The sequence below is a fragment of the Microtus oregoni genome, unplaced genomic scaffold (genome assembly GCF_018167655.1).
Source record: "Microtus oregoni isolate MIOR12 unplaced genomic scaffold, Mior012 000014F_ref0000157, whole genome shotgun sequence".
Lineage (NCBI taxonomy): Eukaryota > Metazoa > Chordata > Mammalia > Rodentia > Cricetidae > Microtus > Microtus oregoni.
Genome location: NW_024543073.1, coordinates 23,594,542 through 23,838,334, shown reverse-complemented (window position 1 = coordinate 23,838,334; position 243,793 = coordinate 23,594,542). Strand labels below are relative to the sequence as shown.

The following is a 243,793-nucleotide window of genomic DNA, read 5'->3' as shown; positions in this document are numbered from 1 at the left end:
ATTTTCTGTAGATTTTGCAGGGCACATGTTCACTACTTGACGTTTTGAAGCTGGCCTCCCAAGTGCTCTTAGAAATGCGTCTCATAAAGTCAGGTATTGGCACACACAGATGGGCGTGCCTTGTTGTACCCCACAAATACATACAGAGCTTCAAAAGACCGGGGCTTCAACAATCAAAGGAGGAACCACAGATTGCTCTGGTTAATTTTAAACATAATCAAGTTGAGGTGTTTTGTTTTTAAATGTGCGTCCCTCCCTTGACTGACCATGGTCTCTTTAGCTTTAGCAAGCCAGTGAGCAAAGAAACGGCAATGCCCACAAATGACCACTGGGGGCGCTTCTGACTGTCTCCTGGAAACAGGCACCAAAGCTCATCACTAGCTGTGGAAAAGCTGCTTTTCAACAGACGAGGAGCATTAGAAATTCCTTTTTTTCCCCCCAGTAAGAATGGCTGAAGTGGCCTCTGGAATATAACATTGGAGAAACGAGCCCAAACTCCCAAGGAAAATGCACGTAGCGCCCTCCACTGAAGGGCAGTGTGGTGTGGAGATGGGGCGGGGCTGAAGGTGGTGCAGGTACTCCTTCCCTAGTGGTGATTTGCATGAAACTAGTAGCTGTGATCCTCTCAGGATTGCTAGCCTTTACTTTTTCTCTGTAAGTTTGTGCGGTGCGTGGTGTTAAATGACAAATTATTTCAAAGGTTAGCTTCTGAACACCGAGAAATAAATCACAAGTTATGCACGATTAGGATCCAACAGCACATGCTCTCCTCATGCGTACTATTATTTGAACTGAAAAGAACAAACAAGCAACTCAGGAAATGATAAATAAAGAGGAGAAAGCATCCCTAAGCGGGCCGGGGGGGGGGGGGGGGGGCGGAGCTTGGCCCGGGTGGGGGGGGACTTAGTACTGCACTGTTGGCTAAAATGAACCAGGGAGATTTCTGGAGTGGGATTCATATAATATAAATTTTTAATTCAGCTTATATTTTTCCAGGCAGTTATGTACAGAGATGACCCTTACCAGAAAATGCACCTTCTCTAGTTCTACGGTACATTCCCAATGCTAGCTCTTCCGCTGGGCTTTCGGAAACAGAGAGGGAATGTATTAGCTAGCTGTCTGCTCTATCACGATGAAAATGCAAAGGAAGAGGGGAGGTTGCAGATCAGTCTTCATGGTCAGCATCAATAAGCATCCTGCCTCTAAGAGAAAATGCTAGGCAGGCTAGGCTAAGATCACAATAATCCTTCATTGTCACCTCTTCCACCTTGTAAAGCAGTGATCTCCCTGAGAACACCAGAGGGGGGTAATTAGGAGAGCCCTATTCCCTGAACAACTGACCCTTGTGCGGAGCATGAGGTGGCTTCCCCAGGCTGAGGGTGCAGGACAAACCCTTGCACTTGGCTTTCTACTCTAAGAGCCGTGGGGATAGTTAGTGCCCTTCCCTACGCACTTAGAATAGCCTTGGTCAGATGACCTTGTTTTAAACAAAGGCTTGGAGAAGACTGTTTACCAATAGCACACGGAAGCGGGGCTTCTCAAAAGAAGAAGCCCACAGACTATTTCACAGTCCAGCCAGTGCTCACAATGAACCCAACTAAGCATGTATACATCAGAAGAAGTTTCTAGAATATTTAGGGGAAAAGAAACCAAGTGAAATCAGGTGCAAAGATGACTTTTAGCCCTCCATTTTTGCTTCGTGAAAGTCATTCCTCTCCATAGCCCGTGGTGGCCTTCCCATGTCCCACAGTTTTGCCGGCTAACTGACAGGGGCATGTACCTTACTGCGGCCTCCACAGCTGTCTCTCCAAGAGGGCAGCTCCTTGGAACCACCAATCTCTCCATGAAGGCAACGCTCAAGCTGGTGGGACACTGCTTACTTGTAATTAAGGAAATGCTACCAACAAACCCACTTGTTTTTGAATCTTTTATTTCCTGTCCCATGGCCTAGAGGCTGCAAGGCTTTTTCAGAGCACGCCACTCCTCTCATGCATGTCGAATGCACCGAGAACCATGCACATGCTGCATACTGAAGCTGCTTATGTGTGGGGCCTGCAGAGGAAGCTTCGGCCTGGCTGTGACCCTTGGCATAAAGGAAGTGTAAGAGAAGCCGTCAAGTCGTAGAAGATTGGTTAGAGGTGTGCCCAGGCTAGCGGAATGTCAAGGAAACTTTACAGGCTTCCTCTGTGGGGCCTTGTCCGCAAGTTCTAACAGAACATGGGACATGGGACATCTACCTTCATGATATTTTGCTCTAATGGACCAGCATCTCCTACTTCACGGCCCTGACGCAAATTGTGTGGTCAGCATCACTCAACTCTGCACCGTCCCACCCAAGGCTGGAGCATCTGTCTTTAACCCATGCCTCTGGGCTTTACTCTGGCTGGAGACAGAATTGCAGTCTGGTTCCATCTTTAGTGGTGAACCAAGGCAGGCGCTGTCCCTCTGGGTCCCCGCCGTGCCATGTGTGACACACTCTTCACGAAATTCCCATGTTCTCAGGGACAAGGTAAGATCTTCAAGCAGGGAGTCGAGGTTCAATTTTGAGCGACAGCTCATAGAGTGTATCTTCATCTATGATGAGGGCTTTGTCAAGCAGGTACTGTATGACCTGGGGGGGGGGGAGTGGGAGAGGGAGAGAGAGAGAGAGAGAGAGAGAGAGAGAGAGAGAGAGACCAGCTGATCAATTCTCTCAGAAGATCAATTGTACATTTTCTGAATGAATCTGACACAACCCAACATTTTCCCTGAGACATCTGGAATTTTTCTAAAACAAAAACTACTGAATATATTGTAAATTGTAAAGTCCTCTCCCAACCTCTAAGCCTAGTTAGCACTCTTGAGGGCTGTTGTCATTTGGGATATGTGACCTCACTGTGCATTTAAGATGCATTACACATACTTACAGTATTAGGTTTAACCTTATAGTGATAAACAGAATCATAGCATCCATCAAAGTTTACTTTCCTCTTTGCAACACAGGCACATGAAGTTTCACTGTTTATAGTCTTCAGGCTGTAGCCTATGAGTGGCTTTAATGATTGTACACTGATTCGTATAGGGCTGCAGTAAGTGTTTTACAACCATGGTCAGGGTGCAGTCCTTGTCAGCTTGCTCCCTGGTGCTTTTGCGTACATGTTCTACTGGACAGATCCAAGGAAGAAGGAAAGGAAATGAAGGTGTAAGGGCATGAGGTATTTCCTGGAAAGTATTTCCCTCTTATTGAAGTAATGTTGATAACTCACACGAGAGTATTTCTCACCGTTCTAGGTTTATTTCTGTTGCTATCATAAACACCATGACCGGGAGCAGCTTTGGGAAGAGAGGGTTTATTTCATCTTCCTCTATATAGTCCATCATTTTATAGTTCATCATTGGAAGCAGCTAAGGTAGGAACTCGAGGAAGAAACTAAAGCAAGCTATTTTTTTAAAGCAAACTTTGTCTAGTTGTAGAATGGACCTGTAGTCTAGGGAAGTTGGAACTGAATGAAAGTACTGGGAACAGAAGGAAGAGGTCTGGATCCCAAGAAGCAGATGCTCAACAATGAATGAAACCAGACAAATCCATCTCCTCTGCATCCCTGTTCCCAGTTGGATTTGCTGACCACTTCTAAGTTAGGTCCTTATCCTAAGTCAGACTTTGATGTTCCTGTGGTGGTTTTATATATCCAGCCAACTTCTACATCCATCTGTGTGGCTCTCACTAGCCCACAGTGTTACCTTTGGCTGCTGGTCTATGCGGTAAGCAGTCTGCTGGAACTGGCGTATCTCTCGAATAATGTGTGATATCTAACAGGGAAAAAGAAAGCATTTCAGAAGCATCCCTCTGCATCACAGTGCATCCTCCCAGGGTGACATCCCTAAGTCCTTTCCTCCATGGGGTAGGAGGAGTCCTGTCTGATTGCTTTTTATACCTTCCAGAAGCCAAAGGTAAAGCCAACAAGAAGGTCCTGAACTCATAATCACTGGGTTATTGCTGATGCTGGGTGGCCTCAGGGTGTGGGCAGGGAGAAGTTCTGGGTGCTGCTCCTGTGGTTTCTATCCTCTAACTTGGTGTTCAGAATATGGCTGTCTAGCAAGGAGATTCATGCATCTACCTACCGGGCCGTCTTAGAAAACCATCTTTGGAGCTTTATTCCCACAGCCTGGACCCAGACTTCAAGGAGTTACTGCCAAAACTCTCTTCAGCTGGCCGACAACCTGAGTCTTCACCCTCTTTTTCCACCTCAAGATTTAGGGGCTAACACCACCCTCATTTTTTAGCCTCTTCTTACTAAGCCATGACGTCACTGACACAGGCCAATCACAAAAATGGCCACCTACCATTCGCATTTTGGAGAAATTGACAAGGCCTTCTTCCGTAAAGTTTGGTGTTCCTTCTTCAATGAAGGCCAGGTCTGTCAAGTACATCCCAAGGTAAGGGACAGCAGGGGGGTTACAGCTGCAAGGCCAGAAAGAGTGGTTCTTATTCCTGCACACACACAGTTAGAACTTGCACCACAGGAAACACAGTTTCTGTTGAGCTGATTTGGAAATGCTTTAGAAGACGTGCATTTACCAATCATCACAGCTACACACTGAAGCCACGAAAGGAGACTGCTGTAAGATATTCAGACACTGTGTGAAGACGCAGTAATTGAGTCATTGAGAGCTTAATGGCAGGAGAGGAATGGTGGGATTTCCAGGTGGAGAGTGGAAGAGGAGGAGTCGTATAAGTGTTTGGATTTTCACAGCAGACTCGGAGGAAGTGGGACGTGACACACTGAGGAGAGGTAACTGAACCACGTGGTGGGATGTAGGTTAAAATTATGGGTTAATTGAGTTATAAGAGCTAGCTGGGGATAAACCTAAACTAAACTCCAAGCTTTCATAATTCATATTAATTTTCCACGTCATCATTTGTAGGCTGGCGGTCCCAACAAGAAAGTACAACTACATGAGACACTTGCTCAGACAACCTGGTCTAATTGGTCTTCCTGGTGAGGCCTGAAGCTAAGGATGTGGCTTCTGGTGTAGAGGGAACAGAGTTTGAATCCCAGCTTGACCAGTCGCTCGGTGGTGCTGAGCAGGGTGCTCCCTGTCTACACTTCCCTCACCTGCAGTGGAGATAGAAACGCTAATCTCTGAAGCTTACGGCGTAAGGAAGACATGTAAAGCACCTAACACACGGTGTGTAAATAGTTAGCAAGCACTTGCTATGCTGTTATTGCTTTTACTGATGTAATAGCAAGGTGTAGACAACTATCACTCATCTTTTACCAGTGTGACACAAGACAGATGTTCTCTCAGATTAAGCCACGTTCATGTGTTAAACCACAAGAAAACCAGCTGCAAGCAAATAGAATTTTTATTCTTCCCCCTCACCATGTGTATGTTTGCAAGTGTGTGTGTGAGAGTGTGCATGTATAGAAGGAATGATATAGGTATAAAAGATCAAAAGCAAATGCAGTAATAACAGCAACCAACTGCTTCTGTAATATTGACATAAAAAGTCACAGTAGATTATTGTGTTTAGATTAAGAAGTACTAAATTAACAAGTTTATACTAAGAGAGAATTGACCTATGGCGATATTTTCCTATTTGGGATATACTTCATGTATCTCTAATATACTTACTATACGCACAGTATCCATAAGATGTTCACTATGCATACAGCATTCGTACACACCATGGCACTTCCATAAGATGCTCACTGTATGCACAGTATCCTTAGACACCATGGCACTTCCATAAGATGCTCACGGTATACACAGTATCTTTACACACCATGGCACTTCCATAAGATGCTCACGGTATACACAGTATCCTTACACACAATGGCACTTCTATAAGATGCTCACTATATACACAGAATCCTTACACACCATGGCACTTCTATAAGATGCTCACTGTATGCACAGTATCTTTACACACCATGGCACTTCCATGAGATGCTCATGGTATACACAGTATCTTTATACACCATGGCACTTCCATAAGATGCTCACGGTATACACAGTATCCTTACACACAATGGCACTTCTATAAGATGCTCACTATATACACAGAATCCTTACACACCATGGCACTTCTATAAGATGCTCACTGTATGCACAGTATCTTTACACACCATGGCACTTCCATGAGATGCTCATGGTATACACAGTATCTTTATACACCATGGCACTTCCATAAGATGCTCACGGTATACACAGAATCCTTACACACCATGGCACTTCTATAAGATGCTCACTATATACACAGAATCCTTACACACCATGGCACTTCTATAAGATGCTCACTATATACACAGAATCCTTACACACCATGGCACTTCCATAAGATGCTCACTATATACACAGAATCCTTACACACCATGGCACTTCTATAAGATGCTCACTGTATGCACAGTATCCTTACACACCATGGCACTTCCATAAGATGCTCACGGTATACACAGAATCCTTACACACCATGGCACTTCTATAAGATGCTCACTGTATGCACAGTATCTTTACACACCATTGGTACTTCCATAAGTACCAATTCTATATTCACAGAATTCCAAGTGAAAAGTAAAATCTCCAAACACTGCAACAATAGGAGCTCCTTCCTATTTCTTCTTCTCTAGCAATGAATGGGTAGATCACTATTTGCATGCCATGTAAATTATTTGAATATATTCTTGAACTGTGAATGATTTAATGATTAAGAAAGACATACTTTTTAAGAGTTTCTCTGAGGTTTTTAAATCTTCCTTCGGATGAAACAGTCTTCTGAAGTTTTTCCATCAGCGCTTTTGTCTAAAGAGGAAAGACAACGTAGTTTGTCAAGAAAACACTTTAATTTGATTAGAGAGAATATCATCAGGGCACTCGGGGTTTTCCTTCAGTGGCAGGTGCTGATGCCATTTTAATGTTTTAAAAGAAGAAGGGAAGGAACATGAAAAGCGAGAAGTGCCTATATCCAGGCTTTGGCCCTGGGGTGAGAAAAAGTGAAAAGAAAAGGAAAGAAAAGAAAAGAAAAGAAAAGTTAAAGTGTAATGCAGAGAAGTCTTAGGAACTTACAAGGTGCATAGCAAATTCAGCAAAAGGTTAGGCTAAGAGTGCACGGCACAGATCTCCTCCCAACAGGCACTAAAACTGTGCAGGAGCCGGGGAGATTCCGCCAAGACCCTTTGTGAGCACCAAGGTACTAATCCAAAATCCAAAGAAGTCCTCATTAACAGTTCAGGTGCCCTGCAGGGTCACCAAGGTCAGAACAGTCTGTGGTACAGGTGAGACACACCCTAGGCTCAGAACATTAGCAGAGCCAATGGCATGGACAAGACAAGGCTAGCCCAACTCCCAGTGAAGGTGCAGACAGCCTTCTAGGAGTCCAGAGAAAGTCTTCCAGACATCCTTTTAGAAAGCCTCTCCCAAACTCACCAACACCCAAGGAGAAAGCTAGAAGGACAGAGATTTAACTACTGAAACCTGAGTGGAAATAACAGAGGAGAGCTAAATCTAAAAGAAGAAAAGCAACAGTCACGTGTCCGCGGGTCTAAGTCACTAGGCAAAACCCCAAAAGCTGCTCCCAGAAGGACAGAGGAAACGTTGTATATCGAGATCTCTGGGGACAAAGGCTTTGGAGGAGGGGAGATGGGGAGAAATCCATTGGGCAGTTGTGGGCTTACCTCCCCTCCAGGAGGATTTCGGGAAACAGGTCATGACTGACAGCCACATTGTTTGAGGTTGTTCCTCCAGATGTTGTAATGAGTGTTTTGAAGACACACAGGAGGGGAATTAATTAGGTAGTCAGAGCAGGGCAATTATCCATTGGTGCCTTCCTTTGGCAACTATATTGCTCGTTTCAATTAATGACTTTCTCATTAGCAGGATTCATCTCGGCTCTCCACTCCCCTCAGTAGCAAGGTGTGCTGCACGCTGATGCTCACCTGCTTGGACACCTTGGCCCAGGTTTTCTTCAGCCTGTAGATGGCACTTCTGTTTAAGGCTGCAGTGATCTCCAGGACACCATTGTAGTTGTGTAGACACCGGCAAATGTCGGCCACAGCAACCCACTTCTCAATGGCGTTGGCGCGTGAGCTGATATCGGCGTAATTCATTATCTGGGAGGCTACCAGGTTACTCATCTAAGACAACCAAAGAGACCAGCAAGCTGTCGAAGACCCAAAACAATGCATCCAGGCAAAGAGCTGAGTGGCCCATGAGCACATAAGGAAAGTGGGTTACTAAGTAGCACAAAGCTCTCGGTCCATCTTTAGACACCACCTTTCAAAGAGACTGGAATCTGTAACGATAACAATAGCAACAAACCACCCACCCCTGTTCATCCTGAGAGCACAGGCAGAGACTCTTCAGAATCCGGCTTGTTGGGGGAAAATTGCATCTTTTTAAACCGGTAGTCTTGATGAAGGAATCCTTGCCAAGAAAGGGAATGAAATGGAATGACCTAACTACTCGGAAAGATCATATTGCAGACCTGGGTGTCACCCCTTGGGGACCTTGGGGACATATATTTCTGTACTTCCAACTGTGTGTAGATAGCATACTCTGGAAAACGTCAGTTTTCATAGAGAACGAAAGACTGTGGGTTACTATTTATCTGAATTCTAATACTTTTGGTTGTGAGCCTAGCCTTTAATGGCTGAGCCATCTCTCCAGCCAGTCATCAATCTAAATTAATTCTAAATTAGTCATCTCTCAAACCAGAAAATCACTTAGCATAGAAAAAGAAAGCATACCTTCTTTTTGGAAAATTTCTCTAGCAAAACAAACAAAATGAACAAATAAACTTTGAAGCTAAGGGCTGTAATTCTACTAACCAAATCCAACTGAATTCGCTCAGTTTTCAAAATATGGAAAAGAGTGGGATATGATCATCAGCAAAGGGGCACAGGGAGTGTGTGATCTTGCATTCACACAGTAAGTCTGATGGGTACCCCACTCTTTGAAGACACAGAAGCTCCTACAGTATCTTTGAGTGACACATAGAAAGTCATTAAAACATGTACGAGGGTCAATCACTTGCTCAACTTTGATGTGGAGAATGATACAGAATCCAGTTTGTGAGGAGCAGTTGATTTTGTTAATCAATAATTTTCATAAGGACGTCATCTCCAATAATTATTCAGGAAGTGGGCTAGGACACACTTGTCTTTGGTGCTAAGAACAGAAGAAGAATGAAATCCATGACTATCACTGGTACAGTTTGGGTGTTGAATATTTCCCATAGACTATGAGTCAATGGCCTGGTCCCTGGAGTGGCACTATTGGAAGGAGCTGTGTAAGTCTTTAGGCCAAAGAGGCGTGTCTTGAAGGGGATTATGGCCACTATGCCCCTTCCTCTTCCACTCTTGCTTCCTGTCTGTGACCAGAGCAGTTTTCTCTGTGAGTAAACCTTTTCCCTTTATAAGTTAATCATCTTACGCGTTTTGTTAGAGTAACGAAGAGCTGACTGGCCTTCGGGTATGCTGAACCTAGCTAGGAGGGATGATGGGCAGAAGGAAATATGTAAATAAGAAAACAGCATACATGAAATGCAAAACTATGTTTGCTCTGAGGCTTGGGATGCGGCCCAGTGGATAATGCACTGGCTGTGCAAGTAATGGGGTCCTGAATTTGCATCCTCAGCACTCAACAGGGCATGGAAGGATGCATCTGTAACTCCAGTGCTGAAGGAAGGGGCCAGGCAGACTCAGGAGCTCACTGGCCAGCCAGTCTAGTCATCTCACCGCTTTGACCCCATGCTGCATGAAGTGTCAATCTAATTACGGCACTCCCTGACAAAAATCATCTGGGGTTTCCCTTCATCTTTAGGATCCAGAACAGCTAGCTGTTCATCTGTTCAACTGAGCATGCGAGGACCCTGAAGACCTGTCATCTCTGGAATAATGCTCTTGTACCCTGTAAAGATTTGTCACTTGTATTGGTTTAATAAAATGCTGATTGACCAGTAACCAGGCAGGAAGTATAGGCAGGGCGACCAGACTAGGAGAATTCTGGGAAGAGGAGAAGCTCAGTCTGCAGTTGCAACCCAGATGCAGAGGGAGCAAGATGAAAATGTACTGAGAAAAGGTACCAAGGCAGGTGGGTAAACATAGAAAAGAATTATGAGTTAATTTAAGTTGTAAGAGCTAGTAAATAATAAGCCTGAGCTAATAGGCCACCAGTTTATAATTAATATAAGCCCCTGTGTGTTTCTTTGGGACTGAATGGCTGTGGGACCAGACAGATCAGAAACTTCCATTGACAGTCATCCTTGTCTCCTCATCAGGCCATCAGGTCCTCTGCTCTGCCATGAATTCAAATTTCATACCTGTGCTCGTTTGCTGAGACAGAAAATGCTGAGTAGGGGACAGGAAGGAAGCACGGGTGGCTTGTAGAGTCCTGTCTGGCCAAAGGCATGGTGATGCTACTACCCGCATTAGAAGCTCCCGAAGGAGGCTCAGCATTGCTGCGGGGTTGTTAGAGCACAAGGCTATCCTAGTGTGGGAGACGTGTGGAGCCTAGGGTGGAGTCTTCAGTTGGAGTGCCCATATGTAGGGCAGGTAATGGAGTATGTTCCTCACATTACCCCTTCACTTAGCATCCGTGTATTTTGAGTGGACCCTGTGCAGGGCTCTCTCTTGAGACTCTATACTACTGTTTTGGTACCTTGGATTCAGTTGACCTGCTAACTTGTCAGTGCAATTCCTTTGCTAATATGCACACCCTCACTATTCCTAGTATTAATCTGTACTGAAACTGGAAAAGAAGTTTCCCTTTGCCCAGACAGCCCTGAAGCCACCTCCACGGCTGTTAACTAATTCTCTCACAAGACTAAGTCTGTTCCAACAGAACCAACAAACAACTGGATATAAAATCAACTCCTCATCTTACTGCTGGAGCCTGGCAGTGGTTACCACTGCCTCAGTGAAGTAGTGTAAGAAGTCCCTCCCAAGGTCAGTCTGGAATTTAGGAAGTCACACTGATGCAATCTTATTGCCACCACCAGGGGTCAGTATACACACTACTCATTCAGTCTGTGACTAAGCTTATAGTGATTATAATAAAAATAATAACAACATTTTACACATGATTGAATACTCACAAGACCTGGGAACCACCAAAATGAGACCTCTTATGTCTGGAAATTATCACATCCTTTTGAGAATGTGAGATTTAAGCTTGCTATTCAATCAGCCCTGTATAAATAGTGATGACAGAGTGTATTTCTTTTCTGGGGATCAAACCCAGGGTTCCGTGCATGTGTAGACAAGTGCCCCTCCACTGATCTATATCCGCCGTCCACAGCTGCTTTGTTCTAGAGAAGCCTAATGCCCACAGGTGTATCCGTTACTCACTTCATTGAAGTGCTGGCTGGTTTTCATGATGTAAGGGGTCCTTTCATTTTTATCCAGTTTCATCCAGCCCTGCCCAAGAAACTCTCTGAAAGTTGAGAATAAAACACAAAATCAGTGCCGTTTGTAAGAGAAGGCGAATAGACCTTGCGTAGTTATGTGGATTAGACGGGTACATTTAACTTAATATTCAGGGGTCATTATTGACCCCTCCTTCCTCCTGTTTTCACAGGTCATCTCTACGGAATTGCAGCTCATTCCTGGGCTAGCATTCCATCACTTACTGCCAAAATGAAAATGATTTTTCAGTCTCTAGTGTTTGGATTGTTATCTCAATAAAAGGCTTCTCTGAAATTCAAAACGCTGCCAACATAAGAGAGATGAAGTAACCACCAACTCAGCATTCTTGTGGTGATTTCCTCTGCGTTACTCTCTAAATGTATCTTTCAAGATTCCAGAAGATCTATTTTGACCAAAAACTGCTCATTAGAATGGAATCCTTCTCTGCTCTTGTTTTCTCGGGAGAACGGAAGTTTTCAAGGTTGGGGAGCTGAGCCTGGTGGAAGGAGAGTCCTCTGATGTCTTCCCTGATCAATCATTTCATTCAGGAGCAGGTCACTAGATCTCAGTATGCATGTGGCAGTTGAGAGAGGGTGCGTGGGAATTATTGCGTGAGGGCATTTAGAAAACAGTGTGAAATGAAACCATTCCAATACATTTCTAGTGCGGAAGTGTTGGCTGGGTCCTCCTGCAAGATTTATTGTCCCTTGCTTGTCACTGTTGCTGTTGCTGCTCGTGGCTATTGTTCTGCAGGTAGACACAGAAGTGAGGACACAGCTCTGCTGCAGACCTGCAGCAGACATTAAAGCATTGACGATGGAAATGACTGACAGATGTTTTAAGCATGCAGGGTCCAGGGAGAAATGGGAGTCCCGGGAAGATTCCATCGCAAGAGCCACCCCACCATAGGATTCTTTCTGGCTCTTTCTTCTCTAGTAGAGAAGGCCAGGGTCCACCTTCAATGCTCTGGGTGGCAGTGAGAAGGTGACGGGGCGGTGGGGGAAGGAAAATTGTGTTTCCTATCCTAAGTGTTCAGGATGTCACTGGATTCATTTGAATAGCCAATGAGCCAGATTCCTATTTCAACAGCTCCATGTGCCTGGGCAGGTCTACAAATTCAGGGAGGCCAGGAAGAAGAGAAGATGGAATGCATAAAAGCACAGTCTGCGTGGGTGTTCTTGGGCTCTTCCCCTCCTGCTTCTCTGACAGCTCCACAGGTCTAACTGTCTCGCCCATCTGCTTCGACTCTCTCCTCCCTCACCAGGGATGCGCTATGTTTGACAAGGATCCCATTCCTGTGTCTTGCCCAATCCTTCCACACTTTCAGTGTGGTTACCAGTTCATGGATAATGTATTTCTCTAAACAAAGATCTGTTTAAGGATCTTTCAAGTGAGTGTGATTGCTGGAGGCTTAAAGGGCCCCCTCCTTTGTACACAGGGTTAAAACGAAGAGGCAGGACAGCAGGCAGGACAACTGTCACTGAGCTCAGTAGAATGCGCGAACTTGCGGAAGGGGCTGCAGACCTGCAGCAGACATTAAAGCATTGACGATGGGTCCCCGCTTCTCAGAGTGAAGCTTCGGGTCCCTCTGAACTACTTGGGATTCTCATGAAAAGACAATTTTCTGGACCTCAATCAAACCTACCAAAATCGGAATTTCACAAGCATGCTCTCTCTGAGAATACATTTTCTACAAGCTTCCCGTATGGCTTTAGATATTCTGTAATTTGAGGATAGGAAAATGCAGAGAAAACAGTCATGGTAACCTTATTACATATAGAAGAAACACAAACCGAGATCATCTCAAGGACCTCCAAGTCAATGCACTCAACATGAACTGGGCCCAAGAGACCTTCAAGCATGCTAAAGCACCTGGAGATGGAGACTCAACATCCCTGAGCCTGGGCAAGTACACGCACACACCTGTGTAACTTAGAGATAATGGCAGCTTCAAGACTAGGTACTTCTTGCTAGAGGACAAGGCACTCACTCGTAGGGGATGCTTCTAAAGACAACGTGGTCCAGGAGAGTGATCTGCTCGGCCAGCTCCATGGCTGACAACGTCTCAAAGCATTCGGCCTTTGGACAGTCTGTCTGCAAGAGATGGTGAAGGAGTGAAACACAGTGCATCTGCGGAGTGTGAAGGCCTCTACTAGAGTCTAGGTCTGAAAGAAAATCCAGCAGACTCAACTGTGAAAGCCAATATGTACGTCCCCAACCAGCTGCCGGATCCTGTGTTGAGCGAGGCCCTTCTCGTACAGCTTCCCAGACAGATACATGGCCAACCATGAAGCTGGTCGCATGAGTTTGCTCACCTCAAGGATTCTGTGGCTGAACTTACCATTTGAATTATATCCTCTAATTTTAGGTGGATGTCATCTTGATCATCTTGTGAAAGAGCTCTATGAGGGAATGAATAAAACAATCTCTATGAGTAAGAGAAGATGGACAAGCTCGGAAGTTGCAATGTGGGGGTCTTTTTTCTGTGGTTAGGAAGTGTGAGGGTTCAGGTGTGTGAGGCTGTGAGGTACAACAGACTCTGTGACACACACATGCCCCTCCCACTTGCTCCTTTAGCCCCTCCCACCCATGCTACTCTAGCCCTCTCCTACTCGTGCTCCTCTAGGCCCTCCTACCCACGATCCTCTAGTCCCTCCTGCCTGCTCCTTTAGCCCCTCCTACTTGCTCCTCTAGCCCCACCACTTGCTCCTCTAGCCCCTCCCACTTGCTCCTCTGGCTCCTCCCACCCCACCTGTGATCCTCTAGCCTCCCCCCACTCGTGTTGCTCTAGCCTCTCCACACTGTCCACTGAAGCAGAAGAGAGACAGTGCACTCTCTTCTCAGCTTGTGGGTACAACTTGGAAGAACATAGCACAGGAGTAGGCAGGTGATCATCGTGTTCTTTGAGTGTGCATTCCAAACTCAGTGTTACTCAGCTTTCAAAAGCCTGTCTTTCAGTGTTTAGATGAATAAATGATACAAGAGTTAATTAATACCCAAAACACCACTTTCAAAGTAGGAAGATGTTTTATATATCCTACAGAAATTCCAAATCAGGAGAATTATAGCAAGTGGGAATTCCATTTTATACCTTGCTATCTGGGCTAAGCATTCTAAGTTTTAGCACACACCCTGAGCATTAAACTACTTAAGCAGTTCCAAGTCAGAAAGCTTGTCCCAGGGGAGACTAAAGTTGGCTCTCTTTCTTTATTGCTGAGCAGGGCAATTAATGTCATAGAAATTGTTAAAGACTCTGGCTAGGGAAGCAGCTAGGCTAACTGCAGATCTTCACCTGTTGCCCCTCTCTTCCAAATCCAATCCTCAAGTCTTATTCCCAGCTCTGTAGCAGGCCACCTGATGCAGCCTCCCTCCCCCGCAGCCCCCATCCCCAGTGGGTCTCACAGATCTTCCATTATAACCCTCCCCTCAGGCATCCCCCGAAAACCCACCAGCCAAGCCTGGCAGAGAAGCAAAGAGCCTATCAGCAAAGCAGGCACGTGAGCTTTAGCTCTTCCCTCTCCCTCCTCTCTTCCACAACCAGTCCCACACCCCATCCCCAGCTCTGTAGCAGATGACCTTTTGTGATTGGTCCCCACTCTAAGGGACTAAGGAGATCCTGGAGGAAGACTTGCTTCTCTCCAGCCTGTGGACCACCTCAGGCCTCTCACTTAGCTCACCCTTATTCCTAAGTATCAGCCACCAACACCAAGAATCAAATCTTAAGTGGAAACTCCAGGGGTCACACCTTTCAGAATCCCAAAAGAATTTCCCATCAGGCAACACGCAGCCACCACACTCTCCTAAGAACCAGAGAGGAAACAGAAGACAAGGAACAAAATACTCACGAACAAAAACAAGACCAGATATCAGCATCAAGAATTTCAGTCTTCCCATACCCAGATGCCTAGATCCCAGCATAAAAACACAATCAACAACATCCAGGATAATATGTCTTTACTAGAGTCCAACAAACTTACCACAGTAAGCCGTGAGAACTGACGCTTAGCTGAAACACAAGACAAAGACTTTACAATAGCCTTTATGAATATGATAGAGGTCCTTTAAGAGGAAATGAATAAATCTCCTAGAAATAAAACTATGAAAATCAGTGCCTAGCTAGCCCAATTGTCACCAGAGGGGTGTCATCCAACAACCAATAGGAGCAGATGCAGAGATCCACAGCCAAACACTGAGCAGAGCCAGGGAACCCTGCAGAAGAGGGGGAGGAAGGATTACAGGAGCTGGGGGAGGGGTTGTCAAGGAACCATGAGAACAGAGACCATAGAATCAGCTTCACAGGGCCTATAAAGGCTCACAGAAACTGAAGCAACAAACAAATACGATTGTGTAGCTTGATGTTCTTGTGAGACTCCCAATGATGGGCACGAGAGATGTCTCTGACTCTTGCCTGTGCTTAAGACCCTTTGCCTCCCAATGGGTTGCCGTGTCGAGCTGTGATATGAGCGTTTGTGCCCAGCCTTTAATTGAATCCTGTTAGGCCAGGATCTTGGGGACAGGAGAGATAGGGGGAAGGGAGTAGGAGGAGTGGAGGGAAGGGAAACTGAGGTCAAGATGTCATAAAAGTTAAAAAAAAGAAAGAAATCTATGAAGGCACAAACAAACAGTGGAAGGAAATGAATAAAAGAGTCCAAGACCTGGAAGTAAAAAGGAATCAATAAAGAAAATCCAAACTGAGGGAAATTTGGAAGTGAAAAATATAGGAACTCAAACAGGAGTCTCAGAGGCAAGCCTCTCTAACTGAGTACAAAAGATGACAAAAGAATCTCAGCCATTGAGGACAGGATAGAAGGAATGAGTACTGCTGTCAAAGAAAATGGTAAATCCAAAAGTATTCTGGAACAAAATATTCAGAAAGTCTTGGACACTATGAAAAGATCAAATCTAAGAATAATAAAAATAGAGGAAGGAAAAGAAGCCCAGGTCAAATGCACAGAAAATATTTCCAACAAAATCATAGAAGAAAATTTCCTTTGCCTAAAGAAGGAGATGCCTATCAAGTTACGAGAAACACACGGAACACCTAACAGACTGGACCAGAAAAGAAAGTCCCCTCAGCACATAATAATCAAAACACCAAACATACAGAACAAAGGACTACTAGAAACTGAAAGGAAGAATAACCAAGTAAAAGATTAAGGAGACTTATTAGAATAACACCTGACTTCTCAATGGAGACTCTAAAAGTCATGTTCTGGACAGAGTTCTACAGACTGTAAGAGATCATAGATGCCAACCCAGACTGCTATACCCAGTCTTTCAATCACCACGGATGAAGAAAGGCATTCCACGAGAAAACCAAATTCAAGCAGTATCTATCCTCAGATCCAGAGCTACAGAAGGCACTAGAAAGAAAACTCCAACTTAAAGAGATTAACCACACCCAAGAAATCACAAGGAATAAATAATGCCAGACCAGAAAATCAGAAGAAGGGAAGCACACACACACACCACCACCACCACCCCCAAACAACAAAAATAACAGGAATCAAACAAACATTGCTTATTGGTATCTCTCAACATCAATAGTCTCAATTTCCCAATAAAAAATATAGACTAACAGAATGGATGTGAACAGGATCCATCCTTCTACTGTTTCCAAAAGGCATCAGGTTAGACATCAGCTCAGGATAAAGGGTGAAAAAAGATATTCCAAGCAAATGGAACCAAAAGCAAGTCCATGTAACCATTTTAATATCTGACAAAATAAACTTTAAATCAAAACTAATAAGAAGAAATAGGAAGGTACACACATCCTCATCAAAGGAAAAATCCACCAAGAGGAAACTGCAATTCTTAATATCTATGCACAAACACATGGGGGAACAAAATTTGTAAAATAAACACTGTCACAGCTTCAACAACACATTGGCCCTCACACAGTGATAGTGGTGGCTTCAGTACCCACCTCTTGCCAACAGACAGGCCATCCAGACAAGAACTGAACAGAGAAATGTTGGAGATAACTGACGTCATAAACAAAATGGACTCGGCAGATATTTACACAATATTTCACCCAAACAGAAACGAACATACCTTTTCAGCATGCCATGGGACTTTCTCCAAAACTGACCACATATGTGAACAGAAAGGAAGCATCAGCAGATATAAGGAAATTGAAATAACCCTGCATTCTATCTGACCTACACAGATTAAAATTGGGTGTCAACAACAGAAAAAACAGAAAGTTAACAAAATTGTGGAAACTGAACAACTCACTATTAAATATAAAATGGGTAGTAGACAAAATTGCCGGGGAGAAAATTGGGATCTTGGGGTGGGGTGGGTTGGGGGTAAGGGGAGATGGGGAGAGAAAAGTTAGAAGGGAAGGAGGTCGGGCCTTGGGAAAACAGGAGGATTGGGATAAAGGAAGGTTGGACAGGGGAGCACGGAACCACAATTCTTAGTTAAGGGAACCACTTTAGGGTTGGCAAGAGACCTGACCCTAGAGGGGCTCCCAGGTGCCCAAGCTGAGGTCCCCCGTTAGTTCCTTGGGCAGTTGAGGATAGGGAACCTGAAATGACCCTATCCTAGAGCAATACTGACGAATATCTTGCATATCATCATAGAACCTTCATCTGGTGATGGATGGAGATAGAGACAGAGACCCACACTGGAGCACTGGACTGAGCTCCCAAAGTCCCAATGAGGAGCAGAAGGAGGGAGAACATGAGCAAAGAAGTCGGGACCACGAGGGATGCACCCACCCACTGAGACAGTGGAGCTGATCTATTGAGAGCTCACCAAGACCAGCTGGACTGTGACTGAAAAAGCATGGGATAAAACTGGACTCTCTGAACATGGCGAACAATGAGGGCTGATGAGACGCAAAGGACAATGGCACGGGGGTTTGATCCTACGTAATGTGATGGCTTTTTGGGAGCCCAGTCAGTTTGGATGTTCACCTTCCTAGATATGGACGGAGGTGGGAGGTCCTAGGTCTTACCACAGGGCAGAAAACCCTGACTGCTCTTTGGACTGGAGAGGGAGGGGGAAAGGAGTGGGGGGAGGGGGAGAAGGGTGGGAGGAGGGGGCGTAGGGTGGAGGAGGGGGAGGGAAATGGGAGGCTGGGAGGAGGTGGAAACTTGTTTTTTTTTCTCCTTTTCTCAATAAAAAAAGAAAAAAAGAAATTAATAAAGAAATGAAAGACTTTGTAGAAATAAATGAAAATTAATGTACATCATACCCAAACCTATGGGACAAAGTAACGACAGTTCTAAGAGGCAAGTTCCTAGCACCAAAGGCCTACATTAAAAACAAAGTTTTTAATTAAATTTTTTTTTTGGATTTTTGTGACAGGGTTTCTCCGTAGCTTTTAGTTCCTGTCCTGGAACTAGCTCTTGTAGTCCAGGCTGGCCTCGAACTCACAGGGATCCGCCTGCCTCTGCCTCCCGAGTGCTGGGATTTAAAGACGTGCGCCACCACCGCCGGCTCTAATTAAAAAATTTTAAAAACGCTTTCATACTAGTAACTTAGCAGCACAGCTGAAAGCTCTAGAACAAAAAGAAATAATACCCAAAGGAATAAATGACAAGAAATAATCAAACTCAGAGCTGAAATCAATAAAACAGAAACAAACAAAAAGTGCACATAAAAAAGCTGGGTGGTGGGGGCGCACGCCTTTAATCCCAGCACTCGGGAGGCAGAGGCAGGCGGATCCCTGTGAGTTCGAGGCCAGCCTGGTCTACAAGAGCTAGTTCCAGGACAGGAACCAAAAGCTACGGAGAAACCCTGTCTCGAAAAATCAAAAAAAAAAAAGTGCACATAATCAATAAAACAAAGAGTTGGTTCTTTGAGAAAACTCAAGAAGATTGACAAATCCTTAGCCAAATTAGCTAAAAAGTGGAGAGAAAATAGAGCAGCAAAATTAGAAACAACAGACATCCAGGGAATCCAGAGTCATAAGGACATACCTTAAAAACCTGTGCTCCTCCAAACTGGAAAACCTAAATCTCTCTACACATGCTACTTAACAAAATTAAATCAATATCAGATAACCAATTTAAATAGACCTACAATACTTAATGAAATAGAAGTAGTCATTAAAGCCTCCCAACCAGAAAAAAACCCAGGTTTGATGGTTTTAGTAAAGAACTCTGCCAAACTTTCAAAGAAGAGTTAATGCCAATACTCCTCAAATTATTCAAAAATAGAAACAAAAGAGACATCGTCCAATTTATTTTATGTGGCTATTGTCACCCTGATATACCTTGATCTAATACTTCCAGAACTTTTATCATGAAGGGATGCAAGGGACGTATCTAAACATAATAAAAGCAGGTCCCAGCAAGTCCAAATCCAACATCAACTTAAATGGTGAGAAATTCAAAACATTTCCACTAAAGTCAGGAAGAAGAAAAGGTTGCCCACTCTCTCCATACCTATTCAATATAGTGCTTCATGTCTTAACTGGAGCATGAAGACAACTGAAGGAGATGAAGGGAATACAAACTGGAAGGGAAGAAGCCAACGGATTTTATCTGTAGAAGATATGACAGTATACATAAGTGACCCTCAAATTTCTGCTAGGAAACTCCTACAGCTGATAAACACTTAGCCTTCCTACACCCAAGTGGCAAATGGACTGAGGAAAAAAATCAGAAGAAAAACACCCTCAACAATAGCTTCAAATAATATAAAATATCTTGGGGTAACTCTAACCACAAAAGTGAAAGATTTGTATTATTAAAAACATCAAGTCTTTGTTTGAAGAAAGAAACTGAAAGAGATAGCAGAAGATGGAAAGATCACCCATACTCATTGATTGGCAGAATTAATATAGATGTTTTTATGAATAGGAAATATGGAATTTTCTAGGCTACCCTTGCAAAAAAAAAACACCAAGTAGGCAACCAAGAACAACAGAGTTATACATAATTCTGGAACAGAAGTCAATGGTCAAAACGTCAGCAGTGGTGTGTATCCCTGAGGTCTCCAAGGAAACATTTCCTTGCATTGTCTAGCTTTAGGTGCTCTGCCAGAAATCCCTGGTGTTTCTTGTCTTGTGGTTATTTAGTTGCAATTTCCATCCCCACCCACACATGATATTCTCCATATGTTTGTCTTCCATGGCCATCTTCTTAAAATGACACCTGTCACAGTCCCTAACTTAGCTGTCTGTATCTTCAGGGATGCTATTCACAAACAGGGTCATATTTTGGGATAGGAGATGTCAGGACTTGAACATGTCAGTTTTCTAATGGAGAACACAATTAGACTTCTAGCTGCTTCTAGATCACAATGGTCTGGCTTTGGGAACTTAATGGGGAATAAGAATGACTTGTGGTAAAATTGTTAAATTACCGCAGTCTCAAGTTTGGCATTGCTACATTTGGGAGGAACCGAGCTGAATGAATTCCTCTCCACACATGCTTTCTCTATAATTAATTACACCAAGACACAATACAAACATGTTTGGCTAAAACAAATATCACTTCCACGCTGTAAGTGAAGGAAGAATTGAAAACCAGAACGGTGAGACAGTAATGGGCCTTAGCAGATAGATGCCAGGCTTCCCACTCTCGAGTAGGGGCAGAAGTTGTGCCCATGGGTGAGCTGAGAAGCCATAACAGACACATGCACATGAAACCATTGATGGATGCACTCTTCATGTAGAGTGAACCAGAAAAAAACATTATCCCCCCATCAGCTAACGAAACCATAGGACACTGTGTTATTTGTGTGAATACTAGGCATCACAACTATGGACAAACACAATTTTCTAGGAGGGCCTGCCAAGTCCAAGCCTTCCTCGCACAGACACCTCAGGTTCATGTTTTACCCTACCCCATATGAGTATCTGACATGGAGACCATTAAGACAAGGAGTGAACGGAACAGTTGGCCAGGACCAACACAACAAGCTGAGGATCTTGTGTAATTACAGGCATGCCACCTCTCTCATAGAAACACTGCCCCAAGGTGAGCTGGCGATTCCTAATTAGTCCTCACAAGCAGAATGAAAAGCCTCTCCAGGATGCTGGCTGGACTCATGTCAGGACACCCCAAGGTCTCTCTCTTTCACCCTGTGATTCTACAGAAATTGTCCCCACACAATTTAAGCCTACAGTCCAAAGTCTCTCTTGTACAGCAGATCCCAAACTGTTCCCACAAAGCAGAAGATAGAACACGCCTCGCTGCCGAGCATACAACCTCTGGTACCCAGAAAGGTCTCAAATGTATCCTTCTGGCCCAACAGAACCCATTTTCCACGAGCAGAGCCCAGTGGATGCAACTCCATCAGCAGCTGCCCTGGCCTTTACCTCAGGATGTTTGCCGTGGCTTTCCTTTCTTGAGGAAGAAGGTCTGGGTCTCGTAAAACTTCTTCTAGTAAGTTTAGAACATTCATTTTAAGCTCATTGTTGAGTTCAAAATCCTATAAAATAAAAGGAATCTTTTAATATCATCATTTCCAGGGTTGGCTCTGTGTCCTGTGATGACTTTCTTCGTGATCGTTTCCCCAGAAGCCGGGTCTGAAACTGAAATATATGGCCCCATAGCTCCTCACTGTGTGCTCCTAATGGTCCTGAGGAGTAGTCTGGGCTGGGGCTGTGCTGCTATATTTCTGACAGCCCTCCCCCCCCAGGATATAAGAGCATGTAGCCAAGGTTGAATACTATTGCTTGTGGGACACTATTTGGACCTGATCTCTAGCAGCCATTAAAAAGCTCCAGCAACACCCCTCCCAGCCTCTTGTCTCTAACCCACCCTCCCCCATCACACCCTTCCTCCAACACATGCTTGGAAACACTGACTGGACTTAACACACTTAACCCTAGTGGGAACATGTATTTCCTTGGCCTGGAACATTACGCTACTTCCCCAGGTGGATTCTTATTTATCCCTCAGGCCTAGGAGTTGGTAACTCTGCTTGGAGTCCTTAAATGACACAGTGGGGTGGAAAGCTTTTCTCTTGTGCTCCGTGGAGCACATAACTCGCTATTATCATAATTTAGTGTGGCACATTTTGAAGATCAATGTAACCTGGTTTCTTACTGGACCATGAGTAATCAGAAACAGGAACAAAGCAGCAACTTAAAAAATATTTGTTGCAAGAATAAAATGAGTTATTTGGGTGTTAACTTGGATGAAGATAAGCTAGGGTATTAATATCAGTGTGGTCATGCTTGAATCTACATAGCCATGCTAAGGGATAAAGAATAAATGATACTCAGAAACAGATGTGGTCATCCAGAGACAGAGTGACACTGGTGGGACAGATTATGAGTAGACTGAGGAAGAATGGATCATAGAAACAAATAATGAGAGTGATGAATAAAAATCAACAGAAAGAACTTGTGAGCCATTATTGTTACAAAGAGGGAGGGATGACTGGATAGATAGGTGACTGCACGGTTGTGGCGGACAGATGGATGGGTAGATGGGTGGATGGATGGATGGATGGATGGGTAGGTGGGTGGATGGATGGATGGATGGATGGACGGACGGACGGGTAGGTGGGTGGATGGATGAATGGATGGATGGATGGACGGACGGATGGATGGGTGTATGGGTGGATAGATAGATGGGTAGGTGGATGGATGGATGGACGGACGGATGGACGGATGGATGGATAAATGGATGGGTAGATGGGTGGATGAATGGAAGGGTGGGTGAATAGATGTAGACAGATGGATGGGTAGGTGGATGGATAGGTGGGTGGGTGGGTGGGTGGATGGATGGATGGATTAGACCTGGGGACAAAGTGGATGTCCTCACTGTGACCACTGACTGGATGACTTATGGTCTGCAGGAATACACGCTAGTTGGAGCACTGCACCAAAATGAGCTGTCCTAGATGGATGGCAAAGCAGTTCACAGTAGAGATTACTGCTGCCAAGGCTAGTGATCTGAGTACAAAAGGCGAGACACAAGTTGTCCTCTGTCTTCCACACGTGTGCACACATGCACACGCACACACAATAAGGTTTCCCCTAGATTTGATCCTTCTGTCATTTTACTATTGAGTTTTCCTGGACTGTAAAGGGTGGGAGGAGTCAGGAGGAAACAAATGCAAACACACCAACAAACACGGCTCCAGATGCATACTATGCTGCTGTCTTTAAATCTAGTGACTTTCCACTGACTTGGAAATTTTTAAGGTAAAGCATCAGGAGACACACAGAATAAAGTTGTGAAGTTGTGGCTCCTGCACTCTTTTATTGAGTGTGTTTTGATGGACCATCTCCTAGCGGAGTGATGGGAATGTCGGTGTTCAAAGACAACCAAGGCTACCAGATCGACACAGGAGGGCTCACACTCATAAGCTACTAGTCTGTGTGTGTACAGGCAGGAGTGGTTGCTACCCACAGGAATCTGTTACGATTACTACAGCACGTTCTATTATAATACTTGTATCATTGTATTATTAGCTGTATTATCCATTCTTATAATTACAGTTTAACATTAAAGAAAATGACTATGAGGAATTAACCTTCTGAATCATCTTTAATGGTTAGAAACCAACAGCACTAATGGCAATTAGTTAAGTAAAAAGAAAACAGTACAATTTGACTATATATAGTAAATTAGGGCCAAAATGCCCTTAATTTTATGAATTGAAGACATTTTAAGACTCTAACCTAATTTGTATTGAGAGTTTGTACATCTTAGTTCCATGACTAAAGGAACAGTAAGCTATCCTCAGAACTTCACTTTGACTGTTTCCTGACAGTGTTATCTCTTGGCGAACACGAGCCAGTGGGGTCTGAGGGTTCATACAGATGTTCATATCTGTCCTGCCTCGTTTTTGCCAACCTGATATAAGTTAGAGTCATCTGAGCGGAACCTCAGTTGAGAAATTGCATCCATAAACTCAGGCTGTAGGCAAGTATGTAGGGCATTTTTTAAATTAGTGATTGATATGAAATCAATAAACTAATGGTGGTGCCATCCCTGGGCTGGTGGCCCTGAGTTATATAAGAAGACAGGCTGAGCAAGCCGTGAGGAGCAGGCCAGTAAGCAGCACCCCTCCATGGCCTCTGCGTTGGCTCCTGCCTCCGGGTTCCTGTCCTGTTTGAGCTCCTGTCCTGACCCCCCTGTGATAATGAACAGTGACGTAGAAGAGTTAAGTGAAATCAAACCTCTCCTTGCTTTTGGAATAAACCCCACTTGGTCATGGTGTTTCATCCCAGCAATGGTAACCCTAACTAAGACAGTCTCTCTTATTAATATTAAATGTTTCCATAAAATGTTACTTACTTATTGCCCAATGGCTTCTCATTGTGTGCTTTCCATTTAAACTGCGGCCAGGGATAAGCTAGTTATATCTTGCCGTTCTTTTTTTTTTCCTTCCTTCCACCTGACCCCCACCTCAAGGTAGAGGTATTTGTATTTTTAAACAGTTAAGCGTCCCTGTCTACTTCAGTCTCTCTGAACTACCAAAGGCGCTCACACCCACCAGGAGCCGACTTCCTTAATGAATATTTGATATATATTAGCGAGTCTTCACGTAGCTATGTTGAGATACTAATGATGCAAATAACCTGATTACCATAAACAGCATGATTAGTGTGAGGGACACCAGCCTTCTGTTCAGACCGTGCTGGGAGCTAATTAGTGATTAGCTAGCATCCTTGAACAGCAGCTGGGCTCCTTCCTGGGCGCAACAGGGGCTGCTCTGAGGCCCCAGCACAGCAAATGTGGACGGTCTCCTAGACTCGTGCTGAGTAAGATGCTGAGAAGAAGTGATGACGAGGGTGCAGTCCTACACAAGTCATTTATACAGCTCCTGGTACATTGCAGAAGAGGGGACGGGAGAATGTAGGAGCAGGGAGCTGGGAAACAGGGAGGAGGGCAGAGAAGTCCCATTCTCTACACACAACACAGCCAGTGTAAGCATGAACTTAGAGCAGCCGCAATTATTTGCACTGGTCCTGCGCAACAGTCATCCGTGGATGGGCAGGGACACGGATGCTCACGGGACCCCACACTTTACTGCTCACCTACAGGCTAAGTATGGGCTGGGGGATGGGAAGGGGGACTACTTTCTCCAGTTATGTACCCTCTGGAGAGCCCGCCAGACTCCAGAGGATAGTTCCAATACCAAGGCCACACAGAAGGCCCTAGTCAAGCCCGGAGGTACACAAACAAAACAAAAGAACATGAGCCTGGGAAAGAGATTGGTAGGGAATGGGACTTGGATAGGGAAGGGAGGAAGATGAGAGCATGGGATGGGAGTCAGAGCAGTCCAAATACATTGTATACATGCATGAAACTGTCAAAGAACAGACTGAAGTAACAAACAGGATCCTGACACATAACTTGTACAGGACAATTAATTTTAAAGTTTTAGTAATTAGCACAAAGGTCATCATATAAACAACCTTTTATTACTGAGCTACTGATAAGCAGTAAAATAAACCTAATATTCCTTTGTAAAAAAACATTTTTAAATGTAATTTTACTCTTTTAAACTTTAGGGAAACTACTGTCCTGATCAGCCCTTTAAAAGATGGGGGTAATGCAGGGCAGTGGTGGCACACATCTTTAATCCCAGCACTCAGGGGCAGAGACGGGGGGTCTCTGTGAGTTCGAGGCCAGCCTGGTCAACAAAGCCAGTTCCAGGACAGGCTTCAAAGCTACACAGAGAAACCCTGTCTTGAAACAACAACAACAACAACAACCAAAGATGAGGTGGACAATCAGCTGGTGCCTGTCTGCAGCATGACACATGGCTGCATTTGAATATTGGTTCTGATGCAACATGGTTAATACAAACAGATTCTCTGATACCTCATAAAACGGTGAGGTTTCCCTCCTGAGTTTGCTTACATTTGCACAGGGTTTCCACCACAAAGCACCCTATAAATCCAGTCCCTCCTCACCAGCTGGGCTGTGGAGGAGGCATGCGGAGGAGGCAGGAGACAGAGGCCAAGTTCTCAACATCCCTCATAATGCACGGAACACCAACGCTGAGGAAGGGTAACCACGGCAGCAGGGACACAGGGTGTCCATCCAGCTCCTGTCACCTGTGCCGCTCAGATTCAGGCACGTTGGAGTCACCAGGGCTGGGACTAACCCCGATGGTCTGGACCAGTCATCTGGAGAGGCAATGGGATCCTGGGAGTTGTTTAAGATTGTTTTGTGTGGATGAGTGTTTGGCCTGCATGTATGTGTGTGTGCCATGCATATGTCTAGCATCCATTGGAGCCCCTGGAGCTGGAGTCACAAATGTCTGTGAGTCACCAAGGTGGGTACTGGGACCCAAAACCCTGGTCCTCTGCAGGAGCAGTAGGTACTCTTAACCACTGGGCCACCTCTCCAAGATTCTGCCTGTAACAAACTCTACAGTGATCATGTTTTATCAGCAAGACTTTGCACTACTTTTGTCTTATTTTTAAAGCTGAAGCCTTTGAGGTACCCACAGGATGCCATGATATTCAGAGATGAACATAAAAACACACACTGGCCAACTGGATATTTTTGTTTTGAAGTGTAGAATATTATTTCCAATCAAAAATAAATGTAAATCAGGAAGGAAAGACATTTCCCCATATTTAAGTCCAGAGATGGGATATGTATGTCTGGCTAACTGCATTTTATTGTAGAATGTAATTTTGGCTGCTTTCCCCATGCCTTGGTCTCAGCTCAGGCTTAGTGGAGCTCATTGCCCACAAGATGGCGCTGCGGGGCCGCTGTGCTCTTGGGAGGTAGCGGCCTTGATTCTGTCAGCTGTCTGGAAGGGAGCCACAGGGCCTGAGACCCATGGAAGCCACCAACTGAAGCTATAGCGGCAGTAGCTGCTTCCATGTGATTCCCATGCCATTCTGCTCCAAATGAATGAATCAGAGGCGTGGAAAAAGAAAATCGGCAGGGGGCAAAAAGAAAAAAAATAGAGACCATTTCAATCTGCCTCTCATTCTTCTGATAACAACTGTTGAGCTAGTCAGTATTACAGGAAGGCAGAGCAAGTTTGGGAGAATGGGTGACCGGAGGCAACACTAACCAAGGATACCTGGAGCACAGGTTTGAGAAGATGGATGGGAGAGTCGAGGGGCTGTAGACACAGTCCAGGAACCAGCAGAGAGGGGCAGCTAGGGAACAGGTCAGACGGCTCTAGGAGGAACTGAGACACTTACAGAGATTATCAGCTGATGGTCTTGTGACCCTCAGAAGAGAGGAACCAGTCAGGTGAGGCTAACAATGACTGTGACTTGGACTTGAACAGCTTGCCCCATGCTAGTTCCTAGTTGCTATTCTTCCTTCAAAAGTGGTCTTGGGGCATAATTACATGGTTATCCCAATCCGAGTGAGGAAAGTCCAGATGCCAGAGTCTAAACCTCTGGTTTGAAGCATGCAGTCAACAAGAAGCAGATGCAGACCTGGACTTCTGTAATCCCGTCAACGTCTGAATTTCAGCTGCGGTACCCGCAGCTCTTCAGAACGAGTTGGCTATGTCCCCACGGCAGTGTGACTGGCCTAGGGGACAGCAAGTTAAGATGCAAGTGCTGGATGAATCTGGAACTGTTTGTCACTTGCACCAAAATCTTCAGACGTCATTCTAATCTAAACATGCTGGTTTGTGTTCATAAGATTTAACCACACAAAGCTGCAATCCTGGCTTCTCTGGAGCTGAGGCAGTTGGATTGCAGATTCAAGGTCAGACTCAGCTACCAAGTGAATTCAGGGCCAACCTGGGCAACTTAGACCCTACTTCAAAATAGAAAGGAACCATGGGGCTGGGGTGGAGCTCAGTGGAAGAGCGTTCACCTAGGATGTTGCAAGGCCCTTGTTTCAAGCCCCAGTGCTGGAGAAAGGAGAAGAAGTGAAATCCATTACTCAGTGGGTTCAAATACAAGCAAACAACAGTCACGTTCCCCACAATGAGAAGCACGGTTTACTTAAAGGTGTGTTACCTCTAGTTCCTCATCATGAGGACAGTAAGGGTGTCTCAAGCATCCTGAGCTGACCACACAGCATCTTTCCCTGCTTCCCTACTCACAAAATAGCCCGGATCTAACTCCTCTATAACACGATTTAAATCCTTCATCTTGTGTAAAACTAACCTGTGTCGACAGCTTGAGCATTTTGACAGTCACATTTGTTCCATCCAGAGAGCAGGGTAACAATTAAGTGTATGCTTCATGTGGCCAAGGGGACTCCAGAGCACCAGGGACTCAATCAGGGAACACAATTCAGAGAGAAGGAGGCTTGTGAGCAATCAGCACAGTGTATTCTAACAGTGGGCACCATGCAGAGTGGGGAGATCTGCACAAACAAGTCTAAAACCCGGTCAAAGGTTTGTATGGCAGATGCTTAGAATGTAGCAGGTCCTAAACTTGGAGACTGGGGCTCAGGTTGATGGTCAAGAAATTAAAAGTATTCTTCGGCTTTCTGTCTTCCTGAATTACACAAGATAGAGAATTTAAATTGTGCTATAGAGGACTTAGATCCCTATGTGAGTAGGGAAGCAGAGGAAGATGCTGTGTGGTCTGCTCAGGAGGCAGGCTTGGGATGCCCTTCTACGGCCTTCATCACATCACGATGGACTGAAGGTAGCACCGTGGAACTTGCCTGCTTTTCACTCTGTGTCTGCCTCTGGCCCGTGGGCTGCCTGCTGTGAATGTGACCCTCCCAGCATCACACACTCATTGAAATACTATGAGTAGCTGTTGTCCTTGCTGTTGCTTGAGACTTGACTATAGACCTGGAGCATGACTTTTGCAGGTGACAGCAATGTGTCACAGTGTCAAAAACGGAGGCATTCCTGGTAGAACTTTAAAATCGAAAGCCAATCTGCGGAGGGGTTATCCTGGCTAAGGATGGGAGCCTTGGAAGGGCACCGGCTCACCTTGTCCGACCCCTGTCACCCTCGGGCTTGCCTGCGTTCACAACTCTGGGCAGCGCTGAGTCTGTATCAATGTCTTCCTTTGGAAACCCTCACTGTAAAGAGGAGGGGAAGCCAGGGTTCCCCAATATCCAACTAGGGAGGTATGTAACCGCCTCTTCATTTGCATAATGGAGGGTGACAAGGGAAGACAGCAGTGTGAGCGTGGACAGCGCAATAGTGCCGCCCGTCTACACTTTCCCACACGCTCACAGTACTTACCAATCACTCCTTAACTGCCTTATCAAAACTACGAGGAGGAGCTGTGCACAGGGAACTGGTGCTTGATGATCCCCTTGGAGCCTGCAGCCCAGGTACTAGACTAGACAGTTAACCCCCAGACTTGCTAAGCACAGCCCCTTGTTCCTGGCTGACCCACACATATTTCTGGCTGAGCACAAGTCCACTGAGAGGACAGGTGCTGATGAACTAAGTCTTAAACTGATGATCTGGGAAACCAGTCTGGCAGCTATGAAGTAGGAAGTACTAGCAGCAGAATACAAAATACAGACATGTAGCAAAACAAAAATCGCGGGCTGGAGACCCGCCAATCCACCAAAAAGGAGGGCACCCCCAGAAAAGCATTATTTGGATATTTTCTGATGAATGGCTCTATGTCTTAAAGACTTACAAAAAGTTAGCCCCTGGTCCTCAACAGTGGAATGAAGAATTTGGAAATACTGCCCCATAACTCTGAAATTAGCTAGTTCTCAAGCTTTCCTCCTTAAGCCTAAAAATAAATTAGCCAGATAAAAACATGTATCGGGAAGAGAGGGCCAGAGAGGATTTTTCAGATGAGTGTTTTCTATTAGGGTTCTAGTTAAGTGATTGATGTAAATGGATCAGACCTTTCAAGACAATAACGAAGGGGGGGGGGAAGCCTGGAAGGGATTGTTCTTAATTTCAATATTTATAATTTTTTAGTTGAATAATACCAACTGTCATTGCAATGATATTTGAGCTTACTTGTAATGTAAGCTTTAGAAAAACACTAGGAGAGGATGTGGTCCAGCCGTGTAGAAAGGATGCTGGAAAGAGTTTCAAGTAAATGTGCATCTTTCCTTCCTCACAAAGGAGACACTTGGTTCATGAGATCAGAGGTGGGGCGGGCAGGACACAAAAAGAAGGAAAGCAGGCAGCTGATGAGCCAGGGGCTGAGCAAGCCAGGGGATGCATGGATGTGGGATTGGCTTCTGATGTCACTAGGATGTTCTGCAGAGGTTGAGAGCAGTGGTCCAGGCCTGGACCATGAAACAAGGACGCATGGCATCCCAGTGCAGGTCTGGCCATCAATCCCCTGCTGAGGATGTGGCTGTACCCCACAGTCTCCAGTCACCCTTCTAAGGTTCAGGAGCGATTCTGAAAGCAGCGAGCCACAGTGAGGAGCAATAATCTGGCTCCCATGACCCCTTATCAGGAAACAAGAATAAGAATCTATCAGAGCAGTCAGATTCAATGTGCTAATTCTTATTGATTTCTTAGTCAATAAAATCCATTGACAAAAGGTGAAGGGATCTTAGCAGTTCTGTGGGAAACTAACTTTTAGCAGTTTTAGTAGCAGATGTGGCCACTAAAGAGAAGAAAATGTCTTCCAAGGACACTGGCATTTTAACTGCTTGGTTTAGTTCATACCAGCAATAAATTCCGCTGTGAATGCCTCACCAATATTAAGAAAGCCCGGAGAGCATAAGGGGACTTCAAAAGACAGATGGAGAAATGGGTAAGAGACAAGGTGTAGGTAACTAGGATTTAAAAACCAAAAACAAGAACAGCAACAACAAGAACAAAAACCCCAAAACTAGATTACCTGTTTGTCTGGACCAGGGAAAGAAAGAGAGAGAGAGAGAGAGAGAGAGAGAGAGAGAGAGAGAGAGAGAACAAAAGCCAACTGCTAAAACCAAATCCAAACAAACAAAGCACACACCAACAAATCCCAGAGAATCCCCAAAATTCACACACCAAAAGTAAACACTAACTTCTCACCTAATAGTTTCCACTTAATATTTTGAGTCTGACAAGTAACTCAGTTGTGCACAAGAACCCCACCGGGCGGTGGTGGCACATGCCTTTAATCCAGTACTCAGAAGGCAGAGGCAGGCAGATCTCTGAGTTCGAGGCCAGCCTGGTCTATAGAGCCTAAGTGAGTTCAAGGACAGTCAGGGCTAAAAAGAAAAACCCTTTCTTGAAACAACAACAACAAAACCATGCAGACTGCCCGCCCACATCACAAGTGAGAAAGCAGGCACACTCACACTGGAACACACTCCTGCTCAGTGGCCAGACCTCTCCCTTCGGAATCCTTTTGACCCAGGATCTTTAAGATGCAAGAGGAAACGTGATGTCCCTGGTACCCACTCAAAGGGTCGGGAGAGGTCTAAAGAATGCCACGGTCAAATGCTGTAGGAATCAAGGTTTTCATCAGACTATGGGTCTAGAAACCTCAGTGACAAGAGAAGAGAAAAAACAAAGCTAGGGCTAGGGAGCCGAAGGTAAATCGAGCATGTTGACGGAAAAGTACCAGAAGCAAATGGATAGAAGCAGGAATAGGCATAGACAGGAGGGGCTGAGCCCTGGGATAGGACAGACTGGCAGTCAGCCAAGAACTGTCAGTAGAGGTGACAGCAGCTGCCTATTCAGTAGCAAGTTGTTTCTTACAAATTACATTCTCCCACCCACAACAAAAACTGTGCTGTGCTTGTCCTGGCTCAACCTCCACTCCAGATCTAGAACAAAAGGATGCCTCTGAACTCTCTAGCTCTGATGCGACACAGAGTTCTGTGTTTTGCAGAGTGAAGCCAAGAAGCAGAAATGAAAGAGAGGCTTCTACAACTGTCAAAATAACCCACCGTTGAGAGGAAGGCTTGCACCTTGGGTCTCTCTGATTCCAGACATCTGTGAGCAAGTTTCCTATTGGCTATCACAGCAGCGCCCACTTCTCCATCTCCAAGAGTCCCTGGGGCACACTCCAACTTCTGGCTGCAAGACACAGGAGTCACTCTGGCCCTTTCTCTCAGGAGCAAGGAGTTGCCATCTTCTCCTGTGACCCAGTACAACAGTGTAACTGTGTAAAGGTTTTATTTTTCCATTCACAGGGATGGGTCCTCCTCCTTAGCTTCCTACTAGGGCAGTGGTAGAGACCACATGTAGGGACTGCAAGAACCCGGGTCTCAGTGCTGGGTCCAGTTTCCTGCTGGATCTCTGGTTTATGTTAGTAGTGATTTCACTTCAGCATCAGTCACCTGATGCTGTCCTCCCATGACTCACAGGAAGAGGTGGCATTAGCCCAATGTTTCCAGAGGAAGAAATCCAGGGCCAGGGGCAAAGAGGTTCTCTGAGCCACATAGCCAGTAAATGCCAGAGTGGGGGTTTTACACTTTATTCCATACCCTATCCTGTCTCTGATGTACCACCTGTAGTGGCAAAAGTAAAATGGCACTGTTCCCCAAGTGATGGTTGTGGGCAGTAGGAACAAGACTATGGTGGGCCATGAAGGTAGCCAGTCCCAAGCAGGGAGCATCCCCAGTGACCCATGGGCCATGAGGGCCAGCAGGTCCTAGGCAGGGAACAACATGGCAGGTGAGAGACCAAGCTAGAGAAGCCAGCCCCACAAGGAGCTGCAGCTGTGGCAGGTGAGAGACAGTTGGATAGGAATACCATGCAGAGCGAGGTTGGATATTTATTTAGTGGGTTATGGAAAGGAAGGGAAAAGGGGAGATGAGAAGAAAGAGGCAGAGAGAGAAAGAGAAATGGGGGGTGAGAAGTGGGGGAGAAGTGCCTGCCTCAGCGGAGTGGGGGAGGGAATGGGTCGGGCTTGTCTCCTAAAGGGACAGGACAGACCATTACACCCCCCACACCCTCAATAAGATGATCCTTGTTAACATAGACTGGGCATGCCTCTCATGGAGTATTACCCCAGTGGTAACACTGGGCGCTCTCTCTCTCTCCTTCTTTCTCCCCTTCCCTCCCTCTGTCTCTATCACTGTCTCTGTCATTCCTTCTCTCTCTGTGCCTCTCCGTCTGTATGTCTCTTCCTTCCTTCTCCTCTTTCTGTCCCTTTGTCCATCCCCTCTCTTTCTAGGATAAAGTTATGCAGAGCTGAACCAATTACTTTTCTTATTGTACTCACAGAATACCTGGCAGAAACCACGTAGGGAGGGAGGGGTTGGCCCTTGCTCACGGTTCAGGGATGCCTGGCTCACAGACCAGTGGCGGGTGGCATTGTGGCAGGCAGGAGAGTGAGGCAATGCATTCCATCTGGCTGGCAGCCAGGAAGCAGGGAAAAGCAAAGTAAAAACCTTTCTCCTGCTCACTTTTCTCTTTTCATTCATGACAGGGCTGGAGTCCAGGGTACGGTGCTGCCCACAATCAGTGTGGCTCCTCCTTCTTAGTTAACCCTCCGGGGACATTCCCTCACAGTCACACCCAATGGTGTGCCTCAGTAACACCTTATGTGTCTATTAATCCAATTAAGTCAATCTGAATTAATTAGACTTAACCATTTAATCAAAATTAACTATCACAAAAGTTCCCTTACAATAGGAAGAGAGAATATGCTTGTGGGTACACACACACACACACACACACACACACACACACACACACATTGCACTAGAAACAGAATTCAAAGCAAGAACAAACCAGAGGAAACACAAGTAGACAGGTAAAGGTCTTATCCTGAATATATGAAAATGTACATTAGATTAATAAAGCTAACAGAAGCTGAGCAATGCTCCGGGAGACATAGTTGACAGGGAGGGGCCCCTATGTCTTGACCAGGGTGACATTTCAGGGAGTTGGTCACTATAGAGGTCACTGAGTTACACACTTCTGCTTGGTGCCACTTACATGAAGTCCATTACAGCGCAATAAAAAGAAAGAAACCATATAACTGCAATACAAATTCAAAAGTGTTTCATTTCCAGATAAAAAGGTCTTTTCGAGTTTGCCATTAAATTCACGTAAGCAGACCGAGTGGTTTGGAAAGGCAATGTCTAGATTATTTGAATACAGTCTGTGAAAGGGACTTTCAAGAGAAGCCATATCTTGGGTGGCTTTATTGAGCAGCATTGATGCCCTTGCCACCGTCTGCCATCCTGTATGAGGTCCGGGAAGGTGCCACTCTTCTCGGACCTTCAGTTCCAGCCACAATCTCATTGGAGCAGTCGGAATGTGCAGTCCACCTAGTGACATTTGTGACCCTGTCCACCCTGGTCTGCTCTAAGGCTGGAAGACGACACAGTACGCTCCCCTCACCTTTGCTGTGGCTGCAGGTGCTCAGGGGAATGAACAGAGTTGTGAGAAGCAAGTGGATCCTGGCGTTGGATCCCTCTGGGGGGAGCAGGACAGTGATTAACTTGCCTGGGGAATTTCGAAGGCTACTCTGCTGGGCACCTCAGGGCAGCTTACCTAACCCAGGTAATGCCTTGCCTCCCGTGCGTCATTTTTCAAGTCTCCTCGGTCCTGAGCTTCCAATATCCCACTTCATCCAGACTCTTTCAGTGGGATTATATAACCCCTCCAGACTCTCCCAGTGGAACCAAATAACTCCTGCTTGGACAGGGAGCAGAGCCAGACTGGATTCCCTGAAGGTCTGAAGGTCTACTTCCTCATCATGTAGAGAGGGCCCCCTGTGTGTGCATACACAGCTCCTCACGGGACCCCAGCAAACACCTTGTACCTCTCTCCATCCAGGACACGTGGCTGGTGACTTCCTTAAACTGTGTCTTCCATGGCTGCTGAGGAACAGTTCTGTTCCTTCCCCCATGGTAGGGAACTGATCCTGCCACTATATTGTCCTATCTTGACTTCCCACTGGTTATGAACACAACTGTGGCTGGATTGCTTTCAAGAGCTCTTTCTTATCCTCCTTAGATGGCCTGGTACCTCCCCTTAAGGTGTGCAGTCTTTGTTTCCTTTGTTCCACCTCCCGAGGCTTTGGCTGAGTGTCTAAGGCTATCAGAGGAATCAGAGGGGAGATCCTGTTGTACAGGAATGACACTATGCACAATGGCTGAGAGAGGCCACCTGTTCCTATGACTGGAAACGTCTTGAAGTCAGAGACCATGTGGATCTTAGTGGCCCTCACACCCAGCACAGCACACAGCCTTTGTTAGTAGATAAATAAGAAAGAAAACAGAAAAAAGTACTAATGCTGTTCAATGTATAAATTCTTTGGGAGAAGGAAGTGATTTTACATGACTAGGTCATTTGTCTGATCTCATGCTTTTAGAAGCTCTCCCTGAGCCCATGGAGAGGAATATCCGAATGGTTCCTCCACTGGCCATTCAGACATTCCCCTGATTGGAGGAAGAAAACTGTAACCAAATGTCACAGTCACACCTCCTTTTCAACATCATTTCATGTCTGTGGCATTTCTCAAGTAGACAGAGTCTCTTCAGAATAACCAATCAATAGACAACTCGGAAACAAACAAACACAGAATTGCCCTGAAAGGTGTCAAGTCTGTGACAGTCTCACGAGCGAGGCACAGATCTTGGTTGACTTGCCAGCCTCGAAGTTCCTCAGAAGATCACAGTGAAGTTATGCCAAAAACAGCATAACCCTGATACTTTCAGAAACCTGAGAATTGTGCAAATAATACACAAGGCTTTGCAGCAGGAGGTGTGTGTGTATGTGTGCGCACGTGTGTGTGCACGCCTGTGTGCATGCTTCATGAAAATACTTCCTCTCACAGCAATATCAACACACGCATTGTAGTGTTTACACTACAGCTTGTGGGCCTATTGGCAGACACAGCCCGTGTTTGGCTTCCTTTGGAAGCAAATGACAGAAAATGATTTTGTGGAGAAAGTGAACAGTGGCAGACGTCTGCCGTGTGCTCAGCACCACAGAACTAGTAGAATGAAGACAGAAGCCCAACGGCATGGGGCAAGTATGTCTGTAAAGTGTGCTTCATGGCTAGCTGCAGAGAGACAAAAAGAGCAAGCATCTCTCCCATCTTTACCAGGAGAAGCTGAATTACAAACATCCGTGTTGTACTTCATGCTAAATGCAGAATTGTGTCACATATGTGGTCAGAGCCACTCGGAGCCTGGTCTTTCTAGCCAACACTCATTATAGACTACTAGCAAGCTTGGAGTCCAGGAAAGCCTGACATGGAGCCCCTAAAAGACTGCGCATACTCAGAACCAACAAGGTAAAGAGGGGACTGGCTTTATTGTGCAAAGGGGAAATAAATTCTACAAACCTTTTGAATTGAAAACTGTGAGATTTCTTAAAACTTAAAAACAGAGTACTAGGCGAACAATGAGGGCTGATGAGACACCAAGGACAATGGCAGGGGGTTTTGATCCTACTTAATGTGCTGGCTTTGTGGGAGCCTAGCCAGTTTGGATGTTCACCTTCCTAGATATGGACGGAGAGGACCTAGGACTTAACACAGGGCAGGGAACCCGGACTGCTCTGGGGACTGGAGAGGGAGGGGGAAAGGAGTGGGGGGAGGGGAAGAAGGGTGGGAGGAGGGGGAGATGGGTGGGAGGAGGGGGAGAAGGGTGGGAGGAGGGGAAGGGAAATGGGAGGCTGGGAGGAGGTGGAAACTTGTTTTTTTGTTTATGTTTTTTTTTCTTCTTTTCGCAATAAAAAAAAAAAAAACAGAGTACTAGGAACCAAAACAATAAAAAGACACAAGTTAAGACTTTGTGAATTTTGCAAATTTTGTGAATTGGTCCAAGAAAGCCCTCCCTGACCAGATAAAAATTATGTTTGGCCTTTATGGGGAACTGTGGTGTTTGCCTCCAGGGGTTCTGGGTGCTACTGAAGATGGAGGCCTCTGAGGCACAGGTCCACTCTCAGAGGGGACCCTGGGAAATTTAACCCTGGGATTCTCTAGTGCAGTTGTGACCGTTGCTGTAGTGTGAAAGAGGGTGCTGCCTTGAAGATGGGGGAGCTCCTGCTTACCAATGTGCCTCGGATTATCCGTAGATGTGAAATAGCAATGTTGGAAATACATATGCCTTTTCTTTACATCTTCTCTTCTAACTCCCAGGGCTTCTAACCACAGTGTGTCAGGGGATAGTTTATGTGAGTAATGACTGAAAAAGTTCACTTAAACACAAAATCCTTGAAAGCAGTCGCTGGAACTTCTGGATTACCTGCGCGTGCTTGGAGACCCAGTGGCGGAGGACATTGAGGACTCGGTTGGTGGCCGTTCTCCGTATGATAAACTCCTTGTCACACGTTCTCTCCGTGTTGTTAAATCCTTTGGAGGAAAGGAAACAGGCACTGCAGTTAGGGCCAGTCCCCAGGGATTAGAAAGGTCACTTATTTTAGGACTCCTGTTAATGAAACTCACACAGGCTGCATCTTGGCAGAGAGGAACGCGGCTTATTATTATCCTCTCCCAGTCAGCCCAGGCAGGTACAGGTGCAATTACATGAACAATGCACACATATTTATTAAAGGCCACCGGGGAAAGCTAGGTCCACTGATGACACGGCTATTTAGGCCTCTCATGATCTACAGTCCAAAGCCAAGAGGGACTTGAACAAAAGGAGTGGAGCCAGGGTGGATTTATTTATACCTTTGCCACAAAGCGATTGTGTAACCAGTAGTATTTGAAGATGGATCTTGGCTTGTAAGTGAGACCCTCTATTGTCCACCTGCAGACAGTACAGCCAGTGTTTGAAAAGAAGTATTCCAAAGTTGCTAAAAGTATGGATTCCACATGTTTTCAGCTCAGAAGCCTTATAAGTACCGGAAAGATTTGTTGATAAGTTCTAATCACTACACGATATAAACATACCAACGTATTTATTTTAGACTCCGTAAGTAGATAATATTTATGTAATTGTTGCTGGCCAATTGAAAATAAAATAATTCAAAACAAAAAGTCTGCCTGGGTGGAAGCTTTTGCCCTTGAGTTCTGGTAAATTATATTAATCTCTGATATCCATTATGTGCCTGTCTTATAGAGCTGGTGTGGAATTACACTTGCTAACTCTGAAATGTTTGTAAAATACCACAGTAACCTTGGGGAAGGACTGGAGGGGAAATGGGAGGGTTTACTAGGGGGTTATGGGGAGGAATATGCTCAATATACTGTATTTACTTGTATGAAAAAGTCCTGTAATTCAGTACCATGAACAATACACAATAAAAATAAAAAGTAAGCACAATATGCTCTTTTCCCAACTCACTACTTTCCTGCATAAAAGTTATATACAGTGTTTTTTCTTTTATTTATTCATTTAATATTTTAAAGTGTCATATGACCTGCTAATGGGGACTGAAATCAGATTAATGCACTGTGACCAGCATTAAAGACATGAAGTAGATGAGGGCCATCTGCATATGTTACCCATAGGGATGGCGTGTATTCTTTAGAGAACTTATACATATGTATATGTGTGGTATGTGTATATGTATGTATGTGTGAGTATATATGTGTATGAGCATATGTGTGTCTATGTGCATAGTGTATGTGTGCATGTGTATGTTTTTATGTGTGCATATGTGTGCATGTGTATGGGTGTGTGAGTATATGTGTATGTATGTGTATGAGTGTATGGGTGCATATGTGTAAGTGTGGGTATGTAGATGTGTATAAGTGTGTATGTGTTTACATGTGGGTCTATTTGTGTATGTATGTCTGTGATCATGTGTGTTCACTTGTTTGTGTGTGTGTATGGTGTGTTTGTGTGTGTGTGCATGCATGTGTATGTATGATGAGTTATAACACATATCTCCTAGAGTGAATGAAATGAGATTTGAAAGCAGATTATAGGACTGACTGATCAGTAGGTCTATGCTTAAATAATCTACATTAAAGTTGAGAACCCCTGGGAGGAAGGGTCCATTTCACACCCAAGAGCATCTTCTCTTGCCACATCTGCTCCATCGCTGTCTTTCCATTCTCCACCTGATGCTCCACGCTGGCTTTACTGATCATTCATGGATCCCTCTGTTCTCAAGTGGGCTAGTCAGTTCTCATGCTATTGAGGTTATAATATCTCTATCTCTATCTATCTATCTATCTATCTATCTATCTATCTATCTATCTAACATAGCCATCCCTTGTGGGTTTCTATGAATGCCCACATCTTCAAAATCCCCCCAAAGTATTCTTTCAAGACAATGGGAAGTAATTCCATCTTATCTCAGTAACATATCTTTCTCTCCTGAGAAACATATCCAATGCTCAGGTTTATAGCTCTTTCTCCCTAACTGCCCTCGCTAACCCTCCTATTAGCTTACGGAGACAGCTATGGCCTGAGCCCTTCAGGAGAGAAACTTTACTATTCTCTGTCCTTGGTTTTTCTCTTTCAGTGATTATACCCTTAAAGACTTACTAGCAGTTGTTGGATTGTCCTCTTTCCCACAAGTCTCCTGTCACCATCCTAGGGCTGAGCACTGCACAAGTGTATTGTAGCTATAGTTCCTATGTTCTATAGCCATGGCTCCTACATGACATAATTATAGCCTCTGCACATGACAGCTGTAGTTCCTGTACCCCACTACCTTAGTTCCTGTACCCCATGGCTGCAGTTCCTGTATCCCACAGTTATAGTTCCTGTACTCCACAGCTGTAATTCCTGAACCCCACTGCCTTAGTTCCTGTACCCCATGGCTGCAGTTCCTGTACCCCATGGCTGCAGTTCCTATACTCCACGGCTCTAATTCCTGTACACCACGGCTGTAGTAGCTATATATAACCTCAGCTATAGTTCCTGTTATGCCCAGATCATGGAGTCCTGCAAAAACCAAATAGGAGACCGAGTCCTGTGTGTAAAAGCAAATATTCACGCTTACATGTGGACTCTCCTTCTGTCTGACACAGCAGTTGAAAGCAGAGAGTCTCAAGACCAGTCAGGGTAGTGTTTATATAATAGCAGAGGTTGGGGTGAGGGGATTTCCAGGTTTCAGGACCCTGATTGGCTGACATTTGTCTTGGCAAAAGGGGAACAGGTGAGTCCTACACTCAGGGACTTCTGGTGATCTTATCTAATCTTATCTAATGGTTGGACTTCCCGTCTAAGGTACCTCCCCTTAGATGCTGGCTGTCCCTGTGTGGTGCCAGCTTATGGCTTTTCCTGGAACCTAGTGTTGCCTGCTATGGCAGCAGTGTGGCCTGGGACCCATTATGTGTGGCCAGGCTGCCCTGGGCCCCACACAGCCTGGGTCCCATTATGTGTGGCCAGGCTGCCCTGGGCCCCACACGGCCTGGGTCCCATTATGTGTGGTCAGGCTGCCCTGGGCCCCACACGGCCTGGGACCCATTATGTGTGGCCAGGCTGCCCTGGGCCCCACAGCTCTTATATATAACCTCAGCTCCATCACTGTCCTCCCATTCTTCTTCCAGCCATAATTCCACGGTTCCATCATTATATTCTGGGAACCTGATGTTTTCCATGAACTGCACAGCACTAGGAGACAAATTCTTTGCTCTTGTGAGGTTTCTTTCTCTAGTGGGCATGGAGAGAACCCTCCAACCAATTAAACATGGAACAGATAAAATCCCCAACCATGGTGATGAGTTCTGAATATCTGAATATCTGGGCATCATCCTAAACACCCCTCCCTCACCACTCCTCCAATGCAAGACCTAATTAATATCCCTTTCTATGGAATACATATAGAATGTATCCCTAAGAGTGAAGAAGTGATGTATGCTACATCACAACCTAATAAACTGAAGAAAAGAGGTCAATGCAGACAGGCAGATGTGCACACTTGCCATGCTGAACATTAGGGTACCAGTGAGCCTATGAGTGATAGTCTTCAGAGACGTGATTGGGAGGATAGCCACTTGCTGTGGACATCACTGGTGCACACAGCTGTGTCCAGTTAATGCACTGTTAGCAGTCCTTTGTTGGCCAAGGACTGAAAACTCCACTCAAAGCAGGTAGCAGGAGAAAGGGAATTATTATTTTGTACACATGAAATAGTTCTCAGTTCTGGTCCCTTCTATCTTACTCAAGGCATATAATGACATTGCTGTCTGCTTCTTTTCAATTCTAAATATTCTCTCATTTTTAGGTAGCAAAATGAGGAAGGTTTTGCTAGCCTTGCAAGTCCAGTTCCCACCATGCAGAGGGTAAGTATGTGCTTTCCATAGCATCTGTTGAAGAGAGGTGATGCTTTTGTATTAGAAACCCTCCAACATATCTTATATTTTGCTAGGAAACCACATTGTCCATCTCTGATGAGCTCATAATTATAACACAGGCCTGGGGTAGGTAAGGTGGCAGAGCACAGGTTCAGAACATGAAGGGGCATGTTCTGAAGGTCTTTAAGATGACCTCAGCTTCTTCAGAACACGGAATCGCCCTTGGAATGTGCTTTTGTGCCCCTCCCCGGTGTAGCAGATAGGAGTGGGTTTACTTCAGACTATTCTTCACAGCTGCCTATTGTTGTTTGTGTGCCTCTACAGAAAAACATACTTTCGCCCCATGTGACTTGCCTGCCATGTGTGCTTGGCCTTGTGATTGGACACTTTCCTCAGGTGACTCCCCCTCGCCCTCAGAGTGTAAACTGTCTGATGCTCTGAAGAAAGCTGGTTTTGGCCTGAGACTGTAGACTGCCTCATTTGTGGGCTCTGCTACCCCAGGCCCCACTGCCTCTAGAGCGGTCGGCATAGCAAGGTAAGCACATCCTTACAAAGTGGGGCAGAGAATCTTAGTGGGTCTGGCATTATTTGAGATTAAAAACACACAGAGAATGTGGAAATCAATATATCATTGCTTTAATCTCTCAGGAAAATCAGTACCCAAAACTGTCAGCTGAATTGCTTTTATAGATTTTTTTTGAAAAATACATGCTTTAAGATTCCCAAAGGAGCGACTATACATTGAGTTTAAAATGGATTAAAAATCTTTTAGTATTACACCTTTTACTTCTCATGATTCCACATGTATTCCCCATTCTTTACAGATAAGGAAACTGGGGCTTACTGAAGTCCATGGCACCTATGGTGACAGACAGTAGAAGGATGACCAAGATTGACAGCCCATGTCACAGGGTGGGTAATCTGGCCATAAATATTAGTTCTTGTTCTTGAGAATACTAAGCTAGGCAGAATTAGTCAGACATGGACGGACAAATGTTGCCCAGTCCCACTTCTATGAAGCACTGAGAACAGGAAACTCTATGAGGCAGAGGTGAGAGCTAATCTAGGAGCTGAAGGGAAGGAGACAAGGGAAGCATTGCCTAACCCTAGCAGGAGCAGAACTTGCATAATGAGAAGCACTAAAAAATAAATGTAAAAATGATTGAACAAAAAGGGTACATAGAGTTGTGAATGAGCACGCCCTTGTGTACCCCAGGAACGGAAGGGCAGGGTTAGTCAAGATATTCTGAAGACACAAAAGGAAGGCATTTACAGATGTGGGGGAGGAGAGAGAAAATGGGCCTTTTTTTCTTTCTCAAAGGTTAACACATAAGAATTTAAACAAAAAGATGTTAATGTCCCAAAGCAGTGGGACTAACACTAGTAAATGAAACACTCCCTTGGAAGGGAAGGTGGAAGCCACAAACCACAAGGGTGGCAGACTGGTTAAGTCAGACACAAAGTATTGATTAAGCTTGCTTGTGCCAGTGACTCTTTTGGAGGCACGAGGGTACATCATTGAACAAGGAAAATTAGCAAGCTGTTCATAGGAACCTATTTTCTACCTCAGGGGGGTAGAAATAGCACATATTTCTCTGTGACAGTATTATTTATATAAAAACAAGTGTTGTGGAATATTATTTTAAGATGTGTTACATTTGTTTATGTTGTGGAACATTTGTTTAATGATACAAAGATGTGCTGCATTCTTTGATTTTGCGTTTGTTTAACTCTGTTAAGCTGTGTTATTTTGCCTGTCTAAAACACCTGACTGGTCTAATGAAAAGCTGAACGGCCAATAGCGTGTCAGGAAAGGATAGGTGGGGCTGGCAGGCAGAGAAAACAAATGGGAGGAGAAATCTTGGGGGAAAAAAGAGGATCACTAAGGGTCAGCCACCCAGCCACACAGCAAACCACAGAGTAAGAAGTAAAGAAAGGTACAGAGAACAGAGAAAGATAAAGGCCCTGAGGCAAAAGGTAGATGGGATAATCTAAGAAAAGTCAGCTAAAAATGAGCCAAGCTAAGGCCAGGCATTTATAAGAAAGAATAAGCTTCCACGTGATTTATTTGGGAGCTGGGTGGTGGGCCCCCAAAAGAGTAAAGAGCTGAAGAGTTAAAAAAAAAAACAACCAATTACAAATAAGGAAAGTAAGTTAAGATGCTAGGATGACCCATTGAAGGGAGCTCTTGAAACTCAGATAAATGACAAAAAGGATCACTAGGCTAACATGAGCAAGAGGGCAGTCAGTTAGATGGGGTGGGTGAAGGTCACCAGGCTAACATGAGCAAGAGGGCAGTCAGTTAGATGGGGTTGGTGACGGTCTTCCTAAGAGGGGCCATGAGTGGGGGGACATGTGGTATGGGAGGTTCTTCTGTTCGTGTGTTGCTTTCATTAGTTAATGAATAAAGAAACTGCCTTGGCTTAGTTGATAGGGCGGAACTTACATAGGCAGAGAAAACAGAACTGAATGCTGGGAGGAAGAAGGACAGAGTCAGAGAGAAGCCATGGATCCTCTGCCAGAGATGGACATCAGCTAGAATCTCCAGTAAGCCACTGCTATGTGGTTATACACAGATTAATGTAGACACTTTAAACTAATATGTAAGAGTTAGCCAATAAGAAGTTAGAGCTAATGGCCAAGCAGAGTTTTAATTAATATAGTTTCTGTGTGGTTATTTCAGGTGTAAGCTAAGCCTGGCAGCTGGGACAAACAAGTGGCTCTCATCCTTCAACAGACATGAGTGACAGAAAAGAGGTGGGCATGTGAAGGGCCATCAAAGTTCAAGTCCAGGGTGGTGGAAACTTGGTGGTACAGAGTAGGAAGAAGGGAGATGGAATCAGTAAGCCAGCAAACCTGAGGGTATCCCATCAGCTGAGTTAAAGAGTTGGGGTCTGTTCGCTGGCATTGAGAAGCCACCTGAAGCCTTGACTAGGAGGGTTACTTCTGATTTACACGTTGGAAATGTTATCCCGTCATAGGTAGTGTGGCTAGGAGAGGACAAAAGTGGAGTGAGGAGTGACCTGAGAGATGTACCAATTTTGAGGATCCAGTTGGTGGACTTGGAAGAGGTTCTAGCAGGACACGGAGTGAAATGCTGGGGTGGATAAGATTTGCTGAAGGATAGTACTAGGGCAAGTCTTGTGTGCTGACCCAAATGGCTGAACAATGAGAAAAGGGGATTGGAGAGAGAACATGGAGACTCCAGACCAATTCTTGAGGAGGCAGAGAGGGGTGAAATCAGAGTAAAATGTGGGAGATGACTCAGGAGTAGTATAGGGAAGACCCTTCCAGATTCCTTGAAGAAGTGGAGAGTGGATTGTATGCAGGACCTGATCACCTGAGTGAAAGACAGAGGACATTCTGGGCCACTGATTTCTGTTTTTACCGACAAATCAGCAGAGACTGGAGAGGGAGGTGGGGATCTGGGAAGAGAAGCCAATGGGAAGTGGTCATCCTGAAAAGAAGAGCCAATGGGAAGTTTTTGTCCTAGGTAGAGGAGCCAATGGGAAGCGATTGTTCTGGGAAGAGATGCCAATGGGAGGTGGGGAGAGGAACTAATAGGAAGTGGTTGTCCTAGGGAGAGGAGCCAATGAGAAGTGGTTGTCCTAGGGAGAGGAGCCAATGGGAAGTTGTTTTGATAAACGGAGCCAATGGGAAGTGGTTTTCCTGGGAAGAGGAGCCAATGAGAAGTGGTCATCCTGGAAAGAGGAGGCAATGGGAATTGATCACTCTGGAGCAGGGAAACTCTAGGGACTGCAGAAAGACATGACAGGAAGGACAACTTAGAAGGGGAGATTTTAATGCCTGTGTCTCACTGGGGAAAGTTTTTTTTTTCTACTACCTTATCAGTGTTCTCTTTGATTATAAGAAGAGTTATTCAGATGTCTCTGGGATCTTTTCCTTCATTTCTCAAATAGAGCCCAGCCTCCCACTATGAGCCTACTCCCCCCTTTCCTTGGCACCTAGTCAGGATCTTCTTGTGGCACCTTGTTCTCCACAGAGCCTTTGTATCTGCTTACAGAGGCCTCCACTTACTGTGACTCCCTCATGGGTGACAGTGGCACTTGTGCATTTCTTGCTTACACTTGTTCTTCCTGAGAAATTTGTAGGCAGACAGTGAGTTTGTACAGGAAAAGCAAACATCAATCCTGCATGTAGACAGTAGGTACGGGCTAGATAGCCAAGCAATACTAATGCAATACATTCAGCTGCATCCATGGAAGTAGGTTGCATCCCTGAGTGGAAATAGACCCTATACACTAGGGTGTGTGATGTACACACCACGTCTCTTGTGTGTACAGTTCAAAGACAATGAGGTTTCTAGTACAATATCAGGTCCTGTATAAGGCAAGATGGTGGGACTTCTGAGGGCCAAGACAAGACACAAAAAGAAATCTAAACTGCCTTTCTGGAGGAGACCCAGAGATGGGGAAGTGGCTTCTCATATGGCCCAATCAGGTTAACAAAGCCCCCTCTACCCGTGTGAAGAGGGACAACTTTACAGGTGTGAAGATGCTGACCTGCGACACTGGGTCACATTATGTCTCCTTTCATAAGATAGTCTTACACACGATACTCAGCCAATCTATTCACTAGCTTTTATTCTATTGAGCCTTAAGGTTTTTTTCTTTTTTATTCACTTGGCTCATTCTATTTATCAGAAGACCTTGCTATTTCCTGAGTCCAGAGGTCCCCGTACCTCCCTTCTTTGGAATGTACCACACTTCTCCTCCTATCCTCTCATCCCCAGGCTCTGTAACCACGAGATACTGTGAAGTGATTCAGGTTGGTTGCTGAGAACTCTGGAGAGATGCTTGTACATAGCTGAGAAGCCAACCACCCCAGGAAAACACCCTGAATGCTAGAGTAGTGTCACCCTGCCTCATCCTTGGGCTGCTCCCCAACCTGCTTAGCTGGGGATTGGCTGTGGCTATCTTCCCCATATCCACAGAATGCTACACACAGTTGACTTGTATCTTTTCAATGACAAATGGTTATTCAATGTTCAGTGTTGAAAAGGCTCAACATAGATTGCTAGAAATTCTTAAGTACAGTTAGTTGAGAATCTCACACTCTTCTTTTGGGCTTACCCGACACCTTTACCTCATTTCCAGAGAACCGTACCCCCTGTAAAGGGATCTCATCTTCTTTCCTCCCAGAATACATGCCCTGTGCATCAGCCCAACACTTAACTGTAGTGCACATACCAGGAGGCTCCAGAAGTGTCCCAAGGATTCTGCTTACTAAGTCCGTGTGGCTGTCACTGTTCATTAGACTAGAGAGCCTTTTCATAAACCACAAGTTCTGCAAGTATTTTCTATTTAACTTCCCAAGAAATGATTCAACCGTCTAAAAATGATTTGACAATCTACCAGATATTTTTACAATTTTTTCTACCAAATCAAAGAATATGACTTGTATAAATATAAATTAATGAGCTATATTCATTTAAAAACTTCATCAGTCTTAAAACGTGCTGATTCCTAAATTTAAATCAGTTTTAAGGGCAGAGACTTTAATAATTACAGTGAATCCGTGTCATTTGGTTAGAAAAATAACTTTCCAAGAACAAACTCATCTCCTGTACTGAAAAGTCTGTAAAATGCTACAGTGACCCTGGGAATGGACTGGGAGTCTGTAAAATGCTGAGTCACCAAATGACACTTATTTGGTGTAATTATTAAGGCCCTTCAGTTGTGCTGAATAGAAGGAAGCCTGCCTTCTAAAATAGCTGTAGAGTTTCCACTTAAATATTCAGACTTTTTATAATTTCCCATCATTGCCCATTTCTCTCTTAGTTAAGGTTACTATTGCTATGATGCAATACCATGACCAAAGTACGTTGGGGAAAAGAGGATTTATTTGACTTATGCTTCCACATTTTATTCCATTATTAAAGGAAGGCAGGACTGGAACTCAAACAGGGAAGGAACTGGAGGCAGGAGTTGATGCAGAGACCATGGAGGGGTGCTGCTTACTGGCTTGCTCCTCAAGATTGCTTACCTGCTTTCTTATAGAACTCAGGACCACATGCCCAGGGATGGCACCACCCACAATGGGCTGGGAACCACCCCCATCAATCACTAAGAAAAGGTCCTACAGGCTTGCCTACAGCCCAATATTATGGAAGCATCTTCTCAATTAAGTTCTCTCTTCTCAGATGACTACAACCTGTGTCAAGTTGACATAAAACTAGCCAACACAATTCCTAAGGGAAAAAAGGAAGCCCAATAGAGGTAAGGAGTTGTGTAAGCTTCTCTCTTGACCTGAGAATAGTCTTTGGTGAATTAGACATTCATGAGCCCATCTCTAGAGGAAGATGCTTAAGAACCTTAAAAAGCTTCTTGTATTTGCTTGTATCTGGCAGAATCTAACCTCCCATTTAAATGAGAAACAACCACTGCACAAATAATTCTATAGATTGATCTAAAAGGATTAGCTGGCCAATGAAAAGGATTTAAGTAGAAAGGGACAGTGAACTAAGAAACCAGCAGTAGGTTCATGGGTACTAGCACCGTTTATAGGAATATATTAATGTGACGATCTCAATAAACATTGAATCATCTGCATGCTAGCAGTCACGCTTGAGCATCCTGCTGCAGGGTGGAATGAGGCTGTGGTGGGGACAGAACAATTTGTGTAGTGTAGGTTGTCTAAGAGGTCCTCTCTGGCTATGAAGTGCTCAGGAAACTTAGCAAACAATTAAACTCTAAGATGGGTCACTAGCATGTCCTCCTGAGGGCTCCATCGATGCTTCCATGTGGAAATTACAAGAACTGGCTCTTGTCCTTAGATCTGAGGACATGGATTAACCATATTACACACTGAGGTCACTCACTAGAGCTTATTCTCCACCATCAGTCAAGGTGATGAAAGGGTTCTTCTCTGACCATGCCTCTAAAAGTCTCTCTGATAAAGAAATCAAATCAAATCTACAGATGTATGCACCACGCACCACCTATGGCAAGAGACCCATTTAATCAATGTGATCAATTTTGCCACCATCAAGATAATTATCCACTCTATGAGAGTTTCCCTTGGTATCAGAAATGACAATAGTTCTGTTTTCTTAACTGATTCCCTCAGTAAAATGCACTGGACAGTTATGAAATGATCCCGAGATGGAATTGGATTGAGTCTTTGACCCATCTAAGGCTCAGATCACTTGTATGAATATTGACAACTGGCATACATCAATGCCCCCTCAGCATAAAATGATTTTCCAAATGCATGGGCAGTTCCTTAGGCACTGCATAAATTAGCCTAGTCTAGGTTGTACAGAATAAGATCTTTAACAGACGCCAGGAAGAAAACGCACACAATTACAAGGTCCTTTCTTCTCCAGCTCCCCAAATGCAAGCCTTGCTACTGACTGGATGAAGCATAAAGCAGCTCTAAAGCTCCTTTCAGAGTTCCAGCCAAGGTTTTCCTTCTGGTGACATCCCTGAGAAGGAACTGGGAACTCATCTAACTTGTTTCAATATTTGCTCTGATTCGAAGATCAACATTCTAAATATTTACCATGCCCTAAAGAACACTCTCAACTCACACACAAAAGTCACCAAAAATAAACTTTTGGATGAAGGTAAAAGTGATGAGGGTAGTAATATTAGTGTTCTCTAAGCCTGTAAAACAACAGGAATAAGTACAAATGAAATACAGGTTTACTGAGTCATAATGGTATGTAAATCAATATGCAATTCTCCACGATGAGTAAATAAGCCAACCATAGACCATTTTTACCACCCCCAATGTATTCTTAGTGCCAACTCTTGGTCCACCTCTGCTCCTCACCCCCAATCTAGGCAACCAGGTATTGCTTTTGAGTCTTTAAGGAGTTATTCTTTCTGAACATTTCATATGGAGACATCTCATCATATTTACCTCTATTGTTCATTTCTAAAATAATACCATGGTGTTCTCAAAACATAACACTTGTCATTTTAGCCTTTCTTCACGTTTTACTTATTTATTTGGTGTGTATGTTGGTGATAAGCAATGAAAGTCTGAGGGCAGCTGGCAGGAGTCGGTTCTCTCTTTATGTGGGTCCTATGGGTTGTCAGGCTTGGTGGCAGGTGCCTTCACCCTCCGAGTAATCTCCCTGGCACTGCGAGTTCAGTGAAATCCATTAAAAAAAACTCTTCCTTAAAGGTATTCTTTCATTGGGTGGAGTACTACTAAATTCCTAGTAGGCTGTTAGTTGATAGAGATGTTCAAGACTTTCATATTCTGATTTTTTTTCTGTGTAGTTGAACACTTTTTTTTAATTTATTTATTTATTAAGGATTTCTGCCTCGTCCCCACAACCGCTTCCCATTTCCCTCCCCCTCCCCCGATCAAGTCCCCCCCCCCATCTGCTCGAAGAGCAATCAGGGTTCCCTGACCTGTGGGAAGCCCAAGGACTGCCCACCTCTATCCAGGTCTCGTAAGGTGAGCATTCAAACTGCCTAGGCTCCCACAAACCCAGTATGTGCAGTAGGATCAAAAACCCATTGCAATTGTTCTTGAATTCTCAGTATTCCTCATTGTCCGCTATGTTCAGCTAGTCCGGATTTATCCCATGCTTTTTCAGACCTAGGCCAGCTGGCCTTAGTGAGATCCCAATAGAATATCCCCATTGTCTTAGTGTGTGGGTGCACCCCTCGTGGTCCTGAGTTCCTTGCTCGTGCTCCGTCTCCTTCTGCTCCTGATTTGGACCTTGAGATTTCTGTCCGGTGCTCCCGTGTGGGTCTCTGTCTCTGTCTCCTTTCATCGCCTGATGAAGGTTAATATTCCTGAGGATGCCTATGTGTTTGTCTTTGGATTCACCTTATTTCGCTTCTCTAGGAACATGAATTATAGGCTCAATGTCCTTTATTTATGGCTAGAAACCAAATATGAGTGAGTACATCCCATGTTCCTCTTTTTGGGTCTGGCTTACCTCACTCAGGATAGTGTTTTCTATTTCCATCCATTTGTATGCAAAATTCAAGAAGTCCTTGTTTTTTACTGCTGAGTAATACTCTAATATGTATATATTCCATACTTTCTTCATCCATTCTTCCGTTGAAGGGCATCTAGGTTGTTTCCAGGTTCTGGCTATTACAAACAATGCTGCCATGAACATAGTTGAGCATATACTTTTGTTGTATGATAGGGTCTCTCTTGGGTATATTCCCAAGAGTGGTATTGCTGGATCCAGGGGTAGGTTGATCCCGAATTTCCTGAGAAACCGAAACACTGCTTTCCAGAGTGGTTGCACAAGTTTGCATTCCCACCAGCAATGGGTGAGTGTACCCCTTTCTCCACAACCTCTCCAGCAAAGGCTATCATTGGTGTTTTTTATTTTAGCCATTCTGACAGGTGTAAGGTGGTATCTTAAAGTTGTCTTGATTTGCATTTCCCTGATCGCTAAGGAAGTTGAGCATGACCTTAAGTGTCTTTTGGCCATTTGAAGTTCTTCTGTTGAGAATTCTCTGTTCAGATCAGTGCCCCATTTTATAATTGGGTTGATTAGCCTTTTACGGTCTAGTTTCTTGAGTTCTTTATATATTTTGGAGATCAAACCTTTGTCAGTTGCAGGGTTGGTGAAGATCTTCTCCCAGTCAGTGGGTTGTCTTTTTGTCTTAGTGACAGTGTCCTTTGCTTTACAGAAGCTTCTCAGCCTCAGGAAGTCCCATTTATTCAATGATGCCCTTAGTGTCTGTGCTGCTGGGGTTATACATAGGAAGTGGTCTCCTGTGCCCATGTGCTGTAGAGTACTTCCCACTTTCTCTTCTATCAGGTTCAGTGTGTTCGGACTGATATTGAGGTCTTTAATCCATTTGGATTTGAGTTTTGTGCATGGTGATAGATATGGATCTATTTTCATTCTTCTACAGGTTGACATCCAGTTTTGCCAGCACCATTTGTTGAAGATGCTCTCTTTTTTCCATTGTATACTTTTAGCTCCTTTATCGAAGATCAGGTGTTCATAGGTTTGTGGGTTAATGTCAGGGTCTTCTATTCGATTCCATTGGTCGACTTCTCTGTTTTTATGCCAATACCAAGCTGTTTTCAATACTGTAGCTCTGTAATAGAGTTTGAAGTCAGGGATGGTAATGCCTCCAGACAATCCTTTATTGTATAAGATTGTTTTGGCTATCCTGGGTTTTTTGTTTTTCCATATAAAGTTGATTATTGTCTTCTCCAGATCTGTGAAGAATTTTGATGGGATTTTGATGGGGATTGCATTGAATCTATAGATTGCTTTTGGTAGAATTGCCATTTTTACTATGTTGGTCCTCACAATCCAAGAGCAAGGGAGGTCTTTCCATTTTCTGGTGTCTTCTTCAATTTCTTTCTTCAAAGACTTATAGTTCTTGTCAAGTAGATCTTTCACTTCCTTGGTCAGGGTTACCCCAAGGTATTTTATGCTATTTGTGGCTATCGTGAAAGGTGATGCTTCTCTGATTTCCCTCTCTGCTTCCTTATCCTTGGTGTATAGGAAGGCAACTGATTTTTTGGAGTTGATCTTGTATCCTGCCACGTTACTAAAGCTGTTTATCAGCTGTAGGAGTTCTTTGGTAGAATTTTTGGGGTCGCTTATGTACACTATCATATCATCTGCAAATAACGAAAGCTTAACTTCTTCCTTTCCAATACGAATCCCCTTGATCTCCTTATGTTGTCTTATTGCTATTGCTAGAATTTCAAGCACTATATTGAAGAGGTATGGCGAGAGTGGACATCCTTGTCGTGTTCCTGATTTTAGTGGGATGGCTTTGAGTTTTTCTCCGTTTAATTTAATGTTAGCTGTTGGCTTCCTGTAAATAGCTTTTATTATATTTAGGTAGGACCCTTGTATCCCTATTCTCTCCAAGACCTTTATCATAAAGGGGTGTTGAATTTTGTCAAATGCTTTTTCCGCATCTAGTGAAATGATCATATGTTTTTTTTCTTTCAGTTTATTTATATGGTGGATTACATTGATAGATTTGCGTATGTTGAACCAGCCCTGCATCTCTGGGATGAAGCCTACTTGATCATAATGGATAATTTTTCTTATGTGTTCTTGGATTCGGTTTGCCAGTATTTTATTGAAGATTTTTGCGTCGATGTTCATGAGTGAGATCGGTCTGTAATTCTCTTTCTTGGTTGGGTCTTTTTGTGGTTTTGGTATCAGGGTAACTGTAGCTTCATAAAAGGAATTTGGCAATGACTCTTCTGATTCTATATTGTGAAATACCTTAAGGAGTATAGGTATTAATTCTTCTTGGAAGTTCTGGTAGAATTCTGCATTGAAACCATCTGGTCCTGGGCTTTTTTTCGAAGGGAGATTTTTGATAACCATTTCTAATTCTTCGCGAGAAACCGGTCTATTTAGATCATTCACCTGGTCTTGGTTTAGCTTTGGTATATGATACTTATTTAAAAAAATGTCCATTTCTTTTGTATTTTCCAGTTTTGTGGCATACAGGCTTTTGTAGTAAGATCTAATGATTCTCTGAATTTCCTCTGTGTCTGTGGTTATGTCCCCCTTTTCATTTCTGATCTTATTTATTTGCGTGTTCTCTCTCTGTCGTTTAATTAGTTTGGATAGGGGTTTGTCGATCTTGTTGATTTTCTCCAAGAACCAGCTTTTTGTTTCATTGATTCTTTGGACTGTTTTCTGTGTTTCTATTTTGTTGATTTCAGCCCTCAGTTTTATTATTTCCAGTCTTCTACTTCTCCTGGGCGCGTCTGCTTCTTTTTTTTCTAGAGCTTTCAGATGTGTTTTTAAGTCCCCAATGTATGCATTCTCCGTTTTCTTTAAGTGGGTACTTAGTGCTATGAACTTTCCTCTTAGCACTGCTTTCATTGTGTCCCATAGGTTTGAGTATGTTGTCCCTTTATTTTCATTAAATTCAAGGAAGACTTTAATTTCTTTCTTGATTTCTTCCTTGACCCAGGTGTGGTTCAGTAGTTGACTGTTCAGTTTCCATGAGTTTGTCGGTTTTTTGGGGGCAGCGTGGTTGTTGCCTTCTAACTTTAATCCGTGATGATCTGATAAGACACAGGTGGACACTGATATTTTTTTGTATCTGTGGAGGTTTCCTTTGTTTCCGAGTATGTGGTCAATTTTTGAGAAGGTTCCATGAGCTGCAGAGAAGAAGGTATATTCTTTCCTATTTGGGTGGAATGTTCTATAGATGTCTGTTAAGTCCATTTGCTTCATTACCTCCAATAGTTCTCTTAATTCTCTATTAGGTTTCTGTCTGATTGACCTGTCCCTTGGAGAGAGAGGTGTGTTGAAGTCTCCTACTACTAGTGTGTGTGGTTTGATGTCTGCCTTGAGTTCTAGTAATATTTCTTTTACATAAGTAGGTGCTTTTATATTGGGGGCGTATATATTCAGGATTGAGACGTCCTCCTGATGAATTGTTCCTGTTATGAGTATAAAGTGACCGTCTCGGTCTCTTCTGATTGATTTTAGTTTGAAGTCAGTTTTGTTAGAAATTAGTATGGCCACACCTGCTTTTTTCTTAGGACCATTTGCTTGAAACACCTTTTCCCAACCCTTTACTCTGAGTAGGTGCCTGTCTTTGTGGTTGAGATGTGTTTCTTGCAAACAGCAGAATGTTGGATCCTGTTTTCGTATCCAATCTTTTAGCCTGTGCCTTTTTATAGGTGAATTGAGCCCATTAATATTAAGTGATATTAATGACCAGTGGTTGTTTACTCCGGTTATTCTTATTGCTTTTGGTAGTAGAGATTGTGTGTCTCCTTTCTTTGAGATGTGCTCGTGAAGGGTCATTAGATGCCTGGGTTATTGTAGGCAGTGTTGGCAGTGTTGGATTCCTTGGGTTGCGATTTTCCTTCTATTACTTTCTGTAGGGCTGGATTTGTGGCTACGTATTGTTTAAATTTGTTCTTATCCTGGAATGTCTTGTTTTCTCCGTTGATAGTGAACGATAGCTTGGCTGGGTATAGTAGTTTGGGTTTGCATCCATGGTCTCTTAGCTTCTGCAGAACCTCTATCCAGGACCTTCTGGCTTTCATAGTTTCCATCGAGAAGTCAGGTGTAAGTCTGATCGGTTTACCTTTATAAGTTACTTGCCCTTTTTCTTTTGCAGCTCTTAATATTCTTTCTTTAACCTGTATATTTTGTGTTTTGATTATTATATGGCGAGGAGATGTTTTTCTTTGATCCAGTCTGTTTGGTGTTCTGTATGCTTCTTGAATATTTAAATGAATATCTTTCTTTAAGTTGGGAAAGTTTTCTTCCATAATTTTGTTGAAAATATTTTCTGAGCCTTTGAGCTGTGACTCTTCTCCTTCTTCTATTCCTATTATTCTTAGGTTTGGTTTTTTTATTGTGTCCCATAGTTCCTGAATGTTTTGTGTTGAGAATTTGTTGGCTTTGCTGTTTTCTTTGATCTGTTCGTTTATTTTCTCTATGGTGTCCTCAGCATCTGAGAGTCTTTCTTCTAGCTCTTGTATTCTATTGATTATGCTTGTTTCTGTAGACTCTGCTCGTTGGCCTAGATTTTCCATATCCAGCTGGTCCTCAGTTTGTATTTTCTTCTTTGCCTTCATTTCAGTTTTCAATTCTTGAACTGTTTCCATTACCTGTTTGATGGTTTTTTCTTGGTTTCCCAGGGTATCATGTACGTATTTACTCATTTCTTCAAACTTTTTGTTATACTTCTCATCCATTTGTATAAGGGCATTTTTTACATGTTGTTTAAGGGACTCTATTATCTTCATAAAGTCGATTTTTTTCCACTTCTTCTGTGTTAGGTTGTTCAAATACTTCTGTTGTAAGATCATTGGGTTCTGATGTTTTCATGTTGTTTTTCGGATTATTGGGTGAGTTCTTGCCTTGGCGCCTGCCCATCTCCTCCTATTGATCCTATCCAATGGATCCTTTAGAAACCGGATCAGGTTTCCCTGCTGGCCAAGGGCTCTGCTTACAAAATGCCCTCACTCTCTTTCGTGGTTCCTGCTGCAGGCCAAGAACCCTCTCACCCCTCCGAAGGATCTTCAGGACAGGACCAGGCTCCCCTTGTGCCAGTGACCTGGCCAACCAAAGGCCTACCTCTTTGATTCAATTGTAGTAGGGCGATCTGCTCTCCTTATTGCATGCCTGTCCCAGCCGCTTGGGTCTGGCCGCTGCTCAGCCGCGTCTGGCGCCGCCGCCGCTGCGCCTCTGTGCGTCTGGCGCCGCCGCCGCTGCGCCTCTCTTGAACACTTTTTTTTTAATTTATTTATTTATTAAGGATTTCTGCCTCCTCCTTGCCACCGCCTCCCATTTCCCTCTCCCTCCCCCGACCAAGTCCCTCTCCCTCATCAGCTCGAAGAACAATCAGGGTTCCCTGACCTGTGGGAAGTCCAAGGACCGCCCACCTCCATCCAGGTTTAGTAAGGTGAGCATCCAAACTGCCTAGGCTCCCCCAAAGCCAGTACGTGCAGTAGGATCAAAAACCCATTGCCATTGTTCTTGAGTTCTCAGTAGTCCTCATTGTCTGCTATGTTCTATGCAAATATCTCCAACTCTGAAATAGTGGCCCCAAAAATATCAGATAAGAGTCACTCAACTTATATTAAAATTAACAGTCAATATTGCCAAAAATATCCATTTGTCCTTTGAATGGTCAGTTTGGGGTTCCTTGTTGCTAGATGCAGTTATAACAAATGTTTCTTCCTGTGGATTTGCACATGTCTCATGAAAAGACACCCCTCTTTATCTTTAGTAACTTTGGGGAGGTTCTTAAATTCTGTCATATTAGAGCCATTTCAGTCTGTTGTAGTCTATCTTTGCATAAAATATCTTTCCCACTATTTTCCTTTCAGTGTATTTCTTTTGATTGAAACTGTTTCATTTATAGCAATGTAGTTAGCTTGAGTATTTTTTAATGCTTTAACAATTTCTACCTTTTTGTTTTCATGTTTCATCATTTAATAGTTAATGGAATTTTGTATGATTTGGTTTATATTTGAGCTCACTGTTTTCTCTGTTTTGTTACCATATTTTTTTGTTGCCACTGAAAAAGATAAGCAAATATTTCCCAATCTGAAAATCTGAACTATTTCTTGTCAAGATATGTTAAATAGGAGATGGGGGAGAAGAGTCGTCAATTTTTACGCAGCTAGGAACCTCATAAGTTACAATATTAACTAGTCCAGAAAGATATAATCACTGATACAATAGTGGCATAAAGGTCATAAGTATAACCAATATCTTTCTGATTAGACTTAAGGCTCTTTCTACAGGAAGGAACTCATGGCTGGTACAGTTAGTTAACTTGGACAAGAACCTTGTGGTTGGGGTGGCCACATTTTGGTAAATGGACATAATATCAAACTATCTTTTGAACACTCATTCTAATGCCCACAGGTTAGTACTGTAATTTCCCCTCACCAGAAAAGCTTTCTTGTGCAGTTGACAGGGTCAATATAGAGACCCACAACTGGTCACACTGCTGAGGATGAGTGTGTTCAGCTCTAAATGGACGTCTATCTTATTCTCTGTTCTGACCTTTCCCTAAGGCTCAGAGAGCATTGCAGTATAGGGGCAGGAGAGTCTCTGAGAGCCAGAGAGGGAGAGAACAGCTATAAGATAGTGTCTTCTGGACACGCTGGGGCCATTGCACCCCCGAACCTACATCAACTGTGTTTGTATGCACCAGACCTTCTTAAGATCAGGTCAGACGATATTCTATCATGATGGGGGAGGGGCCCATAAGGCCCCACTGAGCTGAGGAACCAGGTGACAGTTACTGCAGGACAGAGTCAGTTTTCTTCAGGGGTATGTTTCTTTGTAGGTTGCTCATGCTACATTCATGTTCATACATGAAGTACTAATTAAACTATTAAAAAGCAAAACCAAAGAAAAATAAGATAAATAGTTAGAAGGGGAGAGGAGAAGGAGTGGAAGACAGGAAGTGGGGAATGGATATGATTATACCATTATTATTGCTGTTGTTGTTATGCAACTTAACACAATCCAGAGTCACCTGGGAAGAGGGAACTTCAAATGAGAAATTTCCTCCATTAGCTTTGCCCATAGGAAAATCTGTGAGACATTTTATTAATGAATGACCGATGTAGGAGGGCCTGTCAACTATGGGTTGTGCCCCCTCTGGGCAGGTTGTTCTGGGTTGTATCATGAAGCAGACTGAGCAAACCATGAGAAACAAGCTAGTAACAAGTGTGCCTCTGTGGTCTCTGTTTTGGTTCCTGCCTCTCCAGGTTCCTGCCTTGAGTTCCTGCCTCGACTTCCCTGATGATGGGCAGTGACCTGTAAGCCAATTAAACTCTTTCCTCCCAAGCTGCTTTTGGTTATGGTGTTTATCACAGTGGTAGAAACTGAAAACAATAATGAAAATACATTTTATACATATATCAAATTTTCAAAAAAGTTAATAAGATTTTATTAATGAACAATCATTAATGAACAACAAAAATGTCTGTGCTTTCACCAAATTTTGAAGCTGAAAGGTATCCTGCAGTACTAGAGGACAGAAGTTTACTTCAGGCCTCACTGGGTTAAAAGCAAGAGGCTGGCAAGGTCACATCCCTTTTGGTAAACTAGAAGGGACAACCCACTATCTTGCCTTTCCTCGTTTCTGAGTGCTACTCTCATTTCGTGGCTCCCAGGCCCTTCAGAGCCATCTGTGGCTGGTTAGATCTTCTCTCATTAGGTGACCCTGATACTAACCCGTCTGTGGCTATGGTCCCTGTGAGCATATCAGGCTTACCTGATTTCGCAATGGTTCTACAGACTCTCCAGACTCCAAAAAACTAACATAAATGAATAAACACAACCATTGTGCATAAAAAGAAAAGAACTAAAAAAAATTACCTGCTGAAGAGAAGGTCATTGGAAACAATCCTGAAAGACATATATGACTAAGTCCAGCCCTGGAGACTCTCCAAAATGAGTTTTATAAAGATCAGTCCCAAGAACGTGAGTCCACACAGCTGGCCCCATGACACTCTGCCAAGCCTGGAACAATCTCCAAGGAAGTCTTAAGGCATCCCCAGGTAAGAAAGTGCCAGAAATGACCACAGTCGGTGACATTAAGATGCTGGGTGCTCCTGGGACAGCCTGGAGATGCTTGACTCAGGGTCCACACCTCCCAGCCTTTGAATTCCCAGAGCCCAACAGAAAAGGCTGGTACAAGCCAGCCAGGCTGTAAGACAGTGTTGGCGGTGTTAAGCTGATATGAATAAGTAAGTCCTAGCCACGAAGAAGCGATGCATAATCCGTTTACATGCTGAAATTCAGCCTAAAGCTTGCCCTTATCTGAGACCTACCTATCCTGATTGTCACTGTGCTGTGAAGGAGAATTCTTAACATCTATGACAATTTCTTTGTGTGTATGTGTGGGGGGGGCGATGTGTGGGAAAAATTGGTGTTCAAAAGACCTAACAACTATCTTAGCCTCAAATTCTCCTCTCAGAGACACCCAAACTGGTTCCTGAATCCACTGAAAACCTAAACTAGTGCTCTTAAGCTCAAACCTTTCCAGATTATCTTATCTTTGGCAATGACAATATACAAGATATATTCACCAAGATGTGTGACATGTTCAAGACAGAAGGTGGAAAACATTTTTTTTTTAATTTTTAAGATGTTGGTTCATGAACTGGCCTTCATAAACCAAGAATTCCATATTTTCCTTCGGTCTCTGTACAGAATAGAGTCCAGACAATGTCTTCTGAGTAACAATTCAGCCAGGGGAGCTACCCTAAGCCCTTTCCAAAATGATAGGAGGCAGAAACACACTTGATGATGCATTGCCAGAGGCGAGAGGACCACATCACTCATCTTCAAAGAACATGTAACACCCTGCTTCCCGCTTCCTGCTAACACTTAGCACCTAGCTCACTGTGAACTGAGGTCATGGGCATATTATTAACCGCCTCTTTCTTACTTTGGTCTCCACCACTCTTCTTGATGTTGTACTATTTATACAGTTCACCAAAAATGCCTACATCAACTCTTTCCAAACTCCCTTTTTTTCTCTGAACTGTTCTAGTATCTCCCACCATTATTACCACACACGCCTACTGACACGCCTCTTGGCTCATCTCTCTCTAGTTGTCTGTCATATTCACAGAATCAGTTGTGGTGAGTATCATTGTGTAACACAGGTTGATTCATCTAACCAAGTGATTTCTGGGTGTCTTGACTATGCCCAGAACAGACACTGCTTTCACTGGTTCACCACTGAAATAACAACTTAGATAATCATCCCTATTTTTTGAAATTAAATTACTAGTAGTAAGTTGCCCATGCAAAAGTCAGAGTGTAGTGTGTGCACGTGTGTGCTTATGCACTCATGCACACACGAAAGTCACAAGGACATACAAAGAGTAAATGAGTCATGGGGAAGCACATTGATTTTAACTCTGCACTTTGCGCTGCCAGGAAGATAGAGTCTAAAGCACCACAGACAGTACGGCAGTCTCCATTCTCAAGAGACTTATAAACTGAGAGGAGCAAAGAAACCAACAATAGTTGCAGGATCTATTTGGCCAACATCTATGGTAGCATACACTGAGCAAAGAATGATACCTAGCATCTCTCTTAACCCTTAGAAAACCACAAGTTAGGTGCAATCACCTTTGCCTTAAAGCTAGGAACAAGAGGCTTAACGAGGCTTTCAGGGGGTCATGTGACCAGCTAAGTGGCAGGACTTTTGACAACAAAATTCACTTGTATGACCTCTCTTTAATCCTGACCCCTTGATAAATACTCTCAACTCTGCTGGCAAATACCCCCCTCTCTCTAAAGATCTGCTGGTCCATATCCATAAGGGACCTTTGCCCTTCCCAGATCACAGGTCACTATGCACGACAGATGGGATAGTTAACAGTGATTATCAACTTGACAGGATCTAGAGTCACCTAGAGGATGAGTCAAGCTTGTGAGAATAATCTAGACCAGACTAACTGAGGAGAAGTCCCACGTTGTACGGCCCAACCATTCTGCAGACTGAATGGGCCTGTGACGTCTTGGACTGTATGGACCCATGGGGTCTTGGACTATATGGACCCATGGAGTCTTGGACTGAATGGGCCCATGGGGTCTTGGACCTTATGGACCCGGGGGGTCTCGGACTGAATGGACCCGGGGGGTCTCGGACTGAATGGACCCATGGGGTCTTGGAATGAATGTAAATGAGGGAGTGAGCCGAGCATCAGCCCTCCTAGCTTTCTGCTTTCTGACTCCAGATGCAGTGTGATCTGTCACCTCAGGTTTCTGGGAAGATGACTTCCTTGTCATCATACACTGTGCCCGTGACCTCAGTTGGTTGGTCAGGTATTTGTCACAGCAGCAAGACAAGTTACCAAACAGCAGCCACCCCAACAGAAGGCATTCCCAAGAAGAGGCACATGGCTTCTTTTCCAAATGCCACAAGAGCAGACAGACAAATCTTTAGGATGAGAGTGGACAGTCTTATCGGGAAGAGGAGTCCTAATCGTGTTTCTGCCTGCCCCACTGTGCTGAGAGTGAGCGCACAGGTATGGAGTGCATCACAGGGTGTGAATGCATTGCTTTACACAGTCGATTTTCAAGACTCTAGGTTGGAAGCTCAGTCAAATGGGGGGAGGGCATTAACAGCACACTTTCACCTGGGGAATCATGGGGTGTGTGAAATCTATCCTCATGAATCTGTTTGAAAACACAGCTTAAGATGTGGCTCAGTGGCTGAGTGTCTGCCAAGCAGGCACAAGGCCCTGGGTTCAACCTCCAATGGCAAAAACCTGTTTGAAAATGAAAATATGACAAGACCTTGAATGTTGAAAATGAGAAGCTTCTGTCTCCAGGGTCACTGGGCAAAGGATGTTGAGTGGGCAGGATATATTCCAAAGACTTGATGGTGGGTGCCTTTCACAATGACAAAGTCAGTGAATAAAACCGATTGGTTTGTTCTGCTTGCTGTGGTGATTCATCTGTTTATCTGAAGAGATGTTTATGACTGAACCCATCTCAAAAGACTTTGAAAGTAAGCAGTGGGGCTTGCTGGAAATTAAATCCAGATTACAGTGTACACACACACACACACACACACACACACACACACACACACAAAATAAGAAGTAAAAGCAAGTCTTTGAGACTTCCCATCAGGACGTAACTGAAACTGAGGAGGAAGGGAACTGATACTCACCTCTGAAACATCAGTCATGAACATCACTGTCTAGGAATTGCACACCCATTAAACACCAACTGTCTCTCCAACTGCCCCATGGACTATGATTTGAAACACACTTAACAATGTAAGTCTAGACTAGGATTCCATCTGCGACTTCTACGATCCACATGGTCAGGGACCTCACCTCACTAGCCTGTTGTTCCCAGAAGAGAAAGATGGCATCTACTTCCTACTTCCTGGTATTGTGACAATGGAATCCATGCCACCACTTACGAGTGACCTGTAATTGTGAGGTAGTTTTCAAATGTGAGGTACAGGATGAGATGTGGTCATCTCTACACCCACAATGCTGCAGAGGAAAGGGAAGGAGAACGACCCTGGCAAACCTTTACTGCTGTAGCTAGGAAGTCGTGACAGGAGCTTCTGCGGTGGCTGCTTGCTTTTGGTGCCTTCCCTAAAGGAGACTGACGTGTTTTGTACACCAGTTGCTGGAGTTGAGGCAACTGATTTTGGCAGTGTGACACTCTCTGCCAGATGAAGTTCGTCCTGACTCAGATGTTCTACTGTGTTTAATTAATTCTGAATTATGTACTGGATATTGAAAATTAGAGGCAAACACAAAGAAAACTGTAAAGAGTGGACAGGTCATAAGCAGGGGACATCCGTGCCAAGACACTTGATTGTTATATGTAATTACGCATCCAGTCTGTCCAGAGCATGATCTGACAGCATTTGAAAAACGGCCCTTTGCAGCACTTACTAAACACTCGTGATGCTATAATTTTACTCCGTTTCAACTGGTCTATTTTGGGTTTCTGTGGGTTCATAACTCCAGACTTTCTAAGCCAGTGAAACACAATCTGCTTCAATGTCTTTCATAACTTCTCCTTACGGCGCATGTGCCAAAGTCAGAGCAACACTGGATTAGTCCGGTGTGGCAGACAGCACCTCCCCTTAACCTAAACCTCATGCTGTTGCCTGCACGGGGATGTTTGCTTCTGCAAAGAACAGCAGAAAGCTGAAAGACCAGAGATGGAAGTATTTTAAAGTTTAGAACCTCTGCCGCCAGAGAAGGCTGACTAATTGGAAGCATGTCGAAGTGCTCTGAGTCCATATTAACCTTTTCCTTCAGGGTTACGCGCTGCCGCTTTATTAGTTTGCTAATATGACATTTTCTTTTGATTTTCTAGTCCAGAGTTTAACAACACAGTCAATAATGACACGGATTAGATCCAGCATGCTGGAGTTTATGTCGTAAACAGTGTTTACTTTCTGCCTGTCCGTCTAAGCTCAACTGCAATGTCTGATTTTCAAGAGTAGAAGCGACGCTCCTGGGGGTGAGGCGCGAGTGGTGAAACAGCCCTTGCATGCTAGGGAAGCAGTCTGCCTTAGAACTGCACCCCTAACTTACACTCCTCAGATTTCAGTCTTCTCTTCCCATAATCCCCAGAATGATGTTGGCAGCAGACAACAGATTGAGACAAGAGAGTGAAGGGGAAACAAAAACAAAAAAGTGTGTATGTCATTCAGTCCGTGTGGTAGGAAGGAATTTCATGCCGAAATTCGAATCTTCCTGACAGCCTGTGATGAAACTCTCTGCTTCAGACTGTGTGTCAAAAACTTCCCTGTAGCCTGGGCGTGCTGGTACACTGCCATGGGTGTAGAGCTCAGGAGGAGGAGGCAGAAGGACTCTGAGACTTGCCTGGGGTGCACAGCCACTTTAAGACCAGCCTGAGCTACATAGCGAGACCACATCTGAAAACCCCCACAGGCCAGGCAAGCGGTTCAGTAAACACTTGCTGGTGTGTGTGCCCCTGTGTTCAATTCCAGCAGTACAGGAAGGAAAGCAGGATTGCCAGCAGCTGTCGTCTCTGGAAGCTTTCCCAGCAAAGCAGAATGCAGAGGTCAGCAGTGCTCCGCTAGTCTGCCCTCTACCATCCCGCCTCTATTTTTTCCCTCTCTTGATCCCCTCTCTGGAGCTTCTCTAAAGTCATCCACTCCGTTTCCAGGTACTGGTATTACAGGAGCCAGGGTTTGAGGCTCAGGATCTCAAGTAATTATACCGTGAATACAAAACTCCCGTTTTCCTGGTAAGGACAAATCCACTAGTCTTTTCTCTTCCTCTTAGAAAAAGGTTTTTGTCTTAAGCATTGTCTTAAGGCTTCTAAATATCTTATAATTCTGACGGTCCAGCTTTTTCACAACGGGGTTTCACACTGGACCAACGCAAGCTCCTGGGAAGCCAAGATGCCAGGCCAAGTGTAACACAGAGGCCAACTTCAATTTTGTCTTAAAATGATAATTACAGCTTTAGACTCAGCATCCCAGCCAGACAATTGCTACACAGGGAGGGCCTCTCCAGTCTGCAGAGGAGCGTGGAGCCATAAGTGCCTCCCTATTGCTAAGCAACAGCGGAGCTAAGATCAAGCTGCTCTCGGCTCTCCAGCAGCACAGGTGATGGGAGAGGAGCAGGCCTGAGCAGGGACTTGGGATATGAGGTGTGAGCAGGATACGTGGTGACGTCACACACACCATTTCCATTTCGATGTAGCTGCTAGAACATAATCCCAGGCCCCCGTGTTCCACCGTGAAGAACCCTAACATGCTTCTCTTTCCAAAATGAAAATACAGTCATTAAATTGAATTTGATAAAGAATAATCTGAACTAAGTCTGTGGGAATCTCTGATTCCCAGCAGCGTATTAGAAATTACCCTAAAACGTAGACAGAGCAACAAGCAACTATCCTCTCACAGTTCCTTCAGGATACAACACTGGGGGCCTGACTCTGGCTTCAAATGAATTCTTAAGCCTAAGCTGTTTGGCTGTCCTGGGGTTGGAGAGTGTATCCCAAGCTCATCCACACGTGCAACTGGCAAGGCAGGTATGTTCACTCTCTTGCCTCACCCCTCTCTTTATGACAGGAGACTGGTTTCTTCCAGAGCAAGTGGGCCAAGAGAGCAATGGATCAAGAGAGAACACACTGTACCTTTGATGAAAGGGTTTGTCAGTTTCTGTCTCTGTTACAGCACATCTGAGAAAACAGTTTACAAGAGGAAGGATTTAGTTTGGGCTCATGACTTCAGAGGTTCCATTCTAGGGTCAGTTGAACTCACTGCCGTAGGCTTGCATTGAGATGGGCCATCAAAGCAGGCACCATGGAGACCAGCCAAGCAGCTCGCCCCACGGCAACCAGAAAGCAAATGGAGGCAGAGAAAACTCCCAGAGAAAGATACCCATCAAAGTTCCACCCTTGGTGACTATGCTGGTTGATGCTGTCAACTTGAGAAGACTTGGAGTCACTGAGGAGGTAGATTTCTGAGCTCACTGAGGGTGGCATCAAACCATGGGCTGGGGGCCTGGGTTGGATAAGGAGAAGACTGACTGACGATATCACCTTCGTGACTCTTGGCAGTAGATGCCGCTTGCAGCTCCTGCTGTTGTGACTTTCCTGTAACGAAGGGCTGTACCCTCAAAGCATGAGCCGAAGTCAACCTTTCCTCCCTTGAATTTGTTCTTTGCCAGATATTTTGTCATGACGAGACAAGTGTCTGATCCAGTGACCTACTTTCTTCAAACAGGTGTCACTACCAAGAGTGTATTCCTCTAGGAATTTGCCAGTTGATTGTCCCACATCATTAAAATAACAGGTTTTTATCTGTTCATATATTTTCACCACAGAACTGTTCTACAGAATGAAGATCGAATTTCAAAAAATCACCAAAGAGCACAACTAAGAGCAGCACCCTAGTGGATCCAGTGAGATGCCCTAGGGAACTAAAAGGTCCTAATCAATCCACAAGACGCAAGGCCAGCATTATTAGGTGCAACCTGTGCCATCAAGAATTCCATACCCAGAAGGACATAGGCTTGGTTTGAATAACAACTTTTTAAAAAGTGCCAGGAATGGGTCCCTTTTTATTTTTTGGGGTTTCTGGCCAGTGACGTCCTGTGGATCCTCAGATATCATAAATATTTCCCAAGCTCTTGCTTGCCTTCTAGAATATGACGGTAAGACCCTATTGCTAAAGATACTGCACACTTGAGTCATAGAACGTGGAGACATTAAACTGGTAACGACTTGGAGGCTTTATCACTCCTGAATAGCTTTATTGGTGTTGGAAGGTGCTCCACCTACTACCAGATGAAGAAAACTAATCATCCGTCTTCCCAGCTGGGAACCTGTGAGCCACAACGGTGACCTTTCTGGCAGTCTTGCCTGCTGGTGCAAAGTGGCACAGGTGTCATAGGAGTAACCAACTACTTTCTCATTGAATTTCAGGTCAGCTTCAAAAATTGAAGCCTATCCCTGGCACAATGATCAAGGCCAAGAACTTGGGGATAGACAGGTCATTTGACTTAAGGGAGAAACTGTTACTACTGCTCTGGCAAAAGGGCATAATCATTCAGCTCCTGGATGTGCCATAATGTCCACAGATTGGTGCATTTCTCAACCCTCATCAGAGAAGCTTCTTGTAGTGGACTTGATTTCACACAGAGACCCACAACAGCCATAGTGCGGAGGATAAGAGAGTGTGGCATGCTCGGTCCTAAACGGGACATCTGTATCATACCCCTCCTCCAGACTGAGAGATCATTGTGGCAAAGGAGAAACAGAAAGCTGAGAGTCAGAGGTGGTGCACAGCTACAAGGAAATCTTGTTTTAGATTCAGTGGACAGCTTACATATGAATTCATAGCAGTTGATACAGCATACACAAGAACTGATTGAGCTCAAGACAGATAAAATCCTAGACTGGAGATCCCACTCCTAGCTGAGGAGCTATTGGCAATTGACAGTTGCCGGAAGAGGGGGAATCAGTTTTGTTTAAAAGTGAAGTCCCCTGGTGGGTTGCCCATGCTCCAGTAGAAGGCTACACATCCCCAAGTGTATGGGCCACATCAACTGTACTCCATGGGTTCTTTAAAAAATAAAAGAGGATATGAAGTAGGTGGGTGAGGAGGGGCTGAATCAGGGAGAAGTAGGGTAAAAGGAAAGCCATGATCAAAATGCGTTCTACAGAATATTTTAAAAGCAAATAATAATGAGAAAAAAATCCTAATAGGTTTTATATAAGGGGAAACAGCCAGTTCTAATGAGAGGAAACAACACAGTATTTAGGTGCAGAATTCTACAGAGTTAGAATATACAGAGAAAAAAAGTGAAAGGAAAGCTGCACTTGAAATAGGACAAAGGTGTGTTTCTGCTAAAAAATGAACAGCTAGGGAGAGCCTCTACATATGAAGCTCTGTATTTAGCCAGCATCTGTCCGCATACCTCTTAACGGCACCAAGAAAACAGGTTAGATAGTCAGCTCATTTTCTGCTGTGCCCTAACCAGCCTGCAGAAGGAGAATTGGATGAAGAGAGCAAGACTAGTCTCTGCAAGTCTCTCTCTCTCTCTCTCTCTCTCTCTCTCTCTCTCTCTCTCTCTCTCTCTCTCCCTCTCCCCTCTCCCTCTAGCAGGTTTCTCAGAACCCCAGGGGGCAGGTGTATTTGGAAGTTTCCCAGTTGTTCCCCCACCCCATCCACCCGCCACTGGGATGTGCTACAGTGAGATATCTACATGGTGTTCAGCCTCTAGTTCTGAAACAGAACATCAACATTTGACTCTTGCCAGCAGTTTCAGTTTTAGCTTGTAATATAAACATGGGCAAAGGACCAGCTGCTTTGCCTCTCTTGTGGCTTTATAGGTGCAGACAAGCCACTTAAAAAAGGCTGAATGTTCTCACAGATCCTGAAAGCACATCAGCGTACGTGTGTGGCATTAACTTAATTGACAGAAATCAATATCTTACTGTAAATGTAATCCTATCCTCGATACAGACATAAAGGCTTCCTCTGACAAAATCCTACCATTGCAACGAGGCCCTGGTTTTCTGCCTGTAAAGAAAGTACTGCTCCTTCAAGGTCAACTCTCACCAACCAAAGACCAACCGCTTGGTTACCAATTTCTCCTGAGCCCATCTCTCCCTACCCCCCACATCGCTGTATCTGCCTCTTCAGGGATGCTGTAAGTACCTGCAGAGATGAGAAGATGAAAGAGGGGTATTTTGTGCACAGACACAGGTGTGAGAGAGGATACAAACTACATATTCCACCAATTAGTGGCAATATCAAAGCAGGGAGACAGTGACTAGGCCACATCACTGAGTCTCCATCTCAGCAGCTGAGAGCCTGGGCAAAGCCCTTTGCCACCTCTCTTCTCACACTTCAGCATCATCCGTAAGACAGGGAGATGGCACAGTGACAACGAGGTGGCTCCCGAGTCCTTGAGCGTGGGTTGTTGCCCTCCGAAAGCAAAAGTGGCCAAACCCAGTAGAGAAGAGGATGGAGATAACTCACTGGAAACAGGTCAGCAAAAAGGCAGTCAAAAGCTGGGGAAGGGATGCAATAAAGAGAGTCAAGAATCTCTTAATAACATCTGGGGGGTACTCAGCAAATCTAACCATCAATAACCCTCAATCCCAGCTGTTAGAGATTACTGTAAACTTAAGGTCAAACTATCAATGGCCTGCAGCCATTTCGACTGTGGCCCATAAAAGGGTTTTGTTTGGCTAGAACTGTGTTTATAAAGAATATGTATTCATTTTCAATGTCTAAAAAACAGAAGAGCTCTCAAAAATATCCATATTTCCGGCTTTTCAAAAGAAAAAGAGAAAGAACGTCTGGCACTTGTAATGCTTCATGCACAGCAGGCTGAACTGTGGCTGTCCCCGTAGATCTGTGCCTGCTTCCTGCCCCCGCTCAGGCTACGTTTCTGGCCCTGCACAGGTGGAACGGTGAGGAAATCAAACAGCGATTAAGCGTCATGAGGCACAATCAACTTGCTTTGTAGCTCTTTGGAGCAGCACCAGTGGGAGAATCGTCTATGCAGAGCCTGGGAAAGGTCTGCACACAGAAGGACTTGGCAGTGCAGCTGGGTCCGGGAAGAAGATGCCCAGGCTTCTGCAATAAGGATGTGGGTCTGCTTGGAAGGTGCAGAGAAGACATGTGATCAGCAACAGTGAGTCCCATGTATGGCCAAGCTTGGCCTGTGGCCCCTTTCCAAGAAGTGAATGTAAGGGCCATCTGCCATGAACATTCTTAAATGGTCTACTGGCCTAGGATGGCGATCATACCAGTGAAAGATGCAGCTTTTTAATTCCACAATTCTAATTCCAAGAGGGTGCGTGTGTGTGTACAGACTTATTTAAAAATAAGATTTGAGATCCTGATTAATTTAAGCGTGGTTTGCTAATGCTCTCTGTTTTCCATTAACAGAAATGTTAATATCTTTATTTAAAATTTTGCAACAAAGAATCTAAACTCCTGTCCCCTAAATTTTAACTCATTTGTTTTGGATAAAATGAAGAGTTTTAAAACATTTTAAAGGGAAAATAGAAAATATGTTCCAAAAAAGAACATTTTAGCAGAAAACAAAGAGACATTCTGAACCCATCATGAGTGCATGAAAGAGTAGAAATGAAAAAGAAAGCCATTCCAGATGCTTTCAGTTCCAACTTATGCATGAGTAGCAGACCTGTGCAGATGTGAGTGATCTAGTTCCACAGTCAGAATTATAGCGGGTTGTGTACATAGTTGGGCTATTACTCTGTTGGGTGGGTTACACGGGCCAGTCATATGTTTATACAATCACTGTAAAAACATAAGCAGCACCCATATCTTCACTATTGTCCAGCTCCCACATCCAACAAGGGCTTGAAGGAGCCTTTTCAGTTCACACAGAGGAGGAAAACAGGTGTGTTTGCTTGCATGTTAATCCCGGTTACTTGGACGGCTAAGGTAGGAAAATCAGTTGAGCCCAAGTGTTCAAGTAGAGACAATATAGGAAGCCCCATGTTCTGATTTCCTCCTTGCTCCTGTCATAGAAACACTCTGGCCTCAAAGCAGCTTAGGTGAGAGGTGGGATTATTATTTCAGAATCCAAGCTACAGTTCATCATTGAATGTGGTCAGAGCACGAATTCGAGATAGGAATCACAGAGGAACACTCCTTGTTGGCTTGCTCTCTGGTTCATTCATGCTTAGTCAGCTAGCTTTCCTTTATCGCCCAGGACTAGCTACTCAGGGAATGACACTGTTCACAATGACCTGGGTCCCCCAACATCGACAATCAAGACAACCCCTCATGGACATGCCTACAGACCAACCTGATAAAGACAATCACTCAACTGATAGTCTTTTTCCAGGTCCCTGAAAACACAGAATCAAACAAAAATAGTGAAAAAGTTAATGATTATTCCAGCAAATGCAATAAAGCAAGAAAATAAATAGAAGTCATGCATATTACACTAGAAGCAATAAAACTGTTTTTATTCATGGATGAACTGACACATGAAGAATCCTAGGAGAATATAAAAATACTAGTGTAACTTAGACCAATAAATGAAAGAAGATCTAAATAAAAAAGTAAAGAGTTATTCCAAATGTTTGGATTGAAAAACTGAATACCATTTCCTAAGACTGATGCATGGAATCAATCGCTATAAACATCTCACCACATAAAAACTTCAGTTCCAGCTCCAACATGTGACCAGCTTGGAATTTACCACATTTATGCTTACCACAAGCAAAAGCTGGGCAGACTAAAGCTAAGTAATGTTACTCAGACACACCAGAAAATCAAGTGTACTGCAAATGGCTGCCCCAAGTCTGGAGACAGGTGTACCCAGAGAGACGAGACAAGGCTGCCTGGCTGTAACATGTCACTGGAACCACTTAGCAGCAGCACTGATCATTTTGCTCACTGACTGAACTACGAAGAGTTGACTCAGGGATAAACTTGATGAGCTCTAAAGGTCTACACTCTTCGGGGGCTCCACCCTTTTGGGCATCTACTTCCACGAACCACTGTGTCCTCACAGTAGGGACCAGAGAGAGATCCACTCTCCATGGTTTTTGCAGGGAGAGGAGAGGAGGGACATGGATGTGCCCAACATCTTTGTTTACCCTTCTTTTAAAGGAAAAGACAGAACAAATGTTCACCAGCTTCGAGAAAGGCGCTCCTCCTTTGCAGGTGGTTTCCCAGCTCAGCTTTCTATTTTACACCTAACTCTAGAGATACTGAAATAGTCCAAAGGAATCAGAAATTCAAGGAAACAAAAGGCTGCAACCATGGAAGTCTGGGGCAGGCAGGAAAAGAAGCTGTCCCACCCCGAGAAACTTTTGTGAGGGCCACAGCTCTGAGACTGAGTCATTAGAACACCACCTTCTACTGGGAGACAGGCCCTCCTCTCCAGCCACCATACCACATGTGATCAGAGATCTAGTCAATGGCTGTGGATCATGGCAGGAAGGGCTGCAAGGAGCAGTTAAGGAAGACCAGGGCCAAGAGGGGAAACTGAGACCTCTTTTTCTTTTAAGTACAGTCCACCTCAAACACAATCTGAATTCCAACCACACTAACACACATCTTCACATTTAAAGGCCTAGCTAGATACCTTTATATCTGTTACCTCTGTCAACAAAATATCACAAGTTTTATCAAAAGACATTAACACAGTGTGAGGGGTCACATTAGTTTGCTCGGCTGCCCTAATGAAATGCCCAAAGATGCAGTGTAAACAAAAGGAAATTACTTTCTTACACTCCTGGAGAGTAGATGTCAAAGCAAACCTACTGCTAGGTCTGATTGCATCTGAGGCTCCTTCCCTTGGTTTTTAGGGGGTTATCATCTTGCTTTGGCATCATGTTGTTAACTTCCTGTGTGTGTCTAGGTCGTAAGCACCTGTCTTTTAAAGGGACCGGTCATACTAGATGAGATCCACAGTCTCATCTACTTAACCTTTATTAACTCATTGAAGATGCCACACCCAAATGCACTGATATTTGGGAGTAGTTGGGGCTAGGAATTACATTTAAGAGTTTGGAACACAACTTAGTACGTAACAGACACAGTAAACCTCAGACTCGGCTATGACAGTTCCTAGATGGAATTGAAAGTGTGAGTACTGCATTTGAAGCTGCTCTGGGAGAAGTAGGAACACGCACAATCAGTTAGGTACTGTGAGCAGAAAGGTCAAGCAAGGAATCAAGAAGAAACACAAGGCATCCAAAGCAGCCAGATGGAGGCCACTATTACTGAACCCACAATAGGCTCAGTACAGATGAAGGAGAAGTAGTGAGGCCAGTGATGGCCAACAGAAATCTCCAAACTGACATGCAGGAGGGAAAAGGGATGGAAATGAAGAGATAACTCTAAGCCAAACCATAAGCAAAGCACACAACATACATGAACCGTGGGACAGTTTCAAAGGGTACAACACACACATAATTAGAATATCAGAGAATGGACTAGAAGAAATACAGTAATAATGACAAGCCTTTTGTGAACTAAATGGCACTCATGAAACCCCAATCTAACAATTCAATCTTTGGACGTGTCCTCACAAGGGGGTGGAAACAAAACACAAAACTTGCAAGCAAATGTTGGTGGCCGTGTCATTCACAGCATCCAGAGTAGCAGTAATCCAAAAGCCAACGGATGAACAAATGGATATATTCACACAGCAGGGGGTTAGTCTGCAATAAAAGCATCAAGTCACTGGTACACACTACAAACCAATGGGAAAGCCTCCAAAACATTGTGCTAAGTAAAAGAAGCCACACGCAAGAAAACATAGTACAGGGTTTCATTCATATGAAATATCCAGAATGGATTCTTTTACAGAAACAGGAAAGATATCAGCCACAGAGAAATGAGATGAAGAGTCAGGTGGGGAGAAACTGGCAACTGCTACAGGGCTCGAGGTGGATCAGTGGAAAGTTTCTCATATCATTTGCGGTGATTTTTTATCTACTTCGAGAACATATGAAAACTAATAGAACGGTACATGTATTTTATTCCCTTTATTTGTGCATGTGTGTGCACAAATAGTAGTGCACACGAGTGTGTGAGTATGAAAGCGCCACAGCATGCTTGTGAAAGTCAGAGAACAACCCTCAGGAATCATTTCTCTCCTTCTACCACGCGGGTGCCAGGCTCGGTGGTGACAGCCTTTACTACTGAGCTTTCTTGACACCTGGAATTACATATTTTAAGTGAGTTGTACATTGATGAGTTACAACTCATAAATAAAAAAGTATACAACAGTTTCTATTACTTTCAGATAAGACTTGTTTCTTCTGGAGCTGGACTTTAGATAACCCACCACACGATTAAGAAACATTAAGAAATGTGAGCATCTAAATTTGAACTTGGACATCATTCTAATCAACTAAGTGCACTATGGAAAATAACAACCAGAAAAAGGCATCCAAGGCTTAGGAAGACATAAAGCTAGGTTTCTGTCTATACTCCACTACAGATAATACAGTCACAGAATTATTTTGAATGGGGAAGGGGCCCAGACATCACACTAGTTCAAGTGTCTCAAACTTTACTACATATAGAGAACCACGGATGAAGCTTTTAAGATGCGGGTGTGAAAAGGAACTCTCTGTGCCTCTGCACAGTAGGACTGATGAGTGGTCTAAGAACGTGCGTGGCTTTTTAAAAAAATGACACGTGTCTATGCATGCGTGTGTGCATGATATGGCACACATGGAACATTATGCTGTGTGGAGGGCAGAAAACGAATTCCTGGAGCTGGCTCTCTCCTTCTGCCATGTGGGTTTCACGGACAGAACTCAGTCTGTCAGCATTGGCACCCAGGGCCTTTACCCACTGAGCCATTGCTTTGGCCCAGAAACTTGCATTCCTAGCCAGTCCCCAGCTGATGCTGATGCTGCAATGCAGGGATCGCATCTCGAGAACCAGGGAATGCACTGGCGCTTCTCTCCAGCTTCAACCATGAGGAACTCTAGGCCCACAGCAATTAAGTCCATTGACTGCTGTGGCTCACGTAGGACGCAGCCTCCCTCTTGCCTCCTATCCAGTCCACCAGATGCCCCGTATAGCAAGACATCTGCAGAATGAAATCTGGGCATAGCTTCCAAACGACCTACAGAAGTGGGTTAGGATTTCCAACCATTTCAGATCTGTATTTCATATGCACTACTCAAACAATTACAAAATCTGTCTTCGCCAAAACCCATCATAGAATTTGCAAGCACTCATATTTCAATTTTAAGTGACTTTCTCAGTAAAATATTTACATATATGTCCACATATTCACACACATAAAAATGTAACTCACAAACACATTTGCTCAAGCTAGACCAATGCTTTTCCCACCAAGGATCCACAATATATAATTTGATAAAGTTCTAAACATTGTGATTCAGAACATTTCTCTGACTAAACAAGCCAGAATCTCTATAGGACTGGGTATTAGTATTTTTAAAAACTTCTCCAAACCCAGTTACATAAACTCAGCTCCCCTGCCTGACTGGTACAGCACAAACAGAATACGAACCATTTGCATTAGAAGTAGCAGGTAATCACCTGTAAAGGGTCCTCTTTTTCCGAAGCAATTGTGTGTGCCACTAATGTTCCTACAGACCCAGTCAACCATTCCTCCACGGTGCTGGTTTACATTGCCTGGCACAGAATTGTAAAACATAAAACCTGCCCACAGATAATCAGTAGCCCATTGTAGTAGCTCCAGGGCCATTATTGCCACACCCAGAAAATACTCCACCCCACACTCCTTTCCACGCTTCATTTAGGTTATTTGATGGCATGTGTTTAAGGCTCCAGGGTGAGGTTTCCAGTCAGCAACACAATGTGCCTTGCTGTGCTTTTTCACTGTGTTTGACTTCTATTCACGTCTAACTATATTCCAGCTGCACCTGCAGATTACCTGCATCAGCAGCCATTTGAACTGTACGCCTCTTAATTTCTGCTTCGTACGGAACACTGAAATTTGAGCATATGCCTTCAATGTCACTCTTGCCAATGTGACAGCACACGAGGGCCCCGTCAGTTGTTGCACGTCTCTAGGTTATGCAGAGTTGAAGCAGTACCACAGAGCCAAGCATGGTGGGAGCCAGACCAGGCATCTGCATGGCCTGACACTGCAGATAACATCAGAGCAACTGCACACACTGTTTTCTCTAGACGCCACGGCCAGCTAATTCAACTCATTTCCACAGGACTCTGAATAGCAATGCTGGGCCAACTGTTCTGAGTTTATAGCTGTCTTTCACACCTGACTTTTGATTAACTTAGAAGAAACATGGGTAATGACTGACTGCGGGTCATCAGTACGTCAGCCTTTAGCCCAAAGCACAGATTTGCTGTGACCCTTGGCATAGGTTTCTGCTGGAAGTTTTCCCCCTGCAGTCCTTATGGTAACTAAAACTTGCACCAGGAGCTTTGGTACAGGACCCTACTGACACATCTGAAGCCTTTTGATAGGACCATACTGTTTAATGCAAATTAGGTGATTCCCCAGATACCATCCCCAAACCTATATATTTTATAACTCTGGAATAAAATTGATTTTCTTTTCTGAAGTCATCTTCCAGAGGGCTATCTATCTTGTATCCACAGCCTACACAACCCTGTCCCTTACTTCCACTCCCTCCACCTTCATGGACCAGTAGCCAACGTTCCTGAGGAAGAAGGAGAACCACAGCACTGCACAAAGAGACTGCAGCCAAATGTTTCTGTCCTGCCCAGTAGTGCAGCCATTCAGTCCCAAAGAAACACACAGAGGCTTATATTAATTATAAACTGTTTGACCTATTAGCTCAGGCTTATTATTAACCTAGTTATTATGACTTAAAATTAACTCATAAGCCTTGTCTATGTTTAGCCACATAGCTTGGTACCCTTTATCAGTAAGGCATTCTCATCTTGCTTCCTCTGAATCTGACTGGTGACTGACTCTCTGCCTTTACTCTTCCCAGAATTCTCTTCATCTGATCACCTCACCTATACTTCATGCCTAGCTACTGGCCAATCAGTGTTTTATTAAACTAATACAAGTGACAAATCTTCAGAATGTACGAGAGCATTATCCCACAGCAAGAGACCCCCATTTCTAACCATGAGTGTTAAGAAAATGACCCAAGGGGAGCTCCTTATCCTTACTGCGGTGCTATCACACCATCAAATTCATCAAATTCTAGAACAATGGTTCTAGATCAAACTATGTGACTAGTCTGCAGGTAGCAACATATCAGTACCACAATGAGAGGATAGCCTCCTCATATAGGATCCAGGCTGCCCCACACCAGTTATGCCCACTGAAGTCACTTAGCAGGTTCAGGTGGCCTCCTCAGAGACCCAGGCAGTTCATAAAAGAGTACCCACCAGGGCTCTCCGGATGGAGAGAAGAAGGCTCTCAGGCAACAGAAGCATCAGCCTGTGAGGACAGCTGAGATCTTTGCTGACTTGGAGAAACACAGATGGGAAACTAAAGTCAGAAACCCCCTCTTTAGGACTCGTTGGAACAGTCCATCTTATCTGCCTTTTGGGAATGAAATAGGACCTTCCCAGCTGGTGTTCCAATAGTGGGAAAATGGGTTCACCTTGAACTAAAGCAAAGCCACTTCTCTTCATAGGCTCTGTTTGAATTAGGAAACCTATGCTGGCTAGCTCGTGAGAGTGGAAGGCTAAGGTTGTGTTTGCTTTTTGTTTAGTTTCAGCTTTGAAAACCTCAACTGACAACTAATTTTGTTGAAAAAAAATATTTCTTGTATTTTTGACCCAAAGAAGTTTAATGGTATAAAATGCAGTCAGTAATAAAAGCAGCTGGTGTGTTAAGTGATGTAAGTGGGTCTTCTTTCTGTGTGTTGTTTTCATTGGTTAATAAAGAAACTGCTTGGCCTGATAGGTCAGAACATAGGTGGGTGGAGTAGACAGAACAGAATGCTGGGAGAAAGATAGCAGAGTCAGGCAGATGCCATGATTCCCCTTCCTGAGACGGACACTGACTAGACTCATGCCAGTAAGCCACGACCTCATGGTGACATACAGATTATTAGAAATTGGTTAGTCAAGATGTGAGAGTTAGCCAATAAGAGGCTACAGATAATGGACCAGGCAGTGTTTAAATGAATACAATTTCCATGTAATTATTTCGGGTGTAAACTAGCTGGGTGGCCGGGTGCCAGAATGCAGCCCGCTGCCCCCTTTCACAACAGTTAAGATTTGATTTTATAGGCTGTTATGTGCTATGCTGGTAGAACCTTAAGAGAAAGTTGCAAGAATATCTGAGACAGAGAACACCCCTTGGCATACAAGTTCAGTGGCATGTACGATGAAACACTGAAGGCAGCGAGTCTGCAGGATTTCCATTTATATGAAATAGAGCATATAATAGCCTCCCACTCTCTACATATATTGTATAAGAACATATACCTTTGTTTATCAATTAAGAATGAATTCACACACATATTTTCTGCTAGCTACTATTGCAAAACTAGGTTCATAGTCTATGAGAAAGGGCCCCTTTGTGGCTGTTGACAGTGGTTAATAGAGCAGGCCTGTTCTCATGGTTCTCCAAATCATGATCAGAACAACAGGTTAAAATTACACCAAGACATGTTCCACTGCCCAGGCGCAGACTATACCAGTCAGAAGAACAGGTGAGTGACCTGTCTGTCAGCTGAACTTTCCAGCTCCCTAGACCTTGTTCCCAAAGATCCACTATACCACCCCCTCTTCCCACCTCATCCACCATCACCACCACAACCACCCCTACCTTCTGCCCCCAACTCCCGCAGAATTCCACTGCTCAGGTTCAAACCACACCAGTCAGAAGAACAGACATAGACACCTAACCCACATGCTACACCAAAAGCCAAACTAGCTCCAGGAGTCCAGCCCCCCAACTTGGACAGAGATTCCTTACTAGATCAGAGATAGAGATCAAGTCTGCCTCCAGAAATCCAGGCCACAAAGAATGGAACAGAAACCAAGAAACAAACATGCATCCAACAAAGACAAACTCAGAAATCACACCCAGAACTATAACCATCCTGAACTCAGATAATTAGAGGCCAGTGTAAGAAAAAAAAAATCAACAACAGCTATGACAACATGACACCACCAGAGCCCAGACAACAGCAAGACCCGAATATTCCAACGCAGCTGAAGCACAAGAAAACAACCTTAAAACCATTGTTATGAAGATGATAGAGGTCTTTAAAGAGGATATGAAAAATCCCTTAAAATAATTGAGAAAAAGACAAAAAATGGAGTAAATTAATAAATTACTTAAGGAATACCAAGAAAGTGAAGTGGGGGAAAACAGGTGAAGGAAATTGTTCAAGACTTAAAAATAGAAATAGACACAATAAAGAAAACACAAACTGAGGAAACTCTAGAAATGGAAAATATAGGCAATTGAACAGGAACTACAGATGTAAGCATCACCAACAGAATATGAGAGATGGAAGAGAGAATCTTAGAGATTGAAGATACAATATAAGAAATAGATTCATTAGTCAAAGAAAAAGTTAAATCTAAAATTCCTAACACAAAACATCCAGGAAATCTATGATACTAGGAAAAGACCAAACCTAAGAATAATAGGAATAGAAGAAGGAGAAGAATCTCAGCTCAAAAACCCTGAGAACATACTTAACAAAATCATAGAAGAAAATATTTGAAACTATGGAACACCAAATAGACTGAACCAGAAAAGCAAGTCCCTGTGCTGCATACTAATCAAAGCACCAAACACACAGAACAACAACAACAAAAAAGAATATTGAGAGTTGAAAGGGAAAAAGTCAAAGTAACACATAAAGGCAGACCTATAAGAATTACTCCTGACTTCTCAATGGAGACTCTAAAAACCAAAAGGGCCTGGGCAGATGTTTGGCAGAATCTAAGAGACCACATATGCCAGACCAGATTACCACATCTAGCAAAACTTTCAACCACCGTAGATGGAGAAAACAAGATATTATCATGGCAAAGTCAAATTTAAACAATATCTATCCACAAATCTAGCCCTACAGAAGGTACTAGAAAAAACTCTACCAAAAGAGGGTAACTATTCCCATGAAAACACAGGCAATAAAAAAAAGTCACACCAGCAAAACCCAAAGAAGGAAAATATACACATGAAACCACCACTATCATCAACAAAATAACAGGAATAAATAATTATTTGACATTAATATCTCTCAATATCAGTGGACTCAATTTCACAATTAAAAACAGAGACTAACAGGATAGATACAAAAAGAGGATCCAACAATGGCTTAAAACTAGAATTCAACAGCAATACTAATTCCAGAAAGCCCACAAACACATGGAAATTATACAATGCTTACCTGAAGCATCAACGGTTCAAGGAAGAAATAAAGAGAAAAATTAAAGACTTCCTAAAATTCAATGAAAATGACCACACAACACACCAAAATTTATGGGACACAATGAAAGCAGTGTTAGGAGGAAAGTTCATAGCACAAAATACCTACATAAAGAAGCTGGAAAAACACCACACTAGTAAATTAACAGAACATTTGAAAACTTTAAAACAAAAAGGAGCAAACTCTCCCAAGAAAACTAGATGGCAGGAAATTGAGAACTGAAATCAACAAAATAGAAACAAAGAAAACAATACAAAGAATCAATGAGACAAAGAGTTGGTTCTTCAAGAAAATCAACAAGATAGACAAACCTTTATCCAAACTAACCAAAAGACAGAGAGAATATGCAAATTTAACAAAATCAGAAATGAAAAGGGGGATATAACAACAGACATGGAGTTAATTCAGAGAATCATCAGGTCATATTTCGAAAACCTGTGCTTCACAAAATTGGAAAACTTAAAGGAAATGGACAACTTTCCAGATAAATATCACTTACCAAAATCAAGACCAGATAAACAAATTAAACAGACCTACAACTGCTAAAGATATAGAAACAGTCATCAAAAGTCTCTCAACGAAAAAAAGCCCAGGACTAGATGGTTTCAGCTCAGAATTCTACAAGACTTTCAAAGAAGAACTAATATCAATACTCCTCAAATTGTTCCACACAACAGAAATAGGAGAAACATTGCCAAACTCTTTTTATGAGATTACAATTGCCCTGATACCCAAACCATATAAAGACATTACTAAGAGAGAATTACAGACCAGTCTCAGATGCAAAGAAACTAAATAAAATACTGGCAAATTGATGGAGGAAGGTCATTGGTTAAAAAATAAAGAAACTGCTTGGCCCTCATAGGTTAGAACATAGGTGGGTAGAGTAAACAGGACAGAATGCTGGGAGGAAGAGGAAGTGAGCTCAGACTCGATAGCTCTGCTCTCTGGGGCAGACACGATGAAGCTCCGACCCAGGATGGACGTAGGCTAGAATCTTCCCTGTAAGTGCACCTTGGGGTGCTACACACATTATTAGAAATGGGCTAGTCCAGGTGAGAGAGTTAGCTGAGAAGAGGCTAGATATAATGGGCCCAGCAGTGTTTAAAAGAATATAATTTGTGTGTTTTTATTTTGGGTAAAGCTAGCAGGTGGCCAGGAGTCGGGGTGTGGGAAGAGGCCCGCAGTTCCCACAACAGCAAATTGAATCCAAGAACATATCAGAAACATCATCCACCATGATCAAGTCAGCTTCATTCCAGAGATGCAGGAATGGTTCAACATATGAATATCTGTCAACATAATCCACCATGTAAACACACTGAAAAGTAAAAACCACATGATCATCTCATTAGATGCTGAAAAAGCTTTTGACAAAATACAACATCCCTTCATGATAAAGGTCTTGGAGAGAGCAGGCATTCAAGGAACATACCTAAACATAATAAAGGCAATATACAACAAGCCAATAGCCCACACCAAACTAAATGAAGAGAAACTCACAGTGATCCCACTGAAATCAGGAACAAGACAAGGTTATCCACTATCTCCATATCTATTCAATATAGTTCTTGAGGTCCTAGCCAGAGCAATAAGACACCAACAGGAGATCAAGGGGATACAAATCAGAAAAGAAGAAGTCAAACTCACTATTTGCTGATGACATGATAGTCACATAAGTGACCCCAAAAATTCTACCAATGAACATCTACAACTCATAAACAGTTTCAGTAATGTAGCAGGATATAAAATTAACTCAAAAAAATTAGTAGCCCTCCTTTACACAAATGATAAATGGGGCTAAGAAATAAATCAGAGAAATATCACCCTTCACAACAGCCACAAATAGCATAAAATCTTGGAGTAACTCTAACCAAACAAGCAGAAAACTTGTATGACAAGAACTTTAAATCTTTGATGAAAGAAACTGAAGAAGACACCAGAAAATGGAAAGATCTCCCATGCTCTTGGGTAGGTAGAATTAACATAGTAAAAATGGCAATCTACAGGTTCAATGTAATGCCCAGCAAAATCCCAGCAAAATTCTTCACAGACCTTAAAAGAATGGTACTCAACTTCAAAACGAGTATAGCCAAAAAAACCCTGTACAATAAAAAAACTTTTGGGGGCATCACAATCCCTGATTTCAAACTCTTATACAGAGCTACAGTACTGAAAATAGTCTGGTATTGGCATAAAAACAGACAGGAGGACCAATGGAACCAAATCAAAGACCCAGATATTAATCTACACACCTTCAAACACCTGTGTTTTGACAAAGAAGCAAAAATATCAAATGGAAAAAAGAATGAATATTTAATAAATGGTAATAGCATAACTGGATATCAACATGTAGAAGAATGAAAATAGATCCATGCCTATCACATGATCAAAGACGTCAATATAAAGCCAGCCCCAATGAACCTCAGAGAAGAGAAAGTGGAAAGTACTCTTGAACACATCGGCACAGGAGGTGACTTTCTAAATATAACTCCAGTAGCACAGACTATGAGAGAAACCATTAATAAATGGGACCTCCTGAAACTATAAAGCTTTTGTAAAGCAAAGGACATGGTCAACAAGACAAAATGACAGTCTACAGAATGGGAAAAGATCTTTACCAACCACACATCAGACAGGCATCTGATCTCTAAAATACACAAAGAACTCAAGAAATTGGTCTTCAAAAGAACAAATAATTCAATAAAAAAGTGGAGTACAGACCTAAACAGAGAACTATCAACAGAGGAATCTAAAATGGCTGAAAGACACTTAAGGAAATGTTCAACATCCTTAGTCATCAGAGAAATGCAAATCAAAACAAGACTGAGATTCCATTTTATACCTGTAATAATGGCCAAGATCAAAAACACTAACGACAACTTATTTTGGAGAGGTTGTGGGGTAAATGGAACACTCCTACATTGCTCCTGGAGTGTAAGCTGGTACAACCCATTTGGATATCAGTATGGCGAGTTCTCAGAAAATCAGAAAACAACCTTACTTAAGACCCAGCAATACCACTTTTGGGTATATACCCAAAGGGTGCTCAACCGTGCCATGAAGACATGTGCTCAACTATGTTCATAGCAGCATAGCCTGTCATAGCCAGAACCTGGAAACAACCTAAGTGCCCCTCAACTTAAGAATGGATAAGGAAAATGTGGTAATATACACAATGGAGTACTGCACAGCAGAAAAAAATAATGACATTTGAAATTTGCAGGCAAATGGATGGATCTAGAAGACATCATATTGAATGAGGTAAAATATACCCAGAAAGACAAATATCATATGCACTCACTCATAAGTGGTTTTTAAACATAAATGGAAATAATGGAAACAAATAAATGGAATAAAAATAAAAATAACCCCTTGTATCCTATCAGACTACTACAAATTAAAGCTGGATATCAACAACAGAAATAACAGAAAACCTACAAAATCTTAGAAACTAAACACATCCCTATTGTGTCAAGGTAGAAATAAAGAAAGTAAAGCCTTTCTAGAACTTAATGAAAATGAATACACATCATATTCAACAGCATGGACACAATGAAAGAGGTGCTAAGAGGAAAGTTCATAGCACTAAGTGCCTTCATAAAAAAATTGGAGAGATCTCCTACTAGCAACTTAACAATACATGTGAACGTTCTAGAACAAAAAAAGCAAAACAGGATTCTGTTCTCAATTTGTCAAGGTCTTCATTTATTGAAGCAAGCTTTTTGTCTTATATACTCCTCAGTGAGGAACTCGGGCAGGGGGAATTGGGGAAGGGAGAAGGAAAAAGGGGGAAGGGGGAAGGGAAGGAGGGACTTGGCAGCTCGGCAGCTAAGCGAAGCAGTTGCAAGGTCAGTGGTGCTGTTCGCGATAAACAAGGAATAATGAGGGTACTCTGTGGTGCTTTTTGGACCTTGAGTCTCTAAGATTAGCACACACTATCAGTTAACTTTAAGTTTTTTGTCTCAAGGTTTTTAATTCAAGGCCCTGTGAGAAAGGAGAAGCCTGAAATGGCTCCTGACAAAGTTTAGTCAAGATCAGATAAACAATTTAAATAGACCTAGAACCCCTAAGGAAATAAAAACACTGTTTAAAATGTCTCAACTCCAAAAAGTTTAGGATCAGATAGTTTTAGCACAGAATTCTACCAGACTTCCAGAAAAGAGTTAATACCAAACCCCCTGAAATTACTCCACAAAATAGAAACAGAAGGACCACTGCCTTCTGTTGTGAATTCATTTTGTGAGGCCACAGCCACCCTGTTACCCAAAACACACAAAGATTCAACAAAGAAAGAGAATTACAGACCAATTTCTCTCATAAACATTGATGCAAAAAACTCAATAAAATACTCGCAAACTAAATCCAAGAGCACACCAAAAAGATCATCTACCATGATCAAGTGGGCTTCATACCAGAGTGCTGGTATGGTTCAACATATAAAAATCTGTTGCACAAACTGAAAGAAAAAACCCACTTCATCATCTCATGAGATGCTGAAAATCCTTTGACATCACCCACGACACTTCATGATAAAAAGTCTTGGAGAGATCAGAGATACAAGGGACATACCTAAACATATTAAAGGCAATATACTGCAAGCCTATAGCCAACATCAGATTAATTGGAAAGAAACTCATAGAAATTGCACTAAAACCAGTAATAAGACAAGGTTGTTCACTCTCTCCATACATATACAATATAATACTTGAAGTTAGCTAGAGCAGCAAGACAACTAAAAGAGATCAAAAGAATATAAATTGGAAAGGAAAAATTCAAAGTATCACTAGTCACAGATGATATATTATACATATGTGATTCCAAAAATTCTACTAGGCAACTCCTATAGTTGGTAAACACATTCAGCAAAGTGGCAAGATACAAGATTAACTCACAAAAATCAATAGCCCTCCTATATACAAATGACAAATAGAATGAGAAAGAAATCAGGGAAACAACACTTTTCACAATAGCCACAAATACAGATCTAAACAGAGAAATCTCCAATGGCCGAGAAACACTTAAAGAAATGTTCAACATCCTTAGCCATTAAGGTAATGCAAATCAAAATGACTCCTACACCTGTCGGAATGGCTATGAACAAAAACACTAATGGCAGCTAATGTTGGAGAGGATGTGGAGTAACAGGAACACTCCTCCCTTGCTGGTGGGAGTAAAAACTTGTATAGCTACTTTGGAAATCAATATGGTGATTTCTCAGAAATTGGGAATCCTCAAGACCCAGCTGTTCCACTCCTGGGTATATACCCAAAGGATGTGCCATCCTATCACAAGGATACTTGCTCAACTGTGTTCATAGCAGCTTTATTTATAACATCCAGAATCTGGAAACACCTAGATTGTCCGTCAACTCAAGAATAGATAAAGAAAATGTAATACATTTACACAATGGAGTACTAATCAGCTGTTAAAAATAAAGACATCATGAAATTTCCAGGCAAATGGATGGAGCTAGAAAAAAATCATCCTGAGTGAGGTAACCCAGGTTCAGAAAGACAAACATGATATGTATCCACTTATAGGTTAAATATTAGCTGTAAAGTAAAAGATAATCATGCTAAGACCCACAGATCCAGAGATGACAAGAAACAAGGAGGTCTTATGAAGGGTTTCAAGGATCTCCATGGGAAGGGGAAATAGAAAAGATTTCTCAGGTAGACTAGAAGAGGGTAGGGGTAGGAACAGGAAGGATCAGGGTGGGGATGGCGGGGGAAAATACTGGGAGAAATGACTGAAATCGGGGGACACTTGGGGGTGAGGTGGAAATCTAGTACAACAGAAAGTCCACAGAATCTATGAGAACAACCCTAGCAAAGACTCCTAGTAATGGGGGACTTGGAGCCTGATCTGTCCATCTTCTGTAACCATGTAAGGCCTCAAGTAGAGGGACTTGGATACTAATCCAGCCACAAAACCTTGACCTACAGTTCATCCTGCCCGCAGAGGGTTCTGAGGCCAGAGTCTAGCAGAATCCTCATCAAAGAGACCAGAAAGACTTCATCCAGCAACTAATGGAAGCAGATGAAAAGAGCCACAGGCAGAAACTGGGGAGTTCTGTGGAGGAGGGGAGGAAGGATCAGAGAAACTAGAAGGATGGGGACACCACAAGATCCACAGCAGCAACTGACCAGGACTCCAGGGACTTGCAGAAATCAGGGAGCCTGTAGGGCTCCGGACTAGGTCCAGCATATATTCTGTGCCTAAGTAGCTTGGTGTGTCTGTGATATTCTTAACGTTTGGAGTGGAAGCTGTCTCTAACTCTTTTGCCTGCTTGTAGGATCCTTCTTCTCCTACTGGGTCGCCTTGCCCAGCCTTGATGTGATGGTATGTGCTTAGACTTACTGTAGCTTGTTATGCCATGTCTGGTGGATGTCCCTGGGAGGCCTGCTCTTTTCTGAGGGGGAAAGGGGAGGGGATGGATCTGGGGGAGAGGGAAAATGGAGAAGAAGGGGGGAGAGACTGGGGAAAGGGAAGGGAATATCTGTTATTCACTTTTTGATATAACGATATTTAAGATATGCCCTCAAGATTTTCAAGTATTGATATGGTCTGGATGTAATATATGAGAGAAGAATAAAAATATTTTTAAAGTATGACAAAGAGATTACACAAAGACGCAACAATGGGTCTCCTGAAATCAATCACAGATTTATGTTAATATCATGCTCTCTGTCTGTGAGGGAAAGGCATCAATAATAAACGTAGTTTTCACCTACTAGGTCTTTATTTTGATTATATTTACTGTATTTTCTTTGCCCTGAGACCCTCCTGGCAGCCATTCAGAAGGAATCCTGGATCAGTCAGGTGACCTGAGGCTCCCACTCTACAAGCCTCCTAAATCTAGTTCATGCTTCATACCCTGCGGGAGGACGCATGTCTTAGCCATGCAGCACAGAGGCTGAAGAAGAGCATAAAATGACACTTCATACCCTGCAGGAGGATGCATGTCTTAGCCGTGCAGCACAGAGGCTGAAGAGAAGCATAAAACGACACTGGAATGGTGACACACCCTTCTCAGACACAGTTCTTCAGAAGCCTGACCAAAATACCTCCCATGTGAGGCTCACCCGATGGGACGCATTTTTATTGTACCGCATATTTTTATTTTTAGTTTATCATTTTTATTGATGTCTTTAGGCATGACATGATGCATATAAATGTGTGTATGTATATATGTACGTAATAGAGTGATTAAACCAAGTTATTTATTATTATCTGTTACTCACTTTTTGATATAACAACACTTAAGATATGCCCTCAAGATTTTCAAGTATTGATATGGCATTATTGTCATAACTACTGTCGCCAGTAGCTCACGGAACTTATCTTCCTATGTAGCTGAACCGTTGTAACTAGTGTCTCCCATTCTCCCCGTGCTTTACCCTGGTCCCTAGTGCATTCCACTCTGTTTTCTGACTCCAGGAGCTCAGTTGTTTTAGATCGTATTTGACATCATGCAGTGTTTATCTTCTTGTACCTGGCTTATTTTATTTAATATAACATCCTCGAGGTTCATTCCCCAGGATTGCAAAAGACAGGATTCCCTATTCTCAATCATCAAGTCCCTGGCATCAAATGCCCCTGGTTCAGTGGACTCTAGCACTTGCTTCAGTCAGTGGACTCACCTGGTGGACTCCCGTGTCCTGCTGCAGCCGTGGCAATTGCAAACGCAGAAGCAGGGGAAACAGAGCAGTGGGGGCTGTCGGCTGCCTGTCCTGGTTATTTAAAGAAAAAGGAAACAGATGGTGAAGCACACAGATAATATTCTGCAGTGAATATTCTCATTTTAATACTGGTCCTGGATGAAGGGCTGAGCAAAAGACCCCATGACATCCCTGCTAATAGGCAAATCATGAGATTACACACCAGCAATTCCATTCTAGGCACATAACAAAAAAAAAATCACATATCCATGCAAAAACATCATATTCACAGAAGCAGCCTCACACTGCCAAAACTAGAAACACCCAAATGTCCATCAGCTGAAAAAAAATAGATTTTTAAAAGATAATATGATTCCATCATAGAAAGGAATTAATTTTTGACACATACTATTTAATGGATGAGTCCAAAAAGCACTACGATAGATGAAAAGGCCAATTATAAAGGTCCCCCACTGAATGCTTCTCTTTTTGTAGAAGTCTATAATGAATCCACACCTAGAGATCATAGACAGCAGTTACCAGGGCAGATACAAGTGGGAGAGTTCGTTGATGACTACAGGATTTCTTCTAGAGTATTGAAAATGTTCTAAAATTGAACTGTGGTTATGGCTGCCTGGCCTTTTGAATATGTAAAATCCAATGAACTACATACTTTGAAAAGAAGGAGAAATTTTGTAGTATATGAATTATATTTCAAAATGAGACTATTTTAAGACTCTCCATCATGCTTTCAGGACAAGTTCTTCATCAGTTAATGGCGGGATGCTTGTTAAGCATGTGTGAGGCCTTTGGTTTGGTCCCATCCCACCGTAAGGATGAATTAAGTGTATCCCATCTAAAACTGAAAGGATGCAGGGCTGGCCTGTCTCAGTGGGTAAAGTGCTTACTACATTAGCATCATGAGTGGAGTTAAGATCTGCACCACTCACAGAAGCCAGCCTGGCAGCCACACCTGGAATCCCAGTGCTGAGAGATGGGGACCAGCAGAGCCCTAGAACTACGTGGTCATCCAGTCCAGTGAATTGTGAACTTTAGGTCAGCAAGAGGCCCTAACTCAAAGGAAAAGGTGGAGAGGGATAGAGAAAGATACCTGATATCCACCTTTAGCCTCCACGTATGCATGCACAGGCTGTATACATACACACACACACACACACACACACACACACACCACACACACACACATCACACACACAGACATGCACACCACAGCATATACACACCATACACATATACCACACTACACACACACCATACTACAACAAACACACACACATCCTTTCTCAAAGATGCTTGCTGCCAAGTCTGTTAATCTGAATCTGAGTTCAGTCCCCAAGGACCCACATGGCAGTGGCAAAGCCAGCTCCTGTGGGTTGTCCTCTGATGACCACATGCATGCCATGGCACATATATGTGTGCTACCCTGTAAATAAATAAGTGTAATTTCAACCATTTAATTTTTCGAACTGAAAGGCTGTAATAAGCAGCCCCTGCAGCATCTTTCACTTCTCAGCCTATAATAGTCACGTAGATTTCTAACGCTATTGCAGTTCCAACGCCACCGTTCCCTCTCAGGCTTTTAGTAAAAATGGTGTGATCTGCTTCTGAATTTTAATGTGCATAAATAAGTGACTAGATGGTTAGTAAATGAGGTGGACGGATAGATGATTGGTATATAGACAACAGACGACAGACAGACAGATTAGATGATATGTAGGATAGATGGATAGATCAATGTAGAAGCTATTAATGGATTGGATGAATGGGTAGATATGTAGCTGAAGCAAAAAGTTTCATAATATTCCCGAACATGAAGTCATAAATATCTTGGTGAACAAGCAGAATATTGGCTAGACACTAAGAAAATATGTGACATTCTACTATTTGTAGCCACTATTTTATCCCAAGTTTTAGGCTACTCCCTGTGTTCTCAAATCTTTATGATAGGTAAAAAACAATAAATCTTTACATACATTAAAATTTTAGTGTGAAGACACATATGAATGTAAAACTACAGAACAAAGCTCTCATAGTAACAGGGCTAGCAGTATTTAACTCTTGCCAGTCTCCCATGGGCCTTGATTACAGTTTCTTCCGGGAGGCAATGAACCTAAGGAAGCCCATGTGACACTTACCAAGGCCGGTGCCAGGTCCTGCACTGGCCAGGGCATTAGCAATAGTGAGAGACTGAACTGCTTCCACTGGAGTCATGTGACAAGATAGGAAAGCCTAGAAGGCTGCCTTCATTTGCCAGGACTACCCAAATGGCCACAAATCCCCCCAGGGACTAAGATGTGGCCAGAGCCTACCCCATCCTTTTCTTGTGGCTCTCAGAGACAAAGGCTGAAAATGACAGCCTCTGTAGAGTGGCTGGGGCCACAAGAGCAGTAGCCTCCTGGAGACATGCGCTTTCAGCTTTTCTGACTTGCCCTAGACGAAGCCCTGAGGGTAAGAGACAAAATAACGACCTGTGTTTTGCTTGGCTTATTTGGAGCGAATCTGGTTTCATAAATTTCTCTTCTGGCTTGATATAATCCGCTCTGGAAGGGGCCAGGAGAAGGAGACATTTCAAAGCAACCCTGATTTCGATATAATTATTTGAGCAGTAAGGACAGAAAATAGGGTGGTAAAATATTTCTGCTTTTTGAGTCGTTTCTCTTCTAATTCACAGATATTTGTTGTATTTCGAAACAAAATATGGAATCATTTGTCATAATTTTTATAACTGTATACTGAAAAAAATGATCAGGTTCTACCACTAATAATAATAATTGGATCCCATTCAACTTAACTTTATTTTATATGAAATAAGAATTTCAAATAAGGGTCCCTCAAGTCTGCTTATACAGCTTACACTGGGGCTCAGGGTAAAGAAGCTGCTCCCTCAACTAGCCATCCCTGAGGACACATATTTCATCGTGTTTTCTGCTCAGTTCACAGCACAACATAGGCTCAGCAATACTCGCCAGACGGAAGGTAGGCTCCCTAATCATCGTTACATCCACTCCTTGAACCCATGCAGCCTTACCTGCTTCTAGTTAGTCTTTATAACCAAGACTAAGCAATGCACTGATCTAAAGCCCAAGATGCCTTTCCTGTTTCTGAATCTGTGTTTGAGCCCTTACCTCCAGGCTGGCGATATCGGAGGTGCCGGGGAGTGGAGGGGGATCTGCAAGGTGACAGTTCTGTGGAGTCTCCTGCTCGGTCAGCTGGTGCAGAGTCCAGGACGGCTGCTGGAAAACACAACATTACCCAGGCTGTGAGTTCGAGAGTACATTGGCAATACTGTACCAATAATAAGCATTTCATGTTGGTTTACACATTAAAAGTGCTTGCTTGTGAAGGCAAGTCATTCATCTCAGCAGAACTTTAAGAACGTCATTGAAATCCAGATCTCCACAAGCTAGGCTTAAGATCTACTGTCTTGTTGAAACTGCGGGCTGACCTTGGCCAGCCTCTCAATCCAGTGCAACTGGATGTTAAAAAGAACAGGAACTATGAAATGGATCTCCTGCCTTTCATAATGACTGTTTCTTGGAACAGAGAAAAACGAACCTTTTCAGATTAGAAAATAAATTGGAATCAACAGTATGATTTCTTCTTTGTCTAGGTTGCACCTTAAGGAAGCTCTAGGCGGGAGGGGGTTCCTTTAGATCTAGAGATGCATCCCCCAGCGTGGTAGCAATAACCAAACATGGCTGAATGACAATTTATATGATCTAAAATTGAAGACCTATTTTAACTCCCCACTAGCACTAGTCATGGCAAGGCTCAGTAGCCACCAATGGCCGGTAACTATATCTGTGGCCAATACAGCTATACAGCAATCCTCTCCCTTCCTGGAAAGGTGTATTGACTAGCTCTGTGGAGAGCTACACACCACTAGGAAGGAAGCAAGTGAAATTTTTTTCTGACAGGTTTCGTGAAAACTTAGCCTCTAGACTACAACCCAGATAAAATTTCTTCAATGAACTGTGGAGAGTTTAAGATGATCTGAATCTCTGTATGACAGCTGATATCCCAAGAATGAGACTTGTCTTTCTGGACCATTAACAGGGCTATTGGGACGGTGACTCTAGATGCCACCCCTCAGCTTCTTATACAGGCAAAACAGTAACATTTACTATTCCAAAGGAAGAATAGTAGAAAAAATTAATTTATGTTTAACAGACCCTTCTTTGCTTTTAATCAGGTCCTCAATTGACTCCCATTGATTAAATTTCATCGCCATTTCCACTAACTGTGTGTTATCTTGGTCTGCTAGGCTGCTTCCCTTTGCCTTTCATTCAAGGTTTTACCCAACAAATATTCCAGAACTCATAATGATTTCATGTAAAGCTATTTTTAAACTTGCGTCTATCTTATTTGCTCCCTTAGAAATACTTCCATGATTTTGATCTCTTGAAACGCAATAGGGCTGCAGAAAGGAAGTGGTTAGAATCTTTTCTTGAATGACACAATGACAGTAAAGCTGGCAAGATGCATATAAAAAAAAAACAGCAGTGCTTAGCTGTTAGTTTTCTTATTTTCTAAATAGCGCCTTCACAGTTCAGTAATGGGAAGCATCTGTTGTGCAAGGCAGAGCAGAATATCAAATGCACAGCCTTGGTTCCGTTCAGACACACGTTCATTCATTGGAGGCGAGGAAGAAAACTTTAATCCGCAATACATCAAATTTTATTTTAAAAAATTTGACTGAGAGAACTTGATAGGACCACAGTGTCCTGAAAGAGCAGGAACAAGCTCACAGAACAAGCCAACACACACCGACAGAAGAAGCCACGCCATGGGGACGCGCTTTCTTTGGTGTGCTCACTTTCAACCGAGTGCTGTGCCCACAGGACAAGTGGGCAGATGTGGGCTCAAAACAAATGCTAAAATCGGGAGCACGTTCAGCCCACAGAGAGGCAATTTTCAAACGGAGAAGACAGAAACAGACACTGTGGCTGTGGGCTGAGCAAGCACACTTGGGTGACTAAATTGCATAATCGTGGTCGAAGAGATTTAGGTAAGGGACTACAGTTGCACTGGCGGCCACGGGGCTCTTCATTCCGGCCTTGCCTGCCATGGGCTTGGTTTTCATTGAGAAAGTTTCAGGTGTTGTTTAGAAACATCTGGGGATAGAACAAAGTAGGGGTGGCCTAGTAGAAGAACAGGAAGAACAGTGGCTATTGGATGAGCCTAGGATGATTTGGGGGCTAGGTTGTGGGATGATTAAATTATTTATCTCTAAAAATATACCACCCTGCTTATTTTGAAGGATATTTTCAATTTCTCTTCTTTATCTTCATGCCATTTGCCATTTTCTTGAGATATTACAAAGCTGGCATTATCATTGTGGTAACAATGAAGTTCAGCAATGGTTGTTGGCAGATTTCAATGAATTTCCCCTAAAACTGTGGATGGCAGTAAGAGAGGCCTACGTTGCCTATGGCCACCGTGAGCTGATGTTACACCGTGAGACTGTGGGACTGGGTTTTGAAGTGGAAAGTAAAATTGTAGCCACTCTTGGTACTGGAGTTTGCCAGCTGTTTTGACTCTTAATGCTATGCAAAGCACATGCAAACATCTGTCAAATTAAAGATAGATCCACATCTTCTATTTCCCTGCCATTTGGAATATTTAAGATGGGACAGCAAGAGGAACAGAGCCGCAGGCTGACTTACACAGATGTCACATGCGTCTATGCACACTCATGCACAAGCACGCATCTCCATATACACACGCGTCTATGCACACTCATGCACAAGCACGCATCTCCATATACACACGCGTCTATGCACACTCATGCACAAGCATGCATCTCCATATACACTCTGGATTGTCAGGCTGATGCCTTGGTGTTCAGTTACATCTTCTATAAAGCAACTCATGACCAATGTCGCCCATATACTAATGCAAAATTAAAAAAGTCTATAATTGATTAGTCTTATCTATTCAGGAAAATGTCACGGAACCACCATGACACCAGTTTTAATTCTAAGCCTTTTACTGTGAGGGTTCGTTCTTCAAGTCCCAGTGACCAGGAAAGAGGAACTTTTAGAGACAAGTTGTTCTCAGTTTTGAATGGGAATCACATAATTACTTCCATGTCTGCTTCCATTCTGTCAAACACGAAACTCTGAAGCAAATTCAGGGGACTCCAGGGCTCAGAGGACCACACTGTAGACCATATTACCTTTATCCTCAGGTAACTTTTCACCCTTCCCCCATCACCTGATATCTTTATCTATTTTATTTTTAATCTGGATGTGCCTGGCCATGTGTCTGTTTGACTACTATCTTAAATACTTTTAGGGATGAAGTAAGAAATATAAGTGTGAAAAGGAATTAGAAGCAGCAATAGAGAGGGGAAGGAACTTGAAACGTCAGAAATGCTTATTGGAAGGGTCAAGGTGATGGTTTCAGGGTGCTAAGAGCTAAAGGGGCTGTGTTAGCAGGCGCTCCCTCTGGGAAATGCCCGAGCAGAGGAACTGGCGTTTCTAGAGTAGAACCTTGCCTTGACAAACTCATCAACCACACATCTTGGGCTTTCTGCACCACTCGGAATGGGAGAGGAACAGCACACAAGAAGCTGAAACAGCAAAACGTTCTTCCAGACTCCTACCACCCAGAGAAACCAGCTCTTCGGATGCAGTCATTTGAGACAAACCCGGAAGGAAAGAGGCCTTCTGCCTTCACTTATGCTAATTCTGGACTGTGGGAATGAGCCCCTTTGTCCTCGCCACCTGCCAGCCTCAGGGTGTGAGCAGCCAAGGTTGCCACACGGGAAAGCTTTGAAGCAGTCAAAGAGCATCTCCTGGGAGCTTGATCTACGCTTCTCACTTATCAGAATCTCTGCACGCTATTTGAATCTTCCAGACCATGTTAGAAGATTAGTCCTTGGCCCAATCGGGCTGAGAAATGGGACCTCCAAGGATGATTAAGTAACAAAAGCTCTGCCCTCATAAAAACTTTATGCTATTTGGAAAGAGGATGTTCATTCTAGAAGAATGAATTCAGCTTCCATCCTCTGACCGTGTCTCTTGTCATGTGAGGTCTTCTACCCCTCTAGAGAGCAAGAAAGAGCTGCTCTCACACTCCTGCCTTCCCCTGGACTTCTTACCCTCCGGAATCTCTAAAAAATAAACTTCTGTTGATTATGAATTACACAGTTTCAGATGCTATAACAGCCCCAAACAGATTAGACCCTACATTGAACTGTCTTCTAACTTACTGCTCCAATTAAAAAAAGCTTTTTATCTCTACTCCATCCTAAATAGGGTCCCAAGCATCCTAGATCAATGATATGCACTCTGGGCTTGGGCTTAAAGATCATAACTAATGAATGCAGTAACCAAAGTGCTGTGTTCTCAGCACAACAAGCTATACAGATCATCTAAACACAGGAGGGTGGTGTGCAGTGTAATACAGATCATCCAATCACAGGGGTAATGTGCAGTGTAATATATAGATCATCCAATCACAGGGGTGCTGTACATTGTAATATATAAATCATCCAATCACAGGGGTGATGTGCAGTATAATATATAGATCACCTAATCATTGGGGTGGTGTGCAGTATAATATATAGATCATCTAATCACAGGGGTGGTGTGCAGTATAATATACAGATCATCCAATCACAGGGGTGCTGTACATTGTAATATATAAATCATCCAATCACAGGGGTGATGTGCAGTGTGATAGGGGTCATTCAAGCACAGGGGTGGTGTACATTGTAATATATAGATCATCCAATCACAGGGGTGGTGTGCAGTGTGATGGGAGCCACTGGGATGAAAGCATGCATTTAGACTATTATAAAGAAAAAAAGAGGTCTTGTTTTTCTGATAGTAAAGGAACATTCATATCCATAATGGTAGGCTTTAGTGACATTAAAATGTTTTTGAAATTTTTTTAAAAAATAATGTTTCTTACATCATAGCTATTAGAATGATATCTATTTCAAAATAAAATAAAAGCTAGCCAAGTGCTGGTGGAACGTTTTTGCACTCCTGGGAATTTGAATTCACCACGCATATTTCTCCAAAATTTAATAATAGAATTAACATGTGTCCCAACAAGCCCACTCGTGTTACGTGTGTGTGTTCATGTGTGTGTCTGTGTGTGTGTGGGGGGGTGTTTTCCAGGTCTGAGATTAGGATCTCGAAGAGATATCTGCACTCCTGTTCATTGCACTGTTCACAGTAGCCAAGATGTAGAAGATGTAGAACTCAGACATCAACTGAGGGGAAAATGGCAAAAAAAAAATGTTATATGCATACAGTGGAATATTATTTTCCTGAAAAATTAAGGAAATCCTATGACAGGTAACATGGGTAGAAGCTCAAGGCTGTTACGATAAATGAAGTAAGTCAGTCACAAAACAAGCAGTGTAATTCCACTTCCAAAGACTCACAAACAGAACCCAGAGCGGTGCTTGCCAGCAGCTGGTGGGGTGAGGTATTGTCCAACAGTTGGGGTTTCCTGACCAAGAGGAAAGGTTCTAGTGATCTGTTGCTCACTTTCCTTAACTTAAAAATCACTGTGATAGTAAAAGAACTGAAGGAGGAAGACAACATTAGGAGGACTTTTGTTTTAATTTGCCACAGTGTTTGGGTGTCCTAGGAAAACCAGGAAGCTCTGCTTATAGAACCCATGGCGTCTAGGCATGGAAAGCTGCTCGTGAGCAGCTGTGCCCCAGGAAGGACGATCATTCCAAGGTGTGCTCACCCACAGCTGTCTAAACTGTCTCATTACCCAGAATGTGGCCTGCCTCCTCCCTCAAGTCATGGGGCTCTCTTGGCTCCTATCAAAGACACCCCCTGATTATGCTCAGCAAGGCACAGTCTCCCCTACGTTTCAGCTTCATGCTCTTGTCTCCACCTTCATGCCACCTGCCCTTACAGTCGCAGGTCTTGCGCCCAAATAATCAGAGTGGGCGCCATCCTATTTTCCCCATGCAACTGTTTTAGCCACGGGAACTCACAGAGCATCTGCTCAGTCTCCAGACTAAGCCTGATCACACGTAGGGCAGAAGACCTCATGCCAGCCCTCAGATCAACCAAAGGATGCTCTGGGAGCCATGAAGAGCTGACGCCAAAATCCTTGCTCCTAAATTGCTCCTGATTCCAAAGAAGATGAGAGTAGAGTTTTCTATTTTTCTTCCCTGTGGTCCAGTAGCAGAGGGGAAAGAGCCCACCACACCCTGGGGTCTTCCTGGACTGCCCAGTCCACTTCAGCCCCGGGGAGGGTTGCGATAAGTTCAAGTCCCTCCCTCCAGGGAGGCGATCAGACACTGGTGCTGGGTAGAGCCCAGTTACATCTGCCAGCTAGTCCGGCCTCATTATTTCCAAGAATTCGCCATGATTTTGCCAAGCTTGTTGTTTTAATGACTTTTTAATTATCTTCCCCTTTCTTCCTTCTTAATTGCTCACTTGTCAATTTAAAGAATTTCTATTTTTTTTTTAAAGATGCCACTTTGGATGCTGACAAGCACTCCAGTTGAAATTCCATTAAGTGCTTCACCCAGCAAGCTTATTTAAATTGTCTGAGGGTGTCAGCACATAGACACTTCAAGCAAGCAGTCTACTAGGATACTTTGTATAAAAGATAAGCCTTGGACACCCCTTATCTAATCGATTGGGTTCCCAGTTTGCTCCTGCTTTGTTGTCTACATGAAGGACCTGTCCCTCCTAACCCTTTGCTCATGAGGATAGCCTAACCTGGAAGTATCCTAGTAGACTCTAGCTAATCCAGCTTTACCAACATCCAAGAACATTATGATCTTAATGTATCAGTCCTCTACTGATGGCTAGACACAACTAGCCTTTGAATGGGGACAACAAGCAGCTCACTGTGACTGCAGGGCAGGAATATGCAAGGATGCTCTTTATTCAACTGGCACTGCAGCCATTCTTTGTACGCAGAAATGAGAAAACTGCCCCCAGACAAACAAACAAGTAAGCTGCGCCTTCCAGAAGGAACGGCGGGAAACCAGGCAGTTGCAAGCGTGGGGTGTGATCATAGCAATGTGCTGGAGAAGACACTTTGCAGACTTCATCCGGGCCTGCTGCACAGATCCCCAAGGTGTCCCTCTGTGTTCCCTCCCATAGCCCCTGCACTTTGCTCAGGAGCAGAGGGCCCCTGCTAAGATCCAGTGGTCCTTACCGGTGTGAGGTGGCGGGGATGCAGTGGGACTGTGGGAGGTAGGACTGCTAGAAGATGAAGATGTGGTCAGGTCCAAGGCTCCGATCCTTGAGTTCAAGGAAGATGTCAAGGATAGCTTTCTGGCCCTCACTGGTGAGGATGTTCTAGACACAGCAAGGGGCGGTGGGGAGGAGAACTTGCGGCACAGACGTGGGGATTTTCCGTCTACCATATGTTCACCTCTGTTGTTTGGGCTCGCGGCAAAAAATAACTCTAATGATCTAAAATGAAGAGCGAAGGCTGTTAAAGGATTGTAGCCAAAGGAAGACCTGTCTCAGATATCACACAAGAACATACTCTCAGCTCATCTACATTTGAAGACCTTGACAGCATTGTATGTCCACTGGATTCTCCGTAATCTAAACGCTAAAGGTGCACTTGCCCTTGCTAGGGGAACACAGATACTGTCCAGGCTCTCCAAAGCCTTGCCACTGAGGCGCAGTAAAGCCTTAAAGTAGAGACTCCCATCTTTGGGAGTCTTGTTAAGCATGCCAAACTGAGGTCTGCTCCGCAGTTACTGGGTCAATGAAATATCCCTTTCTCAGATAACCCAGAGGTGCACTGATGCCTAAGAGCGTTTCCGCACCAAATGGTAGGTATTGGAGACCCGGTTAGTGGGTTCCTGCATTGAAGCAACAAGCCAAATCAAACCAAATTAATAATTCAAATTTAATAAGAGGAGCAGAGCGAAGCAGCTCCTGGGTGACTTTCAGGAAGGCAGGAGAGCGAGCACGAGAGTACCTGGCAGATCTATGGGCCTGGTCTAAAAGCCTGTAGGAGATCTTGAGCAGTTCCAGCGGAGGATCAACCTATGGCCAGCTTTCTCGGAATGGGAGGAGTGGGGCTGGGTGGAGCTTCCCAACAACAAGAACATAACACCAATCATAATAAATAATGATGATGTTAAAATAAATGTGTCAGCTTCCAAATCATCATAGAGTAATCAATGGAGTCACTTGGAGACTTCCGACTTCTCCATATCTTCCCTGGGGAACTCTAAGACCTTTTACTTAACTTCCTCTGACGCAATAAGGTCAAAGGTGAGCCAACAGCTTAGGGGCATCGGCAATGCTGCAGTACCTGACTGGGATGGAGGTGAAAGGCCTCTTGTAGATGTCGGAGAGCTTCGCCAGCACCACAGCGGCCGTGGTGAAAATGCGGTAGGTGTGTAGAAAGGTGTTGAGGAAGTCAATGCTCAGAAACCGCAAGTCCGTCAACCGCTCCAAGAGGCGCTCCACGCTCGCGTAGCGGATCTGCGGCACTTTGCAGGAATTGAGTGTTTTACTGAAACAGATGTCAGTGTCGTCTTTATGAAGACGGGCATCAGACCTACATGCAAACCAGGAACGTGTGAGCAAAGCTGCTGGACCTTCTGCCTCAGCCACTGAGTGCTGCAGCGCCTGCAAACGCACACTCGTGTGAGGCTTCCAGAGTTTTCCACGGACAACAGAGCGATGTGCAGGTGGTATGACATGCCACAGATGTGTCTGGGAACATTATGTGCTACCATGACATTCTACTTGAGAACGAATTATGGAGGTTGCAATGACATGTGATCTGACTGTGTTGGTATCCTTCTTGCTCTAATTCAACATGCTTTATTAGAAAGACGATGCTAAGTCTCTTTTAGTAGAAAACATTTCTCATGTCTTCAAGCAGGTCAGAAGTGTGCTTAAGACAGAGTGGTGACAAGCCCCAGTGCACGGCCCTGTGCTGTGTAAGATATCATGATACGTTGTATTATAAATATGTAGTACCAGCACACAAGATATAATTTACTATTATACCTTTTAGAACCAGGTAAAGAGCTATAATAATCAGTTATATTGCTTTCATATTCTCTTACGTCCTTCCGATGTTTTCCTACATTTAGTTTCTCATCCTTTTTCTTTAACATTTTCCTTCTGTTTTACTTTCTTTTTGTTTTTCCTTTTATTTATTAAATTTACCTGAGGAGATGCATGTGGAGGTCAGAGGATTGCTGTAGAAATGGGTTTTCTCCTTTCACCGTGTGGGTCCCAGGGGTCAAACTTGGGTCATCGGGCTGCAGATGCCCTTACCTGCTCTACCATCTTGCTTGGGCCTTCTCTTCCTTTTCCTAACTTCTCAAATTGAAAGTCTAATAGATTTATTTTATTCTTTCTGACTTATACATAGGCTTAAACTTTTAACACAATTTAACTCACAAATTGACATGCTTAATTATATTCTGTTTTCAATATTCTGCACTCTAGGAAATGGATTTTTTTTTTAAAAAGTAGTAATGGACAGTGTCTAGTACCGACTTCTGCTGCCCCTGACTCAGCAGGAGGCACTCACAGGCAGCCTCTCTAGGAGGCCACTGGAACCCTCTTTCTCTTCGCTTCCTTACCAGCTCTCTTGTTCCTCTTCAAAACAGCATCAGAATGGACAACTGAGTCTTGGCTTTCACTGTTCTGATAAAGGTCATGTGCGGGGCCAGTGAGTCTTTGAGAGCCAACTTTTTGCTAAGAATCATCTGGCTTTGTTAGGAGAGTTCCTATTTAGGCCTTTTAAAGCTTTGAAAAATTTTAAATTATCTATTTATTTTCTTTGGTATAAGCAAGAAGCAATAGCTGTCTTATAGCTTGCTCTAGCACACAGTCTGCATAGAGCAGGTGAAAGTCCTCTGTCTGCAGCGTTTTAAATGACTAGCCTGCCTCTGCAGAGGACCTGGCCAGCGGTAGCCTGTTGGAAATATCCTAGTGGGTCTTGGAAGGTTTACTTTTAAGAACCAGCCCTGCTCTTTCATTCATTTACTGAATGATCCTCGGGCAGAGTTTTCTGGCTCTTGAGTTCTCATTTGTCAAAAGACCTGGGTGACTTTTATGAATTAACTCAGTGGCTGAGGCAGAAGGTCCATTTTTTCTCTCATTTTTTCCCATCAAAATCTCCATCTTCAAAGAAAGTCAAATATTATTTAAAAAAAAAAACTAAGTCTCTGCACCATTTAGAGGAAAATTCCATGTACTAGCTGTCAGTGTTTTGCATTCTAACTAGTTCTGAGCTTCGCTTCTTTTTCACTATAATTAGTTTGTTCAAAACACTAGGAGGGGAAAATGTGTTGCAGCCAGCATGAGATTAAGTTAAACTAATTACACCACTGTCCTTCAAATTTGTGATTATATTTTCATTTTAAGAAAAGAAATTAAATATTATAAAATTACTTAATTTTATTTCATTACACTGACTAGGCTCTTCCATGATTTCCCGAGGGTCTCTCAAGAAAGCCAAGTGTGTTACTTAAGCCTCCAATGGCAAGAGCAGCTCCTTTTTGGTAAACACATGAAAAGCAATCTTGAGAGATCAAAGCCAAATCGCCCATTATAATCGATGAGTTTTAAAAGGAAGTGAGTGCTTATGAAATGACGTCATGCCAGTAACAAGATGTGGCTGTTAGGATGTTTTCCCTTTTAGCTCTGAAAAATGCTGATTTCCCCCTGCCTCTCCAGTGGCATGTAGCCATGGAGACAGATGCACAGGGAAGCAGAATACAGCCTGAGGGTATGTTTTCCTCTGGTTTAAGAGAACCAGTGAGACTGGGCAATAAGAGAAGGAATAAATAAAGGTGTGCCCCTTCTCTTTGCCTTAGGAATATAGCCAGTGTGGTGCGGAAGCCCTGGCAGGTCAAGTCCTTCTCCCTTCTCCTTCACTTCTGTGAAGTCAAAGTCAGAAAGTTTGGTCTGTATGAAAGCGGTTATGCTAATGAGAATGGACGGAACCATTGTCATGGTAGGGGACAGTAAATGCATGCATCACCAACCATGAGGGTCAGACACACAACTGAGGTTTCCATTAACTTTGGAAGTCAACACGATGTGTGCAGCGTAGATATGCAGTTGCCTTGGGTTCCATGGGCTTTGAACTTACCTACAGTGTCTGACTTACCATTATGACTCTAAAGCACCATGGACTTTCAAATATATATTATTTGTGAAATCAGAGTCCTATTATAAAAATTAATAAGAAATTCTATTCAAAAAAATAAAACATAGTTTAAACTTGGCTTAGTCTATACTTGTTCTGAATATTCAGATATTTTAATTAATTCAAAAAGAAATTTCTAAGTCAAAGACCTAAGAAATTCAATGCAGACAGAATCTATGCCATAGCATTTAAACACAGCCCTCCCCAAAACATTTTAAAATTGACTAAAATTCATGATAATATTTGCAAATTTTATTTTATTTAATGTTTTTTATAGTGTTGCATTCTCTGCCTTCATGTGATGTAATAATAAGTTCTACAACTGTCCTTACACACTGGGGCCATGCTATCACTTCTCTGCAGTGCAAGATCATCCTTCTATAGGAACACTGTCATTTGTCTCAGCATGACAGCTCGGACCTGAAAATATCCATATAGACAAGCAAGAAAGAATAATAAACAATGTTCTTATTTCCAATAACTTAAAAATATATAATCAAGTTGTTTTTAAAGAAAATATTCTACTCTTAAAATGTGGACTACAAGGGACTGTAGAGATGCTTCAGTGGTTAAGAGCACTGACCTGGGCTCAATTTCCAACATCCACATAGTGGCCCACAAGCATCTGTAACTCCAGTCCCAGGGGAGCTGACCCCCTCTTCTGGCCTCCAAGCGTACTACATGCACATGGTGCACAGACATACATGCAGAGAAACACCCATTCACATACAGTTAAAACACGAAAACAATATGGAACACAAATAACCAAAAATAAAATGAGAACAAAAGCAATTCCCTAATTTCTGAATTTCAAAATGTCATAGTACACAGACCATTGATATAGAAAGTTCTAGCATGCATAGCTGGGAGTCATTGATAGAGCTCCCCATTCTAAACTATGGCCTCCTAGTGGTCCACTTAATCTACAGTTGCTTTCTTGAAATATAGACAAGATAGCAGCCCAAGCCAATAACCGCTGAGCAAAGCCAGGCACATGCAGTGAGCAGATAGTGCCACATTCATGCCAGCTGATGCCCATTGGGTATGTTCAATGCCTAACCCTGGCTCTATAGCCAGATCTAAGGGAGAGGATTCATACTCACTGGTATGATGCCAAATTAGCCAGCCACACCTTCATCCACCCCCTGACCTTGAGCAGTTTTTAATATTGAACTTGAGCATCTTGACAGAATTTTTGTCCTGGGTAAGGGTATATGTTAATTGTATGAAAACAAATCTCAATGCTATCTGCCAGTAGACTGTGAATCTGAAAAAGCATTTTCATATCAGTTATTGTTAGTTATGATTTAACAGGAATTATTCCATGACTGACAAGGTGGACCCTCTCTGGAAGAGGCAGAATCCTACTGATGATACTCTATTAATGGTTTCTCCTTCTCTACCCATCTGATCCTGATTCAGACAGAAGGAAGAGGGCTGTTGCACTTACTTAATCATATGCGGCACAGTGACTTTGGAATTCTCTTCGAAGACTATAGTCATTAAACCATTACATCGTATGTTGTCCACACACTGTGAAAAGAAAAAGGCAATTAAAACCCACATGGAAACTCAAACAGGTCATAGATAATTACCCATCTGTTTATGCTTCTCTCTCTCTCTCTCTCTCTCTCTCTCTCTCTCTCTCTCTCACACACACACACACACACACACACACAAACACACACACATACATACACGCACACACACAGAGAGAAAGAGAGAGAGAGATGATGTGAGAGGTGATGTATGCTGTGAATATGTTTTATTACCATTGGTTAATAAGAAGCTGCTTTGGGCCTATAGCAGGGCATAATATAGCCATGTAGGAAATCTGATATATAGAGAGAGTAGGTGGAGTCAGGGAGATGCCATGTAGCCATGTGCTGGTATCAGTAAACCACGAGCATCGTGGTAAAATATAAAATAATAGAAATGGGTCAATTTAAGATGTAAGAGCTAGCTAGAAACACACTTAAGCTATTGGTGAAACAGTATTGCATTTAATATAATTTCTATGTGATTGTTTTAGGTCTGAGAGACCAGGAACGAACAAGCAGCCTCCAACTACAAATTGGCACCAACATGGGCAACTACATCCACATAAAAACTGAGAGAGTTTGGGAAGAAATTCTAGACATAGAAAAAACAGAGTTTAGTGCTGCTTCTTGGTAGCCACGTTTTTTCCCAGATGGGTTCTTTGCTGGCAGCAAGTAGGAGCACCATGGCTCCCTTGAGAGAGCTCTTCCTGATTCAGCTTTAGCAGCAAAAAACAAAGCCACATGGATTTTTAACGAAATGATGGCCTCCTGGTTCTGTAGTAGTTGCATGAACAGCTCTGGCTCTTTCAGGAGACTTCGCACTTCAATGGGGTTTGTGAACAGAGTGCTACAACTTGCTTAATGGCATCACAGACCTGCTGTGTGCCTGGAAATGGGGCTGTGAGCATGGCTCACAGAGCTGGCACTAAACAGACCTCTCCCATGTTGGACTGGGCAGAGCCGAAAGGAAAAACAGCCTGAGTCCTAGCCATGCCACTTAGCATTTTAAGAAGCACTCCTGGGCAGAAAAGGATTACAGATACACAAAGGACAGATTCAGAAATAAACGACCTCTAAATGAGACACAGTGTGTTTTTTAAAAATGTACATAGGCTTGGGAGAGAGAAGAAAAAGAGTATAGAGAGTTATAAAAAGAAGTAAAGTCTTTAAAGAGACAGTAAAATAATATAAAATAGTATAGTCATAGATTAAAAAAGTAAAGAAAAATAAGCCACGTAAAGATGGAAAATACACAGAGAATCTGGATTATGTGTATTATTGTGTTTTTCTTTGATTTTTTTTTTTTTTACTGTGAATGAGCTCAGTACAGAGAGACATTTCAATGTATGGGCTGCTAAGCTAAACCTCTTGACTTCAAAATTTGGGTCTAAGGATATGTTGCTTTGGAAAAGAGGTTCTGCTTTTGTTTCCACAGAGGATGAGAACCTGCAGATTCCTTCCACGCTAATGTGGTTTGATGGACCAAGATCCCCTGAAAAGTCTCCACGAACCACAAAATTACTTCACCTAACAAAAAGGAGGAAGCAGTTTAGAAAGAACTACACCCAAATTTACAAATATTGTTTATAAATGTTTGTTTACATTTAAAGGGCAATATGCAATAGAGATGAATACTTTGCTTTGGTACGGATCTTGGTGTATTGATACAAATTTAAGGTCAATTCTGTTATATGTATTTTTGCTCTTGTTTAAGGTATTGTGTTTGTGCAGCTCATTTAAAATGCAGTATAGCTAAGAAATACAGACCCATAGATGGTCATCTATAATAGTCACACTTGTAATCATGTTAGTTAGGTTTTCTAGATGTACAGAGATATATTTCAGATGGATAGTTATACTTCAAACCTTTAAAAACTAACAGAATATGGAATTTAAAATGTTTTAAGAACTTGACTTTTCAAGATAATGAGTCTCATCTGCTCCTTGCAGCACCAGTCTACTCCAAGAGGAAGATGGGCATTGAAGAGGCTCCTTATGCAGTTTGTTAGTCATCTGGGCAAGAAGCTGCTCTTGCCTGTACTGCTTGATGGTATGCTGTGTGAACTGGACATGCAGAACCCACAGAAAATGACTGCTGAACTTGCCTAAAGAAGGTGAGACAGTCCTTCAGGGTTCTGCTTCATGAGAGAACTGTCAGACATTTTCCAGGGCACAGAAGAAAGCAACTGATAAATTTTGCCAGTACAAGGCATAAGAGATCTTCAAATTTCCTGCTACATAGAAACGTCTGCCAGATACAATGGGCCTGTAGGCTGAAGACAGATACTGCAACAATACAGAACTTTGGGTAACTGTCCAGGCAGCGAGATGCCTCTGTCAAATCTAGAGTTTTCGAGGTTGCTTACAATGCATTTCCTGTTTATTTAGGAATTATATACTTCTGGGGTCTTTGATGGAGTTGAAGAATAGATAGTGATAATTATAGTTTTCCTTAGTTATGCTAAAAGATAAAGTATTATAAATACTATAACTGTAATTCTTGCTTGATACCTTTTTGATATATGTAATTTTACTATGTTAAAGTTAAAACCTTCTTTTTTATTTAGACAGAAAAGAAGAGGTGATGTATGCTGTGAATGTGTTTTATCACCATTGGTTAATAAAGAATTTGCTTTAGACCTATAGCAGGGCACAGTATAGCCAGGTGGGAAATCTGATATATAGAGAAAGTAGGCAGAGTCAGGGAGACACCATGTAACTGCCAAAGGAGACAGACACCTGCGCATTGGTGCCGGTAAACCACAAGTCTCATGGTAAAATAAAAACTAAGAGGAATTGGTTAATTTAAGATGTAAGAGCTAGCTAGAAATACACTTAAGCTATTGGCCAAACAATATTGTAATTAATATAGTTTCTGTATGATTATTTCAGGTCTGGGTGGTCAGGAAGGAATAAGCAGCCTCTGACTAGAGAGAGAGAGGAGAGAGAGAGAGAGAGAGAGAGAGAGAGAGAGAGAGAGAGAGGGACAGAAGAGATAGATGTTACACACTGATAAAATCAACTCATACTATGAATTGTTAATTCAGCTTAATTAGTTAATGAAATGGTTAATTCAATACTATGCTTATAATCAAATTGTATCAGCCAAATGCATGACAAAATGATATACTTTCCCAGAGTGCATTTCTTCTTATTATTTTTATAGAACTGGGGAATCGATCATGGGACCTTGCGCATACTAGGAAAGTAGTCCTCCCCCTGCTCCTCAGTACCCATTTCTTAGAATTCTTACCACAATGTCACTATGTCGCAATATGTGTCAATCAAACACTAATCAGGAGGTTGGTACCTTCGGCTCCAGCTATGTTCATGTTCTGCCACCAAGGGCAGTATGCAGCAGTCAGATTGTGGATGGCATTTGGATGGAAACCATGTCTCTCCGAGCAAGCTCTGTGCCCACATTTCAGGTGTCTTTCTGCCAATAAATCCCCACATTTACTAGTTTGTCTAGCAGTTTCTGTTGGCACCATGTGGGGTTGGTGAGGGGGCAGAGCATACTTTCTTGTGTTTCTGGCACACTTAACTCTCTGTAACAACTTCTTCCGTTTTTTTAAGAGAACTCAGATATTTTGGTTAATTCCCCCGTTGTATGCATGTGTATGCCTTATTGATTTAAAATCTTCTGAAATCACATTGGGTTAAAAAAGAATTCATCTGAATTATAAATATTCCTTTTGGATAAAATAAATAAAAATAAGTGCATAACTATTTAAATAAAAGCTTGCTTCTGGTCACAACGGTCCCACACAGATCTTGTGACTGTGATTAGCAACAGAGACTGTCACTACAACATGACCTCACACAGACCTTAATTTGAAGGCCTGACCTGATCCCCAGTGCCAAATGAAAGCAACACTGTGCATAAGAGATTAGATCATTGACGGTTGGGTCACCTTGGTCTATAAGCCATTTTCATATTTGTTTTTCTTTCAAAAGTTGTTTCCTTAAGTTTTATGCCATTATTTAAGCTACCAGGAAGAAAGGCTCAAACCCAGGAAAATGAAGTTTTCCTTTACACATTTCCTTAAACTATGGCACTGGGAAATAATTTTGAGTTATATTTCTTCACACAAATATTTCGTTTCTTAGCTATCAATTTACTTATATGCGCTTAAAGGTGAATTTAGGGTCCAACTAACTCCTCAAGATTGATGCCAAAAATTCAAGACACAAGTCAAGACAGGCCAGATCAGAGTAGATTTGGATAAAAGGCAGAAAACAGTGAGCTAAAGCCCAGAAAGACACACACACACACACACACACACACACACACACACACACTGCATGTCTATACATTTGCTGTAAGTAATCTTCAAAACAACTGGGTTATGGGGCACCAACTCAGAAATATATACAAAGGAAGATGCAGAAATCACAGTTTACCAGAATTCCAATGATTTCTAGCCCAAGATAAGAGGGGGAAATGTTCTGTAGGTTCTCATAAAAAAAAATACAAGACAATACATCATACAGTGCTCTCAACATCTTTAAAGTAACTACAAATAGAGCCAAACTGCTTTGAGAAACACTTTGAAGTGCTAGTGAGCACCCATGCTCTGGACTCCAGAGAAGGCAGCCCAGAGGTGGCTGCACTGCAAGCACAGGTCTCACACTCTCCAGAAAGCTGAAGGCTGTTCCTCTTCAGAGGCAGAATAAACGCTGCTACATGTACTGGTCCACATAAGTCTTAGGGCCCTGGGACATGAAATCACTCTCCCCCAGTCCTGAAACAGCAGCACTGAGCATGCCAGTTTTGGAGGGTGTCTACCAGTGAGCCAAGCTGCCATAGAATTGCTCTCCTCTTGGATCTAAAATATGATGGGATGGTCTTTACAAGAGGATTCTCAGGGACCGATGGCAATATATCCTGGTGACCCCTCTGCACAGTTTATAATGGAGACAAAGGAAAGAGTCAGCTGGACTCAGGCAATGGGGAAGAGAATCTTGGATATTTACTTTTATCCCGAAGGCATATGGGAAGCCACTGAGAACTTCTCAGCAGTTCCTTTATGTTGGGCCATCTGAACCAGACTCGTGGAGATACTCATTGTAAAGGGGAAGAAGAGACGGAGGCCCCTGGGGTCGTTAGAACAACATTCTGAGTTGATAAATGAAAAGATCCGTGTTTCCCAGGAGACAGATTGTGGAAATGAAAAGGAAAGTGGGGTACTCTGAAGAAAAATGTAAGAAGACATGATTAGTTAAAGCATAAAGCCAAGAAAATTCTATGGTAAAAACCAAAGATGACCTTACTATAAGATAATTTAAAATTTTTCTGGTGCCAATAGTGATGATGATGATGATGTCCTTTGGTTAAAACAGCGCTTAACCCAAACCAGTCTCTTTTTTGAATTGTCAAGAACACCAAGAAGTTACATCCAGTATAAATCCTGGGGTCTTCAAAAATGGGTGCTTCACAATTGCACATATCAAATATTCATTAGGAAACAGACACTGGGCTAAACGTTAAATACTCTGATGAGAGCAACTCTCTAGAGAAGCATGTACTCTGGCTCACAGTTCAGGGTACAGTCCGTGATAGGTGGGAAGTCAAGACTGCAAGAGCTTGCAGCAGTTGGTCCTGCTGCATCCGCAGTCAAGGGGCAGACAGAGGATGAAGTTGAGCCAGTGCCCAACTCACTTCCTTCCTCCTTTGCACACAGTCCAGGATCTCTGCCCAGGGAGCTGTACTGCTCGTAAGGAAGATGAGCCTTCCTTCATCACTTAATCAAGATGTTCCCCACAAGCATGAGCAGAGGCTCATTACCCAGGTGATTCCATCCTGGAATCAGCCACTGTTTCACATCCACGTTCTCAAGAGAAAAATGGGGGGGGGGGATTATCAAACTGTGGTTTGGGGCACAGGGTAATCACCAAAGGGTTTTACAGAAAGACACTGCAAATAGAGAGAGTAAGGAAGGACCATTCCTTCCAAAGACCTTCCCAGTTAATCTTACAATGTCCTTCCTCTCCCAGTGTCCTTGACGTACAATGAGAATGCAGCTTGAGTTGTCAACACAGGAAGTGGGAGAGTGGAGAGATGGGGTTGGTGATCTGTGTGACAATGAGCTATGTTCCTTTATTTTCTTTTTATTAAATGAATTCTAAGCAAATGGCATAATTGTGCAGGCAACAACCCTCATGGTGATTGCACAAGGCTGTACAAGCTAGCACAGAGCTGGGACCACAACCTATTGACATCACACACACCCAGCCCCACAGAGGCGAACAATCTGCTTATGTGAAACCCAGTCCAAAAGGAGCAGACAAAAGAGGTGGCTGAAGTCATACATGCGCGGGTTACAAAGAAACAATGACACCTCTTCCTAGATAGGAGTGACAAGCATATTTAACTGGTTTCTTAGGGATTGATAGGCTCATTCCCTACAGAACACGGGAACTAGGGAGTCCGCAGCCTGGACACCAATACACCCTTGGAGAAGAGCTCAGGGGGCATCTTGCATGTGGAGGACCAAGTTAGAGAATACGAGAGGGGCAGAGCATTTCTGCACCCCATGGAGACTATAAGAGAAGTTAGGGCATCTTAGGATCCTACAGGCTGACTGTGCTCCCTCTTTTCCTGGAGACCAGAAGTACTTTTCCTCTCTATTCTTGAAATAAGAGATCAATAGGAAAGGGGTCTTTAGACCTGTCCTCTCAACTCCCTTACCTAGGAAACACCTGTTTCTATAGAAACCAAAGCAGCTGTGATGTGTGGTCACCATGACAAAAGTGGAGGATGAGAGCACTTTTAGGAGCCAACATAGAGTTCTTTTCCATCCTCAGTATAAGGAACAGGCACTGCCCCCGCCCCACCTTCATCTACTGCATCACTGGTCCAGGAACAGGCAGCTACTTGAGACCTGGGAAGCTTTGCAGACTGAAGCAGAAGAGGCACAAGGAAAGACTCTTAACCAAACCCATCACCACCCAGAATGATATAAAAATCTGTGGAACTAGCTGGGCAGTGGTGGTGCACACCTTTAATCCCAGCACTTGGGAGGCAGAGGCAGGCAGATCTCTGTGAGTTCAATGCCAGCCTGGTCTATAAAGTGAGTTCCAGGACAGCCAGGACTGTTACACAGAGAAACCCTGTTCAGAAACACACACACATGAAACTGTGGTATAGGAAGCACTTCTTTCTTTTTCACCTCTGATAGATACACATTGGGATACTTTTGTGACTGAAATAAACTGAATTTCTAAAGAAACATGCAATTCTATAAAAGAGATTAAATGGAAACATAATGTCCAAAAACTACTACAAGAAGATGTAAGAGATTTTAACTATTTAGTTAAATTACTATTCATCCTAGAAATAGAATTCAAGACTCTTCCTTCTTTCGCAACTCTCTCTTCGCAAAAATAGGAATTCATACTTTTGAAATTGAGATGGAAGAAAAAAAGAGAATATAGATCTTTGCCATCTTAGTGTTTCTATCTTTATTTAATCTTTTGAAGATTGATTTATTTTTAATTTGTGCATGAGTGCTTTGTGTGCATGCTTCTAAGTGCCCCCAATGCCTGCCTGCTGTCTGTAGAGGCTGGAAGAGGGCACCAGATCCCCTAGAACTGGAGTTATCAAGTTATTAGCAACTCTGAGTGATGGGAATCAAATCCTGGTCCTCTGCAAGAACAACAGGTGCTCTTACCTTTTAAGCCATCTCTCCAGTCCTGTATTTTTTATTTTTATAATATATTTCAACTATCCAGAAAAGATCAAGACATTCATATGTCAGCCACCCAAACACAACTGCTACCAACACATTCATGCATTTGTATAGGTTATTCTTTTTCTCTTAAGGATATTAAACACCATTACTATAGAAAAATCCCCTTCTTCTTCAATTTTTTCCAGGCTCCTCCCACTCGGAAGGAAGCCCTGTGCTGAGCTAATGGTACCTTCCTTGCCTTAGTCGGGGCTTCCACCGCTGCGATCAAACAACATGAGCAAAAGGAACTTGGGGAGGAAAGGGTTTATTTTGATTCCACTTCTATGTCACATTCTGTCATCAAAGCAGGTCAGGACAGGAACTCAAGGCAGGAGCTGATGCAGAATCCATGGAAGAACACTACCTACCTGGCTTTCACCTCATGACTTGTTCAGCATTCTCGCCTACACAACTCAGAACCACCTGCCCAGGGGGTTCATCACCCTGCCCACGTCGGCCTTTAACCAATAAAATGCCATACAGACTTGCCTTCAGGCAATCTGCATGAAGACATTCTTCATTTGAGATTCCTCTAGCATATGCCAGTTGACCAAAAGAACCTAGCAGGACACTCACTTTTTATCTCCCTTTTTGTCATATTAGCTACACTGGATTGTATTTGTACACTGCAATACATATTATTTCTATTTTTAAAATTCACACAGATGTTTGCATTTTAATCCAACATTGCTTTCAGGTTTATTTCAGTTTATCTGTATTGTTCATTGGTTCATTTTAACAGCTATGTTTCCTATTGCCTAAACAGACATATTTATATATTTAAGAGGTTTTCATTTTCTGCTATAATAAAAATGCAATGACTAAACTTACATATTTCTCCTTGTGAAAATGATCCTATTCGTCTATCTTCTAGTTATCCAAAGTAATTTTAAGATTTTTCCTTTTGTGTTTCTTTTTCTTCAGTACTGCTCAATGTTAGATGGGATTCTGAGAATGAGAAACTTGAAATTCAGCTTATTTCTTTAATCTGATGACTCATATCTTTTATTTTTTTTATAATAATCCCTACTCGTGCTCACTTTGGTGATTGCATCTCCCCTGTTGTCTTTCTAAGCCTCTCCCAAACCTTCCAATGCTGTTCTCTTTTGCTGAGTCTCCTTCCCCTATCTTGGCTGTACTCAGACAGCTTTCTTATAAATGTGGTAATAGTGCTTATCTTCTCACTAGCTGTGATCAATCCACCGTCTTTAATTATTAAATTGTGATTTTGAAGTTCATAGTTTCCACTTAAGAGTATCACTTTGGTAGGGGGCAGGGAGGTAGAGACATAGCCCAATAGTTGTGAGTACTTCCATAGGACCCAGGTCCAAATCCAAGTACCCACATGGCAGCTTGCAACTGTCTGTAACTCCAGTTCCAGGGGCTCAAACACCCTCACACAGACACACATACAGGCAAATTACCAATGCACATAAAATCTAAATAAATAGATCATTGAAAAGATTGTCTATTGGGTTCCTTGGCAATTCAGTTGTCATTTTGACAATATAGAATTCCTTTCTCTTGTGTCCTTCCTTCCTGGTTCCTTTCTTTCATCATTTATTGTGTTTTAATCATTTTTAGTTTACAGTCCTGATGGTCACACTAGTATGTGAAGTCCATTAAAAGCATACCTTTGTCTGCGTCCCTTTGGTGTGTGTGTGTGTGTGTGTGTGTGTGTGTGTGTGTGTGTGTATATATATATATTTAACCCATGTCATAAACCAAGTGACGCTGAGAGGATAGATCTGGATTTGCTTCCAGAACCCTCTGGGGATTTCAGCAATCAATAATAGTAATAATTTCTCAGCTTGGGATGTTTTTGTCATTAAATTCTAATTCCATAAGCCAGAGATACCTCCATTGGTACCCTGTTAGAAGAACAAGTGCCTTCTATCTTTCTGTACCAATGAGTGAAATTTTTAAGTTCTTGTTCCACAGAAGGGATGGATGCCAATGTCCAGGCTTTGACTAAGGATCCTGATTATTTTCACAAGCCTCAGAGTTTGTCTCACAACCTAATAGTGTTAATTCTCCAGAGGACAGGGGCCGAGTTCCATCTACAGCCATTCCCCAGTCTCTTTGGATGACAAATTTTCAGATCTGTTGTTTCTTGTGATTAGAGATTTCTCTTCCTACCTGTACATGTCACCTATGTGTTACATTAGTTTATGTTACTGAATCCGGGTATCAAATGTTTCTGTCCCACAGCTAGTCCTAAATCGGTCTAGTTCTCCACATTCCCAGGGCTGTGTTGCAGAATATTTGTGTACACTGTAAATATATGTCTCTCCTAACGTGCCTTCTGATTGGTTTAATAAAGAGCTGAATGACCACTAGTAGTCAGGAGAGATAGGCAGGATTGCTGGGGAGAGAGAGGAAGAGGAGGAGGAATATAGGCATGCAGATGATGCCAACAAGACCCCAGGGGACAAGGAGAGGAAATAGGAGGTGCCAAGTTGGGAGAGAGGTAATGCCTTGTGATAGAACATAGATTAATATAAATGGGTTAATTTGTTATAAGAGCCAGTTGAGGCAAGCCTAAGCTAAAGCCAAGCTTTATTAATTAATAATAAGACTCTGTGTCATTATTTGTGGGCTGGCAGTCCTGATGAGAAACTCCTGATACAGGGCTGCAACTTGAGCTAAGAGCTTATATCCAAAGGAGACATTTGTTTCACAGTTTTTAGACATCTCATCCAAGGTCAGGTTTCACTTAGACGTCTTTCCAGTTCACCGTGTGGAGCCTTGAAGTTATTGCCAATGGGAATGAAAAGAAACTTACACTTACGTTCGAGTTTCAAAAAGATAAAAATATGCAGGTAGTCGGAACCATAGCTCAAAAGTGCATAGAACAAATAGGGACATTTCACTTACACAAAAGGTCTTTGCCAAACGCTATACGATATCCAACTATCTATGGGACAGACAAATGGAGGGACAAATAGAAGACAGATAGATGCTATGTAGACAAATGGTATGTAAATAGAAGACAGATGGACGGATGGTGTCATAACAGAGGAGTAGTTCTCACTAGAGCTACCTCAGCCAGCTTTCAACTTCTATCTCACTTTTATTCAGGGCTTTGAATAATGCAACACTGAAAAGAGGTACCATTTCAGACAAAAGCTAAGCTGTAGTAGACTATGCACATGTTATGTATACAAGTGGAAAGTGTGGTATAAACAACAGACCCTCTATATCTCTGGATTCAACAGACATGCTTCAATAAACTGCAGACGAGAAACACTGAAGGGACAACTCATCTCTGTTCACACCATTGTTTTCTTGCCATTATTCCCTAAACAGTACAGTGTAGCAAAGATGTAGCAGCTCACAATGTTGCTTTAAGTGTTGGTTCAGCTGTTGTCAGTGGTCTAGAGATGATTCAAAGGATGCAGGAGGCTGCTTGCAGATATTCCATTTTATACAAGGGGTTTGAGTATGCCAGATGTTGGTAACCCATAGGACCGAGAGTCAGTCAACCCCACAGATGCTGAGGGGAAAGAGAATTCATCACTATGAAGTATATATCTTAGGGGTTAGGGAGAAATAACTGTACCTGAGGAAAACGAGTACAATTTTATAGTTTAGAATAGATGCACAAAAAAATAAGCAAGGTGTCAGATGGCTTTAATTTCATACTGAATTTGTGTGAACTACAATAAACCTTGAAAATAACAGGATAATAAAAGTGGTCTCCTATAGTTTAACTTATTAAACATGTCTTACATTTACATGTGTGTGTGTGTGGGTGAGAGAGAGGAAGAGAGAGAGAGAATGTGCAGATGCCACGGCCACCCAAATGTGGAGGTCAAAGAACATTTTGTGGGAGTCAGTTCTCTCCTTCCACTGTGTGGGTCTCCTGTATCAAACTCACGCCATGAGGCTTAGCAGTAAGTGCCTTTACCCAGTAAGACATCAGCCCTTGACTAAGGTCTATGTGAGAATAGGCCCGTACACATACACGCAGACGCACGTGCACACACATACACACATGTGCACACACACAAACATACAAACTCACATGCACATGCACAGGCACACACATGCATGTGATACAGCTGGTTTGGAGAAGTGTTCCTTGTTTTTGCTTTGGGGTTTACAGCTTTTGTCCATGGGTCGTTGTCCTACCATGGTCTACTGTGTCATCGTATTATTTTAGATTCTCAATGTTTTCAATACTTCCATTCTACAGGTAGTAGAAAGAAATATTTGATTCCACTTTCTTTGAATTCACCGATGTTATGTTAAAGCACAAAATTGATCTAAGAGTAGCTATTTTAAGAAGTAAAGCATGACCAGTGGCTACAAATCCTCCACAGAGGTCTAAAATGTAGACTGTCTGCCCAAGCCAAGAAATATGAAGAATTTTAATTCTTTATTTTAGTTAATTTTTATAATAGCTTCAAAATCTGTTTAATGTACCATTGTGCATGTAAGAAAGACAAGCACCAATGAGTGCGCTTCACTGAAAGGAATGGTCAAATCTTTGCATCAAGTCCTCCCTATAAATAGATGGAAGGGGAAGAATTATTGGTTGAGACCATTAGCTATTTGCATGTTTTGTTGAAGGCGCCAACAGTTAATTATGGCCTACTGGTATAACTAAAGGTGTAATTAATCATTCAAGTAATTGTTCCTCCTTAAAATTACAGCTTAGGGGACAGAGACTGGCAAAGCTGAAAGTAGATCTTGTAGAGTTCCTTCTGTGAAAGTAGGACTGTCTTCCTTCTCAGGAACTGCAAGACTGTCTTGAGGAAGACCCATGTATGATTAGGGCCACACAAGAGCCTGGCACTGTGGCTTCCAATCAAGCCACAGGAAACTAAGATGCAAAAAATGTAAAAGACAAAGTAACAGCGACTGTATTCAAAATTTGAAAGCAAAGAAGTTGTCAGTTTCCCTGGTCTGTGAAGATAGTTTCAGTAAATTAGTGTTCAACTGGCATAACCAGAAAGGAAGTAGAAATAGCAGGGAATGCTAACCTCTTGAGTGATTACAAAGATGTAAATTAAAACCTCTAGAAGGCAAAACCCAATATTCCATTAAGCTGGAAGATGTGGCGATATGCCATGTTTTTGGCAGGATTTAGTGATTTAGATATTGCATTGATGGTATGAAGAATTATACCATGCTTTTTGGGTGGTGATAGCGATATTAGGGATTGAACCTAGGATACCACACGCAGGAGGAAAATACCCTGACCTTCATATTTCCTGAAGGTAATGTGGCCAAATATGAGTTACTAAATGAAATCATGAAAATGATCATGGCCTCTATGTCAATCTTACTTTGGGAGAATGTATCAGTGAGGACCTGGAAATGGGGAGCGATCTCTTACCAAGTTAGCACCACGTTACATATTAGTTCTAAGACTGGGAAACAGCACACATACTCATCGCCCAATTATTTGGAAAAAAAGCAATAAAAATTAAACGTGATAAAATATATGCCTTATGTATGTTCACAATACAATTATTAGAAGAATAGGTTGGAGAATTTCTGGGAATATAAAAAGCAAATGAGGCAAAAATGATAACAACAAATACCCTCTGAAGCCAAACTGTGAACTCATTTTTGAGTGGATGCTAAGGTCTTTAGAGATGGAAAGAGTTCGCTCTTTGGTGCAGAGGTCCTGTAATGTAATTGAACAGAAGTGGTCTACAGAGCTTGTTAAGGGTAGGGCATTTTGAATATCATCTGCAATTTAGATTCTCAATGATGCATTTGCACAGAACTCCTTCAGTAATGCTGACATAGGCTGTGTGTAGAAAACACTTCAGTAAAACATCTTGGTGTGCTGCATGTTGGGACTATTTCGAGTTCATCTTTGTGGCCAGGTTTTTCCACATGTGCAATGATATACTAAAGAGGCCTTCTTCAAACTCTCAGTGGGCTCTTCCAGCAAATAATAGATATGTTCGGCTATACTTATAATATTGACAAATTTCATGAATTTGTATGATTTCTCCCACAAAATGAATATGCTTTAGGCCCAGCACGAATCAAGTTGAGAAAAGGGCATGTAGACTGGAGGTTCAATCACAAGAATATTCAGTGCTTGCCATTCAGGCTCCGCTGCAAGATCAAAAGGTACCCCCTAAGCCCTACTGCCCTACCCCGCTCTGGCAGAACTCCACATAGGGCCCTCCATCCTCCTCACGTGCTTCCTTCAGTTGGCTTTCAAGATGCCATCCATAGCTTTGGCCATCCTATCTCTGTGGCCCCTTCTCGGTCCTTACTACTGTTCCTTCTGGTTTCTCTTTCATACATCAACATCCTCTCACAGTGATTTCAAAAGGCTCACGGCATAAATTCGCACCTGAATGACCCAGGGCCTCCTACTTGGGCATCTCTCCTACGGCTTCCAGGGCCATCTCAGTAGCTGACAACTGCATTCTTGCAGTGGCTTAGGCCATTTACCCTCACATCACCTGCCACAAAATGTTCTCTCTCCTCCATGATAAGGCCTCCCTGGCCCTTCCTTCAAAATGAACACAGAGCAGAACGCTATGCCCAGCTCCACTGCTCACAGACTGTGTGAATTTTCTTCGCCTCCTTCTGGTGACTACAGGAGCCTTTTTCCTTACCTCCTTGTATGCCAACTGGCTCTCCACCTCATTTGCTCCCTCCACAATACCCGAAGTGACCTTCCAAGGTCTAAATGAAATTATGGAGTCCATGTGCTCAAGTCCCTGAATAGCTACCACCTGACTTGAAGGACTAACTAAAGACCTGGCCCTGCCATGGACTGATTGCTTGATCTGGACCCATGACCTCTTACTAGTTCCATTTTCTCCAGCTCAGTCACGCTAGCTTTCATGGCATTCCTTACAACACAGAGTATTGTAAGATTTTAGAGTATTTGTGATCACAGTGTCCTCTCTGTGGAATGAATTCCACTTCATCACATGTCCACGTGGTATCCCTATTTACTGCACTTTTTGGGTGTGTGTGTGTTCTCACAAAAAAAAAAAAATGTAACCAAGCCGGGCGGTGGTGGCGCACGCCTGTAATCCCAGCACTCGGGAGGCAGAGGCAGGTGGATCTCTGGGAGTTGGAGGCCAGCCTGGGCTACAAGAGCTAGTTCCAGGACAGGCTCCAAAACCACAGAGAAACCCTGTCTCGAAAAACCAAAAAAAAAAAAATGTAATCAATACAAGGGAACTTCTCGTTGCTGGCTCCTCCTTTTCTTATTTTATGTCACAATGGCCTAGAAGAGTACTTGGCATAGTAGCACTGCATAAATGAACCTGTGAGGTCACATGATGAGAAGGTATTATTGAAGATAGTAATTTAATGTATTGATCTCACTACCACTCAAGGAGCTATAACTTTCTTTTTTCAGTAATAATTATTGCTTATCTTGATCATTTTTCTGATTAGCAGAAGAATACATTCTTGTAAGACACTCATGCTTGGTACATGAGTATTCTCTACATTCCCACTGCAAAGGAAAGCCACAGTCAAGACCCAGAACCGTGTCTGAGACTGTTAAGCAGGCTCATGTCATTGGATGCCTAGGTTGTTTCCAATTTTCCATTATATTTTTATTGATTTTATTGAGCTATACCTTTTTCTCTGCTTGACTCCGTTCCTTTCTCCTCCCCTTCAGCCCTCTCCCATGGGCCCCATGTTCCCAATTACTCAGGAGATCTTGTCTTTTTCTACTTCCCATGTAGATTAGATCTATGCATGTATCTCTTAGGGTCCTCATGTTGTCTAGGTTCTCTGGAATTGTGAATTGTAGGCTGGATTTCTTTGCTTTATGTCTAAGAACCATTTATGAGTGAATACATATGATATTTGTCTTTCTGGGTCTGAGTTACCTCACTCAATATGATGTTTTTTAGATTCATCCATTTGCCTACAAATGTCAAGATGTCATTATTTTTTCTGTTGTGTAGTACTCCATTGTGTATATGTACCACATTTTCCTTATCCATTCTTTGTTGAGGAGCATTTAGGTTGTTTCCAGGTTCTGGCTATGACAAACAATGCTGCTATGAACATAGTTGAGCACATGTCCTTGTGGTACGATTGAGCATCCTTTGGGTTTATACCCAAAAGTGGTTTTGTTGGGCCTTGAAGAAGGTTGTTTCCTAATTTTCTGAGAAATCGCCATACTGATATCCAAAGGGGCTGTCCCAATTTTCACTCCCAGCAGCAATGCAGGAATGTTGTTGCGTTTACTCCACATCCTCTCCATCATGTCATCAGTGTTTCTGATCTTGGCCATTCTTACAGGTGTAAGAGTTGTTTTGATTTGCATTTCTCTAATGGCTAAGGATGCTGAGCATTTCCTTAAGTGTCTTTCAGCCATTTTAGATTCCTCTGTTGAGAGTTCTCTGTTTAGGTCTGTGCTCCACTTTTTTATTGGATTATTTGTTCCTTTGTTTACCAATTCCTTGTATCCCTGCTCTCTCCAAGACCTTTATCATGAAGGGATGTTATATTGTGTTGAAGGCTTTTTTGGCATCTAATTAGATGATCATGTGGTTTTTATTTTTCAGTTTGTTTATATGGTAAATTGCATTGACAGATTTTCATATGTTGAACCATCCCTACATCTCTGGGATGAAGCCTACTTGATAATGGCGGATGATGGTTCTGATGTGTTCTTGGATTCAGATAGCCAGTTTTGCACTTAGTATTTTTGCATCAATGTTCATGAGTGAGATTGATCTATAATTCTCTTTTGTAGAAATGTCTTTGTGTGGTTTGGGTATCAGGGTAATTATAGCCTCATAAAAAAGTTTGGCAATGTTCCTTCTGTTTCTATAGTGTGGAACAATTTGAGGAGTATTGGTATTAGTTCTTCTTTGAAAATCTTGTAGAATTCTGGCAGTCGCAGTGGAGAGTCGCGGCGGAGAGGCACTGCAATCAGGAATAGGCTTTGGGGGACCTGCGCGGAGGCAGATGCAAGCGGCGGGGACGGGCACGCAATAATGAGAGCAGATCGCCCCACTACAATTAAATCAAAGAGGTAGGCCTTTTGTTGGCGAGGTCACTGGCAAACGGGGAGCCTGGCCCTGATCCTGAAGACCCTTTGGAGGGGTGAGAGGGTTCTTGGCCTGCGGCAGGAACCAGGAAACAGCGAGGGCAGTTGGTAAGCGGAACCCTTGGCCAGCAGGGAAACCTGATCCGGTTTTAAAAGACCCATTAGATAGGATCAATAGGAAGAGATGGGCAGGCGCCAAGGCAAGAATTCACCCAATAATCTGAAAAACAACATGAAAACACCAGAACCCAATGATCTTACAACAGAAGTATTTGAACACCTTAACACAGAAGAAGTGGAAAAAATTGACTTTATGAAAGCAATAGAGTCCCTTAAACAACATGAAAATCTTGTAGAATTCTAAGCTGAAACCACCTGGTCCTGGACTGTCTTGTTTTGTTTTTGTTTTTGGTTGAGAGACTTTTGATGACTTTTTCTATTTCTTTAGCAGTTATAAGTCTATTTAATTTGCTTCTCTGGTATTGATTTAATTTTGGTAAGTGATATTTATCTAGAAAGTTTTCCATTTCCTTTAAGTTTTTCAACTTTGTAGAGTACAAGTTTTGCTTTGTTGTTTTTTTTTTAAAGATTTACTTATTTATTAACTATACAGTGGTTTGCCTGCCTGTGGGCCAGAAGAGGGAACCAGATCTCATTACAGATGGTTGTGAGCCACCATGTGGTCACTGGTAATTGAACTCAGGACCTTTGGAAGAGCAAGCACCTCTGAGCCATCTCTCCAGCCCCGAAGTACAGGTTTTTGAAATATGACCTAATGTTTCTCTGAATTTCCTACATGTCTGCTTTTATTTTTCATTTTCTGATTTTGTTTTGTTTCTCATTTCTGATTTTGTTAATTTGGATATTCTCTCTGTGACTTTTGGTTAGTTTGGATAAAGGTTTGTCTATTTTGTTGATTTTCTCAAAGAACCAACTCTGTCTCATTGATTCTTTGTTTTGTTTTCTTTGTTTCTATTTTCTTGATTTCAGCTCTCAACTTGATTATTTTCTGCTGTCTAGTTCTCCTGGGCGAGTTTGCTTCCTTTTGTTCTAGAGTTTTCAAATGTTCTGTAACTCGCTAGTCTTGAATTTTTCCAGCTTCTTTATGTAGGCATTTGTGCTATGAACTTTCCCCTTAAAACTACTTTCACTTTATCCCATAAATTTGGGTATGCTGTGTGGTCATTTTCACTGAATTTTAGGAAGTCTTTAATTTCTCCCTTTATTTCTTCCTTGACCCGTTGATGATTCAGGGGAACATTGTTTAATTTCCATGTGTTTTGGGGCTTTGTAAAATTAGTGTTGCTGTTGAAGTCTAATTTTAAGCCATGGTGATATGAAATGATACATGGGGTTATTCTAATTTTTTTATCTGTTGAGGTTTGCTTTGTTACCTAGTATGTGGTCAATTTTTGAGATGGTTCCATGAGGTGCTGAGAAGAAGGTATATTTTCATATGTTTTGATGGTATTTTCTATAGATGTCTGTTAAGTCTATTTGAATCATAACATCTGTTGGCTCCCTTATTTCTCTGTTAATTTTCTGTCTGGCAGAACTGTCCAGGGGTGAAAATGGGGTGTTAAAGTCTCCCACTATTAGTGTGTGGGATTTAATGTGTGATTTAAGCTTTATAAGTGTTTCTTTTACATATGAGGGTATCCTTGTATTTGGGGCATATAGATGTTCAATACTGAAATTCCCTTTTGATGAATTTTTCCCGTGACTAATATGAAATGTCCTTTTTTGCCTCTTCTGATTGATTTTAGTTTGAAGTTTATTTTGTTAGATATTAGGATAGCTACACCAGCTTGTTTCTTAGACCCATTTGACTGGAAAAGTTTATCCCAACCCTTTCCTCAGAGGTGATAGCTGTCTTTGAGGTTGAGGTGTGTTTCTTGTATGCAGCAGGATGGATTTGTTTTTGTACCCAATCTGTTAGCCTGTGTTTTTTTTATAGGTGAGTTGAGTCCATTTATATTAAGGAAATCTAATGACCAGTGATGGCTATCTCCTGCTATTTTAGTTTTTGTTGTTGGGGATGCTATTTTGTGTGTTTTTCCATTCTTTGGGATTTGTTGCTGTGAGATAATTTATTGTCTGTGTTTTTGTTGATGTAGCCAATTTCCTTGGGTTGGAGTTTTCCTTCTAGTACTTTGTATAGGGCTGGGTTTGTGGATAGGTATTGGTTAAATCTGGTTTAGTCATAGAATATCTTATTTTGTCCTTCTATAGTAATTGAAAGTTTTGCTGGGTATAGTAGTTTTGGCTGGGATCCGTGGTGTCCTAATGTCTGCCTAACGCTTGACCACAACCTTCTGGCTTTCATTCTTTCCATTGAGAAGTCAGGTGTAGTGCTGATAGTTCTGTCTTTATATGCTACTTGGCCTTTTTCCTTTGGCGTTCTTAATATTCTTTCTTTATTCTGTATGTTTAGTGTTTTGATTATTATGTGGCAAGGGGACTTTTTTTTGATTCAGTCTATTTGGTATTTTGTGAGCTTCTTATAGCCTCATAGGCATATCTTTCTTTAAGTGGGCAAAGTTATCTTCTATGATTTTGTTAAATATATTTTCTGTGCTTTTGAGTTGGACTTCTTCTATCCTTATTATTCTTAGGTTTGATCTTTTCATGGTGTTTCCTATTTCCTGGATATTTTGTGTTAAGCTTTTGCTAGATTTAATGGTTTTTTTTTTTGACCAATAAGTCTATTTTCTCTATTGTATCTTCAGTGCTTGAGATTCTCTCTTCCATCTCTTGTGTTCATGATTGCATTTGTGGTTCCTGATCATTTTCTCATCATTTCTGTTTCTATGATTTCCTCGGCTTGCATTTTCTTTGTGTCTATTTCAGTTTTCAAGTCTTAAATAGTTTCTTTCATATGTTTGATTACTTTTTCTTGGGTTCCATTAAGGGATTTGTTAATTTCTTCCAATTTTTGGTTTGTCTTTTCCTCCATTTCTTTGAAGGAATTTTTCATTTCCTCTTTAAGGGCCTCAAACATTCTCCTAAAGTTATTTTTTAGATTACTTTCTTCTGCTTCATTTATATTTAGTTGTTCAAGTCTTGCTGGCATAAGACCACTAGTTTTTACTGGTGTCATGTTGTTGTTTGTGATGCTGTGTGTGTTCTTACCTTGTCTACCCATCTTTTCCTCTGATTGGTGTAGTTGGGCTGTCTGTGACTTTGGTGATCCATCTTCCAGGTGTCAGTGGATCCAAGGCTCAGATGGTTGCTTCCCATGGTGCAGTCAGGGCTATGGTTCCAGTCACCTCACTGGTCACTCCATGCTCCTGAAGGTCACTCAGCATGCCCAGAATTCACTCTGCAATACCATGGGTCATTTGGGCCTGCTCCCACAGAGATTGCTTGCTTGGGGCTGTTTTTGCTGAGGTTGCTCCCTTGGGCCTGCTCTGGCAGAGGTCCTGGCTCAGGCCTACTCCCTTGGTGGTTCTAGACTTGCTCCCAGACCCGCAGAGGTCTCGAGACGTAACTTTTATTAATGCTCTTCAGCTGCAGATAAAATCAGTATTATTTTGTAGCAAAGAATATCCCCACCATTGCATCTGGAGGAACTAAGAAGAAAGTTGAACACTTCTGCCTGGTGTTATGTTGCTGTTTGTGGCGCAGCTAACGTAAGTCTAAGTAGAAAGAAGGTATCACTTGAATACTTGTAGCAGGCAAAAGTTTGGGTCCCATCTTTTAAAAGACCAGACACAGAGTCAGTCATGAACTCTGGGGATCTTTCACATATGCACACTAGACACCATAGGGAAAGTCAGGGAACTATAGTCAACCACACCTAGCCACATCATAAAAAGACTGAAGCACTGGAAAACCATCTGTCTATTCTTCTTCTTCGCCGTCTTTATATACTTCTTGGCTTCATAACACTATTTACTCAGTGATTTACTTTCTTTTCTGCCTTAAGAATCAGTCTTTACCTATACTCCTCAAATTATTCCACACAATAGAAACAGAAGGAACACTGGCAAACTCTTTTTATGAGATTACAGTTACCCTAATACTGAAATCACACAAAGACTTGGCCCAGACAGAGAATTACAGACCAGTCTTCCTCATGAACATAGATGCAAAAGTACTCAATAAAATACTGACAAACCAAATCTAAGAACACATCAGAAAAATCATCCACCACGATCAAGTTAGCTTCATCCCACAGATGCAGGAATGGTTCAACATACAAAAATCTATCAATCTAATCCACCATACAAATAAACTGAAAGAAAGGGGTGAAGGAGAAAAGGGAGGAGAACTTGAAGGAACAGGATGGTCGAGATGGGGAAAGGACAGAGAGAGAGAGAGAGCAATGAAAGAGATATTTTGACTGAGGGAGCCACTATGGGGCTAGCAAGAAACTTGGCACTGGGGAGATTACCAGGATTCCACAAGTATGTACCTAGTAAGATCCTAAACAATTGTGGAGAGGGTACCTGAACTGGTCTTGCCTTTTAGTCAGATGGATGAATATCTAATTGTCATCATAGAACCTTCATCCAGCAACTGATGGAAACAGAGGCAGAACTCGACAGTGGAACACTGACCTGATTTCCCAAAGTTCAGTTGAAGAGAGGGAAGAGTGAGAACACAAGCAAAGGGGTTAAGACCATAATGGGGATACCCACTGATGCAGCTTACCTGAGCTAATAGGAACCCACTGATTTCAGCCTGACAGCAGGGGAACCAGCAAAGGACCAAACAAGGCCCTCTGAATGTGGGTGACATTTTTATGTCTGGGACAGACTATGGGACCATTGGCAGTGAGACTAGGATTTATCCCTACTGCTTGTACTGGCTTTTTGGAGCCATTCTCTTTGGAGAGATACTGTGCTCAGCCTAAATATAGTGAGGAGGGCCTTGGTTATGCCTCAAAGCAATTTGCTAGACTTTGGTGACTTCCCATGGGCAGCCTTACCCTCTCTGAAAAGTGGATGGAGGGTGTGGTGAGGGAAAGGAGAGGGAGCAGGAGGAGGGGAGAAGTGGGAACTGGGATTGGAATGTAAAATGAGAGTAAAGAAGATTGATTTAAAAAATCAGTCTTAATACCATATTCCCATATCTGAACCATACCTGGTTGCATATGGTGATTCCTCAGTAAGTCTTTGAAAAAAATCAATGAATGATCTAGAGTTTAATAAGCTTACTGATTCTTTACAAATAAGAGAGGCTCACTGAAGTATTAATGCAGCTTGGATATAAATAAAATAATATAATATATAATATAAATAAAAGAATTAATTAACCACCATAAGAATGCAATTTTGTTCAAAAAAACAGTAAGGAAGATCTCAAATTTTCATCCACTTGGAAGCCTGAAGAGATGCAGCTTCTCTTTTAACTATTTTCCCACCATGAAAACAGTCTGAGAGGTAGACAGGTAACCCCTGCAGTGTGTTTCGCCCCAACAAAAAGTCCTGGCTGATGTCTGAGCACCAACTCGATGCAGCTAAGTAACGTTGACAAAGGTAGACTTCCAAACCCCATTCTGACCTGCACAAGGAAGCCCGCAGTATTTCTTTCTGTTTTCTTTTAAAGATACTGTTGTGCGGGTAGAATGATGGTGGAACTAGGAAATGTATTAACCAATAAAAGCTATGGTCATGCATTGTCGACTGCTCTATCAGTATTTAGTCACTTGCAAAGTTTAGGGAGCCTAAGAACTGGGACCTTAGTACAGCTTCCATTAGCCTCTTAGGAGAAAATTACCACAAACTCCTCAGAAAAACAGAAGGCAACGAACCCGACGATGAACACCTTTGCCATTTGCCCTAATCTTCTTCAAATGACAAGTTTGGAAGTCAATGTGGAATGCTAATTAAAGATATAATCAATTAATTAACTAATTAGCTTAGAAATGAGTTCTTGCTTAATTGCCTAGGTTGGTCTGGGACTCTTAGATTCCAGCAATCCTCCTGCCTCCTGCTTCCTGTGGAGCTGAGATTACAGGTGCAAACCACTGTCCTTCACTCAATTCTACACAATTTTCCCCCCACCTTGGGACATGGAGCCAGAATTCCTGTGGAGCAGAACTCAAGCCCAGCTGTGAGCAGTCTGACATTTCCAGGTGATGTCATTGCCTGAAAAAAACTCATCGATCTCCTGCCTGAGCCTTGGAGCCACCCAGCTCTCTAATTTTTTTCTACACAAGATGCAGGAAGTTATCCCAGATTTCATCCTGTCGATGCTGCCTCCTGTCGTTCTTTGCAAATTTTCGCCACAGCCCTTGATACCTGTTCTCCTATCTCTCATCACTTTCCTGCTTCAGAAACAGAGAAGCAAAAGTCATTAGCATCTCTGGGAAGGAAATTGCTACCAGGACAGTTCCAGCACTGTTCAACACAGTTGCAGCTAGTGCAGAAATCCCGGGAATTACAATGCAATTGTGTTTTTAAATAATAAAATAAAATGCAATGCTACAGAACAAAAACTCACACTTCAGAATTAAACAGAAGAAATAAACATAAGGAAGAGAACAAGGGAAGGTCCAAGAAACAGAGATCCACACATTCACACGCTGAAGAATCCCACAAAAAAAAAAAAAAAAAACGCTAAACTGGGAGTCATAATACGTATGTAGTGGACCCGGTGCAGACCAGTACATCCTGTGCGTGCTGCAGTCTCTGTGAGTTCATACGAGCCTTGTTCATGCTGATTTAGAGGCCTTGTTTTCCTGGTATCTTCCATTCCCTGTCTCTGAGCCCCGAGGGAAGGGATTTGGTGGAGACATCCCATTTAGCAGAAAGCTTACCCTCTGAATAATGTCTGCCTGTGGATCTCTGTATTTGTTCCCATCTGCTTCAAGAGGAAGCTTTTCTGATGATGACTGAGCAAGGCCTTGATTATATTTACCGCACTTTAAATAAACATTAACAAAGAAAGAACAACCACAAAATGCTAACCACCTATCAAACTGGGTAGCAATGTAGCACTAAGCACAGCAACTTGGAGGCACATGGTTCCTCTAGAAATTTTCACTAAATGTTTACACTGAAAACTTTTGCAAACCAGGAAAGAAGCTATTCAGTTACCTGACTGATGTCGCTCATCCATGCAGCTTTCTCCTGGCGAGAAGGGGCCAACAGGACCACAGTGAAAGGGGCAGCATCAGGAGGCTCCACTACTATTTTAAAATCCAGATGTCCAAACATGTGGCCAGAACCTTTGGCTTCAATACACATAAACCATATGATTACATGTGAATGCAAGGAGATATGAATCATAGCTCCTCTCGTCCAGCCTCCTTCCTGGGACCCACGTGCATTCGAGCCCAGGCTCTCATTTCAACAATGTGCTTCCGGAGCACGCGGAAGGACTAGCGCATGCACTGCTGGAGAGCTGAGGGCAGAAGGCAACTCTAAGCAACTTGGCGGGTTTATGTTTCATTTCGATCATGTGTAGAAATCCTGGTTTAATTCAACCCTCCTTTCTTTTTTGCCTGCTCTTGAAAAGCCACCGTCATGAGGCAAGCTATGCAGAATATCAATTCTCAAAGGCAGTTCAACCAGGCTAGCGGGCTACACAGAGAAATGGCTCCAGAGAATCCGCCCTCAAATCGCTTCTGCCTCCATAGACAGCCCCCCTTAGCTCTGAAACACGAAGATCTACAGAATCTGGCTGTTCTAATCCTACCGCTGTCCCAAGAGATGTGCTGTCACTTACAGTCATCGTCACTTGCGTCGGGCTCCTCAATCAGCGTGCACTCTATGAGGGAGAGGACTCCACCTGTCTGGAAACAAACAGCGATGAAGGGGCAGGCAGCCTTGTGCAGACTGGGGAGTCCTGCTTTGTAAACTTAATATTCAGATTGCCGCGGATGGCAAATTCTACCTCATAAACAATTGTTCACAGAGTTCAAGACTAAGCAGAACAAATAAATTAAAACCATTCAACTTTAAATACTTCCCTCTCTCGCACTCTTGCCCCCACCACTTATAAAATTTGTTAAAGCCATCTGTGGGAGATTAGATGGCACCACAGTGACTTCAGAGAGCCACCGTGGCCCAGCAGTGCGAATTGGCCAGCCAGGAAGTATCTGAGGAACTAGAAGGCCATTGTCATGGTGTGAGTAATATTTTTAAAATTTGTTTTAGAATTTATTTACTGTGCATATGCATATGCGTGTATGAGGGGCAATGCTGTGGTACATGTGAGGAAGTCAGAAGGCAACTGGTGGGACTCTGTCCTCTTTCTACCACGTGAGTCCCGGGAACTGAACACCAATCATAGGCTTGGTGACAGGTGTTCTATCTGCTGAGCCATCTCGCTGGCCCAGGGAATAAAGGTTTACAGCAACAACAGAAGATAAATAAACAAGTTGGCAAAGTTCTCCTACGAAAGGTCAGAGAGGAAACATTTTGGGCTCTTTAGGTCACATCATTTCTATCCTGACTCCTCAGGTGTGCAACCTCAGCAGCCGTGGGCATGAGTGGTTATGTGCAAATAAAGTGTTATCACGATGAACGGGTAGTAAGCTTCAGGCCGTGGTTTGATGGCTCCGATACATAGTGAGATAAAACAGCAGTTGCCAAATATCTCACCAGCGAGTGTTCTATGGTGAACGGACAAGATATCTACAGCCCAGTGGTTGTCAAGTAATAATAATTTTGCTTAGATTTTGATTTTAATAATGCTTCTTTAGGATGATGCACACTTAAAATAAATCTCTGTTGCCTTGAATCCAGATAACAATGAAGTGAATACCAGAGCTGGTAGGCACACACTGCCCCTCCCTGCACAATTGCAATCTGCTTCATGACAAGAGCGGGCACTGGAAAGCCAGAATCAAATTAACCTCAACACCTCTTCAGCGCTGGGAAGACAAATGAAACTGCCACGGAAAACCCGTACCTTGAGCAGATGCAGCTTTCCTCCTGAACTTCTGGTGCAAATTAGAAAGTGTTTCGTAAACAAGAAGCACTGTCTCTCGCCTTCCTTTTTCAAAGATAGTGAGCCCAGACGAACTTTGCTAAGCTTCCCCCTCTCGACGGAAGGTACCTGAATAAGAGAACCTGGAGAAGGAAAGTGAAGAACAGACAGCAATTACAATCTGGCGAGGACCATGCCCTTGGCAATACACACAAGGATCTGTTCCCCCAAAATACCAAGGATGTATTTGGTGTGCCTTTGGAACAAATGGATCTCGTTCCTCTCGTCAACCGAGGAAACGTGTTGTATTTTAAGGGACAAGCTGTTCCTGGCATTGTTATGAAACAATTTCGACTCGTTTCTTCATCTATAAACTAGAACCTAAGTTTGAAAGAAGGCCAGCTTAAAATCAAAGCATTGAGAGGCTGATGCCATCTATGATCTGACTGAGTAAATTTATACATTGTATAAGTACAGATAATAATATGACAGTTTGATCAAATTAAGTCAAATTTATCCTTTCTGAAACAAATAAATAAAATAAAAAGCATATTAATATCTACTTTAAAATAGATGGTGTAATGCATGTATCCTGTAAAAATACGTCAATTTTATAATGCAGTTTAATTAAGGGCTATCTTAGAGGAAGCTATTTCACTGGATTTAAATTATGTCTATACAAAAAAACTCCATTCTGTACAATTAATATATGCTAATAAAAATAAATGCAAAGAAGTGTGATTAAAATGCATCTGTGGAACCTAAATGGAGCACAAGCCCCACCCAGAGCAAAGCTGTGCTCTGGTCAGTATGAGAAGTGAGGCATCTATGGCCATACCACCCTGACGCACCTGATCTCATCTGATCTTGGAAGCTAAGCAGGATCGGGCCTGGTTATTACTTGGATGGGAGAAGTTTTGCACAGACCTCCACAATATTTATAGACTATCTGGGAATGCCTCTAATCACCCGCAGACTGCACTCTAATAGAAATTTCCCCAGTCCTAAAAAGAAAGCTCCAATCTATTAAATATCAACCACAAAGCACCGAGATCTTTGCAAACACCTCGGTTCTAACTTCTGAAAATCACTGGAGCCAGTAATCACCGGTGTAATCCACTACACTGGTCAGCCCTATACGAACTCTCCTGAACCCACAAGAAGCACAAAGTACATAGTCAATCCTTAATGATTATCAGAGGCAGCTCTCAGAGAAACAACCTTATTGTTCTTCGTGTTTTCTGTCTTTTTAGTGGAGCCCAGATTAGCTCTATAATGAAAAGTGAGAAAAATCCTAAAGCTTTTTATATAAAGAAATATATAGCTAAGGCAATAAAACCACCAGATTAACATTAGCTAGTGAATGTTTCAAATTGCAGCTTCCCATTACCGGAGCTGGCGAGGCATCCAGGACCCAAGTTTCCATGCCCTGATCTCACATCATCTATTTGGGAGAGTGATTAGGTGGGATGCTTGACAGACAGAAAGTAGGCAGCTCATCTGGGCTTAAAGAATAGCAAGGAACCAGTCTTGGGGGAGGCTGTAGGAGTGGGGAACAAAGGGCCGAGAGGAGGCTTGACTCCAGGGAAGGGTTGGACAAGAGGGGAGTAACTGGAGGAGGTGAGGTGGGCGGGAGCAAACTGACAGACAGCTCCTGTAGCAAAGAATTAAACTTGAGAAGTCGAGGAGGTGTGGAGAAAGCAGAAGGCAGGAAGCTTAGCAAGCAACTGCAGCACAGGGTTGGAATTCATGAGACTGGGGTTTGGAATTAAACCCCCAGGCTGAGTAACTCTCCTAAGGGTGCACATAGGTGTGGATCATAGACAACTGGAACTTGAAGGCAAGGAGGGGACTAAGACACTGATGGCGCTAGCCACATCCCAGGTAGTCCTATGGAGTTCCCTTAGTCAGGGTGAGTGGAAGGGGGCCTCAGGTAAGTGTCTGTGTGGACAAATGGGTCACGGGGCCATTTCCAGAAAAGCTGAAACCAAGTCAGTGAAAACTCTGTAATGGTATGATCATTGGCAAATACTTCTAGCATTTTAAGCAATTTTCTAAGTCCAAAATTACAACATTTGTGGTTAGCATATCTATTAATGATCATTGTGAATTTCAGTTTTGTGGTTTAAAAAAGTTTCCTTGGCAACCATACACTAATAACTGTAACTACCACCAAATAGAAGCCTATCTACATTAGATGTAGACGGAAATCTACTCAACTGCAAGAGAAGCGAGAAATCTCATGACTACTTTAAAGCTAACTACTTTATAAAATAAAACGCTTCAAAACTGTGCTTTACGTTGTTTTCTCACATTCCATCTTGTGTTCGACGCATTTCAACCCGGCCGTGTGACTTTCAAAAAAGATTCCTCTCTAATCAATGCAAGTTAGACACATCTTAGGGAAATGATGGCCACAGCCTCCTTATCAGACCACTGCTGGGCTCTGTTCTTAGCATCCTGATCCCTGGGTAGCTAACAGCTGAGGTCAACCTGTGGAAGACGTCTGAGTCTTCCATCATTAATTCCCATGGGATGGCCCCCAAGATAGGCCAATGCCTCTATTCTGAACCTACTCTGCAGTGAAACTATGAACAGCAATATTCGGATGGGTGATCTTGGTGTCTGAGATGGTAGAGCCACTGTGCTTTGGGCTGTACTTTCTTACTCTGAGGAGACCTTACTGAGTAACAGGGTGATTCATTTTTTTTCCTGGAAATCATAAAGTTGAAAGTGCATGTGTACAGATGCGAGTATGTATAGATTGAAATGGAGCTTCTACTGCCCCTCAGAATGATTAACAAAAATACTAGCCCACCATTAAAAATCAATTGCAGTCAATTTAGTAGGAAATAAAAACCCTTGATAGTTTAATGAATAATACTCTTATAGTGTGTTTTATGGGTATTAAAGCCTGTTGAGACTAGTAAACGTGCTAATAGGAGAAACTGAAGAAAAAAATAAAAAATTTCCCATTATAATTGATAATTTTATAATTTTAGATTAAGTTCTGATATTTAGAAACAACCTTTATTAAATAATTCCTAAATAGACTAACCAGATCAAACACACAGCAAGAGCAGCAAGACACTGTGAAGTAACTTACCACATTGACATTGCTGTAACAGTAACATTTTGGGCAATCATGGCTGACCCTGCCTAAGATGTAACATATAGCAGAACGGATAATGTATGGATGTGGCTTCAAGCGTGAAGCAGTATATGACTTTTACTTCTTAAAATGTAACCAAAAAGGTGTGACTTGTTCAATGCATTTGACTCCCCAAACACATTTTATTATTCATGGGTTTTTTCAGATTCACAAGGACCTACTTTTATAAATGCATTGAGTGCATGTGGCTAATAACCCTGTTCAATCAAAAGTATATAGTTCAGAAATCGTATGTGAGTTACAGAAGGTCTCTTGTCCATGGTTAGTTAAAAAGTACAGGTCGATTAGGAGACATTTTCAGAGAACTCTAAGTACAAGAAAAATACAAAATAAATGTCTTACAACTTCAATCAAATAAATTTATTCAGTCTGCCTCAACGTATCCTTTCCCAGTAGCTTTAATAGACAAAGGGAGGCAAAGAGAATTCAGGGATGCTACCTCTCAGAGCTTGTGGTTACCAGGGCAGAGAGGCATGCAGATAGATATCTTCACACAGGACAAAACCCATGCTTCATGAGGAAAATGCCTTGACAATGAAGAAGATAGATAGACAATTCATTAGTTAATTCGTTGTAACTTGAGGCAAAGTGGATGGGAAGAAGAGAAAACTTCAGAAGACTTCTTATCTGTCCTGGAGTTGTTAGGTCAAGTAGACCTTTCATAGGCACAAAAGAGGCAGAGTAGGTCTTTCCCACTCCCCAGTAGGGGAGACACAGGTAAAGGCCCAGGAAGGCAATGTACCTTGAGGCAGAGAGTCAGCCACCATGGGGACCCAGTCCACACAGAGGAACAGGACAGGAACTGGAAAGGTCTGGCGTTGTTGGCATTGTATTCTACTGTCACCTTAAGGAAAGTTGGTGTGTAGTGTCAAGAATGGGAAATGGAATAATCCCTGAAATATACTTCCCAAATTTAGTAGATGTGTAGTGTCTCTTCATGTAAATAAACAACAGAAGATAGAATGGCATGTTCCAATTTATGGAAGTATTCTAGGCAAAAAAAAAAATAATGTGGACTGCATAATGTCTTATTTGATGAGGCAACCATATTTTAAGGAGAATGTTATGGAAGGAAACAGTAATAGCTTCAAATGATATGGGCACACTATGACCAGAAGCAGCACTAAAGATGAATTCAAGTTCCAAGTTTATGTTTCAATCCGCGGCAATTCCCAAACTATAAAGATGTACAGCAGAGCATGCCGGTGACTCAGACCCAGCATGTGAAGCATGCTCTCCTTCCCCAGGCACCGGAGCATTTGAGAGCATTTGGGATGTGGCTAACTTCTTGTGCTTTGAAATAAGAGCTGAGGAGGAATGTGCGTCACCAGGCTGGTCCCTCTCCAACATCTGTGACACAACTTCATGTCTCCTGATGCTTAACTGATCAGGTATTGCCCCTCACAGAGCGCACACCACACACGGGATAGCTTCCCCAGCTCCAAAGCCGGTCAGGGACCTTTCCACCTGGTAACTGGAGTTACTGACTGAATTAAATCAGAAGTGCCAATGAGAAAAGGCAACTGGAGACAGCTGCATTCACTTCGGACATTGTCTCTACTCTTATGGGCTCGGGCTTTGAGGAACTCTGGTTTCTCCTGAGCCTTTGCCTGGACAGCATCACCATCTGGCATTGCCATTCTGACTGGCCAGACAGACCTGTCCTCCTTGGAGCTGTAGAGAACGTCCGGTTCGTTGAGGAGGGGCGTCCAGCCAGAGTGTGATTTACTGCCCCTCTCATGCTTAACTCTTATTGCGTTGCTGTTTTTCATGGCCCCTGAAAAGAAATAGCGCAGAGGTGGGCCTCAACCACAGCCCTGGTCAAGGCCCCAGGGATCTCCTGCACTGACGGCAAACACATAGGCCTGCTCCAGAGCACGCCCCCGGAATCTGCCAGCGATAACTATGACAGGAACCGATCACGTGAGTAGAGGGTCAGATCAACAGGTCTTACCTTGGCGGATGAAAGTCTGGCTGGTGTCCAGCAAAATGTCACAACCTTCCACTATCATCCTTTCAATGGCAAGGTTTTTCCTGATGTTCTCAGTGTCGCTGACTTCGTCATGCATGATTCTATGGGACACAATGCAGAGAACATCACAGTCAGAAACTTTAGCTCTGGCTCTAGCCGATAGGCAAAGATGGCGCCACCTCACATGCTTGAAATTTAACCAAGAGAGTGAGGGAAGACTGACCTCCAGCTTCAGCCAGCCACAGCCTAAAGCAAGGCCACAGTGTGTGAGCAGATTGCAAAAGGTAAGGGGACCAGCGATCAGGGAGTGGCAAGGCTTGCTTTGAGTGCGACAGGAAAGAGACCCAGCATTTTACAGATGACTCCCTTGGTTAATGCTGAAGTGTCACCTTCAACATTAGAGGCACTAAGATAGAGACTGTTACTCTACTTGTCACACTTAATCTCAATAGCATTGGGGGCAGCCTGGCCATTCACCCGCTTCTTGCAAAATCTGAATACAAAAATGCAACAGAAAGTCATTTTTTTTCTATTTTGATGGAAAAATAAAAGAAGTGAACATTTGCAAACTTAACCAAACTTTACCTGATCTCAGCTATACAAACTCACATACTATGAGAACTTTTCAAAGGTGTCTTGTCTTGACTAAAATGAACGTGAATAGTGATTCGGTGCCATCTCTTACACTCTAAGATGAATCTAAGAAGTTGGAGCTACCATTGGCATTTCCTCTCTTGAAAGCCACATGCCACCGGGTTTATCTGGGGGGCAACCATGCTGTTTCTTTCCAGTCTGACCCCTTCCCACAAGTTCCCTGCATACCTGGACAGTTCCTCCAGCTTTGACTTAGCAAACTCTAGGCTTTTCCTCTCCACGTGTTCATGGGGGGTGTGAGCCAGGAGTTCGTGCAGAGTGATGATATACCTGGGGATCTAAATACATACACAGGTGAGTGTGAAAAAGAGGTCCAGACAGATGGCATGGGGCACACTCTACTGGGACATCACCCTCAGAGAAGCTCACCCCTACTCTTATAATTCTAAAGGTTCTCAAGATTTTCTAGGGATACATATAGATTGAACTGAGCTTCAAACCTTACACACCAGAAAAGTCTATAACAAAAATGCAAGAAAAGTTTGTCATAAACGAATAAACTGAGTATAAAGGAGCCATTGTTTCCATTTGCAAGTAAGTGTGCATGTTTGAAGCAGAGCTTCTGCAGACTGGGTCATGGGGAAGCAGATATTGCTGTCATTAGTCACCTGAGTCTCTTGCTAAAGGTCTGCTGTCTGCTTACACGCTCGTTTAAAAACAGACAGACCTGACCACACTCTCTTTAACACCTAAATCCAGCAGGACATGTTCGCCTGTATTGACATTCTGATCCTATTTCTTCTCACTTCAAATGTCATTTAACTAGGTTATTTATTTAATTCTGCAAAAGGCAAAACTCCACCAGCCATATGAGACTTTTAGTAAACCAAAGAGACTTAACGCAAGTTATAGACTCAACATATTTTTCTCTCCTTTGTGCTCCTAAAACAGCCTCCTGGAAAGCAGGGAAGTAGACTTCAGAAAGACGTGTGTGGGCAACCAACTCCAACATTCCACTTTCTGTGGGCCCAGGAGAACTCTGAGCTCTGTGGACATGTCCACTCCTCCAGCAACATAAAAATTGGTTCTCCACTTGCCAAGAAAGGAAAGAAACTGCAGGGAGGTCCAGTAACTTATCTAGGGTAGACCTTAGGACAGAAAAGCGGCTTCCCAGAGCTCTGTGTGTAGCTCGTCCCTTCTGTCTTAGCACTGGTGACCCTATCTGTGGATGAGTCTTTGCTGTCCACTTGTGGGATCATCGTGGGGCTATTTTCTCTTCACTCACGGGTGCCTCCTTTATGCACTTAAACAGGCAACAGCCAATATTAGCACCGACATTAACTGTAGCTCAAAAGTGGAATCAAGGTCTCAGGAAACACAGGCAGATCCCATGGTGAGGGAACGGCAGGAAATAAGAGACCTTCTCACTGCAGGAGAGATGAAGGAAGATTTCTATGAACTTCTTACCAAAGCATCCTCTGATACCATATCACATGGAAAAGACTCCCAGGATACAGGTGCTTACACTCCCACAATCCCACGATGGCTAAAACTACACTAAAAGTTAGTACTTCCACAGAAAAATCAAGCCATCAACTGCTAATATTCTCATTTTTTCCTAACGAATCCGGAGTGGGTGGGCCTCACTACTTACTATGCACTGAAACCCCACAAAACTATGTTTAGTAGATGGCTTCATGCTCCTCCTCCATTAGCTAAATCTATTTTAAAGAGTCCTTTGGCTAAGGTTCAAGAGGATGGAGCTGAATTCGGTAACTGGCCCCTTCCACTTTCCGGTCCAGGAATGAATAAATGCTAGCTCCGGCTGAGAGCAGGCAAGGGAGGCTCGGCTAAGAAGTGAGCGACTGCAAAGAGCTTCTCGCTGGAGTCAAGAGCTTGCTGCAGAGAGTTCCAGAAAACATTAGCAGCCTCAGCAGCTATCGAAACGAATCAGATTTCTACTTTCAATAAAGGAACAAATACTCGTCCCTGCCCAGACTCTAATTAGCTTGTTCTCCTGTTTTGGTTAGTAGCTAGCTAGAGCAGTGAGCGCCTCCTCCCTAGAGCACATCCTCTAGAATCGTTCTTGGAAGGCGCAGACGTCATGACTGGTTCACCTGTGGACTCTCAACACACGCACATCCAGATAAGCAGACAAGCTCCTGGAGACCGCTCGAACAGCACCAAATGCTACCAACTGAGCCACTGTGTTTGCTAAATAAAATCTTAATGACTCTGTTATTTCTGTAACAAATTGCCTGGTAACAATAAGACTTACTAGTTCTAGCTGAATCATCCCAAGTCTACAATTCCCACTGTTTTCATAGTTCAAAGCAGCAACTGACTTAACAAAAGCCCCAAAAAAGCTGGGCATGGAGACCAGAAGCAGAGTAATTGTTTTGTATAGGGTCTTGGGTTAAAATTCTGTAACAAAAAGGGGGCATGACTCTGTCACCTTCTGTCTCCCATCATGCACAAGCTACAGGATAAAAGCTTCCGATTCTAATCTCTTCCTATCCCTCCTTCTGGCCAGGCGCCAGCTTCTGCCTGCATATTAAGCCCATGTAAATGTCTGGGCCAGAGATCCACTGGCAATGTAAAGGAGATTCACATCTTCCACAGTTGCAGGGATCATGGGTGGGAGGAGTATGTCCAGCACTACCAAGGAGCAAGGCCAAAGCTTGGAAGGACCTATGGCTTCTCAGTATTTGCAAGGGAAGAAGCTACATCCCAGATCCTCTGAGAGTGCAAACACCCTCATGTTGACTTCACCCATTAGTAAGGGACCATGAAGAGAAGAAAGACAAGGACTGGATGAGCCCAAGAAGAAAAACCTTCAAGTTTCTAGGAAGAGTACTTCCTTCTAGTTTTTCAGACGGTTTCTCCTCGGGGAGACCTGTCGTGGACCAGCCTTGACAAAAACCCCTCTTATCAGGGTAGGTGCGTGGGGAACTAGAAATATAAGTAAAGAATATGAAGATGCATGAATATAATAAAAACAGAAACCATAGAAAGTACCAGGAGGACATTCCAGTGAGGAAGCCAAAGGGCAGACCCCAAGAAAACCAAGGTCCATGGGCAGCAATCTCCAATAATTTCTCTTCTTGGATTATTCAAAATCATTTTCATTTGTTTATTCCTTGAAATTGGGATAATTCTGACTGAATTCTCTAAGTCTGAATATTCTTCTAGACAAATGGGCCTCAAAAGCTTTGAGTTAGCTCACCAGAGAAGAAGTCAAAGACCATCACTATCTGATCCTTCAACTCAGTTTTGGGACTTAGAGCTATCACAGTCTGGAGCTGAGGAGGAGGTTCTAGGTCACCCTAGACTCCTCACAATATGGCATGGTTTCCCAGCCTGAACGTCCACACACCCAGGATCACAGCCAGAGATCTGAAGATCAGCAGAGCTCAGCTGCCCCTATCAGAGCATAGTGACACTGTCACGGAGAGAGAAGGCCAAGTGAGACGTCAGGTCTCATCAAGACTCCAAGCTCTGTTGGCGGTGATGGTGCACACCTTTAATCCCAGCACTTGGGAGGCAGAAGCAGGCAGATCTCTGTGAGTTCGAGGCCAGCCTGGTCTACAAGAGCTAGTTCTTGGACAGTTAAGACTGTTACATAGAGAAACCTTGTCTTGAAAACCCTTCCAAAAAAAAAAGACTCCCAGCTCCATGCTCTTCTCTGACATGATGGGATACCTCCAAGTGAGTCAAAATGTTTAGTCGTGGCTACTGCATTGACAGGCCTTGTCAATGATACAAATAAAGTTCCTCCAATTTAAAACCCTGAGGAGATCACAACTAAGTGGAATTAAAAAGCACATGGAAGAAACATTGAGCGGAGGGAGCTTCGTGTGCTTTAAACTATTATACCTTTGCCCCCACCTGACCTGTGACTGCTGGTGGATGTGGTTTGGGGTACTGAACCCTAGCCTAGAGGTCACTGCTGAAAACGCAAATAGCATCACAGAAGAGGAACATAGTTGTGAGGCACTTCACTGTCCCTAAAACCTGAAATTCCATCTCTGTGCATACAGTAAAATAAAAGCTTGTTGTTTTCTTGAGAAATATTTCCTCAGTGAGGCAAAGAGTTCAATCAAAATAGTTACATTATATATATATATGTGTGTGTATGCATGTATACATATGTATATATATACACACAATATATATGTGTGTGCGTATATACATATATATACAATATATATGTGTGTGTATACCTATGGATATATATACCTATATGTGTGTGTATGTTATAGTTATGAAGTTCCACTACTCTTAAGTGTTTTCAAAGGCAGCCTTTTGTTTTTTAAGATCTTACTGAACTACCATGGCCACTTCCAAGGTTCCGAGTAGCACCGACAAACTTTAAGACAAACAATTACGGACCACAGAAATGTTTCCCCCTGTGACTCCAGAATGGTTATCCAGGGTCACTGCTGCCTGCCCACAGGACCAAGTGCTCCCCAGTCGCTGCAACTCATGTGATCAGAAGGATCATTTTACCTCATGACAATTTGGAGGCCTCGTCAAAAGCCCCATAAATTCCACAACAGGAACACTCAATGCTTCTTCAAAAGAACAGAGCCCACAGCTTCCAAAAGAACAGGAGACTCTGTGCCCATTCTGTGCTCTGTGGGGCTCCCTCAAGACTGGGTACTTCATGGGAAAGTCCCAAAGGCATGAAAGAACACACATGCATTTCATCTTGTGGGGCTCCCTTGTCCCCAAGAACAAACATCAGTGTATAGCCTTTCCTGAGAAGAGCCACATGACCAGGTCCCCACAACACCCAGGTCTAGCCAGCGCCTTCTAGCTCTGAGGTCTCCAGAGCCTGTGGGATTAAGAAGGCCTTGTTTTGTTCTCCAAAGTTCCAGCCAAGAGAAACTCAACAGTAACCCTGCTGCAGCAGGAGAGGGGTTGAAAACGGATACGTCCCAGCAGCCACCCCAGTCCCGGAGAACCTTTTATGCAACCAGCACAAACTGGTGCATCTGCACAGAATCCTATTTCTGTGCGCCTAATAATATTTTTAAACATGCTGGAGGTGGAGACTCCATGAAAGAGATTTGTGTGGAATCATTCTATAAAAGAAATTACTGCTCCCAAAAAGTCATCCCTCAATTATTTGCCTCAAAAAATGTTTTCCAGGCTGGAGATGTAGCTCATTGGTAGAGTTCTTGCATAGAATGCTCAAAGCCCTGGGTTCAATCCCCAGCACTAGAAAAATGCCAAAATTCCATTTTGTTCTATACACTAATTGGTGGCATATAGTTGGTAGCACTGAGCTAGAACCAAAGCCTTAGAAGTCTCATCCCAAGTGGCTTACCTGAAACATTGGGTAGGTCAAGAATGTCTCCAGCATCCTCCCCTCACAGGCAGGATTGGCTTCATACTGTTTTAAGAGCTTGTCAAAATCTCTGTTTTGTTTACAGTTGGCAAGTACTTGGAGGCTGTACTGATGATTACGCACAAATTCTTGATAAATGTTCAGCATGGGCAGCAAAATATCAAACAGATCAGCTGCAAAAGAGAAGGCAGCATGGCTATTTGGTGCCTGGAGTGTCACCACGAAAAGTACCGCCTAGTACCATAGGACTCAGGCCCTAGTTACCTGCCTGGAGGACAAATTGGGTAGAATCTGCCCTGCATGATAATGTGACTCCAGTTCCACATGAATTATGATAGACCAAGGGAAAACATCAACAGATACCTACTGAGACATGGCCCAGGACAGCAAGACGAGTCCCAGTGTCAGAGGGAACCCATAGGATAACAGCGAAGTTTAGACATCCAAGGCTGATTAACACATACTATACCCTAACACTAGCCAATCAACAGGGATTTATATCCTTAAAGAGCGGCTTACCTAAAACCAAAGTAGGCCAATTTGCCAGCCTTGCCTTTAGTCCTTGATGGAATATTTCATGAAGGAACATGATTGTTTCACTATAAAAAAGGAAAAACAATACCATTCAGTAACTATAATGTATCGTTTCTGTGAGAAGCCCAACAAATGCTTAAAGTCTTATAATCTATATACATGATACACCAGTCTCATAAGGACTCCATAACATCATGGACTATGTACCTGCCTCCATATGATATCTCTTTTAGCCTCAGAAACCCAAAGGAAATCAAGATGAACCCCAAAGTCAGGAGGACAGGATGCTCCCAATCTGCTTCCGTTTCACCTGTATGGTCCTATGCTCCTAAATTCAACATTCCAAGGAGATCTTTCCTCCTCCAGCTCTTCTGACGAATTCTAAGGAAAGGAATTTTCTAGTAAGAGGGCAGCTGCTCTTTCCTGCAATGAACCCTAGTCAACTGATGCATTCATTCCCCTCTGTATTTTGATACCCGAGTTAGAAAACAAGTGAAACAAATGCTGTACATAATTGGGAAAATTACATTTTCTTAAGTATGAGCTCTGCTGAAATTCAAGATAATTGGCCAGCCTAGGCTTCACTTCAGAGACAAGGGAACCCAGTTAAACAGCAGCCATGACAGCAAGCACCCTGTGTGGCTACCCATTTCAAACGTACCTCTTCAATTCTCCATCTAGAACTAGGGGGCGCTAACAAGCTGGGTTGTATGAAGAGTTCACAGTCTGAGCTTCCAATCAAGAGGCCTACCATTCACATTCTAAATGCCAGCAGTGTTTTGGCCATTCATGATCTAGATCAAGAAGTCTTATGGAAGCACATCATTAGGGCAGCCAAAAACCCAGGGCCACACGCTTGGATGGACACTACCAGAGAGAACAGCTCACAGTCTCCTCCACGGCCTTATCCACACATGCTTGAACAATTTCCAGAATGCTAACAGCCCTGCCTGAAGAAGGCAGTGTGAGACAGCAGCTTTAAAGAGGCCCTCCCGTTGTTTTGACTTTTGAATCATATCAATATATTATCTACTCAAAAACAAATACATAATTAGAATTTAAGCAAAACACACAAGCCTTTCTCCCTCCACGTCTTCCTCTGCTTCATTTTTCCACAGCACTGATCGCTGGATAATATGATACATATTTTCATTCATTTGCTGTCCACTTCTGTTCTCACATCAAAAAATATAAATGTCATGAAGGCAGGGAGTTTCTGCTCTGTCCACTAAATGATCTTCGCCACAAAGGGCACTACAAATACTCACTGCAGAAATAAATTCCACAAGGATTCTCGAGCCATCTTAGTTGGTATGTTTTCTAAAAGGCTTCTGTGTAAATTGCACACAAAGTCCCATCAATCACTCCATCTCCTGCAGCTTGGAAGAGAAAATATCTTCCACACATACATACCCCCACACAGTAACAAGAACACAAATGTCAAACGAAGATGCAAACCGAAAACGTGAGATGTCAAGACTCAAGAGAAATGCAAACGCAGACTAACAACACCATTCCAGGATCGCATCCTTCCTCTTAACCTGAGAACCACGCAGATGGATCTGCAAGACCTCATCTTCTCAGCCTGAAACAGGGACGTTTCAAGACACACCTGTTGAGAAAGATGCTGCTGACATCATCATGGCTAATGGGGGGCTTCTTGGAGCTGGCTGCCATCCGCAGGGGCCGGAGGAAACCATTGACCAGGATGTAGAGCTGGTGCACGTACTCCGTCTCGGCTTCCACCATGGTGAACACAATCTGGTTTCTCTTCCTCATGCTCTCAGCATGGGGAGAACAAATGTAATCCTGCACAATGGTCTTCCACTTCCTCCTACACAGCCATCCCCGCATGAAGCTCTGAACCTACAGAACGAGGAAGGGAAGGAGTCTGGGAGATGAGGCAGTACATGTATAAACACCATCCTTTGAACGGTCCGTTGACACTTTCTTCAGTACTATAAACAATGGAAATATTCACAAAATAGCGGGGGGGGATGATTTTAAAAAGTTTTCCTGAGGTTCACAAATTTCTACGATAGCTTAAATGCATTAGGCTTATTCATATAGACACTAGAATATACTACTACTTAGCTAGTAATACTTCAAGACTTGGGTAATGTATTTAAATAATATAGCTAAAGGTTTCTTTTTAATAATAAAGAATCCTATATATTTTTATTTATGGTAAAAAGTAACATAAAATTTGTCAACTTAATAATTTTTTAGGTGCAAAAGATTGAACCCAAGGTCTTATGCATACTAGACAGGTACCCACAATTGAGCTCCAGAACCACCTTTTAGAAAAATATTTCTTGTTTGTTTGTGTGTGTGTGTGTGTGTGTGTGTGTCTATGTACATTCATCATGTATGTGCAGGAGCCATGAAAACCAAGAGAGGGCATTGGATCCCCTGGAATTGGAGTTACAGATGGTTGTAATCCACCATATGGGTGTTAAGAACCAATCCTGGTCCTCTGCAGGAACTGACTAATGTCATTTACTAAAATGCCTTCAAGGTTCACCCATGTCGAAGTATGTCTCAGGATGGCTGTACTTTTTAAGGATAAGTGACATACCATCACACATTTATCCTCCTCATCTCTACTGGGGATAATGGCTGATTCCATCCTGTAGCTGTTATGAATAGTATGCTGTGAACATGGCTATGACAATATCTCCTCAAAATCCAGATCTTGTTGCTATTTCTTTAGAAATATACCCAGGAATGGAATTACTGGAAAATGAGGTATTGAATTTCATCAAAAACTATTTACCATATTACAATCCACATAGCACAATTGTACACAATTTCTCCATACCCTTGCCAAAATGTGTCATGGTCTTCCTGTTTTGGTTTGCAGTAGCTGTCCTAGTGGGTGTGAGGTTCGGTCTCATTGTGGCTTTGATTTTTCTCTTCTCCAGCGATTGGTGACCTTTTCATGTGCTTGTTGATTACTGGCAAAACATCTAAATAGTGGTCTATTCAAGTACTCTGCCCAATTTAAGCCAGCTGATTTGATTTTTTTATTGATGCTGAACTTTGTTTTGCTTTGCTTATTTAAGCCTAAAAAGTAAGTGTTGAAATTGGCTCATCTAATAACTCCTACAAATGAGCAATCTGAGGTTTCAGACTATCTACATAGCTGGAAAAGCTGCAAGCAGAGCCAACGTCCTTTTGTGAATCTTTCCTTAACCGCTTATCCATGACTGGGCAAGACATATATTAGTCTTTGCAATGATGAGTAACTTTTAAAGAATAAATTAATATAAAATGTTCATAGAAATATCATACAGTTTTTTAAAATGGATCTGAAATTCCTGGGCATGATAGGAAAAGGAGCAAATCTGGAAAAGTGCACTAGTTTGTATGGTTTGGCCGGTCAACAAACATGAGCAACTCCTAACTTCCCAGGTAACTGAAACCCTGGGGAAACAGCTGTATATCAGAATCCTTCACTCAAAGGCTATGCTGTTAACCCACAGGGCGGCCTTGAATTCCAATCCTGTTTTCTCAGAATGGACCTAAAACTAAGAAGTCCTTTTTAAATGTAAACATTACTGGATAAGTAACGCTATGGCCCTTTGGAGTTGGCAGACTCAGCAGGAGGCATATTTCAGGTTCAGACATTCACATAAGCTTCAATCCCTTACCTGATCCCCTTCATACAACCCTTATCTATTCATCATCCCTTTTCAATATTTCCTTCATCCGTGTGATATAAATTACCATGCATTTGATTTTAGGACACTTGAGATATTGCCGTGTGCTTTCTAATTTTGACACCGCTGCATCGGTTTCTGTACGGCTGTTAAGACTGATACACTCAAACAATGGAAACTAAGCAGATTTCAGTAGAATTATATAAAGAAGTTCTGTGCATACTATTTTGAGAATTCTAAAGAACATTTTTTTGTGAATTATAAGCAATTTGGGGTTGTGATCTCTTGAAGCTAAAAGGCTACATTTTGCCAAGATTAGAGAAGATAAGAGGTTTGTGTGTAAACAGCCTTTCCACAGACATTTATTTGATTTAGGACATAAAATTATTAAGTTAATTTTGAAATCTATTAGCACGTTGAAAACAGGTGGTTTAAAATTGCTTCTTTGGAGAATCACAAAGGTTCAAAACTGTACATTTTTCTCTTTATTATTCTCTTATTTAATAGAAATAGGTTTAGAAAACTCAACTCAATTAAAATTTGTGTTAAGTAAAATCTTTCTCCTCACTTTGGCAGATGTTCCCTGATGAACAATAGCTGCCCCACTTACTAACAGATCGGCCCCTCCTGTATGGATGACAATTGGATATTATTAATATCCTTGTTTACATGCAACTGCATGCTATTAAAAGAAAAGCTCCGCATTAGTCTTGAAATACATTTTCATAAACCAGGTTCAAATAAACAGTTATAATGCTAGGAAAACAATAGCTTTATTTTACTTTTTTATTTCCTGAAAATGTTCAACTCAACCCAGGGAGAATCTGTTCCAAATTCTGAGAAATATTTGGTTAAAGTTTTTTTATAGCTAGCAGGGAATAATTATTTAATATAGAATTATAATTTCTTCCCAACTATGAATGCGACAAAATCAGGAGTTTCAACAGCGCTGCATTAACCCAATAGAGGACATTGCTGTGTAAATGTGTGTTTGAGGCCTTCTTCCCAGCACTAGAAAGGGAAGTTTTAGGACTGGAAAGAAATTCCAGGCTGAATTTTTCCAGACCAGCATCAATTCTAATGAAGGGACAGTCTGGGAGGCATTAGCAGAAACACCTAGGCTGTCCCCAGCTCAGGGACACAATAACAAAGTCACCATCACAGAGTAGACAACTGGTCACTGTGCTTCCTGAAGCCCCCCCCCCCCCCACACACACACCTCTTACCTTTTTAATCTTCTTGATGTCAGGATCCTCATCCTCTTGATGGCTGTGGTAAGGGCGCATCCGCTCCTTGGTTTTATTAAGAGCAACAATCTGTAAGACAGAACAGGCGCAATTCAGGAACCGGGGAATAGAGGTATACAACCATGCTACAGAAGTGCTAGCCACAAAGACAGCAGGAACCATCACGGCGTATGCCATCTCCTTAGCTGGTGCTCTGATACAAAAAACATGAGTCTTACTCCAAGCCTGGGGTTTCAGGTGTTGACAGGAAGTGCACCACAGAGTGTGACCTGATGTCTGCCTTAAGAGAAATTTGAGTCCAGAGCTTATCCCTGATAGCCTCAGGACCCTGCCCAAAGGGTAGATGCCATGAAGTCCTATGGTCTCTAAAGACAGAAACGCTCAACTTAAAGCCCTTGTAAGCAGCCTCTGGCCTTTGAAGTGAGTGTCTCACTATCCTTGTGCATCTCCTAGGGAAAATGGTAGCTACCATGGCAACCTAAAAGTCTCGGGGTTGATTAAAGCCAGCTGCAAAGGACTATGTCAAAGAAGCAGAGACTGTAATAAGAGGGTCTTTCCATATACATCTAGTCCCTGTGAGCTGCAGGAGGATTTAAGAGTGGGTGGCCTCTGCTCACAGCACCACGGTTCACTAGTTCAGCCTCAGCTGTGCTTCACACAAGCCTAAGAGGTTAAACAGAATCTCTGAGAAGTCAAAACTTAAAAGGTCAGAAGATCACAATTGCCCCCCATCACCACTACTGGTGACCTGTCTTTGGATCTTGTCCCCCAAATTAAGTAAATGCACTCCACTTCCATTTCCTAGGAGAGAATGGGAAGATAATGAAAAAGGAAATAATTCCTGTCAAGCGACCACAAAAGACTACAAAAAACAAAAAAAACAAAAAAAAAAAAAAAACCTTGGCAACGTCTCACTGCAATTTATATTCCAACCAAAGCAGAGCATGACGAAGACAGATAAACACACACAAGTAAATCCTAGAGAGCCCTGCTTGGTGCTGAGCTACTCTCATGGTGCAAATACCAACCTGCTTCTCTCAGTAAACAGGCATCTGCTCTGCAGTACCGGGACAAAGGAAGAACACAATAATTTTGTTTTAAATTACAGTGCCTGATATAGCCTTTTCAAACGCAGGTTTGCTAAGTTTTCCACTGTACCGACTATCAGGGTTGCACAGAGGAGGCTGGTGAGTCTAATGATATGGTGAATATACTGGGCAATTCAGCTTTCACAGAAGAGTTCTCATCTCCATGCTTTGAGCCAGATACATTGAGTACCATACTCTCAGTGTAGCTGGGAGCAGGAGGTGGAACCTATACAGCCGTCCCAGTGAGCCTCGCGGAGGTGTAAGACAATGATAAGGAAATGTTTGCAAGGAAAAAATAGCAAGAGAGTTGTCAAAGCTAAGGAGCCTGCCAACAAGAGCTATGACTGCCACCTTTGGCATATACCACATACCACACCCATGTCCATTAGACCTAAGAGACACCAGTGCACCTCTGGTTAGAATAGAGAGGACAAGCTAGTCTCTACATTCCTCCTCCATTCTTCAGCTACTGCTTATTTTCTGTGAGCACCCACAAGACAGCCTAGAAGGTCTCTGCATAGACTGAGACCTAGGGTCAGAAGGAAAACCCAAGTACAACACCATAGCCAGCACCATATGGCTATGGACTCAAAGACCACCTCCTCCATCCCGTAACAGTAACACTATCCTGAGCATCACTACAAGTGCACATTTACAGAATAGGGGCCAAGGGAAACCCAGGAATGCCCCATAGTCAATCAGTGCCTTCTTGTTTATCCCAAGTGTGCTTTTCAGAATTCTGCACGGGGAAAGCTAGAAGAAAAGTATTTCAGAATTCCTATCTGGTCTTTCCTTAGTTATCATTATGAACTTTACGTTATCCCATGGCAGACTCACAGATGTTACTCCAAGAGTCTATCTGATGACTAGTGTGTGTGCGTGTGCGTGCATGTGTGTGTGCACGCGTGCATGTGTGTGCTTCTTAGCTAACTAAGGACATTAGGGGCACATATAACAGCAGAAGGTAGCATGTTTATCATGGTGGTAAAGTAGCAGCACATTTAGCTAACCCCGAAGCAGACAACAGATTCAGGTCTAGATCAGCAGCCCAGCCATATATCTGTTGATAGCAGAGGAACTCAGCATGGGATTACATTTTTCTCCTGAATATTAGACAGACAATCACGAGGAAGTGACAGAAGACAAGAAACAATGCGACAGAATCTTCAGCTGGGAAATACCTCTGATTTAAGCCTTTCAATTTCGGTGTCTTGATCTTCAAGCTGGTGTCGGAGTTGGTTAGCAGCAATTTTTTCTGTCTCCACAATCTGAACCAGATGAATGTACTTCTGCATTAACACTTCCCTTTCAATCAATATGTCCGCGTAACTTAAGAGAAAATTGCACAGTTAGTCACTGGAGTGTTGCTCTACCCCAGTTTCACACAGCACAGGGCTTACATGTTTGTAAAGGGACCCATGCACGTTGTTGGCTAGCTCTGCCTTACACATTAACCTACACCATACAGTTGGCATCTTGATAATATAGAATTTCAGTATTTATTATTTTACATATTCTCCAACTAAGAATCAATTTAATGTTGGCTGTCACCCACAGTTTTAATATGACTATGAGAAAAAAATGCAAAAAAAATTTTGAAAGATTTTAATATGAAAAGATATGCCTTCTTTAAGGAAGTCAATGAATTGTTTTTGAATTAATGCCATAGGTCTTCAAGGATAGTATTCAAAGTGTTGCACAGGGTAGAACATTCACCAGTAAAACTGACTTCTCCCAACAAGAGTAAGGCAACCCCGAAACACGGTCTGTTCAGGAAGAGACCGCCAGTTCTGTGGGGGTCTCTGTGGGGTCCAAACCACCCACTACTCTGCTCTGAAATTGACCAGAAGTTACACACGTGACAGAGAAAGTTAAACTCTTTGGGCAGTGTTACTTACATCCATTTCTTCAGCTAATCATAACAGAGAGAAAATCTGTTCTTAATTTTTACTAATAATACAATATAGAGGTGCCTGGACTATGATACAATGTCAAAGTACTTGGAATACGATGCAACATCAAGCTGCCTGGAAGTCTGCATCAGATCCCCCGCACTGTTTGCTTGGAGCGGTAAGGTGCGTGTTCCTCTCTCCATAAACCTTTTCTGAATGCCGTGTTAACAGTTGTAATTAATAGTGGACACCATTTGTTGGATGTATAGGATATAGCACACATTTTCTCATTGCAGCCTCCCTACAATACAAGAGGTGTGGCTTATGACTGCAATCAGTGCCGGGAGAATTGGTTCTCAGAATACATATTGACCCCAGGATTAGGATCAAAGCAAAGTCTGTCTGACCTAAGTCCGTGTTATTAACCACAAGCCAAACTTGTCTCTCAGGGGAGAAACAACCCTTGGAGACTTCTGGCAAGTCTCCAGGCTGCTTGCCTACTCTTTAGGACTTTGAGTCACTGAAGTCATGTTTGTACCACAGAACCTTCCTCAAGATCATGGTGAAGAACCAGAAGACAAGCTGCCTGATGCAAGCTATAACAAATACAAGCTTTCTCCATGGAGTCCTACTTTGTGTACTATAAGTGAGAGGATATGGGCCATTGTGTGGCAGCCTTTTTTAACCACCTCATCCCAGAACAGTCACAGAAAGTCTGCTGAGGAAAAGCATAGGCAAGTGTTCCAAAAAGCAAACACATAACAAGCAGAATGTCTGAGACAGGAAGGTGGTGGTACCGGGATCTGCAGACTTTTAGGACATTTGAGTAAAATTATACCATGAAGTTCAGAAATATATGTAGCTTCCTTCTAGTAAACTCTCTTTCTAACTACTTTGAAAAGGCATGTACTACTAAGAACTCAGAAGTCGTGGGGCCATGCTAAAGTCCCACTGTGGCTGAGTCACCGGTCACTCTTAGGGCTGAGGTCACACATGCTAGAGTTGCTGAGGATCTTGGAGTTACCAGCAGTCTCAAGTCACCTGCTCTAAGAAATGGCCCCTTGAGCTTAGAAAGAAGGACTAGGTAAGAGAAGAAAGAAGACAGAGGAGGGGAGAGTTTTATCAGTCTTCCTTCCTCTAAGGCACAGGTTCTCAACCTGTGGGCAGGGACCCTCTAGAGGGGGGTTTACATATCAGATATCCTCCATCTCAGCTATTCATCACAGCAGCAAGACAACAATTTTGAAGTAGCAATGAAGATAATTGTATGGTTGGGGCCACCACAACATGAGGAGGTGTATTAAAGGGTCACAGCTTTAGAAGGGTTGAGAACCCCTGTTCTAAAAGGAGGAAGCAGCAAAAGAACGTAAACAGAGCTATAAAAATTCTGTCCTTTCCTGTCAATTTTACCTGAAATATGTGTGTTTACAATCACATATTTATATTAATATGTGTGTTAATATTTGATCAACATTAGGTAGCAGAGTAGTATTTTATTTGATTTAAAAACAAAAAGGCCAAGCCAGCAATCTCTGCTGGAGCAGGCCAGAGGCAATGACTCCCACAAGAGCAGGTACAAGGGAGCCACTGCTGAGGGAGCAGGCCTGACCCAAAGACCTCTGCAAGACTTGGTGTAAATCAGTGACCTCTGAGATAGCAGGACTGAGCCAGTGACCTCTGCCAGTGATACCAGTCTTGGGCATAAACCAAAAGGATACTCAATCATATGTACGTAGTGTCATTATTTGTAATAGCCAGAACCTGGAACAACCTAGATGCCCCTCATTTGAAGAATGAATTTTTTTAAAAATGTGGTACATTTATATAATGGAATATTATTTAGCTGTGAAAAACAATGACATCATGAAATTTGCAGGCAAATGAATGGAACTAGAAAAAAAAATCATCCTGAGTGAGGTAACCCAGACTCAGAAAGACAAACATTGGTATCTACTCACTCATAAATGCATAGATACTAGACGTAAAGCAAAGGATAACCAGATTATAGCCCACAGTTCCAGAAGCTAGGTAACAAAGAGACCCCTAAAGAGGGACACATGGATCACCATGGGAAGGGAAAATAGATGGGATCCCCTGAGTAGACTGGCAGGGGGAGCAGAAAAGGGGAGGGAATGGGGAATGAGAACATGAGGGAACTGCACGGTCGGTCGAGTTGGGGAAGGGACAGTGTGGGAAACCAATGAAAGAGATATCTTGATAGAGGAAGCTATTATGGGATTAGGGAGAAACCTGGTTCTAGGGAAATTCCTAGGAATCCACAAGGATGACCTCAGCTAAGACCTTATCAATAGCAGAGGGGGTGCCTGGAATACCCTTCCCCTGTAATCAGGTTGTGACTACCCTGTCATCATAAAGCCTTCATCCAGTAACTGATGGAAGCAGATGCAGAGATGCATAGCCAAGCACCATACTGAGCTCCAGGAGTTCAGTCAAAGAAAGAGAAGAGGAGTTATATAAGCAAGGGGGTTCAAGATCATGACAGGAAAACCTACAGAGACAGCCAAACCAAATTCGTGGGAACTCATGAACTCTAGACCGACAGCTATGGAGCCTGCATGGGATGGAACTAGGAACTCTGCATGTGGGTGACAGTTGTGTAGCCTGGTCTGTTTGAAGATCCCCTGGCGGTGAATCCAGGATTTATCCCTGGTGCATAAACTGGCTTTTTTGGAAACCATTTGCTATGGTGGGATGCCTTGTTCAGCCTTGATGCTGGGGGGAGAGGAAGGGTGGCTTGGTCCTGCCTCAACTCAATATGCCAGGTTTTGTTGACTCCCCATGGGAGGCCTTACCCTTTGGAAGGAGTGAATAGGAGGTAGAGCAGAAGGAGGGGTAGGAGGGGGAACTGTGATTGGTATGAAAAATGGATTAAAAGAAATCCCAGGTGGCGGCGGCACATACCTTTAATCCCAGCACTCAGGAGGCAGAGGCAGGTGGATCTCTGTGAGTTCGAGGTCAGCCTGGTCTACAAGAGCTAGTCCCAGGACAGGCACCAAAGCTACACAGAGAAACCCTGTCTTAAAAAAAATCCAAAATAATAATAATAATAATAATAATAATAATAATAATAATAATAATGAGAAGGAGAGGTAAAGTCCAGGCCAAGCTGTGGGCTGAGCTCCTGTGAAGTCCTCAGCTGACACTGGCCAGCCTTGTTTTTCAAGGTTCCAACAGACCTTAGAAAAAAATAGAACTCTCTGTTCTTAGCAATCGAAACTATAACAATATTGAAAAATGTACTGTTAACAGACCAAGTATTTTGTGAACTTCAGTGGGGAAAAAAGGCTGAGCAGATTTCATTTTGTGGAGAAACGTGAGGAGACGAAATCAAAAGTGTAGAGCCCTCCACAAGAATATAAGATGGCTCTCACCAGGGTTGGCCCAGGAGTAACACCAAACACAGAACCAAGTGATGCAAAGAACAGACGCTAGTGTGGGATCGGGAAGAGAGCCTGTGGAATGCTGGAAAATCAGGCTCCTCATCCACATCCCCAGACCCCTCAGCCTGTGTTCTGCTCTCGGTAGAAAAGTTGGTTACCTCCCTCAAGAAGCCTGGACTGACATCTGCTGTAGACATGAGCAGAAGCCAAACAAGGAAAAGTATGAGTTCCTGGCAGGGAACTCTGTGGGACAACTTCCCTGTTGTGAGCAGCTTACTACAAACTTGGGGACTGGAACCAACACATTTATTATAAAGTATAGAAGAGGCTGATGATACTTCCGAGGTGACATCATGAAAGACTGGTTTCCATCTCACCTGCCTTCTCTTGCTACCTTGCTGGGCTTGCTGCTGTCTCTTGCTGGTTTGCTCAGAGGGAAGGTGGCTTGCCTGGCTGTGAACTGCTCTATCCAGAGGCTCATGTTGAATAGAAACCGAGGGAGGTCTCTCACCAACAGCTGTCTAGAGGCCCTCCTCAACAATGTATAAGGAAAGGGATTCAGTCAGCATTTATACTACTTAGCAGAAGACCCTCCCTAACCTGTGCATACAGAGGAGACGGCAGATTTTTTCAGCAGCTTGTGGGAAGCTGCTAAGCAGAGGCCACCAAGCTAACCCTTGGTAAGACACCTGGCCTGCAGGATCTGTGATGTATAATGAGTTCCTTATTGCAGCAATCACTGCGGAGGGAACTGTTAAACAGCAGCAGACAGCAAATACAGCCCCAAATGAACAAACAGAAGCTGCCGTGAGAAGCAAGGGTCATTCCGGCAGCTGAGACCCACGGTCTTCAGATTAAGAGCCACACAGCAAGCAGGCTGCCATGGCAATGAAGCAATTGGATAGAAAAAGAAGACTTGGAAGTCCAGCATAATTGCTAAATTCTACAAGTCAATGAATGTCAAAACCTGTAAGTCAGACCTAGCTGATAAATCTGAGCAGGCAGAGACCAAGAATAATACAACAGGCTATCTGCAGGAAATGAGACTCGAGGAACAAATATTCAGTTCTGTCTAATCATTCATGGGCTGTAGGACCAAATACCAACTTTACTATTTGGGTATATAATACGGCTGTGTCTACTGGGCAAATGCCCTGATCGCTTTTTCTTACAAATCAGTGAAGTGAGTGAGTGCCTCATCATACTGGGATACGGTTGCTGCTTAACACATGAAGCAGCATGGGTCAAGTCAGGGTCTTGCCTATTTTCTCCTCCTCACGTGCCTTCCAGACCTTCAGGAAATTCTGCAAGCATCACCCCACGGGGCTGCCCAAGGGCAGATCTTACCCTATCTGTACCATCACACCCTTCCCATTGGCTTTTGATGTTCAGATTCCACCCGGGGCAAAATTCAAAGGCCTAACTGAATTTAGAGAACAGAAAATAGATGTGTCAAACTTTATAAAGTGATAATAAATAATCATAGATGCAATAAAAGCTCAGCATCCAAAGAGAGATAACACAATGATAGCACATGAAATGTCCATGTCCAGAAAGCCTTCCTTGTAGAGATCAATACCAACCGTGCTGAGTTGATAAATCAACAGAGATTTAATTGTAGTATTTCAGAACAAAGTCAACTGGATTAAGAGCTACAAGATATAAAGCCTCAGATACAGGGGGAGCAAAAGACGAAACGTAAGTGGTAAATTGATTTAAATGTTTCATAGTTATAACAAGTGAACAATATTGGATAAAATTAGACAAAGGGGCTTCGTAGAATAGTATAAGCTAATAAGTGTATGAAACAGATAAACTACCTCATCGAAAACTGGTTAAGACCTTTAGAAAACATTAACATTAGCATGAACACAAGTAGAGTGGTTTGGGTAATGTCACATGGTGCTCCAGAGCAAGCCATTCCAGAAGACAATATCACAAACATACCAAAGCGGGTGTGAAAGACTATATCTTTTGTATTAGTGTTCTCATTTTTGTAATGCAAGTCAAAAATATAATTAAAATTTTGCCAAGATGTACAAAGAAACAAGATGCTCATTCATTAAAGCCAAAGATACTGAGACAACCTACTATACACATTTGTAAAATATAAGAGCTAAACAAGCACAGAATATCAGGAATTATTGCAAGGTATTTTAAAATCATGTTTTCAAAAGTTGCTATTAAAGAGGACCACAGCTACAACTCAGTTATAGAATACTTGTCTCACACACTTGATAGCCTGGGTTCTCCCCCAAGTACTGCCAAAAATAGGTATAAAATAATGAGTCTACCAAAGGCCTACTGATCCATGAAAAGGAAAAAAGAAATCAAGACGAATAGTATGTATGCAACATATATCTAATATGTATCATGCATTCATATGTAGAGAAAGCAAATGATTTGTAATGTATATAGTTAGGTAGATATAACTAACATAAAGGGGAGGGGAAGAAGAGAGAGAAATAAGCTGCCAAGTTAAGGACAAATCAAAGCATCTAGAGTTGCTGTTTCTGGATGGAGACATTATGAGTGGTGTTTACTCAGCTCCTGAATTACTATTGTAAACGTATCAACACCTCTACAACACTTAGTGAGGTGAGGAGTTCTAATGTTAGTCATATGCTCCGTGCATTAGGTACTAATAATATGAAAATAATATAAATAATAACACTAGTGTATGGAACAAATGTTCCTTTGCATGTTTCTGTGAGTCCAAGTTGATGATCTGACTAAAACATGTCATTGAGTGGTATGTGTTCTGAGACAGATGGAAGCCCCAGGCACAGGAATATACAAAGTCTGTGTCCTCATGGAACTTGAACAGAAATAAGAAGAAAAATATATAATTGAAAGAAAATCTACTGAAGAAGAGAACAGGAAGAAGGCAGATGAGAAACAGGAAGAGAGAGATTACAGTCCCAACCCAGGCATAGGGTGTTCTCACCAGGAGAGGGATTACAGTCCCAACCCAGGAATATGGTGTTCTCACCAGGAGAGGGATTACAGTCCCAACCCAGATATAGAGTGTTCTCACCAGGAGAGGAATTACAGTCCCAACCCAGATATAGAGTGTTCTCACCAGGAGAGGAATTACAGTCCCAACCCAGGCAATGGGTGTTCTCACCAGGAGAGGAATTGCAGTCCCAACCCAGGTAAATGGTGTTCTCACCAGGAGAAGGATTATAGTCCCAACCCAGGTATATGGTGTTCTCACCAGGAGAAGGATTATAGTCCCAACTCAGGCCTAGAACATTCTCAACAAAAAGCTGGTCCTAGCAGGATGGTCTGAAGGAGAGAGTCCTCACTGGTGGAAGATCACACCAGGCAAAGGGAAGCCCAAGCACAGAATCCTGGTGATGGCTGGTGTGGGCCTGGCCTGGCTGAGGATATGACAAAGTCACTGGTCTCCAGGAGGCAGGTGCAGGAGGGCTGGAAGAGGATGGCACAGTAAAATAAGCAAGCTAATGATCTGGACTTTCAGGTTTCCTCCTCGGGTGAGATCTGAGCTTGGCTTTTAAAATGTGTCGGTATTAGATCTTCTTAACAAGATCGTCTTGGCTGTTGTAATGGGGAGGATAGCAGTAGGGAGTGCTCATGCTGGCAGAGGTGAGGACAACTGGAGCTGCATCGCAATGATGCAGGGAAAATGTTCCCCACTAGCCAAGCTTCTCCTGTGAGCCTTCGCTCAGATTCAGAAGAGTCCCCATGATGTGAAAAGGTTGATCAATGTGGTGTATTTTACATACATACATCTGTTACAGTAATTCCTAATTCATGACACTTTTGCCACTGGGTCTCTGTGTTGGTCTTCTCTACTCTTACTGGGGGTAACCCCGCAACTGTATCTCACAAACCTTCTATGTGAATCCCACTAGAAAATTGGCATCATTCCCAGCCAGACCAACTTTCCAGGCCTGGCTTCTCCAAGATTTTGAGTGTTTCTTGGTGTTTCCCTCTTAAAGTATTTTCAACATATACTTTACTTGATTAAATTTCCCATTTCCAAGATACTGTCTACACTTTTAAAAAAAATGCCAGATGTGTTATTTCATTTTCTTCCCTTTTCAATTCAATCCCTACCTAAAGGAACAAGAAGTAAAGAGGAGGCTGGAAGGAGGAGAAGGTGATTTCACACTGCCCAGGGAAATAAGGCACAGTTGCATAAGCCAGCATAGTAAATGCAAAACCAGAAAGCCATCTGTGGAGTACCAACATATGTCATGCTTAGGACAAAGTACTGATGTGTTATATTTATAATCCAAACCAAACCACCACTACTCCATACAGGAGGAAAAGAACATTCAAAAGAAGTCTGGACGATCCAGAGAAGGGACGTGGCATGGAATTACAGTCTTCATTATTTTTATGAAGGGCAGACTGTTTGTTATCTTCGTTAGATGTCACCAGTGGGTGAGATGCTCATCCTACTCATTTTAATTCTAGGCGTATGTATGAAGTGAACTGTCACAAAACCTAAAATGAGAAGTTTTAGGCAAAGTCCCGGAAGAAAAGTTCCAACTCCAAACTCCAGGGGAATGGTCAGGTTTCTCGGGAAGGTTGTTCAGGGTCATCACTACTCATTGCTAACCCCCAGGGGTCTTGATATCTTCAGGAAAAGGAAGAATCCAGGCCCAGAAGCCGCAGGGCTACAACTCTTGATTCTGGGGGCACGGTCAGACCTCTGTTACAGAGTGGATCTTCACTGTCCCCTAAAGGCTCCTGTACAGAAGGCTGGTCCCCAGAGTGCTGTTACTGTGAGATGGTGGGAACCTTTAATACACCACTGGGAAAGGACTTTTAATGGGGACTGTGGGACTCTGGTCTTCTCCCCACTTGTTTTTACCTCGTGTCCGTGAGGTGAACCATTTTGTCCCATTACACACCCACCCTCAGTGGCTTTGCTGCCTCAACATGGACCCCAAGGGAGCAGGAGCAAGGGATCATCAGCTAAAACAGCTGAGACAGTGAGCCAAAATACACCTTCTTTCCTTGGAGCTTAACTGTCTGGGGATTTGTCTCACGGCTCCTCCCCTTTCCTCACGTCACTCACCATCACTAGCCTGATCTCTATACTCTCTGGCCTTCGGGGCTCTCACATCAGTATCTCCACCGGCATCAGGACTTCTCAGGTACCACCTTAGCTTGAGACCCTGGCACCATTATCCCACCAGTATCTCTCTGCCAGCATCCTTGCTCCTCAGTTATCCTCTTTCCAGTCAGTGGCTGCTCAGATGTTAAGAAGATAACAAGAGGAATAACTGTAAAGATGACCCCTCCTCTTCTAATCCAGGGCACAGTCCCAGTTCATTAGGTAAATATCTCATTTTGAGTTGAGTGAAGGTTTTATCAGTAAGCCTTTCTAAGGCACAATTCAACATAAAAACAGACAGAGCAGTGATCAAGGAAACATGGCAGAAAGACAATGGCGCTCACGTGAACTACCCTGAGATGAAAAAGTTTTAGGGGATACCTCTAAAGGAGAATGTAGAGCTAATGAAATATGTAGCTTAGCTTCTCCTAGATGCACTCATAGCACAAAATGACAGAAACGAGTATTTGGATTTGGAGAACTAAAAACCTTCATCTGCTTCTGGTGAGAAGTGGCACAGTCCCTATGGAGGATACTTTGGTACTTCCTCAAAATGCTGGTCACAGTTAACATATGGTGTATGCTTCTTGTAGGTATATGTCCAAGAGAACTGAAAATGTATCTTGGATACAGATATCCATAGCAACATTATTCACAATGGAAAAAAGCATAAACAACTCGCACATCCATCAACTGATAAATAAGCAAGGTGTATACAACAGCAGAATTGGACAATCCAGATATAAAAAACATAAAGTATCTGAAGTGCTGCTAGACTAGTACACCATGGGTGGGCTTGTGAAACTTCCTGCTGAGAAAGGAAGTCAGAAGCCAGGCTTGTATGGTTACTTCTTTATGAAATGTTCAGATGAAAAAAATCCGTTAATAAAGCCCATTACTAACGGTTGGCTAGGGGTAAGAGTAGAGGGTAAAAGACTAACTGTTTTTTATATGTTGGATCTGTAAAATCAATTAATAAAGCCCATTACTGGTTGGCTAGGGGAAAGGGTAGAGGGTAAACACAGTTTATTTTTATATGTTGAAAGTGTTCTGAATTAGTGTAAAGACTTGTGCAGCCTTATGACTATTCTTAATTGTGTAACTTCAGATAAAAGATTTTGTATTATATGAAATACAAGCCAATTAAATTAAAAATAATGTTCTGAATTCATTTCCCTCTGAGGTAATATATTTTTATTGGATTGTAATTCAAAAGCTTTGCAAAAAGATTTACAGATATAACTATAAGACAGAAAAATGGTGCAGCTGATTAACAATGAATATAACCAGCAGATAAGAAATTCATCATGCAAAGAACTCATAAAATCAGATAGAACATGGAGAGACATTAAGAGAAAAAAATGAGAAAAAGACATGAAATGACAATTTCTATAGAAAACACAGATAAAGATTAATGGTAGCAAAAAAATAGTCAATCTTACAAATGTTCGAGGAAATGCTCATTACACTAAGATACCATTTTTACACATCAATATAATAAAAAATAAAATAATTCCAGCGTTCTCCTTGGTGAGGGGGATTAAATTGGCACACATGTTTCTGAAAAGCAATTGGGCACAATGCCAGGAGCAGGGAACAAGAGAGGAACAGAGCATGGTTTGCTTTGAAGAAATTTAGACCAACAGAGAGAAATAGGCAAACAAGCAAGTCGAAACAATGATGTCTTCGTGGCTTTGAGAGAGACAGGAGGTCGCACCAGAGGCTCAGACAAGGGAAGTGTCAGTCAGTCCTCCCAGGAAGGACTAGGCAGAGGCCAGGGAAGATGGTGCAGGTCACTGAGATCTCCATTCTTAGAGACAAATTTCTATAGGCCAGACTGCAAGGGACCAGCCAGCACTTTAAAACTCCAGCCCTGCTTTACCCTGAAGGTAAGACAGAGGAAGTGTGGTCTACAAAGTTTCAAAGTTTCAGCTTGGACAGAGCATTGTGCTGACTGGCTGATTGCACTTCAGAGCTCAGAGCATTTGATCAAGAAGCAGTACATATCAGTTAAAATAGTGCACATTTTCTTTCTTTCAAGCAACACAGATAACTATGGTATGAACCCTTCCTTTCTTGCATATTAGAATTTTGATTCTTTTAAACTTTTGATAATAAGCTAATTGAATAAAATAACTTAAATCGGTAGAAAATATTGAGGCCCTTTCACCTGATCAGATGTTCTTAGAATGAACACTTTGGTAGCCAAGCAGAGGATAGAGATCAGGGAAAACTGGGAGGAAGGTGGGTGAGGGACTCGGCAATCAGCATTCATATCTCGACCTGAGAAAACTGCCCAGACATAAACAGCAGCAGAGATGTGTAACAATCCACCAGTCAAACTCATGGCAGCACTGAGCACCCGGGAGATGGTATAGAGAGAGTTCAACATAAAAAAAAGCACACTTGTGAATTTCTACATATTATTGAGACAATGTCTCCTGCTGGTTAAGTGTTGGAATTGCTCTGACCTGTTCTTAAATCTAGTCCTGCCATGAACCAGATTGGTGATCTTCACCAAGCCTTCCCATCTAAACCTGCTGCCATGGAGACAGCACCACACAGATCATGGTGGTTAAATCAAAAGAAGCACATGGTCCACCAGAGCAAGCAGAGAAAGGGTGGCTTTGGTCTCATGGGGTCAGTCTTGGGGTAGATGCCAAAGAGGAGCAAATATGAAGACACATGTCACCAAAAGGACACAAAGAACAAACTCAAGAGTGGATTAAAGCTCTCTTTCTCCTCTGAAAATAAGGTTAAGGTTTAATTGAAAGACTTTCTACTTATCACACTAGGAAAGACAAGGACAGAGAAAGGGTCAGATCAAGGCTCCATGCTCCCTCTGCTAACTTCCTGAACAGACGAGTCTGCCAATTCCTTCCCCCAAGTCAGTACTCTCTCCTCAAGGCAAACCTGACATCCTGGCATGAGACATGCACGGAAAGGAAGAAAGAGAACTGGAGTGTGGATTTGAGCTGAGCTGCATTTGAAGAAATTGAAAAACAAGCCAAAGGCAGTGGGATGGTCTCCAACACCAAACATCTAAGTCACAGATGGGTACAACAGCAAAACATGACAGTCCCAACATCTCCAAGTCTCACCAACTGTCTCCTGACCTCAACCTAAACCCAGATCTCTTCTCAAGCCTTACTCCTCTAGTTGTTCCTGCCTATTCATTCTCTCATTCTTACACGACACAGGGAAGAAGCTTACAGGAATGTTCTGTAACCTCCCGATTCACCTTCCTTGTGGTCTACCTCACTGTTTCGTTCCCCTTCCTGGCCACAAATGAACATCTGCTCCACAACGTGTACTAACACATCATTTCTTTTTCTAGTGGGTAATATCATCTAAGGGAAAGGGCAAAAGGTCTATTAGATGCCATCTCGGCCTAATATTGTCCACATTCAGATTGCCACAAAGCCCTCTGATAGATTCTCACACACCTCTGGACTACCTTATTCCACCTTATTCCTGATTGCTGTAGTCCAGAACTGGTGCGGGAGAATTGTCTATATTCTGTCAATCATGTTTTAAATAAACACTGATTGGCCAGGCAGGAAGTATAGACGGGAAAATCAGACAGGAAGTAGAAATGATGCAATGAGAACAGGAGAATTCTGGGAAGGAGGAAATTGATTCCTCTCACTCCTGCCTAGACCACCAAAGCAGCAGGATGTGATCTGCCCCACTGAAAAAGGTACTGAGCCACATGGCTAACATAGATCAGAATAATGAGTTAATATAAGCTACAAGAGCTAATAAGTAGCCTGACCTAATGGGCCAATCAGCTTTATAACTTATAGAGATCTCTGTGTGATTTTTTGGGGGGCTAAACAGCTGGGGGTTCCAGGCAGGACAGAAACCCCCAACAAGCAGGCCCCCTTCATGTTACACAGATCCTGTGGATCCTATGCTGAAGCCAGGACACAGTGAGCTCAGAAAGAGTGCATTGTGTCTTCTTCCAGACCAAAGACATCTTACTCCTCAGGTTCTGCAGGCTCAATATCCAAGCAGATAAAACACTGAATGGATGTCACATTAGCCAAGTAGTCTTTAGGATCCACAATTAACTAGATCAGTATTTCTAAATGTTTTTATTCAACTACTTCAATCAAGTCTGACATATATGGCTAAGAAAATGAAGAAACAATATCAGTTATTGGTCCTACTTAAGTTTCATGCTCAATTGGTAAATCAATTATAAAATAACCATAGACTTAATTGTTATTAAAATGCTCTGGCTTCAACTTACACAAACAATAAGATGGCTGAGTTTTGGTAGCATCTTCCCATATACCCATGCCATAACATGTGTGGAATGAAATTTTAAGTGCATCAATGTTCTAGAATTACCATATTGAGCAATTGTGTGCAAAACTCTAACACCAACATGCCTGGACTGAGTCAAAGTTCCAAGTTGAAAATGTTAATTCTGATGACATCGTTTTCTGGATCAGACATAGAGAGAGAAATATGCAATTGGACATCCCAGTAAACAACCCAAAGATCCTCTAAATCGTGGTAAGGAGCCTTCTCTGATACAAGAGCCAACAGAACAGTGTGCCTTCCATGGTGTGTAGAGACAGCACTTCTAGGCTTCATGGAAAAGCCATTCTAGAAAGCAGGAGATGGAGAAATAGTAGTCTTGTTTAGTGTCTCTTGGGGGATTCCTAACTTGGAAAAGAACAAGTCTGTGCTAACACACAGTTACTGGGAACCCAAAGCTCTGACTTTTGAAAAGAGGAATCAGTAAAGACTTGGCTACTGACTGCTTTAAAGTTTTTCATTGAAAGTTGTTAGCAATGCCAAATTAATGTCACCAGGTCGTGCCCTAAAAGTGAAGTGTTTAGCCAGCCAAGCCCAACTCATTAGTTGCGTTTCATGTATGCTGTCAATAAAAAGCAGCTAATGATCTTCGTCTGAAGCAGCTTCATGAACTTTCTGACATTGTTTATAGGCGAATAAAGTCAGTTGAGGCATATTTCAGAGAGTTCATGTTATTATTCCTTGTTTGAGAATAATGTTTATTCTATAGAATAAATATTTTAGAATTAATTCAGAAAGGCAAATAGAAGGACACAAGTATAAAGCAGTCCAATTCAAAGGAGTTATCAAAAAAACTTAGTCCCAGGCATTAAATCAAAGTAAATAAGTACAAGAGAAAAAACAAAATCAAAGCATCAAGGGAACAAAAGACCAACCACTAAGCAGATATTCAAATCTAAGAGGAGAAGAGGATATTTACCATTCTGTGTGGTAAACCATTAAGTGGTTTCTCAAGTCCGTCTCCTGATAGAATCACACACATCTTAGATTGCATCTTATGTCAAACACAGCCAATTACTGACTGCACCCACGTGTATGACAAAATCTTATCATGTCATAGTGAAACAAACAAAACATCTCTCCTCTGAAATCCATGCATCTTTAAAGTAATTCACACTGCACCCAATTCACCAAAATATTCTCTTGGCAACTGTAAAGCCATTCATGGTATTAATATTTCCTACTCTTCTGGGATATAAAGTATGGTCAAATACACATGTTTAAAATTACATACTTCTTTTTAATGCTCAGGTAGAAAAGAACAGACATAGCTACAAAGATTGTGACTGCAAATGGCCTTAAGGTTCTACCTTGCCAACTTGATGCATCTTTTGTCTTTGAAGACCTGACCTTCTTAAGTCATTCTGAATCAGCCCCAACTCAGGAACTCAGGCAGCAGGCACCAGAGCACTGAGCAGCGTGCCTGTCTCCCACTTCACAGAGCTTCCCCCTGGGAACTAGCATTTGTTGCCAACTGCTACTTAGAAAGGAAATAAAAAGAATTAAGATAGTCCGCAATTGATACCTTTTGCTTTCAACCCTGACCTCACATTATTCTGCTTCCATCTCTGAAGAGAAAAAGAAATAGAAAAAAAGCTGAGCCGAGAAAGAAGGGAAGGAAAAGGAGGACAATGCGGAGCCCTGGCTTAGCATTGAGAGGTCTGGCAGACCCGTGTGGTCCTGCAGATTAACAACCTGGTGTTGGATCTTGCCAAATCTGCACGAATTTCTGTTTTCTCCTTTATCAAATGGGGCTGGTGATACCTGACTGAGCTCCTGCAAATAACATAAAAGGTAGGTGTGCAAAGTGCTTAGCATCATAGAGTGATCCTTCCAAAGACAAGGAGGTTTTCAGAATGACTGTGTCAAGGATTCAAAGAGAAGAGAGAAATCACTGGGGACTGGTGCTTTCTTTTTTCGATTAACCAACCTGGAAGTCACTCCTGATCACTTGTTGCACAATTAGCAAATGCATTTCATTTACGAATGACTGTGCCCCGGTCCTTCTCTTGAGTCTTAAGGTACACACAGGAAGTAGAAACCACACAGAAGATTCCTTAAGTTGCTGAGTATGTGCATGCAGTACCATGCAGGTGCAGCAGCCGTTTGGAGTAGGGACTGATGAGGGATGAGCTGTCCCAGAGTCTCAGGGGAAGTGGCAGAGAGACGGACAACACACAGGAGAGGGGTACTGTCAGATGCACATAAAGAAAATGCTCCATGACCAGAAAGGTGAGAAAAGGAACTGAACATGCAGGCAAAATGATGGCACCTGTGCTGGCTAGTTTTATGTCAACTTGCCACAGGTAGGGTCATTGGAGAAGAGGAGAGCTCCGTTGAGAAAACGCCCCCATAGGCTTGACCTGTAAGCAAGTGTGCAGTGCAGTTTCTTGGTTGATGTATGATGTATGAGGGCCCAAGTCACTCTGGGCAGTGCTACGTCTGTGCTGGTCCTGGGCATGATAAGAAAGCAGGCCAGGCAAGCCATGGAGAGCAAGGCATTAAGCAACACTCCTCCATGGCCTCTGCCTCAGCTCCTGCCTCCACGTTCCTGCCTTAAGTTCCTGCCATGACTTCCCCAGATGATGGACTTGAGCTAGAAGATGAAATAAATAAACCCTTCCCTCCCCACGTTGTTTAAGTTATGATGGTTATCACATCAATAGAAACTGTGACAAGATAGCATCCCTACCTGAGGAAAAGATGGACAAGAAGTAGCAAGCACACACAAGAGCAAAGGAACTGGACTTGAAGGGAGAAAGCAAAAAGCCTGTCTGCCTCGCCCCTCCCTTCAGATTTCTCATTCCTGTCTAACAGACAAGGAGGAGAGTTTTACAGCCCTGGTAGTACTTAGTGAAAAATAAACCACATTTTTCTGATTGACCCAGGTTGAGTTTGTTACTACCATTCAATAATGGGACTGCATGGGGGCGGGGGTGGGGTATAGATGTTGCAAAGGTGGACTCCACTGCGTGGGTATCTAGCTCTGCCACGCCGAGTTGTACGAAGTTAAGCAAGTGCACTAATCTTCCAGGCCTCGATTTCCTTACATGCAGAAGAGGAAGTAAGTGTAAACCCCCTGTAGCAGACTGCTGGGAAGGGTAGTCATACATTTAATAAATTCCCTAATTGAGAAGCACTTAGTAAGTACATAGTGTGTAGGAAGAAATCCGTGTCCACTACCAGTAACTGTTAGTGTTCATGTCTGCTATGTTTATCTTTAACTGGCACACAGCCATGAAAAGGGCAGACAATCACCTCACACACAAACAGGAAGGGACCAAGGTGATACCATCTTACAATGACAAAATCTTCCAAAAGTATTGGCAGCCGTGATGAGCCCCACCCAAAACGAGCCATGCCCCCCACCTGGCTTGGTGAATGGCTTCCATCCACTCTTTCCCGGCCTGCTCCTCCTCACAGCGCAGCTCCAGTGGCTTCTGACCCTCATGCCCGAAAAGAACAGTGAAGTAATACTGAAAAGAAAAAGAAACAAAAAAGGTGTATGGTTTGATTTTTCAAGAGCAGAAATGTACTAGCACAGTGTTTGCCTACGAGAGGGATGAGCTTACAAAATCTACCAGCAGGATGTAAATCATATTTCAAAATGTAATATCATGCCTGGTCCAGCCAGAAACGTCTTTGCACCTTGGCAGTAATACGGAGAGCGTCTTAGCACCCCTGAGTAGCACTCAGCCCACAGCCCTACTGCACTGCATACATTTATATAAGAACAAAAAGAACATTGTACCAATTGGCCAATGAAAATAAAAAGTTAAAGCTAACACAAAAACAGATCCAGAAGTTTTCTTTATGCAGAGTGTGCTAAAGCAGCAGGGACTAGGAGTCTACACCACCCAACCAGCTGATTCTATTACCTGGCCTAGTCTCTCTCCAGGCTCCATTCTGGGACGTGCTATGTCTATAATTGCATCCAATTGCTGCTATTGCCTCTTCTGCAGCCTTAGCAAGCATCATCAGTGGCTTAAGCCCTTGTGCGACAGACAAATTCTATTTGCCAAGGGAAGGAAATATAATTGCTGTCCTGGAGGTAAGTCATAATCAGAATTTCTTTTTGATTGAGTGTAATCTAATTTCTTGTTGGGTAGAAGAAGAAAGAAATGAATGATTTATCAGGAGCAAAATTACTCATCCCATCTGAACTTTATCATCACCCCAGACTGGAAACAGTGCTAACCTCCTCTAGTAAGTGAGTAGTCAAAGTCAGTAAAAAAGAACAATTCTTAATGAAGCCAGCAACTTGAATGTCTCTCAAAAGTACCAAGCAATGTTAAAAAGTCAGCCCCAAAAGATGACAATCCAGAGGGCTAGAGAGCCAACACAGTGGTTAAGATTCCTTGCTGTTCCTGCAGGGGATCTGACTCTCTTCCCAGCACCCATGCCAAGCAGCTCTAAACGACCTGGAACTCACGTTCCAGTGAGAACGCTGCCCTCTTCTGGCCTCTGGGGCATCTGCACATGTGCACACATGTACACACGCTTAAAATAAAAAGAAATATTTTTTAAAGTTTCATACTCTATAATTTCCTTTAGGTGATACTATTGAAAAAGGAGCAGAAAACAAATCAGCTGTTTCCCAGGGCTAATGAAGAAGTGTGTCCCTATAAAAAAACAACACAAGGGTTTCTTCAGGGTTCTCCCCTTCATCCTTCATAACTTCTCAAAACCCCAGGTCATTGACCTTGGGGATAGATCAGTATGTCACTAGGAGTCATTTTATTGCTACGTTCCTTTATCAGAATAACAGCATAGATTTTCCCCTAGGCCTATAACCTATATAATCTCAGGTTATTGGCTACTTTAGCAGTATCAGGTATGGGTTTCATCTCATAGAGTTGTCCTTACATCCAATCAAAAAGTGGCTGGTCACTCTCATGACATTTGTGTCACTATTGCGCAAGTATATCTTGCAGAAAGGTCATTGTTGTATGACGCAGGATTAGTAGAAGCATGGTGTTATAGATGATTACCATTTTCCTCCAGCAGCAGGCATAGTACCTTCCAACGCCATGAATGCTGGTCAGTAGGGATGAAACCTCTAGCAGAACACAAGCTTGACTTCTTCATGCTCAACAACATAAACAAGTGTATGGTAATAGCCAATTCTATGCCAATTGGACAGTCTAGAGTAATCAGAGAGGAGGGAGACTCGATTGAGAAAATGCCTCTAGAAGATCCAGCTGTAGGCAAGCCTGTATGGCATTTTCTTAATCAGTGATTGATGTGGAAGAACCCAGCCCACCACGGGTGGTGCCACTTCGATGCTGGTAGTCCTGAGTTCTATAAGAAAGCAGACTGGGAAAGCCGTGAGGAATAAGCCAGCACCCCTCCATGGCCTCCACATCAGCTCCTGCCTCCAGGTTCCTGCCCTGTTTGAGTTCCTGTCCTGACTCCCTATGATGACTAATAGTGATATGGAAGTATCAGCCAAATAAACCCTTTCCTCCCCAACTTGATTTTTCTTCATGGTGTCTCATCGCAGCTATAAAAACACTAACAAGACATGATCAGCAAGGGGGCCTCACCATCAAGTTGTGGAGAAATACCAATAGCCTTCGCAATTGTGTCTTCCAGATACAACAGAATTGATGATGTAAGAATTTCAGAGACTGTGGGAGTTTGCATAGGCGCTGCACAGGTTAAAGGATCCAGGCACTGAGAAGGGAAAGTGAGCACTAAGTCTCACCCCTAGCCAAGCTGTCGTTTGCAACTGATACTCCTGGAAAAGGAAAAATCAATTTTCCCTAATAGAATGTCACTAGGTATGTCAACCACACTCCAGGGCAGGCCTAATGCTCAGAAGTAGTTGGCTAACACAAAAGGAACTCCACGGTTGTGTGTGTGTGTGTGCATTTGTGCGTGTGTGCATGTGTATGTGTGTGTGTGTGTGTGTGTGTGTGTGTGAGAGAGAGAGAGAGAGAGAGAGAGAGAAAGAGAGAGAGAGAGAGAGAGAGAGAGAGAGAGAGAGAGAGAGGAATGTTTTGTTTTGATTTAGTTTGGCTTATGTTTTCCTATTGGTTTTTTGTCTGTTTGATTTTCATTTTAAGGGTTTGTTTGTTTGTTTGTTTGTTTGAGACAGAGAACTTGAACTTGGATGGGTAGGGTGGTGGAGAGGATCTGGGAGGAGTTGGGAGATGGCAAGAACGCGATCAGTACCTATTGTATAAAAAGGTTTTGTTTTGCTTTTTTAATTAAAAAAATTAATAAATAAATCCCAGCCCAGAATTGGTGATTTAGTGAGCAGCTCAAGTTTCCCTTCTTGTGGTGATGTCACCAATGCTGCTGACAGGCCACTGGCCCCTCCCCCAGAGCTCTTCCCTGTAGCTTCCTCTGTCATCTCAGCTACTGCAGATTGGGAACCCTGTGTAAGGCTCCAGGGTATCTACTCACAGTCCCTGTCCCAGGCTCTAGCCTGAATCTTAGCTATTCTCCAAATGCAGTCCAGGGATCTGCCCTCCACCATTGTCCAAGTCCGGGCTCCTCTGCCTGTGGAGTGACAGGCTGTGCCTTGGCTTTGCACAGCAGAAAGTGGTTTTTATACCTGTACCATCTTCGTTTTTATGGTTCATAGATGTTTACAGAAGAGGCAGACAGGAAACACAGAGCTGTGATTTCTAGTGTATAAACTTTCTACACTCTCTGAAGAGTAACTACCAAAACTAACTACAACCATGCTCCTAAAACGGGCCATGTGAGAGAGGGGAAGTAGATAAGTGTTTGCAGGGGATGAGGGACAGGGTAGTGGAGGGGACTACCGGCCTGCTAAGAGAGTTTATCGTTTGTTTATTAACTAATGGGCTTCCTTGTCAGAGCAGCTAGGAGCTGACTGTAATCTTTAGCATCACAGCAGAGAAGGCTCCCGTCCTGTACCATGGGAATATTCACTGCGCGGTGTGTTAGTACTAGCCTAGTTCACCATGGGAATATTCACTGTGCGGTGTGTTAGTACTAGCCTAGTTCACGCTACAGTTTGCTCTTTGTGCTGAAAGACAGGGTTTTGACAAACACATTGTATTGCTATTCATAATTACTGCGTTTTCTTTTGGGCAATGAGACGATCTGGTATCAGATAGTGCTGGTGGTCTTACAGCCTTGAGAATAAATTCAAAACAACTGAGTTGTGTCCTATAAAATAGCCAATGCTGGGGAGGATGTCTATCTCGGTTTGGTTTGGTTTTGTTTAAGTGAGAGAAGTAACAGCAACAACAAAGGAGGCTCACACCCAGGTCTGGCTACTCTGCTTTACCAGTTTCTAGTTACTCCCATCCATTCGCATCTTTTCCCACAATTTTCCAGCTTCAATAAGCTGGTTTTCTTTTAGAACTGTTCTTTGCTGACAATTATTGATGGGAGTGTTGCTAGCACAAAAAAGTTAACCCCATCTGCCCTCTACAACTGGTCTTCAAACCCTTAAAGAAACCATCCTCTTAGCTGCAGCGTTAACTCCTGTCCTGGATTCCTGCTCCCTTTGGCCTTGCTGCCAGTGCTGCCTGTAGTGGCAGCTGCCTGGGTATTTGCCCACCACTCTCTTCAAGCCTTCTCTCCCCTTCAACTCTGTGCTTCCCACTACTTGATTCTCTTATATTTGCATGCACATTTGGTGTGTTGAGAGAGGAATGGACATACTTGGGGTCATCAGTTCCACGGTACACATCAAACACTCTAATATGGGTATATGGAGAACCCCAAGCTAGAACACAGAGCACCGCCTTTGCCAGGATTTGAGGGAGGAGACAAAAGACTACCATGAGTGAGGAAGCTGGATAAATGGCTCAGTGGTTAAGACTACGTACTCCTCTTGCAGAGGACCTGAGTTCGAATCCCAGAAAACATATTGGGTAGCTCAGAACTCCAGCTTCAGAGGATATGATGCTTCTCACCTCCATGAGTAACTGTACGCACATGTGTGTGTGCTCACACACACACAGACACACACATGCGCTCACATACACAGACACAGAAAAAGAGAGAGAAGAGAAGAGAGAGATAATTAAAATATGAAAGCAAATATTAAGAAAGAAAGTCTGAAAAAAAGAAAGTCTTCTGGGCAGGCACATTGGAGAGCAGTTAGAAGCCCTTGTAAGACCACCAGCAAAAGAAGAAACAGAAGGATGAAAGGAACAGGGTGTGCAGGAGGGGGAAAGCAGGGGGCAGCAAGGAAGGCTATTTAACAGAATAAGGAAACTTGCTCAGAGGGGCAGAGACCTCCAGTTCTAGCCAATGTGAGACACGAAATATTTCCAAAGCCCTTTCCACGGCACGGCTGCAGCCACGAGCAACAGTTCCCGTCCATATTTTGAACATGACAGTTATATAACAACGACTTCCCAATATTTCTGAATGCTGTGATGTGGTGTCTTTATTTTAGGTTCAGCTGCTGCCTCAAGACAACAGGCAGAAACCAAAGCCCACATGACCAAGTGAGGCTTGGAACTGTTTGTCCAGCTCAGAAAGGAGGTAGCCAGGAATCAGCTATGACCCTTGTTCACTTATGGTCATAGAGGGATTACACTGGAAGCTGCCAGATTCTGGACAATCTGGGATCCCCCCCGGGGACCTATGTGTGCTGAGGTTCCCCTTGTCATCTCTTTTGGGACTGAGAGTGGAACATTCTCCTGGCCTCGGGCTTGTGAGGTGGCTCCCAGCAACCTATTCACACAAGTTCCTGTGTTTTCTTTCCCAACTTGGTGTTTGGCCAGTTTAGGCTCTATTGTTGGGGAGCTGGAAGCCAGGAGGTTGAAAACAGAACACTCATTTGGGGAGTGCACTCCCAACCAAAGGCCAAGAAAAGAAGGGTGTCTACTTTAGCCAGGAACTGGCCACAGCTTAGTGTGCTGGACTGAGCTTGCCTAGGACCAGCAAGGTTAGCCCAGGCATACCAGCGGCTTGTAACACAAAGACGTCTGGTTCCTGTCTGGTGCCACAGGCCCAGAAAGGGGAATCACAGGATCCGGTTCCCCTGGAGGAATCTAGATGCATTCCCTGCTCTTGGATGGGTGTCCACTGCTATGGAACCCAGGTGTCACTCTCTAAGACTACGCTTTAACATCTAGCCAGACGCAGAGGAAGTCATGGTGTGCCCCACTTAGGAAAGCCACAGTGGGGGTGAGGGAGAGTAAGACAGGGTCACCAGGGACTGAGGCACAGCGGGTGCCTGCCTCCCTTCCCTAAGCTCCAGCCCAGTCTCGGGGCAGCTTTCCCGTCACACAGGGCCATCTAGGGCCACAGTACTAATTACCAGCAGAGACTGTCTGGGACGAAACTGTGACTGGAGGACTTTGTGTGATATTAGAATCGTCAGAAAATGTGCTGGGCATATGCAAGGCTTTATCATGGGACCCAGCAAAACTGCTCTGAAAGAGAGACCTAAAAATAAAACCGGCTCTCTGCTAGCCTGCCTCCCTTCGTGCCCGATCTGCTCATCCAATGTGATCGAAAGTCATTTTTTTTTTCCTTTTTCGAGCTGAAACCATTAGTTCAAAGATCTAATTAGCCTCCAGTCCTAGAGATGGACTTGTCTAATTTTACCTAAAAGGAAAAATTAAAAATTGACTACATCTCTGTGCCCACCACTGAAGGCTGAGGATTCTGGACCATGCCTGAGACAAAAATCCACTATGCTTCCCCAGGGACAGTCCCGCATCCTCCACAGGACAGCTGGGCCTTTTGGTAAACACTGGGGCAGGCAGAGAATGGCATGCCTTAGACTCGAGAGAGACAACCTGATAAACAGGCCTCTGAGCAGGGGCAACACTGGATTTAACATTAGATCTAATGAAACTCCATTTAAATTTAAGAGAAGAGGAGTGGAAACTCCGGGAAATAACAGGTTGGTGGTTCAAGGGGGTGACGATTATGCAAGGGTTGACTTCTGTCTGAACTCGATGCCCAAACCAGGAGAAGCACTCAATGACCTGGCCTGGTCTAGCTAGGAGTTGTATGGTGCCTCCAAAGCAGCTGCTGCTTGAGAGCCCAATTAAAAGGCACCTTTAAAGACAGCCAGGCAATCCCATTAGCACAGTACATGCAAAGGTTAAACCATCGTACGGGCAAGACGTGATGGGAGAAGCGGCGAAGAGCCGCTTCCACTTCCCAAAGTGGGGTTAGATCAAACACTGCCTGCAAATTACTTATTTCAGCAACTCATCCAAAGTCTCCTCTGTAGCCTTGCGGATGATGGCACAAATGTAGTCTACAGCTCTCAAAGGCTGATGGGAAGATCTCAAGTTTGAGGTTAATCTAGGCTGTGTAATGAGTTCAAGGACAGCCTGGGAGGTCTTGTTGAAAGAGGGGGGCAGGAGTGGGGAGAAAGAGGAAAAAAGAAAGAGAGAGAGAGAGAACTCCGTCTGGGGATCGGGTGCAGCTATAGAATGCTTGATTAGCATGTACAAGGCTCTAAATTCAATCCCCAGCACTGCTAGAAAAGAAGGAAGGAAGGGTCCTCTGGCCTCCCTGGGATACAAGCACTATAGATGTGGATCTCAGACCTCACACACCGTAAGTCCCTTGGGTGTCAAAACTATCAGCAGACTCCCTGGTGTTACTGTGACCTGACTGGTCCCTCTGCTGTAATTTAGAAAAGATGTTTCAAAGTCCTGAGTGATAAAAAGAGGAAGGACAGATGAAGACAGAGCGAAGGTCCTGAAACCCGATATCTACAATAATCATGACGTTTTCTTTCTTTGCAGTTTCTTTTTTTTTTTTTTTTATCCTGGAGATAATCCTGTGGTCTGACTCTCTAGATGGTAATCCACATTTCTCCTGCTAAACGGCACTACAGTCATGTTTAAACCTGAACTTGCCCCTTCTCCTAACTCCCTCTCTCTCAAAATCTCTCCTCTCCTCTCTCCCCTTTCAAGAACAGCTGTATCCAACAGCAAAAAACAGAGAAGACAAGAGCTAAGCCCCACCCTCATAATCAGCATCTGTCTGACATCACAGGACTGGCCACGGAGTCTGTTCCGTGGTGTATCACCTCTTCCTGGGGCTACTGTGACCTGTCCCAGATATGACACTCACGCCTGCTGGGCTGTGAAGCACTGTCCCCTATCAGCAGCTCTCTCTGTGTTTCTCACACTACTACAGCCCAAAGAGGGGCCTCTCATGACAGAAAGGCCAATGAAAGGCCTTGATGGCCCTGGATGACTAGAAGAAGAAGTCTCATGAGGTGGAAGCTGGGAGGTGTGGAGAAAAGAGATTGGAAGTGGGCAAAGAAGACAGGAAAAGAAGCAGGGATGTACTCAGTGAAGCTTCTTGTCCCACTCAAAGCTAAAACCCAAAGAAAGTTGAAGAGTTAAAATACTGATGTACTTGTTAATGTACACCAATGATCTAAGAACTCGGGAAACCGAGGCAGGAAGATGGCTAGCTTGCAGCCAGACTGAGCTACTGAGCAAGACACTGTCTCCAAAAGGTGTTCTATGTCAAAGTCAAGGGGTTCTCTCTGGGATTCTAGAACAGCAAAGTCTCTCACAGAAAGTTCTTTTTGCCCCAGTTCCACAACAACAAGGGCAATGACCCTCTAGAATGACAGCATCTGTAAAATAACAAGTCAGTAAGCATAGTGTCCATGCTTAGGACCCGAGCTTTGCTGTCCAGACCTCTAGTTTCTTTGAGCTACAGCTATAATCCAGACTGCTTCGAAGAACTGTAGCAAGAAGTGAAACCTACGAAGTCACAGGGCTGTGCAGCCTATTGCGAGCTGGGAGCGGAGAAGAAAAACAATGGACCATAAACTACAGTGGCTACATACTCCAAGACAGCCAGAACAGCACCAAACCCAATCTGCACCCATGAGACTCCTAACTTGTGGCAGGGTGTGTGTTGTGTATATACATTCGCCTTTGGGCATTGAAGCGGCCTCGTACTCAGACCGCATCTTAGTGAGACCAGCATTACAACTAAATATGGACAGGAAAAAGCACACTATTTGGAGTTCAGCACGGCCATGGTTTCAGACATCACAACTGGATGGAAATGCAGGCTTTTAGTGGCTACACATACTCTTTCCATTTCTGTGTTTTAGTAAGACCAAAGTGTAGACACATAATCCCAATCTTCTGTACAGCCATTGAGGCTCCTCCAGGGACCAGTGATCAGGTCTGAAAGGAGCATACGGCCTTGTGGTCCTCACTCATGTAGCTGAGCCTGTAGCTCAGAGGCTGGGGGATAAAACAATGGTTGCCTTCCAACTCCCCCTGGGTCTGACTTATCTAAACATGTGTGGGTCTGAGACCCATTGCAATATAACTGAAGTCTTAGGCAGAGGTGAAACCCAGGGAATCCAACTTATCAGGTCTGATCACTATCTTCAATGAAAGTAATGGTAAGAAGGCAGAAAAGGATTTCGAACAAAATGACCATGGCACTTAAGTATCTCTATTCATAACACATGAATTTGTGGTTTAAACAGAGGAAGAACTGGGTTAGGAGACAAGAGGCATAAATATTAAGCTGTCTTAGTCAAAGCATGATCTGGTTGATAGTTATCTCAGTTCCATCATGCAAGGTGGCCCTGGAAGTGTCCTGGCCACTGAGGACATAACCAGTTTCCCTAAAGTGATTGGTCCTACTTTGGAGTGATGTTATCAAGGGTGGTTGCAGTTGTTTGAGTAAGAATGGCTCATATATTTGAATGCTTAGTCACCAATGAGTGGAATTGCTTGAAATGATTAGAAGAATTAGGAGGTGTGGCCTTGTCAGAGTAGGTGTGGCCTTGTCAGAGTAGGTGTGGCCTGGTTGGAAGAAGTATGTTATTGGAAGTTGACTTTGAGGTTTCAAAAGCCCATGCCGAGCCCAGTCTCTTTTCCTAATGCCAGTGGATTAGAATACTCTTAGCTACCTCTCCAGTGCCATGTCTGCCTGCATGCCACCATGTCCCTCACCATGATGATAATGGACTGAGCTTCTGAAACCGTAAGTAAGCCCCAGTTAAATGACTTCCCTTATGAGTTGCCTTGATCATGCTGTCTCTCTGCATCAATAGAACAGTGACAAAGACAGTGGTCTTTCTACTAGGCTCTCTTGTTCCTGGAACCCATGGTGATTGCATGGTTGGGACAATGATGGGAGACATCATTGTGTACTTTCGAGGACTGAGAATAGAACATTGAAAGGCTGGCAGGAAGTTGCTCCCATTACGGTTACCTTTGTCTCTTTAGCTCTAGAAGGGGGTGAGATAGATTCGTTATCATCAAGTTTTAAAAGGTTCAACATTAGCATGCCTATGCAGAGAGCTGAGCAGGAAACTGACCCAAAGTGAACTAGCTAGGGTGTCAATGAAGTCAGAGAGGGTCGGAGGCATGTGTCACAATTTTAGCTACTTTGTGAACCCAAATGAGGAGTCAGTTCTGCAAAGGAGTCAGTTCCAAGTGTTTGTCATCACCTCACCAGCGGCATGCTCTGAAGTATGGCAGAGCCCTTGACCCTCTCAGGTGCTGGAGTCTGACCTTCCTGTTACTGCTTCAGGAATTTGACTTAACATGTTGTGAGATATTAAGTAGATAGGACCTTCAGAAGTGATTAGCCCTCAAAACTGAATAGATCCATTCACGAGGTAATGGATTGATAAGTTAATTAAGTTAGCTCAGTAGTAGGTCTGATATAAAAAATGGAACCTTGGATCTGCCTCTTAGCCTCGGTCCCCTTGTCATGTGATGGCCTAAGCCACAGTGGGACTCAGTCTAGCAAGATACTTACCAGATTCAATTCCTGTACTGTGCTCCCAACTTGGGAACTCCTGGTCTTCATATAATAAGCTGAATAAATCCTTATTCTTTGCAAGTTACCCAATCTATGGCACTCAATTACAGTAACAGAAAACACGCCTCATGGAACTCTTCTTAGAAATTATCTCTAAGATGTTGAAGGGTTCTCTCCATCCTGGTTGGTTCCCTCCTTTTGGTGCCTCATTTCATAAATAAAGTGAGCTCGGTTTATGAAAGTACCCATTTGGTGAAATGTGAATTTTTCTTATCAAAGCCATGGACACCATCGCTCAGTACAAGCCAACTCTATACATTCATCCTAATCTCTGAGAAAAGAGAGGTTCAGTTTAAGAGACCCCAGATTGGAATGTGGGACTATCAGAACTCTTCCTGACTGGAGAGCACAGTATGAACTTCAGCACACTTTTCGTTGTGCCAAATTTTCTCTTGGTCCAAATGGAGGCCACACCCCAGAGGTATGGAGGAAATATGGTAAGACACATTAAAAATGCCTTGAAAGCCAGGTGGGCCTCATAACCATGGAGGTGCAGCTGCTGGAACACACTCCACATACTCTCGCCCCTGATGCCCGGGACACTAGACTTCTTCTAGAGCTGCAAAAAAGAAACCACAGCATTCCTGCCTTCCTAAAATAAAATCACTAGAGCCTGATGGGGAGAGGGCAGGCATGCAGTTTAACCACAAATGGGCATACATGGTTCTTGGCGACAAGGGAGGAGTCATACTGCCTATATAGTGCTGAATATAGTTTATGAACTGTTTGGTAAACTTTTGGCAGATGTCCAATGTTTATGATGAAACTATTTCTAATTCTACCAAAGCCTTAGAGAACATTTGTATTCTGAAGCATCAGTGATGTACAAGAGTTTATAGAGTGGTTTATCTCAACAGAAAACAGCATAGAGAAAAGAAATTTGAAACTATAGTTAAAGCAAAGCATTATCATGCATAAACTCCACACCACGCAGCAGTGTCAGCTTTTACAATCTGCCTTAAATATGATTGTTTAGAAAACATATTTTAGTGGTTAGAATGTCAACTTAACACCCAATTTAAGAAAACATTTAATTGCCCCCTGTTGTGGTTTCTACTGCAAGTGGAAAAATCGATCCAGTCTAGCTGCTAAATCTCAGACAACTGAATCAAATTAAATTGTGTTCACTGGAGAGTGAACAGGATAATAAGAGGTCAGAAAACCTATCACTGTAAGAATGGCTAAAAGCTCTTGATGTATTCAGTTGTTCTTCCAAGCCTTGAAAGACTATTATGTAAATGTTAGAACAGAGAAACTTTCATTGATTGAGGATCTGAGCTTGCAGCCTACTGAAATGTATGGAAATAACAGCGCAATGTTCAGTAGCTTAGGTCATCATCTTGGCCTTCCATACCTTGTTAAATTCTCATACAAGCTCCTGTCTTTCTCCTCTATTACCACTTCAGACAGGGACAAGAAGATAGATAACAGCTGGCCCATGTGATAAGTTTCACTCATCCCCAGAACTTTCATTGATTTATTTAGAAAGAGACATCTGGTCAACCTCAAAGCTACTGATAGAACAGACTTGTGAATTCAGTCATCACTGTCAGTTTTCTCCTACACTGAAATAACTGAACTGTCATTAGTTCAAGGTCCATATAAGGCTGGATTATTCTTTGTTGGTCTGGAACTTCTAACATCACTGTCTAAAGGGGAAAATCATCAAATACTTTCACATATTTGTGGTCTTATTTCAACTTTTGGCTTCATTTTTCATTTGTCAAACCATATTCTCAGTTGCGGAGGATAAACCAAGTGCAATAAGAACATATGCTTTTAACACCTGTGGCAGTTAGTGCCACTTAGCAGAGGGACAACTTAGCAAATGTTGCTGAAAACAAATGCAAGGTGCTGTATCAAATAAGAACAAGGATGGTGCCAAAAAATGGGGAAGATAAATATGGACTGGAGGACAGACTCCAGCTTTATTCTCTAATTGTGTGACTTTAAGTTTGAGATTTCAAAGACCTTTCTGAAAACAGAATGTCTTGAGCCGTTGACTATTCTATTTATTTAGTTGGGGGGGCTACATGTGCTCCCATATGCATGTAGAAGTCAGAGAAGACAACTTTCAGGAGTTGGTTCTTTACTTCCATCATGTGAGCCTCAGGAATCAAACCTGGGTAATTGGGTTTGTACCATTTGGCAAGTACCCTTATCTCTACTGAGCTATTTAATGGAGCTAGCTACCCTCCATTTCTCAGGGATTCCCTGAGCTTAAAAAACAAAACCAGATGGCCTCTATGATCCCATATTACCAAAATCCTTCAGTGCCCCAAACATAATTTAGAATCATATCCTTATGGTATACAATAGTGGATACATTAAAATGCAAAAATATATATAAAATAATGGCTAGGCAATATTTCTGTCTTTGTTTTTTAATGCTCCAGTTTTTACTATATAATGCCTTCCCAGATGGGAAGAAAATGCAAGCCTAAATTAAGAAGTAGTGTCTCTGTTTTTTAAATGTATAGGTGTGTGTACCTGGGTGCCTATATACGTACCACGGGGGTGTAGGTGCATACAGAGCCCAGAAAGGCATCGGATGCCCTGGAAATTGAGTTAATGTGTGTGCTTGGAATAGAAGTGGGTCCTCTCCAAGACCAGCAAGTGCTCTTAAGCACCGAGCTACCATCTCTCAAACCCCATGGGTAGGTAGTGCCTTTTAAGAGGCAACATACTTTATAATTTGCCTGGTTTAAGTTGTAAATCATCGGGTAAAGTTACCAAATTAATTGGGAAACATTACTGAAGACTTTTAACCAGAATTTGAATTCATTAAATTATAAAAATGACAGAAAGACTCTTTTAAAACAAATAGATAATGAAAAAGGAATTAACTGAGTATGTGTAAGATGTGTAAGGCCTTATATATCCTTAAACTTTGATCCTTAGCCAAAAGGTGGGCATGAAGAGGAAGAAAAGTAGGAGGAGGAAGAGATGGAGGAAGAATGGGAGGGACAGAGGGAGAGAGGGAGGGAGAGAGGAAGGAAGAGAGGAAAACGGAAAGAAAAGAATGCATCAGTAAATTAAGACCATTTAATCAAATCGCAACTTTTAAAAACTAAAACCTATAGTTGAACAGTGTCATAATATGGTTGAAATAAAAGTGGTCTAATCTTTATGAAATTGAAGCAATTTTTAGCACAGACTGTAATATATTTTCATTTTATTCAGGGGTCAATACTGAAATAACTGGAAATTAATATTAAGACTTACCTACACAATCATGGCATTATTACTATAATAAAAATGTTCACTAATGGGGACAATTGAAAGAAACTGTGAGGCATTTAAACTACAATGCTTGAAGAAATTAAATTAGTAAACATACCAGGCGGTGGTGGCGTATGCCTTTAATTCCAGCACTCTGTGAATTCGAGACCAGCCTGGTCTACAAGAGCTAGTTCCAGGACAGGCTCCAAAGCTACAGAGAAACCCTGTCTTGAACCCCCCCCCCAAAAAAATAGTAAACATGCTCCTAGTTTTCTTTTATGGTGGGGCTTGATGTTACTTAGGCCATCCTTAAACACCTGGACTCAAGAGATCTTTCTGCCTCAGCCTCCCAAGCAGCCAGAACTAAAGCCACATACCATCATCTCACCCTCCCTAAAATCCTTGAGAATTATCCTAAGAATGTTACCCATTTTAAACACGCTTAAAACCCCATTTAAAAATGAGTGCATTGGCACACGTGAGCTCCTGCCCACCACAGGCAGATATATTTTACATACAGTTTAGGCATCTGAAAAATGAATGACTTCATAAGCAAGGGTAAAAACACAGTGAGAAGTCATGAGAGGCAAGAGGCTGACAACTAACCCCAGCCTACATCTGTCATATCCATGAGACAATGAAAGCAGACAGCACAAAGCCAAATGGCAAATTACAATGTAGAACACAGAACTTTCCATTGTTTGGTGTCAGTTTTTAATCTGCTTTTCTTATAACAGATGAGGTCATTGTCACCTCCAAACACAACAATGACACCCAACACATCTGGGAGTTAGATTCCAGTTAGTTCTCTGTCACTGCTGGTCCAAGAGGAAACACACAAAGACAGGGAACAACAATTGTTCTTGTCTCAAAAGAAGAAGCATCTGATTACCTTGAATTGGATAAAACTAAAAATCTCCAAATGTATTCTCAGTTCATCAACTTTCCCATGTACATGGTGGAATAGCATGACTGAGACCATCAATGAACCTAAGGCAGAAATTGAGACAGAACAAAGAATTGGATGTGGAAGCTACAGTAGAGGAGGAGGAAGGAAAGTGAAAACTTTCAGAAAGCTGAAAAACCTGTATAGGATGGGATTGGGAAATTATGAATGATACCAAGCCAACATGGCAGAGACCATCCAAATGGAAGATAAATGCAAATCTTTCTACAAATTGTTTTCAAAGGAAACTGATGACCCATAGTTTATATCCACTTTACCACAGAAGGGCAAATTGCCTTCAAATCAGTTTTATTTGTGCCCATGTCTGCTCCTCATGCTCTATTTGATGAATATGGATCCAGGAAGAGCAGTTACATCAAGCTGTGTATTGCTGAACATTCATCACAGATGACTTCTATGATGTGGTGCCCAGGTGCCTTAATTCTGCCAAAGGTGTGGATTCGGAGGATCTCCCCCTCAATGTTTCTCAAGAGAACTATGTAAACTGCTGTTCAGCAACATAAATTGCTCAAGGTGACAAAGAAGCTTGTCCATAAAACTCTGTACATGATCTAGAAGATGGGAAGTACAATGACACTTTCTGGAACAAGTTCAACACCAATATAAAGCTTGATAGGATTGAAGACAACTCAAATCGAATATGACTTACTAAACTTCTTAGGTCCCAGTCTTCTCACCATCCAATTGACATTAAGAGTTTAGACCAGTATGTGGAAATAACAAAGAAAAAAAAACGGACAGTATATGCTTCATGGCTGGGTCAAGAAGAAGAGACTGAATCTCCCCATTTTTTGAGAGACTTCTGAAAAAGGCTATGAAGTATTTACCTCACAGAGCCTGTGGATGAATTCTACATTCAGGCCCTTACTGAAGTTGATGGGAAGAGGCTCCAGAATGTTGTCAAGGAAAGAGTGGTTTGATGAGAGTGAGAGAACTAAGGAAAATTGGGACGCAACAGAGAAGGAATTTGAGCCTCTGCTCAACTGGGTGAAAAACAAGGCCCTTAAGGACAAGATGGAAAAGTCTGAGGTATCACAACATCTCAGACTCTCCCTACACTCTTGTGGCTAGCCAGTGTGGATGGTCTGGCAACATGGAGAGGATTATGAGGACACAAGCATATCAGATAGGCAAGGACATTTCTATAAATTACTATGCCAATCAAGAGAAAACATTTGACATTAATCCCAGGCATCCGCTGATCAGAGACATGCTTCAGCGGGTTAAGGAAGATGCAGATGATGAGACTGTCTTGGATACTGCTGTAGTTTTGTTTGAAACAGTAGCACTTTGGTTAGGGTATCTTCTACCAGATACCAAGGCATGTGGAGATAGAATAAATAGAATGTTTTGCCTCAGTTTAAACATTAATCCAGAAGAAGAAGGAGAAGAAGGAGAAGAAGGAGAAGAAGGAGAAGAAGGAGAAGAAGAAGAAGAAGAAGAAGAAGAAGAAGAAGAAGAAGAAGAAGAAGAAGACATGGAGCACAACAAAAAGGAAGAGGTGGATACGGGCACAGAAGAAGAATAGGAAACAGCAAAAGAATCTACAGCAGAAAAGGATGAATTAGAAATTATACTCTCACCACTGATCCTGTGTGAAGAGAGACTGTGAAATTTTAAAGTCATTTCTGGTGCGAGAGAATTGTCTATAATCTGTCAATCACATTTTAAATAAATGCTGATTGGCCAGGCAGGAAGTATAGGTGGGAAAACCAGACAGGAAGTAGAAATGATGCAATGAGAACAGGAGAATTCTGGGAAAAAGGAAGTTGATTCCTCCCAGTCCTGCACAGACCATCGAGGATGCAGGATGTGACCTGCCAGCTGAAAAAGGTACCAAGCCATATGGCAAAAATAGATCAGAATAATGGGTTAATATAAGCTACAAGAGCTAATAAGTAGCCTGACCTAATGGGCCAATCAGCTTATAACTCTGTGTGATTTTATTTGGGGCAAACAGCTGTGGGAACCAGGCAGGACAGAAAACCCCAACAAGCAGGCCCCATTCATGTTACATATTTCTCTTGAGAAAAATCTTGTTTTGGATGCTCCCCCAAGCTCCCTCCTTCCCTGCACTGTAACTGTTTGGATTATGGGTCACAGGAATAAGTGGAGTTTTTAACTGAGATTCTTTTTAACATTCTTCATTAATGTAAATTTACACTATTTAACTGACTATTGGTGTAAAATCTTGCCATGTGTATAAAAATAAAAATGATCCTAAATTAAAAAAAATACATGGGAAAGAATATTCCAAACATTTAACAGTAGTTACTTTGGGGAGTTTTTTCTCCTTATTTGTATCTTTTATGCAGTTTTCAAGGTAGTCATAACAGATATGCACACTTTAAAGACATAAATATAGAGAGATTTATGTTGTAGTAAAGTTGTTTAAAACACTCAGAGCCTTCTTGACATTTTTCTGTTCGGAACAAACAAATATGAGGTTGAGGCATAACAATTTGGAAAAGAGAGCTATTGTCATGCACTTATTCATAAGCAGAAAAATATGCAATATATTCACAGACACATCTATGTAAATAAAGCAGCATAGAGGGCATCTGGTGGGCAAGCCAGATACCTAGATATCATAGAAACAGGATTAGCAAGGGGGCTTCAGTGGCTCACGAACTACTAATGTGCTTGTGGGGCCCCTTTCTCTAAGATCTTCAGTATAAAAGCTATGCTTTCTCTCATTTGCTGGTAGCAAAAGCTTACGACTACCAGACATTGAAAAGAACGTGACAGTCTCAAATTCCAGCAATAAGAACAGCTAAGACCATAAAACATCAGGGATGGGGAAACAGTTGACACAAGCATATGCATATTGTCTTCTTTAAAAATCTTCATAACCAAACCTTTCTCAAGCTCTCCAGCTCAATGTGTGTTTCATTTTGCTTAACCCATGTTCTCAGTTATCTCCGGAGAATATACAACAAGCAAGTCAGCTCTGTGCCCTGCACTTGATTTTCTCCCATTGTAAAGTACAAGCCAGATACCATGACTCTTGAGTTCCATCTAATAAGAACTAAATTACTTCTTATGGAAAAGTGTGTTGCTGGTGGTTTTTCTGTCCATGGAAAAAAACAATGCATACATACACATGCATACCTATATGAATACAGAAAAAAAAATATATATATATATATGCACACACACACAATGACAGAAAGCAAAGGGGGAAATTCACTCATGGTCTCGCCACCATTCAAAGAACATGTTCTCTCTCTCTCTCTCTCTCTCTCTCTCTCTCTCTCTCTTTCTCTCTCTCTCCTTCCCTCTCTCCCTACCCTCTCTCCAATGTAATGCAGGCTGAGCCTCCTGCCTCTGCCTTACAAGCACTGAGGTTACAGATATGTGCTGTCACGAACAGCAGAAAACCACTATGAAATTTGAGATGTATCATTCCAGGAGATTTTCTAGAACCATCGTGCTCATATTACATAGGCATCATCATTCCAGCCTTTCTCAACTTGTGACTTATTTTAAAACATGTACTAAGGGCTAGCCCACATTCCTCAGGGGTGGACCCCTTGCCCGGCATGCGCAAGGCCCTAGGTTTGACCTCTAGCATAGACAGGAAGGGTCACTGTAATAATGTAAGAGATGGTGGCCATAAAGGGAATAGGAGGAGGAAGAGAAGCAGATAAGACGTGAAAGAAGCATCTACTACTAACTATCAATTTTTACAAGTGTCAGGTCATGTATGTGCTCCATGCACACAATTATTTCCTGTAACATCTGGCACACTAAACTTTTAATCTGGTTTTGGATACTCCACCGGTGAACACAACCATCTGTTACTTCTTAGATTGATTTTAGATTTTCTTTAGAGATTCATGCACCTTGTGTTTGTCACAAGTGACATGAGGTTTCATCTGATCATTGTGATAACTAACTGTTGAAAAATACACAGATCACAATGTTAACGCTATCTGGGACACCAGCACCAGCATTGCAGTCAACCCAGTGGTCTCTGACTTCTAAGCGTTCATCCTTCCATTGAAGCATTGTTCATCTGGGCAGCACCTGATGATGTACAAAATGACAAATCCAGGCATGCAGATACTACCACCTATGCAGTGTTTAGTGTGTGCCAAGCATTCTCCTGAGGTTCACCCTGCTCTGCTTCCTATAATTCCCATTATGATGAGGAAATCATGCTTCAGAAGTATGATAGTCCTCCCCACCAGTACATCAGATTTTGACTGAAAGGCCTGGGAATGATGGACACTCTTGGCACCCCACACCCTGATCCCTAGTCCCCACTGTGAAAGCTCTGTACAGTATGCAGCAATGCTATTAAGTGTTATGAGCCCAAAATTTAGAATTCTAAATGAAGATTCACTCTATGGAACCAGCTAGGATGGATCACAAGGAAGCAGTACTGAATGGCTCAGAATCAGACAGTAAGTATGTCCAGAAATAAACATCAAACTTATCAAGTCTAAATTTCTAAATTCTGTTCTGCCTGTGAGTGGTGTAACAGTCCCATTCATATTCTTGCTTTGGGAACCCACTAGTGGGAACCTTGTGTGAGATGTTCTTCCGTATATGCATTGCTTTTATTAGTTGATGAATATAGCTGTTTCAGCCAATGGCATAGCAGAATACAGCCAAGCAGAAAATCCAAACAGAGATATAGAGAGAGAGAATAGGTGGAGTCAGGCAGACACCATGTAGCTGCCGAAGGAGAAAAATACCAAAAACTTACCAGTAGGCCACAGCATCATGGTGATACACAGATGACTAGAAATGAACTAACTTAAGATGAAATAGTAGCTAGAAATACGCGTAAGCTATTGGCCAAACAGTGTTGTAACTAAAAGAGTTTCTGTATGATTATTTGGGCCTGGGCTGTCGGAAAACTAAAGTGCAGTCTCGGTTTAAAGGAACCCACTAGAATATGTTTTCTGTAGATGGAGGAAATGGTTCTATGTAAGGTCACTGCACAATCAGATCAATACACATTTAAACCATTTCCAAACAATGGGCCCCAGAGGACTGAAGCATCCTGGATAAGAAGAATGGCCCAGGTATGAAAATCCCAGCATCTGTGAGGCAGAGAGCTGATGTTCAAGGTGTGGGCTCTGGAAGTATCTGGAACTCTTACAATACTGCCAGGGCCAGTTTTCCCCACTCCAGTCCTTCTCCTTGACTCAATGGCCACCCCCAAATGAAAGCTATCTCTGAACTGCCTGCTCTACTTAGGTCTCCTGCTTTCACAGGGTCATCCCCACTATGTGTGGAACTATTGTCTTCCAGAAAACATGTGATCGATCTTGTCTTGGTTACACCCCAATGAGGTGAGCAAAGTAAGCTGTCATCATGAAGGGGCAGCTGGTCCTCATGGTTAACTCATGTGTTCCTAACACCAGTCACCCCAGGTTCAAGTTCCCCCATTAGTGCCCCATCTTAGTTTATACACCCTTGATGTTTAATCTCCCAGCGCTTCATTTTTCTCATCTGAAAATGCAACCACTGTCATGTCTGCCTGCTCCACAGAGCTGTTTGGATTCAATGATTCCCTACATGTAGCAGTTTATGTTCGTGGCGCCATTGTCACTAGCCTGCTACTTTATTTACAGGAACTAGTACAGGGGTTGAGACAGATAAACAGAAAGTTGGTGGTGGTTTGAATTAGAATGGCCTCCTTAGCTCACATATTAAAATGCTTGGTCCCCAGTTAGTGGAACTGTTTAGGAAGGATTGGGTGTGTGGCCTTGTTAGAGGAGGTGTGCTACTAGGAGCTGGGTTTGAGGTTTTGAAAGCTCACTCTATTTCCAATTAACTCTCTCTCCCTCCCATCCTCCTCCCTTCTCATGTGCATTCTCTCTCTCTCTCTCTCTCTCTCTCTCTCTCTCTCTCTCCCCACTTCACAGTATTGTCTCAGCACATACACTCTCCGCTCCCACTCCAGTGCCATGCCTACTGCATGATCTCCACCATGACGACCATGGACTCACCCTCTGAAACTGAAAGCAGCCATCAGTTAAATGCTTTCTTTTATGAGTTGCCTTGGTCAGAGGGTTTTGTCCCAGCAATTGAAAACCAACTAAGACAAAGTTTCCCTTTCAATGTCAAACTCAACCGAAGCAGTTCCACATAATTACAGGATCGGGTATTTAGGGTACAGAACTTGTGTGTTTAGCATTTGGCTGGGCCATCACCTAGAGTGCTGAAGGAAAGCAAGAAGTCCAACAGAGCCACCACTCCCAAAAGGAATATAATTTGCCTCAATTTACTTATCACAGAGTTGCAGGAATTACCAGAAAACAAAGTAAACTAGGGGCTGAAGGGATGGCTCCATCACATCTGGGTTCAGATTTCCAGCACCTGTAATCCCAGCCCTGCACAGAGAGACACTGGGGAATGTGGTGATATTTTGTTTGTGCTCTAACAAATAAAGCTTGCCTGAAGATCAGAGTGTAGATTTAGCCACACTAGCTAGCCACAGAGGCCAGGCAGTGGTGGCACCCACCTCTAACCCAAACACCTAGGAAACAAGGCAGAGAGAGATGTCTCTGTGAGCTCAAGGTCACCCTGGGCTACTTGAGATTGAATCAGTCTAAAAGAAAATCAGAGCCAGGTGGTGGTGGTGGCTCACACCCTTAATCCCAGCACTAGGGAGGTGGAGATGGGAAGTGATTGGCTGGGAGGGGAATATAAGGCAGGAGGAGACAGGAGCTCAGGATTCAGTCTGAGGTTTCATAGAGAAAGAATACACCATTCTGTCTGAGCATCTTGTAGAGGTAAGAACTAGCGATGGCTGCTCTGTTTCTCTGATCTTTAAGCAAGCTTTATTTGTTAAAGCACAAACAAAATATCACCACAGGGGATGGTGTGGCTCCCTTTGGGCTCCCTGAATAGTCCCTCTAGCCCAACAGCCTAGTGAGGACCCATGTCTCGAAAGATAAGGTAGAGAGTGCTTGAGAAAGACACTCAACTTTGACCTCTAGTTTCTACATGTACACTCATGAGCAGAGGCACCTGTACATGCAATTGCACCTGCCTACACATGTGCACACATGACACAAATATTTACATACGATAAAAGTTAAAGACAATGTAAAATAAATTTATTCTGTCGACAACATGGAACCATGAGCTAATAAAAGTTGCATTATATGAGGGTTAATCTGGTATGCTGTGGAATATTTGTTTACAGTGTGTGAAAAAGATGTGTCACTGTGATTGGTTTAATGAAGAGCTAAATGACCAATAGCCGAGCAGGAGAAGATAGGTGGGATTTCTGGGGGAGGTAAACAATTCTGGGAAAAATAAAGACAGGGAGACAGAAGGGAGACACTGAAGAGGTCAGACGTATGAAACAGAGTAGAGGTAACCAAGCCCCATGACAGAACATAGACTAATAAACACAGGTAAATTTAAATTGCAAGAGCTAGTAGGATGAGCTTAAGCTAATGGCCAAGCTTTCATATTTAATGCTAAGTCTCCATGTCATTATTTGGGGGTTGACGATCCAAAGATAGTCTGATGAGAAAGCTTGCTGTAGCATCAGAAGTTGGAGGCTCAAGGTTCCTTGGGGACCTGTCCCTTCAAGGAGCAGAGCATTTTGCTAGGGCTGAAGGATCACTTCATTGCACATGGAAGGTCTCTCAGAAAACCAAAAAGACTGATGTAAACTCCAGAACTTCTGAACTTGAAAGCCACCAAGTAGGAAAAAGGTACTCACAGTATCTTTCCTTCAGGCACAGGAAAAAATCCTGGGGGTGGGGGTGCAGGATGGAAAGGCATGGCCATTTTGAAATCATGCCAGAAACTTTTCAAGCAATGTGAAAGAAGTAGACGCTCTGGTGTTCGTTAAGTCAGCCGACTCCAAGGGAAAAGTGGATTCCTTGCTTTGGGGTTGGAAACCACTGGATTTAAACTCAGCTGCACCTTCATCTGTCTGTTGTGTACAAATCTCCCCACTGAGTGCTCTACACCACTACATCAAGAAACACCTTAAAAACTGCTGCGTCCTTCCCAACCGCCTTTAACCCCAAAGCCTTTCCACTCTTTTCACCAAAAGCAGCACATGTAAGCAATGCAAGCCCGAGGAGTGACCAGGACAGGACGCTGGGAGGAAGCTGAGTACGGGTGTGGCACAGCTCAGCCAGCTATGGAGCAGCCAAGAGCAGGACAATGGGGTAGGAGACATGCCAAATACCAGAGTAGCTCTTTACAAACAGCAGCACCAGTAGGGATTTGGGGGTTATTCGTTCAATTTATTATTGCTTAAAACCATACAAAATTTAACTAAAATAAGTGAACATTAAAATTCAACTTGTTTTCCAACTGGAAAACATCCCCAGAAGCAGGGACTTAGGTGGGGCGGGCTGTTATCAGGCCTTTCTGGAAATGTTTCCTTTCATATCTTTAAAGACTTTAGTTACCACTCAGGAAATTTTCAATTTGAAAAGAGATGGCCTGATAAAAGCTATTTCAGTCTACAGCTGAGAAAGCAGAGTGAATTTCCTCCTCCTTTAATCAAGCAGACCCAGCCCTCCAGCCATGATTCCTGCCTCCAGAAAGATTGCTCCCTCTGAAGAAAGACCATGTTCCCATAGGAAAATAAAAAACTGCAAAAGACAAAGACTCTACTGCTGGGAAGGTGCCCAAAGGGAACAAAACCCATGGCTGTGAAAAGACAGGTGCATAAGTGTTTGGGGAAGCATGATTAGTGGTGGCTAAAAAGAATGGAAACAACCCAAACGTCCTCAAGTAAGAAACGGATAAACAAAATTTGGTATATCTATACAGTGGACTATTATCTGGCCACGAAAAAGAACAAAGCAAAGGTTCATGTGATCCCATGAACGCATCATAAAAGCACTATGCAGAGCGAATGAAGTCACTCACGAAGAGCCATGCTCTTCACGGATACATTTGTATGAAACAGGACAACCTAAGGAGACAAAAGTAGCTTTGTGGTTGCTAGGGCTGGGGGAAGATCCAGGGGAAAGAGGGTGATGGGGAAGGATTTCTCCTTCAGGATAATGAAAACATTCTATTTATTGCAACGGTGGAAGCTGCTGGAAAGAAATCCATCCATGGGCAGTGCATCATCCACATGCAGTGCACTTCCATTCTGAGCAGAGCAACGCTGTGGTGACAAACATACTAGACAAAGACAAGCAGCTGTGTAGCTCCCAGCTCTGTGCAGGGCATCTGCTAGGTTGTGGCTCCTGTTGTGCTGTGTTCAATTATGGTACCCAGGCACACTGACTCCTGCCTCTCTCCCTCAAGATGGTAACTTCTCCAGAGCTATTCATACTGATGAAATCGCTTAAATGGTTGTGTATTCCATCTCATGAGGTGAGCCAGTCCTGTTTGGCTGAGATTGTCTCTAGTTTTAACCAACATATGTGTGGTCATGATGTAAGAAATGAATCTGTTTTGACAGGTTTGCGCAATTAATTAGGTGTCTGGTGATGGACGCTCACAGGCAAAGTTGCAGGGATGCCGCTATTGCGTGTATAGCCACTGACTTAATACCAGAACCTGCAAGAAGCCACAGAAGTTCACAGGTCAACACACAGCACTTTGTACGAGTTGGTTAGCCCCTGTCCAGAAACCAGAAGAGCAGCAGGTGATGAACCACACTGTCCTGTTTCAGTCTGGATGATACCTATTAACACCTACACCCAAATACCTCACTGGCCACCACCCCACCCCCACCCACTCCCACCTGCCTACCACTGAAAGACAGGAAGCAGCTCATTGTGTTTAAAGTTCAGCAGCAAATGAGAGTTTTACTCTGGAGATTGGCCTCAGATCATTTCACAAAACCTCGGGCTTTAGGCTGTTATCAGACAGTCCTGCCAACTCTTGCAAAGAACAGAAGTCAACTCCCAGCTCACCCTTGGCCAATAGCTCTGGCGGTTCCAGATCTCACACACCCTGCTTCCAGGCAGGGACTTTCAAACAGGAGACTGGAAGTGTGCACAATGCTGAGTGCCCCTGTTAGAAACACAGAAATAAATTAAATGATCATCTCCCTAGGCAAAGGCCAAAGGGTCATCCACAGGGTTCTTGTCAATAATGTACACAAGGTACATACTTTAGAAAGCTAAATCCACAAGTTTTGCAGGAGATAGCCAGACTTCTTAGCAGTATATTAATGCAGGAAAAGTGGGCATTCTGTTCTTTGGTGTACGTACTTCAGTCTCAGCCTAAGCCTGTATTATATATCCTAATTTATATGTATGTTTATTTATTAGACATTATGTTTATATTCATTTATTATATTTATTAATTTTGAAAACAGGTCTTCACTATAAAAACTAGGCAGCTGGTGTGGGAGAATTGTCTGTATTCTGTCAATCATATTTTAAATAAACACTGATTGGCCAGGCAGGAAATATAGGCGGGTCAACCAGACAGGAAGTAGAGGCGGGGTGTGGAGAACAGGAGTATTCTGGGAAGAAGAAACCCTATTCTTCCACACTCCTGCCCAGACAACTCAGAAGCAAGATGTAATCTACCTGGCTGTGAAAAGTACCAAGCCCTATGGTTAACATAGATAAGAATAATGGGTTAATATAAACTACAAGAGCTAATAAGTAGCCTGAGCTAATGGGCCAATCAGTTTTATAACTTATGGAAATCTCTGTGTAATTTTCTTTGGAGCTTGCTGGCTGTGGGGTACTGGGCGGGACAGAAACCCCAACAAGCAAGCCCCCTCATGCCTGAGAAAGCTTAGGAAAGAATAAAGCATTTTTCTTGGTAGCACAAATTCTTCGGGTCTGCTCTTCTTGCTAGAGGTGAGAAAGCACTCTCATCTAAGAGAGGCTTCCTGTCTTAGCTTTAGTTGCAAAACCTTGCAGCTATTTTAAGAGGTCCTGCCACCCAACACTTTAACGGTGTTGATGAAAAGTTGACAGCATGCTTTTCGGTTATCAATCATAGCAGGAAAAAAGCTGTGCTGTTTTAAAATGTCAGCTTTCTGGGCCATCCTGCCAGGGCAAACTCTGATTCTTTCAGGCAGGCAGTCTGACTGAGTGTGGTCTGTGAGCAGAATGCTGCACCTTGCTTGCTGGCAGGGACCTTAACATGCCATAGAGTTGTGGCAATAAAAATGGCTACAGCCAGTACCTCCGCCATGAGGCTGGAAAGCTAAGGAATGGGCTGGATCCAGCCATCAAAGCCATGGCTTTAATCCTCTCCATAAAGACTTATGTGGTCAGAAAAAGAGAGATATACAGTAAAGAGAGATCCAAAGATGAAGAAAACCTTAAATGATTTACAGTGTGTTAAACATATATGCAGGCTAAAGGTTAAAGTCCTTAAAAATAAAAAAAAAAAGAAAGAGAGTAGTAGGGTGTGGTGGTACACACCTTTAATCCCAATGCCTGAGAGGCAGAGGCAGACAGATCTCTATGAGTTCAAGGTGTGGTAGCACATGCCTTGAATCCCAAAGCTTGGGAGGCAGAGGCAGACAGACTTCTGTGAATTCAAGGTGTGGTGGCGGACACCTTTATTCTCAGCACTGGGGAAGCAGAGACAGGTAGATCTCTGTGAATTCAAGGACAGCCTGGTCTACAGAGTTATTCCAGGACAAAGATATACAGAGAACCTGTATCAAAAAGTAAAAGTAAAAATAAAAGAAATAGAGGTTAAAATAAAGCTGCACAAAGATGTAAAATACACAGAGAATCTTGATGCTGTATGCTATTATGCTTTCTTTGAATTGTTTGAATGCTGAGGAAGGAGCAACAGCTGCTAAAAGATATTTGCTTATAAATGTTGCTGAATTAATCCAAGATAGGTATTTTGAAAATACCTTGGCTTCAAAATTGAAGTCAAAAGGTATGTTATTTTGAAGAAGAGGATTTGCTTTTGTTTCCACAGGAAATGAGAGGTTGTGGATTTATTCTGAGCTAAGAAAAATCAGGTTTGATCAAGGAAGATCACCTGAAAAATCTCCAGTAGGAACAGATGGCCCAGATGTCTAAGTTCTATATACAGAACAGATTCAAGACTGCTGCCTGAGATGATCAAGACTCACAGGATACTCCAGTCAGGACTTGATGATAATTCTAAATTTTCTTTAGGTCCCCATAAGATTATCAGGGCCCCCAACCAGCCAGAAGTAGCCTGGAATACTGAACCCACATTCCAAAAAGAAAAAAAAATGGATTATGGATGTTTTCCTTTTTTAAAAGAAAAAAAAAGAGGGGTAAGTGGTGCAGGAGAATTGTCTGTATTCTGTCTGTCAATCATATTTTAAATAAATGCTGATTCTCCAGGCAGGAAATATAGGCAGGTCAACCACACAGGAAGCAGAGGTAGGGTGAGGAGAACAGGAGTATTCTGGGAAGAAGGAACCGTATATCTCCGCACTCCTGCCCAGACCACGGAGAAGCAAAATGTAATCTGCCCAGCTGTGAAAGGTACAGAGCCATGTGGTTAACATAGATAAGAATAATGGGTTAATATAAACTACAAGAGCTAATAAGTAACCTGAGCTAATGAGCCAATCAGTTTTATAACTTATGGAGATCTCTGTGTGATTTTCTTTGGGGCTTGCTGGCTGTGGGGTACAGGACAAAACAGAAAGCCCAACAAGTAAGCCCCCTCATGTTACAGGCAGCTGTTGAATTTGTATGGAGTCTGGGCTAGCCCGAGGTATATTAGGTAGTTCATGCTGGCCTTGAATTTATAATCCTCTTCTCTCAGGCTTAGAATTTTTTATTTTAATTCCTGAAACATTTTGTTTTATAAATAGACATTAAAATCCAAATCAACTTACTTTTTTTATTAAAAATGAGTTGTCATTGTGTTACTAAGATCTTGAGATGTCATAGTTGCTCTTGTACCACATAAAGGGACCTTGATTGACAGCTGCCATGTGGCCTGAAGACTGTTCCTAAGGCTTTTCTCCTGTAAGCAGCCTGTGACCAGCAGCTAGTTCTGTCCTTTTACTGGCCAAACCTGTCCTAAGAACTGCAATGTGATGCTGGCAACTTGTTGTCAGAGAAGACTAGTCTTATTACTAATGTTCTGTTTCGTTCTGGCCAGTGAGATAACATCCTGCAATACTCAGCCAAGCGACCGCTACTTACAAGATCTCCACAGCTGCGCAATGCACACTTTTACCTGCAGAGCATAGACGCCCAGCGATCACAGACACATTTTCATATCTAGATACAAAGAAGATTTTAAAACTTCTTCCAAAGAAAACAAGTTTATCCATTAGTAATCCAAAGCCCTTTTTTTCAGCATGTGTGGTCACTTGTTTACACCCACAAAAATCACACTTTGGCAGCCACAGGAAACACTAAGAGTGGATCAGCGCTGCTTAGCTACTGGACCAGATGTCCCACCTCTAGCTCTTGATTACGGCTCCCATCTCCCTCTCCTTCATCATGGGTCTTTAAAGCAAGCAGCCGATGAGTGGAGTCTTCGCCGGCATCCAGCTATTCTGATAAATACTCTGGTCAGAGCAGCACCAAGTCTAAAGCCTTGAATGCAAATGCAGAAGGGAAAAGTAAAATAACAGAGGATCAGAAGGAAGAAGAGTAGCCCTGGAAATCAATCCCTAGCTGTGGGGATGGATGCTAAATGCCAACAATGCCTCTGTTACTTCCTCTGGCAAAGTGAAGCTAATAGAAAAAGTTGGTCTCAATGTCAAAGAATGGATTTTCTGGGGGTGGGTGGTGAACCACAGTACTGCCTAGATAACTGCTAGGTAAGTCCTTAACTGCTAGTTAAGTTCTTAACTACCACTTAAGAACAAAAGATGTGCTACTATACTGGAGGACAACTGAGACAGCAATAACGCTGGATATTTGAAAAAACTAAGACAGATTTTGACTGGCTACAAAGAAATACATTGAGGACACAAGCATATGTAACCTGATTCAAACACAATATCACTCATACATGTATCAGAATGGCATATGATATCACACTAAGACATACAGTTTGGGGGTTTGACATCTGCTTAAAAATAAGTTTTAAAAATTAATTTTGGGTCAGGCAGTGGTGGCATGTGCCTTTAATTCCAGCACTCTGGAAGTTGGAGGCCAGCCTGGTCTACAGATTGAGTTCCAGGACAACCAGGGCACCAGGGCTGTTACACAGAGAAACCCTGTGCCAAAAAAAAAAAAATAGTAATAATAATTTTGAAAATAAGTACTCACTGTTGACTTTGCATGAAGTCTGGGCTAGCCTCACACATAATTTTGCACTGGATGTGTATAGCGTTTTACCAACTTGACTGCTAATACAAAGCCATTAGCTAAAGAAATCACTACAATGACAGGCAGAATGTGCCTGCCAATAGCTGCCTCTCTCTGAAGACAAACTAATTCTAAGACTACATTTACAATTGATATATATGAGGAGTTTCTTCCTATTACTCCCAAAGCCACCAATTCTGCCACCTTCAAGGCCTTTGTTTAAATCAGTGGATAAGGAGAAGTACTGAATCCCCTTGTACGCGATGGAGATTTCCAAGCGTCTGCCATATTGCTGGGTGCGTTCATCTATCCAGATGAGAAACACTCCCTCTCGTCCTTCAAGGGGTTTATAATCCTTCAGCAGCATGGGCAGGAAAAATACCCATGAACATAAGTCAAGGCAGGACTCAGCTTCCACGAGAAGTGGGCCCAAGTTTCCAGAAGTGGCAACTTCTGTGTGCATATGTCCAGGGAGTGAGAACTTTGGGCATCGAGTGTCCATGCCAAACCTTTCCAGCAGCCCAGTGGTGCTCAAGGGGACAGGGCACAACTGTTGAGTGTTGAAAACCTTTATGATGATCCTAAGGGGACCACAATGAGATCTAAGGGACGTAAAATGACAGTGAAAACCACAATGCTTGTGGGTAAAAATGTTAAACCACAAGGCTGCAAAGGTTTGATTTGCAGAGGCAGCAGTGGGCTATTCAAAGAGCGTGGTCCCTCAGGAACACAAGCCTGGTCAAGAACCCACACTGTGCTGTCTAGGAAATGAGCCTGGCCTAGGCAGGGAACTCACTGCTCCAATCCACCCTTACCTGGGTGATATGTTATCTGTGATCAAAAGCATCCTTGAGCACAGGCATGTAATTCAGACTGTAAATCTAATAAACCAAAGATTGCTCCAGAAGGTTATTGTCTGGGAAGTGGTTGCTTTTCCCGGGAGGAAACATATACTAACACCAGAGGAGGGAAAGCAAGCATGCAGGACACAAATTTCATCTTAATAGCTTTAGATCAGCACATCTTCGACACTCCTAACTGAGCCTCTGTTCACCCTGCACATGGAGATAGTCCCTGCCTAGTTACACAATAAATAGGAAACTATTTAGCGATGACTGCCATAGCATTCACAGGTATGGAATTTTGGCTGCACAAAATTCACTTTCATGACTCAAGGATTCTTTCTGCAGAGGGAGCTTCAGTTTCAGAGACCAGGTAGAGGAACAAGCAGGCACGTCCACTCACAAATTCCAAATGTAAAAGAGCTTTCTTTGCTAACGTCCCTGGCACTTTGAGGCGCCCAGTCTACAACCGAAGCAACCCCACACATCCTGCATTGTTCCCTGCATCTGAGCACTCTGTCAGAGCTGCCTGCATGCTGTGATGCACCGCGGTGTTGCCTGCTGTCAGAAATGCTCCTGATGCTTCAACCTTTAGGACCCAAATGAACAAACAAAAGACCCCAGACCATCATTCGAGCCGTGGGGTAAGCGCCTTGTTTGCTAACTTCATTTTGAAACAAGTTATTGGAAGCACTATGTAGAGTCTGCCTTACCCCAAAGGGAAGAGAGGGTGTAAACTGGCCATGGCTCAGCTGGGAACTCTAAACAAACTATAGCATGGCATCTTCACCATGGCATCTTCCGGACAGGTCCAGTTCTTACCCAGCAGCTCAGAGCTCCAAACACAGGTCATTCCTGCCACCACCCCGGCCCAGGTACTGGATCAGGAAGCCTGCTAGGACACAGTTCCTCCCGACCTAGCTGCTACCCTCCCACACACCACAGGACAGAGAAGAGCTGTCTTCATTCTGCCCCTTCTAAGATCCCCACCTCAGAGAATCTGTGAGCAGAATGAATAATCCATGCTTAGTGCTGAGACTTACTTGTGGGAAAGGCTTGGTCAGTTTGTATAAAACAGCCCCTTTCTGCTTCTCTAGCCAGATGAGGGAGCTTCAGCAGGTGACAAGAAGCTCAATAAAAACAAATCAAACTGCAGCAATAGCAGAGAAACTGGCTGAAAACTGCCACTGATGATGAGGATATGTGCGTACCTCAGAAGCAAGACTGGTGCCGTCCTGGCTTTGGGGAAAGGCTACGGAATTGAATGCAGACTTGCTGGAAAGCTCCTCAGGGGACTGCCCTGAAGTAAAAGTCTTCCTAACCAGTATATACATAGAATATTGCATATGACCCATGAGGGCCACCGTCAGATGAGAGAGGTAGGGACACAGGTGCGATGGCCATCCTTTCAGATGCACCGCTTATGAGGGCCACATGATCACAGTTTTCATCACCATTCCCTGAAGAGAAGTTTTTGTCTCACTTCAGAGTCTGTGCAGGTGGAACTGACACCTGTTCTAGCTAGCTGCGAACCCTGTACTGTGCCCCATTAGCCACCAAAGCCCCGGAGGTCTACACACACCAACTGTCATTTTCTCTTTTTTTTTTCATATGCCCCCGTGTCTGTAAGCGCACACGTATCAAGGACATGGAGGTCAAATACATTCCGTGATAGCTCTGCACCTTGGACACTGAGGCAGTGCTCGTGTGAACCCAGAGCTCAGCAGTTCAGCCATTCTAGCGAGTCAGCTTGCTTCCATTCACTCATGCAGGGGTTGCAGGCAGGCTGCCACACCCGCCCAACATGTATCTGGGTGCTAGAGACCCAAATTCCAGTCCGGCATCTGTATAAGCTCTGTACCCACGGAGCCATCACCCCACCCTTCCACCCTCACCTCTTAGGTCCTGACTGCTACAGAACATTTTAACAAGGAAGAGGACTCCAGGTTTGTATATTCAAACCCATCCTGATATAGGTTAGGAAACTGAGCAATGAGTCCTTGGGTTTAAACTCCATTGCATCGAACACTTTTTCTGAAATTAAGGTTGTTGACTGTTGGGTACAGAAAGCTTGAGTAGCACACTTTCCAATGAGCAATTGAAAATATTCCTTTGTCTGAGCAATTGAACTGAACATATTCCAAACCAAAGTAACACTCATGGGAGATCGGGAGACCAGTCTGCGGTTCATTCCCCAGACACGGCACCAGAAAGCAGTCTATTTTAACTTCATTGTTTGGGGTCCCTGGAGAAAGGTCTTCACTAAATCACATACAGACATTAAGTCGTTGGAAGCTGTCAAGGGCATTTGACAAATGGCTTCCCAGTCCCCTCTGCTAGAGCTGTCCCCCCAGACGTATTTCACACCCCCACGTTTCACCCCTTGCCATGCATTGCTTTCAGGCCTCGGCACAGGAAAAATGACTCCTCATTAATCTTTTGGGCATCATGGATCCTACCACTGGCTCAGAGACTGCAACCTCTTGGCTGAATCTGTCACTCGTCTCTAGCAAGGGAACAACATGTCCAGGAAATGTTGTCTAGTGTACGTCTACACCCCCGAACTGCTTTTCCTTGCCCCTAGTTCCTCTTCTACTTGGGGCTTTGTTTGCTTGTTTCTTTTGTTTCTAAGCCTGCATGGGCATATCAAATCTTTCAGATCTGAGGTACAGATAAAGATAACATAAACAGAACTTTTGAGAAAGGCTAAAAGTAATGATGGGTGTTGTTTCTCGTGAAGCCTAATCTGTATTTTAAACATCATTAAAACTAGAACAATTGCAGTGGGTTTTTGATCCTACTGCACGTACTGGCTTTGTGGGAGCCTAGGCAGTTTGAATGCTCACCTTACGAGACCTGGATAGAGGTGGGCAGTCCTTGGGCTTCCCACAGGTCAGGGAACCCTGATTGCTCTTGGAGCAGATGAGGGGGGGGGACTTGATCGGGGGAGGGGGAGGGAAATGGGAAGCGGTTGTGGGGACGAGGCAGAAATCCTTAATAAATAAATAAATTAAAAAAAAAAAACTAGAAGCAGGTCCAAACCAGGTAGTGCTTCCCCTGAAGCTCATCCTGGACCCTTTCCTGCCTGTTGGAGGCTCTCTCTCTTTCTTAATCCAAGTCTGGCTATATGCCACCTGCTACCCACCACCTGCCCCCTCCACCTGCCCCCCTCCAACCTGCCCCTACTACGTGACACCCACAACCTGCCCCCATCCATCTACCCCCACCACCTGCCCCCTCCACCTGCCCCCTCCACCTGTCCCCCTCTACCTGCCCCCACCACCTGCCCCCTCCACCTGCTCCCTCCACCTGCCCCCTCCACCTGTCCCCCTCCACCTGCCCCCACCACCTGCCCCCTCCACCTGCCCCCCTCCACCTGCCCCCACCACCTGCCCCCTCCACCTGCCCCCTCCACCTGTCCCCCTCCACCTGCTCCCACCACCTGTCACCCACCATCTGCCCCCTCCACCAGCCCTACTACATGACACCCACCACTTGCCCCTGCCCACGTGCCCCCCTCCATCTGCCCCCTCCACCTACCCCACTTCACTCACCACCCTTTTTCCTGCAAATTGGAATGTTGGGTTCTTTTTAATTTTTTAATTTTATTTATTTGTTTATTGCTTCACTAGCCAGGGGGAAGAATAGGAGCCAACCTACATCCCATTGCATTAGCCTTCAAAATCACTCTAAGAAGCAAATTTCCTTTGGGTGAGTGGATATGAATGCTGTTGCTGGGTGAATGGAGGAGACAGACAGTTCAATCTTTCATCCTCAGCCTGAACAGGGATGCTCAGAGCCTAAGGGGCAGCATCTCCCAAGGACAGATTGGCTTTATATTTGCATCTCTTGATGTCCTTCTCTCTTCTTGTTTCTTCTTCCCCCTAAACCTGCTCCCTGTCTCCTCCTTCTTCCTCCTTTCCCAAAGTGATGCATACTCTAGCAAAGGAGTTTCAGCTGCGGCTGGTGATTTCTCAGATCCTAGCTGGGCGTGGTGAGCGCAGGTGGATTAATGGTGGGCGTGGTGAGTGTAGGTGGATTAATGGTGGGCGTGGCGAGCATAGGTGGATTAATGGTGGGCATGGCGAACGTAGGTGGATTAATGGTGGGTAAGGACAGTGGGGAAGAGGGAAGGCGGGCACTGACTTGGGAAACCATGGGAAATTTTGCCCAGGAGATCTCACTGAAAACGCTATTTGTTGGTTTGCCTACCACAATTGCACAGATTTATCTACGAGCCACATGCCTCACACAATTGTGTTCATTGTTTTGTCTTCTTTAAAAGCCATTTTTTTTTCTGGCAAAAGATCTACACCCAACTGCAGGTACTCAAAATATTTCCATAGATTTTGAATGTGTTTATACAACTTAAAGAGGGAAAGCATTTTAGAAAGAAAAGGAACTGTTTGAGGGGTAAGTATCATCCTGTAAACATAGTCGGGAATTTATAGGTTTGAAAAAAGAAGATTGTTGTCACACCTTTCTGGCACCAATGAGCTACCGCATAAATAGCCTTATTGATAAACAGAATAAAATAAAACAAGATAAAGATGAACATGGGAGGAACACTAAAGTAAAATTGGATAAAGATATTTTTTAAATTAAAGCTCTTATTTAAGAATAAGAAGGCCAGCTAACAAAGAGCCTTGATAGGCTACAAGAAGCCCAGGTCCTAGCAAGTCTTCATTTCAAAGGACTCAGGTGACAGGAGAATAAAAGAAAGAAGGACCCTAAACAGCTACAGCAAGAATGGGGGGGGGGATTCCCCAGTTCCTTAAGATTAGTAACCACCCTGCTCTGATCTAAGTTACACACCCTTGTGCTTCACAGATCTACCAACTCCAATGGTCCGAAAAGCACAACCAGACACCTTAAACTCACAGCTTGTGAACCTTCATGGATTTAGTTTCCACGTCTAACACGTAGAAGTCCGGATTCAGTCTTCTTCCCTTTCTTCTTTCTCAGATTCACACAGTCCCACAGAAAGGACTCCTAAACCCCTAGAGCGAGGAAGCCAGCAGCCAGTCACAGATGCTAACCATGGGAAGTAGGGAGGAATGGTACCAAACAGGCACCGGAGCATCCAGTTCCCGGCTTGGACTGTGGGGCACTACAGGTGTGCATAGCAAAGGTGTGGCCTGAAACTCAATGAAAGAGGGCTGTTGCCCTCAGAGGTCCTAGTGCCACCCCGCTAAAGAAACGCAACTGTCACCTCAGACAAGCAGCAGCTCTCCAGAACTTCTTTGGACCAGCAACGGAAAAAGTGCCTTTGCCGGGAACTCCTTCTCGACTTTTTGCAAATGCAGTTAGAGGGTTCTCGGGGCTCTGAGAACTTGCTCTTGATTGGTGATGAAACTAGATTCATGAAGGAGCTCACCTACTGCTTGCAGTACCTGGAGACCCAGCTAGCAAGAGGCAATGTACTCTATTTCCTGGAGCTTTGGTGCAATTTAGAAAATAATACTAAATGTTTTGTTTGTTTAGGTTCAGATTTTTTTAGGAGCGTTGGGGAGAAGTTCTCTTTTCACAGAAAATAAAGAATCCAACGAGCAGTCAAATTGATAGCAAGCCTTTCTTTCAGGGTGACAGAAGTTGAGCTAAGCAATTAGAAGATTCCTGTGTGCTAGAGATCTTCCTACATCCTCCAGGGGACATGACTTCCACTGGCCACCTAGTGGAAACATGCATGCAGCCTTCACGCACAAAGCCAACACATCTCCCACCTGGACAGCCTCGGAGATAGGTGGGAGAGGAGGGGGAGGGGGACACAAAAGCATGGGAATCCCAGGTAGAACAGTATTCTAGACCGAGGAAATGGTTCCACAGGGCTCACCTGTCCTCTGCAGCTCATTATCATTCACTGTAACTGTATTTCACCATGACGTGATTATGTTACATCATACTTGACCAATGGCATGATTAACTACAGTCTGGCCACACGCTGCGTCACACTGGCCATGTCTCAGAAAGGGAACTGTTTACTTTAGCCTGTGAGAGCGAGGGGGAAAACCCTGCTTCAAGTCCATCTCCAGCATCCTGCTCGCACTCGCTAACAGGATGCGGTGCTTTATGAAAACATTTTTCCACCACCCTACAGCACCAGTGCCAGAGCCCGCGACACATTATTAGCTGTTCCGTGATAAAGGTTGCACTGATACAGAATTTCCCACAGAGGAGTCTTTAAGCAACTCCCATTATAGTGCCATGTCTACACTCAAAATGACTGTACAGACGCTGCCACGGTCATGAATAACATTTCCATAAGAATGTTTTGCACCCAGGATCTTTTCGGTAGCATTCATGCAGCAGACATAATATGATTTGAAATATCAATACACAGGAAAAGAGTTCTTTACTGAAAGAGAAGATAACACAGGAACTGGACACAGTGCACACCTGCAATCCCAGCCCTGGAGAAGCTTGGGCAGCGGCACCATGAGTTTGGAGCCAGCCTGGGCTAGATAGCAAGACTTGTTCTCATAAACACAAAAAGGCCTCCCCTCTGGGGAGGGGCTAGAGCCCAGATGGTGGTGGCATGCTTGCCTTGCGTGCGCAAGGCCCTGGTACCATCTCTGACACCGCACGAGTCAGACATGGGGACACATACATGCAGTCCCAGCAGTTGGAAGGTGGGAACAAGAGGGTCGTGGGTTCAAACTCATCCTTACATATGTGGTAAATTATAGGCTAATCTGGACCATATAAGAGCCTACCCCACAGCCAAAAGAAGACCATAAAACTAACAGTCACGCTGATGGTTGAGCTGGATCCAATTACCAGATTCTCTTCTCATAAAGTCATAACGCTCAATTTCCTCACTCACAATTACTGTCACCTTAATTTTTTTTCTGGCTTCAATTTAGTAAGTAAATTTTAAATTCATTAGAGTAAGTCATATACATATAAACTGTGCACATTTTGCTCTAGTTTCCTTTTCTATAGCTTTATGCACAGACCAGGTCTCTCTGCCAAGCATCTGTTAGCGTTAGACATTGCTCATTTACACGCACTTTCTCTTGATCACAGTGTGCTGGGCAGTTTCCGGCACCATTACACACATAGGGTCACCTGTAAAGAGCAGGGAAACCTCAGGTGTGGAGTTGCCTCCATCAGACTGACCAGGGGGCATTTTCTTAATTGCTCATTGGTGCAAGAGAGCCCAGCCCACTGTGGGCGGTGCCATCCTGGGTAGGTAGGCAGCAAGATGACGAGAGAAAGCCAGTTCCTCGGTGGTCTCTGCTTCAGTTCCTGCTTCTACATCCCTGCCTTTGTGCCCCTCGGTTAATGGCCTGAAATCTGTAAAACAAATAAACCCTTTCCTCCCTTAAGCTACTTTTGGCCATCCTTTTTTAAAACAGAGAAACAGGAAAGCAAACTAATACACATGTTATCTCTGCATCCACCCCATAAATCCACCCATAATAATGGTCACTAATTTGGAATACGAATATGTACCAAAGCCAGCCCGTGAAGCCTCACCGTGTTTTTCTTTCCATCGCTATTAAATAGTGCAACGAGCCATCGTAGCATGTACTATATATCTCATCCACTTAGCAATGGCTTAATTCACTGAGGTTCCAATATTTATATCAATCTGTACAGGCCACTGATGAGAACGCAATGTGACCTAGAAGAAAAGCTCAGACACAGTCGCTGGCTGCAGAGACTTCGGAGACTAATTGAATAAACAAATACATAAAATTCATAAATGAAACATATAGACAAAGAATTGGTTTTAAATATATGCATAACTAAAAAAATTCTAATGCCATGTAACTGAAACAAAGGAAGGATGACAGGAATCCAGGAAGTGTCGTGGAGGTGGTCCCTAAGGAAGCTTTTTAAGGAAACACTCCTCAGAGTGGCAGGATAATGGAAGGAAAGAATTTCACATTGTGACTTTCAAACAAAAAGAGAGGTGACAGCCTCAGAAGTGCTGGGAATTGGGAAATATAATGTCTCTCAAAATATTTCAGTTCCTGTGATGCTGTAATGGGCTGTTACATAGTGGTTTTTTTTTTAAACCAAGACTCTCTTTTATATTCTCCTATCTTCTTGGCTCCTGTCTTTGATCTTTTACAGCCTTCTTAGTGCTCGAGGAGAGATTCTTCTTCCTGCCTGCTCTGCCCTCCCCTGGTTTGCAATAACTAAAAGAGAAACAAAGCCAGAAGAGTAAATGTGTGACGTCATCACAAACCAACCAGCGCTTGCTACTGAAAGCTGCCTTTTCCTGATGAGAAAATGAGTCTATGCAGTTCAAACTCAAATGACTTAGTCTACTTCACTATTTTATATTGATAGTGGAGAGATCTAATCTCCACTCACACATTTCATTGAGACGCTTCACCACACCTGATGCTCAGCCCAGTGTGGTCCACGGCTCCTGCCCCCAAAGACTTCTTAACCCAAATCCACCACTAGGAACATGGCCAGCATGAGTCAATTGGGCACTTCTATTTCTTGAGTGCTAGAGCTGAGCAATGGGAACCGAACAATGTAAAAGTTTAAAGCAAAGAACAATCACAAAGGCCACCAAAAATCAAATAGCTGGGCCACTAGAAGGACGCAGCACACGCTGGAGACCAGAAGCTACTGTTACATAAAAAGGGAAACTCTTCCGACAGCTACAGGGAACGGAACAGCGTTTTGATTAGAGAAAACAGTGGAGCATTTTGTAGAAAATAATGACCAGTTCTGAGTGGTGTTACCGTGGCCCAGACAAGGCAACAGTAGTAAGTGGGCCTGGCCTCCTGCAAACAGGACAGAGGATGTGGCCGTTGCCAGGAGCCAACAGCAGACACCTAACAGGAAATTACTTTGCTAGAACTAACATGGGGGCAAGTGTGACGGCCATACAGAGAACGGGCAGGAAAGGAGGCACAGAAGTTCACGCAATAAGAAGAGTGTTAGGTCTAAAAGCCAGGAAAAATGGCCAGCTGAGGTGATCTATTTAATATATCAGAGCAGATCTGACCACCAGGTTCTCCCAGCATTCCCAGATCCCTACCTCTTACAGGGTCCTTAGGTCTAGCAAACCCGGCCCCGCTACCCTAAACTTCCACCCAGGGACTGGGCTGCCCTTCCCCCAGCTGCCCTTCAAGCCATTTTGTTTCCCTGTCCTTTTGTTTAGCTGTACTCTCCTGGCTCTCCCCCATCCGTCCCGCCTCTCCTCACACGGCCTGATTCAGGGTCACTCTGGACCCTTCCAGGTGCCTGTGGCCATTCTTTCCCTCATATCTACGGTGAAACTTCTCCTCCATCATCCTAGGAACCGAAGATTGCTTCCTTTTTTTCTTTCTTGTCATTCAAAGTGAATTTGCATCCAAGAGCGGAGAGTGAGAGACAAAGGCAGGCTTTATCAGGCTCCAAGACCAGCCAAGGGTCAAACCAGAAGGGCTCCAGATTTCAGAACTTTGGGGGTCTTGGAATATCAGCTCACTTGGAGCCCAAGTGCAAACCTGAGATTCACTGTGCACTCGGCCCGCAGAGATTTTCGGGTTTCATCTTGTGTTTTCACAAGTGAGGCTCACATTTCAGCTTTGGGTGTGAGGTCAGGATGCTCAGCCCCCAGCAGATTTCTCTTAGAAACCATGGTTTGGATTAAACCAGGATGAGAACTTAAAAAGAAAGCCACAGCCAAAGACCTGCTGGAGCCAGCCCAGGATTATGTCACCCTTCATGACAAGGACCTCCACTTTGAGCTGACCACACTTCACACTAGTTTCTTTCTGTGTCCTCAGGTCACTTTCAGTTTTCCCATTAACTGGCAAAAGTTCCCATAGTACTCCACCCTCCACGTCCTTCCTGTACTGGGCACTTAAAAATAGCTCAAACATTCAGGAAAGTATTTTAATGGGAGAATCTTGGCCTTCACAGTTGTAAGAAGATGGAGAACCCAGAGAACGGTTCACACGGCTTTTAAATTAAAGCTGTGTCCTTTAAATACAAACCCTTTACTTCCTAGCTGTGACTTCTTAGCCACCAACAGAGGTCTGTGCCGTATTTCGTAGAAGATACTCTTTACTTAATGGCCCCGAATTATGTCACAATAAAATGGTGAATGTTTTATGCAGCTGCTTCATTAGTAAGTTAGTACTGGGTCAAGTAATCATTTGATTGATTAGGTAAATATAGGCTGTTACAGAAACAGATATAAAAATAAGTATGCACAAATTAAAGTTGCAAAAACACTTCCCACTCAATAGAGATAGCCAATATGTCAATATGGACAGCCAGAAGCAGTTTCTGAGGGAATTTCTAAAATAAAAACGCATGTATATATATCCTTAAAATATAGATATACAAAACCCTTTGATGATCATTTGCTGCCATTAATATTTTCACCATAATTAGGCAAAGATCTCACGTCTGAAGTAGCCAACCTTTATCACTGGATATGTGCTAGTTTATTACTACAAACATCTGAGGAAACATCATGCATAAAGGTGAAAGTTTACAGTCTAAGCCTTCCAGCCCAGGACTGGATGGACATGATGCTGCTGAGGCCCCCGAGCTCCTGGTGGAGCACTGGGTAACGGGGATAGGGAATGTGTATGGAAGCCAAAGCTGTTCATGTCTCAAGCCAGAAGGATAAGAAGAACGAGATGAAGAGGAGGAGATGAGGAAGAAGAGGAAGCAGAAAAGTCCAGGATCCAATAATCGCTTCTTAAATACGCCACCACTTCCCAGTACCATCAGCCCGTGGCCAAGCCTATAAAATGTGGTTTGGGAGTAGACATCTACACTGCAGCAGGCATTGGTGTTGTATCCAGTGTTTGCTGCAAATGACTCTGGCCCAATACTGCATCCTCATAAGAACTGTGGTGTACGCTCATCTCACTGTTCCTCTAGGGCAAATGCTAGAATTAGACCTACTGGTTAAACACGGTGCATTGAAGTCATGACTTTTACATTACAGGAAATGTGCAGTCCATGAGTTCTTTCAAACATGCCTGTCAGGAGAGTAATAAAGGAACGGCTAGTTTGAGATAAACAGATAATAGTATGCACTCCGCGTCTCAGCACACGCGTACTGTGTAGCAGACACTGTGCAAGATCCTAGCACCACACACACAAGTAAAATAACACATAAGACAGATAACGAATATATTTATACTTTGAAACAAACACAAAGGAAAGCATTATCATTATTTAAAGAAAAAGTTTACATCTATTAAATTGTACTTTTGCCACCAACGAAACACCAACTCCCAACTAAAATATGCTTAAGACTGTGATGATTGCCAAGCTTATGCCTCCTCCTGAGAAGGACCCAGACTTATTCAGGATGCTCCCTTGGGGAAAAAAAACTCAATAGGCAATGGACTAAAATTCTCTCTTATAGTTCATCACTGGACAGGGGAAATAGAATATACAGCACAAAGGTAAGCTGTACATGTAATTTTAAATTTGCAAGTAATCAAGGGTAGAAAAAAGAAAACTTAGATAATGAATCTTATTTCTGCTAATGTGTCCAAATTCTCTTCCAACATGAATCAAACTTGAAAATTGCTAATGTCTTACGAGATCTTGTTCATTTACTTACTTATGTTCTTATTTACTTCTTGCACCAGCCTGCACTCCAGCATGCTGAAGTATATATAGACATATCTGATTTTGACCAATCATGTCTTCAGGGCACAAATCCATAGGTGACTAAAAGGTACTACAAAGAACAGGGCATTTAAAAGGCAGAGGTTGGCAATTTTTTTTATGTAAAAGGGGAAAATGGTAAATATTCTAGACTATAGCCCTTAACGAAGACTTGAGGATGTTATTAGGTAATTAAATGAACTGTTTTTATGGGGTGGGTGAGGTGGTGAGCAATTTTACACCAGGGACAGTTTGGACCCAGGTTCGCAGCTAGAGACATACCCAGGATGGAGAGCAATGGTGTCTGTCTCTAGAGCAAGCAGGGCTGCTGCTCTCAGATGTACCTGGATCCCAGTGCCCTTGTCTCTTCCCCTGGGACCCCAAGTCATCACAACTTAGCAAAGTGGCCAGAAACTAACTCTGCTGGAGACCCCACAGCCCAGCACCCTGAAGTTGCTGTAGCAAAACCCTCCACAGATCCACTGAGGACAGCAGCAAATGGAGACCACTGGATGAAGAGTCAGGTCCTAGGAGCATGGGAGACAAAAGCAACGTGTGTCTGTGCCTGCTTGTTGTTGGCAGTTCCTGGTGCCTGCTCATCAACTCCCACCAAAGGGCAGCTCAGCTCTGGGAGTGGGCCACCAAGAGCGGGGCAGTTTAAAAAGACACCTCAGCAGTCAAGCTTCTGATGAATACCACAGTAAAAAAATAAAAAAACCCAGTCACTTGTACATCCCAGCCCTCTTCCCTCCCCCATGTTTTGAGCAGTCACGTCTAACCAGGAGTACCTAAGTGGACATTCCTTTATATGTGACACACTTCCAGAGGCATAACTCTAAGATGCTGCAAATTTTGTAACATCTTGTTTTGGATTAACAGACGCTCCCAACAGTAATCCTCACTAAGGATGGAACTGAGCTCGATCCCACCGCTACCTCACCACTGGTCTTACCGAAACATTATTTCCCAAGTTGAAAATAATGGCCCCATGTAAGGCCAACTGAGCCTAGCCTTGTCTTCCTCCTGTGAGTCGACCTTGGTTCCTAAATCAAGGATTGTTGCAGGCACTCCTGGAGCCTTCACTGTGAAGTGAACTTGGTTCCTAAATCAAGGATTGTTGCAGGCACTCCTGGAGCCCTTGGTGAGCACAAAGCACAAAGTCTTTCCCTCCTAGAACACGGACAGTGCTTTCTAAGTCTCCTGGCCTTGGAGAATGCTTTCTACTACATCATCTCGTCTCCTCTGTCGTCAGGGGCAACCAGACATCAGGGATGAGACCTTGAAATTCTTGCACAAACCTCAGTATAGAACTTAATGCTCAGAAATGCTCAAAACCTGCTAAGAGAAAACAAAAGGGAATGACGGGTCCATGCTCCCATGAAGAGAGGCCCAGTCTGTGAGCACAGTAGACTTTCCTAAAAGGACCAGAGGTGAAATGACACTTTTAACTCTTCAGCGACAAACTTCATCAATGTTTGTCCCCCTTTATCATTTTAGGGCAAGAACCACACCGTTTTGCACTCCACTGCTAGCAGCGTGATTCACGGACAAAGTCTTCTTCCCTTGAAAATACACTTGACTCTTTACATGTTCACTAAATGAAAATGTGGTATCTTTTATTTTCCCAATGAAACTACATAGACTCTCTGCTTTAAAAAAAAATCACTTTTTATATGGAAAAGAAAATGTCTGGAATACTCCAGCTTTTGTTGCTAAAACACCGCTGTGTTTGGACCACATGCAAACGCAAGCACATGCCTAAACATGTACACACTTGTGCACACAGAAGCAACAACAATCCACAGCCACTTGTTCTCCTGAGAACACTCCTCGAGATTCTAAGGATAGATCCATGTGTGCTCCTAAAGCCACGAGGGACCATCAGCGCTGTAAATTCCACAGCACACCACAGCGCTGAGCTTAGGAATCCAAGCATTGTCACAGGACTGTCAAGATCCAGTGCTTTTGGGGTTACACATAGGAAGCGATCTCCTGTGCCCATCTCCTGTAGGGTACTTCCCACTTTCTCTTCTATCAGGTTCACTGTGTTCTGACTGATAGTGAGTTCTTTAATCCATTTGGACTTGAGTTTTGTGCATGGTGATAGATATGGGTCTATTTTCATTCTTCTACAGGTTGACATCCAGTTATGCCAGCACCATTTGTTAAAAATGCTTTCTTTCTTCCATTGTATACTTTAGGCTCCTTTATCAAAAATGAGGTGTTCATAGGTTTGTGGGTTAAAATTCGGGTCTTCTATACGATTCCATTGGTCAACTTCTCTGTTTTTATGCCAGTACCACACTGTTTTCATCACTGTAGCTCTGTAATAGAGTTTGAAGTCAGGGATGGTAATGCCTCCAGACAATCCTTTATTGTATAGGATTGTTTTGGCTATCCTGGGTTTTTTGTTTTTCCATATAAAATTGATTATTGTCCTCTCAAGATCTGTGAAGAATTTTGATGGGACCCTGATGGGGATTGCATTGAATCTATAAATTGCCTTTGGTAGAATTGCCATTTTTACTATGTTGATCCTCCCAATCCAAGAGCAAGGAAGGTCCTTCCATTTTCTGGTATACTCCTCAATTTCTTTCTTCAATGCCTTAAAGTTCTTGTCAAATAGATCTTTCACTTCCTTGGTTAGAGTTACCCCAAGATATTTTATGCTGTTTGTGGCTATTGTGAAAGGTGAAGCTTCTCTGATTTCCCTCTCTGCTTCCATATCCTTTGTGTATAAGAAGGCGACTGATTTTTTGGAGTTTATCTTGTATCCTGCCACATTACTAAAGGTGTTTATCAGCTGTAAAAGTTCTTTGGTGGAGTTTTTGGGGTCGCTTATGTACACTATCATATCATCTGCAAATAACGAAAGTTTAACTTCTTCCTTTCCAATTCGAATCCCTTTGATCCCCTTATGTTGTCTTATTGCTATTGCTAGAACTTCAAGTACTATATTGAAGAGGTATGGCGAGAGTGGACAGCCTTGTCGTGTTCCTGAGTTTAGTGGGATGGCTTTAAGTTTCTCTCCATTTAATTTAATGTTAGCTGTCGGCTTGCTGTATATAGCTTTTATTATATTTAGGTATGGCCCTTGTATCCCTAATCTCTCCAATACTTTTATCATAAAGGGGTGTTGAATTTTGTCAAATGCTTTTTCAGCATCTAATGAAATGATCATATGGTTTTTTTCTTTCAGTTTATTTATATGCTGCATTACATTGATAGATTTTCGTATGTTGAACCAGCCCTGCATCCCTGGGATGAAGCCTACTTGATCATAATGGATAATTTTCCTAATGTGTTCTTGGATTCGGTTTGCCAGTATTTTGTTGAGGATTTTTGCATCGATGTTCATGAGTGAGATTGGTCTATAATTTTCTTTCTTGGTTGAGTCTTTGTGCGGTTTTGGTATCAGAGTAACTGTAGCTTCATAAAAGGAATTTGGCAATGACTCTTCTGTTTCTATATTGTGAAATACATATGTGTAACCCCAACAGCACAGACTTTAAGGGCAACATTGAATAAATGGGACCTACTAAAACTGAGAAGCTTCTGTAAATCAAAGGACACTGTCACCAAGACAAATAGGCAACCTACTGACTGGGAGAAGATCTTCACCAACCCCGCAACAGACAAAGGTCTGATCTCCAAAATATATAGAGAACTCAGGAAACTAGACTTTAAAATGCTAATTAACCCAATTAAAAAATGGGGCACTGAACTGAACAGAGAATTCTCAGCAGAGGAAGTTCAAATGGCCAAAAGACACTTAAGGTCATGCTCAACCTCCTTAGCAATCAGGGAAATGCAAATCAAAACAACTTTGAGATATCATCTTACACCTGTCAGAATGGCTAAAATAAAAAACTCCAATGATAGCCTTTGCTGGAGAGGCTGTGGAGGAAGGGGAACACTCATCCATTGCTGGTGGGAATGCAATCTTGTGCAACCACTTTGGAAATCGGTGTTTCGGTTTCTCAGGAAATTCGGGATCAACTTACCCCTGGACCCAGCAATACCACTCCTGGGAATATACCCAAAAGATGCCCTATCACATGACAAGAGCATTTGTTCAACTATGTTCATAGCAGTATTATTTGTAATAGCCAGAACCTGGAAACAACCTAGATGCCCTTCAATGGAAGAATGGATGAAGAAAGTGTGGAATATCTACACATTAGAGTACTATGCTGCGTTAAAAAACAATGACTTCTCAAATTTTGCATGCAAATGGATGGAAATAGAAAACACTATCCTGAGTGAGGTATCCCAGACCCAAAAAGATGAACATGGGATGTACTCACTCATAATTGGTTTCTAGCCATAAACAAGGGTCACGGAGTCTACACTTGGTGATCCCAAAGAAGCTAAGTAAGAAGGTGAACCAAAGGAAAAGCATATAGTTGCCCTCTTGGCTATGGGAAGTAGACAAAATTGCCGGGGAGAAAATTGAGATCTTGGGGGTGGGGTGGGATGGGGGTAAGGGGAGATGGGGAGAGAGGGGGGAGAGGGGGAGAATGGGGGGAGCTTGGGGAAGGGGGAGGATTGGGATGAAGGAAGGTTGGATGGGGAGGCACGGAAGCACGGTTCTTAGTTAAGGGAGCCACCTTAGGGTTGGCAAGAGACTTGAACCTAGAGTGGCTCCCAGATACCCAAGCCGAGGTCCCCAGTTAGTTCCTTGGGCAGCTGAGGATGGGGAACCTGAAATGACCCTATCCTAGAGCAATACTGACGAATATCTTGCATATCATCATAGAACCTTCATCTGATGATGGATGGAGACAGAGACAGAGACCCACACTGGAGCACTGGACTGAGCTCCCAAGGTCCCGATGAGGAGCAGAAGGAGGGAGAACATGAGCAAAGAAGTCGGGACCATGAGGGGAGCACCCACCCACTGAGACAGTGGAACTGATCTATTGGGAGCTCACCAAGGCCAGCTGAACTGTGACTGAAAAAGCATGGGATAAAACTGGACTCTCTGAACATGGCGAACAATGAGGGCTGATGAGAACCCAAGGACAATGGCACGGGGTTTTGAACCTACGTAATGTGCTGGCTTTGTGGGAGCCTAGCCAGTTTGGATGTTCACCTTCCTAGAAATGCACGGAGGGGGGAGGACCTAGGACTTACCACAGGGCAGGGAAATCTGACTGCTCTTTGGGCTGGAGAGGGAGGGGGAGAGGAGTGGGGGGAGGGGGAGAAGGGTGGGAGGAGGGGGAGGGAAATGGGAGGCTGGGAGGAGGAGGAAATTTGTTTTTTTTTTTCTTTTCTCAATAAAAAAAAAGTTAAAAAAAAAAAAGATCCAGTGCTTTCCAGCAGCACTCTCCTACCTAGAAAGAGAATTCATGTTGTGCTATCAACTAAGCAATAAAACACTCAACACTAGTAACAGCAGCTGAAGGAGTCTAGCCTCTAAAATGGAAGGTTTTCACTTCCCTGCAGCAACTATGACAGTAACTCTGATTGGTTTATTTGGGCCACAATAACAGGATCCGCACATACATTGCTTCACAACTAAGTGACTGTTAGCTAAGTGTGGGGAGGAGATCACAAGGCGTCTAGAGGATACTTGCCTGAATTTACTGTGAAGCCACTTGCCTGGACCCTAGGAGCAGGGAGATGGGCTCCCAGGTAGAATGGTAAAAAGCTCTGGAAAACCCCTCTTCTCTGCCAGACAGGTTACTATGGAAATGGCAGGGGGCACTTCCACTCCACACAAGCCCCTGAATCATTTCCAGACAAACTAGTTTGTCTGAGCATCCACTTTAGGAAGCCCCCTTTATTCTAATGCACAGTGGTGTGTAAGTTCTAAAACAGAGGTGGGAAGGGGCAACACGGGAGATTTGGGGATAGTCCTTAGAGAGTCCTGCCTGGGACTAAGATTGCTGTCACCATCACAAGCCACGAGGAAAGCTGGGATGGGGACTGCAGGCAGGGCTGGGTTCCCAGACCTGGGAGGAAAGGATCACATACCTAAGTTCAAGGCAGCTGTTATCAGAGTCAGAAGTAGGAAAGTTTGAATCTCCTGACCCAGGCAACTTCCATTGTTCTGGGGTTTCGGAACCACAAAGGGACACAATCTAATTTAAGGATGGGCTAACTTAAATGCTTGGCCGTCAAGTTTATCTTTCTTACACCACAGTGGGAAAATCTGAGAAAAGGAAGACGCGCACCCAAATGAATAAACAATGTTGCTGTACAAAGAACCAGCCGTAGATCATGAGTTCCCCTGAGCAGCTCTCTGTGCCCAGAAGAGCTACAGAAAGGGGTAAAGGCAACCTTGGGTAAGGATGGTTGGTTGGAAAGTCTGCCGTCTTTCCATGTCAGCTTTTAGAGTGAGCACAGCAATGCCAAGCATGGACTTTTCATCTTTCTCACGTGGTCATGTTATTCCCTGCCTTTAGATTACTTGTGAAAAGGTCAACGTTTGTAGCCTACACCACAACATAGGCAAACTTCTGCTGTGTGTTCTGCCAAACACATAAGTAGAAAAGTTACTTGAAAACAAATAAATGCCAACTAACCCTTGTCTAGAGTTGTACATTCGTTTTTAAGATGGAATAAGGAAGTGCACCCTAAGTTAGTAGAAATGTTTAGGGTAAGAGTTACAAAAACATTCAAAGGTATGCAATGGTTAAATCAGAACTTGAAGTATTAAAATGCAGGTGTTATTAGCAGTATGGGAACTTTGGACATTTCTATCCAAGTGGAGCTCCATAGTAAGTGTAGGACACTTTAACTAATCCTAACAAACATCAACAAAAGGAATTAGATGATTACATTGGGTCACATCTATTCCTGTATACTAACTTTTAAAAGAAATGTGTTTTATGTAAGGTATTCAGCCAGTTGCCAAAACTACCTTTGCTAGCCCTGTGGGGATGCGGCTCTTGCTCAAGCAAAGCTGTGGGTTTGAACCACCAAACAAAACAGAAACTACCATGGAATTCAAGGGAAGTGAATGTTGAATAATGGTTCCTAAGCATCCTGAGGATGGTTAAAGAGGAGACTAGCTGGCACACGGCTCCCAGAAGGAGCGCATGCTCAGCAGAGACAGCCTTGGGTTTCACTCCTAGAACTACAAACAGGAGACTCTGACTTCTCAAGTTTTCCTTTGTTCATTTGTTTACATGGCTCTACCAACCCTGCCACTCACTCACAAACGTTCTCCAAATGCTCCTTGGAGTACTGTATACAGTAGGACAAAATGTCATAGTTTGAAAGCAAAGTAAACGTCCACCTACGGGTGAGTGCCTATTATATATCTGCATATAGAAATTGTGCTGTGACGTCATCACAAACTTGACTCAAGATAATTACTGTATGCTCACAATATTATGTTCAGGACAAAAATCGCTGTACAGTTTAAAAAGTATAGAATTTCTGTATAAAATACAATTCCAACTATGACTCCTTTTCAAATTTCTATGTATTTATACACACGCAGAGAAACACCTATTGGGAAACTCCTATAGTGAAACACATAGTTTTCTCCAAAGGATAGAGTTCCAGGGGAGTTAACTGTCTTCCCCCATAACTCTCTGTGATTTTCAAATTTTCCCAAAGGAACGCTGCTTGAAAAGTGAAAGAGAGATTTTTAAAACGTTCTGTTAAGGTGCTATTCCGCATCAGGAAGAAAAGTATAGAAGTCACAATGAGTGCAGTCCTGTTCCCCGTGCGCAGGGTCGACATTCCCAGCCAAAACAAGTTCTGCTTTAGAAGCACAAATACCAATTTAGCTACTTGTTTAAATAAAAGGTTCTCTTATGTTAATACATGTAATATGCGCATCACAGTCAGGAAGGTCTATCCACGAAAAGATTCATGCAACAATGATCATCTCCTCACTGGCCTGACCTTTAAGATAAATGATCCTGCTTTTCATAAAAGTATTCTTCCCTGTAATGTATGAGAGAAGAATAAAAAATAAGTATTCTTTCAACTTCTTATTGAGAAGCTCAATAGATAGATAGATAGATAGATAGATAGATAGATAGATAGATACAGACAGACAGACAGATGGCAGGCAGACAGACAGACAGACAGCAGAAAGATAGAGCCTTCTGAGATGACAGAGAGTGCTGATTTTTTAATCTTTATTACCAAGCACCAGGGTACAGGAAAAGCACCATGAAGGAAGCCTTAACTACAAATCCAGACAGTGGGGTTCCCCGGAGATTGGCATCCAGCCCTCATTCCCTCAGAACCGTGGCTCTCAGGGCCTTGGCCTGGCACAGAGACTGCAGATGTCTGTAAAGTAGCTTAAGGCTAAATAGAACACCAAAGACAGCTTTGCTTAACTGGTATGCTTTTAGGAATGTAGGACAGAAACAGCAGCCTGCACAATGGGCTTGATGAAAGGGGCCAGAACAGACTAAGCAGCATTCTATTCAAACTGGAAATATGCCCTGTCAGGCCAAGAAGAAGAAGACTGGAGGCAAAAACTTTTCCCTCCGCATCATAGATTTCGCAGGCTCAGCAAATACTGGCAGAAGCCTGGGTCCTAGACAGCAGGCTGGCTACTGAGTAAAAGTCTGTCCTGGGTGAATCACTAAACTCATCTCTAAGCTCAGCATCCTCATCCGCAAAGTGAACAGACAGTCATCTCAAGGCTGCGAAGACCCAGTAAAGTGCTTGAGTTGCTATTCACCCACATTAGCATGAAGTTGAGAGTAGTTGGACTTGGGGGGGACAGCCCAACAGGTAAAATATGTGCTGTACAAGCCTAAGGTCCTAAGTTTAGATGTCCAGCACCCAGATAAAAAGCTGGGCACACATCATCCCAGCAATAGAAGCCAGAGACTGGTGGATCACACTGGCCACCCAGCTAACCACACAGTCCAGCTCGAAAAAGAAGGTGGAGAGAAACTAAGGGAGACACCTGTGTTGACTGGTTTTATGTCAACTTGATACGAGCTAGGGTCATCATAGAGGAGGGAACCTCAACTAAGAAAATGCCTCCATAAGATTGAGCCATAGGCAAGCCTGTGAGACATTTTCTTAACTGGTGGTTGATAGAGGAGGGTCCAGCCCATTGTGGGTGGTGCCCTCCCTGGGCTGGTGGTCCTGGGTTCTCTATGACAGCGGACTGAGTAAGCCACAAGGAGCAAGCCAGTAAACAGTACCCCTCCGTGACCTCTGCACCTTCAAGTTTGAGTTCTGTCCTGACTTCCTTCAATAATGTACAGTGATGTGGAAATAGAAGACAAATAAACCCTTTCCTCCCCAAGTTGCTTTGGTTACAGTGTTTCATCACGGAAATGGAAATGCTGACTGAGACAATACCTGGCATCAATCTCTGGGGTTGGCATATATTCATGTACCTTGATATGCATGCACAGAACACATAATTAATTAACCAATTAACCTATTCTTAGAATATAGTTAATACAAAACAATGTTCATTTGAAAACAGAGAAGTTAGTATTCTAAATCAAACTATTATTTCATTTTACTTCCTCAGAAGAAAGAATTAGCTTAGACCTACAGAAAGATGTTTTAAATTAAATGTTTATTGATTAAAGTAGATGATAAAGAGAGATCTCTAGGTATCCAGATATAAGAAAACTTTTTAATAAAAAAAGTGTAAATTAATTGTGTGGGGAACAGATAAGGGTCATACCATGGACCTTCAAGACATATGCCTCATGGCCCATGAAAATTATAAAGGTGAATGCCTACAAAAGATAATATTATAACTGCAGAATGATCTTTCTGTTTCAGTTTGTGAAAATATATAATGCTCGAAGATAGTCACAGTTAGATTGACAAAGGTCAGTAATTTGGCTTTTACTTGTTTATAATTATTAAGCTATAGGTAATAAACAGGTGTGTTTTGAGAAGGGGAGAAGATAGGACAACTTCTCCACTCTTTTATAAGGAGTGTCACAAGTTTGGACCAACATAAACTGTTGACTTGTAAAAGTCAGAGGTGCTGGATGACCTCAAGGAAACAGTGTCTTCCAGACACACATACACACACAGAGAGACTATGACAGTATGCACAGGGCCTTCACAGGTTCAAACAGCACAAAGTCCCAGCACTGAGGAGAAGTGGACACAACGTCCCACCTCTGTTTGTAACTGACACCTGCTGAGAAAGGGGAAATGGAGTGCACTGGGCCTGACTATCAAATTCCAGGTCAAGGCTCGTGGACAGGAGGAACTGACCAACACAAAAACAGACGCTTGATTTTTGTGGGCTTTTTGATTTGGCTTGGTATTTTTGTTTTACTGGGGTTTTGCTTGTCTTGGTTGGGTTTTGTGGGGGTTGTGTTGAAAGAGAGAAAGAACATAAAATTAGGGGGGTAGAGAGGTGAGGGGACTCTAGGAGGAGTTGGGAGAGGGCAAATAAAATGATAAAAAATACAATACATAAAATATTTTTAGACAATGATTTAAAGAAAGACAAAAATGATGGCTAGGTGATAATATCCAAGTAGCTTATTGCAGACAGTCCTCTCCTCCTCACACACCAATAATAATTTCCAAACTGAAAACAATACAAATGAAGCATGTGTTTGAAAGCATCACTGAGCTAACAAGACAGCCTACACATAAAAAACAAATGCCCACAGTAGGGAAGTAGTGAGTCTGGGGTCTGGGAAGTTTCTTCCACCCTAGCATTTTCTAGTACACAAATACAAAAAACCAAGGAGTTGAGAAAACAAGTAGAAAACAGCAGCTATAACATAGACTGGGGAGCAATACTGTGGCCCTCGCTGGGAGCAGAGGAGACTAAGGAGGAAGAGTTACATAAATGTCCTTGAATCCTGGAGAGGACGATGAGCGTACTGTACTTCAGAAACTGGGGCAAACTGGCAGTAAAGCCTGAAACCTGGCTGACCAGCTCAATCCCAGAATGGATTAGTGCAATGCCCAGACACTAATGCCTGCAAGTAAGCAAAAGTAAATCCCCTCTGAAAGAAAATAGCATCTTTGGGGGCCCCAAATTGCTTCTATTTCTCATACATAATGTCCAGCAGTCAATCAAAATTATCAGGCATGCAGGCAACTTTGCCACCGAGTCTTGTTAAAACTGACCCACAGAGACCCCGTGCCTCTCTGAGCTGGGATTGCTATTTTAGGATGCCTACCTCGAGTAAGAATGTGTGTGGGTGGGAAGTGTATGTTCAGGGTTGTACCTGATCTGGGCCCAAGCTTTACAACTTAAAAGTAGTAAGTTGGGCATGGTAACAAGCATCTAGAATCCCAACAATTGGGAGCCTGAGACTGGGCATAGTAACAAGTGTTTATAAACCCAACTATTGGGAGGCTGAGGTGGGAGATCACAAGTTCAAAGCCAGCCTAAAATTATAGCAAGGCCCAGATGCAAAGGCAAAGGAAACAAAAGAGTAGCAAGTGTCCTATAGAGGCTTTAATCTCTCACTGTACTACTCAAAGCTCAGTAAGGTTCATGACACGAAGCGTGACTGCCCAAATGCCTGGTCCTAGTCCGGATAAGCTGAGACCTGCTAGGGTTCTGGATGTCAGCTGTTATCAGCCAACCTTGCTGTGGTTCCTCCAGGCTGGGGGTGGAAACCACTTTTCCAAACTACACCAGTAGCATCTTTTCTCAGTCTTCCATGTGCAAAATTACAGACCGCCAACACCACAGAGACCCCATTGTGGTGGTACAAACCTGAACAAAGCACGCTGCTAACTGAACCGCCAGGAGCATGGGCATGTATGCTTCCAATCAAGACCAGTTCTCCAGGGGGAAAAACTGGCCCCAAGCTGCAGGTCAAGTCTCACCATTTCTGAAGCCAAGGGTAACATTTGTGTACACTTGGGATTCCCAACAAACACTCACCCATCATAAGGAGAATTGCCCCTCCTGCCTGTGACAGGTAGGTGACGTTGAACCTTAGAACTCCTCTTGGGACTAATGGTGTTCTCATCACCGTCAATATTTCACTGGGTTACTGGCCAGTTGTTTCCAGCCGTATTGCTGTAGTCCATGAACTAAGCTGCATGCGCAGGGACATTTTTATCCCCATATCCTCATCCATTGGGAAAGTAACTTGAAGACCAGATTTTTTGCAGAAAGGAATTATCCTTCTTGGCCACTTTCTAGGCAACAATCAAAACAAGGGAGGTGGATGCTGCGGGGCATGGCATGGACCCAGGTTGAAAACGAAAGATCCTGCCTCCACATGGCCAAAGCCACACTTTGCCTTTCTCCAGGAGCACCAGTCTGACTGGAAGCATAGTGTAAGGGGGCCTCGGGGTGCAGAACTTAGTTCTGATTCCATTTCATAAAGAGCCTTGTACAGCCTGTTTTGGAGTTGAGCAGTAATACTGAAGCTAAATATTCATATGCTCTACAATCCAATACTTTTATTCCTGTGCGTGCCTACCCAACAGAAATGTACACATGCATGTATGTATTTCCAAAGCCTGCATTTGGATTTTCATAGCATTAGTTACAATAGCTCCAACCCAGGAGCATCCCCCGTGCTCATCGACAGTAGGATGGATAGAGAAGCTGTTGTACACACGCCCAGTGAAATGCAGAGCAGGGAAGAGAAGCGTTGCATCCAGAAACAGGTAGGAATCTCTCAGATAAGATGCTCTGGGAAAAAAGCCTGCCACGAAACACTGCAGTATGAGTATGTGAAACTCAAAAGCAAGCAACAGCAATCAATATTATGATGAGGAAGGACAGGGGCTTCCATGGTGGCTTCCACGGTGGACAATAAAGATGTTGGTTTCTGGAGGGCCGATCGTGTCAGTCACTTGGCCCAAATCTTAACCACAAAAATCCATCTGTTTTCTGAAAATTTGAAAAGTGGCTCACTTAAGGTTGTGCATTTTCTCTGTGTCAGTTATGTTTTGAAAACTGGCTTTGGCTTAAAATTATCATTTAAAGAGCATTTAAATAATTGTTAAAATATTAGAAAGTAATGAGTAATTATGGGCATGAAGCCAAGCAGTTCAGAAGGCAGAATAAGAGAAGAGAAAGCAAAACGTATTATTATAGAGGTCTTGGTGATAAAGTGAGTACGCAGAATTGCTACTGATGGGAGACCCTGTGGCTCTTCATGATGCAAAATGCTAGCATTTGGAGCATAGTATTAACTAGGCTGATGAATGCACCCTATATAGCAATAATGATGTCTGTCACACCCACTAAATTTTCTGTGATGCTCCCTGGGCCATCACCTGGCTGATTTACAATTAACTCACAGACTTGTGAGAAACCTGTGACTTTTGTTTAAAACCAAAATAGGAAGTAAGACAGACTCACTTGCAGCAGAATCAACGCCTGAATCCAGGAGTGAATGAGGGAAAAAGTCAAGCCTTGCAAAAGGACCACAAGCTGGGCATGGTCGTTCACACCTGTAATCCCAGTACTTGGGAGCCTAAGGCAGAGGAATTTCCTGGAGTCCAAGACTAGCCTGGGCTACTGAGTAAACTTCAGGCCAGCCAGAACTATGAGAGTTTATTTTAGAAAACCAAGATATTGAGTTGGTAATTACCAGCTATGGGTATAATAACTAGACGTTAGAGACTTTGGGCTATGGGGACACAGAAGTAGTTAATGGGAACGCACTGGAAAGTGGTCGGCTAAGAACGCAATTCATAGAATAGATAGATCCTAACACAGGCAGAGAGATTCTCCCTCTTGTATGGCCTTATAGCATTTGAGCAGTTTCCAGCACACATATGTGACCATTATTTAAGACAACTTGAGTTCACATTTCTTCCTTGCGATCAAAAAGGCGTGCAGCCATCAGCCATTGGACAGAACCTTTTAACCCTGGAAAAGCCCGGCAGGTCTCACACGTAATTAATGGGGTCTTCCCAACTGCCTTAAAATAGTTTTGACTCTTGGGTGAAGATTTTGAAGGCTAGAGGAAACACTGACTGGTGGTTGGTGCATGCGGAGTTGCAAAACTTCCAGGAACAGAGTGTGGGGATGCATTGGTGGCTTGATGCTATGTACGAAGTGTAAAGGCAGAGGAGCTTGGGAAACTCACCCCAGTGGAGGGAAGACCCTTCGATGGTAGAGCACTTGGCGACTTAAATGTTCCTTTGCATACGGTCCAGTCATGGTCACCCCATCCATCATCCCACGATCATGGGTAAACGACTGAGTGCAAACTTCCTATTTCCCCAGGTGTAATAGGTTCGAGTTCATCTAAAAGCTATTTCCATCACTTCGGTATCTTCATAATGACTGTCTTCAGTTTTCCTTTATTATAGCATCAAATAAAAAGATGGCTGCCAATTAAATTGATAGACATTATTACAGAATAAATCACAAGCTCTTTGCGAGACAGGTCTTTTCAGAACTACGTCTACTGCAGTCTCCAGTGCCAACCAAGAAATAAACCAAAGAGAAAACATTCTTCTATGTACAAGTGAAATTATACAGTGTCTGAGACTGGCTTTAAAATAAGCCCCCTTCCCCCCCCCCCCAACACACACACACAGAAGGAGAGAAACAACAAAATGTGTAATGAAAGTTGGAGATTGTTTACACTAAACGATAGTGGTCCATGAACTCTTGTATCCTATGTGTGTCCATTTCTTTTCTCAGGAAGGAAAACCTCTCCCAAATGATTCTAGCAATGAAACCTAAAAAGTCCGTGGGAAGGAATGAAACAGCCGCCGACAAATACGTTCTTTGCCTGTTTGGCTCTGTGTTAAGAACTTGGGAGGACCTAACTATCCATGAAGGCCATGATGGGATACTCAGAAACCTCTTCTTCTGGGCACTTTTTCAGAGCACCTTGACATTACCAAACTTAGAGAGATGGCTCAAGAGCATAGGTGTTTTAAGCAGCAACTATGACCTAAACCTACACGATTTACCCTAAAGTGAACCATGCCCGATTCTTCCACCTCACCTGGTGACCTTCTTACTGGCATTCCTACAAACCCATTTTCACCCATAAAAGTGCCTCTGACTCCTGGGCATCACTGAGGCAGTCTCATCTGACTTCTGTGCTGAGTTGTGACATCACAAAATGAGCCTCCGATCAAGCTATACCTTCCAGTTCCCACACTGCCGGACCAAAGAGGGCTTGTGGCTTTTAAATAGCTGCTTGCTCGGATAGGGGTGGGGAGGCTAATCCCATTGTTTACATAATCACAGGAATGGCATGGTTCAGGAAATGAATCAGGAGGTGTCTAAATTAATCACCCAAAACAAAATAACGCCTTGCAGGAACCCAGTAGCCATGCAAAGTACCAGTAGCCATAGTCCTTCCCTCTGTGCTGATCCTCAGTCTTGGCAATGCCTTTTTGTAAGCATGGCCCACATTCGTAAGTAAAAGGATGACTTGAGGCTCCACAGCTCATTTTTAGAGATAGCTTGTCTTGCATCTCCCAGAGTCATCAAGAAGTCTGTTTCTCGTTGCCTGCTCCAATGATGCAAACTGTTCTCATCTGCATCCCATCTTCCATCAGAGTTAAAAAAGAAACAAGTTGCATAGATACAGAGCTACTCAAATGTGATCAATTTTTTTCTGCCTTTTTCCCAAAAGTGTATTTGGGGCATTTTGTAGCCATTGTGAAGTTTAATGAAGATGGTTTGAGTCTTTTTCTTTTAAAAGATTTATTTATTATGTTTACAGTATTCTGTCTGCGTGTATGCCTGCATGCCAGAAGAGGGCACCAGATCTCATTAGAGATGATTATGAGCCACCATGTGGTTGCTGGGAATTGAAGTCAGGACCTTTGGGAGAGCTGAGCCATCTCTCCAGCCTGAGTCTTTATTTTTCACTGGTTCATGTATGTTCTAGTAAAAAGGAAAATCATATGGTCATGACCTTTCTGCATCTCTGATGCACCTGTGGTATCAATGTTCTCTGCTGGAACAGGGGAGAATACCCTGCCTTATTCCTAAATATTCATGCAATGGTATTTTAATTCCCGGGGAAAATGGCAAAACCAACTGATTTAACTCCTCAATCAGCTAAAATTTAGAAGTTACAACCAGTGCAAAATGTGACTACTGATCTGAAAGAATGCCGTGTTGGGTCCACAGCCAAGTGTTCTTTCTAACAGTGAGACATTTCACACAGTGCCACGTTCCTTCTTACACCATCTCGGCTTGACTGAAATACTGGCTGTGATTTTACTATATCATCCTACATCAAGACAGGGGAACATCCTGAGCAATGAATCATTAGGAGATTTCATCACTGTGTGAATGCCACCAAGCTTGCTCACTGGAACTGAGATGGTGTGACCCACCACACACCGAGGCTATGGACATAGATGCCACAGAGAAGCCCGTCCCCAACAGAAAGGTCATAGTGCACCCTGCGCATTGCCGTTCCCGTTTCAGAGAATTTTTCCCGTGGCTCCTGTTCACCATGCAGTTGCCGTCATGAAAATAGCGCTTCCCACACTTGGGCAGAGTGGGTCTGTAACTCACATATTTTTAACTTTTTGAGACAGAGGCTCACTCTGTAATCAAGACTGGCTTTGTGCTCACAGCAATCCTCCTGCCTCAGACTCCCAAGTGCTAGATTGTAGGTTAACTCACAGTTTTGAGTGTCACTGGTACAAAAGAGAATATGTGAACTCCCAACATATATAAATGTATAACAAACAGTTCATATTCAGGAGTCAGCAGAAACAAATAAAATATAGATGTCTACACCCTTTTCTTAAAGAAAAAATAAACAGGCATAAAAACACAAAGCTGCTTCAAAACTGTGAAAATTAGAATTTAAGACCTGAGTTCATACACTTTGGCATTTATTTCATCACAAAATGTCTTTTCAAAACTTTTTCTACTCTTTAGTACTTAAAATTATGTTTACTATAGTATGAATATTTAAGCAGTTTTGGTCGGGATAAACAAAAATCAAATGGAAAATACAGTCTGCATTAGACAGAAAATAACTTTTTTTTTTCCAAGACAGGATTTTTCTGTAGCTTTGGAGCCTGTCCTGGAACTAGCTCTTGTAGACCAGGCTGGCCTCGAACTCACAGAGATCCGCCTGCCTCTGCCTCCCAAGTGCTGAGATTAAAGGTGTGCGCCACCTCCACCTGACTAGTATCATTGTTTTAAACGCTATCTTTTGGAAGCAAATAGAAAGAGAAAACACTGTCATGCTGCAAATGCTTTCTGCCTTTCCATGGTGTGAATACTGTCACTGATTAAAACCCACAGCCCAGTGCACCTCACAGGACAAATGCATTTTACACACAGCTAACACCCAGTGGTGAGTTTTCCTGTGTTGTATCCTCAACACGAATTTCGGTGCTCTAAACACTAAACTCATCAGAATTCAACAACTAACTCTTGCTAATCTACAAGTTCTTTTTCTTTATTTAACTTCATTGGAAATGTATTTATAAATTTCAAGTAAGAAATCATCTCTGTCCCCTGGATTATAGTTTTGAACATCTTATAAGAGTTATCAAATGTCTTTATTGCATTTTCCCTTTGTGTTCAGTGGGCAAAAATGGAAAAGCACCCATGGCTATTATACCTCTGCTCAATCCCGAGAACTAGAGTGAAAATCCCTACAGTCTCTGCCCCTACAAACAGCTCTGAGTTTGTGTGCTCCTCTACCCAAGTCAATCAAATGCTGAAGAATCCCTGCCTTGTGGTCAAGTTCAGAAGGTTAAAATGTCTGTCTAGTAATGAGGTGACAGAGATATCACAGAACCTGCAATCCCTTTTGAATTAAATCAGCACAAATATGACAAGCATGTATAATTCTTTTTGCCCCTAGAGCCAAGAATACCCATCCCCCACCCCTCCTGCACCATGCAAGGGAAACTAGGCTGAACGCAACAGTAGATGAAGAAGAAAGACAGTCACGCTACTATACATCTTTTCTGCCTCGGGGGAGACGCACGTGGCTACTTAAGTAGACCAGAGTAACTGGGCTGTGTACTCTGACCCTAAGTGCAAACACTCAGGAGATCTCTCCACTGAAGTAAAGGAATGTCACACAACGGGTTGTTTGAAAATCAGCCCAACTCGTTTTTGAGCATGTGATGGTCTGTAGCTGCGTTTCACAAGGTTCAACAACAATCATGTGATTAGAGTTTAAATAACAAGGACCAAAACAGTGATTCGCACATTGTATCCCCAACTGCCATCTCATGCAGATTTTTGGTTTTGTTTATTTTTAATTTGAGCTCAGTGGATTTAAATAAGCCTCCCCAGCAAAGCCCTTTTCATACCTGGAGTTGGACTTTACCTATCTAGAAGCCCGAGTTAGCACAGGTTAAAAGGAAAGTAAGGAGACAGATAAAGAGAAAGCCGGCTGAGAGCCCAGGAGAGCGCAATTAGACCAGATGATAAACGGTCTCAAGTCAGAGCAGAGCGCACAGAACGTGCTTGCTACAGAGGGAAGTTTTTCACTTGCCCGAAATGGGGCTTAGAAAAAAATATAACCAGATACATATTTGAAAAAAAAAAAAAGAAACATTCTTTGGGAGGCAGTGAATCACTTTAAGCATTTTTAAACAAATTCATTTGGTTATATCATCATTGCTGTTCTAAAGAAACAGCCACTGTGGAAATGCTGATAAGACTGTCTAGCAATATCTCAAGAACTTGCCAGAGAAAACCCTAGAACACCGTGAACTCAATGGAGCAGCACAAATAGCCTTCAACATGGAAAATGAGCTTATTGACAGAAAGAAAAGAAAAAATCAGGGTTTATGTTTTGGTTCATTTTCTGACTTTTTCCTTTTTTCTTCTTTCAGTCAATAAACTTAATTTGAAATGTTATTTAGATAAAGAAAACCAATGGGTATTTCTTCTTATGGCTTAGCTATCAGTCTAGTTAAACTTAACTAGCAGGTTAAAGTGATTTGAAAAAGAAGCCATTAGAGGTGGTTTACAGCAAGAATTGGATTATTAATGTATTGACCAAAGATGCCAGATTCCCTCTCTGAGAATGACGAAACCTCTGGCTCAGTGGGTGTTCCTTACAGGTTTGTGTGACTGCCGCCCTGGTTCTCAGGATGCCCACTTCAATTATCTTTCTCCTTTAGCTTTAGTACAACGAGTATTGCTGTAGAGTTGCCATTCACATGCTCTGTATGGCAAAAAAATGTTGCACCGTTTTTTTCAGAGCCTTAGAGACAGATGGTCTGCAGCCCTGAAAAGCGGCACACAGTTAACTGAAAGAAGGCCATCTGCATCTGCTCACACTTAGACGGAATGTTTCTCCTTGTTTCTTATTCCCACAGTGTCTCTTCTAATTCTTCAATCACCTCTAGGTAGCAGTGTTCAAGAAAAACACTACTCGGTTAGGCTAACCCATGTCAAAACAGTGTTTCTAACACACAGCAAAATTTAAAAATTCTCCAAGCCCAGCTTCAAATCCCTTCTGGAATGCTTGCATCATTACATATCAGTTTTATCTACAAACCCCAAAGGTTCCCAATTTCCAAACTCCCAAATTTGCATAAGATGACAAGCACTCATGGCTCATGCGTGATATAGAGAAAAATCTTGCATATGATGACCTGTCTAGAACTCTAACTATTCAGGGATTTCAATCCTCTAGCAGAGTCCAACTTAGAGACAACGGTCCTGAAGATGAAGCTCAGACCTTTCCCAGACGATCAACAGTGCTTTACATATAATGTTAGCAGAGTTTGTGCCACAGAAGCCTTAAGCACCCTCTGAACTCCGTTCCAGAGTAACCAAGAAGCAGTGACTTGTGAACTTAAGAATAAAGACAAAGGAAGCAGTTTGGAGTCAAGTCAGTGATACATATTCCAACTATTTTAAAGGACCCTCTTTTATTTCAGACATAATAGCACTTAAAATTCTTGGGGGCAGAGAGGTTCTTGTGGGTGTTCTAATACTATTCAAAAAAGACACACACACACACACTTTTTAAAAAATCTTGTTCCTCAAAACTCTTCTTAGATTCGAGACTGCATGATTTGAATTTTCCCCATTTCTAATACATGTATCTGCCAGCTTAGAAACCAGTTTCTCAAATGACTGAAAGCTCCTTCGAAAGTCAAAGGGCGTCTTTTTCATTTCAAATTCCTAGCTCTTCTAATGTGTTTAATCCCTTATCATTTACCGAAGTTAATGTTTTACAGCGCAAACAAAAACCAGTCCTGTGCCCGGTGTGGTTTCAACTTCTCTGAGTTCTAAGTTTTAAGAGGGCAGCAACATTGGGTGGCCATCCGAGCGCCACTCCATCGTGTCTGCTGCAGCCTCTGTGGGTTGCTGTAGATGCAGCCTGGTCTAACTTGCGTGGAAAAATGCAGCCTAGGAAATTTTTCTGCAATAGCAAAAACAATCAGTTTCCCATCCCCCACCGCCCATCCAGCTTCTCCTTCCTCCATGGGCGGAGGTATAAAAGCAAAGCAAAAACATTTCGGTTGGATAAAATCATCCTTTACTAAATGAGTGGCATTAGGAACCGGTATGCTTCGTATTTGCAGAAATGGGCATTCAGAGGTTAACCTAGTGCCTCCCCAAAGCCTTAAATGTACAACAAAACTCACTAAAAGTACGACCTACTGCTAAAAGGTCTCATTTACTTTAAAGTACAGAGTGTTCTTTTTTTAAATGCCCACGTTTTTTAAACACAGCCAGAACTCAGGGACAATTACTAATCCTCGGGAAATAGGCACACATGTGTCTTCATGACTGACCTCAGTGGGCAAATGTTCGCAAGGGAAAGTCCTAAACTGCAAAGCATGATGGACCAGGAACGCCTTTCGTGGTAGCCTGATTGGTTCCCAACACCACCAGTGAGCCATCCCTTGCAGGTAAAGAACTCTGCCTGTCCCGAGCGAGCAAAAAAAGAAACCAAACTTTTCCAAATAAGCTAGTTCGGTCTCGCCAACCTAAATCCAACAGGTGTCAACACACATCGCCACAGATACACATCTTTCTGAATGTAATCTAGAGCATCATGGAGTGATTAGCGAAGAAACTGAAGGAAAAAAAAAAATCCGGTCTCTAAGAGGATTGTGGAAAAGCAAAAACAAAACCAGCTTGGTCCCTAGCCCAGCTGAACCCTAGGCAGTGGGGTCAGGGAGCGGAGATGGGAAATCTCTGCTCGCGCTCAGGGACGTGCGTTGCTCTGGGGTCTCGGAGCATTGCCCCTGCGCTGTCCACCCAGCACCACAGTGAAGCAGGGAATCGCCTGGGGCTGGAAGCCAGGGAAAGGAGAGTGCGTGGTACCTGCTTGTCCAGGGCGTCCCGGGCGCCTGCCGGTCCCGCGCCGGTCCTGGGTGGTGCGGGTGTCCGCTCGCAGCTGCAACCTTCCAGGAGGTACATGCCCGCCGGGCGGCCGCTCTGCTCGCCCTCGAAGTAAAAGAGCACATTCTGGTAGAGAGCGAACCACTTCTCGTGCCAGCGGCTCGCCTCGGCCGCCTTCTTGCTCAGGAAGCCCCGCTTGGTGCCCTCCTTGCGCGCCAGGAAGGCCAGGTACAGGGCGTGCCCCTCGTTGTAGCGCACGCTTTTCTGCATGGCGAGGGTGCGGGACGCGGTGAGGGTGGGGCGATGGGGTCGCAGTCTCAGCCCCGCGGCGGAGCCATCATCGAGTGCTTTCCGGAAAGACGCACCCCGGCCCGCCTGCCACAGGGCACCCCGCCCGCCGCCCAGACCAAGGGCGCCGAACCGGGCTGGGGCACCGTCTCCTCCCCGACCGCGCCCTCTCGAGTCCCCGACGCCTCCCGATCCCCCGAAGCCCAGTGCCAAGTAGCCCTCCGAGGGCGCCCGTACCCACGAAGTTACTGCGGGAGCCGAGCCCCCAGCGGCGGGTTGCGCAGTGTGGCGCGCGGCAGCCGGAGGACTGTCCTCGGGCTAGGCACTCCGGGAGACAGAAGGTAAAACGTCACGTGGGAGATCAGCTGTAATCGGCTTGGAGACCGATTTAAAGGGTAAAGTAGGCGCGGTGGCTGCTGCGAAGGCGCTGCCTACTCTCCCTAGCGTGCATCCTTCACTCGCCTGCCAGGACCATGGCCTCCGCCTCTGCCCAGGCCAACCCCTGATGGGGCAGATAGCCCTGGAGGGGCAGGAGCGTGGTGGCACCCAGCCGCTCACAGCAGAAACATGCACAAATAAGCCCTCACGTACACACAGGCAAACGCACACTGAACACACGCATAGAGACCAGTACCCGCACGCAAACAGCACACATGCACGCAAATACAATAGGCACACGTTGACAAGTGTGTGTGCACTCACAACATAAATTAGCAAACATCCTTTCACTCAATGTTCACTGTCATACACATAAGAGCACAAGCTACAATCACAAATAATACACTACTGTGCACACATACACATTCACAATTACAGAAACACACCCATTGTATGTACTTCTCAAAAGTGCACACCCTCGAATTTTCACTTACACAGGCCACTACATACATTTACAGACCTTGGTACTCAAACATGCTTATATTTACTGTACACAGTGTATATACATTTATAATCATATACACATCCACAGAAACATCAGACAAATGGATACCTATACATGGACAAATCCATCAGCCCTTCCAGTCATACACACATACAAATACGCACACATTAAGAATCATAAGCATATGTAAATAAATGCAAGTCCTCCTAAACACAGTCATCAGATACAAGCGCTTACAGACAGAAAACAACGGACAGTTACATAGGCACTTAGATCCACACATTTTTACAACCCTTGTGCATGCTCTCAGACTCACAGAAAGGTTCAGTAGCAGCAGGTGGAGTCACAAGGCAGCTTTGCATAAACCACAATGTTGGCTTTCCAGCTTGTTCCCGACCTGTAGAGTTTAAAACTAGCAGAGAACGTTCATAGAAGTCGAGTGTTCCCAGAAAGCCAGCAGATGCGTCAATTCCTTTTGAACACCTGCTATTTCATGGGATTAAGATAAAAGAAGCTAAATGTTAAGCATGGAGTTTTAAGTAGGGGGAGGGATAACACTATGAAGGAGATCTTGCTGGCAGGGGCAGAAACTGTCCCCGGGAGGTCACACTGTCACAGGCTGAGCAGAGTCCCTTCCTAAGACTAGAAATCATTTGATTAACAAACCTCACAGGTACCGCTGGAAAACCAAGATGTTCTGCTCAAACAAAATACAAGTGAAAGAGAAAGGATGTTCCAGAAGCTTCCAGAAGAACTGCTGAAGCCCCACAGTGCCCTCTTGGATTCTGTCTCGCAGTGGTTTTGTTTGTTTGTTTTTGTTTTTGTTTCATTCCCCGCAACCACATATTAAAATGAGCGAGCAAACCAGTACTGGAGAAAGCAACAGAATAGTAAGCTGTGCCTTTCAGGGCAGTGAATTGGTGAAACACCTGTCTGGTCCTGCAGTTGTGCACTCACAAATTGATCTCCGCAGGGTCCTCCCGCTCTGAAAGGGCTGTCTTTGCAGACTGTGTTAACTCTGCCTCCCCGAATGGCTGACGGTTTGCATTTTACCGTCAAGGAAAACTTTGCTATTGAAGTTCATGTAATAGGAAAATTGCCCTTTTGAGACGACTGTGAGAGAACAGAAGCCATCCTTTTACATGCCTTTATGTATCCGAAGGGCAGCGGCGCGTTGAGCTGGCTTAGCCCAGTGGAGAACTTGTGCTGTTATTTAGAGGGAAAATGTTAGGTTGCAGTCCACACCGTTCTAGAAGCAGGGCAGAGGGTGATAGCCTCTGAGGCCTCTCTGTTCCTTTGCCGTGATCCAGCTGTATCCAACTCTGAGAAAAGCAGTTGAAACACTCCGGCTTCAAGCTGAAGCCAGAATGGGTCTCACACCAGAACAAATATTCACGACAATTCTGTCATGAGCATTCGTACCTTCTAACGCCTTATTTCCTCATGAGCATTCTTCCTTCTAAGTCCTTATGTTCCCTCAGGGGTGAATGACTCCTGTCCTCTGTAAGTACTGTCTCTGACATCCAGGTATTATCAAATGTCCCCTCTACCTACAGAAATGTCCTTATTTGAGTCCCAGGAAAAATTTGTTTAGCCCTTGTCTGTTCTCACTTTCTGAGGACCTCATCTGCCCAGGGCAATGAAAGGGAAAAAGTTCTAGTATTGTTGTTGCTGCAGCTCTTATGCATCTTTTCTCTCTCTCTCTCTCTCTCTCTCTCTCTCTCCCTCCCTCTCTCTCTCTCTCTCTCTCTCTCTCTGTGTGTGTGTGTGTGTGTGTGTATGTGTATGTGTGCGTGTGTATATACAAATGAATGTGTGTGTGCATGCCTGTATATGAGTGTGGGTATAGTATATGTAGACAGTTGGTCCTCACCTTGTTTGAGACATGTTCTGGTTTTGCTCACCACCACATATGCTGAACTACCTGGCCCTCAAGTTTCCAAGGACTGTCCTGTTTATACCTCCCATTTCACCACAGGAGTGTGGAAATTACAGATGCGTGATACCTTGTCCGGCTTTTCTATGGGTTTTGGAGACCCTCATTCATGTCTTCATGCTTGCAAGATAATTGCTTTGCCCACAAGAGCCATCTCTCTAGTCCCTGTAGTGGATTTTAATTATGGAAATCCACTGCAACGGTTGTTGGCCATAAGCTGATGTCCTCAGTACTGTTCTGAAGTGGTGTGGAATGGTGTGGCTCGGGCTATCCGTGTGCTCAGTTCAGAGGAGGCGTTCCTGGTTGGGAACATCTCTCTTGATTCTTAGTAGCAAAACCAGCTCTTTAATGAATGCAGCACCCACAGAGAGGGTTTACATGCAGTAAGTGTGTAAGCGATGCACAAGTATTTCTACAAGGAGGGTTTACATGCAATAAATGTGTAAGTGATGCACAAGTATTTCTGCAGGGAGGGTTTACATGCAGTAAGTGTGTAAGTGATGCACAAGTATTTCTGCAGGGAGGGTTTACATGCAGTAAGTGTGTAAGTGATGCACAAGTATTTCTACAGGGAGGGTTTACATGCAGTAAGTGTGTAAGTGTTATACAAGCATTTCTGCAGGGAGGGTTTACATGCAGTAAATGTGTAAGTGTTATACAAGTATTTCTGCAGGGAGGGTTTACATGCAGTAAGTGTGTAAGTGTTATACAAGCATTTCTGCAGGAAGGGTTTACATGCAGTAAATGTGTAAGTGTTATACAAGTATTTCTGCAGGGAGGGTTTACATGCAGTAAGTGTGTAAGTGTTATACAAGTATTTCTGCAGCGAGGGTTTACATGCAGTAAGTGTGTAAGTGTTATACAAGTATTTCTGCAGGGAGGGTTTACATGCAGTAAGTGTGTAAGTGATGCACAAGTATTTCTGCAGGGAGGGTTTACATGCAGTAAGTGTGTAAGTGCTATACAAGCATTTCTGCAGGAAGGGTTTACATGCAGTAAATGTGTAAGTGTTATACAAGTATTTCTGCAGGAAGGATTTACATGCAGTAAGTGTGTAAGTGTTATACAAGTATTTCTGTGAAGGCGTAAGTCACAAACAATGCCACACCAATTCGGGGTTATGATTATTAGGGTGGTATTTATTTAAAGGGGAAAAAACTTACAGATCACTGTCCCAGGCAGCAGCCCTCTACGCAACCAGGAAAGGAGTCTAGTCGCAGGCAGAGCAGGAAGTGAAGAGAGAGAGGAGAGGGAAGTGGCCGCTTTTTTAAAGGGAGAGAAACCACGCCCCAATGGGCTGGTACCTCAGCGGTGATAGGCTGGAGGAGTGGGAGGACCTCCCGCAACACCTCCCCCTTTTGTTTAAATAAGAGAGTTCTAAACCTACTATGAAATTATATACAATAAGTACAAATATCCTATTCTAACTAGCTTAGGTCTTGTATAATAAATAACTTGGCCAAGTCATGAGAGAAAGTAACTACATTTATATAGTCTTCAACCCCATCAAAGATCTGAGAAGGGAAATAATGTTACCTGGGTAATTAGGAAGTTCAGTAAAACAAATTCCAAAACATGCAACAAATCACAGAGACAACTGGCTACCTGGGCAATCACCCAAAATCACGTTAGCAGCGTTGAAGCAACCAACTTTGGCTAAGGCCTAACATAACTGACATACCATTTTCAAAGGCAAGCAACTTTTCAAAACTATCTTACCCTGTCTTGGCAGGATATGACAGCCCTGTTTTATCCATTGATGCACGCTCTGTATCTTTGTCAGTCATTGAGGTATGGGCATTTCTTTGCCCCAAGGCCAGTTCTGCCAAAAAGAAGGCTCCAGGTGGAGTGTCTTTGGTGCTCAACATTCTCTCGGGAATAGAGTGGTGTTGCCAGGAGCAATTGTGTCTCACTACCACAAAACTCTGAGTTAGATTAAAGGCCATTTTCTACAGCTCTTTGAAGAAGTTGAAGATTATCTATCTATACTGAGTATAATCTCTATATATCTAAAGAACCTGATTAGTCTATTATAAATGACAAACTTAGATGACTATTAGTCTATATAATTCTCAATATCTATCTAACTTAAAGACTAAGACAATAAACGACTGTGAAACAAATGAGGACAATGACCTCCAAATATAAACAATGTACAAATATACATTGCAGTAGGTAAATATATATCAATACACAATCATTATATAAGTATCTTAATCAGAGGTAGAAATGTACACTGCAATATGGTAAATATATACTATATATATATATCAATACAATATATGTCAATACATAAAAAATGTTTTAAACAGAGGTAGAAACATGCATGCGTACAATAGTCAATATAATTTAACTTTGTATCAATATACAAGAATCTATACCAATGTATTTGTCTAAAAACAGTAACTCACAATTACAAATCTATTATCCCATCATCCCTCTTTTTTTTTTTCAAAATGATCCCTGAGCGTATAAAATTCCTCCCCCAACTCTCAATCGTATACTAATTATAATCAACCCCTAAATGATGTCCCTAAACCCAAGGGCAAACTTTACTGGGAGAGGGGACGTCGTCCTCTAGAATTACTTCCAGCTGTCATGGGGGCGACGTTCTTTCTGGGGGATCCTGTGAAAGTAAAATGATGGTTAAATTTCAAGATCAATGTCTTTTAAAATTGCCAATAGTCTCTGAGTATTTTGTGCAGGTCTGGCCAAAATGTTGTATAAGATGTGTACCATTTCAGCTAACCAAGTTGGAACTGTCTTGTGCAGCTGGTACCAAAAGTAGGTCTTGTAGTAGCGCTATCAGTATCATGACGTCATATCAACCAGGTGGAGTTGTTGTTATGGGGCCCCATCTTCTTCCTGGAAACTTCAAATGTCACTTCAGAAAAAACTCATTGTTCATTATGAAAAACGTAAACATTAATCATATAGACATATATAGACATATATATATATATTCAATGAAAGACATGATAGATATATTCAATGAAAAGTATGATAGATATGAAGAAAAGCAAAGATGTTTTCTAAACTCATATTTCTTTCTGTCCCACATCATGGCTCTTGACATGAGACAGAAACTCCAGAAACTCTGGGTTTTTCTCTTACTAACAGGCTTGGAATTGGAGAGGGACTGAGCCAGAGTCCAACTTCAAAACCAGCTTTATAAATTTAGAAATATGGTTTAATATTACTTATACAACCGATTCAGTTGTCTTGATATTTCCTATTGGGCAGGTATTTTTCCATCTGTCAGTATCCAAACATCCAGGGTCCCTTGAATTTCTCAAAGATGAGTGTTTTCCTGTGGAGATAAGAACAGAACCCTGCCCCCATTCTATATGTTTTTCTTACCACCTGTATGAATATCATCGTTGTGGATGAGTTGTCATTTCTCCTTTCCAAGAGGTTTCTCCTCTTCAAATCGAAACTTTATTAATTTTGATGGTATCCATAATTTTTCTTCTCCTGTGGAAACAAGAGCAAAACCCCTTCCCCAACGTAGCACATCTCCTGGCTTCCACTGAGAGGTCAGCACATCTTTGAAATAAATCGGTTGATTTAGTTCAGCAGACTTTTCCATTATCCAATGTCTTTCTGCTGCTGTCGTTCCTTTCTCGTTAGCGTTAAGAAAATTCAAGGTTAATAAAGCATTATGTAATCTATTTCTGGGGGTATTTTCAGTCCCTTTCTGTTTGTTCAGCATATCCTTTATAGTACGATTTGATCTTTCTATAACTGCCTGACCTGTAGGATTATTTGGTATACCTGTAATGTGTTTTATATTATAATAATCAAAAAAGCGTTTCATTTTCTTAGATACATATGCTGGACCATTATCTGTCTTTATTTGCGCAGGTATACCCATGATGGCCATAACTTCCAATAAATGTGTGATTACTGAATCAGCCTTTTCTGAGCTCAGGGCTGTAGCCCATTGAAAACCTGAATACGTGTCTATGGTGTGGTGTACATATTTTAATTTACCAAATTCCATAAAGTGGAACACATCCATCTGCCAGATTTCATTTCTCTTAGTACCCTTTGGGTTACTCCCTGCAGGCAACGGTGTTTGATTATAGAAAGAACAAGTAGGACATCTCTTTATAATGTCCTTAGCTTGTTGCCAAGTAATGGAAAATTCTTTCTTTAGGCCTTTACTATTGACATGATGCTTCTTATGAAATTCCAAGGCCTGCAACACACTTCCAATCAATAATTGATCAATCTCAGCATTGCCTTGGGCTAGAGGACAAGGCAGACCTGTATGGGACCGGATGTGTGTTATGTACATCGGACAAAGCCTGTTCCTGATTATGTCTTGTACCTGGATAAACAATGAAGTCAACTCTGTGTCATCTGGTATAAATTCAGCGGTTTCAATATGCAAGATAACTCTTTCTGCATATTGTGAATCTGTAACTATATTAAGAGGTTCTTTAAAATCCCTTAGCACCATAAGAATGGCATATAATTCTGCCTTCTGGAGAGAATTATAAGGGCTTTGTTCCACCTTACTCAATTCATCTGACTTGTAACCTGCTTTCCCTGATTTATTTGCATCAGTATAGAACGTACGGGCTCCAGTTATTGGAGCATCACGTACAATTCTAGGAAGAATCCAAGAAGTTCTTTTTATGAGATTAAGTCTATCACTTTTGGGATAGTTGCTATTAATTTCTCCCAAAAAGTTAGCATAAGCTCTTTGCCACGGTTCATTGTCTTCCCATAACTTTTTTATTTCTTCAGTAGTAAAAGGCACTATAATTTCTGCTGGGTCTATACCTGCTAGTTGACGAAGTCTCAGCTTACCTTTTATAATTAATTCAGAGACTTTTTCCACATAAGTTTTTAATTTTTTACTTGGTTTATTAGGTATAAATATCCACTCTAAAATAATATCTTCCCTCTGCATTAGAATCCCTGTAGGAGAAATTCTGGAAGGCAATATGACTAGGATGCAGCTAAGATTTGGGTTCACCCTATCCACATGTGCCTCCTGTAATTTTTCCTCAATCATTGTCAGTTCCTTTTCTGCTTCAGCTGTCAGTTCTCTTGGACTATTCAAATCTTTATCACCATCTAAGGTTTTGTTTAAATGAACTATTAGATCAGGTGTTATCCCAACAGCTGGTCGTAGACTGGAAATGTCTCCTAACAATCTTTGGAAGTCATTAAGAGTCTTTAACCGGTCTCTCCTAATTTGTGCCTTTTGCGTTTTAATTTTCTCTAACCCTATTCTGTAACCTAGGTAATTAATAGAATTTCCTCTTTGAATCTTTTCAGGGGCAATTTGTAATCCCCACCTAGGCAAGACTTTCTTTACTTCTTCAAACATCCTTTCTAAAGTATCTTTATTTGAATCAGATAATAAGATGTCATCCATGTAATGATAAATGATGGACTTGGGGAATTGTTTACGAATTATTTCCAATGGCTTACTTACAAAATATTGGCACAGTGTAGGACTATTGAGCATACCCTGTGGGAGGACAGTCCATTGATATCTCCTATTAGGCTGAGAATTATTATAAGTAGGCACTGTGAAGGCAAATTTTTCTCTATCCTTTTCTTGTAACGGTATAGTGAAAAAACAATCTTTCAAATCAATAACTATAAGAGGCCATCCTTTTGGTAACAGAGAAGGCAAAGGAATTCCAGATTGTAGTGGGCCCATAGGTTGAATTACTTTGTTGACAGCTCTTAGATCTGTCACAATTCTCAGCCTAATAGGGGGTAGAGAAGAGCAATCTAGAAGCTGCTTATGCCTCCACGTGACAGAGTCACCCTGAGGGGTTGCAGCCCATACAATGAAATGTCTCTCTGTACTTAGCTAATCACAGTCAAAAAATTTAAAGAAAACACAATAATATACATGATCCAACTCTATTTATTTTCCATCTTTATGTGGCTTATTTTTCTTTATTCCTTTAATCTATGACTGTCTGTGCTCTGTCTCTTTAAAAACTTTACTTTTTTAAAACCATTTACGTTTTTATAACTATTTCTTTTTTCTCCCAAGCATTTAGAGGTCTTTTTTTTTTAAATCTGAATCTGTCTTTATTGTGCATCTGCAATTACTTTTTGACTAGGAGTGCTTTTTTTTAATGCTAAGCAGACATAACTAGGACCAACTTTGTGGCCCTGCTTGTTGGCTCTGCCCAGTCCAACATAGCAGAGGCATATTCACTGCCTCTGAGAGCCATGCACACTGCTCCAGCTCCAGGGTCACAGTGGGTCTATGTCATCATTAAGCAATTTGTAACACACTGCTCACAGACCCCATTGAAGTGTTTGACTTACTGAAAGAACCAGAGCTGTTTGTGCAACTAGCATGAACCAGGGAGCCCTTCCCTAAATAAGCCATGCAGCTTTTGCTGCCAGTGCTGAGTCAGGAAGACCTCTCTTCAAGGAGCTGGACAGGCACATCCCATGAGCATCACAATGTCCTCCTGCGCCAACGTGCACCAATGACTGGTCCTCACAGATGAGGTTGCTCTCATTCTGACTCGGGTATCTTTGAGGAACTCCAATGGGGTCCAGCTACAGGAAAGGGTGTGGCTTTCTGATGCATGGAAGCATCTTCCCAAACAAAGGAGCATTTGCCCTGAGTCCTGAAGAGAGGTAGTTTAAGTGGTAAATAGGCAAAGACAGAAAATAGGATCTGTAATGAAGGACACTGTGGAAGTGGATAATCAGGAACTAAAAGTGCAGGGCTAGCTGGGCAAGGCAAGGGCATTTCCCTGTGGGAGTGGGGAATGAAGTGTAATGGCGTACATGGTGAGAAATGAAGGTGTCATGAAGGTTGGTTGAGTCAACTGGCCTATCATAACTCAACAGGATAGTCAGTGTGGCACTGCAGGTTTCTGAGTTGCATAGCATCATGACTTGGTGTCATTGCTCATGTTCTTCCCCCTCTGGCCTTGCCTCTTCCCTTCAGATTATCTGGTACAAATGAGAACCACCGCCTTTTTACAGATCCCGCCTCCATGACCGAGGTGATTGGTCTAAGTTTAGATACTTGATTTGGGTATCGACCTGCACAGTCAGTGGAAGAACTGCTCTCCTAGATGGCAACCCAATGAAGCAGTGCCTGGACCATGACAGTTAGAGCCTTGTCCCTCTTTGCCATCTGGTCTTCATACAGTGACCAACTTGTTCCCCACTTTAGCACTAAATATCTAGCTCTCTCTCTCTCTCTCTCTCTCTCTCCCTCTCTCTCTCTCTCTCTCTTTCTCACACACACACACACACACACACAGAAAGAGAGAGTGTGTAGCATATGTTTTTCTGTGACAAATAATGAGATCCTATAACTATATTAGTTCTTAAGCAGTTCAGGAAGATACCATTAAAGTGTGTGTGTGTGAGAAAGAGAGAGAGAGAGAGAGACAGAGACAGTGACACAGAGGGAGTTAGCTATAATAGTAAAGACATTCACAAAGTTTAACTATATGTGTGTGCTTTTAACTGTTTATTTCATTTTATGTGTGGCTGGGTGGCTGCAAATGTCTATATACCATATGCATGCAGTACCCCTGGAGGCCATAAGAGGGCATCAGGTCTCCTGAGACCAACGTTGTGGTCTTGTGAGTGCTGAGGATTGAACCCAGGTCCTCTGGAAAAGCAATCAGTACTTTTTACCACTGAGCCATTGCTCCAGTCCCATGTGTGCACTTTATGTTAGGAAAAAAAAAACATTTACCTTTGTAGTGGTGTGAATGAGAATGGCTCCCATAGGCTCATACATCTGAATATGTGGTCCACAGTTAGTGAACCAACTTGGAAAGATTAAAGAGTTTGGTCTTCTTCAGGGAGGTGTCACTGGGATGAGCTTTGGGGATTCAAAAGCCCACATCATTCCCAGTTAGCTCTCTCTGCCTCCTGCTGTGGCTAGGATGTAAGCTCTCAGCTACTGCTCCAGCAGTATGCCTGCCTGCCTGCCTGCCTGCCTGGTGTTCCTGGCCATGATGGCAGTGGACTCACCCTCTGAAATATAAACCTCCAACAAATTCTTTCCTCTATAAGTTGCCTTGGCCGTGGTGTCTCTTCACATTAGCAATGTAACTAAGTACCTGATTTGATTTTCCAGTATTTATACTCCACCATCAAATCCCATCTGGAGTCAAGGATAGAAATCTAGACTACAACATACGGAGGTGTCCAGCAGTGCTTACTGCCCCACGCTAAGTCTAAGATACTTGGAAACTCAGTCCTAAATGGGATGTCTTCATTAAACCTCTCCCCCCAGGTTAAGGGAGCTGTGTGGAAGAGAAGGGGATGGAGAATACTAAAGAAACAAAGCCTTCTAGACACAGCAGGTCTGACAAATAAATGAACTCACAGAGAATGTGGCAGCACACACAGGGTGTGCACAGGATCAAGTCACACAAGATTCCATTCTAGAAAGGGAAGTAGACAGGAGTTCCTACCCTTAGCCGAGAAACTATCTCCTACTGACAACCACTTGAAAAGGAAAAAATAGTTTTCTCCAATAGAATCTCACTGGGTATATTACCCACACTTAAAGGTAGGCCCCACACCTAGCAGTAGATGGCCAACAAGACGAACTCAGCAGTATTTCTGTAGACTTTTTGTCTCATGTCGTTTTGTGGGGGCATTGCTTGTTTGTATATTGTGGTTTCCAATTTTGCATTTTTATGGGGTGTGTGTGTGTGTGTGTGTGCGTGTGTGTGTGTGCTGTCTTCTTCTTGTGCTTTTTCTATTCATGTTTTTCTGGTTTGTGTGTTCCTTTGTCGTCTGTTTGGTTTCTAAAGAGAAAGAAAATGGAAAGAATGGAGATGTGGAGTTGTGGAGGATCTGGGAGGAGCTAAGGGGGGGAAACTGTGATCAGAATATATCATATGAAAACAATTTATTTTCAATGACAAAGACTCTAGGGGTGGCAGGGATGGGGTGTGCAGCTCCCTGGTGGTAGGGATGGGGTGTGCAGCTCCCTGGTGTCAGGGGTGGGGTGTGCAGCTCCCTGGTGTCAGTGGTGGGGTGTGCAGCTCCCTGGTGGCAGGGGTGGGGTGTGCAGCTCCCTGGTGGCAGGGGTGGGGTGTGCAGCTCCCTGGTGGCAGGGATGGGGCAGGCAGCTCCCTGGAGGCAGGGATGGGGCAGGCAGCTCCCTGGAGGCAGGGATGGGGCAGGCAGCTCCCTGGCAGAGCACTTGTCCTCTTGCCACCGCTGATAGACACTGAAGAGACAGAGGCACAGATGGACGAGCGCTTGCCAACATTCCCAAGTCACGGGGCCAGAACCTGAACCCAGGCAGTCTGGCTCTAGAAGCCTCTCAAGCACTGCGTGACGTGTAAGAACTGTCCACACTTCCAAAGGGAACATCACATCTGCTGTCTCCACACCATCAGACAAGGTTCGTCGGGTCTTGTTCCCATAGTTCCTTCTCTGCAGGAGGAAGAGCCCCATCATAGAGTCTTCAGAAAGACTGGGAAATAAATAAATCCCCTGCAGGAATCCTGGTGAAGGTAAGAGAGACGGCTTCACTGTCTGGGCAAGGAGTCAGAAGCAGTGTGGTGGGACTTCCCAGGGTGGACAGGAGGTGGCATCACAGGTTACCACCACTGCCACTCTGCCCCTGGCAGCCCAGGGCCCCTCGTCACTCTCCCTGTGTGACATCATCAGCAGACATGTGTAAAGGGAGCATCTCAGCCACATGCCAGTGTCACCGGGGACGTGGACAACTGAATGCCAGTTTCTGCTTTGGGGAGGCAATAGCCCAAACCTGAGACCTTTCAGTGTAGATTGATTTTTAAAATATACTGAGAACAAGAAAGTTCATACATTGTTACTTATGTTTGTCCTAAATTAGGAACAATTGAAATGAACGTATATCAGTGAGTTGCGGTACATTCATATCAGTAAATAGTATGTAGCAATGAAGTGAAATTGCCTATGTCAAATGTATTAGTGAAACATGAGTGAATCTTGCAAATATTTTGCCAAGAATAAAAGCCCAACAATAAACAGCACACAGTCTTCATCTGTTTCACAAAGAGGCTTCTTTGATAAGTGGAGAGAGCAGCTTTTGTAGCAGAGAGAAGCTGTTTCAGGTAACTTCAACTGTTCAAAATGCAGACAATATGAAGCTGCGGGGTGCCCAGCCCCAACTTATACACCTACAGTGCAACCCATTACATTTTAATTTGAGCAGTTATATGTATGCATATGTGCATGTATGTATGCATGTGCTTTTATGTGTATGAGTGTTTTGGCTGCATGTATGTGCATGAGCTACATGTGTATACTGTTCAAGGAAACCTGACAAGGCAACCAGATCCCCTGGAACTACAGTTACAAATAGCTGTGAGCCACGTGGTGGTGGTGGTGTATGCCTTTAATCCCAACATTTAGAAGGTAGAGGCAGGCAGATTTCTGAGTTCTGAGTTTGAGGCCAGTCTGCTTTACAGAGCAAGTTCCAGGATAGCCAGGGCTACACAGAGAAACCTTGTCTTAAGAAAACAAAAAAATCTTTACTTCCCACTACGCTGGCAGTACCCTGTAAGCAGTGAGACATGCATCCTTCATTACCTGTTGGAAGCCTACTGAGAGCAAACATAAGGCAGTGAGCTACTGTGTGGTCACTAGGAACTGAACACATGTCTTCTGAAGAGCAGCAAATTCTTTTAACCATTGAACCATCTCTCTAGCCACACTCAAGGAGTTTTTAAAGTTCATTGGCAATCATAGAACTTAGACCATAAAAGTAAGGAATTTGACTTTGGACATGAATGCTTCAAAGGAGAAGGTAGAGACAAGAGTTTCCTAACTCCATATTATCACAACTCCAAGCCTCACATTGAGTTGTGGTATAAATGTAACCTTGTTTTGGGTGCAAATTCAATTGCCCAAACAATATCGGAATTAGTAAAACTTGGCTTACTTTAGGTTGAATCTCCACCAAGCTTGTGTATGGTCCATCGTGGAAGTATAGAAATGAAAAGGCTATTGGGGTAGAGGAGAAATGTCATCACTGAAGTTATTAAAAACTGATGGGAACAGTCTTCCAGTCAACAAAGACTAGGGAGCATAACATTTGAACTGAAAATCTGAGACTGAAGTCATCAGTGGACTCAGGCCAGCAGAAAGGCGAAAGGTCAGAGGGCAGAAATTCACTTCCCTCAGCACTTGTCTTTTTATTCCAATAGAAAGTTCATGACATTTGCTAATTCTACAAAGACCCTATGAAAGGGTATTGAATTGCACGCCACTTTTATGTTAGGGGGATATTTATGAAAAAGAGTTTGCAAAGGGTTTAGGAATCTAATGTTCTGGTTATATGTCATTGTGTACACTCAAGAAAATGTTAGTCAACATATGGCCATGTTACCATTTCTTTCAGGGCACGGATGTCAGCGTCACAGCCAGTGTGCCATGCAGGGTTCCCTGAGGATGCAGGATCAACAGCCACTGTTAGACCTAGGCAAAGAGAGGTCCTGGGGATAAGGGTCCATGTTAATCTTCAGCAAGGTTTCCCAGCTCAGTTGTCTAAATTTTTTTGTCTTAACTCCAGAGTACCTGAAGATAAGAATTTAGACTTTTGCTCCTCTCCTTTCCCCTTCCAGAAACCATGGGTTGCAAATTAAAGCAACAACAACAACAACAACAACAACAACAAAATAAAACCCCAGAGACAAGAATGTCTCCCCTTGAGTTGTTGGTAAAGGATACCCCAGAAACCCCCTAAGCCAGTGGTTCTCAACTTGTGGGTTGTGACCCTTTGGGAATCAAAGGACTCTTTCACAAAGGTCACTTAAGACCATGGAAAATGCAGGTATTTGCATTCTGATTTATGACAGTAGCAAAACTACAGTCTTAACACAGCAATGAAATAACTTTACGCTCAAGGGTCACTATAAGTGAGGAACTGTATTAAAGGGTCATGGCATCAGGAAGGTTGAGAGCCACAGCCCCGAACAATGCAAGCTCTTGCCATTACTCTTGATTGCCCACCAGCACTTGACGGTAAGACCCTATCGCTGAAGACATCAGATGCACTGCTCCTGGGGCACAGAGAAGCGGGTATTGACCAGGAGGATTCCTCTTTGCTGGCTAGCTTTCATACTGATGGAAGGGAGGGGAGTCACCAATGGTGTCACCCAACGGTGAACCCTAAGAACTGAGTAATAAGTGACATGGATACAATAACGGCACCAGTGCCATGAGGGCAGCCAGCTGGGTTTTGTGTTGTACTTAGGGCCTACTTTATAGGAAGAACCACCTCTTTGGTACCACAGATCAGGTCATGAACCCGTGGTTAGGAAGCTCACCAGACCCAGGGGTGAGCTTACTGCCATCATTGTTCTAGATGGACCTAGTATCAAACTGACCTCTAAATTTGCATCTCCATACCAATAAATTAGTGCAGCTCTCGAACAGCGCAGAGAAGTTTCTTTACACAGTGGGCAGTGGCTAATCAAGAAACTCACAATTGCTCAAAGTACAGAGAATAAATGCCAGCGGAGTGCTCAGCTACAAACAGAACGGCTATAGCAAACCCTCCTCCTGAAGAGCCAAGAACTAGCTAAGAAAGGAAGGCACAGAGAGACCGAAGAGCCAGAGGCCAGGAAAGACCAAAGCAAATTAGCATCTTCTAGACCCAGCAAGGCCACTGTTCTTAGGAGCTCATGGTAGCTGTGGGCTACACACGCTCAAGTCAGGTGACATTCTAGCATGGGGTGAGGGGTATATGAGCCTCCAGTCAACTGAGAAACTATGAACAGCTGATGGCTTCATGGCAAGAGAGAGGTGGTTTTCTTTATGGGTCCTGGTTGGTTGATCATTCCCCAGTAGACGGCCCAGGACCAGAACATCACAAATTAGAGTATATTTTTTATAATCTTAAAAAATTAAAGAAAGCAGACACAAATTAAGGTGAATCTAAGAGGGGTTTGGGTGAATATAGTCAAAATACATTGTAAGAAATGAATGAAAATATTGTTAAATAGACCTCCAGCAAGATAATAAAAGTAAATATCTACCAAACTTGGTCACATTAGTATATTAGGCCCCCAAATCGGTGTATTGATACCCACTAGATAATTTAACTTCTAGTCTCCTCATTCACTTGAAAGGGTAGTTCTGAAAATACTGCTTCTGACATGCTACCCAGGAAAGATGAGGCATGGAACTTTCATGGGTGTAAGGCAGAATTGTATGGCTGTAGAAGACAAAGCCAGATGGATATCTCAGTCGGGAATCTAAGGACAAAGAACAAGACAGAGAAAAGCATTCTAGAAAATGTTGTTTGAGCAAAATCGCACCAAAATGGAACCAGTTGGGCTATGAAAGCACCACACCCAAAGCTGTGTGCGCTGCCTTCTGTAGGTTCTAGAGATGGTCGTGGTGCTAGCGTGCAACATCCCTCTCACACCTGAAAGCCAAGCAGGTCCACAGAGGGGCTCTGTTGTTCATCTGAAGCAAGACCAACAGTTCTTTGAGTTTGCTCTTTGAACTGGACCTCAGATTCCAAGGAAAAGGTGTCTACTGATTCCGTATCTGTACATACAGATAATTGATGAGGTTGATAAGTAACAAGTCTGTTAATTATTTATTATTGTTATCATTATTACCACTACTATCATTATTATCCCACTGACCTCATTGGGTTTATAAAGATTGAACTCCTGTGAGCTTTCACTACAGGGCATGTAGTGGCCACCACTATTCTCCCCACAACCACACATCCTAGCCCAAATTCCAAGAAATCCAATCTTGAAAGATTTCTCCTGAACTCCAAATTCAGTCCTGCCACCCTCACTAGGATTCTTTACCAATCAGATGATAATGGGCAATAAACTGTTTCCCATGAGACAGAGTCATTCAAAACAAGCTCCATTTCCTGGGAAGGGCCATCTGACACTGCCCGGCGCTGCCCTTTGAAACCAGGAGCACCGGCAGGCAGTTGGCACCTGGAGTGGGTTTCACTTTCTCTTGCAGGAGTCAAGAGCCTTATTTCATTCAAATGGCAGTCCTGTTCTCCAGTGCTAGGATGAGATGAGAATACGGCCCCCGCAACGCACGCTCATTTACAGAATGGTGGTCTCTGTGTAGCAGCCGTCACTGGGTCTCCACCCAGTCCATAAATTCGTGATATTTAATTAAGAAGGCAGTGAGAACTGGAGAGATGGGGGGGAGAGATGCTCTGAGAAGTAGCATGTTGGCACTATAACACACACACACACACACACGCACGCACGCACACACACACACACACGCACGTTCTTCCCTTCATTCCCCTTTGTTTGCCTAGGTGTATGAGGCTGTGTGACTCTGACAGTGACAGCTCCTGCCACAACCACTGTTAATGACAAAACAGTCTCCTGATGGGAGAAAAGAGGACCTCTTATTCGTATTTAATTTCAGATACAAAGTGGTAAGCTCCAAGATTGTGGTGACAAGGAATCTGGTTTTCAGATTGCCTCTATGGAAAACAAAATGTCTTAATGGTGTCATAAACTGATTTTAGCTAGTGTTCAGAGAAATCTGAACAATTTCTCTATGTGGTTTGAGTATATCCCTCTGAAATGTGTGTGTTGGCATATGCACCCCAGACAATGGAACTGAAAGGTGGGTCTTTAGGGAGGTAAGTCATGAAGGTTCCTTCTTGCACTTTTGGCCCATCCTCCATGTGATGACCCAGAATCCATGTCTGCTAGAGGACACAGCAACAAGGTATGCATTCCTGGGAAAAGAGAGCAGTGTCCACCAACCCCCACCCCCACCAGACACCAAACCCACCAGCACCTTTACTTTGGATGCCCCAAGTTCCCAATTGGGGAGAATGTATTCTGTTTGGAATCTCTTCAGTCTGTGTGCTTTGTTGTAGCAGCAGGAATGAATGCAGCTACATCCTAACTAACAATTATCCCACCTACAATCCTGTTTCTTCTGCTAAAAACTTGAATTTCATCTCTTGGTTTTCTGTTTTTATTCCCTATAGTGCTACCATAGCTTGTCAGGTTGT

General features: G+C 43.1%; 1 protein-coding gene across 3 annotated transcripts; it reads right to left on the bottom strand.

The window, feature by feature from the left end:
- Nucleotides 1–882: 882 nt before the first annotated feature.
- Rasgrf2 (Ras protein specific guanine nucleotide releasing factor 2) lies at nt 883–226,531 on the bottom strand. 3 transcript variants are annotated; one of them, XM_041663519.1, is made up of 27 exons: nt 225,677–226,530; nt 163,304–163,410; nt 146,402–146,549; nt 144,112–144,201; nt 140,836–141,089; nt 139,209–139,288; nt 138,669–138,862; nt 133,565–133,674; nt 132,725–132,843; nt 127,581–127,741; nt 126,393–126,459; nt 125,762–125,898; nt 101,888–101,970; nt 97,573–97,821; nt 96,454–96,713; nt 89,427–89,534; nt 86,263–86,352; nt 37,340–37,446; nt 21,664–21,776; nt 13,726–13,786; nt 13,375–13,478; nt 11,328–11,412; nt 7,917–8,114; nt 6,704–6,783; nt 4,324–4,441; nt 3,721–3,789; nt 883–2,611 (listed from the first exon to the last, which is right to left on the bottom strand). In XM_041663519.1, the coding sequence occupies exons 1-27, from the start codon at nt 225,962–225,964 to the stop codon at nt 2,519–2,521; spliced, it is 3,573 nt and encodes a 1,190-aa protein (XP_041519453.1). In that variant the 5' UTR covers nt 225,965–226,530; the 3' UTR covers nt 883–2,518. The 3 variants fall into 3 exon arrangements, with proteins under 3 accessions (XP_041519453.1, XP_041519454.1, XP_041519455.1); XM_041663520.1 differs by having other exon boundaries at nt 97,573–97,776; XM_041663521.1 differs by lacking the exons at nt 883–2,611; nt 3,721–3,789; nt 4,324–4,441; nt 6,704–6,783; nt 7,917–8,114 and adding an exon at nt 8,142–8,272 and having other exon boundaries at nt 225,677–226,531.
- Between the last annotated feature and the right edge of the window lie 17,262 nt (nt 226,532–243,793).

Coding starts and splice junctions, on each gene's coding strand:
- Rasgrf2 (XM_041663519.1), bottom strand. CDS start 225,964: ATGCAGAAAAGCGTGCGCTACAACGAGGGGCACGCCCTGTACCTGGCC. Junction 13,787..21,663: donor GCCACGGCAAACATCCTGAG/GTAAAGGCCAGG, acceptor ATTCCCTCATAG/AGCTCTTTCACAAGATGATC. Junction 8,115..11,327: donor CCAGCCAGCACTTCAATGAA/GTGAGTAACGGA, acceptor TGGTTGTCTTAG/ATGAGTAACCTGGTAGCCTC.